General features: G+C 41.5%; 1 protein-coding gene and 1 long non-coding RNA gene across 22 annotated transcripts; one reads left to right on the top strand and one right to left on the bottom strand.

The window, feature by feature from the left end:
* The first annotated feature begins 81,746 nt into the window (after positions 1-81,746).
* Positions 81,747-82,559, top strand: LOC311579088. The gene is made up of 3 exons (XR_014773050.1): positions 81,747-81,922; positions 82,195-82,361; positions 82,445-82,559. It is a non-coding gene; the product is annotated as an uncharacterized lncRNA (long non-coding RNA).
* Positions 82,560-109,280: 26,721 nt separating this feature from the next.
* Positions 109,281-231,753, bottom strand: KIF21A (kinesin family member 21A). 21 transcript variants are annotated; one of them, XM_084802897.1, is made up of 38 exons: positions 231,710-231,753; positions 170,674-170,896; positions 170,360-170,542; positions 169,225-169,374; positions 168,172-168,306; positions 167,563-167,730; positions 164,946-165,061; positions 160,247-160,442; positions 159,730-159,919; positions 159,283-159,346; positions 155,619-155,822; positions 151,567-151,605; positions 147,784-147,874; positions 146,946-147,072; positions 146,180-146,368; positions 145,665-145,864; positions 144,579-144,686; positions 143,123-143,191; positions 142,708-142,925; positions 142,431-142,584; positions 142,065-142,259; positions 141,212-141,313; positions 139,775-139,940; positions 139,272-139,292; positions 134,927-134,987; positions 134,280-134,334; positions 131,863-132,077; positions 128,257-128,364; positions 126,795-126,923; positions 124,775-124,813; positions 124,102-124,116; positions 120,790-120,926; positions 119,672-119,852; positions 117,697-117,864; positions 116,377-116,494; positions 113,907-114,077; positions 111,784-111,983; positions 109,281-110,544 (listed from the first exon to the last, which is right to left on the bottom strand). In XM_084802897.1, the coding sequence occupies exons 1-38, from the start codon at positions 231,736-231,738 to the stop codon at positions 110,451-110,453; spliced, it is 5,028 nt and encodes a 1,675-aa protein (XP_084659023.1). In that variant the 5' UTR covers positions 231,739-231,753; the 3' UTR covers positions 109,281-110,450. The 21 variants fall into 21 exon arrangements, with proteins under 21 accessions (XP_084659023.1, XP_084659022.1, XP_084659012.1 ...); XM_084802896.1 differs by lacking the exon at positions 231,710-231,753 and adding an exon at positions 229,429-229,616; XM_084802886.1 differs by lacking the exons at positions 124,102-124,116; positions 231,710-231,753 and adding an exon at positions 229,429-229,619.
* Positions 231,754-288,358: the final 56,605 nt, after the last annotated feature.

Below are 288,358 nucleotides of genomic sequence, written 5' to 3'. Positions count from 1 at the left end.
AGGCGAGAATGCATGTGGAAGAAACAAGCCATGTACCAATGGCTGCGAAAGAACCAGGAGGTCGCGGATGCTTTAAAAATGGCAAAAAATAAGAACACATTGTTTCTGGCCCCTTTCCATCCTTGGCAAGCGTATTTGCTTTCCAATGGACCATACTCTTCTTCATCCAGGTGTCTAGTTAAACAGTTCAACCTTTTAAGTCTTTGAGTTGGGATCAATATGCTGAGCCATGTGCTCTGGTTGTCTTGAACACTGTAGTGGATTAGCTACGATAGAACTTCAGGTTACTGTTGCTGATTAAACAACAGGCTGAACAGCAAAGACCTCATTGTCTGACCTCAAACTTATGGCTTCACGACAGCATTTATGTAGTTTGCTTAGCCTAAAATTAGCTATGTGAGCCATCTAGAAATAAACAAAAAAAAAAATATTTCAGAGAAGTCTCAAAGTGTCTGTAAGTATGGGTTGTCCTGTCCCATTAAAAGGCTATAGGGGAAAGCAATACATGCTACTGAACTGAAAAGATTTAAGTTGCAGGAAAGAAAGTCTGGTTATAAAAATTCCCTTCACATCTGTGGCCTGATGGTCTCTGGTCATGTGATGCCAAGCAACAACTGGCCGACATGGAACCTTTCACACATTTCAAGTGGTTGTTGGCTTAAGAGACAAAACCATATTTCAACCCAAACGACAATAAAAGGTCAAGGAGCCACATGTCACTATACAGGGACTATGTTGACAATTTTGATGATACCAGCCAACTGCTCTATGCTGAAAAGGCTAAAAAATGAGATAAACTCAAATAAAATATACCAGCATTCTGAAATTATGTCTAAATCAGAATACCACACATGCAATAAACTATTCAGTTTCACCAACACACACACTTAAAGAGAATAATCTTAATCTTACCAGCTCAAAGCTTATGGGTACTCTTTCATCAGAGCCCTTTAATAGCTTTTCCCATACAGTAAAAGAATGCTAACACAAAATAAATAAATAAATATTTTTGAAAAAAGAATGCTAACACAATTCCTGCATAACTCCTGGAATTCTGAACCCATGGTGAAAAAAGCCAAGTCCCTGTTAATGTTATGCAGAAGAAAGCCACAGTATTTTGGAGGTCAGTGTGGCTTTGAAAGAAACAGCATTTGCAATTTAGATTGCAGAAGTGTCTAGAAGATATAAACATGTAAAGTCACCTGAACTGCTTTTTAAATGCATGCTTCCAAGGGCTTTGCTTTAAGAACTTCAGCTAATAAAAATGTTCCTGGGATAGCCACAGTTTAATGCTGTGGGTCTGGAGAACTAAATAAAATATTTTTAAGGCTATAATTTTTACGGATTATATATATTTGAATGTAGGAGTCCCTGAGGCTGTTCCATATAGGAAAATTTTCTCAGAGAGAGAGAGAGAGAGAGAGAGAGAGAGAGAGAGAGAGAGAGAGAGATTAAAGTAGTGAGGTTAAATGAATGTGATGGAAAACATGGACCATGTGGACATTTTCCAGCATCATTTATTAGACAATAAGACATAATGATAAAAAACAAATCAAAATCAGTGGATGGACAGAGAAAACGTATGGGCTAGCAAAATTGAGGATTTATGAAAAAACACAATTTTAGAAACCTACTATTTTCTAACCCTATTAAAAAACATGGACAACAAATGTTTGAATGGAGGCACCCTGCAGAGGCAGAAAATGTTACTAAATGAAAGTCCCAATACCAGATGTGGGATATCCCCCTATTTGTTGTTGGTCAGGGAAACCCTAGAGTTCTCACAAACATTAGCCAATGCCTTTGATAGGTCATTGGCACTAGAGTGAAAGACTCTATTGCTGCAGATATCACACACCTGGCTTACAGAATGCTGAGAAATCAAACTGGATCTGCTTTGAGAGTTTGTAACCTGCCAAGTAGATTTCACAGCTCTCAAAGATATTGTAGAAGCTGTTGGGGGTATATAATCCATTCTACCCATTATAATAATGACCTGCCTAACAGGATTATGTCTACCAGTGCAATAGAGGCATGGCTATGATGGAGGTAAACAATTGCTTTCTGAGTGAAACTGAGGCATGTTCTATAGGAGGAAAATCATAGCTGGAACTGTAAGTCCAGTCAAGAGCCTATATCTGGGGAAATTACAAACTCTGAGGGTGGAGAGGGCAATTACTATTGTTTTCACTAAATAGGCAAGGTATCAATTTGTCTTCTAGATAATTATGTTGATGCCCATAGATTAGTGCTGGTGTCAACCTTCACCAGAGTCTCTTCTTTTGTAGTGGGCCAGAGGTTAACACAGACTCACAACTGGTCAAAGTGCAAAGAATACTGCCGATGCAGGAAGATGAATTCAAGCTCCAGGCCAGCCAGGACGATATAACAATAACCTGTCTTAAAATGTGTTACATCCTTAGGATATAATGTTGATATTTTGTTGAGTTCTGCCTTTGAAGTCCATGTCTCTGAGTCTCTGGGAATGTCTCGGATCACTGTAAACATGTATTCAGTTGCCACACAGGACTAATGGCCACATGCTGGAGCTATAGTGATGATTTCTTCACTGAGCTGTGGACCAAGGCACCTTTCTTTTGGGGAGCTTCTGAAATGACAGCTTCCGGGAGGCTCCTCAGAAGAACAATGTCAACACTTCTGATCATAGTTTCTTTCCTCCCTAATTTCCTACCTCCTGTAGTCTTCAAACCTAGCACAGTCCAAGTTAGGTTGGAAAAGCAAAAGGTTTTGGAAATAAAAGGGGGAGAAATTCTTGGTGCATTGAGAGCTGTGTTACAGCCAGACATGAATTCTGACCTGGAAAGACAGAGACTACAAAAAAAGTTAACCAAGGCAGATATCCTAGTTAGGACTCCTACTGTAATGAAACACAATGACCAAAAGCAAGTTGGGGAGGAAAGAGTTTATTTGCCTGACAAACCCATGTCCTTGTATCACTGTTGGTCATCTAAGGAACTCAGAACAGGAACTCAAACAGGGCAGGAACCTGAAGGCAGGACCCGATGCAGAGGCCATGTCTTAAAAACAAAACAAACAAACAAAAAAACAGAACAAAACAACAAAACATGCAAAAGAAAGAAAGAAAAAGAGAGGGAGAGAGAGAGAGAAGAAGAAGAGGAGGAGGAGGAAGAGGAGGAGGAGGAAGAGGAGGAGGGGAGGGAGAAGGAGAGGGAAAGGGAGAGAGGGAGAGAGAGGAAGGAAGGGAGGGGAGAGGAGGGAGAGAGGAAAGAGAAAGAGAGGGAGAGAGAATATCCTAGTGTATAGGAGAATGAAGAGCCAACATCCTGGAAACCAACTTCAACTTGGCCTTCATCACTTTCATCACTGAGCAGTACCCTTTGAAATGAGCATTCAAAGCATTAAAAAAAAAACAGTCCCTGATGATCTCTAGTTTCTAGTAAGAGCTAGAATTCTGTTCTCAGGACAGCTGACTTTCTCCCAGCTATTTATTTCGCTGTGCCTTGCTCCAAGCCACACATTCACACAAGACACTGGCTGAATGCTGTTCAGACACAATGAAACTGTTAAGGTGAATCTCCATCTTTGAATGCTGACTCCTGCAGGGCAGCTTATCCTGTGGATTTGTAAGGTTAGCCTGGTAGCGTGGCACTCCCAGAATGCATGTCAGAAGAATCTCTGCCTGAAATACTGGGACACTGGTTAGACCTGTCACAGGAGCACTTTCAGGTCCATTTGGTTTGTGCCGTGCCTCTTCCTCCTCCATCGCCTGCATGGTTTCCAACTGATATTCGGCAACCACCCCACGCCTCAGACAGACAGCCCAAACGTGGTACCTGAGTCAAAGCAGCACTCAGTCAGCAAAGCATCACAGACAGTGGGACCTGAACACACCTTCCTAAGGCCAATGTCATTCTAAGGGCACTGAGGTATACAGATTCACCAGTGAGGTTTGCCTTCATGCTGTCTTTATAAACTACATGTTAATCAGGATAAAGTCTGTGACAAACTTGAACTCCAAGGCCGTAAACTGCATGTTAGCATTTTTGAAAGGCAGCCTGTTAGAGGAACCAGGGAGACAGAAAGGTCAGGTGACTTCTACTATGACACAGAGCCTAATTGGAGCCTCAGGAAGGGGACCAGGCAGCAACTCTCCCTGTGTCTAACTCACTGCTCTTGCCACCAACAAACTGCCCATCTGTGAGGTCCAATTCCTTCCTTTATATGCTAATTGCAATTGGAAATTGATAGTGTGTAGGCTTAGGTTTTTCAAAACCTATTTTATTTAGGGTCCTTAAACACTTCAACCTCGCTCCTAACCCACCAACCAGAGGAAGGGGAGAAAGAATGTGAATAGGAGAAAAGGGTTTGTGGACCTGTTTAGATGTAGTTCCTTGGGCCAATTCCACTCTGCATTGTGAGGATACCAGTGGTCCAGTCCAATAGCCAACACCAAACAACACATGGATACATAGAGGTGGCACAATCCAGCAGAAACAGCAAGGCTCCACTCAAACAGCACGAGTCTGTGGAAGTTGCCAGAGTCAGCCAGAGTACCACAAGAAGTTCTCTGGAACACTTCTCTGTGAAGTGAAGACCAACGAAGACCAGTGAAGTCCAGCGAAGTGTTGCATGGCGTAGACATGCCAAAAGCCTCGTCCCACTGTCCAGAGTTCTTTTTATACTGCTCACCATCACGAGCCCTCCCACCTGTCTCCTCCCAGCAAAACATCACACGCCCTCTCACAAGACATCTTCCAGAAAAAACATCAAGTGCCCTCTCACAAGACAGCTTTTTGCAAAACACCCTGTGACACAACTGAGTCTTCAAAGAAACCAGAAACTTCCACTTCAATGGTGTTTTCCAACACTTGTTTGAGGAGAGACTATTAGAAGTAGCTGCTGACACTGCAAATACATATATCCTGGACTCACTTGCTGACCCATCCTTTTCACCCACAATAAAGGGTCCTGCAGACACAAATACATACTCAAGACATGTGAACAAAGGTATATGTGACTACAGTCTTTGTGATGTTCAAAAACTAAGTGTCACTAAAAACAGCTCTTAAAAGAACTATGTGGCTCCATGAGCAAGGGGATCTCCAACCAAGGGATTAAATTTAAAGCTGAAAATATAGAAAGAATTCTAATATAAACCCATTTGTATAGAAGAGGCAAATACAAACATATATGGACGAGCCCATAGGAAATGTCTGAGAGGATATTTAGAAAACTTGAAAGTGACCCTTTGCAGTAGTAGCTCATCAGGTCCTTGCTGAGCATGAGAACTCAAGTTCCATCAGCAGAACACACCCATGCAAGGAGAGAACTGACGTCCACAAGTTGTCCTCTGACCTCCACGTGCAAGCCACGGTAGCCAGGTCTCTTTTGCAAATACATACATGTACACAGAAAATATATACATGTGAACACAACAGATTTAAAAGTGATTGTTTCTACTAAGCGTAGTAAAAAAGGAGATCTACTTGCACATTATTTGACACTGATGCCTAGAGAAAAAATTATCAGCACACAGGAAGTGACAATAATCAAATTCGGGTCAACATTCCCAACCCTTACTAGAAACAACTCACAAGTTTCTTTAAAAAAAAAAAAATTAACAAAACAAATGTGCTCTTTATTCACACAGACATTTGAGTTAGTTGGGGCAAACCCAAGCACTCAATTAAGGAAGCCACTGCAGAGTAAATACATTTCAAATGTTTCTAGATAAATTTGATGGTGAAAATCAAGCTCTACCCTGTCTACATGTCCACCTCTACCTGTTTACATGTCTACAGGTCTACCTCTGCCTGTCTACATGTCTACCTCTATCTACATGTCTACATGTCTATCTCTGCCTGTCTACATGTCTACCTTTGCCTGTCTACATGTCTACCTTTGCCTGTCTACATGTCTATCTCTGCCTGTCTACATGTCTACCTCTGCCTGTCTACATGTCTACATGTCTACCTCTACATGTCTGCATGTCTACCTCTGTCTGTCTACATGTCTACCTCTGCCTGTCTACATGTCTACCTCTACATGTCTACATGTCTACCTCTACATGTCTACCTCTACATGTTTACATGTCTATTTTTACCTGTCTACATGTCTACATGGCTGAGAGGCATGAGAAGAACAGAGGTTGCATCAAAATAACATTTTTAGCAATCTTTATTCAAATAGTTTCTGGTCTTTCAAATTCTATATCTTTAGTATTAGGTGCTTTAATATCACTTTGTAATATTTTGGGAAGACTGTGCTAATTCAAATAACATAGGGAGCTAGTGAGATGCCTCAGTGGAAAAGTACTTGCTGAGCAAACGTGGAGGCTTATTTTCAGTCCCAGAACCCACATAAAAGTACAAGGAGAGAGACAACTCTACAAGTTGTCCCCTGACCAAGAGATCGGTGGCATGTGCCGAGCCCCAATGCACAATAATAATAAATGCATTTTTCATTTTGAAGCAAAAATATTAAATTATAGAAACTCTCTAACTATCTTTGATTCTAATTAATAAGTATTTTAATAGAAAATGGCAAAATTAGCATTTAAATTGCATATTTGCTTCTTTATAACTCAAGCAATCAAATTACTTGTGCATGGAGGTTCTGGAGGATACCCTGTGTGTGGACTCTGTCTCTGCCAAGTGTGAAAGGGATGAGCTCCGTATAGATTGCTGTGTAGCCACAGCAGCAAGAAGAACTATTTTTGGGTTTTAATGGTTTATTATCATTTCATAATCTCATCTCATCGAGACCCAAAGCAATTTATAACATTAAAAATACTGTGGCAGACTCACAGTTTATAGAAAGCCATGAGACCAAAGGCCAGGAAATGTACAGATTTAGCTGGGGGGGGGGGGGGGCGGGAATTCCAAGATTCCCTTCCTGGGGGAAGACATTGGGCTCCAAGTTCCCTCCAATTCCTTGTTTTCATTAAGCAACTATCCAAGTCTGAAGAAAACGGGCATACCTTTGGTCTTAAAGATTCCCAGTTTTCAAAAGAGAAAGCATCTCTGGGATTTTGAAGGCAGTGGATAGAAGGATCGGGCCTGATCTCGGCCTGCCATAGTCCTTTGCTCGCAGGCCCATGGCTTTGATAGTGAGGACCAAGCACCCTTTTAATCTTTTCTTTGTATGTTGGTTTCGAGCGCCTACCCACCTGTTAAATACACTAATTTGACCAGAGTGAGGGGGCAGAGAAGATGATACCTTGGGAGCCAAGGAAGGGGCAGTGTGTCTGTCTCTAGAATCCAGAGTGTCCCCTCCATCCCACAGGGATGTAGTCCTTTCTCCCCAAGGCTTATGATCATATTTCTATCAGCAACTGATTTCTGGAAAACATTCCATATTTGAAAGAACTTATGACATACTCAAGAACAGGCTCTGCCAGCCATGAAATCCATGCCTTACGTGGAGGAAATAGTGATTATCATTTCTATAGTAAACTGGCCAGAAAGTCAAGATCCAAGGGGTGTTTCCTTCTGCACAAGACAAGAAGCCTGAGGAGTGAGTGGGTGGCCTTCAAAGTCTGGTTTCAAAAATCCTTTAAACTTAGTTCAAAAAGAACATGACAGAGCGTAAAGGTGTGTGATGGGAGCAAAGAAAGATGCATATCATCTCCACACCGTTTCATTTCATCTTCACAAGAGCTCAAAGAGGGAGACATTGTCACTCCTATTTATGAGGGAAGAAACTGAAGCTCAGAAAGGATAAAGTTGCATAACTTGTCTGAAAAGCACATAAATAGTAATGGCAAGAGTTAGTCAATTTTATCTGCTACAGTTTTATCAAAATATTCAATCTGTCGAGATGGATGTGGATGTTAAAGACATTTTTATTGTTGTTGTTTTTGTTGTTGTTGTTGTTGTTGTTGTTGTTGTTGTTATTATTATTATTATTATTATTATTATTATTATTATTATTATTATTATTATTATACTTAATTCTAAGTCTTGTTTCTTAGAAGATAGAGTTTCTTTGAGGTTGGGGGGTGAACATTAGCCAGAAAACAATATGGGACCTTAAGGGGAAGGAGAGATTTCACTTTAAAACCTGGAGAAGAGCTTTATTAAAAGCGAGAATAAGAGAGGGTTAGAGGGAAGAAAAGAGACAGCCACCATGGGGTGGGGATGGGGGAGGTTGGAGGGAGGCCAGAGGAATCCCCAGCACGAAGGAAATCTCAGTAGTTTATAAATGTTCTAGGGTGGGAAGGATGTTTAACGTCATGCAATCTAGTTCAGCACATCATATGATAACAGCAAAGAGGGAAGAGACAGATACTGGTTAGGACCGTAAAGAGGGAACCACAGCACCGAGAGCTTCTTAACTCTCAGTCACTGAGCAAGAGCTATAGGGAGGTGTGGCCCAATCCTTTTAGGCGGTGAGATCTATATCCTCTAAAGATGAGACCTCATATGCTGGGATCAGATGGTAGGAGAGCAGGGCTCCCCCTGACAGAGTACTAGGTGAGGGTAAGAGGGGGAGAAGAGGGAGAGAGGGTGGGAATGGGAGGATATGAGTGAGGGGGAACAATCAGGATATAATGTGAATAAATTATAAAAATAAAAAAATAGAAAAGATGAACTGTTATCATAAAGGGCAAGCATTGGGTCTGTTCTGAAACAAAAATAGCTGTGTTCAAATAATATTTGGGGAAAGGTGGCTTATTAAAATTTAGCCAAATTTCTTCTTCTTCTTCTTCTTCTTCTTCTTCTTCTTCTTCTTCTTCTTCCTCCTCTTCCTCTTCCTCCTCCTCCTCCTCCTTTTCTTCTTCTTCTTCTTCTTCTTCTTCTTCTTCTTCTTCTTCTCTCTCTCTCTCTCTCTCTCTCTCTCTCTCTCTCTCTCTCTCTCTCTCTCTTCCTTTCTTTCTTTGGTAGAACTTTTAAAGTTTTTGTTTTGTTTTGTTTTGTTTTTTGAAGCAGTGTTTCTCTGTGTAACCTTGGCTGTCCTGGACTCGACTTTCAAAGTTTTTAAGAAGGAGCAAAGCATAATGTATCACCAAGGTGACTACATGACATTTGGGCACCTGTTATAGAAATATTCCTACACTGTGAATGCGGGACAGCATTCACAGTGGAGGGAGGAGCCAGCAGCACACCACAGCTCCCTTTGCATCCCTGCCCCTGATCCTCAACCAAAGGGCATATCAGTGCCCCTCAAGCTCCCCACTAGGAGAGTGCTCCTACACACGTGGGGAGCCTGCTGCTCAAGGCAACACTCCACCCATCCCGAGCCATTCACGTTTGGTAGAAAACATCACCGAGCCGGGCGTGGTGGCGCACGCCTTTAATCCCAGCACTCGGGAGGCAGAGGCAGGCGGATAGCTGGGAGTTCGAGGCCAGCCTGGTCTACAAAGCGAGTCCAGGACAGCCAAGGCTACACAGAGAGACCCTGTCTTGAAAAACCAAAAAAAAAAAAAAAAAAAAAAAAAGAAAACATCACCGATTCAGGCCCACAGGCTCTGCTTCTCATTTAAAGAACATTTGCTAGCTGTCAAAGTTTGCCACGGGCAGTAGAGAAGCACCAAGAAGAAAGGGTTACTGGCGTCCAGTGTGATTTGTGAGGGCTATTCAGGAACATAGCACAGCCGCGGAGGTGGAAATGGGGAAACTGATGTGGGCAGGGCGCGTGGCTGGAGTGGGTGTGGTACTACGGATGGAGTGGCTGAGGGGCTAAGGATGGAGCGGGTAGAGTACTTTGGTCTCTCTCTCGCTCCAACAGAAAGAAGTCTCCAGTATGTTTTTCTTCTGTTTTTAGTTGAATACAAGTTTTTCAGAGCCTAATAAGCAAGAAAACGCATCGACTTTTCAAGTACCAGAAGCCTCTCTGAACACGATTGGTTTTTCTTTTTTTTTTTTCTATTACAAGTAGCAAAGTCTGTACCTATACTTACCAAAGAATTTATTACAATTTCACTCAGTTTCGAGACCAGAAATAAAAGTCAAAATGCGTCTGTAGATATCTCTTATTAATTCATAATATTAATAATAATCATTTGTTCAAAGACTGTGCGTAAGAACATTAGAGAAAAAGGTACTCATTTGGTTATTAACTCTTTGTCTTGAAGATATAAAAATCATTAATTATACTTCAAAAACTACCCAGAGTTTAAGCTCTAAAGTTATCGTTCAAAACAAATAGGGAAAAGTTGTCATATGAGAGCTATTAATAGGCTGGCCAGTCTATATGGACCAGGCCTGAGATGGAGACTTGAAGGCACCTGATGTGAGCATACTAATTTTTCCCTATGTTTTGGGAGATGAATAGAGAGGGACAAAGAGCAGTATGGGGGACGTGAGGCAAGCTCAGAACAGCAGCCACTGATCCTTATGGCAGCTATGGCCATATTGATGCCCATTTGTCTCTAATGAATTCTCACCATGCCTTCAGGGAATCATTTTCTAGCTCAATTTTCCTATAATGCTTACAGATTTAGCTTGAGGGGGAAAAAAAAAGCATCATTTCAGAAAACACCTCTGGCTTTGGGTTTTTTTTTTTTTTTACATAAGCAACCTAACAGCTGAATTTTACCAACACACTATGAAATTACTTCGACAAGCATTTGCAGAGCCTTGTCGTTTCTATGAGGCATGTGCAACCAAGGGCAACAGGAGAATAGCTCGTGTGTTGAGCTGCAAACCTGTCAGGCAGTCTCTGAGATGGGTTTGCTTGAGTCCATGCTGTGCACAGCCCTGTCTGAGCAGGAATGAATCTAATCGCACCCATCAAATCCACACAAGATAGCTAGTTTGATGCAGCAGGGCTATGACAGGTCTGTGGCACTGGGCTGCTACTGGCAGTACAATGGAACTGAGGTCCCTGATGCCTCTGGGATGCTGCGCTCTTTCCCGCTGCTGTTTCCAACTGCCAACATTCCCAAAACAGACTCACCACAGCAGAGCCCACAGTGTTTGAAGCTGCCATCAACTGCACTAGCATTACATTCTATTTTTATCTCTCATTTTCCCTTGTGAGCACTGAACATAAGTACTAAAAATATTAAAGAAAATATAAATCTTGAATAAAATGCCAATTGCGTAGTATAAGATCAACTATATTAAACATTAGAAGAAAAGACTTTATCTGCGAACCATATTTTATAAAAATGTTATGTCAAATATAACATGGTAATATGTCAACATCATCAAGGTTGAAAGGTGAAAAGACAAATAGCATCGTGTCAACATTATGTGAGGTAACATCCTAGTTGCATTCTCTTCCTGTAACAAACACCATGACCAAAGGCAAATTATGGAGAAAAGGGTTTATTAGGTGCAGTGTGTCACTGAGGGAAGCCAGGCCAACCCAAGCAAGAACTGAAGGTGAGAGTGTGGAGGAATGCTGCTTACTGGCTTGCTCTCTGGCTTATGCTTGATTGGTGTTCTTTTTTTTTTTAAGCAATATTTTATTAATACTCCGGAAAATTCATACAATATATGTTGGTCACAAGCATCCCCTCAACTCACCCCAGGCCCCCCATACTTCCCTCTCTACTCAAATTCCTGTCTTTGCTTTTAAACCAGCTAGTTCAGTTTTGCCACTGATACTGTAGGGCGTAGAGCTGTCTCTTGAAGCATGATTGACTTTGTCAGAGTTCGCACCCTAGAAGAACGCTGCCTCTCCTCTCCCATCAGCTGTCAGGTTACCAACAATGCCTCAGCTAAGGGTAGGTAGCCCTTTGTCCTCTCCATGCTGGGACTTGGTCTGGCTGGAGCTTACACATCTCTTGAGTGTGCTGACACAACTTCAGGGAGTTCCTATGTGCAGCTGCCCTGCTGTGTCCACAAATGTTTTGCTGTATCCCTCCTCTGGATTTTACAATCTGCCCATGGATTCTGCTTGGGGAGGAGGGGGGTGTGCTGAGGAAGGCTGAGCTCTCCACGGTCTGTTATTCTCCGTACATTGATCAGTTGTGACCAGTCCTTGTGCTAATTGCCTAGAAGAAGCTTCTCTGTTGAGGGCTGAGTGATGCACTCCCTAAGAGTACAGTGGCAGATCATTAGGGATTAATTTAATAATATGCCCTTTTAGTAGAGTAGCAAATGGTAGTAGCTTCTTTCCGAGGAAGTATGACTTATGTAGTCACAGGCTCTTTGTCCTGATAATTGTGCAAAGTATGGATTCCATTTGGTTGAGTGAGCCGTAAATCTAATCTTAAAGTGTCTGGTTACTTCCATGACAGTTCTGTCACTATTATGTCAGCGAACATGCCTTTACAGAAAAGCTGTTACTGTAGCTTGCAGCATTTACAAATGGATAAGACTGATGGTTATTTTTTCCCTCTGGTAGTAGGCATAGCAACAGAAGCCAGCCAGTAGAGATGAAGCCTTCCTGTCAGTACTAGCTAGATTTCTCCATGTTTTATGTGACTCAAACGTGTGATGTCTCCAACACCAGGTCTTACACTCAAGTTCTGGATGGTAACCAAGAGGAATGGTGAGCGTCTATAGTGTCCGTGGGTCTATCTATGCATCTTAGCTGGCTTCCAGAAGAGGTAATCCGTTTGGGGCAGTAGGTTTTTACTTGATAGCCTGTGCTGTCTGGCAGGAACATTATAACATTCTGGGAAGCTTCTCCAGTAGACTTCACCATGATCTTTTTCAAAAGGTCTTTGGTGTTCACTCAACTGTGACCTCAAGTTCCCCACCACTTTTAGCCGATCCAGTTTCATTGTGATCTTTTTGCGTATATGTCACGACATTCCATCTCCTATCCTTTGAAAGCACTCCTCATGACCCCTTCCTGGTTTCCTGTCCTCTAAATTCAACATGCATATCCAACAATTAAAGTTGGAATCCACATATGAGAGAAAACATGTGACAATTGTCTTCATGGGTCTAGGGTACCTCATTCAGAATGACTGTTTCGGGTTCCTTTTAACTATGAAGTTCATAATTTCATTTCTTTAACAGATGAATAATCAGTTTGTATTTCATTAATTTCGGCCCTGAGTTTGAATATTTTTTTTCACATTGACTTTTTTTGGGGTGTTGGTTGCTCTCTGAAACCCTATCCCCACAAAAGCAACCAACAAATAATAAATTTGCTTTTTAAATTTATATTTCAAAAAATTCAGTTGTTAAAAGAAACAGAGTGAAAAGACAGACGACCGAGTGAGAGGAGAGTTTACCAGCTATCCTTCAGGCATAAAGTTCACATTTGGGTATGCAAATCAATTCTGGAAAGTAATACAAATGTCAAACATGAGAAAACAGAAAAGCAAATCTGTCAATCAGTAAATAGAATAACAGGTCAGACAGACAAATGGACATATATATATATATATATATATATATATGTGTGTGTGTGTGTGTGTGTGTGTGTGTGTGTGTGTGTGTGTATTAATCTTCAACATTAGCCATTGGAAAAAATGCAGTGTAAAATTACTTTGTGATTCCATCTTACTGTGTCTGAATGGCTACCATGAGAGAAGCGAGTGTCAAAAAATGTTGGTAAGACTGTGGGAACTACTGAGGATATAGCCAGGATGAGGGTCTGGGGGCCAGGTAGAGGACAGGGGCCTAGGGAGCAGAAAGAAATCAACTAAAATTAAGTATATATTGAAGTGTCATTTGGAATCCTGTATTTTGTATGCTGATTTAAAATTAGAAACAAAAATATAGCTCCTTACAGTGCAATAATTATCTTTAAAACTTCATATTTAGCAGTCTTTCTATTGACTCTTGCTGAACTATTAACCAGAGACATTTATAGTACAATTTCATGTGAGGAAATGCTATTTTTCCTAAGTGGAGTCCATTATGGTCACAGCAGCAGAATTCCGTATTGTGTCCTCCCTCCTTCTACTGCTGTGAAGAGACACCGTGGCCAAAGCAACTGACAAAAGAAAGCAGCTAACTGGGGGGCTTGCCCACTGTTCCAGAAAGTGAGTCCATTAACAACATGGCGGAGCATAGCGGATAGCAGCAGGCAGGCGGGAAAGCGCTGGGGTAGGAAGCCGTAAACAGAGATTACATCTATCTAATCAACAAGCAGGATGTACAAGGAGAAAGAGCTAACTTGGAACCGCATGAAACTGTAAAGGTTGCCCCAGTGACACCTCTTCCAACAAGGCCACACCTCCTAATCTTTCCCAAACAGTTCCACCAGGGGGACCAATCACTCAAACATAAGATCCTGTAGGGGCTGCTCGCATCCAAACCACCATATATTGCATCCATAGGTCACGGAGCCGAATGGTGAGAGTTTATTTATGCTCAGCTCACTTTGCCGTTTTCAGTCTAGGGTCGTTTTTTTAGGGTGGATCGTCCCACCTCAAGTAACCTAATCTAGATTAATCTCTTGTAAACGTGCCAAGAGTCTGTTTCCATGGCGACTCAAAATCCTGCCAAACTGACAGTCAATATTAGCCACTGCACTTGCTAAGAGCAGAAACACTCAGTAGATATTAAATATTGAAACAGCAAGTATAATCGATGACATTCCTTTCCTGATATGCCTCTAAGAACAGGAAAATATGAGTTAATGAAAGAATGGTCAGGTTAACTCTGAACTGGTTACAAAACAGTCTTCTATGCAGTGGACCTGAATCATCAAGGCCAAGTCTTCCTCCATCTATGTTCGACGAGTCATCAAGGAGCTCTGAGCCCCACACATGGATGGAACCAGCCACAGTACCAAATAGTGGTCGCCGCTGGGGCTGCAGCTAAGCCTTCCTCACCCTCCTCAGGCAGATCCTCCTCCTGCCTCACTTCTCTGTGCGCCAAATGGTCCAGCCTCTAGAACATCAACTCAGTGTGGCACTGCCAACACCACCAACGTCAAGTCCGGGCAGAGAGACCAACTGGCTCTAGTCATTCATTTTTGCTAGTCACTGTTTCTTTTATTTACAATAGAACATTGCTGCGCTCTTTTACTCTAAAACGTTCGTTCCCTAGACCTAATCTGCAAAGAGTCCTTTAAAGATTTGGGAAGCAGTCTAAATTTAGCAAGCAAAACGATCTGGTGGTCAAATAGAGAGAGAGGAAAAAAAAAAAGACCCCATAGGCCCAGAGTGAAAGCCAGGGCTCGGTGCACGTGGCAGGCAACCAGAGCAACTTACACTGTGAGGCCCCGACATTGGAGTCAGGACATTCCAGGCTCTCCCGGAAATGAATGGCGCCATTCATTTCATGCTAACCTCGCTTCCAGTCAGGGCCTTCTTGGATTATACTTGAATTCATCTTACTTACTTCATTTGATTTCATGGTCCAGGGCTCTGACTCACCCTGAGCTCTTCTTAACTTCCGATTTTAATCTGTGTTTATGCCATTTCTCATTCTGAGCTCCACTGAAATCTGTAACAGCTCAAGCCACGAGCAAACTCGGAATAACAGAAAATAGCATGTAAGTTAGGTTAATCAAGTTCAATTTCCGAACCTACGAAATAAGCCGATTTCCTCAAAGCAAGGGAATTTCGGGGTCTGAAAATTCAAGGTCTGCGATACGAACAGAACGCAGGTCCCTTTGTCTTCCGTTCTTTTCTTTGGGTTTGGAGTACTCTCATCCTATGACGGTCTCGTTCTACATGGTTACGAGGCAGCTCTTCAGTCCAGACCTTGCCCTCCATTTCTCCAATTGCCTCTACAATCGCTTCTTCTTGTTGTTTTGTCATTGTTGCCCTTAAAGGGAGTGGTCTCCTAAATCCCTACTTTAAATGCCACCTTACAGTGAGAAATGGAGCTGAAAAGTAGATTCTGACATTTTCCAAGCTCTGGAAGGTGAACAAAGCATGCAGTGTAATGTCACAAAGATCCTCAGCAGTGCGTAAAGGCCACCTCATCACAACCAGTGTGAACTTGCCTAAACTATTCTATACTTTGCAATCAATAATTTAATCCAAATATCAGTACATAAATATATTAAAAATTTTTAAACTGCCATTTGTACCCTTATATCTGTTTATTATGTCTAATTTTCTTAAACGAGTACTGGGGTCTCTAGAATCTTTTTTAAACCTTTTTTAATGTGTGTGAGTGTACTTCCTACAGGTATGCGTGTGAGTGTATTCCTGCAGGTATGTGTGTGAGTGTACTTCCTGAGGATATGTGTGTGAGTGTATTTCCTGCAGGTATGTGTGCGGGTGTACTTCCTGAAGGTATGTGTGTGAGTGTACTTCCTGCAGGTATGTGTGTGAGTGTACTTCCTGCAGGTATGTGTGTGAGTGTACTTCCTGCAGGTATGTGTGTGAGTGTACTTCCTGCAGGTATGTGTGTGAGTGTACTTCCTGCAGGTATGTGTGTGAGTGTATTTCCTACAAGTATGTGTGTGAGTGTACTTCCTGCAGGTATGTGTGTGGGTGTACTTCCTGCAGGTATGTGTGTGAGTGTATTTCCTGCAGGTATGTGTGTGAGTGTACTTCCTGCAGGTATGTGTGTGAGTGTACTTCCTGCAGGGATGTGTGTGGGTGTACTTCCTGCAGGTATGTGTGTGAGTGTACTTCCTGCAGGTATGTGTGTGAGTGTACTTCCTGCAGGTATGTGTGTGAGTGTATTTCCTACAGGTATGTGTGTGAGTGTACTTCCTGCAGGTATGTGTGTGGGTGTACTTCCTGCAGGTATGTGTGTGAGTGTACTTCCTGCAGGTATGTGTGTGGGTGTACTTCCTGCAGGTATGTGTGTGAGTGTACTTCCTGCAGGTATGTGTGTGAGTGTATTTCCTGCAGGTATGTGTGTGAGTGTACTTCCTGCAGGTATGTGTGTGAGTGTATTTCCTGCAGGTATGTGTGTGAGTGTATTTCCTACAGGTATGTGTGTGAGTGTATTTCCTGCAGGTATGTGTGTGAGTGTATTTCCTATAGGTATGTGTGTGGGTGTATTTCCTACAGGTATGTGTGTGGGTGTATTTCCTACAGGTATGTGTGTGGGTGTATTTTCTACAGGTATGTGAAGACCAGAAGGGGTCAAGCGAACCCTGTAACTAGAGTCACAGGTGGCTGTGAGCCCACACATGAGTGCTGGGAGTTAAACTGGGGTCCTCTGGGAGGGGAGCCAGTGCCCTTAGCTGCTAAGCTATCTCTCCAACCCCTCTAGAGTCTTGTGAATATTTAACATTTTACCTCTCATAAAATTGTAAGCATATCATTTATAACCGACTCATTTCTGTACCTATTAGGATAAGTACCTTGATTGCTTGAAAGCATAATTTTAGATGCAATGTGGTTTCATCATGCAACTGTTAAAAGCACTTTTTTATTCCACATTTATGTCATTCCACTGAAAACTGGGTGCTATCTCATGCTGTACAAAAAGACAAGCAAGAAAAGGAAGCGCTTTTAAGAGAGATTTATAAATGATAAGCAAAAAGCCGAGAGTGTTACCTTAGCTCGACTGATCTGCAGTGAATCTCTTATCTACACAAACTGTGTTTTGAGCCACTGGTCAGGGCTGTGTCCTAATTTAGAAACAAGCAAGTAGAGTGTAATTTCTTCCTCAACAGGAGATCTGTGACTGCAATTTAGAAGTGACAATGGTTACTAAGCTAAGAGCCACCATACTTGTCATCTTTGATTCACCATGAAAAGCTGAGCCCTTGGGGTATAGTAAATAAAAATAGAGTGCCACCTGTGGGGCAACGTGAACATATAAACCCACCAGGCTAGGTGGGAAAGGTGTTGCTAGAGATTCTTAATTAGTTCTAGGAGCGAGGTGTGTGCATCCTCTAAGGCGATATGTGCGCATCCTAGAGCTAGATTTTATGGGTGCTACCCGGACTGTCTGAAAAACCTCAAAGAAAGCTTGAATTGTAGAAGAACCCCAGACACAGCTGTCAGCTCTTGGCTTTCCTCGGAGACTCCCTGTCTTGCCTGCCATTATCCGCGTAGGGGGAGGGGCAGAGTGAAGGCTTGCAGGCTTTTAGCAGAGAGGCTCCTGGGAGAGAGAGCAGATAGGATGGAGCAGGAAGAAGGAGGAAAATTGCTAGGGATTAGGAAAAGGGCCACGTGGGCCCAGAGGAGGAACTCTAAAATTCTTCATGGCAGGAGATGGCCAAAGTGAACAACCTTTGCAAGTATTCGGGGATCATAAATTTATTAGAATCAGATGGAATGGGATGGAGACTGGGAGATAACGGAGGATAACTTAGAAGCTAGTATCTGCCTTGCTCCAGGTAAAGGCTTATTCTAAAATACATCAGGTGTCTGTGTCTTTAGTGATTATAAAGACGAGTTAGATAATACCACCATATCTATAGCCTAATAATAAGTATTTATTAGGCCATACTTTTGAATTAACCACGACACAAGGAAAGTGGACACAACAGTATATTGAACTCACCATCTGTGAACAAAACAGAAAATATCCTTGTTTCAACATAAGAAGTATCCAGAGTCCCCTTAGCTCACAGTGACGGTTGGCCCCTGGACCCAAATTAAAGTGGACTTGATGTATTAAAGATTACACACACACACACACACACACACACACACACAAGTGTCAGTTTGAACACACAGATAACAAACTCAGAGTCACCAATACTATGCTGGCATCTCATTAAGGACAAGCATTTAGCCTTGGTGTCACTTTAGCAAGAGCTATCCCACACTTGAATTCTGTTCTTCACTTCCTCTGAGACTTCCATAGTCCTGTCTGTTATATGAGTCCAAATCTGTACCTAGCTGAATGCTATCTTGTGAATCTGCCTATCGCCTATCGTTGCCGTGTGTGTGTGTGTGTGTGTGTGTGTGTGTGCCTGTCCCTCACAGGGGGCTTTTCACTCTTTCTTCTGTTAAACAGCACTGAAAGCATTACACAGAGAAGAAATGACAAATCTTGAGATCTTTGCAGAAATCTTTGACCAAGTCTTAGAAGGGATTAAGTCACTGACTCCAACAAAGCCCAACTGACCCAGGTAACAAACAAACAAACAAACAAACAAACAAAAAGAGCTACTATCAAGCAATATCCAAATGCTGCTTCCAGCACTTATGGTGGTTATTTATCTTATAAGGCTGTTTTCAGCCAACTGCTATTTCCAGCAAATTACTGTACATGTAAGCACATACCTTACACTTGGGTCAGGAGCATGGACGAGAGCATAATTTAAGATTATGGCAATGCATTATCTTAGGTTGTAAAAGTTGATCACATGGGAAATCCAAAGCAAGTATGGTTGTTGTTGTTGTTTTGTGTTCTTAAAGGCAGGTTAAGTAAACCAGGCTGAGGACACAGAAGGATGTCAGACTTAGCTCATTAAGTGACATCAAGGTGGATTATTAAGGTTTGCTGTGAGGTTCAGCAAACGTTTCAGGCTCTCAAGATGTAAGAGATATTTTCACAATAATGCATTGCTATAAGAAATACATTTATAAAATGTAGTTATGGAAAAGTTCTGAGATGAGCGTAGCCCAGCTGTGGGCTCCTTAAGGACCCACAGGAGAGGGACAGGTCCCAAAGAAATTATTCCCTGAATATATTGGTAGAGAAAAGGGGTCTGGTGTGGGGAGCCTTGTAGACCATGGCCAGATGACACAGGTGAGAATGTTGGACTGTGGGAAATGGGCTGAGTTGCCTTCGCCATGACTACGTTAACAAGAAGGTGTTGTTTTGGCAAAGATATGCAAAGGCTCTTTCCTGGTTCTGTTGATTACAAAGGCAGATTCATAATAGTCACTAAGAAAACAGTTAAATATCCTGTTGCTCTGAGAATTACATCATAGGATTTTAGTCTGAGTCCCCATCGCCCTCTGATTCCCAGTGTGGTCCTTCCTTCCCATCCTAACCACACTAAAGGCACGTGAGGAGACACGTAGCATCCCTGTGAATAGACCAGCTCCATCAAAATAAGAAAAGCAGAAACTCATCTTTTTTTTTTTCAAAGAAATGCATGTGGTCCTCTGGCTCAGAGATATGTTCTAAGAGGGATGCCTTCCAATTTGAGGATTTAGGTCTGGGTCAACCTCCCACCACATTATTGATGCTTTCATAGTAAACCTGTGTATAAGACTGCAGTGTTGGCTGTTTCCTTTATAATGATTGAGAGGCCCCTGAGGGATAGTTGCTTCTGATGTCATTATTGCAGGTTAGAATAAACCCAGAAATCAGAGGAATTGGTGATGTCTGTCACCTTGTTTAAAATAGAAATCACAGCATCTCTTACCTCTGTATAAAGTGGAAGGTGAAATAAAAACAGAAGAAATGGTCTGACTTTGTTGAGAGCACATAAGTACTTCTGTACTGGTTTAGAAAAGGCTTCTGAGAGAGAAACAGGAGGGAGTAAGAGCAGGTGATGCCTCCAAACATGAATCAATAGTCACCAGGGCACCGTTTAACTCTGTTTGGGAACAGGAGCTTGGGGGCTTTCGTGAGATTACCGGTAAGTGTAGGCATGTGCCTCTGGGTCACAGCCAGCTCTGCCTTGACATTGCTGGTTTCAATTCTGAAGATAAAAACCTAACTGATGGCTCCCAACAGCATCACAGCCATAGGATGCTCAGGACCACACGGTAAGGCCCCTCCCATCAAAGATCCAACAACTGTGTGGTCTTCTTTCCAAGTGTTAAGGGGGATTCAGCCCACAACCAGGATGGGCAACACCTTGTTCCCATATCACAAGACGTGTTGGTGTTGGTCTTGCCTTGGGTTTATTACGTTCTTATATACTGAAGAATGCATGACTCACACCTGTAATCCCAGCACTCAGCAGGCAGAGGCAGGCAGATCACTGAGTTCAAGGCCAGTCCGGTCTACAAAATGAGTCCAGGACAGCCAGGTTTACACAGAGAAACCTTGTCTCAAAAAAAAAAAAAAAAACCAACACACAAACAAACAACAACAAACAGAGTCTAAGATCAAAAACAGCAGAAAGAAAAGCACAGCCAAGATTGGTGGCAGAGCTGTTCTAACTCTCACAAGGGTAATAGTTTTTTATCATAGTTCAGAGGTTGCCTGACAAAGTTTTGCTAGGATCTGTTTAATAGTTTGGTTTTTACTTTCAGCTTTGCCTGGTGACTGTGCCTCCAAGCAGAGTGTAAACAGTATCTTGTTCAAAGGTTTCTCAGCACAGACTTGGTCACTATCAAGTGAAGGGAGATCCGTGAATGCTCTGCGGTGAGTTAAGGAGGCCAGGCCTTGGGGTTGTTTTCTTTAGGAGGGGGCCTTTGCAGTCTTAGCAGGGAAAGGTTCCGTCCAGCCGGTGAAGGTATCTACAAACCCTAACAGGAGGCATCTGAGTAAGCCTATTTGCCAGCCCTTAACTGTATAGTGTTTATCCTCTGGGTTAACTCAAAAGTAACGCAGGAGGATGAGATGAAGGAGGAGGAGGGTGAGGAGGAGAAGGAGGAGGAAGAGGAAGGCTAGAGTTATTGCATATGCAGAGTGAGGCATGACATGCTTTCTTTATGGTGATGGCTAGTTCCTGTCTTTGGATTTCTATGGCTGTGATCAAAAGCCACGTGGGGAGGAAAGAGTTTCTTTCATGTCACATTTTCAGGTAACAGTGCATCACTGAAGGAAGTCAGGGCAGGGACTCAAGCAGGAAAAGAACCAGCAGCAGAAGCCTCAGAGGGGTGCTGCTTTATTGGCTTGCCCCTTGCCCATGTTTTACTCAGCTTGCTTCTTATGTAGCGCCAGACCCAGGTACCTACAGAGCGCCAGCACCACCCCCAATGGGCTGGACCCTCCCACACCCATCAGTAACTCAGAAAATGTACTTTCCTGCAGGTCAATCTGCTGGGGGCATTTTCTGAATTCATGTCCTCTCTTCCCAAATGACTGTATCAAGTTGACATAACAAACCAGTCTGCATAGGTCCCGTGCTATAAGCAGCTGTTTTAGCATTTCTAGGGGGTTATCTTTCCCCAAGTGAAATGAATTGTGCATTCTCTTGATTATTTTCCACCGTAGGAACCTGGGACATTAGTATGTTAATCCCAAAGTAGATCCACAGTCCTCTTCAGTTACTACGTTGTTCTGTGGGTCATGTCTCCTCTTGGGGCATACACTTTCATTTTATGCAATTTTTGGAGGGAACAGTGCTAATTCTAAAGGGATCCATAATGCTTCAATGTTTTTTTCTCTCTCTCTCTCTCTGTCTACCAGCCTATTTCTTTTGGTGCCCTTAGACATGTCCTACAGATGCTCTTTGCAGTAGATAACTACCACTTGTTTAGGGAGTTGTACATCTAGAACCTCTTGTTTATATTTTATGGGCAAGTTGTTGGCTATTAATATTGCATTTTCCAGATGGCAGTATAGCATGTAAGATCATGCGGACGTACTTCAAATCAGTGCAATTGCTAGTCTTTTTTCCTTTCTTCCAAATCAGTCCCCATGACAGAGCCCTGAGTTTAGCATTTTGGACCAGAGTAGAAGGGGTGACTGGGAGGCCTCTGTTGCTGACATCTGGCTGAGCAGTGCATATGTCCTGCCTTTGTGTCCTCCACTTAGAAACTAACTGCTCCTGTCAGCAAATCATCTCTCTCTGAACTGTCTAGGGGATGGTCATTTGAGTCGGCACAGCTGGCGTTGGTGGAGGAGACTGTCTCCGTATGTAAATGTGCCAGGTTGGAAGAACTTTGCCTGGCCAGACGAAATGCAAGACTTGGAGTGCCGTCAGATTTGGTAATTACTTCTGGGTCATCTAGGAGGGCTGCCTAATATTTTATTAACCTGCTTCTGGTTAACTGAGCATGTCTCTCGGTTCCTAGTATGGCCATTACTTGGGGAGGTATGAAGACTTCTCATTTTTACTTTGAAAAATAGATTAGCAGGCCAAACCCTGAGTCCCTTTTACTGGGATGGTCAATTGTGACAATATTTTAGTCAAATGAAGTGGGGTCCCACAGAAACTCCAGCACTGGTCATGCCTAGGCTTCAAAAGCCTTTCTTGTCATTTATTGTAGAAAAGCAGAATCTTGCTCTCTGTTATTAAATTGACCAGATTAAGCAATATCAAATAGAGAAATATCTAGAAATTTGGGTAGTGAATAATTTGTAATAATCTGGAATCTCTTGTTTATGTTTTATGAGCAAGTCTTTGGTTGATAATATTTCCCTATGTTTTTCCAGATGGTAGTATAGGCCTAGAGATGTAGAGGAAAAACAATAAAGACAATAAAAATAAAGAAAGTAGTATGTTGGAAATGCTATCAGAAGAGAACTTACTTTATATGCTAGCTTAAAACAACTAGGCAAGAACTGCACCATCGTCTCGCTTGCCTGTTCACCCTCCTGACAGGTTTTAACTTGAGCTGGAGTAAAGCTATGCAATCATTTCTTTTGTTCAATTCTTCTTTCTGTGTCTTATGCTCACTCGACTGTAGTCACACCAGTATTTTGGGGTATTATTATGACATGTCCTACACACTTCTGCCTCAGGGCCTTTGCACGTACTGTCCTCCCTGTCTACATCGTATCTAAGCTTTAAGCTGGGTAAGACTTCACATTAACATCTTTAACCCTTCAGTTACTATGTATGTTTCTGAAGACTCTCAAACTTATCTTCAATTCAGGTCTCTGGAGACTGAAAGAGGTATATTCATCTGCTTGCAAGATATCTTCACTTCAGATGGTTCAAATGTGACAGAAAAGGACACCTATAGGTATGTTTGTGAGGCTATATGGCATGTGCCCTGTCCATTGGAGTGTGAGAACTTCCACACAATGACAAGTTCTTGACAACTTCAGAGAGGTTTTGCCATTAATTTACCATTGGCAATTTTGGGACAATAGCTAGCCACCGCCCAAAAGGATCAAAGAAGCTGTTTCTGTGTCTTTGGTGGCACGAGTTGAATTGTGGTCCTAGTTTGGAAGAGGATGATTGTCCTGACCTTATATCAAAAGATCCCAGATATTGCACTTCTTGTTGAGTTTTCTGGGTCATGTTCTTCTGAGAGACTTGGTGGGCTTGAGATGTTAGGAAATGTAAGATTCTGATGGTATTTCTACTTGTGCCTTCCCTGAAAAGGCTACATATAAAAACGCCATCTAGATAGTGAGGAGTAGCTCCTTCTTGCAAAACTGTGCCCCTAAGACCATTTTTCTAATGCCTTACACAAAGGTAGAGGATGTCCCTTTGAACAGCTGGCAAACTCCAGTGACTGGTCCTTACAAACAAGTACAAAGAAATGCAAAAAGAAATGGGGGTGGGGCTGATATCTATTAACACTGTACCATAGAGTAGATTCAGGGGCTTAAAACAGAAGAGTGTAGGGATCACTCACCAGAGGAGAGAGTGGGATTGCCTCATTGACAACTTCAGAGAGGTTTTTGCTATTAATTTAACATTGGCAATTTTGAGACCATGTACCATGTGACATTCCCTGCTTAGCTTGTCTACTGTAGGGATTAGAGCACCTTGGGGTAACTGGAAAAACACTGGTAGGTGAATTTTAGACAAAGTTAATGATAGATTGTAATCGTAGTTCAGCATCCTACCTCCACGGTATTGTCCACTACTAAGAAAACTAACTTCAGGCTCAGTTTAGATTATGGTTGGGCCAGCAGTTTGTGCTAGATCAGAGATCCCCATACCTCAAACAGTTGAACTGATTGAATTTCCTTGGGTCATTTCAGAGACCAGTGCCATCATGACTTTAAGGATACTGCCGAACTGCAAGAGTGTTCTTAGGCAAATCAATATGTCTCTTGTCAACAGGGAAGAAGAGCATCAAAGAACCACCAGGAATAAATGATTAAAAACATGGTCTTTCTAATGGCATAGTTCTGAAGGAATAGAAATTGAAATTGAGAGGCTCCTTAATCCCTACTATCTCCATCAACTGTAAGGAAAGAATTCCAGACAAAGAGATAAGGACTGGGGATGTGGCCTTAGTAGCTATAGACAAATTACTTTGCTTGGGGACCATATCTAGGGCACCCCAGGGTTCTTTGTCTGAGACCAAAATGTCAGAAAGTGAAGCCACACCTATTCCTGGCCATGCTCAGTCCTGTAAGGTTTCCAGAGTGTTGGGTTTTGGTGCTTTGAGAGTGGGGACAATGCACCCTCTAGTGCCAAACCCTTGGACCCTTACACATGCAGCATGGAATAGTTGGATCAAAAGCAGGTCTGACCTTAGATTTTTTTTTTTTATCTCTGAGGCCTAATACATGAGTCCCTTGGTAGATGGCACTGGCTAACAGTGCCTCCAGGAACAAGCACAATCATCTGGACTCCTCATCTACTTTCCACTTTTCCTGGTGTCTTTCTCCAATCTCATTTGTTGGCTCCTGAGAAGGTAGTATTCAACATCCAAGCCTAGGTGGTCTGAGGTCCTCACAGTCCTTTCTGGGGCCTTCTAAGGATGTCAGAGACTGACTAGGTGTTAAGATATTTGCCTTAAAGATTTGGGCATAGGGGTCCCGCTCAAACTAAGGTACCAGCCAAGGACAATACAGGCGGTAAACCTTAAACCCCTACCCAGATCTAGCCAATGGACGGAACACTCTCCACAGTAGAGTGGAGAGTGGGATATTACTCTCTCACATACTCTGGTGCCTCACCTTTGACCATGTCCCCTGGAGGGGGAGACCTGGTGGCACTCAGAGGAAGGACAGCAGGTTACCAAGAGGAGACTTGATACCCTATGAACATATAGAGGGGGAGGTAATCCCCCTCAGGAACAGTCATAGGGGAGGGGAGTAAGGGGAAAATGGGAGGGAGGGAAGAACGGGAGGATACAAGGGAGGGGATAACCATTGAGATGTAACAAGAATAAATTAATAAAAAAAAAAACTTAAAAAAAAAAGATATTTGCCTTAAAAAGTCTTGTACTTAAGGATATAAGAGAGTCAGGTTTGTGAATTTCTTGAAAGACTCATGTCTAGGGATGCATTAGACATGGTAGCCAAGAAAGTTAATCCAAGTATTATCCTGTTGAAAAATAAGGCAGGATTTTCTTCCCTTCCTTGTGTGGTCTCCCTGATTTTGTCATTGTAAAGAGATTTTATTCTGCAGTTCTTCATCCCTACAATAAAGCTTTCTAGCATCTGCATCTATAGCCCTCTGCTGGAATGTCGTAATTCCAGTCAGTGCATTTTGATTTGGGATGACCTGTGCACTAGGCAGATGGACCTTAGGATTTTTATTAAATAACTTATCTATATGCCTTTTACCTTCCACCAAGATCTTCTTGTTTTCCCCAGGATCACAGTAAAAAAAAAAAAAAGTTAAAAGTAAGCACGGGTGTTTCTATGTAAGTTGATAAACTAAGGCTAAGGTCTGGCATAAATCTGGATGGGTGTTGAAAGAACTGTCTGAGCTTCTCGGATTATTGAAGGTCTGTGACTAAGAAAAATACCTGGGCTAGAATTGTCCCCATGGAGTCAGGCATTACCCCCTGAGGAAAGTGCTATGAGAATAGGAGAAAATGGCCAATAAGGATCCCCACGCCTGGTATGCATTGTAAGGTTGGGATCTCTTTTTTTCCAGTGACTTGAGGGTAAATAGGAAAATGTAGATGTGGGATGGAGCTCTGTGGAGGGGTTAGGGATATTTTCTTTGGTCCCTCTTACTTGCTGATTCTAGTTTGAAAAGTCAAGTTTGGACAAGTGTCATCTATGGTTTCATGTTTCTCTTTCTTGGTTTCTTTGTGTAGTTCCATGTCTTGGTAGATAGTCATGAAAGTCCTGAACATAAGGCACACTAGACCTTTCCCTTGTTTCCTAGACAACAGATCCAGCCATACTAAATTGCCATCCTTTGGCCAAATGTTCCCCTATCACCCACTTTGTACTGACATCAGACAACGGTGTTACAGTAAAACATTAGCCTCTTCTTCTTTAGGGTGTCAGGATGAAACTCATCTCAACTCTTGAGGATGCATCATAGCTGGGAGTCCACAGAATGTAAATGCCAATTTCGATGATAATCTCAAGGCAGAGATAGAGGAAAAAACTGGAACCCCGAAAGGGAAAGAAGTCACCCCTGTCTGCCTACACCAGCCTTCAAAGAAACCAGGTGCTTAAGGTGTCTTTTTCCATCTTCAGTTTTACCCCTTACGTGTCTTTGGGGATGCATCTGAGCACAGCCACAAAGAGATGAGGCACACTGACTGGTGCTTCAAAAGTTCTTCAGATGATGCTTTCACAGGCCAGAGTTGTAGTGGTTGTTGAGATCAGGCCATGCCCTATGGAGGGCAAGTTAAGTGGGTAGAGGCAGTTAGGGAAAGGAGAATTGGGCTTCCTAAGACACCTGCTCCCTTTCTCATGGAAAAATGGCTCACTCAGGGGCAAGCATTTGGGTGGGACGATAAGAAAATGGAAGGACACAGGGGCTTTACAGAACACCTAGCCAAGACAGTGGACCCCCAAGCCTGGGTTTCTTCTCCAATCCTGACTAGAGCTGTCAACCCCCGCCCTCCCCCCCCCACTTTAACTCTCTCTAAATCTCGGTCTGTTGTCTTTCCCAAATAGCCATTTCTTTATCTGTCCCAGGGATGGAACACAGCCAGCACTCATAGCACGGCTTCAGTACCTAAAAGTAACTTGCTATTTCAGAATGTGCACCTCTCCTAGGAGACTCCATTCTGCAAGCAGCCTCAGAGTCCATTTTGAGGTTAAAAAAAAAAAAATGACAGAAGCGTGTGGGTGGAGCCAAAAGCTACACTATCTGTTCGGCACCACCTGTGCATCACAGATGTATAAATGACTTATTCCTGGGGATAGAAAGGGAGCCACCCTATAGGTTTCTTTGGGAGAATAGAAAAGATGGAGCATGGGGGTTTATTATAATTATATCAGGAAAACTAGGGCTAAGAACATATCAGATACTCCAGAGTGAGCAAAAGGCATAAGTCCCTCATCTGGACCTCATAAAATGATAGACACCAAACATTGTGATGGCATGGCCTCATACCAAGCCGTCACCTGATATCTGGTGTGTGCACTAAAGATCAAGGACTGCCAGACTCAGCTCAGGCTCCTGCTCTTGACATGGCCTACTTGAATATCTGTCCCTCACCTATCCCCTTGTCTGGCCCTGGAAATGACCTGCCATTCCCCGCTCCTGCCTCACTTCCTGCTCCACAGTGGTTCGGCCTTTTCACCTCACACTGGCATTTTGCAGCAGCTCCAGCTTCTCTTTCTGACTAAATTCCAAGACACCGAGTTCACCCCTCTGTTCTGAATATCGCTGAGATATTTCCTTCACCTCACAGGAATAGACTCTCTCTTCTAAGAAGCTCGAAATAGCAAACAAAAGTGAAGAGCAAAAAACAAAACAAAGCAAACAAACAAAACAAAACACCAACAGTCCTGGAGAGATGGCTTTGCAGCTCAAGTCCTTCCCACTCAACCATAAGCACCAGAGTTCATATCCCCAGAGGTGCATGGTGGCCTCTGCACTTCCAGTACTTGGGAAATTTTTGGGAAATTTCCAAGTAAAGTACTTGGGAAATTGTAAGATTAGGGTTCGGCAAGAGACCCTACTTTAAGGGAATGACTGATGAAGGACGCTTGATTCAGGCTTACGCTACACATTCATGACATGTGCACATGCACTCAAACACTTGTGTAAACTCTGGTGCCCCATATTTGACCATGTCCCCTCAATGGGGAGGCCTGGTGGCACTCAGAAGAAGGATAACAGGCTACCAAAAAGAGATTTGATACCCTATGAGCATATACAGGGAGAGGAGGTCCCCCTCAGTCACAGTCATAGGGGAGGGGAGTAGAGGGAAAGTGGGAGGGAGGGAGGAATGGGAGGATACAAGGGACGGGATAACAATTGAGATGTAATATGAATAAATTAATAAAATATATATATAAACAAACACTCGTGTATACATACACACATCACACACATGCACATGTAATAGTTAATATGTATTTTTAAAGAAAAACAATGCCTAGACTTAGAGATTGTTAGTTTTGGACAAGTGACTTATATGAATGCCTTGGGCCCTTTTGTTTTACATAGCCACTGGGTTGGAAGTCAAGGTGGGCGGCTGAGGTTGTACCTGGGCAGAATCCTTGCTCTACTCTGCCATCGGTACACTATTTGGGATGAATAGATATTGGTTCATATCTTCCCAGAGACTGGATAGTACGGCCGTCTTTCTCATGATACTTGGGTGCTATAAATCTGTCAGCCTAGGAGAAATGAAGCGAAGCAAAACGTTATCCCTTAGAAAGGCAGAGCTACCGCTCTACATCACTCTTCCTGGGCTCAGCATGAGCGCCCTCTCCTCTCATTCACTCTTAGGCAGGTGGTCATTATAACCTCCTAAATGTTTCCAAATGCACACAGAAGTCGATGCGACCATTTCCTGCCTTTTTTGCCAGCCTATCCTTTGTGTATCGACTAGATCACCGTTTTCAGACCTCTAAAAGCACTACTACAGATAGAGCCAAGGGTCCAATAAAGCAGATGTTCTTAACCTGGGGGTCGTGACCCCTCCCTCTGAAGCTAAATATCCGACATTCATATTCTGAGTCGTAACAGTAGCAAAACTGCAGTTATAAAGTAGCCATGAAATAAGTTTATGATTAGGGGTCACCACAGCATGAGGAACTGTATTAAGGGTCACAGCATTAGGAAAGTTGAGAATCGCTGCTCTAAGGGACGGGATGTCAGACCTTCAAAGTGCTGTTTGTAGCCTAAATGTCCCTCAGTTGAGGAATGGATAAAGAAACTGTGGTATATTTACACTATGAAATACTACTCAGCTATTAAAAACAAGGAAATCCCAAAATTTGTGGACAAATGGATAGAACTAGAAATAATCATACTGAGTGAGTTAACCCAGAAGCAGAAAGACTCACATGGTATATACTCACTTATAATTGGGCACTAGCCCAAAAGGCACGTCCCATGAAAGTTTTCACTTACCAGGAGATTGGGATAGATGTGAGGACACCCTACTCGGACTCTAGGTAAGAGAAATATAGGAGAATGGGGAAATATAAGGATCCAGAGGGTCCGAGGAACCTACAAGAAGAACACCATGATGGGTAGATCAGAACCCAGGGCGTTCTGCACTAAGCAAGGACAATACAAGTAGTAAACATCAAACCCCTACTCTGATCTACCCAACGGACAGGACATTCTCTGCAGTTATGTGGAGAGCGGGAACTGACTCTGACATGAACTCTGGTGCCACATATTTGACCACTTCCCCTTGGTGGGGAGGCCTGGTGGCACTGAAAGAGAGAATAAGCAGGTTACCAAGACGAGACTTGACAGTCTATGACCATATAGTGCGGCAGGAGGTCCCCCTTGGTCATAGACCTAGGGGAGGGGAATGGGGTGGGTGTGGGAGGGAGGGAGGAAAGGGAGGATACAAGTGATGGGATAACAATTGAGTTGTAATCTGAATAAATTAATTAAATAAAAAAAGAGGAAAAAAAGAAAAAGAAAAAAACAAACAAACAAGAAACCAAAGTGCTGTTTGTGGTGTGGACGCTTGCTGGTTTCCTCTGTAGCTTCTAGATTTGGAAAAGCCATGGTCCATGCTGTTGCTGCTGCTGCTGCTGCTGCTGTGTTCCTCCCTCACCCTCAGTGGCCTGCAGCTCATTGTTTTAATGTAATCAATTTCATGCATTACCGAATTTTCTCTTCCATAAATTGGGTCAAACACTGGGATGCAGATGTAATTCACTTCAATTCTAAACCACAATTGGAACAGTCATGGTATAATCAGCACTTAAATAGCATTTGTGAGTAACATTTTGATTTTTCTTTGGTTCTATCATTTTTTTAAAAAATGCCTAAATTGTATTCCCCTAAGTGATATCCATAAAGCACCCACTCAGGCTGGGAAACACTTCCTTTGGGGGAAAGGGTGTTCTTGTGTGTACAGCGCTAATGGAATATAAAATCACATAATTGCTTGTTAAAAAGAATCAATAATATCTACAAAGTCTCATTTGCTTCTGCTCTTTAACCAAAAACACTAATTGTAGGATTTTTTTTCGTAATACAGTAAGATCTTCAGTAAAAATTATTTGTTCTCCATGAAATGACTGATTAAATAAATCACAGAGTGGGAAGTCATTTAAAACAATAATTGAGATCAGCTTATACCCTACAGATGCCATTATGGTGTGATAGTTGCATGAACAAATTTTTTTCTCTACAGATATCAAGAATAAAAGTGTCAGAAAACCAAGATTTTTAGCACTCAGCCAAGTTTTCCTAAAAGCAGACATGTGCACTCACAGAGAGAGGGGGAAGGGAAGGAGGTTGGGAGGGAGGGAGGGGGGGGAAGAGGGAGAGAGAGGGAGAGAATATAAAAAACTAGAGTCTCCCTGGAATCCAGAGTCCATGTGTGTTGAGCAAAGACAAAGCTATTATGTGTGTAGGAGTCGAGTGGTGGATTCCCTTTCTCCTTCAAAATTGGCTGGTTTAGGCTGTTCTGGGTGTTAACAAAGAATGGACACTGAACGGTTACTGGCAGAGAAGGCCCCGCCCCAAGTGGGAGATTTGATTGATCCATCAAAGGACAAACCCCAAAGAAATATGAATCTAGACTTCCTGCAGGAGGAAAAAAAATAACACCAAGTTATATCTTGGACAGGGAAAAAACATCAACCAGGAAATTAGCTATCTTAAATGTTTGTAAAGTACATTAATCTACCTGGAGCCTCCTTTTCCTGTCTATCTGTGTACCAAGAAATGTCTAATTCCTGGTCCCTCACTCCTCTAGGTTACTCTATTGGATAAAGCCATGCTTTTTCAGGCTATTCATTGCCCTAGGCTAGAGGCTCATTTAACAAGAAGCGTTGAGCTCATTTTTGGTAGAGTCTCAAATTTGTACTGTCTGTCTGGCACAGAATGATAGATGACTTGTTCCTGGGAATAGGAAGGGAGCCACCATGCAGGTTCCTTGAGGGGGACTGAAGCAATGGGGGGCACATAGTCACATATAGATCACATCAAAGAAACCGGGCCCACGCACTAGTTGGACACACCTGGAGCCCATAACGTGATAGACACCTAACGCTGTCATCATGCGGCTCCACACCAGCCTACCATTTAACATCTAGTGTATGAGTCAAAGACTGAGGACTCCACAGCTTGGTTTAGTCCGCTGCTCTTCACAGAGCCTGCACACTCATCCACCTGACCCACCATTTTCTGCTCCTGACTTGCTTCCTGCCCAGCACTGGTTCAGCCTTTTAACCTCAGAGACACGTTCTTCAGCTTTGGGTTTTTTGTTTGTTTGTTTTGGTTTTGGTTTTTTGATACATCGCTGTTATTGAAATTGCTAAATCTTGGGAACTTATTGCTATCCAATAAATTCTGACATTGTAGAAAGACCCAAACCTATTCACTTATGTTCCAGGCATGGCACACTCAGGACTTTAAGGATGAAGAATCCCTTCTGCATTTTCTGAAATGCTCTTTCCAAATCTATCAAAACCTTTACATGCTCAGGGACAGAAAGAACCCTCAACACTTGCTAGAGACAATCTTTTCTATATCTTCTGTGGTTATTGTGTTGAAATATTTATTTTTGCCTGTATTTCCAAAAATATTTAAAAACTGATAGCTGTTAATTAAAAGAATATTGAAGGAAATATCTTCTATTGTATTACTGTTGTATGCAAGCAATTAAAATAGTAATTACATCAAAGAACTTTAAAGCATCTACTTGGCCACATCTCTCTAATGGTATTTTATCAAAGGAATCTGAATATAGAGCCAGTGATCTTATTGTTATTAATATTGGCATGCTAATTTTAAAACTACAAATATAATATGAAGCAAATAAATAACTATTTAACCATAGTAAGTATAGTTTAAGCAACTACTTTATCAGAAGAAAAAATTGTATTATTTAATCTTGAAAACTATAATCTTGATTTTACTTGGAAAAATTAGCATGTAATAACAATCATTTGCTGTTATAAGAACGCATAATTTCTAGTTTTACCTATTGTAAAAAAAAATAGAAGAAATTACAATAAGGTTCTATCAACACACACACATACACCAAACAAAACAAAACAAAACAAAAAAACCCTCTCACCTCAAAGGAAACAAGAGATAGGTTATTCTGGAATCACCTATAAGTGACCATGGCCTTGGAACATGGATCTAAGAGACTCCAAATTCTATGTTCCAATGTAGTCATGATTTGGTGGAATTTTATAGTCATAGAACAAAGAAAGTCATAGATCAAGACATTTTTCAAGTACATTTGTGGAAACAACAGACAAATGAGTTAAAGCAAAGCTGGAAAATATGTTAACAGCCTTCAGATTATAGGATTACTGAATTGAATAGAGTTGGGTTTTGTTATTTTAAAAAAATCTAGCTAGTAAACTCAGAATAAGTTATTAAATTATATCCTGCTATGATTTGAATGGTTGCCCTCCTACCCAGTTCACACTTTAAAACTTAAACCACTGTAACATTGAGGGACAGAGGTTTGGGGTTGGGGGGGGACATGAGGATGGGAAATCTGTGCCCTTGTTTTTGGGATTATTGCGTTCCGAATGAGGCCTTAGAGAGCGTGTCTGTACTTTAACACATAAAGATGGAGAAGGCATCATCTCTGAGTGTGGGCCAACTAGACACTACCAGTGGAAGCTCTTATCATGGGCTTCTCAGTCCCCATAATTGTGTGATAACTCTGCATTGTTTATAAATTATTCATTCTAAGCTACTTTATTATAGAAGCCTGAAGAGACTACAACAGACACTATGCTGCAACTCCTAATGAAATAATCGACACAGTGCTATTTACCAATAGGTAGGAGTAGAGTCACATAATCATTGATGGGGAATTTTGCAATGAGAGAACCAAATTGCTACCCAAAGATTAGTACTTCTAGCAATTGATCTTAGTACCAATGAGTCAAACCTTAGGCAGAGATTATGAACCTGGTCCCAGACCCCTCTCCCCCAATAAATCTTGATAGCACTGAATCCTGAATCTTTGGCTGAAATATAAATGATGTGAATTTTAATCCATCTAAACTCTGAGTCCATGATAAAGGTCTCTCCAGCCCATCAGCACAGCCTGCACATGCATGTGAATCTTCAGATGTGTACCACTGGCAGCAAAACAAGTGGACTTGTTTGTCATGTGCCATAGATCTACCCAGGGCTCCCACAGGTTTGCTATAGACTTCCCACTCTAAAGTATGTCTTTCCGTGGGGGCAGGTGAGCCAGCCCTGCCCTGATGGCACGGTGGTGGGAGAGCAGGCCCTGCCCTGGGGACATGGGAGCAGGTGAGCCGTCCCTGCCCTGAGGAAACGAGAGCAGGTGAGCCGTCCCTGCCCTGAGGAAACGAGAGCAGGAGAGCAGGCCCTGCACTGAGGACATGGGAGCGGGGGAGCAGGCCCTGCCACGAGGACAAGGGAGTGGTCCCTGATCCAGGGCTCTGAGTGAACCTCACCCCAACATCTACCCCATGTATGACCTGCTGGAACACATGAAGGGGCTGGACCTGCAAATTCAAAGATTAACAATCTCCTTGACACACAGCAACAACGGAATATCCAACAACAGTCCCAGTGAGGATCCAGTAACGATAGTGTAGGCCTCCAACCAGACCCATGACTCTTGTAGCAATGAACATTTGAAAGTAAACGTATGTGGACAGAAGGCTATACTGCGTGATACACTACAGCTTCTGTGACAAGACTTTTTGTTTGTCTGTTTTATTTTACTGGGGAGCAGGGGGAGGAGAGGGATTTTGGTGCATGACCTGTAAATCATAGACATTCAATAAAAGTGTTTAAAAAAATAAAGTATGTCTTTCATACAGTAAGAAGTACCTGTTGGCAGTGTACACAGAGAGAAAGCACTTGGTTGGAGCGCCTTTTGATTACATAGATGAGGAAGGGCAAAGGTACTGTTTACATTAGGGATTTCTCGAACGTTTAAAAGCTTATCAGGCTGCTGCGTGTCCATGGTGCCCACAGTCTTACATGGCATATAAGGAGATTGCCTTTATGAATAATATGAGATAGAATATTTAAAGTTCAGGCAGAATGGGAAAATTTTTAGATACAAGAAAATCAGTTTTAATTTCTGCTCACTATGACAGAGGAGGAAATGGTCAGCAACACTACATTTATTCATGGGACATGTTTTATTAAAATTTGACTGCGGTAGAATCAATGTCCATGTGTTAGCAAAAAAAGAATTCAAAATTATTTACATTTATCTAGTTTGGGGCCATCGTGTGCTTGTAAAGGTTGAGAAACAAACAAGCATGGAACGTGGTTCTTCCCTTATGCCATTTGAACTCCAGAGACGGACCAGACCTGGGGACAACTGAGCCAACTCAGTACATTAAAAGCACTTTTGAAAATCTGTATTATCTATTTAAATTTAGGAATATGTTTATAATCTTTATGATACTATGTCTGTCTTAACTAGGGATTTTTAAAGTCAGAATAATGTATGGCTTATCACAGAAGTAACTTATTGCCAGAAGTTTCCAGGTTTTCTGCGATGAGCTGAATTTTTTCATAAATATGTATGTGGTCACAGAACAATTATTTGTGGATATATTAATTTATTTCTATCCTAGGGATGTGCTTAAGCTTCCTCGTTGTAGTTGCATATTTTTGTAATTTACTTCTATTTGCTTGATATATTCTAAGGAAAGAACAGATGTGGGAAAAGAAAATTATGCTGTGGTCCTCACCGTCTGAAATAACCTAGCTGCTCAGAAAAGGAATCACAGGGCTCTTCCACCTTTGTAGGCTGAGTTAAATCACTGACTGGAGTACAAAAGCCTACATAAAAAGCAGATTGTTCCTCAAAGGTTTTATTTGAAATTGTATTAATAATCTTTGGGAAAGCATATTTAGCTATGTAAGCTATATTGGCCTATATCAATAAAGAGAAAGCCACAAATGGTATGAATACAGAATTTATAGTTTTTGTAAAAACAGTACATGAGACTGAGAATATAGCTCTGTTCTTCAAAGTGAATAATGAAGAAACTTAACAAGTGAGGGAATACTGCTTATTTCAAACACTATTTAAAAAAAAAAAGAAAGAAAGGGAAACTTTTAAAACTACAATACTCTCTGAGAACATGTGAAGCTGACCTTGAGTGGTGAATTTTTAGTTCTTTTTTTCTCCCCTGGAGCGGTTTCTCACTGACACCTCACTGGAGAAATTAGCCCTATGACAAAAGGATATCAGGGTTGTGCAAGGGAGGATATAAGGGATGGGATAATCATTGAGATGTAATATGAATAAATTAATTTTAAAAATTCAAAAATTCAAAAAAAATACTCTGGGGAAAAAAAAGATTTTAGAAACTAAGAAGGCTTTTGGGGGGATGGGCTCCTCTGACTTTTCCTCCAAACACCCAGGTCTGATGCTACTTTTATGGAAACCTATTTCTCTTAGAGATGCTTCTCCCCAGAGTGTTAGGGAATAACTCTGATGTCTGAGATGACGAGATTGCTTTTCTTCTATCTCATCAGTACCCTAGTCGTTAACTGCCCTGCCTCTCCCTTGTATGTGCATCCTAGGCAGAGGATCCACAGCAGAGAGAAAAGTTGCACTGTGGAAACACGTGGGTGGCCAATGAGATTCACAGAGAAAACTTGACGTCAGGTCCAGGCTTCTCTTAAAGAATGTCATCTTATGGATAAATATAGAAGACAGTTACTCAGTGCAGAGTCTTTCACCGAGTGAAACTATGTCTAGGGGATTAAGTTTGCAAGATTACACATGCTACACATTTTTCCCAGAGGAAGCCTGGCAGCCTTCTTGATAATGTCTTTGAAAAATTCTCAAAGGTGTTTTTAAAAAATACTGTCATAAATTTTCAATTATAATAAATTCAATATCCTAACTATTTACTGTGGTATATATTTACTAAGTTGATGACAACATATTATGCTAGTCATTTCCAATGGCATATCTTTAGACAGGTTTACTCTGGATTGCTATTCTAAGTTTACGTAAACAGAAATCCAAATTTGCCATCTCCCACTTTTCGCTCTGACACATAAATCACAAACGTGCTTCAGACTCTAGACTTTGTCTTATTTAAAGGAGAAGACCTTATTGCGAGAGCACCCTGAATGTTTCATCTAAATAAAACAGCGACTGAAATGCAGCCGTCAGCTGAGAGTCCCACTCTGAAAACAACTGGACTCTGTGGATACAGAAAAAGGCCGGTGATTTGCTGAGTAAGGAACAAGAAAGCAAACCGATGACAGCTTTTCCTTTATAGAGTACATATGAACAATGCTGTGGTTCCCATGCGGAATGCTCTCTGTGGGCTTGTGCACTTGAACAATTGCTGCCTAGCTGCAGGTGCTGTCTGAGAGATTGTGCAAGTTTTAGGAGGCGCCTAATGGAAGGGACGGAATTGCTGGGAAAAGGTGCTGTGGGGTATAGCCCAATATCAGATTTTGCTAGAGTCTTCTGCTGCCAGTTGACTCCATGAAGTAATAGGAAGCCTTGCATTCCTGCCACCACAGACAGGAGTTAGTCCCTCCTACAGGAAGGGTCCCACAATGGGCTATGGACCCTTCAAGCCTTTCTCTTTGTAGTAGCTTCTAGTTAGGTATTTGGTCACAATGACTACAAATTCACTAATACAAAACAAATGCTCTAGCATGTGTCTCTAGCATGCCCACAGATGCATGCTTACGTGTGTGTATATCTGTGTGTTTCTCTTTTATAGACAAAACATGTTTATCACATGTATATAATATTACGTATAAATGTAATATGCAGGTGTTTTCCCGGAGTGTGTGAACCAGGAATCAGGTTCGCTGTGAGACCCCACTGAACACACTTAACATCCCTCCACTCCTCCCAGTCCCTCACCCCACCTCCCCTCTCCTCTAAATCCACTACTCCTTTCCTTTCTCTTCAAAAAAAACCAGAGCAGGCCTCCCAGGAATATTAACTGAACACAGCATAACAAGTTACAATGAGACTAGGCACAAACCCTCATGTCAGGGCTGGACGAGGTGACCCAGTAAGAGGAAAAGGGTCCCAAGAGCAGGCAAAAGAGTCAGAGACACTCCCGCTCCCGCTGTTAAGAGTCCCACAAGAACACCAAGTTACACAACCATAGCATATATGCAGAGGACATATGAAGACACAAGGGTCCATTTTTGTCATTTCAATCTCTGTGCGCCCCCTGTGAGCCCTGTTTAGTTAATTCTGTGGGGGGGGGGTGTTCTTGTAGTGTCCTAGAACCCTTCGGCTCCTACACGCTTTCCTCCTTCTCTTTCGCAGGGTTCCTGTGGCTGATGACACAAGTTTCTAATTGCAACTCTGAATGCCTCCTTCACTTCTCAGTCATGCACATGACAGTTGTTATGGGTGACCACCAAAACAAACGCACTTTCCAATAATCTCTTTTAATGTGCTAGGTACTTATCCTCTATCTTGCCAGACTCTCAAATTTGAAGACCTCATTGTCCTACCTTGAGGTTCCAGAACTTTCTCCCAACTAAAATTACTAGGTCCTTGTCCTGCTTCATTATTCTTGCTTTTTATCTTGGTAAGAAGGAATTGTTCAAAATCACGAACAAATCTGGGTGAGTATTTGTAGTGTGTCTCTCAATAATTTCTGCCTTAAACAAAGGAAACTAGCTCCAACACAGCTGACACTGGAGACCCGGGCACCTTCTCCATTCTCACCAGTACCTCACACTACAACTGCTCCCTTCACAGCCTAAGTGGGACATTTGCTTGTCCCTCCTGATTGCTCTAGTCCTGAGAGTTTAAAAAAAATGAAATCCTCAGGTATACAAAAATAAAACAGATATAGTTGGTGTGTGAGATGAAAGGTCATTACAGTCTGATTGAAAACACTTTTGTACACTTTCAAGCAATATAGGAAAAATGTTCATGTGATGTTTTCTTACAAAAATCAGGCTGTGAAACACTTTATAACAACATAAGTTTGCAAACTGATATGTGGTTTGTTCTGAAATGATATCTTAATTAACACAAATGTCTAATGTCTAATAAGAAAAAGACAAAAAGGGAATGCTTTGCAGTGAGAAAATGGCTTTTACTTTGGGTTTCTTCTACAACCTTTGGTTAGAAATCTTAGAGTCAATAAAATTATCGGTCTACAGAAGCCTTAATCAAAAGCAGAAAGGACTTGATAAAAAAAAGTTTTTTCTATTTCAAAGGCCTTTGTTCCGAAGCTCTGAAGGCAAGCACCTTTAGAAGGTGGACTCATTACTCCAGAAGAAAGTTCCAGAAAAACAAAAAGCCAAGCTGTTCCTACAATGATTTAAGTCCTAACAGTTGTACAGTGTTTTGCAAAAAGAAACTGCCATTAGCGGCTTGATTAATTAAGTACTTAATTAGGTTAAGTGAGAACTTCATGCTCGGAGGGAACTTACTCAGTGAACCTTTTAGCTTGCCTCAGCCCTTGTTAGCAAGCCACAACTGTGACAATCACATATACACGTGAAAGTCAAGCTTGTCACTGACTAATGAAATGGAAAAGTTAATGATTTGAAGAGACCCCAGTTCAAACAGAAAACGTTATTAGGCGATCTAAGCAATGAGGCCACCATACAATCCGATTCTTGGGGTTAAAATAATCCTGCCGCTGCAGCTCACAGGAATCCATGCTAAGATGGCAGGTGACAGGAAGATGGCCTTCCTCCTTCCCATAATGTCTAACAAACCACAAGAGAAACATCTCTAGTGAATTTGCTTTCTTACAATTTCTTCTCTTTACACATGTAAGATGCTATCTTGTTCCAAGCAAAAGCACATTGCTAAATTTTCCTGTTTATTTATGTGTGTGTGTGAAGAAACATGTAGGGTGTGCAAAATATCATCAGGAAAAGCAGAGCAACCCAAGAGGGCATGCTTCTGTGTTCCAAAATTAAGTTGTTTGTGTATGAATCTACTCTTCCATGCGAACTTCAAGGTGAGAAATCTTATCACATCTTGTATAGAGGTTGATTTGGAACAAAAGAACATTTTATAACATTCACTATAATTCCACCTAAATGATGGAATCACTTCATTTATCCAGATCATCTTCTACTTCCTGGACTTGAATTTTAATAGATCCACCAATAGCTGTGCGTTCTTCATTGTAATGGTCTGAATATATCATGACTGTTTCTATTAGAATTGCAAATGAAATTTTACACCGTGTCTTCACTTTTTATCACATTTATTTATTCATCACTTTGTGAGGAGGCCTGCACCCACCATAGTGTACATGTGGATGTTAGAAAACTCCTTGCAGAAATTTGTTCTTTCTTTTAACCATGTGAGACCTGGGGATGAAACTCAGGTTGGTGGCAAATGCCTTTATCCATGCAGCCATTTCACTGGCCTACTTTTAAAGCACATTTTAGAACATATTTTAAGGGAATTGTAGTCTTTTAAAGAACATTTCAAGGAGTGCATTGCAGCCACAAAACACACGTGTTCTAAAATATCAAACATCAAGAAGCTGTCTATCGGAATAACCCTTCTCTTCTAGCATATCTGGAGAAAGAACAAGACATTTCATCTGATATGCACACAGCAGAGGTTTAGCAAATATCATTTGCAGGTAAATTGGAAAAATCATTCCAATTTCTTCTCATCTTTAAACCTTTTGATTATTATTTAAATTAATGATTTGGGTGTATATGAATGTTTAAAATATATGAGGAACAAATTCTAAAATATTTAAATTGGTTAAAATGACTATTAGCTGAGTAGTGACTTGGTGGCCCATTCACACCCACAAAATTCCCCTCACACTCTCTGAGCCTGGCTTCCAGCTCATGGTGGACACTTACCAAAGGCAGGTGCTCCTTCCAGGATTCAGTGTAAAACAGTACAAAGATGACAACTCCCTATTCTGTGGGTGTTTGTTACTCGAAATAAAATAGACCATATTGTTACCTTTTATTTATGAATAATTGCCAAACTCTTACCACAACCCTGGGAGTTTATAAATCACCAAGTGAGATGTGCAGATGTTTTGAAATTCATGTCACCAGCCTGCCTGTTAGAGATCCAGAGCCTCCTGAAGGCTGTGTCTCTGCTCCGACCCGGGTGGGAACACCTGTTCCCAGGGTGTGAATTTTTCTAAGCTCCATATTTTATAGTAACTTCACCATTCACGGTTGCTTCTCCATTAAGCAAAGTCTAGACTTGGAGTGCAGCAGGCATGATGCAGTCTTTGATTTATATTGCTTGGTTTGCAAGACTGATAATGATATTTATTACTCATTATCTTGACCATGGTAACTCTCCAAAGAGTCAAGGATGTACGCGGACGGAGGTCGTGAGTTCAGTACGTGTGCTATTCAATCACTCTTGAATACTGAGGCTGGCTCTGGTGAGAGTCTTTACCAGTACCAGTATTAGAGCTAGTAAGTAGAAAGTAAATTAGTGGCCAGAAGAAGAAGTAAAGTCCATGAAGTAATTGATGGATCTCTAAGATCCATCGAGATACGGACCATTAAACATGTTCCCACTGCGCTAAGGCTCACTTGTGCGTTGTCCATCCTCTTCAAACTGCTCTCCGCGTTATCAATCTTGAAGGAACCGTCTTCTTCCACAAACCATCTGCAAGATACCAGCCAAGCCACAGGAATACAGAACATCTGTAGAGGAAAGAATAAAACACTGCTCTATCTATCTCTTTACTTTCCCTCCTCCCCCGCCTCTTCTCTCTCTCTCTCTTATGAAGGGGGAAAGCAGCGCTAATCAATTCCAATCCTTATCTCTGATTCCTAACTCTTTTCTGGAAAATTCGAACACGAAATCAGAGAACGCTAGTCAATGTTAAGAATACTGTCTATTGTTTTTTCCTCATTAGAAAAAAATACCAGAAATACAGCTTTTGATAACAAAGCTAGCTCCTGTTTACCTCAATGCATTTGAAGATTAAAATCCAGTGTCTCTCTTCTTATTTTATTCTTTTGTTAAAAAACAAAATTCTTTCTTTAAAAGACCGCTGACATTTGTTTTCTGTAATTGCAAAACCATGCCTTTGGGCCTCACTTCCCCAGTTTTCATTTGTTTTTATCGGAGAAAGAAAATTACATGCTGATTTTGAGATAGCTTTTAATTCATTCTAGAACTTTCCTTCAGCATCCAATGCAATATGGAGGAAATTTTTCCTTTCTCTTTGTTTTTAAAAGAAAATCTGCCTTGTGTTTTTAAAGCCAGTGTAGTCAAACAGAACTCTGAAATGTAAAGCTGTATTAAAGGAAAGCAATTAAGATAAATTTAATTTTAAAAATTTAAATAAAACATAGAACATGACAGCAGCCAATGTAATTTCAAAAATTCAAGCCTTGAGACAGAAACTTGCCAATGCAGACAGAAAAATGTGCTTTGCTATCCCAAGGGGCATGTCCCATGAAAGTCTTCACTTACCAGGAAAGTGGGAGAGAGGAGAGGACATCCTATTGGGACTGTAGGTGAGAGAAGCATGGGATAATGGGGAAATAGAAGAATCCAGAGGGTCCTAGAAACCTACAAGAAGAACACTATGATGGGCAGATCTGGGCCCAGGGGTCCTACTCAAACTATGGCACCAGCCAAGGACAATATGGACAGTAAACTTCGAACCCCTACACAGATCTAGCCAATGGACAGGATTCTCCACAGTTGAGTGGAGAGTGGGGACTGACTTTCACACAAAATCTGGTGCCCCATATTTGACCATGTCCCCTGGATGGGGAAGCCTGATGGCACTCAGAGGAAGGATACCAGGCTACCAAGAAGAGACTTGATACCCTATGAGTACATACAGGGGGAAGAGGTCGCCCTCTTTCACAGTCATAGGGGAGGGGAGTAAGGGGAAAATGGGAGGGAGGGAGGAATGGGCAGATACAAGGAGTGGGATAACAATTTAGATATAATATGAATAAATTAATAAAATATATTTTAAAATCATTAAAAATGTGCTTTGGGACAAAGGACAAAGACAAAGGGAACAACTCTCATTGCTTTCAACATTCATGAAGCTTTTAAAATTCAGAACCAGTACATGTCAGCTCAGAAAATAAACAAGGATTTATTTTGTTGCAAATAAAATCCACTTAAGGCATACACACACACACACACACACACACACACACACACACACACACACATACATAACTTACATACATAACTTACTCCCTCAATAGGTGCCCCCTTGGGCATGCTCAGTAGCCCACCAAAATTCTGATGAGCTAAAAAGACTCTCCTCCTACTAAAACCCAGCTCCGTAGAGCCACATTGTTTCATGACACACAGACAGCAGACATTGCCTGAGTCTGTTTTCTGTTGCTGATAACACAGTATCACAAACTACGTAAGTTATGAAGAAAAGGGATGTCCTAGATGGCATCATCTTGCCTTAGGCACAAGTAGGTACAGAGATTGACATGGCAAAGGACAGATGCTGCAAGAGAGGGTATCTGTGGTGGTCTCTCTTCTAATGATGCCAGCAGTGGTCATGCACTGGTCTCCACCCTGATGGCCTTAGTGAGCAGTCCCAGTCATCCCCCTAAGGCCACAGCTTTAAAGTTCATAGCTGACGTTCTACTTCTTAATACCTTTCAAGTAGGCTCCATATTGGGGCAGCGGGCAGGGAGCAATCTATATTCAAACCATAGCAACCATTCAAAATAGGTCTGAAGACTGGGTCAAACCATAGCAACCATTCAAAATAGGTCTGAAGACTGGGTACTGAGTGGTCCAGACATACATCTTAGAAATAAGAATTAACAAGAGGCAAAAACAAAATAACATTACAAACAAAAAAAAATGAATGCCCATGCCCCCAAAAAGAAAATCAAATGCAGGTATCAGTGGGGTTGTGAAAACACTGAGGAAAAGATGGGAATGTGTTTAATGGTTTTTTTCTTCACAAGGAGAAAAAAAAAACCTGAACAATCCCAGCACTTAGGAAAGTTACAAGGACAGGAAAGCACAGTATGGTAAATGCATAGGATATCAGCATCAAGTAATTACCAATTGGGAAGCATTCCTGAAGTTCAGCCCTCCTCTTCCAATGTCCTCAGTGATTGTCCCTGTCTATTTTCTAGAAAGGTCTAGAAAGATCACCACTCCTTTTCTGGTCTATACATGCCCCACCCACTGGCTGGCTTAACTCCAGAGCTCTACACGGGCCATTCTTGTATTGGTCAACAATGTTATGCACCACTTTAGTTATTTCACTTTCTCTCTGCGTGCGATTCTGTTACCCGACACTCAACTGTTGGTTCATCTCTAACCTCTTTCATTCTATGCTTTTGTTCTTCCTCCTACAGGAAAATACAACCCATGATGCCTTGGTTATATTTTCAAATCTCCATTCTCTTCAGTACTTATTGTCTCCAATATCTATTCTTTATTTAAAAAAACATTCAAATCAGGTTATTATTTTCTTTTCTGTAAGTAATAAATGTTTCAAGTTTTCCCAGTAACAACTGACTTGATGACTGTAGCCCATAATATGAAACACCACAGTCAGTGCCTTAACTCAGCCCTTTATTCCCAATCTCACTTCTCCTGACAATTCGTCTGATTCTACATCATATATTATCCTGCAATAATTTACATAAATTATTTTCACATTGTGTTTATTGTATATCGTTGTTGTCCAAGCTCTGGAATACAGGAATGACTGCTATGTTTGCCCTGCATACATAGAATTCCTGAAATATGCTAATATTAACTATTTATTAAATGAATAAGTAAATTAGTATGTTAATGTGGGCATCATCTTCAAAGACTTTACAATGGATTTCTCTGAGGACTGCCAATCTTATCATTAATTTGTTTCTCTGGAGAATGAATTAAATGGTGTATTTCTATGCTTGGGAGGCATCTCACCTTCAGATAGCTCAAATGTTGCACTAAGAAATATCACTTTACCCCTGCCACGTTTCCTATCGCTTGGACTATGAGGATTTCCACTTGGTACCCACTGGCTTGAAAACTGAGAGTCTGCGCAGTCTGTGAAACCAGTGGATCACCGTGCCGCCATATGCCTGGCCATGTGCACACATGACTATGTATGTGCACAACCTCGAAAACCTCATCATGGGAATTAGGGCCTCTTGTGCATTTGGAGAGGAAAGCATACACAGGTGAGTAACATTCTGCATCTCCTGGGTAAGAATGCAATTAGCTAAGCCAGAAGCCTAACATTTTATCTGAAATTATCCTTGCCCCTGTTCATTGTGTGTAATAAGATTCCAATCCCAGGCAATTCCACCTCTTAAATATTTCTCTCAATTCTTTTCTTCTTTTTTTGTTATGGTCTCCCCCATTCACCCTCTTCCTGATTGTATCAGTAGATTCCTGCTCTATCCTTCCATCATCATGCTCGGCAACTTCTTCTACCCTGGACATCCTTGACAGTCAGATTTCTAAGTCATGGCCCATATGTTTGGCCTCCTGCTTCCTAAGGGAAGAACTCATCTCAGTAGCATCACCATGAACTCTTCCTACTTTGTTTTGGCTTCCACCCAGGACCCTCTCCACTTCTTACTCTGGGCGCCAGGTACAACAAACTGTTTCACAGTTTCCCAAGCATTCTCTGGTCTTCCTTGACTTTACTCAGCACTCTGCTTTCTACAGTGTCAGCACCAATGGCCTTTGTCCTTCTTCAAAGTCCTATGTGAAGTGCCTCAACTTTCCCAAGCAGGCTGCGAAGGTGGAGTCCTTTGTGGGCTTGCTATGTGCGAGACAGTCAGTTCTTCATAGTAAATGCATGTTCTTGGGGCTGGATTTATTTGATTTAATCCCCCAATGTCTTGAGTCCTAACCTCAGAGCACCGAGCCAGCTGCAGGTCTGGCACAAGTTTACTAACAGACAGAATTAAGTGAGTTCCATTTGTGGACTTTACTTAGGAAACTTTCTCCTCTGACTTTTTTTTTTATTCTGGCAATATGTATTTCCCCTACACTGAGAATTGAAAATAACATTCAGAACAGTTACCACTGATCTCAAGTTCTTTATATAATAATCTCACAGAGCTTCTGAGCACCCAATTAAAATCTAAATGAACTTTTTCTAAAGTCTGGCTCAGTGGGTTTTCTAATAATCATTCCAGCATGGAAAAGAAAGTATCTAGTGATCGTGAGAAGATGCCCAGGAAGACCTGCAGATGCTGAGATACTCTCAGAGGAACAAGATGCTTATCTGAGCAAATGTTATCCCTCACACAACATGCCAAACACATAATACCAAAACGTGTACTACTTTGAACTTAATATGCAAATTAAATGGCTTATTCAAAGGAACAAGCTTGGTATTGCTCTGTGTCTCCAGCCTCGAAATATATGTGTCATTGAGCATTTACTTGGCCATACTTTTTTAAAAGGATGGAAAGAATAAAACTGTGAAAATCACAAAGACCAAAGAAGGCCTTCGGGAGAACTAACAGATGACTGCACTAACAATACATTAAAGCAATTAAGAGAGTATAGATGAGTGGAAGGAACACGGAGACAAAGAAAGGAGACCAAGGCTGCCTGTGCAATCAGATGGAGTTAAGGTGCTGGACTGAAATGATTAACTCACATGTAAGCCTGTAATCTAGGACGTGATAGAACTGAAAACGCCTAGTTAAGTGCCACACAGCCCCAGCCCATAGTCACATATCTTCAAATGTGCTTTGATGCTAGAAGGAAACATTAATACCCAGTATTAGCCTTTCCACGTCTGAATTTAGAAATGCTGATGACTAGCAAGGACAGTCTCTGACTAAGACTTTCATGTTAATAAGGAGGAGTTGGTTAGAAGCAAAAGCAGCAGAGGGAGGAAGAGACACTCGGCTATGAAACTGTGCTCAGGACCTGAAAATGTTGGGGACAATAGGCCATATGGCCAATGTTCGGCCATCTTGTCCAAGTCTGCACCTTTAAGTCTCTGTCTTTCCCAAAGCTTGCCTTTCACCAGAAACTAGCTTATGACCCTGCCTGGAATTCCCTATGTTTTGAGAAAGGCCTGCAGCTGGGTTGCTATAGCAATATGCCTCCCTGCCTTCTGACTTATAAAAGCTGCTGCTTGACTAATAAAGTTTGAGAGCTTGATCAATCAGACTTGTTCTTCTTCTTCGTGTCTTGCATTTTCAGCAGGTGAACTTCCTCCTGAGTTTTAGTCGAATCCCACAGGCCGGGACATGAAAGGAGAAGGGAGGGGCATTTAACTGGGGAGAGCAAAAGGAAGAAAATACGGAAGGAGAGAGGAGGAACAAGTAATACTAAGGCAGTTTGAAAAGCCTCAAAGAATCACATTCTCACTATATCTATAGCTATAGAGACAGAGAGATGTGTACATATAGAGATATGTGATCTATATGTTATATATATTCACATAATAAAGTTTGCTACTGTGTCTGACAATGCTCTGCCTCCAAGAGCTTACCAGAAACCCCTTTCAGTTTCATGAGAAATCTCTTTTCAAGTTGTTGGTCAGTTTCTCCAGGAGACTCCCGAAACAGTCTCTTGACTGTTCTAATTGAACTGTGTGGCTGTTCAATGGGAGGGAATTCATTCCTGGTACTAAGAACCTGGCCAAGTACTCAGGCTCAGTGAGGTCAGGGAGCCTCGAGGAGAGCCCACGACTGCCCCTTTACCAGATCGGCATAATCCCTAACTATGTCCTAACCACTCCTCTTTATACCCATGGGTAAGTGTATCTCTCACTCACCAAAGAAACCTGTTTGCAGCAGACAGAGACCACAAACAAATATATCCACAATAGAACAACTGAGCCTGTGGCTCGGGGAACATCCCAGAAGAAGCAGGACATAGGCTGGAAAAGCCAGATGACTAGTAGGTCTTCTAGGAGACCGTGTCTAGAAACGGCAGAGAAGTTACACCTATGGCACCCATACAATATGGCTGCCTAAGTCAGATACGGACAGTGGCAGCTTCCACAGACGGGTTAACCTGGAAGTAGACAATACCATGCAGCCCCACTCTTAAACAAACAACTATAGGCAACTGGTGATTATTAAGAAGGAGAGAATTAGACTCTCCAAGGAATGAGCCTCCTAAATAATTATCCAATGGCAAATGGTCAGGCCATGAAGGTTTGGGGGAGTGAAGAAGACGTGAGACTAGGTGGAAGGAACAGACGTGGAAGAAAAATGAAAGGGGAACGTGATGTGACTGTATTTTAATTATTTTAAAATATTAAATATAAAATATTTAATTAATTAAATATTTAAATATTTGCCTGGAAGATGTGCAGCATGCTGGCTGACCAACTCAGCCCAGATCCAGCGTTTCGAGTTGGTTCACCCCAACACCTATTCCATCTGCGAGCTGCTGGAGTCAGTGGAGGAGCCAGTGCTGCAGAGCCAGAGTCAGGAACAAGTCATTGCCACCCAGGATAAAAACTTGAAGCAAGGCTGTGGCCAAAGCGGGCACCCACCACGGTGGAACAGCTCTGAGGAGCCTGAGAGACCCATGGAGGTTCCAAGGGGATACAAGGTGGCAGGCATCCAAGGAGTCTGCAGAGGTTGCAGTGTCCCCAGAAAAATTAGAGAAGGGCTGGTCCTTGGGAAGATGCTTTTAAAAAGTGAACTCATGAAATTGAAAGTAAAGATGCCTGAACAGAGCAAGGTGTGTGTGGAGAGAGAGAGAGAGAGAGAGAGAGAGAGAGAGAGAGAGAGAGAGAGAGAGAGAGAGAGAGTCAGTCTGGGCAGGAAGAAAGTCATTGAAAAGAACTCTTAAAAAGTGTAATAAGGCCAGGCATAGTGACACAAGCCTTTAATCCCAGCACTTGGGAGGCAGAGGCAGGCAGATCACTGTAAGTTCAAGGCCAGCCTGGTTTACAAAGTGAGTCCAGGACAGCTAAGGCTACATAGAGAGACCCTGTCTCAAAAAAACAAAAAACAAAAAACAAACAAAAAAATTGTGATAAGGATGTTGGAGTGAACCAACAGCTGATGGCTTCTGGAGGGGATGGGGTAGGTGAAGGAATCCACTTTCTTTAAGGGGCTGGACACTGGGAGTTTGGCCATGTTCTAGTGAGTCTATGGACAACACAAATTGGACTTGGCTTTTCTTTTCTTTTCTTCTTTTATTTTGGGGGAGGTCATGAGGGTACGGGTGGACCTGGGAGGACTGGGAAGTGAATGGGATCAGGGTGCACTATGTAAAATTTCCAAATAATCAATGAAAACATTAAGTTAAAAAAGTTAAAAACAAAATAACAAAAATAAACAGAAGGTAAGTTTCTCCCCCATGCCTCAGTTCAGTTAATGTACACATATACACTGAAGGGCTGAAATATGACAGGCAAAGACTGTGTGTTAAAGATTGAATAAATAAATAGAGAGATACAGAGGAAAGAAAGGAGGGTGGAAATTCCTATTTAATTGGTCAGCCTATTGAAATTATCCCTGCTTTCAGTTCTTCTATCAACATGCGCAGCCAGGCTGAAAGACAAAATGCCATCAAATTATTAAACATACACCATAAGAAGCTGTCCCTGTGCGTGAGTTGATTCCTGTCAAGATAAACTTGAAGTTAATTCAAATTTCCTTCAGTTAGCTATGCTCTTGCTTTCCTTCCCTCTCTTATTTTCCTCACATTTGCTGTCTATCCTAATGGTGTGCGTGGAAAAAGTCCATCAATTCTGCCCTCAGTTGCTGGCCCCCAATCCAGAATGAATTTACATTATCTGGTACTGCCTTCCTAATTAAACAGAAAAGAGACAGACGTGAGTTTGACTTTGAAGGAAAGAAGTTAGGAGCTAGGAAACAGGGACGGGATGGATTTCCAGGCTGAGTCGTCGGATGCGGGGCCCATGGATGACCACAAGATAAAGAGAAAACAGTACATAAGAGAAATTACGTGAAAGCCTGAGAAAGGTTACCATTATAATTCCTCTAGCAGATAGGATCACTAAGAAATCTGCATGTGTTATCGTAGGCGTTGGTGTTGTGCTAATGTTGATGATTAGAAAGACACCCGCACTAGTGAGCGGCCAGATTGGGGCATCTGGGCAGCTCGCGGTGCAAACTAGAACGCTGGGATGGGATCTGAAGTCTGGCTTCCTTAATAACGTCCAGCTTCAGAAAGTTATCCTCAACTCCGCTGGTCTCACACCCTATTCACCGAGAGAACCTGCCACCAGGGCAACATTTCTGAACTATGGCATCATTGCAGGACAAAACTGCTCTGCAGGAGAAAACCTGCAGGATGGCTTCATGGAAGGAGGTGTCTTTCAGACCGGCTGAGAGGAGGGCCCGCTTACAGCAACTGTGTGTGTGACACTCCCAAGCTGAGTTTATTTTTGTAAACAGAAACAAACCCATTTGGAGCACTCCAAGAATACCTCGGCACCTTCAATGGTAACTTACCCACATGTGGCTGAGATATTAAAAAAAAAAAAAGAGCAAACAGCTAGCCTGTGACAGCACACTGATGAGCAATTCATGCCCGGACCTATCACACAGGTGAGTGGAGCCTCGTCAGATCTGCGTCAACGGACAGCTTAAGCTCCACGTGACCTTGTCTTCTCCAGCTTCTGGCCGCAGGATTTGACCCCTCATAACCTTTGTGCACCTCAGATGTCACAGATATTTCTAATTTCAATTAATCAACTCTACTTTAGCAGAATAAGAGTCCAGTGTAATCAAAATTAGAGACCCACTCTGCTGCACGCACAAGGCAAAATGATTTCGACAGTTGAGCTGCTCAACAGAATGTCATGGTTTTATTTCTTCTTCTTGAGGGGTGGTTTGAACCCCTCTTTTCTACATATTGAGCATGAGTGTGTGCAAGTGCACACACACACACACACACACACACACACACACACACACACACACTCCATTGCATGAATGGAAAACTCAGAGGACAACTTGTGGGTTAGGGAATAAAACTCAGGTTGTCAGGATTGGTGGCAAGCACCTTTTCCCACTGAATTCCGTATGTTTTGACAATTATGTTATTCTATTTATACTGTTTTGTTTTGTTTTTTGAGACAGGGTGACAGGGTTTCTCTGTGTAGCCTTGGCTGTCCTGGACTCCCTTTGTAGACCAGGCTGGCTTTGAACTCACAAATATCCACCTGCTTCTGCTTCCCGAGTGCTATTTGTACTTTTACAAGCCTTTGAAGCGTACATGTGTAGCTTCACCACTATGTCTCACACTGCACTTGGTACCTCATTTACTTTCAGTCGTAAATATTCAATAAGACAATATATGTAGCATTTAAGAACTGTTTATTACCTTATCATTACTGTCATTGTTATGTTGATAAGTTAGCTTATTATTGCTGGTACCTCTTGTCTACAGACTGGACAACCCACTCCCCTACCAGTTATCCGACTGATGAACATGCATCCATGAAGATGTAAGAGAGAGCATTACTGCCCTCTGGTGGAAACACTGGATGACTCCAATAACATCTCAAAAAGAACCCATTTTACAAATCACTTAAGTTTAAAACCTACATTTCATTTGTTGGCTGTGTAGCTAGTGGAATGACTTTATTTTAACTGCCTGTTCCAAGTTCCTGTTGTCCTTTACTTCATGTCATAACTCTGAACAGCAACAGCCACCTATAATTGCTTAAGGTGTTTGGCAAGAAGGTTTCCAGTCTACTTTTCTGACCTAAAGGAGGAGGAGGAGGGGTACTCCTTGGGAGTAGTATACCCAGCTTCTTCCACTTTAACCCTTCAAGTAGATTTTCTGATCTTTAGGATACGCTAATAGGCAAATACTAAATTACTGTTGATTTTTCTCTTCCGTACTGAGTAACCCATTAAAATGAGGGCTAGGCGAAAACCACCTGTGTGCCTACTTTGTCTGAGAGAATGTCTGGACTTATATTTTCTCCGTGCTGATTTCTTCTGTGTATCCTATTTTCTTTTATAAAAGGAATGCCAAGCAGCCACCCTTTGAATGTAAATGGAACAATATTCAAAAATGGTCAGATCTCATCATAGCCTGAGGTTGGACAGACTGGGGCATCAGATTAAACTTGAGTCTTTAATTTGGGTCTCTGACTCTTGACTCCTTAGTTTGCAGAGCGAGAACAACTGTGGATTAAAAGGTTGCAAGTATTCGATGAGACAAGACATACAGCTCGTGAGCACAGTGCCCAGTGCTTATTAAATGCTGGTAATGACTGTTGTCCTTTGTGATCCAATCAAAAAGGGAAATACTTATGGAAACAATTCCAAAATGTCTACCACTGTTGGTGCAAGTAGCATTCGCCTGTTTGCTCTCCTGGTGTAGTCTCCTACTAAGTAGACTGCTTTCCAATCTGCTCTCCCTCTTCCTCCTCTGAAAATGGCTGATGTGACATGTCCCTGCTTACTCACTACAAGTCTCAGCTCAAGCTGGCTCCTCAGGTGACTGAGTAGCCTTCACTTTGTGCCCCTCTCCTTCTTCGTGGACCTTGGCTTCTTGCCTCAGCAACATTCACAGTGTTCCTCCCCACACTGTAAACTGTTTAAGAGTCTGTGTGTGTCTACCTACTGTCACCACTTAGCACATGAATGAACAAATGTGATTTCCTATGTGGGGAAAATATCTCCCTAAAACCCTGACAGGTCACAGGGGCTGGAGAGATGGCTCAGAGGTTAAGGGTACTGGCTGCTCTTCCAAAGGTCATGAGTTCAATTCCCAGCAACCACATATTGGCTCACAACCATCTATAATGAGATCTGTATACATAATAAATAAATAAATCTTTTACAAAATTCCTCAAAGGTTCAAGAATTCAAGAAAACATGTTTTTCCTTATTGTTGTTGCTTGTTTATTTTTTTCTGAGTTATTAAGTTGCTTATGTCACCAAACAAGGATCTATGAATGATACAATCCTGTCCAAAAATAGAAGTGCAGCATCATTAACTTGGGCCAGAGATGATACAATTAGAGTTCAAGGCTGTTGGAAATTCCATACCCAGAAATTCTGATAATTTGTCCCTTAATGTTAAAGAAAGGAAGCCTGAGTGTTTCATTTCAACTCACCACATGTTTGCTCACATTTTATCTAATTATGCTCACTCTACACCAGAGTTTTACCATACCATTGTCTTGGGTTTGCAAAAGAAATACTTTTAAAACGTTAGTCCAGTGAAATGAAATTTAAAATATATTATAATAATAGGAAGAATGTACCACTGATACCTACATATATTTTTATTTATTCTTTGCGAGTTACATGCATGTATACAACATATTTTGGTTATATCTATCTCCCATTTTTTCCTCCAACTCCTCTCAATGCTCCCCATTTCCCACTCCCAATTCTATGTCAAATTTTTATTGTAATAATCTACTGAGTCCAATCAGTGCGACCTGTGTGTTGATTTTAGGGCCATCCGCTGAAGCATGAGGAATCTACCAGTGGCCATACCTCTGAAAAAAAAAAACCTAACCCTTCCTATTCCAGCAACTATTGTGGCTAAAGAAGCTCCATTTTATGCTAGGCATCCATCTCGGGTACCCACCAACCATTTGTCTATGACCCCAGTCCCTGAAAGATAAGTTCCCAGTAACCCCTGACTCAGTGACCTCCCACCTAGAAATGTACAGCCCACCTAGAAATGTACAGCCATGACTATCTACTTCTTATGACACGGCTGCTTGCTGTGTCTTACTGATACGGATACTCAAACATTGTTTTGAGTTGCCTTAACTGCTTAACTTGGCAGAACAAAACAGAGGAGCTAAGAAAGTGTTCCAAGGTATATAAAGTTCTGAGGATATGGAAGATTAAGTAAGCACTGAGGGTGTAAGAAAATGATATAAAGTGAAGGTATAATAAAATGACTTAAGGTATGTGGAAAAAAAGGGAAATGTTTCAGATTTCTTTGCCCCTTCTATGCTATTGTTATACTAAGATGTCAAGAGATCAGACTCTTCACATTGGCCAGTGCAGCTCTGATAAGCTGGTAGAACACTGTACTTACTACTCAGACATGAGCTGAAGAGTTTAGATTTCCCTTGCTTGTCTTTTAGTCCAATCTATACATATGCAGCTCTCTGGACAAAAGAAAAAATATTCATGCTTTCTAACCCCAAAGCCATAGCTTCTGCTCTGCCTTGACGGCGTGAATCCACTTCAGCTGTCTTGTAGACACCTGTTAGCTGTTTTTTCTACAATATGGGTTTTAGTACAGATTGCAAATAGTGGTAAGGGTAACATACCTAAAACTTTCATCTTTTTGTAAACAAACAAAAACTTATGTAAGCTTCAGGGAAGCAAGGGAGTTGTAAGACTTTGACACATCTCTCACAGGTCAAATGGATGCCAGATAAACATAGCCTAACTTTCTCCAACTGTCAACCCTGAGCATGCGATCTCCCCACCTGCCACCCCCAGCCTTGGGACTCCTCCCCTCCCCCAACTACCAGGATAATGGGCCTAAAAGTTCCAAATTTTAAGATTTTCATTTAAATTCCTAAACTTTACCTTTCATTCCTAGTCTATATATTTGTCAGCATATTTCCAATCAACTAAAGCAATCTGCTGCGGACACTCTGGCCTTACGTGGTCCTTTGAAACTAGCAAGCCTTGGAGCCATGTAAATCAGATGCGCCTCACAAAATGTCCTACCAGCTTGAGCTCCAGCTTTGGACCAGCATTCCAGACTATTTCAAAACTACCAGCATGTCAATAGCCTCAGTTAGTTCAACAAAACCTGAGCAGCAAGCCAGGTGTAGCCTGGCCCCTCTTGTGACATTTGACCTTTGACTAGAATTCTAGCCTTCTTGGGACTGACAACAGTGTCCTATTTGAACTGAGAAGCAATTACAAAAGAGACTACATCACTCCTTTATCATTAGCAAAAGGCTGAAATGTCAGGTGCAAAGACAGTTCCCCTCTACCAAAGGAGACATTCCTAGCACTGTCAAAAGAAACATTAACTGTCTATGCTGTTTATTAACCTATCAGGGCTCATACTGGCTTCTAGTCTACCTCAGTATTACAAATACCTATTAAAATCAGAGTTACAAAAAAAGGGGTCATTCAAGATGGGAGTTGGGATGTGATTGAATAACTTAACTAAAATATCAACCTTTACCCATACATAGATGTGAATCAATGATTTGATTCATATGATGTAGAGCCAGTGGGAAACATTATGGCTAAAGAAGCTCCATTTTATTGTAGGCACCCATCTTGGTACCCACCAGCCATTTGTCTCTGACTCCAGTCCCTGGAAGAGTAGTTTCCGGTGACAACTCCCATCCCCAGGCAAAAATGTAAAACCACAGCTATCTACTTGTTGTGATATGACTAACTACTTGTTTTTGTTCTGTTTTGGTTTTGCTTCTGTGACTTCCTTATGCAGATACCCAAAGATTGTTCTGAGTCACCTTAACCACTTGGCAAAACAATACAGTTTTTTACTTGCGTGCAGAGATATTAAAGGTCTTCATGTGTTTTCCCCCTTTTAAAAGTCTTTCCCCCATACCCTCCCTTTACAGCAATCTGACATTTAGCTCAGAGATACTTTGTCCTGCTAGCAGCCAATCAGCAAATCTTTTAACTGGATTGAGTCTATGGTCTTTCCCAGGGGGTTTTAAACTCCACCACACAGACTTTAAGTGAGTGCCAACAGCTTCTCAGCTAAGGGCGGGGCCCTCTTGACCTTCTTATCCATCCATTCTAGAATGTTCACTGGCTTGATATGGTGCAAGTCTTGGGCAGGCAACCACCGCTGCTGCTGCTGAGTTCATGTGTGAGCTGCCTTGTTCTGTCCAGAAGACACCGTTTCCCAGTGGCCTTCCTCCAAATTGCAGCTCTTACAATATTTCCACTATTCTTGCAAAATGGTCCTTGAGCCTTGGAGGTAGAGAATATAATGTGTATGATGTGGATGTCTTATTTATAGCTGAAGACTACACAGTCACGTTTGCTTTGTACTTTGGCCACTTATGATCTGATGAGGGCTGAGAGCTATACTGACCTGTGGTTATAGAGACGAATATTTAGAAGGCACTTTGATACTATGTCCTTTTAGCAAAATAAAGGTTCCCTAAGAGGGCACAAAACCTTCTTAGTTATGTGTTGTTAGTCAGGTTCCATCCTGTGAAATGGGACTTAAATCTAATCAGGGAGTAGTCGTGCTATTTTTACACCAGCAGGCATATCTATAGCCAGGCCAGTTGGTGTGATAGCTGGCAGGGTCACCACTGGGTAAGATTGTTGGTGACTTTTCTCTTTCTGCAGCCCATATAGCATCTTCTGGCACTATGAAAATAAACCAGAAGGGAAAAACACTTCCAGATCAGTACTAGCCTGGTTTCTCCACGTTCTGTGGCCCAAGTGTGTAGTGACTTAAGCAACATAGCCTGGGCATGTAACCAACAGCAACAACAATAGAGAAATTATCAACAGAGTGAAAAGGCAGTTTTCATAATGGTAAAAATTCTTTTCTAGCTATACATCTGACAGAAGAGTCATTTCTAGAACATACAAGAACAAAAATAAACAACAAACAAACAACAACAACAACAAAGACCCTAAATATTGAGGAAAAAAAATCCCAAAATTTGAAAATGGGATATAGAACTGAACAGAGAGCCCTCAAAAGAAGAAATGAAAATCATTAAGAAATGTCTTTTAAAGTGTTCAACATCTAGAATTATCAGGGAAGTGAAGATTAAGAATATTTTGAGATTTTTGTCTTAGTCCAGTCAGAATGCTAAGAACAAGGAAAAAAATAGCAAAAAAAAAAAAAAAAAAAATGTTAGCTAGGGCTTGGGGGAAAGGAGAACACTTACTTACTATTGGTGGGAGTACAAACTGGTGCAGCCTCTATGGAAATCAGTGTGCTGGTCCCTCAAACTCTAGAACTAAATCAGCCGTATGACCTAACTATACTACTCCTAAGGATATACCCACAGGACTTTGCATCTGCTACAGAAATACTTCCTCATTCATGTTCACTGCTGCACAATTTCCAACAGATGGGAAACAACCTACATGTTCATAGGCTGATGAATGGCTATTTAAAATGTGTCATCACTTAAATATATATTTTCAGTAGTTTAGGTGAAAATCGTTGTGGCCTACAGAACAAAGAAGGGGATAAAATTTTTAACAGAGAAGAAAAAAGACATAACAAGCAAAATTGTTCTGCCGTCTTCCCTCCCTTTAGGGAAAAAAAAAAATGCCTTGTCTTCCTCTTCCTGTTTCTCTGTTTAATTTATCTAGGAAATGAATGTTTTGCTCTTGTTGATTTTATGGATGGTAAGTCTTTTTAAAAAGTACTTAAATACTCATCTTATTATAAAATACTTATGGCTTGAAAAGCTACAAAAGAAGTGTTTCCACCTATAGCATATTTATTTATGTGAGATATTTTCATCTTGGTAACAGGATTGCTTCTACCTTGTTCGTACACAGTGTTTCCGAGTTAACAATGCCCTCACTCCTTGTCGGAAGCTCTGCAGCTGTACTCGACTCTGTCTGATTTTAAATGTCAGTTTGACTTACTAATGTTGAGCCTCCCTGACTCCAAATTGTCAGGCGGTCTACAGATTGCCAGCAGCCCACGCCTCAGCGTCCCTCCACCTCCTCTTCTAATTGCCCTGAGTCACTCTTCCCAAATAACTGAAGCATGCCTGGCTTAGATAAATAAATAAAGACCTGGGTAGTTCTTTTGAAAAGGCTCTGACTTTCGGTCTAAATTACTTCTTAAGGAAGCTGTCATTTAGAAACGCTACTATTGAAAGACAACAATCACACATGAGATCCCAACTTCCTACATCCGTCCCTCAGCTCCAACCTAGTCGCCACATTTGATGAACAAAAGTAAAGGATGCACAGTTTAAGTTGAATTCTGAGTAAATGGGGTGTCATTTATTTTAGTATGTGTATGTATGTATGTATGTATGTATGTATGTATGTATGTATGTATGTATGTAACACAATCTGAAACAAACAAAAATATTTCTTATTACCTGAAATTGAAACGAGCAATGAATCCCCTATTTTTTTAAAAGAAAGATTTATTTATTTTTTTCTACAGTATTCTGCCTGCATGCACACCTGCATACCAGAAGAGGGCACCAGGTCTCATTGTAGATGGTTATGAGCTACCATGTGGTTGCTGGGAATTGAACTCGGGACTTTTGGAAGAGCAGATGGTGCTTTTAACCTCTGAGCCACCTCTCCAGCCCCCATTTTTATCTGACAACACTACAAGCATATCTTTCCCTTGCGCTCCATGTAGGCCTATATAAAACCACTCAGCAGAATTCCAAATAATGATTTGTTGTCTTGTCCATGCCAATTACAAAGCAGACAGTCTGAGTAATGTCTACAGTTATAATTCTGGTCGCTCAGGAGGCTCACACAGCAGGATTCACTCATGGGGAGGTGAAATCCGCACGCCTCTGTACAACTCGGGTGTGCTGAGAATGGTGGTGGCCCGTGCGTGTGACTTCAAGACTTGGGAGGTGGTGACAGCCATGCTGCCTGCAAACTCAAGGCTACTTTGGTCTCTATAGAGTTCTGGGACAGCCAGGGTTTCTAATGGTGAGTCCCTCCCTGTAAAGAGAAAGAAAGAGGCAGACAGAAGGAGACAAATGCTCACAGTATTCAAGTCAAAGGAGTGTTCTGTCATATTTCATGATAAACGTAATAAAATGAATCTGACTTATTTTCTTATTTTGGAGCAGACTTTAAACATAGTTGTCACTGGGAGGTGTGAACACAGTCATCTACCATATTGCCCTTGGCTGACAGAAGTCATTTATCTATGACAGAGAGATGAGCATTTCCTGGGGCTTTGATGAATCACAGCATAAAAGCAACATCTAGTCTCAATTCTAAAAAATAATAATAATAATAATGATGTTGATAGCCAAAATGACAGGATTTGTTTATTTGGAAAGTTTGGTTTGGGAAGAGAACATTAGTATAAATTTGTATGTATCTCTGAGTGGGAAGTAACTCCCAAAGGATTCATATTTTATAGATAAATGTCAAGTGTGCTCTCTGAAGCACTATTAATCAAATTAAGCAGCTAAGCATATACGCTTTGCTTTGGTATATTGAATTTTAGACCCTTCTACAAACCAAAGCTCTGTGCGTGTAGCAGATGAATGAGCAGCAAGCTAACATAAATCACCAAGGTCATTTTAGTTCAGTTTAAAACTAATGCTGTGGTTTTACACTGTGCCACTTACAACATATCATTCTTTATTCTGTATATGGCTCTTACTGCCCAGTCAATAGAATATACCAAAAAAAATATATATGTATATATATATATATATATATATATATATATATATATATATATATATATATATATACACGATCTCACTGGGGTTCCTAGCAAGCAATCTCGGCTGGTAATCATGGGGGGTGTTATGAGTGTTGTAATTGAAAACTTCAGCACAGACACTGCAGCGTTACTCATGAATTAGTTTAAGTGTCTCCCAGGGGAGTCGGTGGCCCTAATCAGGAAGTCGCCCTGCAGGCTTCATCAGCAGCAGTCAGTAAGAAGCAGGGAACCTTCAGAGCTGGCTAGCTCATGTCTCTCGGCTAGCTTCAAGCCAAATCCATACAAAGACCTGGAAGTCAGCACAGGGAACACTAGGCAGGCTCCTGCTGAAATGTTTTTGCTGTTAGATAATAGCTGTTCAAAATAAAGGTCCCAGTGTTAAAAAAAAATAAAAAATTAAAAAATATGGATTCAATATATTTAAATCCTCCATAAAGTATGAGATTTTAGTGAGACCCTCACTCACGTGGTAGTGGCGCATACCTTTAATCCCAGTACTTGGGAGGCAGAAGCAGGTGGATTGCTGTGAGTTCAAGGCCAGCCTGGTCTACAAAGAGAAACCAGGACATCCAAGGCTACACAGAGAGACCCTGTCTTGAAAAACCAACAAACAAACAAACAAACAAACAAACAAAACCCCCATTCATTTAGTGTGTGTGTGTGTGTGTGTGTGTGTGTGTGTGTGTGTATGTGTGTGTATGTGTGACAACTGAGGTTGCCAGATTTACCAGAAAGCACTTTAACTCCCTGAAAACCTCTCAACCTGGCCCAAACTTCACATTTGAGAAAGACTGTCAGATTGACCTACTGTAATAGCTCTGGGTCTGACGGTTTAGTTAAAAACTCTAGCTGTCTGACACTAATGAGAAATCTGACTTCTGCCTGTTGACAGAACGGCAAGTTCTTTGTGCGATGGCTTTCCTTACCACCCTGCTGGCTGCGCTGCCTCCGCTCAGTCACACTCAGAACACACACAAGGCAAATGCAGCATTGCATCCCATTAGGGGCTTGGAAATGGCTCCCCGAAGCTTTCGGTGCATTAGTATTATTAGAGATGGCTCTACTTGGCTCAACATTTTATGCGCCATCTACCATGACACCCACTACCCAGAGCAACACTATTCCAGGAATTATTGAATCGATGGGGGAATATGCAATAGCTGAGTCAGGGTCCTTCCCCCTTACCTGCTAGTCCTGTTAGTGCTGCGATATTCGGGAAGGATTTTGTAGTCCATAAGGAGTTATTGGTATTTTCAAGTTGTGTTATATTTTTTATAAAAAGAATGCACATATGTCATTAAAGATTCAAAACCAGAAAGAGAGAAAGAAAGGGAGGATGGAAGAAAGGAAGAAAGAGTGTTTAACATAACTTAAAATTTCATTTCAGGAGAATCAGAATTTTCTCAAACATTTCCTTAGGGGAAAACTAACTATGAAATTTCATATACATACATACATACATACATACATACATACATACATACACATATGTTCACTGTTCATACTGAACATTCTTCTATTTTTTTCTGAAGATGTATAGATGTATGAGATACTAAATATTCACTTTTATCTGGGCATTATTTCATGAAAACATAAGTATGTAGACGTAGAGGTGCTTTTCTATAACAAAGTGATTCTTCCGCTTTAAATTTGGTACCTACTTTTCTGACAGGATGAACTTTGTACATGTCCATGTCAGCAAGAACAATGTACACATCCTCACTTTCTACAGGACTTTCTTACTCTGAGGACTTACTTGTCAAACTTAACTGAGGGACCTGTTGTTGATCTTTCACCTCTCTAAGAAATAAATAAAGAACAACATATATCTCACATCTTTTTATTTGTTAATAAGATCAAATGAGCTAACCCATTTCCTAGTGCTTAGAATTGGCACTGTAGGCTTGCTAATTTTTAAAGGAATGACTGGAATCATAACAATCTTCTGGGTTAATTTTCACACTGCAATCTTATTTTTACAGACTTGAAATCCAAGGCATGACTCGAGCTGTGATTACATCACTATCAAGACAATTAAACTGCAAGAAGCTGAATAAAACATATACAAGTTATATACCGCGTGCCTGACATTTCTCTAAGAGTTTTCCTATAGAAAAATCACTTTAGGTTTTTCAACTGTGGTAACTTTTTATTTTCAGATGGAAAAACTGAGGCAACAAGAGACTTAAGTGGCGAAATGAGAATTTAAATCCAGACAATCTGGCTCTAGAGGACATGGTTTACTGCTTCCCTGAGGGGACAGGGAACAAGTGAAACCACTAGGCATTGAGTTGGGCTGTGCCATCTAACAACTGGCCTTCAGGTGGTGGTCTCTGGATGTTGGTCCCTCTCTCTGGCATCCGCCCACCACTCTGTTCTTTTCCAGATCTGCAGGCTATCGGTCCTCACTGGTACCTGCCCTCTCAAGGTATCTCTCTTTACCTCAGTGCACTGAATTTTGTCTCAGGACTTTGTAAAATCCCTTTAGCAAACTCTCTAATGTCAAGCTGAATGATATCATCTCTTTCTTGGTTTTTTTTTTTTGTCTTATTCAAGAGGCACAATTTTTGTCATGAATTATTTAATTTGTGCTATTATATACATTACAAAGCTCAAGTCGCTTTCTCTGTGAGAGGAAAGCTGAATTTTTATATATAGTATAAGAAATAAATTTTATGAACATAAAGCATAGATTTGCTGTTAGAATTATTTAAATTCTTTCAGCTGATCCAAATCGGTGTAAATCGTGTGAATTATGTCATTTGTACACCTCAGACACTAATATTTAATTACCGTAGAAAGGAATTAAGCAGACGCTTGCTTCTAAAGTGTTATGTTCCGGCAAATGACAAGAAAAGATATTTCTAAGGACAATATAGAGAACTTACTTAAAGCAACTAGTCATAAACAATTCTCAGGTGCCATAGTAGAGAGCCTATCTATTCTCAGGCGCAGTAGTAGAGAGCCTATCTATTCTCAGGTGCAGTAGTAGAGAGCCTATCTGTTCAACAAAGTGTTCACTTTCTTCCATGAGTATGCTTGCTGATGGAGAGAGTTGTAAGAGGGATTTTCTTTGCCAGGGAGTTCTATATTTTAGCTCACTAATATCTGAATAAGACAATGTGACTGAACTTTGGCCAGTGAAAAAATCTAGAGACAGTTGTTGGGATTCAGACCCAGGACAAGTGGCTGAGGTGCCTACCTATTTAACATACCGACCTGGTCTCAAGTTCTCCCAGCATCCCTCAGTCCCAACCTTTTATAGGCAATGGCTGTCATACCCCACCCTCCATGCTGAACTCTCCAGCCCAGAGGCTGGTCTTCCACTCACTCAGAACTCTCGTCTCTCTCCTTGCACACATACTCTCTCTCTCACTGTCCCACACCCACTGCTTTTCTGCCTCCCTCTCCATGGCAACTTCCCTGGCCCCATTTCTTGGGACCCTTGAACCTACCTGAGAAGCTGCCCCCAATATACCTGACTTTATATTTTAATTTGGCTTGAATTGGCTCATTTTGCCAGTGGAGGATACCGATCAATAATGTTTGTACTTCTGGACCAAGCCCTGAAGGCTTCTCCTGTGATTTCTCTTTATGATCACTGACTTTTAGGAGCAGCAGACTCTTGAAAGCATTTCCTAACAACTTTGGTTGACTGTGGAGGCAGAAGCTTATGCTTTGTGTGTGTGGGGAGAGAAGCTCACATAGTATTAATCCACTCATCCCTCTAACTGGATCTGTAACATCAGATAGTCACACTACCTCTTTAAACTACAGCAGCGCTTGCCTGAGAATGAACCACTACTATACTAAAAGCCCAACTTGGTCACTGGGACACCCATTCACCCAGATCAAGTTCTGCCACATTTAGTAAAACAAAAGTCCTCAGCAAGTAGGAACAAAAACAAATTCTGTTTAGTAAACTCAATATCATCCTGGATGCTTCATCTTTTACATTTTTAAACTGTCACATTTATTGAATAATTTTACTCGTGACATTCTAGAGAAGATCCCTTTTCCCTTGAAGTGGGCGTTGGTAACCTCCTGAAGGTCTGGGTTACAAGGCTGGTTCTGTTATGTGCGTGAGTAAGTGTTTCTAAAGGACTTGACGAACATTTGTATCTTAAGTATACTTAACGTCACCAATTAAAGCTAGTTATAAGTAGCTAATTAACAAATGTTCAGCTTCACCAATAAAAACTTATGACATTTGTGTGCTAATTAGCAGACCTCCAAAAGCATTTGGCCGACTTAGCAGCCACAGACCTTGTGTTCAATCTTCGAATGTGAGGCCTTCCCTGAGTCCTGGTTGCCAACAGCCTTCTGAGTGACTAAGAGTTGTACACAAGCTTATCAGGCAAAAAGATAGGGAAAGGGGGCCACTGACAAATGAGAAGGATGGTCAATTTCCAGTTCTTTCAGAATCCTTCTGGCCTGACGTGGAGGCCTGGCAAGCCTTTGTTCCCAGCAGCTGACCAGTTTGGTCAGATATGTGTAAGGCCATTCCTGGGTATGTTCATCCAATGCTCTGGGCCTCTCAAATTCCTTCTTATGTGAGCCAACCAACCAGAAATGAGGGGAAGGTGACCCATCTGGACCACTCAGAACACTTAAAACCCCAGTCCTCTAGGGAGGGCTTTCTCTTCCATGGTGTGGGGAGTCTTTCTCTCCCACTGTGCCCTGTGTGTATGTGCATGTGTGTGTGTGTGTGTGTGTGTGTGTGTGTGTGTGTGTGTGTGCATGCACGCGTGCATGCGCATGCACATATGCATGCATGTGCGTGTGTGTATATTTCTTAACTTTTACAAAGTTTAATAAAAATGATTATTGCTACCTGATATACCTATGTGAATGTTGTTTTATTTCCTCTGATGTTTGGGGGAGATGACACCCACATCCAAGCTGTACAACCCCACAGCTTGGGCTAAGCCCAGAGCATTTCTTCTTCTGTTCCATCTCTTCCTAGGCCTAGGCCTGGAAGCTTCTAACCTCTATACAATCTAATCTTCTGTAAACCATGAAGGCTTCAGCTTCCAACCTCCATCTGCTAACCTAAACCTAGAATCTCTCAGTCTCTGAGACTTACTGCTGAATAAACTGACTCTTTCAAGTGCTTTATGAACTCTTGCTGGATGGTTCAACTCAGACATTCTGGCCCAAACTCCTCTCCAAGCTAATTGATTCAAACTAGCTTCTCTTGGCTTCTGACTGAATTGCTCTGCTTGGCCCCTAACTCTAGCCACATGTTCTAATCTTCTAGCTCTTTCTCATTCTCTGGCTCATTCTCTCTAAAACTGTCCCAGTAAAACACACACACACACACACACACACACACACACACACACACACACACACATATACTACTACTACTACCATTATACTATTCATTTCCTTTCTGTGTGCTGCTCTTAAGTAGCCTCTCTTTCCTGTCTGTTTTCATGAGAGCTGGATATATCCTATCACTGACTCATTCTGTTAAATCTTTCTCTGATCCATCCCTTTGCCTGCCTCGCCATTAGACATCATTGTTTGGGATTAAAAGTGCGAACTAAAGGCATGTCTGTATTCCAGACAGAGAGATTAAAGGTGTCTAGTAATGGTGTGTGTATGTATGTATGTATTCTAGCCAGAGAAAGTAAAGGTGTATACTTCATCCAGAGGGACTAAAGCTATGTACTAAGGGCATGTCTGTATTCCAGCCAGATCACATAGACCTAGGTCTTAACAGGTAGTTAAGAGTGTAAAAACATTCATTAAGCAAGTTAAACCACATGGTGACCAGAGACTTATGACTAGCACCTGAAATTGTTGGATTGACCTAAGGACTAAGGCTCTGCATCATGGCATGGGGGTGTGGAGAGAGAAGTTCCTCTCCCTCATAAAATGATTGGGAGAGCAGTGCTGGGCCACACTCCTTATTAGTCCACACTCTCTGCATTTGTTTCCGTGCTATCCAGTCCTGGGCACCTTTGGTCCTGTCTTTTCTTTTAGTCCCTGTGACATGGAGGGGAAGAAGAAGAAGAAGAAGAAGAAGAAGAAGAAGAAGAAGAAGAAGAAGAAGAAGAAGAAGAAGAAGAAGAAGAAGAAAAATCCCAATAGATTGAGCCATCATTTTCTGAGGATTTTCCCCCCTTAGGTTTGTGTGTGTGTGTGTGTGTGTGTGTGTGTGTGTGTGTGTGTGTGTGTGTGTTTCCCATGCGTAGTATTTTCTAGATTTCAAGCACTTAAATCCAGTTTACATAGGATAAGGTGCCAATTTAGAGCGCCCTCTTAAGGTCACCATGAGTGCCTCTCGTGCTTCCTCCTATTTTGAAAAATGTGACATGGAACAACAGAGTAGGAGAATGAGCATGAAATGACGGGTCCTATAAGGCAAGCGATTGCCTCCCTACTCTATTGCATCAGGAGCAACACACAGCAGAGCTACCCACTCAGCTGAGAACTTTCAGAACTCATGACTAGCATAGGAGCCCCTTCTTGTTAGCTAGTCGGTTGTTGTTGAGATGAGCTGGGGTACCACTTTCCCTCTGCAGAGGATGAGAGTGCCCTCAGTTCACATCACTCTGAGCCCCGGGACTGTAAGCATCTAGGTAGTCTTCTGGGAAAGAGGAAACATGCACTCTCTCAGACAACAGGTGCTTCTCGTCAGTTCACTTACAGATACAGTTGAAAGGGAACTCTTGAGCTTTTAGGAACAGAAGCAGCAGGAATACCTGGGGTACAAGTGGAACTATCAAATGGGCTTTCAACCATAGATGGGCAGAGTTGACGCTGATTTGCACCGACTGCGCCATTAGCGGGGCAAAGCCACCTCTTGGTGGGGCAAAGAGAGTTCAAGGTAATGGGGCCAGCCTGCATAGATTCCTGTGACTTTTTGTTTGTTTGTTTTACTTTATAGATGGGAACAGAGGCCTTCAAGATCTTTCAAGCTACCCATTTGCTTGTGTCTCAGGCGACTCAGAAAAGCCTCCAACTGCTTTACATCAACCATGCATGGCCTGAGTAACCCTGGAAGATTAAGATAAATATGTGCTTAGTTATAACTTCATTCTCCAGTTGGAGCCTGCCTATAAATGAGAAGTCACAGCCTCCAATTTTTCTTTATAGCCTCTTTTTTTTTTTAATGTGAAATCATCCCAAATTTGCTAAGATCTGTGACTACACAGGAACTTAGCGTGAGTGTATGTTTTCAAGAAGTTAGTCACCCCAAGACTAATCAGGAAGAATCTAATTTGACACTGGTAAATGTCAGGGTCGATCTGGAGCCACTGTGTACTCTAATATTAATTGCTTGCCCTTCCCCCACCCCCACCCCAAGATATTTACTGTTCTATAAGCAAATTGTCACTTATTCAAAATGACTGTTGTGTAAATTTGGCCGCCCAAATTATCCCTGATTGAAAGTTGCCTACAGCCTGGACTGGACAGAAGAGAGGTAGGCAGAGGGGGCTTGGGGGTTGGAGAAGGACCAGGAGAGGAGGGAGGAGGAGGGAGCAAGAAGAAAAGCAGCCGGTCACCATGGTGACCCAGGAGCACATGGCCAAGAGCAGCTTGCTCTGAGGGTTGGCCTGATGGAGCAGAAGCGGCCCAAGGGGAAGATGTGCACGTGTTTATGTGGATCTTGGGTGGGAAGCTGCCCAGATAGGGATGATTAAGACAAGCAGCATGTGATGTGTGCCTGGGAGAGAGTAAGTAGTTTAGGGGGTTGGTGTCTTCCCAGTTCCAGCATTAACGCTTATTAAAAATTAAAATGTTTTGGTGTCTTTATCTATATATTAGTGGGTTAAGGAGTAACTGCTGACTTAATTAATAATTATATGAATCAGTATTAGATATTTATAATCATTGTACAGGTTAAGGCAGATACTTTGTCAGTTCAGTCCTGCTCAATCATGAGTGCACATCGGCCCACACCTATGACCTTAGAAACTTCAAGGAAATCAGGTGGTGACTCTTTCATATCAAGTGTTCTGTCTCGTATAGCATTCTAAAATGGGAATAAAATGCTTCCCGCCTATTGTTAGTCCCCACTCCCAATGCATGATCTAGTAGAAAAGACTCAATCACACAACTCTAAGCAGGTTATAAAGAGGATGGTGTCTGGGTTCAGTCCAGTTGACACTGAACTCAATAGCAAGTTTCTTGTCCAAGGTAGACCAGTGAGTTCAACTTGACAGAGAAGCAAACTATAAAAAGCAACCTTTGACATCACAGGGGCCAGGGATGGTTGAAGTGGGACAGCGACATCATTGAGAAAGAGGATCCAAAGGCCTTTGCTCTGGGTCTATAGATATCTATCAGTGGGTGGATGGGTTAAGAAAATATGGTACATTTACACAGTGATAGATCACTCAGCTGTTTAAAAAAAAAATCATGAAACTCATGGGTAATGGATGGAGCTAGAATAAGTCATCCTGACTGAGGTAAGACAAATATGATGTGTTTACTTACATATGGGTGTTAGCTGTTAAGTCTTCAATAGTCAGGTTATAATATTTATAAATACATAGAGTAATAAGATGTAAGAAGGAAGTATCTCTCTGTGAAAGGGAAATAGAATACATAACTATGAATGGATTGGGGTAGGGGTAGAACTTCTGACACTCAGTCTCAAACGGGATGCCTCTATCAAATCTCCCCTCTCAGGGCTCAGAGAACTCTGTGGAAGTGGAGGTGGAAATACTTCCTGTAAGAGCCAGAGGAAACGGAGGATTACAAGGAAACAAGATCTTCTAGTCACAACAGGGCTCATATACATATGAGCTCACAAAGACTGTGACAGCACACATAGGGTCCACACAGGGTCCGCACAGGTGCAAGCCATGTAAGGTTCCACTACACTAAAGGGAAGTAGACACAAGGCTCCATTCCTAACCCGTTGGCTATCTGCAATAGATAGCCACTCAGCAAGGAAAAGAGTAGCTTTCTCCAATTGAGACTCACTAGTTACATAAACCACACTTAGCAGCAGGCCCTAGGTCTGCCAAGACAAAATAAATGCAGTGGCTTCTTTGAAGGTTTCTGTCTCATAATGCTGTATCTGGCTATTTTTTTTTTTTATCTTACAGGTCTTTGTTTATATTTTATAGTTTTTGGTTTTGTTATTATAGGTTTTCTGTACAAATGTGTGTGTGTCTGCACTCTGTGTATGTATGTTGTTTCTTGTGTTTTTTCTCTTTGGCTCCTCTTTTCTATTTGTTTGTCCTGTCATATTCTGGTTTCTTCCTATTTTCTCTTATTTTATTCTCAGTATTTTTAGATGCCTACTGTTTTCTAATAAGAGAGGAAAGGAAAGGGTATGGATTTGGGTATGGAAGGTAAAGAAGGCAAGAAGATCTGAGCAGACTTGGGGGAGGGAAAACTATAATAAAAAAGTATAAAAAATATTTTCAAAAATATTTTCTAACACCAATGTCTAATGCTTTGATAACAAACCTCTGCTTAAATCAATGAAATTTTCAAAAGTTATTAATCCATTCTTAGTGCCAACTAAAAGTACCTGCTTAAAAATATGTCTAAACAAGACTTATTTTTTTTTTAAAGTATCTGATTTCTGCCTGAGCTTTGTTTAAATATCACACAGTAGATAAAAGTGACATGCTGGTGTAACTGACCTTCTATGTGTGTAATGACCATTCTTAGAGGCCTATACTAATGTGGATGGAAAGTGAAAAGAGACAATATTTTGCCCCTTGCCTTCCAAGAACGACTAGGTCATGGGGGACTGTGGGAGGGACATCCTCAAGATATTTTTGTCCCTAATGAGTTATTCATTCTCTTGTTCAGGAAGGACATGATGACTCCAGCTGGTGGCATGTACCTGGTGTCCTGTCTACAAAGAAGATGATCTACACAGGGAAAAAAAAAAAACTTTTCCCTATGCTTCCAAACAAAGTCACAGTCAAGAAAGGCCTTGGATTTGTCCTTATGATAAGAAACAAATGGCAAAAGGAATTTCATGGCATCTACAGGCTCTTCACAAGCCCTCATGACCCCTGAGGACCAGATCCTAAGCTGGCTTTGACCATAAGAAGGACAATTATTCATTTTTGCTATGTGTACGGTCTTAAATACCTAACAAAAAAGAATACGCTATTTCCCTGACATTATCCTTCTAGGGGGCCGGGATGCATGTTAGAGCCAACTACACAATTACATTTAACCATATGAATAAGACGTACCAGTCATGATGTCAGGGACAGCTCTGTATTCACTTTAGCTCGCAATCTTTTCCACCAGGTTTAAGTAGAGGAAACACAATGGCTGACTTCCGAACTCTAGCTGGCCAGAGAAGAACTCTTGGAGTTATTAAAGTAGTCAGTGCTCTTCTTCCTAATACACCTGTGGTAGACAGCAATGGCAAGGACATCATGGACCCCATTAAGAACGTGAGAAAGCAGGCAAGGACCCTTTGGGTGGCTTTTTGCTGGCAGTGGTTTGTTTGCCTGTTCTCTTTCTCTAGTAAGGGCAAAAGTGCCCTAGTGTATTGGTAGGGGTTGACATCACACAATTGACACAATCACACAACACACTGACTAATCCACAATGGCTGTCTTCAAGCTGCAGAGCTGGCCATAAAGGAAGTTTCTCAGGGCATGCGGCTGGAAGCCTCAAAACAAGACAGATAAATGATACAACCACAGTTGGCTCTGTAGGCCTAGAAGGCCCTCAAGAGTCACTAGTACAAGTCTGCACTCACGGGATGCGGAACGTGGAGTCTGATGTCTGTGCACAATGGCATCAGCATGGAAAAATAAAAAGGCAAGGGCCAAGAAGAGCGTGGCTCGAGTGTTAGGAGCTGTTTTGTCTTGTCTCTGCCCTTAATTTTCCTTGCTTCTGGATATACACGCTGCTGCACAGCGGGTACTCACATTCAGAGTTTGGGCCTTCCCCATAAGCCATGTGCCAACCATCTGTGAAAATGTCTTCAGAGACAGACCCTGAAGTGTGTCATCTGTTTCATTCCCCTCGATCCAGTCAAGTTGGCAATGAAGCTCCACCACCAACCGGAAGAGGGTAGATGACTGTGAACATATAATCCCTAACGTGTGCCCTCGGTATAGTTTTGGTTCTAAAAGAAAATATAGTAAAGTAAGGAAATCAGCCCTCGTCAGCATAGGAAAGGGAATTGTCTATTGAGTTCTAGACATGACATGTATACTCATCCCTTCTTTATGACAGCACGGTGCCACTGTCCCTGCCCCCATCCTCTAGGATTTCTGTGTCTTTGGTGATGTGGAAAGACCACTTCTTTTTCAACCCTTGCATTTCACAGGTCACAGGGAGCCAGGAGCACAGCCTCAGGTCTGCATATTTAGTCTCTTTTCTCAGATATTTTTAGTCTACTCTCTCCATCAATGTTGTATGCAAGTGCGGGGACAAATAGGTCAATTCTCCTGTAGGCCTGCAGCCTCCCTCGGGCTATGCTTGGGGGAAATGTACCATTATTTTTAGTCTTCTTCCCCTCTTGGTACCTATTTGAAGATTCTACTGTATAAAACCAACTCTAATTTGGAATTATGGAAGGAAAGACCCTGACAAGGGATCTGTCCCTGTGTCCTCTGTGTTGTCTGCTCTTACCAGGATATATGGAATTTTCTGCCATTTGTCCCTTTCTCAATTTATTTTTCCTCCTAAGTGCATTTTTTTTCACACTACTACAGAGAAAACTTTGAAAACTCAAACTGAGATTAATGGCAGCCCTTTAGGTGCGACACCAGGCATGCACGTTTACTTATACTCTACTCTCTGGCTGCTTCATGGCTTGGCAAATGGAAGAAAATTGAAAATAATCACCCATAGAATTACAAGTATATTTTGAAAAGTTGGATATACAACCTATAGAGTTAATTATGTGTTTTATTGCCCTTTGGAATGTTACAAGTTCATCTTGGTATTTCTGATAACTTCAATCTTCAGTTTATCCTTTGGGACCAGTTAGAGCATCTTACTGCTCACATGGGCTATAAGTTAAATGAGTTAACATTATTAAGACTTTTGGCATGCATTTGTTCCATGTCTACCTGTATTTTTAGTACTGTTACCCACGTTTTGTCTTATAAATCAGCTGATTCAGTGTTTGGGCCTCTTTCCTTCAACCCCCAGACTCAGTGAATCACCAAAGTCATGGCAAGTACACTGAACCTTAAAATCTGCTCAGGACCTTAATGTTAATTCTGCCCCCAACCTCTCTACTTAGTTACATCTATCTCAGCTTTAAAGTTATTTTTAAATCTAAATTTCGTATCAAAACACTGTACTAAAAGTATCCATGGTAACTTATAAATTAAACCTCACTCGCAACTACTGAGGTGGTCTTCGTGATATGCAAATCACCTTTACTACTGCTCTGATTATCACTGTTTTCTGTCTTAGCTCCTTTGCCTGCTGCTGTGAGGGAACGCTTTGACAAAAACCAAGTTCAGGGGAAAGTATAGTCTGTTGTGGAAACCGATGTGGCAAATGCTTAAAAGCAGCTACCGGCATCACAGTCCAGAAACATAAAGCAAGGACAACATGCTATACAGTCTCCTCTCCTCAAACAGTCCAAGATTTCAGCCAGGAAATGGTGCTACCCACAATGCTTCATTCTTCCTTGGCTGACTAATTTTATATCAATTTGGCTAGAGTTATTCTGGAAAAGGGACTCTTGATTGAGAAAAATGTCTTCACAAGATTGCCCTGTAGAATAGCCAAAACACTAAGAATGTAACATTTCTATAATTCCTGATTGTGTCGTGGTTATTTTTACTATAGGTAGTTTATTGTATATATGTGGAGTAATATAAATGTATATGTAAAAAATAAATAAATAAATAAATAAATAAATAAATAAAGGCAAGACTGCATTTCCTTAATTACTGGTTGATTTGGAAAGTCTCAGTGGGTGGGGCCATCCCTGGGCAAGTGGTCCTGGGTGCTAGAAGAAAGCAGGTTGAGCAAGCCGGGAAGCAGCATCCCTCGATGACCTCTGCTTCAGTTCTTGCCTCCAGGTACCCACCTTGAGTGCCTGCTCTGACTTTTCTGAAGGATGGCCTGCCTACAAAACTGTAAGCTGAAATAAACTTTTTCTTTCCCAAATTGCTTTTAGTCATGATGTTTTATCACAGCGATAGAAACTAACTAACTAGGCCAACTTCTCATCTCAATTTTTAACATAATCAACATCATCCAGAGACCTATCTTTTTGGGTAATGATGGATCCTGCTAGCACCGCCCACCATCACAGCCTTTTGCCTCCAAAAGCGCCTGGGCGAGCATCAGGGTGATTTCCCTTTCTATAAGCTTTGGCTACTTGGGTCCTACAAGCTGACATTTACCCTCATTCTCCCGGGAGCCACATCTCAATTTCTTTCCGTCTGACTTTTATCGCACTTTATTTAAAATACCTTTTATTTCTCTAGATCTATCTCTCAATGTTTTCTGTAAATATTGAAATCAGGAATGGCATCCACATGGGATTAGCTTACAAACATTTCAGAACAAAACAGCACAATTTACTATCTCACCTGGCGTGAAATTCCAGGTCGGCTTGAGACTGACTTCTCTGCACAGTCTCTGAGGGAAACACCAAGGGATCAGGTGACAGTCTGGAAAAGGCCAACTGTGAATGACAGAATTCATGCTGGATGACTTTCTCACACCCAGCAGAGAGCAAGCCTCCAGGCCAAGCCTTCCAGCATCATGAAGTTTCACAGAGGACAACGGCATCAGTGACATCCTGTCACCATTCTCTTTTCCACTAAGGTTTTGAGTCAGGAGTTATTATCATAGGCCAGTTTTTTTTTATTATTAAAATTATATGAGGGATGATGATGGCAGGAAGGTGAGTCTGACAGTGATTTCGGTGTTTTCTAGTTTCTAAACATTGTCCTGCTATACTGTCTCCAAAGACTCTGACTTAGCACACAGCTTATAGTCTGCACGGTTGTAAGAGAAGAGCCTTCTTTATGAGAAGTGCATGTGTTTATGTGTCTATTTGTATGTGTGTGTATGGTGTAAGTGCATGTGTGATGTGTGTGTGTATGGTATAAGTGTATGTGTGGTGTGTGTGTATGTGTGCGATGTAAGTGTGTGTGTGGTGTGTGTAGCGTAAATGTATGTGCAGTGTGTGTATAAGTGTGTAATGTATATATTTATGAGTATATGATATATGTATGTGTGTATTTGAGTGTGTGGTGTGTGTATGTGTATATGTATCTGAATGTTTGTGGTATGGTATGTGTGTGTGTGTGTGTGTGTATGTGTGTGTGTGTGTGTGTGTGTGTGTGTGTGTGTGTCTGTACTTCGATTTAGCAATTGGCCGGCATCATCACCAGCTGTACCACGCCCTAACTCTTTCTGCTCCAATGCATCATACCAAGACTTTAATCTGAGGAGGAGGGAGGCTTCTCTTTGTACTTTCTCCCTTACCTTGTCTATGCCTGTCTGTGGGACACAAATGGAGTTCAAGGTTATTCTCAGAACCCCCTCCCACCCCACCCCCCCGCACTCCACTGCTTGGCTGCTTCAAACAAAGTTGTTGATGTTTCCCTCAGGTTATACAAAGAATTATTGGACATCTGACAACATACAATTTTCACCCTCAGCTTTCGGCCTCGGCATAGCTGTGTTAGAAATCCGTTCTTTGAGGATTATAAAGAAAACTCAATTATTAGAGCAAGGTTAGGGTGCTTTCACTTGGCTTTTTAAACTACAGGTGATATGTGGGGTCTTTTGAAATGCATATGGCTACCAAGCCTCATTTGCAAGCATGGGGCTTCTATGATCTCTCACAGGGCTGTTTGAAGATCGAACCAGCACATGTTGGCTACATTGACTCCTCTGTCCCAAACCAACAACAATGCTAGCTGCAAGCATGCAGTGTGTTTTAATTTACAGGGTCACGCTTTGTCTGTCTTTTAATGCTTTTAAAATATTTTCATTCATTCTTTGATAACTTGATACAATATATTTTGATTATATTCCTTCCCCTCCCCCAACTTCTTCAAGAGCTTCCCCCCCCTCCTCCCTACCCACCCAACTTCATGTTTTTTCCTCTCTGAAAAAAAAAAAAACCACAATAACAAACCACAGAGTCTAATTTGTATTGGCTGACTACTCCTGGGCGCAGGGACTGCTCTGGAGTGTGGGGGATATAGCCGGTGTGATTCCATTGGAGAAAACTGATTTCTCCCCCGCTATCCCCATCCCCCACCCCCAACCCCCCCTCCCCCACCCCCGCCCCAGCAGCTTTCAGTTGTGGACAGCTTCTTGTTTAGAAAGACTTTGTGTCTGTTTCACCTTCCCCGTGCATCTTATCGGGCTTATCTCGTGCATGCCGTCACAGTCTCCGTGAGCTGGCATGTGCATCAGCCCTCTTACATCTGGAAGACACTTTCCTGCATGAAGTCCACCACCTCTGTCTCTTAAAATCTTTCCAGATGTCTAAGCACGTAACTCCTTGCCCGACAGCATCATTCTTACCCTAAGGCGCAGGTCCAAGCTTCTGCCACGAATGCGTTCCTCCGGTTCTACACTCTGTAGCGTCTCTCATTCTACTTCAAAGGTTAGCTCCAGAGTCGCCACTGCTGAGAATTTAATTACAGCTTTAAACAAACAAACAAACAAACAAACAAACAAACAAAAGGTGCCCTAGTTTGCTCTCTATAAAACTTAAACAGCTTGTAGTCCATCATAAAGGGATGAGAGACAGAGGAATGCTTCTTACTGGCTTGCTCCTCATGGCTCACGACTGTTTTTTATGTTTTGTTTAGTTTTGTTCAGGGATGGCTTTACCCACAATAAGCCGAGCCTTCCCACACCAATCATTAATTAAGGAAGTTCCACACAGGCTTGCCCAGAGGCCAATTTGATGGGGACATTTTCTCAATCGAAGTTCCCTTTTCCCAGATGACTCTGGCGGGTGCCAAGCTGACAAAACAAAAATTAATCTTCACGGAAATAATGTTCTTTCAAGGGGCCACCTGCTTCTGTATTTGTCTACTCTGACAGACAATGAGGTCCTTGAGACAATAATGAGGCTTCTATGTCTTGTCTCACAATAGCGCAGAAGAACGCCTGCCTGGGTGATCTCTTAGTAAATGCTTATTAGAATTATTGCCTTACTTACCTCAAGAAGTGTTTCACAGGGCAAAGGTTGAGTTCTATGGGGTGCTTATTTAAACCTCAGTAAACACTGAATTCAGATTATTCAAATTAATATCAAATATCAATGAGCTGCCATACAGTCCATGATACATATTTTTATTTGTAAAGATATTGTGGGAGTTGGCTAAGTAATTTGCTGAAACGGTTCATTTGAGCGTTTCCCTGCATTGCTACCCCATTAAACCTATCATAAAGGAAAATATGTTAATTTGCACTACTTCCCACATTGATCTCATAGAGAGGACAAGTTGCTGCGTGACTGCTTCGTCTGCCCAGTGGACTTTCTCAGTATCACTGACTTTGGTGATAATATCTCCACCCTACTGTATCACCATTTCTTAGTAGGGATGACCAAAACCATCATTCAGCACCCCCGCCCCCCTTTGGTTGGGTTAATGTCCCAGCCCTGAGAAATCCTTTAGTCATGTGACTTAGTCTGATGAGTCAGCAGACTTCCAAGGGTCTTTAGCACCGAAGGGCTGGGATGAGTCTGCCTTTCCGGATCATGACGTTAGACATGGGGGGAGCCCAAGAGCATGTGGCCTGAACACAGAAGAGGAACGCAGTGATGGGAGACTCATTTCTGTTCTCACATTTAGCTGCTGAGGTCCAGGCCATTGTCCTAGTTCCTTACATTCAATGACCAAGTTCAGCATTCTTTAACAAAAGAAAATAAGTAAAGGACTCTGTGGTGGTTTGAATGAAAATGGCACCCATAGGCTCATATTTTTGAATGTCTGCTCCCCGGCTAGTGGAACTGTTTGGGAAGGGGTAGGAGGTGTGGCCTTGTTGGAGGAGGTGTGTCACCAGGGACGGGCTTTGGGGTTTAAAGGGTCCGTTCCAGGTTCAACGTTGCTCTCTGCCTGGAACTTGTGGATCAGGTGTGAACTCTCATCCACTTCTCAGGCACCATTCCTACCTCCCTGCTGACATACTCTCCATCGTGACTGTCACGGGTTCACCCTCAGAAACTGGAAGCAAGCCCACAATGAAATGCTTTGCTTTGTAGATTGCCTTGGTCAAGGTGTCTCCTCATATCAATGGAACAGTAACTAAGACAACTCCTTTTTGCTGCAGCAGGACCATGTTGCACATCTTCTGTCATGGGCAATCAATCTCCCTCTCTCTCTCTCTCTTCTCTCCTCCTCTTCTTCTTCTTCCTTCTTCTTCTTCTCCTTCTACTTCTTCTTCTTCTTCTTCTTTTCTCTCTCTCTCTCTCTCTCTCTCTCTCTCTCTCTCTCTCTCTCTCTCTCTCTCTGCTTCACAGAGGATGCAGCCACAATAACTATCAGGCATGCAGCCTCCTCACAAGAGACATTCACTAACTTTCACATGCTGGGAAATATTGACCAAGATTTTCAGAAATATATTCTAGCCAGCAAGGTAGAATACTACATGAGAACAAAAAATGCATTGTTCCAGAATTTAGAAAATGAATTGTAAAAACAAAATGGCAAAAATGAACATTTTAGGTCAAAATAAAACTCATTTTGATTTATAAAGTTGTTTTTCCATTATCATAATAATGTCCTAACAAAAGATAAAAACATGTTTTCATATGCATTTAATAATATGCAAGTGATATGAGAAAGGGAACTATACTTCTCCATCAAATAAAATGTAAAACTACAGATAAAATAGAAAAATAGCCTCATCAAAAAACAAAAACAAAAAACAAAAAACAATTTCTATCCAGACATCAACAATAATTCTCATCACTGAATGGATGCACCTCACTAAAACTAATTAACACTTCAACACAGAATACAGACAGCTGTACAAGTCTAAAAGCTGAGCCTAAAATAACTACACACGTCTTTGACATTCATTTTTAGCCGAGCAGTCGATTTATTTCAAGAACATCCCCAATAAACTCTTGTATCTCGTTTTTTCATTATATCATGAAAAGGAGCATTAAGAAAACCAGAAACATGTTTAAAGTTAAATGCTAGACAACCAGGCTGCAATCTGACCTATATTCTCAGACTATTACAATATGCAAATCATCTCAGAGAACCTCCTAACAATTATGAGTGCTTTTCACTGTATTTCATCTGGTGCCTTTTCTTCTCCTCCTCCTCCTCCTGGGATCTGGAGCATGAACTCGGTTCCTGGCATGTGCTCAGCAAAAGCGCAGCCAGAAGCAGGGATCTTATAATTAAAATTTTAAGATTTTTTTTTAAAAACAAAGACATAAATAATACAACGAAAATAATTAGTATATGAAATTGATAAGTTCAGTGTTACTGACTCTTTCTTCTGCCCCCAGCTGTTAACTGAAGAGCAGTCAGAAGCAGAGCAGGCCATCATACATGTGAGTATGTCACTGTTAGCCGACATGCCTGGAATCAAACTCTTCTTTCATGAGCACCAGAATAAGCTGCTGCGGTGCTCAGAGCCACCCATGGATGTGCAGCTAGAACAACAACAACAACAACAACAACAATCCTATAAATTCAGTACCCCTAAACCTACCCCTGCCATTGGTAGCCACGTGGGAGCAAGTCTAACACAAAGAGAGTCTAATGGGCAATCACCAAAGTTATTCTGCAGGGGACAGGAATCAGAGACAAATGATGGTCTAAGTCGGTGCTTGCAAGTTTGACTAAACTTTAAAATAACAGCATCAGGAGAGCTTTAATAACTGCAGATGGTCAGGTTGCCCCTACCTCTAGCTGAGCAGGCCATGCACGGTGGGGTACCTTGATCATAATTATGGGGTAAAGGAAGCCGGTAGCAATTTAGCATGCCTGTCTTACTGGGTCCTATTATTTACAGGATTAGCAATGAGGCTCCTGTGCCTCTAAAAAGATGATGCTAATACACACGCAGCAGTTGGGAACTGCTGCTCTAAACCAGCTTTTCGTTTCCCCCAAAGCTAATTATATGCTTTTGAGACTCACGTTGTGACTGTTATTGTTTTCAATATCTTCGTGCTGAACGGAGATCTTTCTTCTCCGTCAGCAGCCTTAGAAATGCTTGACAGAGTCTAATGATCTTCCTTCCTCGGGGAGGCAAAGACACTGGCTTTTGCTCCTAGGTTTTTATCTTGCTCCTTGGTCTCCAACATTTGAAAAATCTAGTTGCAACAGACATCTTATTGTGTGCAGCAATATTATTTAATGATATTTGAATCTTAATTAGCTAATAATAAAACCCAGGCATGAAATAGCAATTTTCCTACTCTTACAAAACTGTTCAAGCTGGGTTTGGGGCAGAAGCATTAGAAACCGACCTACAATGCCGTGAGAATTTAGTGGAGTCTAGGGTCCACTGAAAGGAGAACCTGAAGAGTGCGAACACAATCCAGAAGACGTGGCCCCGAGGGTGGAGCGTTGACCACAATTTCAGGATGGACCAGAATAATAGGAAAAGGCAGCTGAGGCCTAAGAAGCATCAATAGCAATAAGGAGCCAGAACTGGACAAAGCGGGCGAGAGCTGATGGCAACACAACCTGTCTGTGCAAACTCGTGACCCCTCACCTGTGTCATCACCTCCTCCTGGTACCTACTGAGACCCTGTTGCCATGGGGTTCTTAATGACTTCCTAACAACATATACCAGCAATTCCTTGTGGAAGTCTCCCACATGGGAAAGGAGAGAAAATGTAGATAGCTATAAAAGTAGCTGTGTTTTATCACTAATGTAAAAAGGAGACCCTGGTTTCATTCACTGTGAATAGCCTAGTCGGTATCTACCAGGCTTGAATGATATCTTCACCACTGAACAGTACCTCTGCATCAGCTTGCTGACCACGGTACTAGAAGTACTTTGTAAATGAAACAACTGTGTGTAAACCAAGGCCAATATTTTTGTCTACTGTAGGGCAGGACATGTTGCAACCACAGTCCTGCAGTAATTGCAGAGAGAATCGTCATCACAACTTAAAAGATGCAACGGTTGTAACATATCATGCCCCCCCTGTCGATTACCACATTTAGTGCATGCAGAAGAAGAGAAATGGCAGCAAATAATTAAAGAAAAATGAAGTGGTGGCTCCAATTGATGGCATGGTCTTCCTCCTTACTGCTACAAACTCACGTGTTATCTGGCAAGTGATGTTCCTTTGTTAGCCTACAGAACTTAAGGATGTGAACACTCTTTCAAATACACGCCCGAGTGCTATAGCTCAGTGACATGGCGGCTCTCTTTTAGATTTTTAAGAAACCTCTATACTGATTTCCATAGTGGCTGCAATAGTTTATGTACCCACCAAAAGGGAATAAGGATGATTTCTTACCCATCCAGCACTTGTCAGCTGTTTTCTGGATGGTGGCCATTTGACCAAGATGAGATGGATCCCCAAGTGGATTTCGTTTTAATTTCTTTGGTGACTAAGGCTGGTGAATACATTTTTGGACATTTTTAGCCATTTGTGTCTTTTGATAAATTTTTTTTTCAGTTTATAGCCCACTTTTAAACTGAGTTGTTTCGTTGGCATTTATGTGTTGAGTTTTTATATATTTTAGATATTACTTTGCTGCTAGAAGTATAGCTAGCAAAGATTTTTCCCACTCCCTAGACTGCTTCTTCAATTAAAGATATATATATATATATATTAATTAAATATATATATTGCTGTACAGAAGCTTTTTATATTTCATTAAGTCCCATTTCTCAATGTTAGTCTTATTTCCTAAGTGACTGGAGTTCAAGCTAGAAAGGCATCATCACCTGCACCCACACTTTTAAGTATACTCCACTCTTCTTTTGTCTCTCACGTTCAAGAGTCTGGGTATTACGTTGAGGTCCTTCATTTATGCAGGGTTGATTTGGGCACAGGGTGAAAAATGAGGAGTCAGTGTCATTTTCTATATATTGTTATCCACAACAACAGATAACTTCTCCTTTTCCTATTTGGTTTTTTATTTCATTTCTTTCTCTTGTCTTATTGCTCTAGCTAAGATTTCTAGCACTATGTTGATGGGATTTGAAAGAGTAGACACCTGTCTTCTTGGAGTTAGTGGGAATGCATGACGCTAGGATTATGCTTCTATATGATACATGTTTATTAGTATTAGTATTAGATTTAGTATTAGTATTAGTATGACATGTTCATTTTCTGATGAGAAAGAATAAGAAAAGATCTGTATTTTAGTGGGGGTGAGGAGGATCTAGGAGGAATTAGTGGAGGGGAAACCATACTCAGAAGATATTGTATTAAAAAAAAAAAAAAACAACCTATTTTCAATTAAAAGAAAAGAACTCCCCCAGACACAAGATTCACCCTAAAGAAAAAGAATGTTCTAAGGTGATCCTTGGGAGATTACAAATCACTTTAGATCGGATACCTATGGACTGTGTCTCATTCCTGTTATTGGAGTGAGGATCACCCGCTGCCTGCATGCACAGTAAACACAGCACTTACTTCGGTCAAAGAAAAATACATTTGTTTATGTGCACTTTTATACTCCCTTGTGCAACTAAAAGCCAGGAGATCAGGAAATAACAGGCCTTTCCCCACCTTGTGGAGTCTGTGGTTTTTACTTTCGGTTTTAATGAGCCTACTCTTTCACTACAGCTTTTCACCCTCAATCTTACTTGTTTGTGTTTTCCTGAACATTCTATAAACCTCCACATTGTGTCTCCCAAGACCCTACGACACCCCCTCAAGTAACAGGTTGTATCTACTTTAAAATATAAAGAAGAAAAGTAAAACAGGCTGTGGAATTTTATTATATTTCACTTTTTGATGTATTTCTGTTATTTTGTTTTGAGGCTGCATCTCGCCCTGGGCAGCTTATTGTGTAATTTGCAAGGAGAATTGTAAAGCTACAACATTTAAAAAATATGTCATGATCCTTAATCAAATTATGAATGTTGGGCCAGGTCATATAAGCTGTGTAAATTATGGCCTCTAAAGATGATGTATGTTCAATAATTAAGGTTATTTTGATTTGATCATGGTAATATTTCAAACATTGATTTAAGAGATTAACTACCAAAAACAAACAAGTTTCCACTTTTTTTTTTTCTATGCCATCTCTGCCAAGCAAATCCCCGCCTGTTCCCCCACTCAGAACTTTCTGGAGGCTCCTTTGCCCCCTCGCAGTGCCCTAAAACAACTCTCACTCCAGCTCATCCCACATAAATTCCTCAAGGCTTCCTCACTGCTGACGCTGGCCTGGCCTTTCCTGTTACCCAGATCACTCCTCCTGCTCACTCTTCTTCATACTCTCTCACTCAGCCACACCAGAACTTGTAAATGCACCTGTTGGTCCCTTTTCTCCCTCCAATCTTTCTCTGATTAAAGGCACCTAGGTTCATCAGATTAGAGCTGGCTGGCACATCTTCACACTGTCAAAGGCCGTGTTTGTGGGGGAATTAAAATGTTTCACGGACCTCCAGAACTATGACAGTGTGGGGAGGTAGCAGCCAGCTCTAACTTGATGACACTGTGTTATTGTTTGTTCTATCATAGTTGGTAAGTGAAACTTCCTGCAGAATACTCAGCCCTGTATAATGATTTACATATAACTCCCTTGTGATGACTAAAGTAGCATAACATGGGACCAGACATCCCTGAGGGCCTTTTACCTTTGCCCTGAAATGCTTGAGGGATCCCAGTGGCCTACAGGGGAGATAAAACAGATGCTGCTGGTGTTCCTGATGTGAGGCATTTAGAAGCTTGCTTTCTGCCTTTATAAACTAGCTTATTCATGGAGGACTCCGATGAAGTCACCTTTTTATTGCTATACAACGGTAAGGAGAAACAACCAAGGGGAGTAAAACAATTGTCTTGCCCAGCTGTGGATTCATAGATAAGTGTGATGTCAACCTTTATAAACCCTTCCTTTAGCACGGCACGCTGTTTGGCTCTTCTAGGTCTGCTGTCTTTCTGTGAGCTGTAAGGATAAATTCATTTAATCTAAATTTGAATTGAGTCTGAATCTTTTTGTGGACTTGAACACAACACCAGATGGCTCCTTAAATAACTGTTTCGAACTATATGCCCTTCTCTACTCTGCCTGTAGACTCTGTTTATACAAGATGTTATTCAACATGTTCATCAACTTATATGGACAATATTCTCTGGAAGCCGGGACCTGTCCCAAGAGCCCTCACCTGACTACCTGCTCAAGATACCAAGGCACCATCTATCTATACTACCAACCCTGTTGGAATTGGAGAAGCCAATGATGTAAATCTGCTGCACCATTGCTTTACTCTATCTCCTTTTCTGCTTTCCTCTTCCATAAAATCATTCCTCAATTTCTTTTTCAGTAAAAGCAAAGACCCTGGGCACGTTAGAGCATGACTGTATATTTAAGTCGGATCCTACAGCTCGAATCAGACCACGCCTCCCTGCGGATCTCTCCAGGACAAAGAGTTAAGCATCAGTCTGTGCCAGCACTCAACAGCTCTCCATTTGCAATGCCTGGCTCCTCCATGTTCACTGTCGTGTAATATGCTGAACTATGTCACATAAGGTACGACTTCCCATCATCTCTTACATGCCGTATACAAAATCAGACTTTTCCACCAAACGTTCATCAGAACAGAAAAAAAATGAGAAACACTGAAAACATCGAGTGCTGGTAGATGGAACAGGAACCCACATTTATTGCTAGAAGGTATGCAGAATGGTACAGTTGTTTTTGGGAAGAGTTTGACAGATTCTTATTAAATTATACATATTAACATAGTACTAAATAATTAATTACTTAGCATTTAGCCAAATTCCTTGAAATTTTATGTCACGCAAATCATGACATTAATATGTATGAAAATCTATTCATAACTGACAAAACTTACAAACTGACAAAACATAACTGACAAAACAAACAAAATGTCCTTGGTAGATAAGCTTCATTACGTTGCAACGGTGAACTATCCAATCCTAAATGCCATGAAAACAGACTTCAAGGCATTTCATTAAATGGAAACAGACACTCTAAAAAGTCTCTCCTGTATGAATCCAACTACATAGTGGTCTGGAAAAGGCAAAGCACTGAAGACAATAAAAGGATAAATGGTTGCCATGGGTTACAGAAGAAGGAAAGATAAATAGGACCATAAAGACTTGCAGTGTTGTGCAACTATTCTGCATGATGCAACAATAGTGGAGCCAGCATCACTCCAATTCATAATGTGGAATGTCAGAAATGAACTTTAACCTAAACCTTTGGTATTTTTTTTTATAAAAATGAGATGCTAGTATGGACTCATCAGCTATAACACATAAGCCTTTAGCACAAAGTATGGTTGGTTGGAGAAGCCATGTGTGGGTGATCTATGAGAAATCTTGTCTTCTGTAAGTCCTGTGACAAACCTAAAACTTCTCCAAAATGCAATGAGGATTTGTAAACACAGCTGAACAAATATATATGTATATATACATAAATATATACATATGCATACAGACATAATATGTGATATATATATATATATATATATATATATATATATATATATATATATATATATATATAACTGGTGCTCAACAAATCCTGGTTGAACAAGTAGTTAACTTGAATGTAGGCATAAGGTCATTGTAGTTTAAATTCTGATTTCTGTCTCAGTGTTGTGTAAACAGTGCTCCCCAATTGCTCACTGGTATCCCAGTAAAGCAGCTTACAGCCAATCAATGAGCAGGGGAGAGAACAGCGCTGGACTTCCTGCCAGCCAGGGGAGGGGGAGTTAGAAGAGGAAGTAGGGGATTCTGACATGGGTAGAGGTGCAAGAAAGAGCAGGAGGAAGAAGCCGGAGCCTAGGAAAGCTACAATGTGCAAGTATTGCCGGGATGTTTGCTGGGAGTAAGACAAAATAATGCAGATGGTTAAGAACAGACATACACTGCTCAAGATTGTGTTGTGAAGCTTATTTTTAAACAAATATAAAAGGGTCTTAATTGTTTATGTGATGGCCAGGTTAAGAAATAAGCTAAGAGAAATGTACATAGTTTTATAAAAATAACTTGAGCACTTGAATGTGTATGTTTAGACTCTTCTGTCTACTAGATAAGTTTTTAAGGCTGACGTGAGCAAATAGCCACAGGAGGCAAAGAAAAAAACTTTAGGCAGTGGATAAGAACATGGCTAAGATGGAAGAATGGGGAAATAGTAGGACCCACAGGATCCTGGAAACCTACAAGAAGAACTTTATGACAGGCAGATCTGGGTCCTGGGGTCCTCCTCAAACTAAGGCACCAGCCAAGGAGAAATAGGCAGTAAACTTCGAACCCCTACCAAGACCTAGTCGACAAACACGATATTCTCCACCGCTGAGTGCAGAGTGAGATCTGATTCTCACAAGAACTCTGGTGCCCCTTTTCTGACCATGTCCCCTGGATGGGGAGGCATGGTGGCACTCAGAGGAAGGATAGCAAGTTACCAAGAAGAGACTCGATAATCTTAGAGCATATATAGGGGGAGGAGGTCTCCCTCAATCACAGGCATAGGGGAGGGGAGAAGGGGGGAAGTGGGAGGGAGGGAGGAATGGGAGGAAACAGGGGAAGGGTTAACAATCTAGATATAATATGAATAAATTAATTTTAAAATTTTTAAAAAAGAAAAAAAAAGAACATGGCTGAGGTAAATTTTGGACAAAAAGGTTTCATTGCATAGTCTCTGAAGCTTTGGTTCCTATGGCCTGTGGAGGCCAATGAGCACATTTCTCCTTGCCTGTGAGGAGGAGGTAGGAAGCTGAAGCTGATGAGGGTGCAAGGAACCCACACATTGAATAAGAAGCCATTTATCTGCCCATTTATCCTATTATTATATTAATTATCTATTAGTTATTATTTTATAGTTATTATTATAGTTATTATTTTAACTATCTATTTCCATATGAAAGTTTGTTTCTATCTGCGTCAATCTTCGTTAGTATTAGTCTATCCCTTAACAAACATCTAGGCTCCATCTTTTTATAAAAATCATTTGTACACACACCAAATCTAAGACAAGCATCCTTCTTGTAAGCAGTGATAACAGCCTAAGACTTCAGAGTTCTCATTACTATTTAAAGGAAAACCTGAAGTTTCTAACACATGTGTCGCTCTGACTCTCCCATAAAATTATTCTTGTCAGTGTCAGTGACTACAGAATTTGTCATTCCCGTCATTTTGTCTGTAAGGAAGATGTCACTGTGTAGCCCTCATGAAACACTAGCTGAAAGCTTCAAGGGCAGTGAGGGATGTGACTGTGCTTTCTATGTGTTGCTAGAAATGTAGAGTCTCTTTTTCTTCCCCAGACTCAAGTGTGACCCCAAAGGGTCCAGCCACCTTCCCATCCAAAGAGCATGGGAAGTTCTGGAGGTGACTTGCCAGGCACAAGTTGATCTTTCTTCCTTCGACTGTATGAACTATCTCATGACCATTTCAACAAACCTGTTTCTGCTAAAAAAAAAAAAAATATATATATATATATATATATATATCTCCATACACACACACATACACACACATACATATATATATATAATATTTTTTAAAACGCACTTGGAGTTGGATACATGGGCAGAGAATGGCCATGACTTGCAAACCCTAGTTGGCAAACTGATTGTTGGTGCCAGCTATCCTAAAATCAGTAATTCATTTGGTATTCATCAGCTTGAAAAGCAAAATGAGACTGCATTCAGAATCAGCGTCAAGTAGAAAAGTTGACAATGCTTTGTTTTGCCAGACCCATAAATGGCATTGTCTGAAATGCTTTCTTCATAGAGCTTAGTTGAAATTTGCTATATATTTCATGAACTAAAAATAACTCTAATTGATGCCATCCTTATATTTTTTTTCACTTCTTTTGTTGTTATTGTTTTCTTTCTACTCATATTTTGCTAGGTGTGTGAAGGAATTGCAATATTTTAAATAGTAACAAAATACTGATGTGCTTCTGTTTTCTTTTTTTACTTATTATTTATATTTTCACCAAATAATCTCCATTTTCTATGAGCTTGTATTACAAAACATTTACTTCCTGATTTTTTTCTTTTTTCTTTTAATTAATTTATTCAGATTACATCTCAATTGTTATCCCATCGCTTGTATCCTCCAATTTCACCCTATTCCCCTCCCCTATGTCTATGACTGAGGGGGATCTCCTCCCCCACTTTATGGTCCTAGGCTATCAAGTCTCATCTTCGTAGCCTGAGCTTTTGTTTTCTTATACTGTCTTCTTTCCTCTGAAGAGAATTGATTCTGACTAGGATGTTGCCTTAGCCTCCTTTTGTTGCTATCACTGAATACCTGAAACCAGGTAATTTCTAAAATATGAAGGTTTATTTGTTCTGTGGTTCTGAAGGCCAATAAATCAAGAGCACATAGAGAGTGAGCTCCTCCTTCTTTGTGGGACTTTTGCAGAATCCCAAAACGGCATGTGGCGTCACATAGCCACACAGACAGCTCCCTAGCTCAGATCTCTCCTTTTAACATCAGTGGCTGGCAAAAGGCTCCACAACGCAACTCTAGAATTTGCAGCCTCTTAACACATCCCCACAGCGATTAACCTTCTAAGCGTGGTTTACGTGGGTGGGGTTGGGGGTTGTGGTGGGCGCAGGGAACACATTTACACCATAACAGATTTCTTCCTGCTGAAGTGGATGATAAATAAGAGCATGTAAAAGAGGAAAGTAAAGAATGCATGTCTGGGACTGGGAAAGAGCTAGAAGGAGGCAGAGAACGGAAGCCAGGAGGCAGTGAGTAGAAGTGCCATTGAAGGATTTGGACCACATTTTATAACGTGTGGGCAGAAAGTGTAGACAGGGTTAATTTCTCCTTGGGCAGTTTCCAGGGTCACCATGTCCTCTTTTCCTCATTGTGGTGAGACACCATTAACCTGTGCCTTGAACATCCTGGGTTCTAAATTACAGTAAGTCCTTTGAAGATTGGGCTTTTTGCATCACATTTTACATCCTTGGTTCAGGAAACTCAATTTTGGGAGCAATCTGAATTTCAGAAAATTTTATTACAATTATGTAAGCAGCTGGAGGCTCTTGAGATCTGACAGCTAATGGTAGATCTGCAAATGTTTCACACTGCTTGGAACTTAACTTCAGCTCACCACATCGTCACAGGCACATGCTGTTGTCATAGCAACTTGAGAGAAGGTCACGATCAGTGAGAAACTGAGTTGATGATAACCCAAAGACAGAATTTAATAATGACCACAGGGATACCTGCTACGAAAACAATGACAAAAATCAAGTGACTTTGATTATTTCTGGGTACCCCTCTGATGGGCTTCTGTGGTTATCAATATCTTCAAGCTAAAACACAGTACATCAGAGCAGATATCTTATTTTCTTCTATTCTATTATTACCTACAACTTTGTCTTTAAAAAATTCTTCCAAGAATAGCATGTAAAGAATAAGAACCACATGCCTTTATTTTCATTTTTTCTTAGTATTCTTCTAAATGTGGAGCCAGGACATAATGTTATTTTCATATTTATAGTCAGTGATCTAAGGAAAATTTCATTATTTCTATTTGTAATAAAAAACTGCACTGAAAAATGATTTTACATATAGCACATGTGTTGTAAATCTTCATAGCCAAGCTGCCACCAACTTCATGAGATCACCTAAGCCTACTTGTGAAGGTCCATGGAGATCAAGGCTGTGACTATTAACATTAACTCTCAGAAAAGAGGAGAAGAGAGGGTCATTGCAGCTTCGCCTGAGAGTTCAAGCACTCCCAGCCATTTGTCTACTGTTCTTCCTTAGTTGCCCAAAGGCCTTGGATCTGGGGGATGTTTTAGGTGGGAAAACCAAGATAAGTAATGTTGGTTTTTGCATTGGTCTCTAAAGGGCAAATTAACAAACAGGATGAGCATACAGTAGGACATGCATTTTAAGTCCCAAGTGACCTCAGGATGCAGTATATCAACTTAGCTATGAGCCCCCCCCCCAAAAGTTCTGGTCCCTTAGAGTGTAAGAGATAGTTTCATAATTGCATCTGCAGGCTCAATAAGCTCATTGGTATCCTAGGGTGAACTATGGGAGACTGACACTGCTGTCATTGCAGCCTTAGGAGGAAGCACTAATATTCACATCTCCTCCTGGGAAGATATGTTAGCAACAACATGGATTCTAAACACAAAAATAAGCACACAATAACTTTTTGATGTTCCTTTCTTATTTTTTTTCCTGATTTCTAAATGCAGAGATGTAAACATGACTCTCATTCTAAGTTTGGAAAATAAAATAGATGGGATTTTTTTTATATTAGATGTTAACATTGTTTAAGCAGGTTAAAACTCCTCACCCACACTTGTAGAGTTTGCGAGTTTTCTTTTTAAACTTGAACCACTTCTTTTGTTGCCAAGTGACTTTTTACAGTGACTGGCACCAGTAAGAAAAGCGTCCCTTACTCTAAGAACCTATTTAAATCAGTTAGAAGTTACTCAGATGCGTCAGGAGTTCTGCTTATCTGAAGTCAATGAACAGCCTTCCAACATGCTGCCAGTCCCCACAAAGGGCTACACTAAGAGAAGCAGTTTTACCTATAAGAAAGCACATATGAGGCATATGTTTAATCTTACACTGTCACTTACGCTTAAACACTGACATAATTCATGGACACCTGCCAGGACAATTCTTCATGATGTAGAGGTGACACCTGCTTTGCAGGGCCACGAGAGGAGCAAGGGTAACGATGGAAATCCTCTTCTGTCTTCAAAACAGAATCTTGGCAAACAAAACTATGTATCTTTCATGATAGCTATTGAAAAGTTCAGTTATCAATCAGTAACCATGAGTCAGTAAAAAATATTAAATATTTTATTAATGTATTGATTGTTTAATTATTCATTAATGTTCCATTTCAATTATGGGACTGACTGGAACCTTTACTGATTTTCTAATGAAGGAACAGTAAGAGTCCAAGGCTGTGTCCCAGGCAAGCAAGGTTCACAGATGCAGAATCACACCACACCAGCGTCTGGAGTTACTGTTCCTTCTAAGTATGCCCTAAAACTCAAATCAAGCCAAAATAAGAGTTTTTAAAGATATACACTCAATTCAAACAGAAGGGGGAATGTCATTGTTAACAAGGATATCTTTGAATGATGCTAGGGATCCAATAGAGAAATACATTCTGAATTTCTAAGTTACCTGTGTAACAAGTATTACATATTACTTCATGATTCAGCATAGTAAATGGTAAATATGGAAGTATGTTGTACAAGAAAAGGCAAAGTATAGTATAATTTACAGCATAAGCATGTTTGAAGATATATATTTTGCTACTGTTTAAAAATAGTCAGCTATAAAAATGTCTGAGATAAACAAATTAAATTGTTATTAAAATGTTATGCTTCCTGGCTTTGGATGTGCTTAAGAGGGTATCAAGTGTGTGGAAGGGAGAGGCCCTGAGTTCCCAGTACTCATAGAAATCCTGGCACAGGCCAATAATTCTAGTGCTAGAGGCAAACAAGGATAATCCCTGGGCATCACTGTCTACCCAGTCTAGCCAAATGGCGAGTCCCAAGTTCAGTGAGAGACCTGGACTCTAAAAAAGATAAGGTGGGAAGTGATGAAGGAAAACTCCTGTCACTGACCTCTTTGACCTCTAGCCTCTGCACACACACACATACACACACACACAGAGCCACATGCACACTTTCACACATACATGTGCACACATGTACACACACACCCACAGATGTATTTCAGGAAAAGGCAACTGAAAATGGACTTTCAGCCTGTGATACAGTGTAAGAAAAGAGAATCTATTTGACCTAGACTGGGATAATTTCAGTAGGGAAGGGATTACAGTTCTGCTTGCACACAGGTAGACAATATACACGGGGTCATAATCATGAAAAGGGCTGTTATAAGTGGGGAAATTTTAAACTTGACTAGTGTATAAGGCACAAAACTATAAAGGTCTTAATTTTTAATACAAAACACTAAAGGTATAGCTTTTAGAGAAAGGCAGCTGGAAGGGGAGAGAGAAAACCAGAAAGAGGGTAGCTGCATACATGTATATCCCCACAGAGAACTGGGGATGAAGACACTGACTGAAGTAAATGTAAATAATTAAGACTGCTATCCAATGTGCTCACTAAGCAGAGACAGGTAATGAATGCCAGATGGTACAAGGCTGGCCTATTACTTTACTTCTTTTACAGTGAGGCAATTAATAACAATTTCTAAGTTTTACACATGCATAAAATAAAAAACAATAGACTAGGAAAAAAAAACCTTGTAATTGTATGTCCTAGTTTGCTTTCTGTTGCTGCGATAAATGCTATAACCAAAATAATTTATTTAGCTGACACATCTCAATCACAATCCATCATCAAGGCCACCCAGGGTGGAAACTCAAGAAGAAATACTTACAGGAAGCAAGTAGGAGCACTGCTTACTGACGTGTTCCCACTGGCTTGCTCCATCCTTTTCTTGTACATCTCAGAGCCATCTTCCTAGGAATAGCACCACTTACAGTGGGATGGGCTCTCTTACATCAATTTGCAGTCAAGAAAGTACCCACAGACATGGTCGCTGGCCAATCTGAAGAAGGAAACTTCTCAAAGGAGGTTCCCACTTTGCATATATGTCAAGCTAGCATCTAGAAATAGCCACTACATACTAGAAATTAGAAACTATTTTTTTTCAAAATATGTTTTCAAGACATTGACAGTGAAGTTGGGAAAAAAAACTTAAGGAGCAATGACCAGGAGAGAGTCACTTATTGACACAAGAATCATTCAACTTGTACAATTTACATGTCTTCATTTTTAAAAATTCAGATCATAGTGCTGAAATAGGTATTTTCATGAGATAGATACATAAATGGCCTTCAAAAACCCTCAGAGATGTACAGAATATGGCATTTGAAGGTTATGTTAACTTAAGACTTTTCTGCCATGAGACAGATCTGCTCCTGGCAGCACCCTATTCTACTTAAAAGAGCATCAAAGGCTTCATATGTGGCAAGCTAGCTACTGGGTGACAAAATGTTCTCGTGTCAATTACAGACAGAATACTGTTCAAACAGGACAGATTGGATACAGGAGAGTTAACTGCCGATCTTTGCAAGGACAAGGTAGGCAAATCCTTTATAATTCCTGATTTGCTGAAAAGTCTGTCAAATATTCTGAGCCAGAAGGCTGAAGATGATACTCCAACCTTATGGTGAAATATTGAGGGACTGTTCAGGAAGCTAACTATCTCTGTCATTTCTGTACTTTCAGAAGCTGCTTGCCTACACGTCCTACATACTTAGGTAATATTTATTCTTTCTTAAATCTCTGTTGGAATTGAAGACCAGATAGTTATTATCTCGCAGCTAAACTTAAATTGTTTAGGATGATAGAAATTGATAGTAAAACACTTTATACAAATGTAAGTCTTACCTAATAATTTTTGTAATTGTTGGTTAACTCTGCTCCCCAATTGTCTCCCTGATAGGTCAATAAAGCATCTTACAGCCAATCAATGAGCAGCGGAGAGAATAGGGATGGACTTCCTGTCAGCCAGGGAAGGAGGAGTTAGAAGAGGAAGTAGGGGATTCAGCCGTGGGTAGAGGTCCAAGGAAGATCAGGAGGAAGGAGCTGGAGCCCAGGAAAGCTACAAAGTGCAAGCATCACTGGGACGTTTGCTAAGAGTAAGACAAAACAACATAGAGGGATAAGAACCGACTTAAACTGCTCAGATTGTGTTGTGAAGCCTTGTATTATAAAAGAGTCTCAATTATTTGTGTGATAGCCAGGTTAAGAAATAAGCTAAGAGAAACAAACACAGTTTTATAAAAATAATTGTTAACAAATATTGCTAGTAAAAACATGGAGGTTAAATGTATATCTTTAAATCTGTGGCTGGTAGCCTGAACAGACCTTAGGAGCAGTGTCTCTCAAGGAGAGTTACAGATGTTACAGATTTTTAACCATACCCAATAGCCAATAATTTTTAACCAAGATATACAGAATATAGTAAGTAAATGTATGTGTTTTAAAATCAGTAAGAAACAAACACATGGAGGCCATCTGATTATGTATTTAAAACAGACAAAACTTTTCTTACTTTTTCTAGCTGTAGTTTCAAGACAGAAGTATCTTGCTATCTGTTGAATCCAATTCTTTTGACCACAGAGGCTTTGTAGCCGACTTAGCCATTAGCTTTCTTACCGGAGAGGCTGAAATGCTGCTGGTGCCCTTTAAGGACCCTGGGCTGGCTTACTGCCATCTTGGTCCAGGCAGAAGACTCTGAACTTGCAGATCCAGTTTATCAGTTTCGCTGCCTCTTTTTCTGAAAATCCTTTAAATGAACTAGCCCTAACGGCCATCAGATGAAGGTCTGCCTTTTCCTCAGAATAGAAAACATAAAACAACATCTAAACAATTAAACAAACTTACGAACAAAATTTGACAACGTGACGACCGCAAAGCAAACAGTCAGCCAGGCAAGACTAAAATGACCCAGTCTCCAGACTTTGACAATATACGGCCCATAAGATTCCAGGTGTTCCCGGAAGGGAACCAGGGAGGGGTCAGACGTCTCCGGACCTCCTCTGACCTTAGGAGGTTTGCTGTGTCCAGCTCTCCTCTTTCAGGTCTCAGATATGTACCATAGAACAGATTCAGACAAACAGATGGGGATCCCCACACAGGTGTGAGCACTCGGCTTCCCAGCTAATGCACCAAATGCTAGGTTCAGGGTGGACGCCGAGAAAACTCACTTCAGACACAGAAGCTTAAAATGAAAACTTTCTTTTCTGAGCTCAGGGAGGCGGCCAGTTTAGGATCTGAACCGCACCCTTGAGGGGAAGTTGTATAGCATATTTAAAGGTGAAAATTGCAATTAGCTTATGGCGGGGGAGGTGGTGTGGGGGCGGGCGGGGCGACTGGTGGAACAGGGTAGTCAGCTCTGGCTCAAGTTATTTTGCTAAGAAGTCCTAGCTAACCTTGAGAGTGTGCCAAGCAGTTGGGAACAGCTGGGCTTGTGGTTGGGGAATTTTTGCTGATTAGTAAGGCCATAGGGCATGCTCATCATAAACATAGTTTATAGTCAACCTGACCTTGTATAGAGATTCTTTTACATCAGCAACCAGCTGAGAGGATGGGAATGGTGGGGCCTGAAATTAAAACATCTATAGTTATGCTACCCCAAAGGAGCAGACCTCAACACCTGCCTATAGCCCAAGAGTGGAAACAAGCCGATCCTGAGACTTTGCTGTCCAGCCAGTCTAACTGAAAAACACTCAGCTTCTGGTTTAAGGAGAGACCCTTTGACTTAGCGTTTTCATTGCTCTGACAAAACACCATAACTAAAAAGCAAGTTGGGGAGGAAACAAAGCATTCGGTCAGCTTACACTTCCACATTGCTGTTCGTCACTAAACGAAGTCAGGACAGGAACTCAAACAGGACAGGAGCTGATGCAGAGGCCATGGGGCCTGGGGTGCTGTTTATTGGCTTGCTTCCCTATGGCTTGCTCAGCCTGCTTTCTTATAGAACCCAAGACTACCAGCCCAGAGATGGCCCCACCCACATAGGCTCGGTCCTCCCCCATGGGTCACTAATTGAGAAAATGCCTTACAGCTGGATCTTGTAGAGGCATTTCCTCAACTGAGGCTCTTGCTTGTGGCAAGATGACACACAAAATCAGGCAGTACACCGTTTCTCTCCCAAAATCATGTTGTAGCACACACAGGTATGCACACACTCATTGCAAACATTTCACACACATAACACACACGCGCGCGCGCACAAAACCTGGAAAAGCAATTAGGGACATGGGAAAATCTACTGAATGAAACTGTAGAAGTTTCCTCAAACCTAAAGGAATAAATGTATATTCAAGCCTGGCGTGGTGGCGCACGCCTTTAATCCCAGCACTCGGGAGGCAGAGGCAGGCAGATCGCTGTGAGTTCGAGGCCAGCCCTGGTCTACAAAGTGAGTCCAGGACAGCCAAGGCTAACACAGAGAGACCTTGTCTCAAAAAACAAACAAAAAAAAAAGTATATTCAAGTACAATAGGCATTTAGAATCCCAAATAAGCATTACCTATGAAGACCTACACAACAGTGTGATCACAATGCCAAACCACAAAATTAAATATGTGTGTGTGTAAAGGAATGACAATTAAGAACAGACTGCCCTGGCAAGAGATCACATCCTAGGGCCTTCTAGGTCTGTGTGATTTGGCTGGAACACAAACACACCTTTAATCCAGGAGACAGAGACAAACAGATCTGAGTTCAAGGCCAGCCTGGTATAAAAAAAAAGTTTTAGGTAAAGAAAAGCTTTGGTCCAAATGGTGATACATGTCTTTAATCCCAAACAATGAAGGTAAAAGTTTATAGAAGAAAGCTTAAAAGTGATGTCTAATTGAGTGGCAGAAAAAGTGACAAATTAGAGAAAGATTTCACAGAATAAGATACACCCAACTCTAACAAGGGGAGAGGGGAAAGGGAAGCCACTTAAGGGGCAATGCAGAGAGAGTGAGGAGGCAGTTTTACAGAGACAGGTTGCAGAGAGAGAGAACAAGCCAGAAGACCTAATGAGAAGGAGCCAGACTTTTCTTCTCCCAATCACTGTAAGCTGTGCAAGAAAAGTCTGTTCCACAGACACAAAAGTAGTTAAAATCCCCGGGCTCACTGGCTGCGGTCTAGACACAGGTGAACATCAGGGCAATGAGGAGCCCTGTCTCAAAGGAGATGGACGGCATTGGTGAGGATCCCATCTGAGGTTATGTGTTTTATGTACACTGGACATATATACTCACTTATAACTGGATATTAGCCCAACATAGATGTCCTCTGAGAGTTCCATCCAGTGGGGTATCAGGACAGATACTGGGATACACAGCAGGACTCTGGGTGAAGAGCTATGAATTGGAAGAATTGAGGGATGGAAAGACGGGGGGGGGTGGGGGGGAGGCAGGGGGGAGGAAGTGAGGGGCGGGGGGGGTGTGGGGGGGAGGCAGGGGGGAGGAAGTGAGGGGCGGGGGGGGGGGTGTCAGGAACTCCCCAAAGAGACTATCAAGGCTGGCAGATCTGGACCCAGGGAGCCTGCACAAACAGATGCACCAACCAAGGACCTTGCAAGCACAAGACCTAGACCCCGTGTTCAGATATAGCTCATTCTCCACAGCGGGAGCGGGTAGCTGGGGACTTCCTCTGAGAAGAACTCTGGTGCCCTTGATTCATTCACTGCTCCTTAGCGGAGAGGCCCTATGGGAGCACAGAGGGAGCAGATTCAGGCTATCCCGATGAGACCTGATAGGCTGTAGTCAGATGGTGGGGGAGGAGGACCCCCACCTGTCAGAGGTCTAGGGGAGGGAAATAGAACAGAAAAGGGAGGGAGGGTGGGAGCAGGAGGATAAGACCAAGGGGACTACAATCGGATAATAATAATAATGATGGTGATGATGGTGATGGTGATGATGAGGATGATGATGATGATGATGATGATGATTTTTTTTTAAAAAAAAGAATAGGTCATGGTTTCTGAAAATATTCTATTTTTAATGATTCATTGTTCTGAAGTAGATCATAGAGAAGGCAGAACAAACATGCCGAGATTTTCACCTCTCATAGTGGACAGGACACCCTCCTCCCCCACAAGAAAAACAAACAATAAATAGAAGGAAGGTCACCATTTAAAGTGAATCAGGTATTGAGGAAAAGTAAAAGAAACACAACATCAGACATGTGGCAGGAACACAGTTGGGAGGAAACGTGTTGTCACTGAAGCTGATGCTTCGTTGTTCTTAACAGAGACCCAGTGTGTTCTGTTTTATGCTTTGACCTAAACTAATAATTATTAATGAAAAATGTGAAAAGTAGAGACAATTATGTTTTCTGGTTTGACAAGGAAACCACCAAAGGATGAAAACAGGAATTATTGTATGTCGTCTAAAATACTTAGTATATACAGCTAGACATGACTGAACATTTACTACTATTCACTATGCAAGGAATTGAATGAGAAATTAAAATTTAAAACAGTTGACCGGAGGAAAAAATAGAAGTGGAGAGAGGACATAAAGAGCAAACGGACTTAAAACCTCCCAGGATGCTGCTGACTTCTCATGATTGTGAGAAGTATCTCAAAGAAACACAAAATGGTGGCAACAAAAGTAAACCAGACTTCAACTTCAGGACATCTGCGGGGTAAAGATGCAGGTTCTTTTTCACATAAAGAACAAAATCACCTGCTGCCTGGGAACGCTGACGGCCTTTCTCCTATCCTACAGGGGCCTGTTTTTTGTAGCAGTGGGAAGCTACAATACCCAAGTCTAATTTCTACCTTTTATTTAGTTTCTTTCTTTGAGGAAAAAAAAAAAACACACACACGCTGCTTATTTGTCAGAAACTGAATTTCTTCTACCTGTGTTTCTTCTATTCCGTAGAAAGCAGGGTGGTTTTTCTTTTGTTTTGGTTTGTTTATTCAACCCTTTCTTTTGAGAGATGCAGTGGGTTTGTTGTCTAGAGCTGCGTCAATAAGCATTGCAGCACAAGACAAACACATAGATGCGTGGTGTATTATACACATAAAAATCCAGAGAAGATTAAAAAAAAAAAAAAGACCAAGTTAATTCTTCAAAGAAAATACAGATATATAAGGTCAGATACAAAAAAGAAGGAAGAAAAAGTAGTACTTGATAAGGCATTTCTGTAGTTTGGGGATGGAATTTGAGGCAAAGAAGCCGAGACTGGTGATACTGGGCATCAGTTAAAAATACTAAAAACAAACAAACAAGAACCCAGGAAATGAAGCATATGGATTCTATGGGAAGACTGATGTAGGTAGGGAAACAGCAGGAAATGTGAAAGCTCTGAGGCAGGCAGGGCGTGTCTAGGACAGGCCAGAGTAATATCAAGAGCAGTAGTGTGACACTCTAGCCAAAGGACTGGGATTTGCGGGAGGCGGAGAGGGGTGAGTAAAATTAAGTGATTGGGTAGGGACCGCAAAGCCCCATGTGACCGCTAGAAGAAACTCAACCTTACTCCAACTGAAGGGAAAACTCATCAGGCATGTTAACAGGCAAGTGAGATGATGGTGCTGTTTTCAGTTTAATTATTTAAGTTAGCACACGAAGTAATTGCTTTTTTATATAGAATTTACACAGTTACTCTATTCTTTATTTTATTCGATTTTTTTTCCCTTCCCTCTCCATCTTGAACTCTTTTTCCGCTTCTATTAGATTATTGAAGAGCCAGCCTTAGAGAGACAGAAGGAAGAAAGGGGCATGGACTAACCTTAAGCAGGCAAGCAGACCCTGTTTATCCACAACGGCAGTCACTTTGTGAGAAAGGCCAAAATGCCTACTGAGGAAAAGTGGATGAGGCCCTTTATAGGACAAGAAATGACTTCCATAGTACGCAAGGGAAACTGGGACGTATAGTCTTTCAGCAAGAAAGTATCACTGTCTAGTGGCCCCATTTTTACTTTTATGTCCTGCACAGAGACACAGAAACAATGACCACAAGGGGGAAAAAAAAAACATAGCTCTCACCTCAAAAGGCATACAAAATAGTTTATTATGTAACCAAATATGAGTGACCATGCCTGGGAAGAGAGATTTAAATGATGTCAAATGCCACATTACAATGTGGTAATAGTTTCATAAATTTTTTACAGAAATACAACAAAGAAATTCACTGAAGAACATACTTTTCGAATATTCTGATGGAATCATCATGCCGAGAGGCTTCAGCGGCCTGGGGACGTCTCTGCTCTAAGACTTGGATGTTATCTGGTGACATTCCTAGCTTTGGGGTCTTTGGGAACTAGGGGATCTGGTGTGAGACACAGAGGTGGGCAATACATGCTATTTGCATGGTTAAAAATATCTTAAGATACTTGGGCCTAGCTGTGCAGAATTTCAACCTCTGCATAGTCACTGAAGTTCTGTTCAGTCAATCAGCTTGCATGAAATGTCAATGTCAGTTCAATTTCTTTCTGGGAGCTTTACTGATACATGCACACAGACAGACAGAAAGACAGACAGACAGACACACACACACACAAATTTAGGATTAGAATCTATATGTGTGGTGTTTATCTTCCTGAGTCGAGCTTCAATCCTTTTATATTAAGAAGCCATTGGTGAGAACAGGGACTGAGACCAGAGGACTATGGAGCGTTTCTAATTCACATCAAAGCCAAAGGGAATAGAGACATCCCAGGGCAGCTAGATTCTGCAAACAAGGGTCAGGGATGTTCCCTACAGAGGCCATAATGATCTCGTTCTGCCTTCTCAAAGGGCTGAAGTCTCTAGGGGCAATGCATATTACATTGTATTCTCAGGGAAGGTAGCACCTCTTTTGTCACTGACTCTATGAAGGTCAAGTCCATTAGCAATGTGAATTCTCCATAACAGTCTAAATCTTGGGGTGATTTCCCAGATTAAGAGTCCATTCATTCAGAGGCCTTCCCTATCTCATATGGAAAGGTCTTCAATCAGTTGATGAAAGGGTCCACCCACACTAAAAGTAATTGGTTGCTCTTGTTTAGAGGCATGTGGGTGAAATCCAGTTGTCATTCTTCCCCCAAGTAGAGTCCTGTCTTTTGTGTTTCCAGGGTTGCAAGCCAATCATTCCTCCACTGTAGCTCGTTTGCCCTCATTGTCTGGTTATGGTTTTTTTTTTAAGTGATTTTTGTCAGCTGTTGAGTTTAGCTTTGCCCAGATGAAAAGCGTCGAGGTGATCTTTAAATTTTTCTCTATCTTTCAGAATCCTCCTAAATTACTGTACTATTTCCTCAGAAGGGCACTGGGGTCACCCCCAACAAAGAGGCCACATTCACACCTTGATTAGCTGCTCTTCGATGTCATTGTCAGCCTACCCGTGTGAAGGGACACCTCTTATGTCCCCTTTTGATGTCCTTTACAATGGACACCTGCTACTCTCTTGGGTTGAAACATGGGTGAAAATAGTTATATTCTGTCTCTTGGTGACACTAAATAGGGGAGCTGACTGGAAGAAGAAGGTGTGGGCATGGAGAGCTGAAAAGACATGTTTAGAAACAGCACATATGGTGGCCCTCTTGCTTAGACTTAATTCTGGAGCTCTGATTAGGGCAATTAGTTCAGCCAAGTCCACGGGGGAAGAGCTTTGTTTTCCAGAATGTCAGGAAGGATCACTATAGTATACGTTACTTGATGGACCCCAAGCTTAATAAAAACAGACACCCTTTATACATGCAACCTAATCAGCGTTTCCTGAGGGAGTTTAAGTCTTCCCTACTCACCTGAGCTTGTAGAGTTATTTGTTCACACTCATGCCTGGTCCTTTTGTCATCTTCATCTACCTCTGGGAAGAAGAAAATGTGATTGAAGGAGGGCCATTTTTTTTTAATGTGAATAGCTGGACTTATCAGAGTTTGCAGAATCTTGCCATTTCTAAAACACTCCTGTTGGAGTTGGTCTATCTGATGTATTTTCGTGCTAATTACTGCTTGCTGTCCTTTAATGTACTCCAAATGTTGCAGTGTAATCTTGCCTAAAATCTTGCTCCTGGTGGTTGACCAATAAAAAGGCAAATAGGATAGGCATGGCTAAGGTTCACAGGCTTTCAGGACAGAGAGATTCCTGGGAAAGGAAGCAGTTAGAGACCAAAAGAGGATCTTGGGAGGAGAGAGATGGGGGGAGAGAAGAAGGAAGGAGGTTGCCACCATGGGCGAGGTAGCACAGGGCTGGCGTGGATAGAGGATTTGGCCCAGATGAAGAACATTAGCAAGTATTTGGGATTATGGATGTGAGGTAATTTGATAGAAATTATTAGAAGCAGATGGCATGGGATTGGGCCAGGGATATATTTGAGGTGGTTTAGGGGATTAACAATCTGCCCTGTCCCAGGTGAATCAAGGCTATTTCAAAATATAACAGGTGTCTGTTTTTATTGATTGGTAGCAGCTTAGAAAATACTCCTGTAGTAATTATAGCCTAATAATAAATATTTCTTAGGCCATACTTCTAAATTAAGCACAATAAAATCCTCTAAGGTTTTTTGTTTGTTTGTTTGTTTTTTGGTTTGGTTTGGTTTTTTGCATTTTTGATAGAGATAAGGAAAAACTTGGGTACTTCCAGGTCTCATTTTTAGCTCCCTGTTTCTCTCAGATATGGTCAGTCCTAAGGATTTTACTGACAGTTAGCACAGCTTGCTGAGCCTTTCTTGGACACCTCACAGCCCTTACCTGCTAAAAGACTGAGGCACATCTTACATTGTTCATTCTTAAGAACAAAGGAGAAAGTTATCTAAATAGTTGAGGGCATTGGCTTCACACCTCAAGTAACTTAATCAAGTTTCCACAGAATTAGTGGCAGAGCATCGCTAAAGGACAGATTATATGAGCTAAGGTCCTGGTTTCACCTGTGCTGACACCATTACACACACACACAGACATACATACACACACACACACACACACACACACACACACCTTTTATTCCCATATCCCTTGACTTCTTCCAGTTTTACTAAGGGCAATACCAATCAGGCTCCCCTATCATAAATGCAATTCTATTCTTTTGCAGCCAGCTCTCTCCTGATAAGCTAATAAGCTAAAATTAATGACAAGAACTTGTTTTAAAAATCGTGGGTTTTCATAAGCTATTCTCTGCCCTTTGACATCTATCCTGGAAACCTTATCTCTGTAGTTTCATGGGATAGGTACATTCTGTCAAAGCAGACTCTTTCCACCTCTTGAGACAGCTGAATAGAAGCGTCAAGAATTAAGAAATGTCAAGCCAATCAATTGCTTAAACTGCTGCTCAATTTAATCAAATGGGACAGCTGATTTCAAAGTGGTCGCTCTGCTGTGCACAAGCTATTTAGACATCCTGTCCTCTGCGGGAACTTGGCTCCAAATATGCCCTAATGTCTGTGGGCAGTCATGATATATTAATGTTCCCCGTGCACTCCTACTGAACCTCATGCGCGGGACAATGGATTTTCTAGCCAACGTGGCAGGGGACGTCATTGCCCCCTAGTGGAATTTCTGAAAAGTGTTCCTGAAAAACCAAATCTTCAGGGATAAGAATGTTCTTGGGGTTTAGCAAGAAACAAACAAACAAACCCAGCTTTCTAGAACTCACAAACTGAAAAGTCAGCACATACGAACGATCACACTGTTTCTCCACATTTGCTTTTCCCTCCGTGATTTCTCCTGCCATAAAGTAAATTGCTTCAGTTGCTGACAATGTTGCCTGTCTCATCACTGAAAGAGCTCCAGGACAAGGAGACTGGGAGACTGAAATGTCCTCGGTTAAAGAGCACACACAGAACATCAGCAACCGCCTTACACAAGGCAAAAGCTTGTTTCTGTAAGCTAAGACACAATTGAAGTTTATGGACAGCTTTAATTTATGCGTCTACTTAAAAAAATCTAAAATTGGGACAAACTTGGCAAGTTTGATGAATGTCCTTTTAATTCCTTTCCATTTTTCGTTTCATTTTTGTTATCCCCTCCCCCCCAAAAAATTTAGTTTTCTCCTGTTAAAAGAGTAGGATTTCCCCTCACTCCCTCAAACCTGCTGTGAGCATAAAGCATAGGAACACAGCAGGAGAGTAGCTGCCACAAAAGCAGCCAATGCCAGTGACATCTTCTGAGCCCCTGGATGGCCAGCAGGACCACCTGGAAAGCTGTAGCTTTATCATTAGTATCATATGTGTTTGCTGTTTAATGCAGACACTTACCAAATGAAGATTTCAGCGAAGAGGATTCAAATTGTTTCTATGAATGAGTAAAGTTTCTAAGTAAACTGTAAACATTTGGAGAGCATGTTCTGACATTACCTGACCATGAATTTATTTTTCTTTCTCTCAATTGCCACTGCTTGCTTTTTTTTTTTTAACCCGAAAATTAAAGTTGTGCAGTCAGTTTAGGTTGTAAAAGGCCATTTTACATGGGAAATCTAAGGTATAATAAGGCTTGGTTTGTTGTTTTCTTAAAGACAAATTAAAGCTAAACAGACCAAGTACACAGTAAGATAATAGGTCATGTTGAAGGTCTTAAATTGGCTGGGAGGTCCAGAAAGTTTCAATCTCTTTGGGGGTCAAGAGACACCTTTAGAAAAATGTATCACTACAGCTCCCTTTTGCTACTTTTTTGCACATGTAATCTGTGGGTTGTTGGCATTATGTTGTGTGCTAGACTTTTTATCCCCAATAACAGATGGTGATGATGATGATGATGATAGATAGATAGATAGATAGATAGATAGATGAAGGGAGGAAGGCTAGCTATCTCCCTTGCTTATTCCCTGAAAGGACAACCCATAGAAACAGCTTCAAATCTGAGCCGAAATTCAGAAACCACCTCTGTGATGGGACCTTTTAGGATTCCAACTCACAGCAGCACTGCTGAATACAGGGAGCCACATGCCAGCATGCAGGGATGAGCAATGCCTTGCAAAACCTGCCACTACTCTTGTGAGACGAGACAGATTAATCCCTTTAATTTAGATAAACTAAATTAATAATTAATAACCTTTCAAACAAAAGTGTACCAGGCTCAGGCTAGAGAGATAGATCAGTGGTCAAAAGCACTTGCTACTTTTGAATTGAACAGGGAATTGGTTTCCAGTCTGTAACTCCAGCTCCCGGACATTCTCTTCAGGCCGCCACAGGAACCTGTACGTTCATGGTGCACACTCAGACAAGTGAGCACATACCCAAACTCATAAATAAAGTACATTTATGAAATCTTAAACATTCCAGCCTCAAAGAAAGTTCACTGGTGAGGTCTGCCATTGCTCGGTATTTGGAGACCGTGATTTCATAAAGGGGACATGTCTGAGAGTGAGTTCTGAGAGATAAGAGGGTTAAGATCAAAGGATTCGAGTGCTGGACAGAAGTTTATCAGGGCCCTGCTCCCAAGGCCCTCTGCTGTTGCCTGGAGAAACATGGAAATCCTCCAAGTCTTTCTGAGAGTGAGGAGCCTGGATACAGCTTTGCTTAGAAAAGAGAACTCTGGAGAAGTTTGAAAGTGTGGATGGAGCACGTGAAAGCTGCTGTTTGAATAGATTATGTCTGCCGTGGGTTCATGCAGTTGAGTGCTTGGTACCCTGCTGATGGCGCTGTCAGAGAAGGTAATGGAACCTTTAGGAAGCAGAGCCTTGCTGGGGGATGTACACAGCATGAGATGTTACAACCTGGTCTACTTCATGTATATTTCTTCTGTTACCTGTATGAAATGTGATCACTCTGCCTCCTGGCTCCCTGGCAGCCTTCTGCTCCTGCTGAGAGGACTAAGGTAGCACCATCCTGTTCTGACTCCATTTTGTATTTGCCAAGACAGTTCTCAGCCCTTTATCCCCTTTCCCCAACAGTCACATCTGCTTTGGCAACACATTTGACATTTCCATGGCCTTGATTGTGCAGTAATCCAAAGAATTGGCAGGTTAGGTCTAAAATAACTGCTATACTCTCCTAGGAATGAACATTACAAGGTTACTTTGACCCTTATTTAACTTGATGCAAATTATGGTTGTTGTGGGTTTTTGTTGTTGTTGTTTGGGGGTGGGAGGGTTTTGTTGTTGTTGTTGTTGTTTTACTTTTAAGAGCTCCTACCCCAGAAGCTAGGTCCCAAGAGACTTTTCAGAGGCACAAGTCCACTTGTGATATGGCCATCAATAAAAAGACTTAAATTTTAATTGGCTTAGTCAGCCCGGTTCTCAATAACTGTCTCATGTGGCTCATGCCTCTGCTGCCGTGCTTTCTCCATTATGAGGGATTGCATCCCCTCTCACAGCTACAGAAAGATAACTAACCCAACCACAGAAGGCTGGAAACCGTGGGATGTTGGCATGGGGTTGCAGCAGAGATGATGGAGGAAGGGGAAGACAGTACAAGGTCACACACAGAGCATGATGGAGATGTGAAGGACGGCATCCACATTTCAACCTCTTTCTCCTTACTTTCAGGACACCACAAGCATCAAATTAATCTATGGCAGAGCTACAGGATCACCCATATACCACCACATGCAAAAGATCCTTTGGAAGCCCTTCTCTTTCCAACCGTGAGCTTTCTTTCCATTTGCAAGCTTGATGCCTACTTTATGCCCAGGAAACACTCCCACTGGATCATCCCAATGGCCTCTAATGAATTTTGCTACACAAAATATCTGTTCCTTTCCCTCATTAACAATAGAATAGTTTGTCACATAAACAGAAGCTTCCTCAGGGGAGACTCTTCAAATCACCAGGCCTGTAATTCATTATACTTTTTATATTTTCTGGAATTCCCATTCTCCTTTGCACTTTTATTTCACATTACTACATCTCAATGCTGGAATTCAAGCATCACTTCTCAGAAAGAGAGAAACCAATCTTTAGATTTCCATTTAAGTGAATCCTGGTCCAGGAGTTTTAGGTACAGTACATTCCAGAAAACTAATCCTAGCATTATTCCTTTAAGCCTACATCAACTGATAACATTGAGGTGATTCCAGTGCCCTAAAGGCCTAGAGAAAAAACTCCATGCCAAATATGTAAACAAGTCACTGTCTCGCACAGTGGGGAATCCCACGCAGGTGTGCTGTCAGGCTTTCCTCAAGCTGTTGTCATTGTCACTACTTGAGAACCATATCCTTCTTACCATGGCCTCTGGAATGGTGAGAGCCCTGTACAGATGTGCAGCTAACTTCTCCCAGTCCTAGCATGGTAATGCTTACCCTCAGATAGAGTAGAAACAAGGCCAGACCAACAACCCTTGTGAGGAAAACACAGCATTTCTGTGGGTTTAAACTGCTTTGCTGGACTGGTCCTCAGTGTTGGGCAGAACAGAATCTCCTCAGAGCTGTAAGTCTCAAGGCCAAGGGTCTCCAGTAGCTCTTGTGTTATCTGGGAAGTACTGTATCAAGATAGACAGATTCTTCTGAGTCAAAGCCTGGAAGGGAGGGAACCAGGCAATCTGCTCTAACTGACTGTCCAGGCGACCATTCAGGGCAGGGAGGTGGCTTCCACTAATTCTGACCAATCCTGAGCTTTCCCAGTACCACGTGGGCTGTGAAGAATGGAACAGATTCCTGAATTGAAGATTGGGAATCCTGTGGAACATGCGTGTGACTCAGGAGCTGCCTCTCCTCTCTCTGCATTAGACTGTGCTCTGATTTTGTATTGTAGCAAGAAACTCTCATGAATGAGAGGCAATGAAAGGCAAGGCACTTTACACATGTCTGTAAGTCTTTAACACAAACCACAACTTCAGAATTTTATCTAATTTTTTTTTTCCAGCTGGAGGTGGGAATCTAGTTTTAGTTCACATCATTTTTTACCCTCACTCTATAAGGTTGTTCAGACCAAATTCAGTAATTACAGTGTTCTGTCTCAGAAAACACTTTCCTTAATAAGTCAGAGATGATGGCTTCATGGGTAAATCTATGTATACCTTTGTTTTATTTGGGATTAAAAAAAAAAAAAGCTCAAGTGGTACAGTGGCACAGCCCTATAGTCCCACTACTTGAAAGATGGAGGCAGGAGGATCACATTTTTTGAGGCAACCTGATCACCATAGGAAGTCCTTGTCTCAAAACAAATTAGCAACCCCCCCCCCCACCAACTAAAACAAAAACTTAAACCTCAACCTTCTCCTTATTTATTCAGAGGTAGTCGGGGAGAAGGGAACATCAGTATCTAACACAACAAATAAGCAATGATACCTCAGAAAAAGATTTTCAAGCAGGAGGTTATAGGTGCAGTTGTCCTCAGATCACCAGTCTCCTGGGAAGGGCACGGCAATCTGGACCTCAAAGCATCTTCATCCTGGAAGACCTGGCAGACATGTAGACCTTCCTCTAAAGGGAACTAGATGAGGCCACCTTACCCCAAGGAAATGTCTGAAGTATAAGAAAAGAAATCCATCCCATGTTGTTGATTCTCTGTCACTGATATGTATGTCACTTCCAGGGACTGAAACCTGCTCCCAGAATGCTTCCTTACTTGCCTTAGCTGTAAGGACATTAGCCAACTTGGGTAGTTAAATCAGGAAAAGACCTTACTGGAGGTTATTAGGCAACGTGAAGAGATCCTAAGTCTCTAGACAATAGGGTTGAGTCATTGCATAGCCAGTGTCAATATCCAAAGCGATACCTCGTGGTGTCAGCTCTTGGCCACCAGATAGACACTCACAGCTTGCAAATGGGCAGCAACATCTCCATTTCGTCTACCACTTCCACAGGAAATTGTTTAGTACCCCTAACCCCATCAAATAGATTCATTTAGTGCCAGTGTTGTTGTTGTTGTTGTTGTTGTTGTTAATCACAAAATTACAGTTCAAAGTCTGTTTTCTGTAGCTGTATAGAGTCACTTTTAAGACACATGCCACTTTAGGCACAAGAGGAGAAGTGTGTGGCTGTCATCAAGAGTTAGACGTGCAAGTCATAAAAAGAAATATCTTCAGTAGGAAGCCCTCAGTGGTGCCAAGGAGCCCATGTAGAAAGCAAGAGTGTTAGGGTCCTGTACATTTAATTTTCATGCCTTCTTTTGTTTCCTCAATCAGGGACAACAGTGGGGAGCAAGCGCAGAAGTGTGGCCCCACTACTTGAGTGTGTAACGGCATGAGGCAATGTCTTAACAGAGATGGCCACTGCTAACGATTAGGACCCTGAAGACAGTTTTAAGGACATTTCAACCAAGCAAAGGGCAAATCAGACATTTCATTTATATTCATAGAATCATGGGTTATTAGTTCTAGAGAAGCTATCGAAAGTGCTGTTAGAAAACATGATGGGGACTAAAGTTTGACTTTTTAATTGAAATGCAAGAGTTGGTGTTTTCCAAGAAACTAATAGTTTTGAAGGAAGAAGAAACGCAGCATGTTGAACGGGCCTTGCTGGCTAGAGCCTATTTTAACCTCCAGTTCCAAGGAGCAAGGATCAGGCAAGCACCATTGTTCAGGCTGGAGAAGCTAGCCTCTTCAGTACTTTTCACTTCTGTGGCCTAACCTTGCCATTGTACCATTAGAGTTACGCTGTGCACACATTTACAGGGCCTAGAGTAAGCAGTATCTTCCTGTGCTGTTCAGTGCTACGCAGCCCTGAAGGTGGGCTGTGTGTTTATCTAGCGTGTGTGATGTGGTGTGCAAAGTCCAGTTGTACCACACACAAAGCACTTCTAGAATGTGCTACATAAACCACTTACCACACAGGCTCATGGCGTTTATTTAGACTACTATAGAAAAGGATCTTAAAATTCAGACTTCAAAAAGGAGAAATGTTCTCCCAACTCTTAGGAGGAAATGGAAAATTATATAGCAGTAAGCAAAACTGGGTGCCTCCCTCGTTTCTTTTAAATTTAAAATCACAGTCACTGAACTCATAATAATACTGCAGATTAAAGGGTGTCCTTGCTACATTTCCACAGTCACACATAGCTTTGCCCAAATCCTTGCTTCGTAACTGCTCCCTCTCTTCCCCTCTGTCTCTCCTTTTCCTCCCATTCTCTATTATTCCTTCTGCTTTCAAATAACTTTTCTGCTGTTGTTCTGTGTATGGAAAAAGCACATGATGTTTGTCTGTTCTTGGCTTCATCCCTTCTTATGACAACCTCCTTTGCATCCATTGCCTAGTGAGTGATGATGTGGCCTTCTTTTCCTCTGCGTGTATTTATGCGCTTTCATTTCTCCATCTGCTGAGAGGCACTAACCGTATCTTGGAAATTATGATTGCCATCTTACTTTGGGTTTTATTTCTGTCAGGAGACAGCATGACCACAGCAACTCTTATAAAGGAAAACATTAATTGGGGCTGGCTTACAGTTCAGAGGTTTAGTTATCGTCATGGTGGGAAGCATGGCAGCATGCAGGCAGACATGGTACTTAGAGAGGAAGCCCAGAGTTCTACATCCGGATCCTCAGGCAGCAGGAAGTGAATGTCACGCTAGACCTGCCTTGAGCATTTGAGAGCTGAGCCCACCCTATAGTGACACACTTCCTCCAACAAGGTCACACCTCCTACTAGTGCCACTCCCTATGGGGCCATGAGATGATTTCTATTAAACTCACCACCATTTCTGTGAGAATTTCCTTCAGGTATATATCCTGGTGTGGTATAGCTGGGTTATACAGTTTAGATTTCTCTTTGGGGGGAGGGGTTGTTTTTATCTATTGTTGTTTTTTGTTGGTGTATTTAGTCTGCTAATTGTTCATTCTACCACTGAACTATCTCTCCAGCCCTTAGCTTTGGAAAGGTCTGGCTGAAAGCTGAAGCTAGCTTTGAACTTGCTATTTTACCCAGGGCCATTTCTCTGCCTCCCTGCGCTGGGACTACAGGCCTGTGCCACCCCGCCCAGCTAATTTTTAGTTTCTAGAGGCATTTTCATACTATTTCCAAGAGTGGCTGGACTAATTTACACTCCTACCAGCATTTTTTTTCTTTGAAAGTTTTACAATAGTCATTCTACAGGGGTGAGATGACAACTCAGCTTCGATTTGTATTTTGTTGATGCCTAACCTGCTTTTGTGTGCTGTTGAGGTAACAAATACACACACACACACACACACACACACACACATATATATATATACATACACACACATACACACACACACACACACACACACATATATATATATACACATACACACACACACACACACACACACACACATATTATAAAAAAAAAATAGCAGAGGCTGGAACTGGAACTGGAACTGAGCTCAGTGGTTAGGCTCTCTGGCTGCTCTTGCAGAGGACCAGAAAAATATGTCCCTTAATTAAAGAAAAAATGTTTTCCCTAGAAATACCATACACATGAATAAAGGAAGATAGAGAAATAGAACTATACAGCTCAACATAAAATAAACAGGGACTATTTGGAACCTAAGTATAAAATCCAGCACTGAGCTAGGACCCAGACGCCTGGTGTGAAGCTTCTGTCTGCTCGGCCATGTTGTCTCTGCCCACGTCCTTCTCTGCAGGGCAGCCGGCACATTTATCACAATAATTCGTTGTATTATGATCTGTGTTCAAAGCCCTAAGTCACATAAATTGATTTAATTTCTTTCAGTAGCATTCCCACCATTCACCAAGATTATGGCTGGAGCTCTCCATAACTGTTTCATGTCTCATGAGCAAAGAAAACAACGGTTCGCTAAGCTTTCCTGACACTGCACAGGGACAACAGAGATTTACCAACCCTGGGATTTTCTTACAGTTAGAAAAAGATAACAATTCATAGCAACATGTTTATTTAAGCACTAGCTAAACTTTCATTTACAAACAAATATTTTCAGGGGGAAAAAAAAACCACAAGACAATAATTCCAAAAGTTATGGCATCACATAAAATTAAACTTGCAGAATTTACAAATTAATGTTCTGAGTAGACAGATAAATTATACATCCTGTAACAAAACCCAATCAAACAGCATTTAGAAATTCATACAGTCATAATGCAAGATAGTCTCTCTTTACAATCCACCTATTTACAGTTTCCCACCACAAACAATAATTCGTAGCTACCAATGTGTGTGAGCACATCATAGCTACCAATGTGTGCGAACACAGTATATTTAAAATATATTTAGCAGCATATAAAAATCAGAGGAAAGAGAAAGGAGCTATTACTATTAAATAAAAAGAAATGAAAAGATAATAATAGAAACAATTCCATAGGAAAATAGATCAAAATATCTTTCTGTTAGGAAATCAACAGCTCACCGTCACAGAACATGTGCCCAACACTAACAACGCAGTAGATCTGTGGCGTTTTACTTCTGAGCACAGAATGTAGCACAACTGAAAGCTTTGGTCAATATGGGTAAACATGAGCATTTTAGCACACACTGTTATCTTTCTTAGTGGACCAATGTCAATTATGAGAACTCGCCAATAATAGTTCCATCATTTCAATATTCTGTTACATTGAAAGATCTTTGACACTTAGAACCCCTTATAGACTGACAAAATTCTTGATGAGCAGGCTACAGTTTGATTAACAGTGCCAATACATGTTTAAATGTGTACATTATGAAGGCATTATTTGAATGAGTTAACAGGTAGGAGTGTTTTATTCTGGGTATGCTTCTGGCTCTCACAAAAGCGGAACGTCTTATAACTCAAATAATTTGAAAGCATCTTTTTATAGCTAGGCACAAAAAAAAATCTAGCCACAGTAAAAGTGTGATTCAAGCAATACATCAGTTCGGGGAAGTATATGTGTTGGTAGGCAACAGCATTACACATACAAGACAGAAGAGTTTTATTAGAGTACACTTTATCTAGCCAATGGATTCAGATATATTTCCAGTTGATTCCATTAGTAATAAGTGCAGGACATCACTTTCGATCAAGAACACAGAGCGTCATCACAGTGTCAGTTTATGCTTGTCCCCGTTCATGTTTAATTACTGGCTGTATCTTCCCCCAGATCGCCTGTGTCAGACATTTGACCATCTTGCAAATTGTGGGCCTTCCAAATTCTCACAGTCCGATCACTACAAAAGAATAAATTTGAAATGGACACATGAACTGATGCACAAATGTCAATAAATAGTTCTCAGAATTTACTTAGAGAAAATTTCTTAAAGGTCTTTAATTAATGCAAGTAAAACACATACACTGTTGCATAAGAAAAGCAAACACAGAGTCCTAGGATGCTTCCTGCCTGCAACTTTTTTACATCACGCAGCTCAGGGGTCCCCCCTTCCAAATCTGCTCTGCTTTGTAACCCCAACCCTGCTGCGTTGTCGCCATTGCAGTTTTTCACCTTATTATTTCTTCTGCTTCTGGCTAGAACGGAAGGTAGGATTTGTGTCTGCTCTGCTTTCTGCTCCCTTCCTAAGAGTCTAGGTGAAGACCCAGCACACAGAAGCCTCATTGTGAGTAATCAGACAAACAAAAAAAGAATTTAGTCAATCCAACTATTCAGAGGAGGGAGAAAACAGATGTTACTACCCTATTCTTACATATTAAATGGAAAAGAAAAGCACAAAGATTGTTAAAAATAATTTGTTCTAAATATAAATAATACCAAATTAACTGCTTTTCTGAAGGCAAAAAAAAAATTCAAATTAGTCATTAATGAATTTTTTTTTAAGTCACCAAGATCTGACAGGAGAGTCCGTAATATGCAGGGCACTAACACAGAAGTAGCCTAACATTTTGAAGCCAGCCTACACTCAAGGATCGTCGTGTAGGTCCAAAACTATAATTCAGACGGTAGGTGTGATGGAGCATCTCTTTTAGGTGGCTGAGACAGAAGGATGATGAGTTCTAAGCCAGCCTGGGCTAAACAGTAAAGTCATGTTAAAAATAAATAAAGAAGAGACTTGATACCCTATGAGCATATACAGGGGGAGGAGGTCCCCCTCAGTCACAGTCATAGGGGAGGGGAGTAAGGAGAAAATGGGAGGGAGGGAGGGAGGGAGGAATAGAAGGATACAAGGGATGGGATAACAACTGAGATGTGATATGAATAAATTAATGAAATATATATTTAGTAAAATATATTTTTTTTAAAATAAATAAATAAAATGAAAAATAAATAAAAGTAAATCGGTCATCTTAAACCAGTTGCTAGGAGGACGACTGCAGTGAGGGAGAGATCCCTTGTGTTCACTGTTTGTAAATACTTATGGCCTACAGTACGTTAAGTCGAAGCACAAGCAACCCACCCAGAGCAAAGCCCCGGCGGGGTAGGGGGGGTGTGAGGGGGGTGTGGGGGGACGACTTACTCGGCTGCAGTGAAGACGTGGGTGGAGTTAGCACACATGGCATTGATGGGGCTCTCGTGACCTCGCATCTCCCCCACTGGCACGAAGGCATCCACGTTCCACAGCTTCAGAATGCCCCCTCTGCAGCCACTGAGCAAAACCGGGTGGCCCGGCACCAGGCCCAGGGCACAGACCCAGTCCTTGTGTGCGTTAGGGACTTGCTGGGAGGGACAAGAGAGAGCGGCACTTAGGAGGACACTTAGGAAGCCAGTGGTCACACCGAGATGGGTCGCAGTACTTTCAGTGACATCAGGAATGCAGAACCTCCTCAAAGTGATGAAAGTCCATGTCTACACACTCAGAGAGCAAGCAATAAATCTACAATTTGCTTCTCAAGGTCCATCACTGTTTTCAGTATCAAGGATACAGCATTAGTAATCTATAGAATCTAAAAGACTCAGAAGACACAGAAAAGTTTTCTCCTCCTTTCTTACCCAAAACATACATAATAAAACAAGTCTGTAAACTAGAAACTGGCGTATGGATTAAGAGAACTGCCTTGTGAAATCATGCACGTACTTTGCTAGAGAATGTAGAAGCCTAAGGAAAATGGGAGTTTATCTGATGCAAGGACTTAAATAATATCATAGGAGCAGATTGTATGTATAAACATATTTATAGTCACAATATAAAAAACCACAAATATCAATATATGACTATAAAAGAGTCTGAAGGAGGTATATGCACCTGCTGTCAAGTGTTTCTATTAATATTTATGCTACTTGCTCCTTTTGTCTTTAGTTGCGGGTTGAAAGCAGGTCTGGTGCTTTGGATTTGAAGATTATTTTGTTTCCCCAGGTCTGCTTGCTGTCTTTTATGAGCAGACTGTCACATACCCCAAATATTGCTAGGTAACTTTGCCTCCAAATAATCCCTGTTTGAGCAATAAAATGGCTAAACACCCGGGCAGGGCAGAAGTGAGGTGAGGGTGGCCAAAGTTCACAGGCTGGGAGGAGAGGAGGATCATGGGAAAGAGAGATGAGGAAGAGACAGTGCAAACAGAAGGAGAGAGTCATCATGAGCAGAGAAGAACCGCATGGCCAGGAGGAATTTACTCTGAGGAGCGCGTGGGTAGAGAGAAGCAGCCCAGATGAAAAGACTAAGCAAGTACTTAGGGAATTATGGATGGGAAGCAGCCCAGAGAGAAATGATTAAAGCAAACAGCATGGGGTGCGGGACTGGGAGGTAATAAGGTAACTCAGGGGATTAATATCTGACTAGCCCCAGGAGGAATAAGGCATGTTAACACTATAGCAGGTGTCTGTGCCTTTTATTGATTGATAGATAGCAGGATAAATACTAATGTAATAATTATATGGATTATTAATAGATACTTATTATCCATTTTCAACAACAGTAGCAGTTGTAATCCCTCCAAATGCATACATGTAGCAAAAAGCAGCTGGGAAGAGCTATATACAATTTTATCTGTTCACTAATATTTTTTTCCCCTTCAGAGCTAGTAGTGAAAGATAGCACTCAGGACCGATACACTGCAGCCCGCTATTATTCTGTAGGAAATGGAAGTCCTGCCTACTGGACTCAAGAAAATGCTCCCAGGACCGGGGAGCCTCCTGACTCCAGAGAGCCTTTGTGCTGCTTGGGACGTATGTACGCTTAAAAATAGTGAACAACTACAACCATCCTCCCTCAAGGTGACTGTAGTTAATAAACAGATCTACACAAAAATTCTACTTCTCCCTAGGAGGTAGTAGTTGAATGTTAACCTTCTCCCGGTTACAACCCTGAGGATAAAGCACATGAAATCTATCTGATATTGAGAGTGTAAAATTTAAGGGGAAGCCCACAGCTTCCATTCCAAATGCCTATACTAACTCTATAAAGATCACTCACTCCTTTAGACTTTGGGCCTGGTTAAATTTGATCTGTGATATTTACATTTATTTGCAGGTTATTTTTTATAATGAAGATTATAAAGTTATTTAAAAATTTTAAAACATCTTTGAGAGAAACCTCCTCCAATTAAACACTAAGAATCTAAACGGAAACCCTGCAAGCTGTTGGGCAGACTCCCGCGTGGTTTGGAAATAGCCGCTTCGCACCGTGCAGAGTTTCTGAATTACCTGCAGGAGACCCTTCTGAGCTAAGTCCCATTTCTTGATGCCATTGTCTCTGGACCCACTGAACAGGTTATCCCCTTGAATGGCCAGTGCCTCTATACCATCATAATGAGGGGGCTCAAAGTTGTGGGTGGGACTGACAGTTCCAAGGGCCCCTTCAGTCACATCGAACATCTGCAAGAGAGAACCAGAAAGGAAGCAGTTACCCCACTCAACTTTTAAAGATTTATTTATGTAAATGAGTGTTCGATCTGTGTGTACACCTACAGGCCAGAAGAGGGCATCAGATCCCAGGATATATGGTTGTGAGCCACCATGTGGTTGCTGCGAATTGAACTCAGGACCTCTGGAAGAGCAGACAGTGCTCTTAAGCGCTGAACGATCTCTCCAGCTGCCTCCATTTGGCTTTTAAATAAGCACCTCCACATGCACATTCATGGGAACACAAATGTGCATCTAAATGACTTGCTCACTGCACTGACTCGGAGCCCTATTTCACACTGACTCTGTTTGCATGTCACATAATCTGCAACCTTCAAGAAAAGCAATTAGATTTTTTTCATGTATGAATAAACAAACAAGACGTTCGAAGCTAAACATGTTATGTATCGATGCATTTGACACTGGAATAAACAAATCATGTTATTCAGTTAAAATTGGGTAGCTTTCGACCCCAGATTCCTTCTCCACCTTCCTAAAGCTACCCTCCAAACCTTTTCACTTTTTCTTGGCTGAGAAAGACGACCTTTGACTGAATAATACAAAAATCAGACAATGGGGCTGTAGCTCAGTTGCTTGGAATGCATGAAGCCCAGCGTCAGGCCCTGGAACTGAATAAACCTGTGCGAAGAAGTAACCTCAATGGAGGGACCGCCTCCCTCAGGGCCCATGGGCATGTCTGTGAAGCATTTTCTTGAGTTACAATTGATGTGGAGGAGCCCGTTCTGAGTGGTACCATCCGCAGGCAGGTGAGCGTGGGCTGTATAAGAAAAGGTAGCTGAGCATGAGCAATGGAGAAAGCCCGCACAAAGCAGTCTTCTGTGGCTGCTACTTCAGTTCCTGTCCTCAGGGTCCTGCCACGAGTTCCTGCCTTGTATTCCCTTGATGTTAGATGGCAACCCGTAATCCAAATAAACCCTTTCTTCCCTGTAGTGATTGTTCTATCTTTTAAAACCCAGCTACATTGTGGGAATATGTTTTTGTCTTAATCCCAGGTGTGGGATATGGGGCTGCTTCAGATTGTCCACAGCTGCCGAGTATGATTGTCTCGAGGTCTAGGAGCGTGGGATGTGTGATTTTTTTTTTTCTAGCTGCAGATGACTTACTTTTGGAATTCTGGGGACTCTAGGGAGTGCTTGTTCCAGCTGCTGCTGGTTCCTGCTGCTGTGTTTGCTATTGCTGGATTGCTGGTTGGAAATACTCTGATGACGAAGATTGGACTGGCCCCAGAGAACTCAATGCCCGTACTCAGTAGAAAGTTGTCTTAAGAGGTCTAGGACCCTTTCCCCTCTAACCATCTTTTCCTCCTACCTAGTGCTGGTGGATTGGAAGGGTTTAGGGTGGAATAAGGGTTGGAAGGGTGGTGGATAAAAAAAGCCAATAAAGCAGACCAAAGAAGGTAGCACCTACACTTCCCCAAGTAAGTTTTGGGCAATGTTTTTTATAATAGCGACAAAGAAGCAAATTAGGACACTGGGTGGATAGGGCTTGTCTATAATCCCTATAGACTGGGAGCTAGAGGCAGGAAGAGTAGGTGCCCAAGGTCATTCTTGACCACAGAGAGAGTTCAAGGCCAGCCTGAACTACGTAACATCCTTTCTCAAAACAAACAAACAAACAAAACAAGCAACCAAATCAGTAGCCATAAATAAAGGAAAAAAAATTTTTAAAGGATTTAAAAAACAGGCATAGAAGACTGGTCGAGAGAAAGTGACCTTACAACGTGCTGAGAATAAGTGACTGCTGAACGATCTCAGCCCTAAGGACATCTAGGTCATATCTCCAATGCTCAAGGAGCATCACAGTGGAGGGGGCAGAGAGAAAGAGACAGAAGATGGGCTGTGTTGTGAAACACTGTCTTCCAGACTTGGCATGGCCCATGGACTCAGGAACTCACAGTAGCTGTGGTTACCTGCAAAAAACCTGCTGAAGAGTGGGGCCTGTCCACACTCCATCATGGCTGGAAGAGGCACTCATGAGACCCCCTTTCCTCCCCAAAGAGCAATTCACAGCTAATACTTGCTGGAGGAGACAGAGTAACTATCCTAAATAGTGTACCCATTGGAGATCATGGTAAATTTTCCATAATCCAGTAAATAATCCCCATCTATTCTCATGCAGAACAAAACCAAAAACCTAATTAATCTCAGTGGTGACAAGGAAAAAGAAAAGAGAAGTGGGACAGAGCTTAGCTTAGTGCATACTTTAAAGCTATCACTCAACAGAATATAATTTAAACTCGGCTAATACATACTTTGATATAATGGTCTTTTGAACCTGTGATGATTAGATCTTGTCCATTGGAGATCTGGTCTACTGTAAGGCACATAACAGGACCCAGGTGTCCAGTTAGCTTTCCTGTAGACTGAAACCTTTAAAGAGAAATAAGATGATGGATGAAAGCATTTCATAGCAAGATGGGTGCTATATTTGTTCATAATACTGTTCATTAATTTTTCTTTAGATTTCAGCCCTTCCTTTTCAAATTCTGGATAGAGTAAATAGAAACGGCCAAACTAAACATCCTATGATAGAAGCTGGGAAATACTTCTATCTTATCCCAAAGCTTAATATAATTTATGAATTAGGCACCAAATTCTGAGAAACTGTGAAGAGATAATCTTAATTCCTCCAAGTAGACTTCAACCTATTAAATACATGAATCCATGAAAGACATGACTGATCATCTCAGACTCAGTTTGTATTTGAACAAAACATTGATATCACTGCTGACAACATTAACCAAGCTACCAGAGGAAGTCGGGTTATTTTATTCTACACATGCACATATTACACACACCACTTGCACACACGTCATGCACATATGTATATCTGTGTGCAACTATGTATATGAGAAAGCTGGAGAGTCATTTCATTAGTCATAACGAAGACTAGACATAACTAGACCAGGTGTCTGACAGATGTAAGGATAAACAATGTCACCTACACCTGATGTTCACAGCTGTTACCCCAACCTTCATTTGAGCTCAAGAACTTTGAGGTCACCCTCACTTTTCCTTTAATATATGCTGTCAGTTGTCAGAGGGTAACGGTGAATATATGTGCAGTCCTATCTCAAAGCAGGCTGCTGGGAAAACAGCAGTGCCTGTAACTTCTAGGATAGTAATAATATGGTTTTTCAAAAACTGTTTTTAGTAGCTTTGTTAAAATAAACTTATATTTAACCCTGCTATTAAAAATAGATTTGTATTAACAAAGCAACTGAAAGAACAGTTTTGTTTAAATCTTATCAAATCATCCTTTTTTTTTTTTTTGACTGGCTGAATACGTACATTGTATTGCTATACACAAAATAAAATACAGCCTGAGATATTTTTAAAATGTGAGCTGGAACGGGCAGTGGTGGCGCACGCCTTTAACCCCAGCACTCCAGCGGCAGAGACAGGTGAGTCTCTGAATTCAAGGCCAGCCTGGTCTACAGCACAAGGCCACTCAGAGAAGCCCTGGCTCGAAAACAAAACAAAACAGCCACCACCACAACAATGAAGTAGAAGGCATGTGTTACCAGTATCTACAGTAAGAGTTGACATCTACAAGGAATACGAAGTTGTACCTTTTAAGGTCCCACATTCGGACAGCGTTTCCAGAGGCCGCGTACAGGAAAGTGCCAGTGGGGTTTAGTGCAATTTGATTGATCTGGCTCTCTCCAGATGGGACAGCGACTGTCCGGCTGCTGCTGCTCGCAGAACATGCTTCTCCGAGAGTAACTTGACCTGAAGATCTGCAAAGTACCAGACAAAGCAGAGTGTTTCCAAAGTGAGCTTGGCTTGCAGCTGTAGACACTGTAGACAACAGCAGGAGCTATGTGTTTGTCCTAGCCACATGTGCGGTGCCTGGCACAGCACCCAACAGGCAGTCGCATAACTGAGAAAATATGGGAGTGGATAAACCAGGGCGATATGCTTTAAATCCCCCCTCCCCTTTTTAAAAATTCTTTTTGTAAATAAATTTATTTACTTTACACACCAATAACATTTTCCTCTCCCTCTTCCCCTCCCCCTTCCCCTCTCCATTTCTCTTCAAAGAAAGGGAAAACTCCCAGGGATATCAATCCCCTTGGCCTATCAAATTGCAGTAGGACTAGAGAGACCTTCTTCTATGGAGACTAGGCAAGGCAGCCCAGTTAGAGACAAGGAACTCAAAGGCAGGCAACAAGGCCAGAGATGGGGCCCTGCTTCTGCTTGAAGGGGTCCCACAGGAAGACCAAACTGCATGTCTGCATATGTGTGGAGGGCCTGGTTCCATCCCATGTGTGTTCTCTGGTGGTGGCTCAGTCTTTTTAACTCCCATGGGCCCAGGCTAGTTGATTCTGTAGGTTTTCCTGTGGTGTCCTTGACGTCTTTGGCTCCATTAACACACACACCCCTCTCAAATTCTTAATGTGTATCTATTTTGCTAGGAACCCCAGGCCCTGAGTTGAAGATGACTAAAATGCCCTTTAAAAATGATTCTACGTACGAGTTTAAAACTCAACAAATAATGAAATGCCACAATGTCAGCTCAATCTATTGCAGTTTGCAGGAGCCCTCTGTTGGCCTGGCTCACTGATACTCATTTTTATCATAGAATTGGTCTCTGAGATTAAGAACACTGGGTGAGGCCATTTAACTATGCTCAGCTTGCTTAACAGACTCTGCACTTTCTTTTTGAAAAGTTACCTATGGTTTACTTACATTTCCTACAATAAATTTATGCAATGAGATGCTTTTAATTCTGAATTTTTCCCCCTATAACATCTAAAATATGAGTTAAAACCAATCCTTCACATTTGACATTTACGAGTAACCTAAACTGCGAACTTCCTAACTGGAGATAGGGTGTTCCTTCTCTACAGAAGGTCACTGCAGCAGTTTCTAGCCAGTGCAGGAAATGGTAACTCAAAAGTGAAAAACTGTCGCTTGGCAGTTAGCGACCTCTACTGCTAGAAACCAGTTCAGTGCTTCCTGATTTACTCAGTTCACTTCAGTCCTGATAGGAAAAAGGAGGTGTGAATAATATTATAACCAAAATAATAATTGTTTTGTGGTTTTAAGACATTTATAACAACACACACTGAGAAAAGACTCATGCCCGGACAGTCTAACACTACTTGTGGTTATAACGCCTGTGCATCCTAAAACACACCTGGTGCTTCAGGGTTAGTTAAAGATGGTAATACTTCCTTACTGCCAACAAAAGTCATTTCAAAGGACTGATGCTTATTTAAAATCACATAATTCCTTAAAGTAGTAAATAGTGTGCTCAAGCATTGCCTCAGCATTTGGGAAAGGGGAAATATGAAATCCGCACTCAGTAACAGATTAATCCAGTCTGCCTTTTCCTTTCCACACTCCATTCTTTGTTGTGTTCAGCTTTTGCCTCCTTATTTTCTCTGAACATTTATGTTGAACACTTAAGTGCCCTCTGAGAAGTAGGTAGGTGTTTTTAAGAAAACTAAGATATGTAAACAGCCCTATATTTCCTTATACTTTGTTTTAAAAAAAAATCAAACAACTATTCACTCTTTGTGTCATTCTTAACATACTTACGTTAGTGTTCGGATGCACTTGGCTGACTCTCTGATGTCCCACACCTTAATATAAGATGTTGACACTGTGAAGACCAGGCTTGTATAGTTACAGTATTTTACAGACACAACGTTGTTAGGGTGAACCCCGAGCGACATAATCTCTTGTCCGGTCACAAGATTCCATACTTTACAAGTACGATCTAAAACAAAGAAAAGCAGAAGGAAAGCTGTTGATCGGGCTGCTTTACGCTCTCCTAAACAAGGTCCCACCATGGGACTAGAAGCGCAAAGGGGGATGGTGCGCTCCTAGCATCCTGCACCAGGCATCATGGTACACCCTTGAGTGCCTGTGGCAATCTCAGAGGCAAGGGAGGAGAAGAGGATGAAACAAAAGTCAGGGAGGTTTGCCAGCTGCCTTCTTGCTTTCGTTTCATCTAATGCGGCACAGGAGCCATGGGTGCAGGATTGGGGGTCTCTAAATCTGGCTCGAGTTGCTAGCTAAACTAACACAGGAGAAGCGTTTTACTCCCTTGAGTGTCTTCATCTGTGACAAGAGGCAGCAGGATGTACCTCACGGGAGCTATCGTGCTAATGCACGTTTGTGCCATGCCTCACAGTCTCTGGCATGTTAATAGGAAATGGTGGTTGCATCTACCTTTTTCACCACATTGTATATATTAATGGTCTTTTATAAATGTGTATTTCAAAATCTAAAATGTGGTATGTGGTATCAGTCACTGAAGAAAGATGCAGTTTATATTTTATGCAATTTAGGTACTAAACCACCATATCAAATTCACTGAAATTAAGTAGCCTTTAATGATCCGTTTAAAAGCTATTTCTAAATATATACATATGAGCATTAGATGATTACCAGCACCTTTAAAAAATTTTTACTTTACAGTCTATGTATGTGTTTGTGTGTGTGTGTGTGTGTGTGTGTGTGTATGTTTATGTGGAGGTATGTGCACATGGGTGCAGGTGTGTGTGAAGGCCAGAAGGGGGTGCCAGATTCTTTTAAACTGGAGTTACAGGCAGCATGTGCTGCACCGCATGGGCACTGGGAACGACTGAAATCCGACAGAGGAGCACCGCCCAGTCTTAAGCACTGATCATCTCTCCAGCCGTGGCTAGCACCTTTTGATCCAGTGAAGAGGAGATCATCAGTAGAATCCACACAGAGCACAGCTTTTGTGTGCCCCTCAGCTATGTGAACACACTGAAGTGAAGACGGTCTGATTCCTTTGGAGGCAGGAAATGGGTTGATTATGCCCCTGAGGTGGGGGGGAAAAAGATTGATTTTAGTATCTCTATTATTAAAGTAGGTTTACTTTCTTCCCCCATGCTTTCTTAAAGAGCCCTTAGAAGTAATTATTAATAACATCCGGACTGTTCCCTTGATTCTTTTAGTCAAAGGGAAGTTGATACTGTGAGAAACAACAGCGGTGGAGTACTTCAGCTAACCGGGTGTCCACTAGCAACTAATTCTGCAAGCAGTAAGAACGATGGTTTTCTTATGAACCTGGATTTTCTTATGAACCAGTTCATCCTTCCTTGTTATGACCAACAAGGAAGCCGAGATGATGAGTGAGGAAAAGCCATGGCTTCATGTCAGGCAGAATGGAATCCTATGCCTAAAGAGAATATGCCGGGGAAAGTGTGACACGTAAGACCTAAGCTACACAGAAAGCAGTGCTCAAAGAAAAATGGGGGTAAAAAATACAGAACTACAGAATGGAAACAAACTTAAGGAAAGATGATTTTTTTTTAAGCATCAGCAAACTTAAAGGGGTGAAAAAAAGCCTTTGATAATCTCAAAGATTTTTAAAGTGAAAGATGTAAGTGGTCATTAAGCTCTTTGGAGCTGCTTTTCAGATGCTATTTCTTAAACACCTAGTCTAGCAGGTGGGCCATGCTCCAGAGACTAAAAAGGTTACCATAACAGTGCGAATTCTAATGAGTGTCAGGAAGAGTAAAGATGAGAAAAACCAAGACAGAATGCATCAGTCAAATGCATTCTTAATTTTTCTTCTGGCTGTGAGCTGCAACAGCAAATGTTTCTGCTTTTAATTATTAGCATTATTATTCATAATTCTCCGAAGGAAAATTCCATTGAAGAAAAAAAAAAGAGCATTGCCAATACTCCTAGAAATCAAAGATTTTAAAACGGGATAAAACCACCTCAGACATTAACTTCTTGCTGAGTCCTCACATGGAAAAATATTGGATAAATCATAAACACCTCTAAAAGTACATGTTGGTCAGTAAGACATAACATGGGCTTCCCAGCCTCATGGGGTGCTCCCTGTAGTGTCATCAGACACTGAACAAGGTATGCAACGTGCACATTTCCTGTTCACACCAATGAACTCTGAATACTAAGTCTGTCAGAGAAAAAGGGATCTAAATATGAAACCGGTGTACTAAAGCAGCTGTCCCAGGGCAAAGAGTCCGTTGGCATTTGCCCAATCTTTCCCTGGCCCTAATAACTGAAATGGATTGGCAAATACGGTGCTGCCTGGTGGGGGTGGGGGTAGGGGGCAGGGGGGGTAAGGTGGTAAGGGCATAAGGTGGCATCACCCAAACAAGAAGTCAGTTATGTGTGGCCGTAACAGAATTGTTGGGTAAAATGTACACCCAGATCTATAACCAAAAAGCGAAGAGCGTGATGCGAGAGAAAACCAGGACTAACTTCCAGAGAGAGGGCTGTACCTGTTGACTACAAGATAAAATCTTAGCTGCTTGTAGCTCCTCTACCTAAATTGCCAATGGTTTGTTCACAGAAGTCATCAGCTTAGGAAGATGTGCCAAGGTATCTACATCCTGCTTTGGCCACATCAGGAGAGGGCTTTTAGCTCTAGATGCTGTGTTCTTAAGAACACGGAATACTGGAATCTTTCCAACTTAGGGAAAAAAAAATTAGAACTGTCAAGATGATAAAAGTACAGACACTGGAGAAAGGACATGGTCATGAATTTTAAAAAGGTAAATACTTAGAGAGTTGTCACATATAACAAAAAAAAGGTACTAAATTTATTCTCATATAGCTAAAGAAGCCTAGCCAAAAAAAAAAAAAAAGACAAAAAAACCAACAACAACCATGGGTAGAAATGTAAAGGAGGTAAACAGGCTTATTTAAAAAAAAAAGTAAGGTCTTGTTACACTGTAGTTCTTTTTTGTTTTTGTTTTTGTTTTTTTAATTTGGAATTAAAGTAATCCCATGTCACTAAAAGGGACCCTTAAAATTATCTTTGGGTGTACAAAGACAAGAATATATATATATATTCCAATTTATCTGCCTGAGTGCAAAATTTTAGATCGAAATTAATAGCAAATAGCTTGTTTATATGAATTTAAACAAATTAAACTAAAATGGGAGAAATGCTACTCTCAAATGTGTGAGCACCATTAGGTTTACAGACATTGCTTCAAGTTTCCAAGAGGTATTCTTCTTCTGTAAAGGCTACTGAACTGTACACCTGGACAAGAAGTAATTAATGAAACTATGCTAGCAGTGTAAGAACTGTTTGCGACTCAACGACACAAATCATCCTCAGGACACAACTGCACAGTAAAATCACTTAGGTGACCAACCCTGTGTCTCCAGACTCCCTTCCCATGGGACCAGCTGTGGCTCCTAGTATGGTATCCAGCAATAGGGCAACATACTCGGCACAGCTAACTTCCTGGAAAGCAGGAGGCTTCTGTTATTTTTACATGGGCTTTGTGTGTGGCATGCATATTTGTATGCATGTTCCCATCTGTGTGGGCCCATGTGAGTGGGGGCAGGTGCAAGTGCACACTATGTGAACAGGCCTAAGGCTGCGTTCAGGTGTCTCCCTGAGGTATTTTCTACCTCTTATGTTGAGGCAGGTCTCTCACCATTTCAGCTACAGCAATAGGTCACCTTGCCCCAGGCATCTCTGTCCCTGCTCCCCGAGTGCTGCCGGGGCAGGGTGTGGGTTCTGCAGACCCAAACTCTAGGCTTTACATGTCTGTCTCAAGCACCTTACCCTCTGAGGCAGCACCCCAGCCTGTCCTGTTGTATTTAATACCACTGGTTAGTCAGTGTTCAGAAGAAAAGTAATCTCAACATTAAAAATTAAAACTATTCCAAGTATTCACTAGGTAAATTAAAGTGTTCTAAAATCATTCAGCATATTAGAGTTGTTAATGTTTTACAACAATTACCCCATACCACTAAAGATGATGGAGAAATATGGGCACTAACAGTACACATATAAGGTATTTTATTGTATTCTAATTAATCTGTTCACATTCTGAAATGTAAAAATGACCTTTAAAATATTTCATTCAGTTAGATCTTTATGCAAATTTGTACAAGAAAGCTGATCTGTGTCAAAAAAAAAAATCAATTCTTTTTGTTCCATGCATACCAGTAAAGCCTTAACACTGTGAGAATAATTTCTCCTCCCTTCCCCTGCCTACCTTCTGGAAGATCTGCTGATGTTCAGAAAAATGCCCATAAGACAAGGGAAACAAGAGGAAAGAGGGAGGAGGCACACGGGTAAGCATGGAACGAGGGAACAAGAGAGAAAAAGGAGAAGAAATTAAGTCTCTCCTCAAATCCATAACGTGAAAAAGATGTGACGCTATTATTTTTAAAACCTCACATATCCATTTAAAATTTTCAAATGATAAGTTCCTTTACTTTTTGCTCTTAGTTTGTCATGATCGTATCCTTTTTCTATTCTAGGATGCTGCTATGAAATAAACTTCTTACTTTTCAAATTGCTAAAACCAAAAACAACAACAAAAAATGATCCCCTAGACTTAGAAGCAGCAGAAATGCTTAACCTGAAGACTCAAGCCCTTCTGACATTGGTATTGGTGAAAAATGATGATCGTTTACAGGAAAAACATTAAGTCTACAGGCAGCAACAAACACACTTCCCAAGTTTTCATAACAAGTGTTTGCTACTTCTTTACAGGATAAACTCACACGGCACATCAAAATTAATGTTTTAAAATATTAGTGCACTCACACGGCTTACAACGAGTTATACATGCAAGGAAAAACCTGAGACTCGCTTAGGATTTCTGGGAGGCGTTTAGGCTGTCAGTGGAATGAAAGGACGCAGGAAAGAGAGGAAGAAAGTACCTGTGTACCTCCGACAAAGAGGAGTCACTGTCATCAGACCTACAGCGAAAGAGTTAGAGTCGTGAGGAAGAGAACAGATGTCAGAACAGGCAAAGACACACTGACGACAGACTGGAAATCAACAGTGTGGATAACAGAATTTTGTAAACACTTCCCCTGCAGTCTCTGTTTTTCTACTTGCACTGGAAATCAGCAAATTTAAAGTATAGTTAAATTCTACCAAAAAAAAAAAAAAAAGAGTCTTTGTTTTCTACCAAGTTTAGGGGCAAAAACTGTGCACCTAGTACTGGCCCATAGACTCTACCTTCACCTCTAAAACTCAGGCCCCGGCAAGGAAAATACCAAGTACATGAACCGCATCACTGCAGGCTTAACTTGATGACTATCTTTAAAAAAAAAAAATTCTGTAGTTACTACTTTAGTAGATTCTAATGTGGAAGTCTGACAAGTTCTCGGCTGTTAGGGGTCGTGTAGAATTCTGGGGGAGAATGTGAAAGGTCGTGGTGACAGACACATAACATGTGAAGAACCGCACCGTGAGGTCTGCATGCCATCGATGAAATATGAGCCTCTCAACAGGAGCCCCCAAAAAAGGAATACAAAAAGGAAGGGAATTTTTTTTTCAACATGTAAGTTCAGTGGACTCAACATATTACTCATAGGGATAATAGCAGTAAAATTATTGCAATCCATAAAACATATTAAGTAACAAAATAATAAGCTATGATGAGATTATCAAGGGTGACAGAAAGAAAATTGAGACAGGTACCTCAGACTGTTCTGAAATTCACTATGTAGCCCAATCTGGCCTTGGACACTTCAGGGTTTCTAGTGCTGGGCTGCACTTGTGAGCCACCACACCCAGCTTGTGACAGAAGGTTTAATAACTACCGTGAATGCAAAGTATTCGAAGCTTAGCAACTGGTCACATATTAGTGAAAACAGACTTCTGCCATCACTAACACTAATTTCCTATCTTCCTCAACTGAAGAATGCCTTAATAACATTCAGGGCTGTTTTGTTCAAGAGCACAGAATACACATTTCTAAATCAGTTTAAAGGGCATGTTAGCTACTTAATATATATATATATATATTTTATAAACTATAAGGAATATATGAATAACTGATTTATGAATTGAGCAGATTAAAAATGATTTCCAAACGATGAGTGTAATTACATTTATAGAGCCATTTAATAGAACCTAAGCACACTAGGCAGATCTTTTAAATGGCATCCTATAAATTTCAGAGATGTCACATGCGGGGAGATAACAGCACAGGGAACTAACAGCTGAAGCAGGGAGGGGATGTCAAGGGCATACACTCACAAAGCTATTATTAAAATTCCAAGCAGACAAGCCAGGGCTCAAGACGACACTATGGCGGTCATATTAATACTGAACTTTTAAAGAAAAAAAAAAAGTTCTGGCTTAACATAGGATACCTTTTCACTTCTGTGGTAGTGAAAATGATATTTTTCCACATCCTGGCCTCTCCCCACAATGCCCTTCCAGTCCCACGTCCTCCATCCATATGGGCTGTATTTTATTCTGATAACACAGTGACTGGAGATCGTGGTAGACTTATCTAGAACACCAAATTATAGGAACCAGTGCTCTCTGGGAGTGGTCCACCAATGGTAAAGCATTCACCATGTTTCAATATGGTCCTACTGGGTTAGACAGTTTTGTGAGTTTATAGAAGCTGAAAACTCCAAAGATGTTTTAACATCAAATGCTCGAGAAATTTTAAGTTCTGATTTTCTTGTGCAAGGATAGACAAGTTAAGATCGGAAGGCACGGCCGTGCATATTTACTGCAGGGAGCCGTGGTCAGCAGGGAAATAGCTTCAGGTTGGCCACGTTGGTCCCTTTCCATTTAATAAAGACAAAAATATGGCAAGAGTTTATTTACTATTCAGACTCCACCTCCCAAACAGAGAGGGCGAAAGGTCCGCGCAGACTGTTCTGGGGGTGCGGAGTCTGGGGTGAGAGGCCAGGCCTCTCTTCCACGACTTACTTATCCTGCTGAACTGACGTGTTTCCCTGAGAAACAGTAAGGCGATTAAACACATTCAGATCGTTACTGGGCCGGCTTGGTGGGGAGGAAGGAGGTGAGAGGCTAACCTCGGAAGCGCCAGAATCTGAGCTACGAGAAAAAAGAACATTAAACAGGTGGCTTTAGTTGGTTAGGCTTTGTTAGGAAAGTTCTAGAAACAACCTTTTTAAAAGTTTTTTTTAATGATAGAATTCCTTCTTTTCGTCCTCTCTTCCTTTTTTTTTTTTAAATAAGATTTATGCTTTCTGAACATGACAGAAAACGATTTATTTTTAAAACTAGAGTTTGTCACATTGGCCACAAGATGGCAGTGTAGATAGAGAAGACTCCTACTGAGAGTCAAAATCCACATCTACAAGGCAAGCCCAATTTAAATATAAATCTAGCTAGAATTGAGAGCAAGATGCTCACTGTCCAGGTCAAGAAGCTGCCCCAAAGGGCTCAAGAACAATTTGCCCAATCAGTTGACTTCCTAGTTTATTTTCTCTAGTTTGCCATTTCTCAGTGATTCCTGAGACACTGGATTCAATTTTTTAAAAAGGCAAATTACTTCTTTAAAACTATAGAAAGGATGAATAGATAGCACGCATGCCAATCAAGTAGCTCCACCAATGGTAAACGTAGAAAAAGAAAACGTGTAAGTTATTTCCTGGTACAAGGGAAGAGAGTGGCAGTGTAAGATTGTCCTCTGAGGGACAGAAACTATAGGAACATATCTTTATGTTGAACAAAAGAATACAGTGATGTTTACTGGTATTCAAATGGAGATGGGCCCAGATGCCCTCTACCATAGCCCCACCTGCCCCGTATAGCACTTTGTATAAACGCAGAGGTAGGGTGGTAGCAAAAGTTGAGGTGTTTTACATAATGATTTAATTCACTCAACTTCTGCATGTCACGGCGGCCGGAAACCCTTATAAGACATAAAAGAAGTGACTGAGGATGACAGCAACAATCCAGATGTGAGAAGAAGCAAGGAAATGACCGAATGCCACGCCTTATCGTTAACACAGAGTCCGTGGCCACTCAAGGCGGGGGTGGGGTGGGCAGGAGGCGGGGCGCGAGGCTAAGCCAATTTTAAATGATAGGCGGGATTCATTTTGGGATTTTTAATGGAAGATCATTTGAAATATAAGCTTGATAACTTTTAGTCCAAACGCTTAGTAATGTTTTCAGGGACATAGGAAAATAACCGAAGAAAACGTTAGTGACGTGAACAGGGAGACAGGAGCTCAAGTCATATGAAAGGATGAGTGTGAGAGACCAGAAAGCCGGAAGACCGCTTAGCCAAGCCAAGAGTTCACTTAAGAGTCTGCAAAACCAGGCAAAAGCACACGGGCAGCAATGCGCAGGCGCCTTTCGGCAGGCGCTGCTGCAGGGGACTTTTAAGCCACCTCAAAGATGGATGGCATTGGGGACTTACTGTTTGTGCTCCTTGGCCTTTGGCTTTTCGGCTTTCTCATACGCCTTCCTCCTTGTTACAGGGGAAGGTTCGGGGATTTTTTTTTCTGATAGAGATGGCTGTCTGGAACTAAAATAGGAAAAAAAAATTGATTATTTTTGTTTATGTATTTATTTTTACTTTAAATATTTTTAATATCTTTAAATTTTAAAAACCTCGACAGGCAATCTGACATAAACGTTCTAAATTTATTTCTTGGGGGGAAAAAAAAACAAGAATAGGAAAATAATACATGACTTGTTTCTTTTTTGTTGTTGTTGATAGAAGCTCAGGAATCACACATTTTAAACTTAGCAGTTTCACTAATGATGTGCCAGTCTGAATCTTTTAATGTAAACACAAATCATACTGACAAATAAACAGAATAAATATCTTAAGTACCCAATTTTTATCAGAAATTGGTTATCGGAGGGAAAATTATCTTAAAAGTTTTGCAAGAAGAAAACTACTAGAGTATGAGAAATAAAACAATTTTAAAAGAAAACATTAAAATGTGGTTATAAAATAGCAATATAAAAGTCACACAAAACCAATAAGGACAGTTATTTTTACTGAACTAGGTTTAGACATCAGTTAGGAAATTTGTATATTTTAGTACTAAAATGTTCTTGTCACTAACTTTAGCTGGTAAAAACTAGGTGTGGCAGCTCAAGCTCATAATCTCAGCACTTAAGAGACTGGGGCCAGAGGTAGTTTTAGTAAAGACTGAACTCAACACCCACAAGGAACGCCAAATTAAAATTAGACAGCTTAACGTTTAAGGCAAACTTATCACTTTACAGGTAGAGCAGTAGACCAAACAGTCTTGAGAGCAATTGGTCTAGTCAGTTTATTTTTAAATTATTTATTTTCTCCAGCTCAATTATTCCTGAGGAGGTGGGTTCAGTAGAAGTGGGGAATTATATTGCTGGATTCTGGGCTACATAGTGAGTTTTTTTTTTAGGCCAACTTGGGGTGCAATGAATGAAACTCTATGTCAAAACCCCTTTTAAAATAAAACAAAATGGAAAACAATGGAGTGGTTGCTGAATAAATGAAACTTAAAGGCTGTGAGTATTGTGAATGTAATGATGAATATTCCTAGTCTCAGCGACTTAGACCAATAAGAAGAAAACAGGGAATGGGTTTGCATAGTTGATATTCAAAAGTGAAAACTAAATATCACTAAATTTCATGTGCCCGAAGAAAGCATATTTTAGCAGTTTTGCATTCTATACAATGATAAGGAAATGAAAATGGTACAGTAACAGCTATGGGTGCTCCTGTACCAAGTGTATGGAAAAGCTTAAATTGTTAGAACCTGGGCCTGACAGGGTGCTACAGGCATGAAATCTTAGCACTCAGGAGGCGGAGGCATTAGCCTCGGCTGCATAGTTTGATGACAGCCTGGGCTCCGAGAGACTGCCTCAAACAAGAAAAGAAAAAAAAAGTGTTAGGAATTATCAATTCAGCTTTCTAAGTTCATGAAAACTTAGAGGCAAATCGTATGAAGAGGCAGGAAAAAAAAAGACATTTTCCATAATCTGTCATAAAGAATACATTTGTAAATAGATATATTACCTGAATGGGGATTCCAGGCCACAGACTTAGTCTTGACGTTGCTAAAGTGTCTGCCATGAGGCAGACTACACGCTGAGCACAGGTGAGTCCCTAGCAATCCCTTACCTGGGTCACTGCCCACCTCCTATCACCGCACTGAAGCCAAGGCTACACTGGTTAGCAACATCAATATGAATTATATAAGCTCATCAAGCACATGCAAGAAAATTCTGTCATTAAAATTAATTCTGTAACTAAAGGTAGGAGGTGGGACTGCTGAACGGAAGAGGGTAGAAATGCCTCCGTGAAATAAAGAATATTACAGAAAACAGACACTCACAGGTAGCAAGTTTATTACTTTGTATTATTTGTAGAGTTGTATGTTGCATGCTGCTTTAGGGCAATATTTATCATATATGTGAACTCATTTCAGAAATGATTTGCTAGATTATACATAAGAGTTAGTTGCAAAAACATCATTAAAAATCATTCTGAGTAAGATATGTGGGTAAGAGCACTTGCTGCTCTTTCAAAGGACCCAGGTTCGATTCCCAGCACCCACAATGTGGCTTACATCAATCTGTAACTATAGTTCTAGAATATCAGACATACTTTTCTGACCTCCACAGGCATGAGGCACACATGTACAAAATACTCATACATGTAAATAATAAATGAAAATGTAAAAAAGAATTGTTTAAAAGGGAAATACAGTTCTAATTTTAATGTAACTACCCCTCCACACACACTCACACACTCACATTCACACACTTATACACACACTCACATGTGCACTTTCCTGCTACCCCCTACAGACTCATGCACACACACTCTCTCTCACACACACACACTGACACACATATTCACACACACACACACATGCACTGTCCTGCACACTAACAAAAGCAGGGAGAGTGAACATATACTCTTTGCTATGTGGCAAAAGGCTTTGTTGTTACAGCTGTTGAGCAGAGATTTCCTTCTTCAGCGCCTCACTGACAATAAAGAATACTTTGTGCTGGCATTCTCCCCAGACACACAAGGTAAAGAGTTCAGAAAGGCGGGAGTGGCCTGCTCATCTTTAATCTCAGCACTTGGGAGCCAGAGGCCAGCCTGCTCTACATAGCAAATTCCATGCCATTCAGGGATACAGAGTGAGGCCCTGTTTAGAAGAAGAAGAAGAAGAAGAAGAAGAAGAAGAAGAAGAAGAAGAAGAAGAAGAAGAAGAAGAAGAAGAAGAAGAAGAATCTAAAATAAAATAGGAAAAACATTTTTTTCCTTAAAGGGACTGGCAACAATTTACTGTCCTACCGGAGTGCTAGGAGTAGACTGTAAATAATTTAGAGCAAATTTGAGCCTTCAAAGCCATCTGTAGACATGTATTTTACTTATATCGCTTTAACTCAATGCAAGTGTTTCTAAATTGTGCCTATAATCATTACGCAGAAAACTACGAGCCCTTAACATTATCCCTAAAACCTAAGAGATTAAACAAAGCAAATCAAAAAAAGAACATTTAACTTTAAATTATTTTGACCATCCAAAACCTTAGGGTTGCGCTGGAGAGGGTGCTCTCTGGGTAAAGCGCTGACTGCACAAACATGGTGAGCAGAAGCTGCACACCTAGAGCCTACATAAAAATCAGGTGAACACGCCCCCTCCACCCCACCCCACCCCACCCCACCCCACCCCACCCCATAACCCCAGCCCAAGGCAGGCAGAGGAAGGGAATTCCAGGAACAAGCTTGCTGGCCTAGAGATGGACCATACCTCACCATGTACACTGAGAATGCTGAGCATGACATGTAACTTCACACACACACACACATACACACACACACACACACACACACACACACACACCCTTAAACATACACAAACAAAAATTAGGGTCAACAATACCTAACAGAAATGACTTTGAAAATTGGAGAGTGTTTTGTTTAACAGAAATAATTAGCAACATGCGTATTAATAAACACAACAAAAAGCCAAAAAGAAACAGAGTTAGTGTAGCTGGGCCAGACTTACATGCTGCCTATCTTAGAAGGTAAGCCAGGCGGGGGGAGGAGCTCTTTGTCCCTAGCAGAAGTACCACTGGTCTCTGCGCTTGTTCCAACCTCTTGCCCTTCTGCAACAGGTGTAAGAGGGCCAGGCAAGGAGGCATCTCCTGCACTAGTGTCTGAGGCTAGCTCACTGCTGTCAGCATACAGCAGTTCCATCTGAGTGGTGGTCCTCCTTCGAGCCTAGTTAAAGAATGGAAAGAGGAGCAATCAGAAGCACACTTCATTGTGAAACAGATTTAAAAAGGAAAAAAAAAACACAAAACCTTTAGCACATCTTTTCTTTGCAGGTGTGTCAAAGACACAGCATGTGTGGTGGTGACAAGGCAGAGAGTTATAGCCAGATAAGACCTTCCCAGGCCACGATAACATTTGGATTGCATTTGGGCAGCATTTGGATTGCACACTTGTGGCAGGGACAGGTCTAAATTATTGTTATGTGAGCTGTGGAGAGGTTACTTGTTCCCAGGTGAGAGTGTGAAAGCACAGGGATGCTCTGCACCTGCCCGTGGGAACAGGGATGCTCTGCACCTGCCCATGGGAACAGGGATGCTCTGCACCTGCCTGTGGGCACAGGGATGCTCTGCACCTGCCCATGGGAACAGGGATGCTCTGCACCTGCCCATGGGAACAGGGATGCTCTGCACCTGCCTGTGGGCACAGGGAATGCTCTGCACCTGCCTGTGGAAACAGAAGTGAAAGCTGCAAAGTCAGACATCTGACCAGCCCCTTCCTCATGTCACTGCTTTTAAAAAGGGGGAGAAAGGAGTGAATAAAGGCACCAGGAAGGAATTATGCCAAAGGAAAATCCATTGCTCTAGAGTTCAACTAAACTGTAATGCTGCCCATCTTTAAACTTTCTTACTACAAATTTTTAAATTTCTACTTTCAGAAGTTTTTTTTTTCTCCTACCGATCACCTAAATAGTGAGTGTATTCTATCCACTGGGAAATTCACTCTGTTGTATTTAACTTTTTATTCTACGTCATTAGCATGGTACCATCAAGGCTCCTTATTAAAAATCATAGGAAGCCTTCATTATTCAAAGGAATGGGACCTCTGTTGCATCTCCATAGTTCAAACGTAGCCCTTTAGAATTCTAAGATAAAGCCCTGTGGACACATTTTCCCCCTCTTGGTTCTTCCCAGAGCAAAGGTTGCTGGGGCAGAGAACACCTCTCCCCAGCTGCTTCCTAACCACAGTGCTTTCAGACCAGTTTGTGGCCATCATGTCTTAAGGCTCTTGGGCATCTTACATAGAATTTGCCTGAGTAGGTTTTCACAGAGCCTAGAAAATGAAAATTACCTTACCAGATTCCCCTCTCTGCTAACCCTGGATCCAACCGCAATGGAATGTTTGAGTTTTGGTAGCCTGACTGATCATTCAGAACAAATTACAAACTGTATACTGAAAAGCCAGTAATCAAAAGACCATACAAGAATCTAAAGACGCATGTTCATTATCCTCACAATGTTTTAGAAGTAAAGAAATTTTACAATGAAGAATCTATATCTAATTAAGATTTATCATGAGGGAAAATGGAGGCTTTCATAGCCTTGGGCTCATATTCCTAGAAAAAAAAAAGCCAACACTTAATGGTCTTTATCGCTCCTGACTTCCTCTCCCATGCCCTGTGGGAGAGCCAAATTACCCAACTACATTATTTGATTAACTTTGGTGGTCCTTAAAACTACCTTGTCCATTTGTACAGCATTGATTTTCAAGACTTGATTTTATGCACTTATTCAAGGTACTGCAAGTGTTCTTTGTTTTCCACTGGCATAATGCGTTAGCTAATTCATCTAATATCAAATACAGCCATACTTGTGACCCCTACACATTTAAAAATGAGTGTCATCTACTTTTTAAGTCCCTATAAATATGCATTCCAGCTCCTAAATTATTATTTTAGATATTCTAAAAATACTTAATAAGGGAGAAACAATTAAAAAAAAACAGAACGCTAGAATTTCACAAATGTCTTGTCAGTTTAAATGATTTATTGTGTACACCACTGTAGAGCCTACTACTGAACTAACCAATGGCTTAAAAATCCACTTCCACATTACACTTTATCAAGTATAAATAGTATAAAAATCTTGTAAAGCTTGAAGTTTCAGCTGAGGAGATTTTCAAAATATTTTTTTCAATTATTACTTTTAGAGAATAAAAATCAATTTATTATTTCTATTGTACTTTCATTTCTATCTCATAATCTTATTCAATCACTTTAGTTATTTAATGATCTCATTTCAAGTAAGAGGATTTGAGAAAAAGCCTGCCCACTGCCCCTCTACGTGAGGGGCTGAGGCTGAAGCCTGTCAGTTTAGTGGTGAAAGAGAGAAGAGCGGGAAATGTTCGTCCAGTATCTGTAGTTCTTCTTACCTTGTTCTTAGGTTTCACTTCACCACAAAGCTTCATAAGGTCTGAAGACAAGGTGCTGCATATAAATAAAGATCAATCATGACATTAAATTCAAACTCACTATACAGAATTGCATATCTGTCATGTTGACAACTAGGAAAAAAATGTATCTATGAAAAACACAGAGAAGTAACATTTAAAATCCAGGTGGATTTATTAAATGTTAATTCTTTCCCTTGATGAAATACTCCCATATTTTATTTTTTAAATGTAAGACAGGCATGGCTTGGACTTCCATACCACTGTTCCTAGGACTATCACCTTAATCACAAAATTCAAAATTATTTCTATTTTAAGATAATTGCTCAATGTAGATTCAAGTTTTAACAATCCTATGTAATGGGATGGAAAGATGGCTCATTGGTCAAGAACACTTCCTGCTCTTACAGAGGATTTGAGTTCGGTTCCCAGCACCACAGGGAATGGCTCACAGCCCTCTGTAGCTCCAGCTCCAAGGGATCTGATTCTGTATCCTGACCTGTGCAGGCTTCAGCACTCATGGGCACGTATCTCCACGGTCATGCACAAGTACACATAGTTAAAAGGAAAAGCCCGTCTTAAAAGAAAACGTTACAGAAGTCAAGTGTGGCAGCCTCTGCAGCTCTTACCTTCCCTCCGAGCCCGGGCTATGTAAGGGGCCGTCTTCATCACTACTGTCCTCTTCGTTTTCTAGGAAAAAGTGAAAAGTGCAAGTGTTGCACAAGTCGGATGGGGACCTCGGTCTTAGGCTAAACATATCTATATACACACATCAGCTCAGCATGTCAGCACGGGCACTTTGATTTGGACTGCTGAACCAAAATCGACAAATTGTAGAGCACTTCTAAGAACCGCCTTTAGTTGCACTGCTAGGGTGAAGAGAAATGTGTTCAATACGGAAAAATCAAGAGTTTGAATGGTGAAATTTGAGGAAATAGTATTAAGAGATTGGGGATTAGATCATATATTTGTCTGAGCACATACCATTACTTTATAGTGAGACTCTTTATATATGTCCTGCTCAAACGCACAAATCCGCTGATTAAAACACGAAGGTCGCAGCAAACGCTCCCTAAGTTCCTTCAGCGTTCTCGGTCGGTGACTAACACTCCGCACACATAAGCATTCTAACACTGTACCAATTTTGCAAGTTTGTAGAATATTTCACCACCACACCCCCCCCCTTTAAAATCTCCAGTAGAAAGAGGATCTACGAAGATATTCAGACGGCACACAACAGCATGCATCTCGTTCACAGGTACACAGATGACAAAGACAGTGACAGGTGTGCATGCAACGGTTCTGTAAACTACTGTGAGTAAGTGACTGCCGCATCAGGACAACTGTAGCAGGCTAGAAAAATTACAAAACAAACAAAAACCCCAAAAGACAAAAACAAGGAAACCAAATATGAAATGAGGAAATCCGTAGATAAGTAGGAAATCAGTAGCTAAAGTAGCTACAAAAAAAACAAAAACAAAAACCTATTTAACTATTAATATACATGCCCCTATATATACATGCAGTTTTTAAAAATTCACATTCTATTTAAATATGTGTGTGTAACTCACATGTTACATGAGAACACTAAAGACACATCAACTCATTCCTTCCTCTCTCGTGTTCCCTTCCTTCTACCACTGAGGACACGTGTTGGTGAAAGTTTCGTAACATCTGGAAATATTGTCTAAGATGGCACCATGTTTAGGATTCACAGACGGGAAGGAAATGGTGGTTTTGAAGGCAATGTGCATCACAAAGCCATTTGTTCAAGAGGGGACTTAATCCTCTGAATACCGGGCTGCTAAGACGGCTGATGGATAGCTAGTTAATAATATAAAACTAAGGTTATGAAGAAATGACAAGCTATCCTAGTTTGAACGAGGAATGTTCCTTACAAGAACATTGGCCACTTGGTCCCCAGGAGGTTGAGCTGCGTGGTGAGGTAGTGCAGCCTTGTGGGTGGGACAATGTCACTGGGGGTGGGCCTTGAGAGGTTACAGCCTTGTCCTGCCCCATCCTGAGTTTTGCTCTCTGGGCTTGGTGTTCGCAAATGAATATGATTTTTACGACCATTTTACTTTCAGATACTGGTGAAAACACCTAGAACTTGAAACACGAAGCAGAAGTTCAAACTTAGTTTAAAAAACAACAACAACAAAATACTTAACTCCTGTTTATGAATATATGCCTTCCAGAGAGATAATTTATGCTTTCCATAAACAACCTCACCAGAGCCAAGAGGACCCCACCCCAGACAGTCACCACCTTAGGTGTGTCCTCAAAACCGAAACTGACGTGAAACGCCTGATCTGGGTAGCACACGATTCCCAACTCTAGAGCAAGACTACCAAGTGTGTTTCTCACCCAGCAGCATCTAGATTAAAGCAGGCACAGAACGCCCAGGTGTCCTGCCCATCCACACCGGGGTAGAGCTTTACAACCTAACATCACTGGAAATTAACCAAAATCTTGCACTTTTCCATCTTTTTTTTTAAATAGCATTTTTAAGTAAAAGGTATATCTTTGTCTTAAAGAGTAGCATATGGAAAAGTTACCACGGCAGCCTTGTGAGGGTTCCTTTTAGAAACACCTGCTTTCACACCTATACACACTTTGGCTAACTTCCAAAAGCTTAACTCAAAGTATCCCCCGTCAACAACAAACTAACCAAGGATGCTTACTAGGTGTAGATGCCAACATATGACTGATGCTGACTACATGTTTTCTTTATGTGGGCCTAGAATATGGTATCTGTTAGGCATAAATACTGCTGTACGGTATTGGCCCCCCAATAAAGGTGGTGCTAACATGAAAAATATACAGATGTTCCTCAAAGGCTGTAAGATCTTAAGTGTAAGGGGTGTGGTCTTGGCTCAGCCTCTAACCTTAAATTTCATCATTAGAAACCATGCACTTGTTTCTCCAGAGCACTGACCTGCTGGTTCATAATACAACTGTATCTCCCCTCTCCTTAGCTTTTATCTACCAGCTGAAATTCCACACCCTCTGGGCAGTCTTTGTCACTGCCTGGCATTCTTTCGGGGTATGCTACTCTGCACTCTCGCACCCTTTGTCTTTACTCATCTCTGCCCTTGCTGCACTGTTATGAACTTGTCGTGGTCCGTCACCCTCAGCAAAACATTAAGGAAAAAAGATTAGTGTCGCAAACACCTCTCAGCGCAGTTTCTGGACCTCAATGTCCAAGAGAAGCTTAGAGAGCTGTGTTCAGTTTATGTAGGTGTGTGATCTACAGCCATCTAGCTTGCCAGCTGAACATCCAGTACGCTTGTCCTTCCCTGCTTTACCTCCACCTCCCCTGAGATTATAGCCCCGAGCTCTAGGGAAACTTCCTGCCATGTGTGACCGATCGGTTCTACCAACTGACAACATCTGCACTCGCTGCCTCTGTAAGCAGAACACTGGAAAAAGCAATACAATTCGTCCAGTAAGCAGTCTGATATTTTTTCCTGCACAAAAGGCCATTAAATAACTTCTCTCCTAAGCCAGGGAACATGTTAGGCTGAGACACAACAAAGACCAGAAAAAAGGAAGATGAACAAACGGCAACAAAGAAATAGAAAGCGGGAAACGAAGAGAAGCAGTGGAAGGGGAGGGGAAGACTAGAGGAAAAGGTGGAATAGAAAAAGGCAAAAAAGAAGGAAGAGGAGGAGGATGTGGAGAAAAGGAGGCAGAAAAGGAAGAAACTTCAAGGATGGAAATGGGAATCAAAGAAAGAAAAGCAGGTCTGCTTGACAATGTGAGGAACGGCAAAAATGTATGATGAAGCCTGGTGTCTTTTAATCAGCCCTTATCGCTCCTAATTTTCTTTTAAAATTTTTTAAAATTTATTATAATTTATTCAGATTACATTCCGATTGTTATCACCTCACTTGTATCTTCCCATTCCCACCCCTAATTAGTCTATTTATGCTTGTCAAATAGCAATATATATAATATATATAACATATAGTATATGCAACAATATATAATATAATAATATATAATATATTATCCCACCACAGTTGATTTCACAGGATGACTATTTTTGCAGTAACATGTGGTATAACAATCAAATAAATCCTGTAGTTTATTTGTTAGGAGATTATCATTTTAAAAAGTGGAGATTCATAGACTGTGTTTAGCTTAATGACACAGAAAGAAAACTACATTCGATCTTTGAGCTCTTTTCCTTCCTTTGCCAGTAGGCATTCAGAAAACTTTGAAGAATGATACCGTTGGGAAAAAGGAAGTTGTGATCACATTTGTAAGTAATTGTTCCAAACTTAGCATTCTAACCTACCACTAGTAATAAAATTATTCCTCCACTTTCCTGATTCTACACACATCATCACCAAACGGAGGTGAAGACAGGCCCAATGAAAACAGTTCACGTGGAAGACAGGGGCAAGAAAAGGGCCAAAGCTTGCATGTGTAATGATCTCCATAGCCTCTTCTAGGCTGAAAATATGATGCTTATGATTATAAACATGATAGAAGTGTGTTCAAATAAAGCCCTTGTATTTTATTAAATTTATAAAAATACGTATTTCTAATTTTATTTTTAGAAGGAATAGATGAGAACATACACCAAAAAAAAGTTATTTATGAGGTTAAAACAATGGAAGAAAGTTAACAGATATATTTAAAAATTAAAAGGGAACATATTCCATGTTTTCCTTCAAGAAAGAGAAAGAATTCAGGGAACTTATGGAATTCCACAACTCAGCTCAAATGACTATTAGCCCGAGCACACCTCTTTTAAACATCTAAGAATTTCAAATCAAGAATGTTTAACACAAAAGATTTAGCTGGTGTTTTTTTTTTTTTTTTTTATCATGAATATGGTTCAAAAAAGATCATGCAAAAGCAATGGCTACCAACAGAACATTTTCAGGTATGTACCACAATTAGTGCACAGGACAGTTAGTGCACATGCAGCTGTTGGGCACACAGAAAGCTAAACATACTCACCTAGCTGGGCGCTATCTAGATCTGGATAAACAACAGCAGAAGGAAACAAAAAGCAATACTCCAATCAAAACAAATCCAAAGTTAAAACTCTCACATAGCACAAGATTATGCACTGATGCTTAGGTCTACAGAATAGATGCCATAACGAACGCTTACAAATGTATTTCAGCACAGTTAGGTACGCGACATGAAAGTAAAGAAACTTGGTTAATCTTTCAAGCAACTTAAATAACTAACCTAGAAATTTTCCTAGTTTCCTTTATCCGTAAAGACCAACGGTTTAATACGGTTAAATAACCTTAAATTGGTAACTGTTTCTTAAAATGACTAAGTATATTTCCCCCAAATTTACATACGCATGCAAATTTAAAAAGAGACCATTTACTAAAAGCATAAGTGAGTATAGCATCTATTCAAACAAGCCACAGAGGAAAGAGATGTAGACACAGTGTCCAAAGAGCGAAGCTACCATGCAACTCTCATCTAGGTAAAGTTCAAGTTACCTTGCAGCGCATGGCCTAGCAAAGCATCCAACTCGGGGTTTAACTCCGCTTTCTCTTTTAACATGTGGAATAACAGTTGGTTCTGTGTAGCACTGGTGATTTCCGTTTGCTTGAGCCGACCTTCGAGTACTTTAATCTGAGCCTCTTTCTGGGCAGCCTGAAGACCCTGAAGCAATAGCCACAAGCGCAGACTGTCTTACATCTTACAAAACAAAGCCTACTACATAAAAAAAATGCTTAAGCCGTGGTGGGCTTTGCCATCAGACAGGCCTTAATGCAAACCCGCCCCTCTACTTGCTTTGCCCAGAGATCTTAGAGGAGTTTTCCTGTCCAAGATCCCACTCTGAAGACGCTCAGTACATGGAGAAGACAGAGCGTGAGAACACAGTGCAAGACTCTAACAGAGGTCCATCATGGGGAAGCAAGTGACTCAGCTGTCACCTCCTTCAGCAACTGGGCGTAAGTGTCCTACTGGTGACAAATCAGGCTTTCATTTAAAAGAGTAGAGTGCTACAGCTGTGTGTGTATCTCTTTCTCTGCTTTGCTTTTGAACTGAACAGAATCAGTAGCAGGCCAACTGTGATACAAAATCCGTTTCCTTGAGATTCTTTTGTAAAGACAAAATCAACTTTATTTCTTCTTTGTTTATTTGCTCTAATATACAAGCGTAGCAGAGCCAGTAAAATTGATGTAGCTATTTATACCATTTTATTTTAGCTCTAAAGAAAAAAAAAATTTTTTTTTATTCAGTTAAGAATTTTATTTCCTTTTACCAAGGGGAGGGTTCCTGGAGACAGGCATGCAAAACCAAATTGGTCAAAACTTAGGCTTTCAAGAATAGCATGGGAGGGCCTGGAGAGATGGCTCGGTGGTTAAAAGCACCGCCTGCTTTTCCAAAGGACCCGGGTTCAACTCCCAGCACCCACATGGCAGCTCACACCTGGCTGTAACTCCAGTTCCAAGGGATCTGACATCTTCACACTAATGCACATAAAATTAAATAAACTATTTTTTAATAAAAGAACAGCATGGAACCAGATGGAGACTGAAGCTCCCACCAAGGACCATGCATGGGCGGGGCTTAGGCCTCCTACACAGATGGAACTGATGGGCAGCTCAGTCCTCATATGGGTCTTCTAACTAAGGGGAAATGGAGGCTGATTCTGACATGGACTCTGTTGCTTGCTTTTCCATCACTTTCCCCTGGCGGGGCGACCTCACCAGACCACAGTGCGATGCACTCAGTCCTGATGTGACTTGTTTTTCTGTGGTGGGGGTGGGGAGCTCCTTTTCTCTGAGGAGTAGGGGAGGGGAGGATAGGGTAAACAGGGAGGGAGGGTGGGGCAGGAGAGGAGAGACGGGGCTTATGACCAGGATGTAAAGTGACTAGTTAATAGTAAGAATAATAAAAAGAATAGCATAGCTAAATCTCCTCACCTTACTGATGCCCATCGACAAGAAGTGATCTAGCAAGTACCGAGCTTCAGTAAGTGTACAGGCGTTAATGACAGCGGTGACATCCAACGTCTCCCCTTCTTCCTACATCAAACCAGTGTGGAACAAGCATCACATTAATCTAGATATATTCAAACACAAGGCAAAAGGCTATTGTAGTTACTTCACAGTACTGGATACGTCAGTGAGGTGGCTGAGAAAAAGATCTCAGGATTCCCACACTAAGAAACACATGCTTCAGACAAAAGTAAATATACAGCCGAGCAGCTAAAAAGTCAAGGCATGATGTAATAAATGGCACATGTGACATATTAAAGAATATCACGCCGGACGTGGTGGCACACGCCTTTAATCCCAGCACTCGGGAGGCAGAGACAGGCGGATCGCTGTGTTTCGAGGCCAGCCTGGTCCACAAAGCAAGTCCAGGACAGCCAAGGCTAACACAGAAAGACCCTATCTCAAAAAATGAAAAAAAAAAAAAAAGAATATCACATGATCAGTAGAAAAAATAGGAAAGAACACAGTATCTATTATATGCATAAAACCTAAGAATCAGATTAAATCAATAAATAGAAAATACTTTCATATAAAAAAATCCAAAGTGCCTTTAAGGATATATAATTAAAAAGTTATTTTTCTTAAGCTCTTAAATAGCTTTAAGATATTTAAAGATATTTTAATATCAACTCATATATCTGGCATCTGGGCGGCAGAGGCAGGAGGATGAGAAATAGGCCATCCTCATGTACATAGTCAGAGTCTGAGGACAGCCAGGGCTAGGGACCTGCTCTCAAAAGCAAGCACGAGCAAGAAAGGCGGTCTTTAAGGTGCACACCTTGGCTTCCTCCATTTGCATGATGTTAGCTTGACAGTCGGCAATACTGTCGTTGATGTAATCGATGTTGGCAGTCAGGGACTCCATCTCTTCGCTGATGTTAGCCACATTTCTATCCCCCTCGCCACTCTCTTTGGCTATCCGCTCTCTCCTTTTTGAAAGCTTCTCTCGTCTTTTTGTGAGTTCTTCCCGTTGCTGTGGGGTAAAAAAAAAAAAAAAAGTATCGGATTTTAAGAAAAGAGCTTTGCCTACCCACACACTGTACAATCAAGACAAAACGTCACTCCAGGAGGCATTCGGTGCTTCCAGGAACAGCAAGGCTCACAGTCCGCTCAGGAAGGCATGGCTAGCTTCAGTTTTCCATACCCTAAGTAGTCTGTTCATGTCGGACTCCATGTTCGAAATGGTCATTTTCTGCATGATAATGTCAGTCACCCGGCGCTCCAGCAGCTGCCACTTCACGCGGGCCGTCTTGGAAGTGAACACGCGGCCAGGCAATCCTTTCCTCTGATAGTTTTTCCTGTAACGATTTACAACGATAAATGTAATCCCTCGTGCGTTTATTTGCGCACGACCCAATAGCAAGACCAGCTTTCGTTGATAACGTCATCCGGTGTGAAGGCCCAGAATCAGCAAGCAGCACCTGGTTCCGTTTGCCGTGGGCGTCGGTAACGCCTGGACTCTCGCCACCGGAACTCTCACTTTCTGCTGGGTGCCGGCCCTGGACGCATCTGCCTCCCCTGCAGCCGCACTGGAACCTGGGTCCGTTTGAACAGGGCTTTCCGATGAGCTCGGCTTCCGAGTGACTTTCCCAGCTACTTTATCAGACATGGGCCTCACTTGCCGACGGAGAGCAGTAACCTGAAACAGCATCAGCGGTCGATCTATCTCAGCCGGTTGCAACGTGCGTTGCAGGGGGCTGGGTAGAGTGGTACAGGGTTTGTCTAGAACAAGCAAAGCTCCAGACTTAAAGCCCTAGCACCGCAATGCAGGGAAAACAGAAATGCATTCTTTAATCCCAAAGTCCCTAATGTTCCCCCCAAAGTTGCTTACTGTACCTCTTCAGTTTTGCGTCGCAGAACTACTTCTTGATTTCTTTTCTGGGCCTCTAGAAGCCTAAGTTGATGCTATAAAATAAGATACAATACGTTGATATGGGAAAGCATAGTAAATCCTACTCTTAGGCTAAAACATTTTCTCTTACTGCCGGAAAATACAACTTCTTAGCATAATCTGGGCTATAATAATCCTGTCCATCATATAGATCTTGCTACTTTAATACAGCAAGCAAGGACAGACTCTGAAACAGCCGTCTCTGGGCTGGTGAGATGGCTCAGCATGCGAATGTAACAACTTGAGCTCAATGCCCCATAACTACACGGTAGAAGGAGAGAACGGATTCTTGAAAGTTGTCCTCTGACCTTTGCCCTTGTACCACGGTATGTGCAGGCCCATGTACTATAAACTAATCAAATGAAAAATAACAAAAAGAAAAAAAAACACCCAGTAAACATGAAGTAGCCATCTCTACTGTCCTGTGGACAAACTGTGGGGTGTTTTCTTGATTTATAATTGATGTGGGGAGCCGCAATCTACCATAGGCAAGGTCATCCCTGGGCAAGTGGTCCTGAGTTATATAGGAAAGTAAGGTGAGCGAGCTATGGAAAGCAAGCCAGTAAGCAGCCTTTCTCCATGGCCTCTGCTTTAGTTTCCACATACTAATGTGAGGCAATATTTTTTCTTCTCATTAAAAAAAAATTAAAGTTAAGATTTCTGTGCCAGCTAAATGGCTCACTCGGTAAATCTGGAGGAATGCTGAGTGATGTATCAACCGTCAATGAAGCGCTGTTTAGCCAATCAGCTGGGCAGAAGGACAGGAAGTGGTAGGAGTCCTTCTGCCCAGCTGATTGGCTAAGCAGCGCTTTATTGACAGTTGATACATCCACTCAGCATTCCTCCACAGGTAATGGCTTGATAACCTGAGTTCTATCCCTCGGACAGACGCGGTAGAGGAAGAGAACTAGCTGCTGAAGGTTGCTCTCTGACCTCCCTTTGAGCACCATGTCACCTGTCACCTGCGCTCACTCATCCTCCCTCCCCCTCTTCTCTAACAAAATGTAATAAACAGTAAATTTTTTTTAACAAAAAAGGGATTGGTTTTTGTTTTTGTTTTTTTTTGTAATTTAGACTGTTTTTCAAAATCCAAATTCATTAAAGTAGAATTCTGAAGGCGATAACAAAAATGTTTTACGTTCTGAGAAACCTATCTTCTGTTGAGGACTGGTTATCACCCAAGGTGTTGCATCCTAGCACATATAGCCCTTGCAACCAATCTGCCCTAACCCTTTACACTGAATTCCTACAGCCCACATATAACAGGAAATGTCATTTTATATAGCGAGTGCTTCCTTGTGCTCCCCAGCATATACTGAGCAACAGTTAGAAACTCTTCCTCCATTTCTAAAGTTGTCCAGTGCAGAGAGCACTCTTACACAGCAGAGACACTCGACTCACATCTCTTTTGCGCTGATCCTTTTTCAGCTGAGCAATTTCCCTGTTTCTTCTAGATTCCGTCAGTCTGGCTTTCTCCTGCTCTTCTTTCATTTGTTTCATGAGGCGAACCTAAAGTCAGGCATATATATTATTGAACGTCTTCCAACACCAGATATGTTCAGTGAGTTACACGGATGGGAGTTCATTGGTTCCAAATACGTCACACGGAAGCATGTGGCACCCACTGCATATTTCAGTCAATTACTGGGTTTTCGATGATTATATTTCCAATATATCTTGCCAAGTTAATTAGTGTTCTATGCGTGCAATTTTGATACTTATTATCAGTATCTGTGTGGGCCACAGCAAGTTATACAACCTCCGTGGGTTTTGACTTTCTTCTAAAATATCCTCGTGGACTGGGAAAAGTCAATGGGCTGATACCTAAAGGTGCCAGAGCCTGGGACAGGGAACGAACCTCATAAACGCGGCTACTTACTGTCATTACGCAACTGCACGCCATAGTTTACTCACTTCCTGCATTATGTCCCCATGATTCCTTTAAGGAAATAGCCTTCATTTTGGAACAAGATTTATGATAATCAATTTTGGCTTTGGTCTTTCTCCGTGTAAGAAAATGGTACATATGCAACTCTAGGTGCTGCTGCTAGGTGAGTGAGAATGTGATCAGACACACACACACACACATATGTATACACACACACATATGTATACATACACACACATACACATATGTATACATACACACACATATATGTATACATACACATATGTATACATACACACATACACATATGTATACATACACACACATATATGTATACATACACATATGTATACATACACACATACACATATGTATACATACACACACATATATGTATACACACACACATACACATATGTATACATATACACACACACACACACACACACACACATGAAACTGAATATCTGTTTATATCTTAAACTGGTATTAAATGTTGTGGGCTACTTTTATATTGGCTCAGGGAAGAACCGTGATAACAGTTCTGTTCCAAGAGGTAAAGCCCGCCGAAGCCACGGTAGACAGCGCCACACCCGCACCTTTGTCTTCTTCATCTCCATGACATCCTGCTGCAGTTTCTTCAGCTGCTTCTCGTACTGAGACTGGTTTTTGAGCAGCCTGGCATGCTCCTTTTGGGCTGTCTGAAGTCGCTGCAACTCTTTGTTCATGGCGTGGAGCTTCTTTTCGTATTCACACTTGACTTTCTTCGCCTTTTCTTCTGAGTATGACTCCACCGAGCCTGGGTATACAGAAGGGCGTCAAATGCAGTGCTTGAGGTACGACGCTGAGTTTATTTCATAGACTCAGAACAAGCACCCAATCCCCCAGGGCACGAGGATGACTTGGAGCTTTCCAACTCGCTTCCGTTTTATCACCTCCTCAAGCCATTTACTAAGCACTTTGACTGAAGTGCCCTGAACAGGGAGTGGGACTCCGCCGAAGACCCTCCTAAGTAGACTGAAGTGCCCTGAACAGGGAGTGGGACTCGGTAGAAGACCCACCTAAGTTGACTGAAGTGCCTTGAACAGGGGGTGGGACTCCGCGGAAGACCCACCTAAGTTCTGGAGCACCTGGTCCCGTTCCAGCTGCGTGTCTCGGATCTTATGCTGCAGCATCATCAGCTTCTCTTCGTACTGCCTTTTCAGTGTCTGCAGCCGTTTCTGGCTGTTCTCCAGCTCATCAATGAGTTTCTGCTTAATTGCAATTTCACACGTGATGTTTGCCAAGTCGGCTTGATAGTTAGCTACTCACGGGAGACAAAAAAAAAAAAAAGACAGAAAGTCAGCATCGCCCCCAAACAAGAGTGTAAAGCCATTATCTACATTCGGGTAGTCGGTCGCTCAGCAGCCTTGCGGAAAAATTTCCTGGGTATACCACGGTCTAAAAAGACAGACAAAGCTGGGCGTGGTGGTGCACGCCTTTAATCGCAGCACTCGGGAGGCAGAGGCAGGTGGATCGCTGTGAGTTCGAGGCCAGCCTGGTCTACAAAACGGGTCTAGGACAGCTAAGGCTACACCTTGTCTCAAAAAACCAAAGAAGAAGGAGGAGGAGGAGAAGAAGAAGAAAAAGAAGAAGAAGAAGAAGACAGAGGCCAATAGCAGATGCTGAGTACACTAATGAAATGCAGAAACCACACAGGAACTGAATTTAACACAGAAAGGAGCATCTTTTCTGCCTAGAGCATGCGTGAGTGTAGGCTGGTCTTACAGGTCATGAAAACTGCCTTCCCTGGGGATGAAATAGAAAATGTCAAGTTTCCCACAAAAGCCTGGACAGCTTCCAATAAGGATTTCCCTGCCTTCCTGCTAAGGGGCAGGTACCTTTTTCATCCGACTCAGAATCTGACTCATCGGAGCTTTCTCCTCCTTCAATGTCATCCTCGTCCTCATCCTCCTCATCCTCCTCTTCGTCCTCGTCCTCATGGTCACTCGCTTCTTGATTCTCTTCCTAAAATGTGATTTGTCGTTATTAATAGCACAGGACTGGCAAGGAAACAGATCACCTCAGCAAAAGAGTTGAGAGATGCCAGAGTATAGACCACAGAAACACAAGACTGGTGTGTGTGTGTGTGTGTGTGTGTGTGTGTGTGTGTGTGTGTGTGTGTGTGTGTTATATCTGCAGATGCCAGGCCAGGCTGCCCAGTGTCTTCCTCCGTCACGTTCCACAACAGTCCCATCCAGAGGGCCTGCCATTGAATCTGAAGTCACTGTTCAGGCCATGCTGGCAGCCACTGAACTCCCAGAAGTTCTCTCTGTCCCGACTTGACAACTCGGGTGACAGGCCATGCCCAGCTTTGACGTGGATACCAAGGATAGCAGAAAGTCCTCACACTTGCACATGGCAAGTGCTTTTACACACTAAGCCACCTCCCAGACACTGAATTTTGCTTTTCTGTAGTTCAAAATCATAATAAAAGTGTAAGGTTATTATGCAATGACTTTGCCTTAAAAGAATTCGTCATCTCTCATGGCGTCCTTTCTGCATGCACACACACACAGTTTTCACAAAGCACCACACTGAGATTTGCCAGTCCTTAAAAATTCACAATTCTGAACGAAAGTCCTCAAAGAAACAGGAAGCCGTGGGTATGATTCCTTCCTCCCTTCTGTTCATATAAATTAGTGGATACAATTTGGAAACTTAGTCTCCTATACTTACTGCTTCTAATTCATTGTTTTCTTTCTCTGAAATACCCTTTTCTTCTTTCTTCTCCTGGTCAGTGTCTGTATTATCCTCTTTCCCAGTGACACTTTTAAAAAAAAGAAAAGGCATATGAGATAAGCACAAAGGGAATTTTTAAAACACAGTTTGCAAAACACCAACTGAAAGGGTTAACCACTTCACTAAAACCAAGCTGCCCTGTCTAACGTGGAGAGAAAACCAGATATCACCACTTGAGCGACAATCTAATGATTTACACCAGTGTAGAAAGTTTATCTTTTAGAAATACTGACCATAGATCATACAGTGAGGCATCAGATCTAATGAGACAGTGCAGTTACCTCAAAGAAACAGCCAATTAACTATAATGCACTACAACTTAAATGTAAAAGAAACGAAAACAGCAAGTTTGGGCTCGCTATCTAAATTCGTGAAAGCTTTATCTCACATAAATAGAAAGCTATAAAATTATTTTTGTGGGTATGCTGCTCATTTTAAAGGTTCAAAAATCACTCTGCGCATAGTGAGTTTGCCTCTATGGCTTGTATCCATCATGCCTGGGGTCATATTCTCCCAGAGTGGGTCTCCAAATGCCAAAACTGTCAGACGTTCAGGCTGCCATCCCACTGAATCAGAAATTCCAGGGCCTACCACAAGTTTCACCATAAAAACTGAAACCTTTCTCTCCAGCTACCTGATGCTGCAAACATAACTACAGAATGCTGTGAGATAACGGTCACGGATAAACTCACTCAACCCTGTAGTCTTAAGTGAAAGTGAATGACTGCCCTGAGCGAATTTTTTTGCACACCCAAACCCCTCTGATCTTTCTTGGGATTATCAAGCATGCACAGAAGTTACACGTCAGCTCACTGCACTCATACCTTTAATCAAAAAATACGTTAATATAGCAAATCTTTAATAATCCATATGGTTTGTGTTATCAATCAGATTAAAAAGGATATTCAAATAAAGCAATATTTCCCAGCAAAATTCCCCTAGAAAGAGCTAGCTTTATTACAGCCACTATTTCCATTAGATATTCTGTTACATTAAAGAATTTCCTGGTTGATACTTGGGCTTATGTATAGGTTATAATGTAAATAATCTGACCTCATTTGGGTCCTGTTATTAGTACTTAGCTCTAACCTTTAACTCCATGTCTTTATTCTTACATGTATTTTTATACTCAGAACAGTATGAATTAAAGTATTTTTCCTCCTAAGTACTTTTAAGTTTTTGTTTATTTATATGATTACTTGTTTGACCTGTCATTCTCACTGAACTAAAAGTCTCCTGAGACTACGAATCACATGGTTATGGTTTATCATCCATTTCCCCAGAAACTGCACATAATAAATTACACTACTGTTTATTAAGGAATGTGATCCCTTTGAGTTACATGTACACCTATGTTTGAGTCATCCCATGTGTCCACATACCAAATTCAGTCATAATGGAAAAAGCACAGTTTGCAATATAGGGATGCATGGAGCACAGTACAGCCCCCGTACTGAGAAGTAAAAGCCAGTAAGAATGGCAGAAACATAGTCAGAACTAGAGTCAAATAAACTTCAACCGACGTTCATTAATGTTATTAAACCCTTGTATCGGAGGAAAATAAACTGGGAGAAAGCTGGGAACCATTCCGAGTAAACAATTGTAACAAACGCAATCATTTTAAAAGGCCAGTAACAGGCACTCAAATACTACTGTACTAGACGCTAGGACCCAAGATTTCAGACACAGAGAAGGGGTGTGGGGAAAGAGGAACACATTTCTCATTGGGCTCCTCCTCCTCCGCAATGCTGGCTCCTTTCTTAGACCTGGTGTAGCATATTCCCTCCACTATAGTTGGTTCTTACACTACAATATCATCTGAAGTCCCCTTTCTTGGGATTAGGGCCCCCCCTCAACGTTATCATGAACACATTGACTAACATTCCTGCTCCCTCAAGTAGCTAAGATCAAACCCAATGAATGTTATCATTGACTTATATCTCCAATCGTAAATTCTCCTTGCACTCTGTCACAGAAAAATCAGCATCATAGCTCTACATTAATATACTTCTAAGAATTACATTTAAAGCTTTAAGTTTTAAAGATGATTCTAATAAATACTGTACTCTCAAGAACTCAATTTTCCTTTGATAAATGTGAACAAACTGATGCTCAGAATAGCTATATAAAAAGCAATGAGTCCTAGTTAAATTTATAGTTTACACAAAATCAGGATCTTGGGAACTGTAAGGAACATATAAAAATGTATTCTCTTCATCTGGCAAAGAAAGAAAGAAACTGTGGCCTTGAGAAGTTTTCCACACAAGGGACTAAGAGCAGATGTCCTAACTCTTGAGAGTGAAACACCCACACCCCAGGAAACTGTCACCACAGGATGTCAGGATCCAGCTGAGCGCTACCACAGCAGACCTTTACTTCACTGAAGCAGACACATATGTGCACTTATGGCTGAAATAAGTCCTACAACACTAACCTGCCCTGCTTCTGCCATCCTGTGTGATCACGTGAAAGCTGGAAGCAGCCTCGACTCACTAATGTGTGTGTGTGTGTGTGTGTGTGTGTACACATATATGAATATACTGAATAATTTAATGTGGTAGCATGTCTCAATACATAAATTCAAAAATATATTGTATTGTGAGCTTTCCATATAGGAGAAATTGAGCATTTATAATTTTTTAGTTATGCTGGTAAATATATTATCCAAAATTAATGATGCTCAGGTGAGTTTTAGTGTGAGCTACAGACAATCATGACTACATTCTAGTTAGAGAATACTTTTTATGTTATAAACTCATAGGATATAAGCTCAGAAACTAGACTCGGGATAGTGTATGCAATATAATTAAGGGCAACACATTATAAGCTAATTTATGAATTATCACATGTAAAGTAAATCATTTAAAGACTGAGTACACTTCTTAAGTCCACCTTAAAGTAACCGATTATCTGTGACCCCCTAATACAGAGGTTCTAGGACAACCGCATTTGTTTTGAAACTTCTTATTCAGTTTGGATATGATCTGGTGACTTGTTTAGAAAACTCTAAGGAGAAAGGGTCTAACACCAACCAAACATTTACTTGTGCAAATAAATCATCACAGTCAGGTAAGGCTCCATAATGCAGAGACCAGCAACTCGCTTCTAGGTTTTAAATGGATAAAAGGGAACCTGCCACATTTAATGGTCATTTGAAAAGTTACAAACATTTTTCTAGTTTGAATTTCAGAATTCCTTGTCAATCTAACCTATAGGAAGGCCATAGTTCCTTTTGTCCTTTTACTGTTTTAATGCTTCCTACAAAGCTTACTGTAAATAAGGAAGAGAGGTGCCTACCTATGAGACAGCATTTGCTACAATAAAAAGCAATCACTGCCCAGCTAACAATCCCCAGCCTGCTGCACTCCAGATACAGAAATGCTGATTTTTTTTTGTTTGTTTGCTTATAAATCTGACAGTGAAGGTTTACATAATGTTACTAAAAAGGCTTATGTAATCATCATATTTCTGGCAGTTTATTTGAAAGTTAACAAAACTGCTTGCATTTTAATTCAAGTAACTACAGAGTTCTTTTTTCTTAAACACTTCAAATTTTTTCTGCTATGTCCACAAAAGTCATTACTTTAAGGGGGACCCAGCTAATCTAGTCTGAAGCAATCTACAATTCTGTAGCACATTTTCTTGCACATAGAAATTAAGTATTCAAATGACATTTTAATTTAAAACAAAAAACAAAAAAAACCTGGGAAATATTCCAACCTTCTTTCTTCTCGATTGCTTTCCTCAAGTTTCTGTAGCCTTCAAATCACGAGGCACAGTATGGGAAGGCCAAGCCAATGAAGGGCAAACCAGACAGTAAAAGCAGAAGTGGTAAGAAGGGAAAATGGTACATGAGCTTGAAGACGTTAAAATAAATTTTAAAGATATCATTAAAGGACAATACACAGTAAAAAGGCAATACATTGTCTATGAATACAAAGTAGAAAACTAATAGTATTATATCTAAGAAGAAAATACAGATAATTGGTGGCAATTGTTTAACAGTAAAATGCAGTCTCAATTTATATGAGTTGATAGATAAGTCCTAGTTGGGTATCATTGCTATTTTTTTAGCCAGAAATAGATCAATGTTTAAAGATTTTCCCCATAAGTAAAGTCTACTTTCAACAATATCCTCTTCCTTTTAAATCTTTCAAAAAACTTTTTTTATGGTATAATTAAAAGACTTTCATTAAGTAATGCCTTTATACCATAATGAAAATACTAATAAAACATACACGTTACTACTTTAAGAACTTGACTTCATTTGTTTTACTACACATATAATCATCATGAAATCTAAATTTTAAAAAACTAATATCAAAATTATATGAGATGGTATCACACACAAATGAATATGGCTGTTATATGATCAATGAAATACACAGTCTTGTTAACTGAAGATAAAAATTTCACGAGGTTGGGATTAAAATCTCACTACTAAGAGGGCATAGAACTAAGGCAAAGGTGAAAATAAAATGGGAACTTTAGTACTTTCCACTAGTAAGACTGTTCTTTAATCAGAGTGGAAAAATATTATAAGTTTACAGATAGAGGTTTTAAACCATAATTTAAAGAATACTCAATATACAAACATCTGGCTCTTTACTCAATGGAATGTACTATGTCTGAATATTTGTCATGTGACAGTGTAGGTGGGCTAGGCTCTGATTAGGTGTATTGCAATCTGCAGAAGCACACTCTGTCTAGGACAGCACAAAATCCTTTCGGAATCATCACTATTTAAAATAATGAAGAGAGAGCTGAGTTGTGAATTATTAAGTCAGTTCTCTTTCAGTCTTATGGTGTGTGGTCTCATGTAACTTTTACTTCTTGGGCTGTAATTGTCTCTTACAACCAGTTTATATATTGCTTTTAGAACATGAGACGAGCAATCTGAGAGAAACGTCCTACACAGAGAGATTTTCTCCAAGGATCAGATAGTGGGCACAGTGACTAGAAAAAGGCAGAGTCCATACAAACAGAGCTGTGCTTCCAGAGTTTCAACCCAATACCACTAAGTCTTTATAGGTGCAGCGCAGTCTGAAAGACGATGAAGAGTTTTGTATTGTGGGTCGTTTAAAGCCACACACTCAAAGGCACCGGATAAATGTGTGAGTGGTAAATGTTCTTTTTCTGTATATGCAAAACAATACACTCCTCCCCAGTCACTGTAATCTAGGTTTGTCCTGGTGAAAATCAACTATAATGGTTAAAGTATATGGTTTCCTGGTAACGAAAAAAAAAAATCCAAATTTTCTATCATCATCATCATCATCATCATCATCATCACTGAAACCCTTTGCTTTGTGTTTGCTTTATTTCAGGTCTTTGTCAAAGTTTATTATATTTTTATAACAAAAGTTATATTACATAAATCTAAAAGTTACTTAGACCTAAATGTGATTAGGGAAATGCTTTTATTTGTATGTGTGTGTGTGTGTGTGTGTGTGTGTGTGTGTGTGTGTGTGTAAGGCAGAGAATGGCCCCCTCACGTGCGTGCTTTTAACCTTCTACTGAGGGTCCCAGGGACTAAATTCGAATCTCTAGGCTTGTAAACAAGCATTTTGTTTGTTTCTCACTCAGTTGTCTCACTAAATCCACGTTTGTCAGTTTTTTAAATTATGGAACACTTGTTTATAGAGCAAGACAAATGTCAAAAATTCTACAAATTTTGTGTACACTTATGGGAGTTCACACATTGACTCTCTAAAATTTTATATGTGTACAGTAAATGAAATAAGCATTTTAACCACACAAATCATGTGTGCGTTTGACCAAGGCACACTGGCGCACGTACACTAAGTGTGCTCGATAAAGTGTTGGCTGGAGGAGTTCTAATGGGTCTTCTCATTGCAATCTTTCACTTACCTAGCTGGTTGATTTTGCTCCCCAATCTTTTCCTCCACCTACATCCCCATGTATCATACCATAATGTACATGCCTAATTTGGGTATCTTTGTGTTCAGTCTAGCCATCTGATAAGTCACCATGGTTAGCATGGACCACTATCTTCATCTCACACCGCCTGAGTCCATCTCAGAAAAGCATCCTGGACCACTATCTTCATCGCACATCGCCTGAGTCCATCACAGAAAAGCATCCTGGACCAATATCTTCATTACACACTGCCTGAGTCCATCACAGAAATGCATCCTGAAATAACTACTGCTCCTTTTCCATTTTGCTTTCCTTACGGTGGACAAAGTTCCAAGATAAATAAATCAGGACAAACATAACAAAGTATTTTCCATTAGGCCTATTTATCAGCTCTCAGTGCTTATTGGCATGCAGTTTCACAAAGATAATCTGAACCAGAGCTACTGAGTGCCTATAGTCAATACTAAAAAAAAAAAAAAAAAAAAATCGAAAACATTTCATTTGGATCCCTACTTATCATTCATCATCTATACTCAACAAGCCATTAATGCACTATCTAAATTTAATTCAAAAGGAAAGTATGGACTAGCTCATGGCCTTGAAAAATACACCCTCACTTACAGGTACTCACAAATACAAACTACCTCGGTACTGAAAAACAAGCCACACCATCTACAGAAATGGATTTTACAAATGATAAGCCATGAGAAAACATCTCATGTTTGTTCGAGCACAGGGTAAACATTAGTTTCCACAGAGCTGTGGTTCTTACTGTGGTGTAGCTGTCCTCCATCGAGGGAGAGCTAGTCATGACCTACGTCTTCCTGTTGTTGCCATCATCCGGGAGAAGTACCTACGAAAACGTGTACTCACTAAAGAACCTAACGCCTCCTACCCCTTAATGCCCAACTCGTTTTCATTATTTTATCTATTCTTTTTTATCATAAAGACACAAGGCATGGTTCACCTAACAGATTTAAGTTTCTAATAACTTCCATCCACTGAGTGTTCAAGGAAGAAATGCCTTGTTTTCTAAATACATTTGTAAGTGAACTGAACAAAACAGCTGGTAAGAATGTCCCGGAGCCTCCCTGTGACAAAACAGCAGGAAAGAAGATAGTGTGGCCTCCCTTTCAATATCTAGCCAAAATGTTTAAATGAAGCTTTAGTGGTGTGTTCAAATGTATTCTTTAGAAATAATTGTACTGTTCTACAGAATCAATAGGTAAATAGATAAGCAATTTGAGTATTTAACCACTCACACATTACAAATGGTCAAGTTTTCCATTTTTTTCCCCTTTTCTTTTTTCCCAGCTGACTTTGAGGCGAGGTATGACCATGGCAAGGGCAGCCTATCACAGCGGAAGGACGCTAAGCAATCCCCTGAGAGATTCAGAAAGCCCGGAATAACGCGAAGAACTTTCGCAGAATCAAATTAGAAACCCCGAAGGGAATATTCAGAGAGCAAATGGTATTTGGATAGAGTAGTCTGCCTTTAGTCAAACTGACCGGTTAGCAGGGTTAGGACATCTACGCTAGACAATGAAGAGCGTGGACAACGCACTGGCACAATGAGACACAGACGCTTCACAGAAAAGCGGGGTGGATGGAATGCAAAAGCAGCGATCGGAAACAACAGCAATATAATAATACCTAAGAGTAAACTGGCCTTCTCATAGTCTAAGCCCAGTGCATTACTTCAAGCTTATAGCTAAACCGAATTTTCTCATATATAGAGTAGCAATAAACCATCAGAAAGCGTATGACTGTGGCTGTAAGCTAATTTCGATAGTTTTTTCACGTATCCATCTACTTACGAGACTACTATACACACTGCAACTATAAATTAAATGTCCCGAAAAAGGGAGAAATGCTCAATTTTATAATAGTACCTTTTCTTCTTCTTCTTCTCTTTTCTCTTGAGCTTCTCTAAGTCTTTCTTTGCTAGATCGATAATCTCGATGGTTTCTTTGTCCGAAGACAGGATCGTAGGAGAGAAAGCTGATGACCCGCTGAAATACGGTGACCTTGCTGTGGCTCTGGTCAGGTTTTTTCGAAGGTTCTCGTTCACTGCTTCGCTCTCTAATAATTTTGCCCTAGTGAGTAAAAAAAAAAATATCTTCAAGTAGGAACACATTTTATTACAGTAAAGCGTTTTAAATAATTGTTATGCGGGCATCCCTATGTAGCCTCTTGTAGCACTGAGCCGCAGGACACTGCTCTATGACCCTCACCACCATGCACACCTTTGCTAATGTGTCATGCTTCCCTGTATTTTCAGGGAAGCACAAAGCCTGGACATACCAAAATGAAAGCTGAAAGTATATAAAACTATAATAGACCCTCTATCAGTAATAGGTATTTTAGATTGTATTATGTAACAAACAGCAGCGGTGTGTCGCTGTCCCACAAACTCCAGCCACGTGCGTGAAGGCAGCTTTTTTATAGGCTAGAGAGAGAATGGCCCTTTATCCCTCACTTTCTACTCCCTGTACCCTAACACACAAGCATGCTTGCTGCTGCTGGAACTTTACTGACTAGATGACAATGTGACACAAGAGAAGTGCCAGGGAAGGAACAGAACCACAGCTTGGATGTCATCTGACGCTCACTAGATTTGGCCTTAAGTCTCTCAAAGCCTCTACTCTTCCTTGTGTAAAACAGGGATAAAAATATTTTCTATAAGGTTGCTATGAGAACCAATTAAGTAATCAACTTAAAGCCTGCTACACTACAACTGTAGTTAAAAATAATAATTCTTATGAAAATTGGAAAAACACTGGAGAGTGCTATGGAAGCCTGAAAAAAAATCATTAGAAAAGTATTAACCATTAAGAGAATGTTCATGATACACTATTGTATTTCAAAGATCAGAGAGAAGGCAGACACACTGTTGTGGCGATGTGCTGCTGACAACACCCACAGAGAAAAAGAAAAATCGTAACTTCAGTTCTCAGCTCTGGAAATGGTAGGAGTTTCCCACCTCTACAAAGGCGTTAATCTCCCAGATTTCAAGGATTAGACGGTGACTGCTTCCGTTTATTAAAAGGTCATGCCTTTTATCCCAGAATTTCGGTGGCAGAGGCAGCTGGATCACTGTGAGTTTGAGGCCAGCCTGGTCTACAAAGTGAGTCCAGGACAACCAAAGCTACACAGAGAAACCCTGTCTCGAAAAAACCAAAGAAGAAAGAAAGAAAGATAGATAGAAAGATAGAAAATACCCAAGTTGCTATACATTCAGATAAATTTCACTTAGTTTAAGGCATTGGGAATAAATCTTCATGAGAATAAATTTTGACAGACATGTGGATTAAAGAGGGACAGGTAGATTAAAAACAGAACTTGAAAGGGTGTGCTCGTGACACACCAGTCCTGGACAGCATCCTTTAGCTTAAGAACTTTCACATTCTATTGTTTCACTCAAGCCCATAATAACTTCATGAGGCTTGCAAGTGTTATCTCTTCTTATAGACTGAAAACCTAATACTCAGAGATGTCAGGTAACTAACGATGTCACGTAGCACCTTATTAATGCAGAGGGACTTAAACATCAATCCAGGTCCTCCAACTTGAATTCAGAGTTCACTCATGGTTATTCAACACATCAATTATTTTCACGTAGTGCATTATAAGCCTGGGACGCTAGGAGGCTACTCCTCAGGGCTGGGACACATCTAATTAAAGAGCCACCAAAGTGTTATCAAAGTTGGGAACGGAAACTAAGTTTCCAAACGGGAAACTAAGTTATTAGCCTATATAAGGAAAGGGTTTGACAGCTGGCTGAAGTTGGTTGGCCTATGAGTCATCTCTGTCCTGTAAATGCCTCGAGGAAAAGCCTTAAGACTGCGAGCATGAAGGTGTTCCCTGTTGCTTTTAGTCCATGAGGAGCGGAAATTATCCCAGCAGTTTCCTAGGAAATAATGATGCGGTCGTGCCGTTTGGCTAATGGTGAGGTCAAAGTTGGCATGCAGCTGTAGAATGGCAGCACGAGGGAGAGGAGACAAGCCCCAAGAATCAGAAAATACACCAGCAGCAGCAGTCACCAGCCAGAAATCAGGGAGCAAAGGAGGTGAGGAACAGCTGCAGAGCCGGACGCAGGACCCAAAGCCTGACTAACGCTCTCTCTCTAACTCTCTCTGTCTCTGTCTCTGTCTCTGTCTCTGTCTCTGTCTCTGTCTCTGTCTCTCTCTCTGTCTCTCTCTCTGTCTCTCTGTCTCTCTCTCTGTCTCTCTCTCTGTCTCTCTCTCTGTCTCTCTCAGACATACACACACACACACACACACACACACACACACACAAGTTACAATCATGTAAATAACCTTATTTCTACACTAGATTATCTTTTTTTTTAATTTCATTTTTATGTATATGAGTGCTCTATCTGCATGTACACCTGCAGGCCAGAAGAGGGCATTAGAGGGTATAGATGGTTGTGAGCCACCATGTGGTTGCTGGGAATTGAACTCAGAACCTCTAGAAGAGCAGACAGTGCTCTTAACCGCTGAGCCATCTCTCCAGCCCCTCACACTAGAGTATCTTATCTTTCCTATTTGGCTTCGGTTTTTGAAGCATTAAAGAGACCAGAAGAGCTTTGCGAAGGCAGAAGGTAGGAAAGGACTTGTCACCGAGAATGACTACAATGGCAGAGGGATGAAAGTGGAGAAATGCCACAAACTCAAGACAGGGAAATCTGAGGGTGGTTATGAAGGAGGACCTCCTCCCGCCTGCCAATTATCTGAAGACATTTCCTCGTGGAGCTGATTGGGTTTTTACTCCACGAGAAAGTAGCCAAGCATCAGAGCTAACGATGGAAACTAAAAATCTTCCAGAAGTGCTTAACGTTCCTATCCTGTTTCACACGCCCATTCCCCCAAATCCTTTCTTCCACAGACGCCTCCACATCCACCTACCATGGAAAGACTTTTTTTTTTTTTACTGAAGTATGACATTTCTATCTTCTGCATGTGTCTAGTTATAATATTCTACTAGACTGTGGCCTCCGGGTGCCATGCCCTTCTCCAATTCACGGCATGCGTGCTCAAATGTCAGCATCGGCAGCATGTCTAATGAAATATAAATGTATGTACCGGGGAAGGCAGAACCTCAGGGAATCATACAAGAGCTAGAGAACCAGAAGAGAACAGGAAGAAATAGAAAATCCGAAAAGTTAAAGGTGATTCGTAGACCCTGATGTATTTCCAAATGATGGGGAAAAGAGCCCTAGGTATGAAAGGCACTAAGGACAACTTCAGCAGCATCAGGTGTGCCTGTCCTATACTCGGATTTAGAGATGTCCAATAAAGGTCTAGCAATAACATTAAGAGGATAATATGGAAAAATAACATGGGAAGGGAGACGGGGAAAATTAGCTTTAGAATATGACATTATGGGAAAGCCCAGCATCTAGTCCTCTAAAGTCAACAGGTCCATAGGACTGAAAAACAGCACGAACAGCTCCTGAGCAACCATCCCAGCACACAGAAAATACTATAAACACTGCACGAACTGACACGCATTGCAGATGATTGCATGTGTTTTTCTTATAGAAAACTATACCTGAGATCTTCAATTTCCTTGATGTAACTATGAATCATATTACTAATCTCTTCATTCCCTTCACCTGCAAGATAAAATATGGAATGAAATTTTTATTTTCAAACAAAGACTCCATTATTGTTAGTATATCTCAATAGCACAGTGTTCGCCTGGCATGCATGAGGCCCCAGTTTTGAAAGTTGGTGCCAAATTAAAACACAATTCCTACAACAAATGTCCTACCCTGAATTACATGAGCAAGACCATAAAAGAAAATGTTGCAAAGAGCACATTTTATCCATATAGGAATTTATTCATTTTTAAAATTAGGTATTTAACGTAAAATCATAGGTTATACACATAAAAGTTCAACGCTTCAACTTTAACTACGTTAAGTCAATAGCTGACACAGAGAGTGCTTTATGCCCTTCAGAAGTTAATCTCTCACCTGCCCCGCCCGACACTCACCTGCCCTGACAAGAACTTGGTTGGCCTGATCACTGACAAGCTGTGTGATTCTGGCCCTCAGCGCATCAACAGTCTCTTGCATGGCTTTTATTCTTACACGCAGGTTATTATTTTCCGTCTGTAGCATAGCATTCTCATGAAACATGTCGTTGATGCTTTCCACGCCCTCCTCATCAATTATTCTCTTACCCTTGGAAAGAAATATTCCCTTGTTGGTTGAGGCCTTAAGTACACAAGAGTTTTCTTTAAAGACGCCCCAAGATCACACAGTTCAACAACAGCCTTTTTTTTTTTAATCTTCCCAGCCCCAAGGCAAAAAAATCAATTTCCTTCAACTACTATCTTCCATGGGTGCATTAGTCAGTAGAGTTATGGATTGGATAAAAAGCCTTTTGAAGAATTCGAGACAATCTGACTTCCCAAAGACTATCTCCCAAGACACAGTACAAGCAGCCGCTCCAGAAAGGCGCAGGAGGCTTTCAGTGTGTCAGAAGCTGCAGCCATACTTTGAGCTTACCGTTTTGTATTCCATGAGTTCCATCTGAAGCCTGGTGATCTCGCTTCTCAGGGCATTGATCTGCTGACTAGCTCTGTCTTGATTGACCATGACCTTGTTCTTGATATTTCTAGCCCGATTGGCATATTTCAGTGTGTTCAGTGTCTCCATGAAGTCCCTGTCTGAAGGGCTGACGCAGGCAATCATGATCGTTTGGCTGAAAGTTACAAACAATGTTGAGTTGTACAAATAAAAGCGAGTACTGAGATGCACGTTTTAAAGTTCCTACCATTTAGATGGCCTCTTCCCTTGGAGATGGTAACAAGACTGATGTTACTAACTTACAAATAAAGTCAAGTTTAAAAGCCCCCATGCTTTAAGGCCATTTTAACAAAAGGATTTTGTCTACTTGGGTAACACAGGGGAGAAAGGATACATATTGTGTTCTCTGGTGCATCATACCATAAAAATACATAAGCACATACATTTGTCTCTCACATCTATGTAAGCTTTTTGAGGCAGTACACACAGTATTTCTATAATTATTTTAACTCAAATATGGCACGTTATGAGTGATTTCATTCAGTATTTTATTTTATTTATTTTTTTAATTCTTCCACAGCTGGAGAGATGGCTCAGCAACTAAGAACATTGGCTGCTCTTGGAAGACCTAGATTTGAATCTCAGCACCCACATGTCGGCTCACTATCCTCTGTAACCCCAGCCTCGTGGGATCCAACAGCATCTTCTGGCGTCCAGGGACACTGCACACACGTGGTATACAGGCATACATGCAGGCACTCACACATACACATTTAAAAAAAATGAATCTAAACTTTTCAAAGTGTTTAAAACAATTCTTCCTTTTCAGTGATGCTTTAACTTGATTCAGCTATGAGTGTTATATAAAATGTAATCATATTCAAACAGAAGAAACATGTAGTATATCCTCAATTTTTCACAGTATAAAACATCACTTGTAAAAAAAAAACCATCACTTGTGGTGGAACAATCAAAGTTTATCATTTGACTTCTGACCAGATTACACAGGAAAGCAATGGAAGTCACAATAAACTGACTCATTAAAATAGAATAGTCAAATGCTTATTATATACCCCAGCTATTTATTATGCCTGTGATTGAGTCACGTGAAAGCTCTCCTGGACACCTGCAATCCAATTTAACATGATATAAGAACAGCAGAGTACCAGCACTCCTTCTCTACCTCCTGGTCAACCACTAAGTAAACGGCATTCCTCTCCCTCAGGCTCCAGCTGCCACAGTGCTTTGCCTCCTCGCATGATGAGCAAGCACGAACTGAAACCTCTGAAACCGACTGAGCTTCTTTCTTCCACAGAAGCCCCACAGCTTACTGTAACTTCCAAGGATGCAACTACCTACAGGGAGATGTGCTGAAAACCTGAGGCCGGACAATACGAATGTGTTGATTTGTGGTTTCATGTCCGGGTTTCTTAGCATTGATCCCACGGCCCCGTCTACTGTGGGAATGGCTCAGTTTGTAAAGTGAGCCCCTTAAATGGCTCTGCGATCTCAGCACCTGGGAGGTGGAGGCGAAGGATGCCCAGGGCTTGCTGGCCACCCCATCTAGCTTCTCAGTGAGCTCCAAATTGAGCATGAAATCCTGTATCAAAAAACTAATGTGGCAAGCAGTTGAGGAAAACACACACATCAGTGTCCATCTTCTACGGGTGGGGGGGGGGGTGGGGGGGTGTAAACCCACACTCAGGGAAGAGTGAGGACATTAACACATTGAACCTGCATCTAAAGACCCAGTTGACCAGCCCTGGTAGAAGACCAATGGCAAGCAGTCGTAGTCAGTAGTCTCCTTGAACGCTTCCTTCCTCTAGCAATCTCAACAGGCTCACCGCGGCCCTTTCTGTAAGAACAGTATCAGCCGTTAAGGAAGCCGAAGCTGATGCAGGGGGATTGCAAGTTAAAGACAACCTATGCGAAGCAGTGAGACCTGATCTCAGAAATACAGCAAATTAAAGGTGATGTTCTGTATCTTTTCTCCTTTCATTTGTGTGTGTATGTATGAATGAATGTATGAAGATAAAGTAGTCAATTAAAAGAAAGAACTGAGCCAGGTGTGATGTGTTTAATCCCAACACTCAGGGAAGGCAGTGGCAGACAGATCTCTATGAGTTCCAGGCCAGCCTGGTCTACTAAGTGAGTCCAGGATATCCAAGGCTACACAGAGAAACCCTGTCTCAAAAAAAAAAAAAAAAAAAAAAAAAAACCAAAAGGAAGAAGATGAGAACTGATGGAATGCTGAGTAGAGAGCAGAACACTTAGAATTGCAGTCTCCAGCTGGGTACCACTCTGCAAAGTACTTGTTACAGTCCAGAGACTGAGAGTGAGCACACACAGCCCTCTGCAGCATCTGAACTTCCCGGAGCCAATCAGCTCATGCCACTGATGACAGTATGGACCAGTCCAAGCTCACACAGTGAGTCACAAACAGGGCAGGCGGAGGACAGCCGTGGACAGGAGCAGCCAACTGCAAACTGGAAGACGGGGAGGCTTACTCTTCACACATATTTTGAAAAGCACTGAGGTCCTGGACTTATTAAGAACTACAAAAATCAGGAATTAGAAATACTGGCTGTAAATGACAGAGGAAGGAAAATGTCACATATGGAACATAATTCGAAAGTATATGTCCCAAGAATTAGTTTGTTAAATGCTCTAAGAAAACATCAAATATATTTACTTTTTATAATCCTATGTTAAAGAAACCATCTTTAACTTAGAAGAAACTATTGCTAATATGGAGACCTATTTCTTCCAGGTGTGCACTATAGCATAGCATAACAATATACAAGGCTTATATGTTGCACTTTAGAAAGTTCTATTATACAGTGTTATAGTTAGACATTATAAACATATAAAAGCTCGTTTATTAAAAACTGTAACTTTAAATTCTTTTAAGTTTGATTTGTTTAAGCTACAAAAAAAGGGGGAGCTATTTTACTTAATTTAAACAAAGTACAATGCTTCTGGGGTTTTTAAAAAATATTTTTATTTAATTTTAATTTATGTGTGTTGGTGTGAGGGTGTCAGATCTTGGAGTTACAGACAGTTGTGAGCTGCCATGTGCATGCTGGGAATTGAACCCCGGTCTTTTGGAAGAGCAGGCAGTGCTCTTAACCACTGAGCCATCTCTCCAACCCCCACCCCCACCCCCTTTTTTTTTCAGTAAACTGCTTTTGAACTGGGCACTCAATTCTGAATGTTTAGGCAGAAACTGAAGTGCAGTAAGGCTGGCATCTCTAAGGGTTCCCTGGAACCAGTGACAGGACCCCACCAGGCAGGCCAGCTCCACAGTGAGAACAGCTCAGCACGCTTGAAGAACAAGCAACCTTTCAAATGGGTGAGATAGTCAAACTCTGCGTATGTGAAGGGCAGGTATGCATCTGGTCGGCTTTGTTTTATAAAGAACCACAGGGCTGGGTGTGGTGGCACAAACCTTTAACCCCAGCTCTTTGGAGGCAGGGGAAAGTAGATCTCTGTGAGTTCAAGGCCAGCCTGCTCTACATATGACGTTCCAGGACAGCAAGGGCTATAGGTAGACCCTGCCACAAGTAAAAGAGGAAGAGAAGGAGGAGGAGGAGGAGGAGGAGGAGGAGGAGGAGGAGGAGGAAAGTACAAAAAACAATTAAAACAAGATTTATGAAACCTAGATTGATTCTGAAATACAGACAGAAAGTGCTAAAAACAAGTTAAGAAATATGTAGCAACGAAAGTCATATTGCATTCACACATAGGATATATTTAACAAGAGATAAGACTATACCAATATTACATAAAAGGAAGAAATATTTTTAAATGTGTCTGAATTTAACAAAGCTCTATTTCTAAGCCAAACTGATTTTAAGCCTAAATTCAAAAATTATTCAAAATTCCTTTAAAAAAAAAAAAAAGAAGAAGAAGAAAGCTATCTAAAAAGAGATTTAATTCCCAGACTGTGTGCTGTGCAGCATCTTACAATCTTTCAATAAACATGACTTTTAGACATCTAAAATCAAAATAAAGGAGGTTTGCTGAGTTTAACTTGTTGAATGATGCCATGAATGGATTCAAATGCCAAGAAAAGGGGTTCCCCTCATACAGTCAGTGGGGTAGAAAGAGGGGGTTACATAGCAGAGGAAGATGCTTAACTATGAAGCCCTACAGTGCAAAGGCTCAGAGCGGAAGGCCGCTGACGCCAGCAGACAACCAGCACACACCCTGCTTTCATTCAACTGGCTTTCTTTTTTTAACTTCTTCCAGATACAAAACAAATTGCGATTTTAGACTTTGTAGAAACTGTCAGTAACATTTAAATTATTTTGTAGTTCCTAGAAGGTTTCATTTATTTTTCAAAGGAATTCTGGTAGGCCTCGCCTGTGTGCTAATCAGAAGCCACGCTGGTGTACAACGAGCGTGTTATAGATTTCCTGTCAAAGTTACGCAACTTTGAATAAGCTGTTTAACCTTCTCAGGCTTTAGCTCATTGTCTATAAAACAGAAACACTAGCGCTACCCACAAAGAAATAATGATAGACGTAACGACGGGCACATTTTAGGTATCTAATATAATTATCTTTTCATCTTATTAATTTGTTTTAAAAATAAAAAGCAGTTCTTATAAAAACGTCTTACAAGTATGCTTAAAAAAGAATGCATAATCAAACCAAGAAAAATTACAAATCCATACCTGTTACCCCCAAGGGAGTCCTGCAGGAGTCTCGTCAGCTTGGAATCTCTATATGGGACATGGGTGGCCCTCTTGCTCTTGTCACCCAGGGCACTGATTACGTTTCCAAGAGCCAACTAATAGAAAAGGAGAGAGAGAGGAAAAAACTGCATGTTTACTAATTATAGACTTTTAAATAATGAAAGGACTGCCTATGGGAAATAAAATGGAAACAAGACAAAATTAAGAACCTGCATTTGGATTTAATTCACATTTGTATTTCAAAATCAAAAAGTCTTGATCAGGATGTAAGTGAATAAATAAATAACTTAATAAAAAAAAAAGAAAAAAGAAAAGGTGAAAGCCTAGTAATGTCTGTTACTCCTGACATTCAAAAATCCAGAGATTTTCCTTAAAAACAGAAATGTCTAAAGACTGACAAAGTCTGACCAGGTTACATCTTCACAAAATTACTAATGCATATTTTACACTTTTCCCAACTTAGAGATATCAAATGTTTAGTCAGTTCCCAAGTCCTTCCAAGTTTCTTGTAACAGCGTAGATAGCCACAAGAAAAATATTAGTGTCATTTCCCTGAGCAAGGAACTACTACTCAAATAAAACTGACCTTAGAAATACAATGAAGTTACATGTGTTTAATATCCAACATTTAAAATGTTAAGTCGTTACAAATTCTAAGGTTTTACTTTCTGTTTTTTCTGCTGTGGAGAGGCTAGTGTCTACAAGGTACACACTAACCACACTAGTCACCTCAGCTTGCAGTAGTGAAGACAGCCATAAATGCAAATTGTTGGGGTCAGGCCATTATTCAGCAAGTGTCGTGAGAGTCATACCATATGGCCTCTTTCTCCAGAGTGCATGCGCTCAAGTACTGGCCACATCAAAGTTCAACCACCTCAACAGGAAATAGAGCAATGGATTTGGTCCATTTCTGAACATATCTCCTAATACTTGTAAAACGATATTCAAAGTGTGGGATTCAGGCCTGACTAGGAAGGTGGACCTTGGTGTTAGGAGGTTAGGGCCCCTCTCATGAGCTTCACTGAACTATTTCCTTTTTTTTATCATTATTAATTTATTCATATTACATCTCAATGGTTATCCCATCCCTTGTATCCTCCCATTCTTTCCTCCCTCCCATTTTCCCCTTACTTCCCTCCCCTATGACTGTGACTGAGGGGGACTTCCTCCCCCTGTATATGCTCATAGGGTATCAAGTCTCTTCTTGGTAGCCTGCTATCCTTCCTCTGAGTGCCACCAGGCCTCCTCATCCAGGGGACATGGTCAAATATGAGGCATCAGAGTACCTGTGAAAGTCATACCCCACTCTCCACTCAACTGTGGAGAATGTCCTGTCCATTGGCTAGATCTGGGTAGGGGTTTAAAGTTTACCGCCTGTATTGTCCTTGGCTGGTGCCTTAGTTTGAGCCGGACCCCTGGGCCCAAATTTACCTATCATAATGTTCTTCTTGTAGGTTTTTAGGACCCTCTGGATCCTTCTACTTTGCCATTCTCCCATACTTCTCTCATCTAGAGTCCTAATAGTATGTCCTCCCCTCTGTCCCACTTTCCTGGTAAGTGAAGACTATCCTGGAACATGCCCTTTGGGCTAGTGTGCAGATATAAGTGAGTATATACCATTTGACTCTTTCTGCTTCTGGGTTAACTCACTCATTATTATCATTTCTAGTTCAATTCATTTGTCCACAAATTTTGGGAATTCCTTGTTTTTAATAGCTGAGTGGTATCACTGGATTATTTCTAACAGAAATGTTATCATACAGGGGTAAGTGGGCACTGATTAAAAACAAAAAAATATAATAAAATAAAATGCATGTTTTGGAGGTCCACCTGCAAGCCAGGAAGGATGCAAGGAACCATCACCGGGTGCATCAGTGTTACTGCTTACGTGGGAACTAAGGTCTGATTTTATAGTGAAGAAAACAAAAAGGAAAGATTTGGAATGCAAAAGCTTGCTCTAAAATATTTTCTTGCACATAACAAAAGCTTATGCTAACTCAAACACGAGGCATTTTCCTACCAAAATACCACTAGATGGCATAGTATTAAAATTAATTCCTAACACAAACTTTTTTTTTTAAGTCATTGCTAAAAAACTTCTGATTAATCCACAGTCAATAGAATGACTGTCACAAACTGTCAGTAAAGGCCACCTTTACGCCTTGTCCAGTGAAATACTTAACTTTAAGGGTTTATTTCGAATGTATGTTTTCAAATGTGGAAAGAAGTTTATAACTATTTTCCCATATATAATAACCTTCTGCACATGCTATAAAAGTTAAGCAAAGCAAATTATAGCCTGCGGCATGGGGGTGGGGGGAAGTCCACAGTGTGGTCAAAGGCTCACTAAGTTACCGACTTACTTCACCCCTCAAATCACTGATGAACGGATTCCGGGAGACATAGTACAAATTACAGCAGAGAAAAGAAAGCTGGGGGCTCCTAACTTATGCCTGTAACTACAGGATGGCAAGGCTGAGGCAGGAGAATCACTGTGCGGCAAGGCTGCACTGCATACCGAACACCAAACAAGCAAAACTAAACAGAGAAAGGACAGCGGGAAGACCATGAGCCTCTGCGTGAAGTGTCATCTTACAAGTCCGCAGTTGATGGAAATGCCCTCTTTGGCCCTCTCGCCAGTAGCGCCAGTCCTTTTCAGTCTTTCTGATCCTGCTAGATCAACAAAATGAAACTTTGCCGTCAGGGTTTCAAATTCATTCATCTGCGGCGACTCAGAAATCATCTTATTATCAGTTGCATTCTCCTGTGGTTATGGAAGACAATTGAAAAAAATGCCTTGTTAATGTGACGTCAAGCACCCCGAAAGCTTGTCCACACCTCACTCCCTCACACAGCTAGAGAAACAGCCACGCAGCCACACAAACGTAAGTCTAACATCAGAAAGAGGTTGGGAGACAAAAATCAGCTGTCCTGAGGTAAGGCTCTCCCGACAAAGGGAAACATAGAAACAGCTCTCATGGCAAAGCATCGCCACTCGGTCATAACAAACAAATACTCAGTACTGTTGGTTATGCTTGTTTCCCAAAGCCTTACACAACTGGCCAGATTCGATTAAATAAATGAGAAGTAGAAATTAAGAGAAAGAAAAAAGCTAAGTAACTTTGGACCAAATACCTCTCCTGAGATCCACGCAATTTAAGGGTCTAAAGGCGGAAAGCTTAAGAAACAAGGAAACTGGACTCACGGCATCTGTTTGCGGGCACACTCGGGTTTGACACACGTGGATGGTAAAAATGGCATGGGAGCGAGAGCTCTGTACGTTCATCTGGGTGCTGGCCGTGGTGCGCGAGAGAGCGCCCAACTTCAAACACTGCATCATCTGCCAAGGGGAAGAAGGCTGGACTTGACATCACACAAACGAGCACCACCCAATCTTCTGCCTGGGCGCCAGCTAAAGCCTCCGGTGGCAAAGGCTATGAAACAAGGTTTCTCATCCTATCACTTTTGTTACAGGCAGAGCTGAGCCGAACTTCTCAGTATAATGGCGCCTTCTTCTTTTTTAACTAGGAGAAAACACTAAGTCCCATCGTCTGGCACTCACTGACATTTACAGCTTCTATTCCAAACTGTTAACAGTAGAATGCTGTGGTACAAACTCCGTAATAATGTGAATTTGACTGGCTACTCTATATCTTAAGTTTTTTCTTTTTCTTTTCTTTTAATTTTTAGATTTTTTTTCCCTCTTAAACATTTCCCTATAGAAGCCGAGACGCAATCCTAAATGTCGCATGCGAAGGACAAATGGATTGTGTTCTCACACTGCAGCCCTAACTCTTTAGCCCTCTTTAGCTGTGAAAGAATACTATTGCATACACTGCACTAGGCCCTTCCCACAGTGTGGTAATGCTATGAAATTAGCACAAGCATCACATTAAGTTTGTTTTCTCATTAATGTATTTCAGTGTGCATGTAAGCACCATGGTGCGTGAGTGCGTGTGTAGGATCAGAAGACATTTGGGAGTTTGGTTGTTGGTTTTCCTTCCACTGCGTGAGTTCCTGGGATGGAAGGCTGGGCATCTGGTGCCTTTACTTATACAACCTTCTTGCTAGGTCTCTCAGATTTTTATAATGATGTTCTTTTAAAAAAAAAAATATATATATATATATATACAAAGAAAGCAGAGACTTTTAATGCTGTTGTACTGAAAGAAAGCCATTTTATGCGTTGATCTTAAGTGTGCTATCAGTAAAGACAGCTTTCAAAGCCACGTAGGCTGTAGTTTAACAACGCAGTCACCTCCGGTTCTGTATTCACAGTGCGTGTTGTGACTCCCACAGTATAAATTCCTCCAGCCGAATCTTCGTGAATTCTTATATTTGATTTTTTATTTTTTGCATCAATATCCCGAGTGGTGTCAAACAAGTCAAGGACCTCTTCATTATAGAGCTATGAAGAAGACACATTAAAAGGTTAATTGTGTAGAAGTGGCTTCTGTGAGCCTCTAACATAGGTCACATAGTATCTTCCATGGCCCTCAAAATGACAACTATTTCTTCAAAACACAACTTAGCTGTGAATTAGTATATTATCATAAATTATGAATACTAAGCAGATGTCAGATATAAGTGTAAAAATAACAGTAAATGACTTAATCGTGACAAACAGGGCAGGTGCAAGCTAAGATGACCTATGGCCTCTTAGCAAGATAGAAGCACACTGGACCAGTGTGTACCAGATACAGGCAAAACCAATGTGAGATCAGAGATACTTCCTATTTGGGGGAGGATGGCAAGGGAAGGGCAGAGGGGGGCTGGGCTTCACTAGAGGTAGCCCTGGCTAGCCTAGGACCTTATGCAGATCAGGTTCTCCCAGGGGGTAGGGAGTCTCACTGAGTAGCCCAGGCTAGCTCAGGACTCACTAAGTAGACCTGAAACTCACAGAGGTCCTACATCAATCTGCCTTTCAGATGTTGGGAATAAAGAAATACATCACCACACTGAACCTAAACGTCAGAGATTTTTAAGATTTTTTTTTTAATTTTTACAATTTCAGCTTAATGCTATATTTCTTTTTCTTTACAATTATCCCTTTTGTGTGTTTACACTCACTAATTGCTTTCTTATTCATTAATGTACAAAATAATAGCACTTTATAAGCACATCCAAATTACCCACAATAGTTTTATCTTTATCATTTGTTAAGGAAGGGTTTTGAGATAAACAATATTAATTATACTTCTAACTTATAGAGATACTCTCAAGCATTTGTAGTATAAATACCAAGATTATTACATCCATGAGTAAGGTCTATTTATTACCTATTAGCTAATGCTAATTTACTAAAATAACCTTGAGTACTAGCTGCAAAGCACTATTATAAAGATTTGGTATTGTGGGTGAAACGTAAAGAAAATTAACAACAAATCTACTACCTCTAAGAATTGGGCATTGACTTTAAATTCAGGCGGAGGGACCCCATTTTTAATCGCTGTGCTCTTTTTTTCTTCAATGCTCTTGAAAAGGTGTTTAACAGCCCGGGAAATGATGCCCTGCTCTTCCTCCATGATGTTGACGTCAAACCCCGTTCCCATTGTGTAAGTTTTCCCAGCTCCAGTCTGAACAAAAGAAGAAGCAGAGAAAAAATAAACAAATACATAACTAATCGTTCGTATTACCAAGAGACCATGAGACATAAAACGGAAATGCAACTGGATTAGAATTCCCATGAAAATATTAAGGTATTTACTTGTCCATACGCGAAGACGGTGGCATTGTACCCTTCAAAACAGCCTTCGATGAGTTTCTCGATGCACTGGGTGTAGATCTGCTCCTGCTGGGAGTCGATGTCAAACACGTAGTCAAAGGTGAAGGCCTTGTCTTTCCCGAGGACGACCTGAGGCTCCCCAGGGGTGACAGACGTGCAGAGATGGCAGCCCTCGATCTTTTCTTTGGCAAGCTGTGGTCTTATTCTGTGAAGAATAATCAGAAAAGAAATAATGTAGAGTAGGAAAAAAAAATCACTCCTCAGATAAACAGCGACTTAAATTTTTGGCCAAAAAAAAAAAAAAAAATTAAATAAACCGACCTCCACTGAATTAATTTCAGTATACAAAATGGCTTACCTAACAACCCCAATGGGTTACTTTAGTAATCCCTAAAATAATGAAAAAAAGTGTAAAGTTCATCTTAAAATTAAATCCTTATTGGGTAGATAATTTTCATTATTACTGCAAGAAATCGTCAGTCAAATAAACTCTGCTACTCGTTGCTATTTCCCTCTTTATTTCCAATGATCATCACAAAAATGAAATATTGCACAGTGATAGTTAACCCTGATGCCCTCACTCACATGTTCCAGCTCTTCACCAGGGGTTCCCAAATGCATGTGACCATGACTTATGAAGTCTTAACACATGTAAGTATAGCTTCACAATACACACATAAATAAAGGTAATCACTTGCTAATAATAGGAATGCATACACAACTTTATTTTTTGATTATATACTAAGATATATCGGAAGCAAGAGTTTTCAAAAATAAAGTAAAAATAGGTACACATAGACAGTCCAATATTTTCCCTCCAAAGCAAAAGGCTGCTGCAGGATTTTTGATCCATTGTGAACCCCGACATTGTGAACCCTCTTTCCTGTTGGCTGTGGTTCCGCCCTAACGCACACCTTTTAGCCAAGAACTTTCTGCTTGGAATAATTGTAATAAGGTGGTTATGGTGTGGCTCAACTTAGCATACACCTTTAATCCAAGAGCTTTCTACACACAGGATTTAATAAAGTTAACCCTAGGTCAAGAGGTGGAGCAAGAAAACCAGCTGACAGGGATTAAGCAGACAGGAGGGACTTTGAAGGGTATTTAAGACAGGAAGGGAAGAGCCTTCTCTTCCTAGGCTGTCAGCTGAGCTAACAAGCTCTTGGCCTTGGGTTTTTGGCTTTTGGCCTTGGGGAGTTGAGGCTTTTAGCTTTGAGCCTTTTGTTTTTAGCTCTTGCCTTTTCACTTTTTCCTTCTGGGATGTGAGCTGAGTAGGAAGGTCAGCTGGGTGCTTTCTTTGCCTCTCTGAGGTAGCAAGTTTTCACCCCAGCATCTGGCTCCTGAGTCTTTGTTGGTAAAATCAAATGATTTGGGATTTTCTGAGGTTTGGAGTTTTTGTGTTTGTTTGTTTGTTTGTTTGTTTGTTTAACAACAAAAGGCAATGAAATTATATGGGCTGTCCTCCCTTCACATAGAAGACAACAGCATACTCCTACGCCATCTGTTCCAAAGCCCAGTACTTCCCTGCTCTGTTCTCAAAGGAAAGTAAGTATTGGGCTGGAGACTGCTCTTCCAGAGGTCCTGAGTTCAATTCCCAGCAACTACATGCTGGCTCACAACCATCTATACTGGGATCTGGTGTCCTCTTCTGGCCTGCAGGCAGAGCACTGTACACATAATAATAAATAAATAAATATTTTTTAAAGTATGGGAATATGCTCATAAGAGAACAAACTAGACTTGGGTTAGGCCTGTTCTAATTACTCTATAGACACGACATCCTGGGCAATGTGCAGCAGTACTCACTAGGTATTTAAACAGATCCCTGCTGGCCTTGGAGAAACAGAAGCAGTTTAACAAGGAAAAAACAAGACAACCGCACACAGGAAATAAAAAATGGTAAAGACAGAGAAAGTAACAGAACTTAGAAGCGTTAGTGCCACATTCCTGTTTTATGAGATCAAGCTCAGGTGCAAAGAGGCAGAGCAAGTTCATCTGTTTATGAGGGATAGCTCAGCCAGGAGTCCAGATGTGACGGAAAGACAGAAAAGAGAATACTGAAGTAAGTACAAATTCCGCTTACTTATGCAGTGATACCTCCTTCCTTATGGTAGAGTCTCAGATAACGTTTGCTTTAATGGTTGCCAAGCAGCGGGTTAGGAAGGAGGGGAGGGGCAGTGACGTGCCCATCAATAAGCGCGGGCTCCACTTCTCTCACTGCAGACCACCAACCAACGCCCTCACCTGTGGAGGGAGGCTGTAATCTCCACAATTCTTTCTAGATCTAGCACTGTTTAACCGTAGGATACGGTATTAGATCCTGGGTCACTGGGGAGACGGCTCTGCAGTAAGAACATTTGCCGCTTTTGCAGGGGACTGGAGTTAGGTTTCCAGGACACACAATAGATAGCTTCTAACAGCACATAATTATACCGGGGACTGAACATGTTTTTCTGGCCTCTATAAACCTATGTGTGTCACACACACACACACACACACACACACGTGAGGGGGGAGACATACATATACATAAATAAAAATAAAATAAAATGTTTAAAAAGGAAAAGGCAAAGAGATAGTATAACAATTAAAAAAAATTCTTACAAGAAGCTATGATCATAGACCATAAAACAGCCAGTGAACCTAAATTTAAAATTATTTGTGCATATAAATATACATATATATACATATATATATTTGTGCATATAAATATACATATATATTATTTGTGCATATAAATATACATATATATACATATATACATAATATGGATGAATAGATGTTAAAACTAAATTAAGGATCACGCAGTGGAAGAAGAGATCTTAAGGCAGATAATAAGAAAGCAGAAGGTGAGAGTAACTGCGTGAAAACAAACAGCCTAACACGGGAGGGGGACGTGGGAGAGGGCAGTTGGGAACAGGGACAAATGAGAATAAGGGGACTAATAACACATGGCAAAAAGATGAAGATGTCATGACCAAGCCTGTCGCTCTCTATGGCTAACCTAAAATTATTTCATTTTTTAAAAAGTAATAAGCTTATAAAACTGCTCATGGTAACAGCGCCTTCCACTTTCTTGTTTCCTGTGCTCTTCTCGGGCGGTGCTTCTCAAAATTAATATCCTCTCGTTTCCCAACGGCTCCCTCTTTTCTCTGCTTCACTCGGTTATAAGAAGGAGACCACATCACACACATAACTCCAGCTGCCTTCGAGAAAAGGGCTGGTGACTGTTGTGAACACAGAACCAGAGCAGTCAGAAGCACCTCAGGGGAACGCCAGTTCCGCCCCCTTCCTATCTCAGGAGCTACTAATTATTCCTGAAATAGCTCCTCAGTCGGCCTGTGCCCTTTCCCACCCTTCACGCCACCCTAATTAAGGCCCTGGCTATCTCTTACTGGGAATATTACACATCTCCTCCTCTCAGAGCCTCCTCCCAGGCTTGCCCCCAGAAGTCTGTTCTGCACGAAGCGTATTGATTCCCTGTAGGACAAGCAGCTCGTGGAGCCAGCGAACTCCACAGTGTAGCTCTTCCCTGCCTTGCTGTGCTACTCCTTGCCTTAAAAGAGAGTTCTGTTGACCAGGAAGGGGTAAGGGTTTTTTTCATCCTTTCAGCAGCTGGACTCTTTCTTTTGCTTTTGTGCCTGCGAGTGGGATGTTCCCTTTCCCCGTTCACTCCTCTCCACCCTTTCAATCCCAAGCTCCTTTGCGAAACAGAGCATCTCATTTCCAATCTCTGGCCAGATATCAGTGAATCTGGACGCTCCCATGACCTCTTTGCCCTCCAGCACCAAGTCATACCTAGCTCAGTATGTTGCCATCTCATTAACTTCAGGCCTCTTGCTTTCTACCCAGCTTTAGGTCAGCTGGGCTGCTCTGAGAACATAACAGATTCCTTGTGACAGGATGAGGTGCAACCTTATATTGAAACAGAGCCAGTACTCTCCTGTGAGACCAGTTACTTGATTTTAAGTAAGGCATTATAAACCATAAGCCGACTGACTGGATTATTTACTTTCAATTTTGTTTCGACATACCTAGGGAAAATTAGGAGCCATTTGAATTGCAGATCTGCCAGCCAGTTTTAGAATGCCATTGTCACCCTGTCTTTACACTGACCTCCTAACCTACACTTACCTGATTGATGCTCTTGCTAATAGAAGGGAGGATCTGTTTAAAACAGAGATGATGCCTAATTCCACTCATTGGCATGGGTGGAGGAGAAAGCATAGTTTTAGTTGTTAAAAGGCATGCCAAACTCCTTTTCTACAAGACCCAGGCAAAGGCAATTTCTGAGATGGTCTCCCGAGACACAGAGAAGTAGGAGCAATCTTCAAAGGCTCCCTGAGTCATTAATTCTCTTTCAAGCCTCCTTCAAAAATTAGTCGTTTAAGATGGCCAAATCCCTAATCACATCTGAGTGAAAACTTTTCTCTTTAAATTCAAGCCCAAGCCAATTCATTGCTTCTAATGAAAAAACAAAAACAAAAAACAAAAAAAAAACTCAACATTTATGTAGTTACGAACTACAATATTGAAATTATCTTAGATTAGACAAGAAAAAAAAAATATACCAGTCCTTAAAAAGAAAATAAACAAAGAAGAATCTGAGATTTACCGTTGCATATTCTCAAACTTTATTTCTTAGTAGTTTTATGTATAATATCACATCATTAGGCATACTCACGTAAGGCTGAAACTATGAATACTGCATTTTGTAATATAAACATTTTGGCTAAAACATAAAAAGAAAAAAAAACCTTGCAAGTTTTTAAACCATATAATCATACAGCTAGAAATATTTTAAGTGGCTTCTAAAAGAAAGTTTTGTGTGACACAAATAGCATTGACTAGTTAGGATAAAATATTCTAATATTACACATCAGAATTATATTGGTAAACTATATATAACATAAATAATTATAGATTACTTATCCGTAATTAATCTATAGATCTAAACTATTCTAAATATATAATTATACATATAATTATGTCACATGTATAATTATAAAGTACTAAAAACTGTAATTTGTTGTAACTAGGTTGACAGCGTAAAGGAGAACACAAAGCAAGCTTTTGAATTTTCGGGTGATGAAACATGAACAAACCCAGCCCTCCTCTCACACGTGCACCTTTCCTTTAGCACGTAGTCTTGCCTGAAACTGAAGGTGCTCTGAGAGAATGCAGGCCATCTTATCTCTCCGCTCTTGGAGACCTGTTTCTAGGCCAAACGTGGTGGCACATGCCTTTAATTCCAGGACTTAGGAGGCGGAGGCTGGTGGATCTCTGTGAGGTCCAGTCCAGCTGGGTCTCCATAGTGTGTTCCTGTTTACCCAGAGATGCATTGCAATGGCCTATTTAATAAATAAATAAATAAATAAATGAATAACATAAATGTGATCTGATCCATAACCTCATATTTTTTTGAACCCCTACTGCATCTAGTTGTTGTGGCACCCTTGTTTTCTAAATTCCAACTACGCAGCCAATTGCGCAAACTACAGAGAAAGGTCAGTCTTTGCCAGATAAACGTCCACATTCAGGTTGGACTCTTAAGAATTTCCTCACCAAGAAGAGACTTGATACCCTATGAACGTATAGAGGGGGAGGAGGCCCCCCTCAGTCACAGTCATAGGGGAGGGGAGTTAAGAGGAAAATGGGAGGGAGGGAGGAATGGGAGGACACAAGGGATGGGATAACCATTGAGATGTAACAAGAATAAATTAATTTAAAAAAAAAAAGAAAAAGAATTTGAAGTAAAAAAATAAAAATAAATAAAAGAATTCCCTCATCTGAATTCTTCTTACTTTGCTATGTCCACATCAATTCACTTTGAGCTATTTTAAACCTTCTGTCGCTACCTGGTCCTTTGCCATATTACATATGTGGTTTGCCATCTACCTGGAATGTTGATCCCCTACTTATCTGCAAATTGTGATTTTTTTTTTTCAAAGTCTCACAGACTTTGGAGGCCTTATCCTTTTCCTCGAGCCAAATTATTTACTTCTTCCAGAAACCAGCTCATGCTTTAGTACATATAGTATATATCAAGCTGAACTATTGCTTCTCCACTAAGGAGTCTCTGCAGATAAAGAACATATTCTAAAGAGAGACTGGGTCAATACTATGCCCTGTTCCTGCTCGGTTATAAGAAATCCATTCTTGAGCAGTGTCCAGTGATGCTCTATCTCTGATTTGCTATAAGCTATAAGATGGAAGAGCCTAGTTTATTTAGTGTTTCTAAGGTTCGTTACAGGTCCAAGTCATATTTTAACTAGTCAAGGAAACAAAGCCAAGGTTTTCTATGTCAACTACATTGTGCTCTGCTAGGTACCTCATCCATCATTAGTTGTAATGCTTCTGCCTTTGTCCTTCATTTCCATTGGAAACTCCAGCACAAGATGGTTCTGGGGACTGTGACTCTCATGGTGACATCAGAAAGTCACAGGACATTCTGAGACCAAACCTAGTAAGTTTGTCAAAATTGTACCTCACACCCCATTTTCTTACCTTCACAACAAACAAACTATTTATATAGCTGAATATGTTAAGTAAGCCCAGAGACCTAGTTTCAAAATATGCTGGTATAAACAGACAAACATACTTTGCAACAAAGGGTCATACTTGCAATCTTTTCAGCTAAAATTTCAGAAAAGAAACCCAGCAGACCCAAGTCTGCCGCTCAACCCTGCCACGCGATCACAACAATGCATGGAGGGGCCTCAGCATCACTGCTCACACTGCAAGCCCCTGGCTGCTCAGATCTTGTTTTCAGCGTGCAACCTCAAAAGGGAGGGAGCATCTTCCGTCAGACAATGGTTGCTTTGCTCCGGCTTTCCATGTAAGCACTGCATTCCCAAGCCCTCTTGGGAAGTTTCTCAGTACCCCGATTGCATGCACAGCATCTGCACTGCACCTACTGGATCAGGACAGAAGGAAAGCCCTCGCTTAAAATATGCGGACCGCAGTACTGACAATACTGTGAATAATTAAACCACTTGGCTTCCATCCTTCTGCCAGTACTCAGGAAAGGCAAAAGGCTAGCTTGCCACCTGTAAGCAGATATCAAGTATCAAACTCTTCGTAGGTCTTTTCCCACACTAGCAGTAACCTTGGGCACACTATTCTCTCAGCCTCAATTAACTTAACCATAAAACATCTATAAGATATCACTGCCAAATCCACATTGCGGCATCATGAACAAATAAGGCACAGTGTGGCCTGAAAGCCTACGTAGGTATGCAGTGTTGGCACTATTACTACAAGGCCACTTGAAAATTCCCTAAGCCAGTTCCTCTTCAGTCAGCACAATATCTTTAGTGAGTCTGGGTCTTCCATGAAGAATGAATGATTTACTTTTTGGGTCCTTTAACTATTGTTTTATTTATTTATTTATTTATTTATTTATTTATTTATTTATTTATAAGTACAGGTTGAAAGTCCTGCGTTTTAGAAGAATCTAAATGTGAAATTGTTGCTCTAAACATATATAAATACAGCGCTGAACATTATCAATCTGCATCTCTATGTATACAGACACACAACTCCATTCATTTATTTATTTATTTATTTATTTTTGTTTTTTCAAGACAGGGTTTCTCTGTGTAGCCTTGGCTGTCCTAGACTCATTTGTAGACCAAGTTGGCCTCGAACTCACAGCGATCCTCCCGCCTCTGTCTCCCGACTGCTGGGACAACTCCATTTATACATAATGCTAAGCAAAGATAATCAAGTTGAGTATTTTACGCCTTCATTTGCAAAGCCACAATTCCAAAATTATTTTTTCACAGTAGTGATAAATCAAATTTTATTCACCCTGCCATTTATGTCAATATGAAATACAACAAGAGCATTTTGTGTGTGTGCTTGAGTCTATCTATGGGCGTGTAGACCACATGTGTGGGGGCCTACAAAGGCCAGAAGAGAGTGTCAGATTCCCCGGAGCTGGAGAGCCAAGAGGTTGCAAGCCACCTCACAGCGTGGGAGCTGAACTCGGGTGCTCTACAGCAGCAGGGAGTTCTCTCAAACACTGAGTCAGATCTCCGGCCCCATTAGGAGTTTTATGACTTTTTTAAAAAATTCATTGGCAGTTTCAGACATGTCTCTAACAAACCTGGTTGTTTTCACACCTCCCCATTCCCTTCTCTCATGTCTTCCCCCTTCCACTGAAACCCCTCTTCCCAACCAGTGCTCCCCCTATTAACAAACACGGTGTGTGTGTGTATCTCTCTGTCTCTGTCTCTCTCTTGTCTCTGTCTCTGTCTCTATCTCTCTCGTCTCTGTCTCTCTCTGTCTCTCTCTGTATCTCTCTGTGTGTGTGTGTGTGTGTGTGTGTGTGTGTGTGTGTGTGTGTGTGTGTGCCTAAGAGAGAGACAGAGAGACAGAGAGAGAGGAGGGGTGCACCACCGCTGGAAACAGAACTCAGGGCCTCTTGCATGCCAAGTTAAGAACACTATGCAACTGAGCTACATCTTTAGCTTACAAAATGAGAGGTCTCGCCCATCATCATCATCATCATCATTGTTATCTCCCTCTATAGCCAATAAGAGAACCCCATTCAGGAAGGAACAGAACTCCCCAGGCAGCTACTTTGGTTGAAAGGTGGATTGTAATTATTATGGTACAATAGGTCCTGCTACCGAAATGTGTGCATTAACTGCTAAAGACTGGAATGTTAGTGACTTGTAGTTACTGAAAAAAATGCCTGCTAGATAATACCATGCTAGTGGAATTTATAGTATATTGTGTGTGCGGGGGAGGGGGCGTGGGGGGGAGGGGGGTTGCTGCAGGGGAGGAGCCATATTTCCTTTCCCAACTAGATGCTAACATAAACACAGTACAAGGATACTGCCAACCAGACCTGTGTTTTCAAATTGTTTGTGATAATGCTCTTCAGACTTTGACGCTCACACCTCTCCAACGTCAAGCAATAGCCTATCTTTCGCTAAATGACTGGTAAGATATTTTCCAAGAAAGAAGAAAAGCACCCGGCAAATGCCTTCTTTCTGCGGTTGGCCACTGTTGATTTCCTTACCATGCTAGAAAAAGCACACAGTTGTCCCTAACCCAGTCTCATGGCTACGTCCTGTGGCATGCATGTCTTTGTTAACTCTGTTTCACCTTGTTTTACTGCTTGAGTTATTTTGACCTCATGCCCGTGCCACAGTGGTAGTTTTCTAGTTCACTCACTAACCTAACCCGATTCCCTCTCTAGGAGGCTCCTTGACCCACACCTATTGTAGCCTGCTCTTCTGGTACCTCGTTAACACCACTGTTCTTCCTAATACACTGCCAGCACCAGATCCTCCTGGGCACTGACTGTTTGTCTTTCTTTTCTCTGCTGTTGTTGTACTGAATGATCATCAGCATTGACTACTGCTTACTGGTTTTCCATTTGATTCTTTTTTAAAAATATATTTTATTAATTTATTCATATTACATCTCAATTGTTATCCCATCCCTTGTATCCTCCCATTCCTCCCTCCCTCCCATTTTCCCCTTACTCCCTTCCCCGATTTGACTCTTAATGTGATTTATTTATTTATTTATTAAGATTTATTTATTTATTTTACGGGTATGAGTGCTCCTTTTTGTTTATTTTCTAAGAGTTAGGATAGATATCACTTGTCATAATATCAAGCCACTGAGGTTTCTGGCCCCTGTTTTCAAACCTTCTTTTCGTCCATTCCCATAAGTAGATCATGGCAGCCTCTATCGCCCATTTTAACCTTCTACTGTCTGTTGTAGATGGTTCCTAGCACACTATGGGAACTATAAGAACCGTCTTCCTCTTGTGCCCTATAAGACAAGACACTGCACAACACTGAGGGCACCAGCAAATTTATAAATGAAACTCCTTATGCTTTTGGGAGATAACAGAGTCTATTATTATACTGCCTAAATTTACTGTCTTCTTATTAGGTTATTTCCTCGCAAGAGACCTCATATGACTCTATAGAACAACAGATCACAAGCCAAAGAATACACGCGCTTCATAAACAGGGAAGGGCAACAGTGGAAGATTCCTCCCAAAGTTTCCAGAAAGAATGCAACTTTGCTAACCCCATTTTTGGATTTTGATCTCTAGGAAAAGAATCTCTGTGTTCTTTAGTGCCACTGTCCTTGTATCATTTGTAATAATAGTAAGGGGAACTTACACTTGACCTTCAGCTTCATATGACCAGGGAGTGAGTGCCTAAAACTGTAAGGCGCGGGTACAAGCATCTTACAATCTACTGTTCAAACTGGGTCTTTTGAAGGAAAAGGGGACACTACAGGAAATCATTCCAAAGCAGCACTCATAACTTAGGACCGTCCCGGGTACTCTGTGATGTATACTCAGTCCACCCACGAGGCACTAAGAGCAGGTAATCTCTAAGACTGTGGAGATGCATATCTCAGTCACAGAGAGGGGGAAGCTTATTTATAATCAGCACATCAGAAACATGCAGGGAGTGTCAAGCGTAGCTAGTGACAATAGATAAGAACAGTGCCAGTTCTCAGGCCTGGCCCTATGTTAAATAGAATTTCCAGAGGTGGGACCCAGACCCCATCTGTTAGGGTGCTCTGGCCACACCCCAAAAACAATGCCACTTCTTCCACCATATTTTTTCCTGTTAAATACAATCTTAGTGGGGCTGAAGAGGTGGCTTAAAAAGTTAAAAGCACTTACTACCCTTGAAGAGGACCTGGGCTCAGTTCCATGTACCCACATGGTGTGACGTGACATCCTCTTCTGACCTCTGTGGGCACTGCACCCACATGGTACACAAATGTATATATAAGAATGTATATATAAAATATAAATGAATAAACCTTAATACTGTGGTCCAATATGTCTCAAGCAATAAAATGGATGGCTTCTGAGGAATCCACCCAAGGTTGGCCTCTGGCCTCCATTACCCACAAGCACCTTATACCCAGGAACAAATACACATGCACACACACACACACACACACACACACACACACACACACACACACACAGAGTAGCGTATTGGATTCACTATGAAAAAAGCCCTGGTAACCTGAGCTACCAGGCTTGCTAAGTGTAATGAGACAGATGACCTGACCTGAAGAATATCAATAAAACACAAGGAACAAGTCACTTTTTATTAAGTAATAATAATTTTCAAAAGGCTCCTACACAATCAGAAGACCATATTTTTAAAGACGTGCACAGACTGTACAACAGCATGTGAAATGAAATTTTATTTCAATAAAATCATCATTTCAATAGCCAAGCTTCCATACAGTTGCTTTGTTTTCCAGATTATTTGCCATTGAGAAAGTCAGGTGAATACTGTCAGGGATTGTGAGAGTAACTCTGTGAAGTCTGTGACAGGAAGGCTGCGAACAGCTGTTCTTCTGAGTCTTGCCTGTGTAATTTGCCCCATCGCCTTTAAAATGCCTAGTACCATTACACTGTAATCAGAATTCAAAGGGAAAGGGGAATGAGCACGGTTCTTCTCCCTCCCACTCTGAAGAAACATTAGAGAACACGGCATCTTTGACACATGCCCTGGATCTTTTTTCTGAACTGAAGATCTGGGGAAACAGATAATGTCTTCCATTAACTCTGGCACCAAAGGTCAGATTTGAGTCTTAGATGCTAAGCAAAAACCGCCATTAGAGGTTTTGTTTGGTTTTGTTCCTTGATGCTAAGAGCTACCTAAAGCCATTAGTCTCAACCCCTTAGGAAAAATTACCCTAAGGGTTCTTGCCTTATCAACAAAATGGTAGGCTAAACTAGATTAGAATCAATTGTTTCCAGAAAAACCGGGGAAAAATTCCTCCGAGAATCAATTCCATTTAAAAGGGGGTATTAATTCTTTATTTGTATAATACTATGCTAGGTAATATAGGAGAGATAAAGAATAAACTTTAGGTCCTTATCACCTGGAACTTCGTTATGTCATACAGGAAATAAGGTAGATACAAAAATAACTGTGATTCAACATAACACGTGTCTATACAGGTGCACGGGGACTTATGAAAATACACGTTATGATGCTGAGGACCTGGGTGATACAGAGTAATCTGTGAGTAATACTAATGCCATGTTGTTTCCAAACTTAGATTGAGGGTGATCAATCCAAATCAGGGAAGGAAAGAAAAATGCTAGAGTGAGGCAGGGAGAGAGGAACATACGCCAAAGAGCCCTTCAAAGGCAGCATTCTGAAGAATCAGAAAGATAAAATGCATCCATCAAGAAAGGGGTGCTGTTTTTCATCTAAAAAAACTTCTGGTTATAATAACTAAACCTGTTGTTTATACGGAGCTGTTGGGCAGTGAGATGACTCAGTGGGCAAAAGCCAATACAGTTAAACACGGTTTCAGGGTGGCCATTAGAACTGAATTAGGCCGCCTTTACGTTCAACAAATGGTAGTCACATCAGTGGTGCAGGGAGACATGATGTGGAACATGCATGTGTTTTGCCTCTCAAGCAGAAGGACTTTTAATGATCATATTTAATACTATGTAACAAATCGCTATAAACTGGACCTCAGGAAAACACAGGGGCTTTTGAAGGATGGTTCAGTTGGTAAAGTGCTTGCTATGCAAGCATAGGACCTGTGTTGGACAAGTCACATAAAGAAGCCAGGCACAGCTATGTGTACTTATAAACCCCAAAATGGGGAGACGGAGACAACAGGGTCACTGGAGCTCCCTGGCCAGGCAGTCGAGCTGAACTGGTGAGTTCCAGGATCAGAGAAAGATCCTGTCCCCCAAAATAAGACAGTAAATGATAACCCTGGCCTCAGCATGTGTTCAGAGCCAACCCAGGGTCATTCAAGGCCAAAAGAGTCTACTGGCAAGATACTGATGCCCCATTCCAAAGCTAACTTCCTCCTTTCAGCCCCTGCATAACTTCCTCTTTTCAGCCTCTGCAGATGTTGTTTAGCAGGTTAGCTAACTTCCTCCTTTCACCCCCTGCAGCTGTTATTTAGCAGGTTAGCTCGGGACTTTCCAAGAGATAGTTAGCTAAGATAGGAATTGTTCTGAGATGAACCATAGGATGGTCCCCTGCTGGGATCACCTGGAGGCATTCTCGGCCCCCTCCCCTACTGCTTGGCTCCTGCCTCCACCCTCTATAAGCTTTTGCTTTCGATTCAATAAACAGACCTTGATAGGAACGCTACTTGGTCTCGGCTCTCTCTTTTCCATCCCATCTTCCAGGTATGGCTCCCCTCGAGACCCCGTAATTACTGGTCATGCTGGACAGGACAAGCATGCACATATGTCCATATGCATGCACACAAGTGTACACACACACACACACACACACACACACACACACACACAAGACCTTTGGCCTTACTTTCTTAAGTCAAAGTCACAACACTGCTAGGATGTCTGCTGAGTCTCCCCTGGTTGGCTGGAATGTGGGTACTAGACTTGGGGTAGGTTCTTAGCTGGACTTCAGGTCATTTAAGTTGTTGAAGAAGACAGTGGCTTATTGAGTAGAAGAAAGAGCCTCATGCTCTTGATGGCACCTGGCCAGCTCTCACCTCTTAAATACCATCCTAACCTCCACCTGGGGCCCTCCCAGAGTGGGGCACTTGTTGCAGGAGAGCTCTCATTTCAATCTGCCAACCCTGCATCTCTATACAGAAAGGAACAACATCTCATCCCATTTTCCTATTCTACTGATTGCCAGAAAGTCATAGTTACTGTCGAACTGAAGTATGGTGCAGCAAGCAAAGGTCACTGGATAACTGCTCTGCCCTAGGCGCTAGGCGCCATAGTCAAAACTTTCCTCAGGGGATGGGGGAAGAAACCTTTGGTTCGACTTGAAGAATGAGAAATCAAGTATAGTGACGGGAAGGCAACTGCTGAACAAACAGGGAGGAGGACAGGTAATGTTTGGAGTACCACCCACCAGCAACCACAACAGATATCTTTTAGTTCCTCATTAGGTGCTAATGAATAAATATGAATCTAATATGTGGTGTGTGTTTTGTATAAGAACTACCCGACCTTTTTTTTTTTCACTTAATAAGCATTTATTTATACAGTCCTTAGGAACTACCCAATCATTACAACCAGACTGAGCGCTGCATCAATGTGAAAAGAGAAAACAAATATTCTGCACATCCTCCTGGAATATCAAGTTTTCATTGGAAAAATAAGAATTTTAAACAGTACTGTAATACACAGTGCTAGAACATATATACCAAATGGAGAATACAAAATGTACACTCAGTTTCTGGATGAGACTTGAAGACTCAGAAATTTCCAGTTGAGCTATGCATTCCATGCTTTATTTCATTGTGGACAGAGGGATCTTCATGTAAAAGCTGAGACTCAATGCTATTTTTGGTCTTCTCTGTACTTCATCCCTCATTAACCATTAATGAGAAGAAAAGCTCACAGGTAAAGAAATAAATTTTTAAACACATGGTTTCAAATACAATGCACATGTGCATGCTCCCCATGGTTTCTAGAAGGTTTGCAAACGAAATTGTTCTAAAGACCATTAGGTTTTCTGTGCAACACAGGCAGGAGCTAAAGCCTAGACTATCATGGTTTACAACTACCCTACCCAACCATTCAACCTCAACATGGTAAAGACTTGCCCTTTGTTTATGGGAGATTGGTTTGCTCTCATCCTTCAAAATTCAAATGAGTACCTTACATTTTGTGGCATAAATTACTACTCCAAAATCTGTTCTCTTATTTTCCAGTTATTTATTTTAATTTTTATGTTTGCCATTAATTAATTGTTTACCCAATTGCCCTGGGCATCTTAAGTCTCCTTGTAGCTAGAGGGTCAAGTCTGAGTTAAAGCCAACGGTATATCCTTATGTACAAAGAATGAGTCATCCTCTCCAGAGAGCAGAGAATAGCGACATGCCATCTCGAATCATGTGACTAGAGCAACAACTGAGCAACGGTAAAACAACAGAACAGGGTTTGGGTCCCAGACACAATGGGCATAGCAGCTGTAGGCTGTGTATAAAGTACTTATAATGCAGAAGACAGCAAACTGCTATTTTAATTGAGCCCTTGAAATTTGGGATCTTTGTTCAAACAAGCCGACCTATGCCCTAACTAACACGGACTCCGATAGCTGGAAGTAGTTGCCACCCTAACGTTACTGACTTACAGGCGGAACAGGAAGTAGCGAGGAAGCTGCCAGATGAAAAGGCACTGAGCTTTATGATGTCAGGACAAAACACTCCTCAACTGCCACCTTGACCATTATGTAACCAGGGTCAGTGCCAAGTACAGCTTTCTCCTCAGTGGGACTAGGAGATAAACCAAACAGGAGTCAGCATAGCCTGAGAACTTGGAATCAGGTTATCTGGAATAACATGTTCCAAAACAAAAGCAGGTACATGAGACTTTAATGGCTATAGAAGGGGGAACATCACAGTAAGGCATCATTAAGTACACTGTTGGGGGAAAGCACAGTGTCAATTACAACAAAGTGCAAAAAGTTCTACTATAGGCCTCAGATGCTACCTGATGACAGTCCTAGAGTTTTGGATTGTTGGAAGCTAGCAGTCAGCTAAGGCTAATTCTAAAGCTTCTACATGGTAGTCAAAAAAACAGGGCAGGAACCTGGAGGCAGGAGCTGATGCAGAGGCCATAGAGGGGGTGCTGCTTATTGGCTTGCCCCCCCACCCCGGCTTGCTCAGCTTGCTTTCTTATCAAACCCAGGACCACCAGGACAGGGGTGGCCACACCCACAATGGGCTGGGCCTTCCCACATCAGTCACTATTTAAGAAAATGCCCTACAGGCTTGTGTGGGGCTGATCATATGGAGGCATTCTCTTCACTGAGGTTGGCTCTTCTCAGATGTCTTTAGCTGTTTCAAGTGGACATAAAACTAGCCAGCACACACTTAAAGAATGAACTAAGCCTTTAGCTTAAAGGAAAATTGTTAAGAATAACTATAAGAAATAAAATACGGGTATATTTCATCTTAGTTTCTTTTTGACATTTCAGAAAAGTCCTCCAAGACAAGTCAACTCTAAGTCTCCAAAGGCTCCACAGAGAGTCCCACTCTGCAGAGGAACACATGGAACACCTGGCAGCTTGAAGTTGGCTGTGTGTTTTGTAAGAAAAGGATTCCAGAGTCTCCACTGGATCCACGAGGGAGCTCCACTCTGTGGAGAGACAGGCGCAGCAACATCTGCAACTGGAAGTCGCCTGAAGGTCTAGTAAGAAAAGTCTTCACTGGCTTCAATGCCAGGTCCTCAATTTTCCAAATTAGTCTGGTTAAGACAAGAAGGTAAGAAGATACAACTTAAACTGGCACAATGCTGAAAGGCCAGCACCTGCCAGGCAGAGGAGGGGAGCCAGCCCAACAAGTTATCACCTCTTACCTAGTCCTCAATAAAGCTTGGGGTTTGCAGAGAACAAAAGCCAAAAGTTATCATTCAGAACTTTTAAAAATATTAATTTATTCATATTACACCTCAATTGTTATCCCATCCCTTGTATCCTCTCATTCCTCCCTCCCATTTTCCCCTTATTCCCCTCCCCTATGACTGTGACTGAGGGACCTCTTCCCCCTGTATATGCTCATAGGGTATCAAGTCTCTTCTTGGTAGCCTGCTATCCTTCCTCTGAGTGCCACTAGGCCTCCCCATCCAGGGGACGTGGATGGGGTTTTATTGGATTTGACTGGTAACTTGGAGATAAGCCCCTTGTGGTGAATGTAAACATGTTTTTGTTTTGATGCCAAGTGTGGGATACGAAGCTGCCTCGTGTGAAGGCACATGATGTGTGCCTGCTGAAAACAGCCTCATGAGAGGGAACTTGATCTTTGTCAGTTGGGAACTGCCTCATGCGGGAGCATGGTCTTTGCCAGTTGGAAAATATCCTGTATGGACTCCGAGAGGGTATAAAATAGCCCCCAAACAAGAGAGGTCACTTTGCATCACTTCACATCTCTTGGCTTCTTTGCTTTGTATTGCTTAGCTTCCCGGCAGTCCTAGAGAGAAATGCTCCAGAGGTTGCTGCTGTGTTTTTCTGGATTGCTGGTTTGCTGCTTAGCTTCAGTGTTGGAATCCTAATGACAAACAGTGGAATTGCCCTGAGAAACTGAGTCTACAAAGGTCCGCCTCCCTGTCCCTACTAACCTCCTTTCTCTCCTACCTAGTGTTGGTGAGTTGGAAGGGAGGTAGAGGCAAATAAAATAGGTTTTAAAAGATCAAAACCTACAGCCCCTCAAAGAGGCAAAGAGCCCCAAGGACTTTGAAGAAGATTACGTACTTAGATGCACAGAGACATACAGCTGGACTACAGAGCTCCAAACTGTTCCATTCAAAGGACAAACCTTGGTCCCCAATTCCTTATGCAAGAACGTCGAGAGATACCTATCCCCCAAGGAAAGGATGGTTTCCAGTACCCACTTTAGATCGGACCATGAAAAAAATTAAAATATTTAAAAATAACTTACCTCAAGATGAACCAGAAACCATAGAGAGGTGAAAAGAGAATCTCTTATAGATAAAAAATTCTTTCAATATTTATTTAAAATTGACTCGGTAAGGATGTATGCGCATTAGTATCTCTTGAGCATTAACTAGATAAGAAGCATGCGTCCTCAGCATTTCACGGCTCTCATGGTGCTTCTCAGTCTGTAAAGCTCAGGAATACGCCTTACACATTCAAGAATTAGGTATCAAAGGGCAAACATTCTATTATATGTAGTACAGACTGCCGGAAGAGGAACACGGGACATGAATTTATAAAGAATGTGCCCTCTGCAGTCTGGAGACTTGCATGTAAACAAAATATGTAAATTCACTTTTGGTTGAGTAGTTGAAAAATAAGTGTGCAATTATGTTTTAGCTTAATATAGTAAGTGGGCGAGTTAGATTTACATTAACTAGCATCCAATTTGCACAGGTAGCACACATCCCAGGACAATTAATGAGTGTGAGGTGACCTAATGAGGGTGAGTGACAACGCAGCTTGACCTCTCTATGACATCAGGTAAGTGATAACACAGTTTTGACCTCTCTATGGTAACAGTATCCTAAAACAGAACCTGTTCGTTAATTAGCACTTCAACTGAAAATACCTGTAACTTATTAAATTGAAGTAGGTCGACCTTGGAGAAAAACAAAAAACAAACAAACAAACAAAAAAACCAAGGGACTACAATGAGATTATTAAAATATTTGATGTCATTATATCCATTGCCTTCCTCACACCATTTCAAGAAAAGACGAGATGATAACCACATCGTTTTTCTTCTCAATCTACTTCGGAAGCAGTCTTGTAAGAAGCTAAGCCAAATGGAAAAGAACACGAACCATTTTTCTAACCAGGCCTAACTCACCTTTGTTTTCTGGTTTTATTCCTAAACCAGCTCCTAAGCCTCTAAGAACACTTAAAAATCAAAATAACAGTGTCAGCTCAGAGCTCCAATAATATGCTTCCTCACTGGCCATGGAAATGTTTTGCTCCAAGTTTTTTTGATTTGGTGATTACCAAAGAGTTCATAAGACAGGTTTATGTGTAGCATCTTTCATGGAAGGCATGTTACAAGCCTAGTAAAAATCACCATGGGTATTATAGAATTGTAGCCACCTCAAAAATGGAGTAGGACAGCCTATACTGTCTTTCAACAGTGTACGTCAGGAAGAAAATCAGTTCTGTACCAAAATGGAACTGTAATGAGGAATTGTGTATTCTAAATCACTTTTGTACTTTAAGTTACTTTTTTATGAGAAAAGTGAATTGTCTTTCTTTTCAGCCATTTGTCTTCAGATTTTTTTTTCTTTAAGTCTTGAATATGAATAATACAAAAAGAGTCCATTTTATAATCTAAACCTTGATGTACACGTTAAGCTATTTGGACAATGAAAATGCCTTAAAAGGAATGTTTAATGGATAAATGGTGCACTTATAACATCCTTTGACAAAACCTGATTTAAATTCTTTTTCATTTCTACGAGTTTTTTTTTTTTTTTGGTGTGTGTGTTTGCCATTGTACTCATAGCTGTTATTAAATACCAAATCAAATAATATAAAAAGCGTAACATTTCCTTTAAAATTAACGCTAATAAGGGAGGTAGATTTGAATGGCAAAGCAATTTTACTTGGTGGTGCCTAATATCAGTCACAGGGTTCCATGCATGACAAAATACCATTGTTTGAACTGTCTTTTACAGCCACTTTCTTTCTCTTTGATTCTCCTTAAAAGTGTGTGTGTGTGTGTGTGTGTGTGTGTGTGTGTGTGTTGGATTAACTGATATAAAAAGAAATAAAAACAAAAGGTAATTTAAAAAAAAAAGAATGTACCCTATGGCACGTAATCTGGATGCTCCAGTTGGCAACAAAAACAGGCTTCTACACATCAGTTTCCACTGGGGTCTGCTTGCCATTGTCCCAAGCACAAAATCCCCCCAAACCAAATAATATTTATAAACATTTTAAAAGGCATAAACGAGTGTTAGAGGGTTAAGATGCATTTATTCTAACTGGATGGCATTTCTGGGGCATGCCAGATGCCTAATCTATGGGCCGTCCTCGGCCGAAAGTGTCGACCCCGCCACTACACTCATCTACTATAATATTTCTTTACCATTTTAATTCACTGCAGCGTAAATAAATTCAGTTCACATTCACTTCGTCTACATGCTTCGAAATGTTGCAAGTGGATTTCACCTGCTCCAAAAATCTGCTGGGCTATGACACAATTCTAGGTTGTATATCTCAATATCTTCCTCCTCTGCCCTCCACTACCCTGTCACCTCACACCTTATCTTTCGTTGATATATTTGCCATTCTTTCACCCACACCGACAAGCCTAACCCATCCGTGTTTTATGAGAGAGTGAATGAATTGCTAATTCATCTGTGTAGCTCCTCTCCCACACACCGAGCCCTATATACCTAACTCCATTCTTCCCACGCAGCATGCTCTTAGAAGGATAAAGAATGAAAGCGCCAGGAAGCTACTTATTGGGGGGCAGAATACACAGAATATAGGGGGTGGGGTTCACACGGGCTCTCTCCCAGTTGTGGAACCCACTTCCTGTGCAATCCTAACAAAGTATGGCTACTCAAGAACATCCTCTACTGTTTTCATGTACATAAAAGATTTAAATAAGAGCCTTTGAAGTAACTGTTGTTCACTTGAGGTGTACGACAAAGTAAGAAGATAGATATAACTATTACTATGTATAAAATAGAGGTGCATTCTAATAGGAAACGCATGAAAAAAAACAAATTCTACAATGAAAGGCAAGCAGTTTTTTTTTTCTCTTAAAGGTAGTTCGTGGGGGCTGGGAGGTCTCCTCAATGGTTAAAGCACTTGTCGCTCTTGCAGGGGACCCAACCTTCACCCCAGTACCCACATGGAAGCTCACACCCGTCTATAATTCCAATCCAGGGGAGCCAATGATGTTTTTTGAATGCTATGAGCACGAGATATAAATATGATACACATACACACCTATAGGCAAGCATTCATACACATAAATAAAAACATAAATATTTTAAAAAATAATTTAAAAGACAGTTCTTATTGAAAAGACCAGAATTTATTTTTTTAAAAAAAGACAAAGACAAAGAACCTTGCTATGGCACACAACCATAGTGTGAATTCCATGTGTCATATCACACGTGATCTGTGATTCCCATTATATCACTTAAAAATTAACAAGAACTTGTGTGTGTAAAGTGAGACAGTTTTCAGTAGCTACGCCATAAAAACTGACTCATTAAAAACCGAGAGTTGGACGCGGTGAAATATGCTTTCAATCCCGGCACCCACGAGGCAGAAGCAGGCAGATCTCTTTGGATTCGAGGCTAGCCTGGTCTACACAGCAAGTTTCAGGCACAACGGGGCTTTGAATTTTTTATTTTCACTTATGTGTATGTGTGTGTTTAGAGTCACATTGTGTCCAAGTGCCAGAGAAGGCCAGAAAGGTGTATCTGATCCTCTGAAGCTGGAGTTACCGGCAACTCTGAGCCACCATGTGGATGCTAGGAACCAGAGGGTGATCCTCTGCGAGAGCAGCATGCACTCCTTAACGGTTGAGCCCTAAGCCTGGCGACTTTAAAGAAACGAAGTACTATACTGGTCTGAACCAAACGGGATGATGAATGGCACCGATGGATAACACACGCGCGCTTCATTAAGCATGCATTATACAAGCAATCACTTTACTCATACTCTTTTCATGCTGCACACAAGCTGAAGTAGACATCTTTTCACCATTTTAAAGGTAAGAATGGTAGTCTATAAACCACTGAAAGCCAGAAGCCAAGCCGCCACAGGGCTCTTCCCCAACACCTATGCCATTGCCTGGGTTACACTCCTTTCCTGGCTGCAGTCCTCACCATGTGGTAATAATGTGATTGAGTAACCATCGTTGTGATAATTATTTATTACAGCCAAGGCAGAGGAGCCATGACTGGGATCGCAGTACGACACGTGCTGACGTCATCGCTGAAGCGTGGGTCTGGAAGAGAAGCCTCTGAGGCTAACTCCGCACACCTGCTTCCTGAACATGAATACAGTTCTGACAGGAAACTTCAGGAACAAATTTCAAATCTCACGGAACCTCAAGTTTAGATAGTAAACAGTGAAAGTGCACATACCAAAGAAGTCATTCAAAATTCTTCAAAATTACCTTTCTTTTTTTTTAACATTTTATTTTTTTTATTAATTTATTCTTGTTACATCTCAATGGTTAGCCCATCCCTTGTATCCTCCCATTCTTCCCTCCCTCCTCTTTTCCCCTTATTCCCCTCCCCTATGACTGTTCCTGAGGGGGATTACCTCCCCCTGTATATGTTCATAGGGTATCAAGTCTCTTCTTGGTAACCTGCTGTCCTTCCTCTGAGCGCCACCAGGTCTCCCCCTCCAGGGGACATGGTCAAAGGTGAGGCACCAGAGTATGTGAGAAAGTAATATCCCACTCTCCACTCTACTGTGGAGAATGTTCTGGCCATTGGCTAGATCTGGGTAGGGGTTTAAAGTTTTACAGCCTGTATTGTCCTTGGCTGGTGCCTTAGTTTGAGCGGGACCCCTCAAAATTACCTTTCAATTCCTAAATTTAGATAGCTACCGTTCAGTTGATAAGAGATGTCCTCTGAAAGGTACAGAAAGATTTAAAACCTTGATTTGAGTTCACAAAGGATTATGATTTCATTAGGAAATTACATACATGAAATAATAGCAGTGATGAGCTAACACAAATGCTACAAATCAAAGTAATTTCAAAAAAGCAGAGATGGATAAATATGAAAAAAATCACCAAGGTCAGGAAATAAGATACATAGGAACAAACAAGCAGAACCTTGGGGTGTGTGTGTGTGTGTGTGTGTGTGTGTGTGTGTGTGTGTGTGTGTGTGTTTTGTTTAGTTTTTTTTAAGGTAAATGAAGATATTTAATATATGAGTAAAGGAAGGGCATAGATTGTTCAAGCTAGATTGGGGTAGATACACTTTGAAAACTATAGACATACATATATTTCACACTGCCCACAGCACACAGCACACATCGATCAACATTTCTTGCAGTTCCCACCACTGATAAAATGCTTGGCTGGTGCCCTCCGGTTGCAGTCATGTGTATGATGCATTTTGCTGTGCATGAAGGAGATTGCCTTTGGGTTGCTTAGCATTTCCTCACGGGCTCCCTCACAGGCTCCCTCACGAGCCTGGCTGCATTTGCAAGTAGCTAGTTACTCCTTTGTTTCTTTGTTGAATCATGTCATTCAGCACACAACTCCTGTCAATCATTTATGCTTGCCAGGAAGTAAATGGCAAGTGAAAAGGCCAAAGTGACCACAGGAGGAGCTCCCTCAGCGGAGGACAAAGAAGTAGTTGGTGGCTTTTGTCAGCTGAGAGCATTTGTGGCACTGTGCTCTCATAATTCCTGGACTGAGAGAATTCACAACAGTCATCTCGTTGCTTAGCAGTCAAACATTAAATAAGACTGAGCTTGTGGGAAAATATGTCCTATAAGAACGATCTTTGATATGTACAGTTTTAAGAAAAGAACATTTCCACACGGAAATCTTTCAGTAATAAGTAGCGTCATAAAGAATCAGCCATGTACTAAACTCGGTGATGATGCTCCACAAACTGCTCAGCCCCTCCTGCATGCCTAGTCAACCGTGAGATCCATCTCCGCTTCCTCTAGAGGGAACCGATAGCCTGTTGCAGTTTGGCTACAGATGCCCCCCACCATTTCTAGACCCAAATGGAGGCCTACTCTCTGGGCTGCAAGATCTGACTCCCCAGCAGCAGCAATGAGCAGATGCCCAAGTAGCAGGACCCACGAGGATGATGTGTAGACGCTGAACAGTGAAAACAACAGGGTAAGAAGGAAAGATGAATGGTCCCCCTTCCCTCCAACAGACTGTTTTAAAATGACCATTTCCCAGCCCCGTGGGCGATCCTGGCAGATGTAATGGAGAGGACATTCTCCACAGTTGAGTGGAGAGTAGGAACTGACTTTCACACAAACTCTGGTGCCCCATATTTGACCACGTCCCCTGGATGGGGAGACCTGGTGGCACTCAGAGGAAGGATAGCAGGCTACCAAGGAGAGACTTGATACCCTATGAGCATATACAGGGGGAGGAGGTCCCCCTCAGTCACAGTCATAGGGGAGGGGAGTAAGGGGAAAATGGGAGGGAGGGAGGAATGGGAGGATACAAGGGATGGGATAACTATTGAGATGTAATATGAATTAATTAATTTTAAAAAATTGGAAAAAAATGACCATTTCCACGTGGCTCATTCAGAGACAACTGTGACTTGTGTTTACAAATAAATAATAAGTTGCCTTGTGTTTGCGCCTCTTCTCTACTTGGATTCATCTTCCCCCTCGGTCTTGTTGTGCCAGGATGCACTCCTGGAAGAGCATTAGTTCCTGGCCCTGCTGTCTAGGACACCAAGGCTAAGCTAAGAGCTATTAAGCTAACAGACAATTTTTTAATATTTTCTGCAAAGGACTTATAGAAAGACCTAAGACTTTAATTATCACTATGCTTACAATGAAATGGGGATTAAAAGAAGAAGAAGAAGAAGAAATTACAAAGAAAGGGTTTGGGCAGCGTACATACATAAGCATGTACAGTGAGTGTACCTGTGGGTTACTTAGCATAATGTCATTTCAGTCTCACAATGAGCTATCCAACTCTGTTACGAAGAACATGGGAAGGGAAGACAAGTGGGTGGTTTCAAGCTGAACAATGCAAAGTCTAGAACAGCAACATAAGCATAAGAAACTGGATTCAGTTAAGTCCCAGCTATTCCAGACCTTGTGTGTCTAACAACGATAAATCAATCAATCTGGCAGAAATCATTAATGCTCCTCATTTTGGAGTGATTGGTTTTAGCTCCTTTCATTTCACCATTCAGATGCTAATCAGTGCTCGGAGGCAGCCAAGCAGGGCTTCTTCTAAGCCTTTTTCTTTTTTTTTCTTTGTAAATCCGGTACAGTCTGCAATGCAAATGCCATGTTAATGTCAAATGTTGTAGTTCTTTGTCAATTTATCTTCCTCACTAACTTAAATTTCATTGTCTTTAGCCAGATTGTAAAGAAAATTGTATGTGTTTCTCTCCAGATAATCTCCCCTGCTATTCTGGGCAAATATCTTTGCAAATAATTTGATATAACTAAAACATTAACAGACAATTTTTAATTTATTTTATTTAAACATAAAATTATCTTGTAATTTTGTATTTTCATGTGTTATTGTGTTTTACAAATAGTCTTCCTACACCTAAATAGTATCCAAAGTCAGCAAAAACTACAAAGATTCTACAGGTCTTACTTATAAATATCTGTGTAATATTATAATATCTGTATAATAGATATAAACTTGTGCACATTAACTAAGCTCAGATGGAGGGCCGGGCATGGTGGCGCACGCCTTTAATCCCAGCACTCAGGAGGCAGAGGCAGGTGGATTGATGTGAGTTTAAGTCCAGCCTGGTCTACAAAGCCTGTCCAGGAAAGCCAAGGCTACACAGAGAAACCCTGTCTCAAAAAAAACAAAAAGAAAAAATAAAATAAACTCAGATGGTGTGTGTGGGGGGGAGGGGTGTGTGTGTGTGTGTGTTATGGTTCTTTTTATTATGCATGTACTTACTTTAGATAAAATGCATTGTTTTTCTTTTAAAAAAAATAGAAAGTATTTGCTGATGGGAAACAATATAGACTCCCTGTCTGTAAAACAGAAATGATCAACATAAAAACTACCTCATGTAGGCTGTAGTGAGGGTCCCTGGGAGGCATTTAAAGAGCTCACAGGCACATACACAGATTTTTACCTTTATTCTATGCATTTCAGACATGATCCTCTATCTTTCAGACAAGTGTGTTCATGTGTCCAATCTATGCAGGAAGGACAGAGGACTATCTCAGGACCTCGGCTACTGGTCCTCGGCCACTGTCTGCCTTACTCTATATTCACAGTCCTTTCCAAAACTCATATATTTTGATATTCTTCCCCCTCTTCCAACTCAACCCAGATCCTCTGCAAATGATCCCCCACCCACCCACCCAACAAAACCCAACAAACAAGCACACCCAAGGAGCCCATTTTGAATTGGCCACCTACTCCTCTGGATCACAGGGCCTAGCTTGCAGTGTGGTTGTTATTCAGCGTTGCTCTCTCTCCTCTCTCAATTACAGACATCTTTTGGGGTTACTGCTGTGACTTTGTGGCCACTTCCCCTTCTCCGTGCTGAGATTTTGCGCAGACAGAACTTGTGCAGCTCTTGTCTATGCTTTCATGGTGAATTCTTATGTGGATCCACCTGTTGTGTCTGGAAGATGAAGTTTCCTTGGAGTCATCGACCTCTGGCTCTTACAATTGTTCCATCTCCACCTTCCCATAGATCCCTGAGCCTTGAGCAAAGGTTTCTTGGTAAAGACATCCTATTTATGCCTGAGTACTCAAAAGTCTCTCACTGACGACACACTGCCCAGTTCTGGGTATACCTGTTAAATTATGATCTACTATGAGAAAAAGCTTCTCTGGTGAGTACTGAGCAACGCACTGATCCATGGGTATTGCGATGTGTCATTAGGAGTCACTTGACTGTTTTGTTCAGAGTAATACAGATAGCTTTGCCTCATGTTCTTACTATTTAACAGTGTCAAGCATGGGTTCCGGCTCATGGAGGGGGCCTTAAATCCAGCCAGAAAGTGGTTGGCTATCACCATAACATTTGTGCCACTACTATCTTGGCCTCTCTGAACCAAGCTGCTGCTTTGACTCTCCTAAGGTATGCATGTACACATCACATGATTCTGATTGGCTTCTGCCACCCACCAAATTCAACTCCAAGTTCAAGGGTCCACCTCGTCAACTGCTTCTTCCCTTCACCTGCCCTAACCATCCATCTCTCTTTATCTTCCTGGTTAAGTGCCCCCCCACTCCCATTTTGGCACCAGATGAGCAAAAATGAGGACACGACCACTGCTCAGTATGGTTGAGAAGGTTTTATTATAGACATGAGGTAGAGCACAGCTGGAGACCCCTGGAAAAGTCCACACTGAACATGACCAGCAGACTGAACCAGGCCATGAGAGAAGGAGTGGGAGAAGAGTGGGAGAGAAAAAAGAGAGAGGGCAGGAGAGGGGACCAGGAGCCAAGAGGTCAAAAGAGTGAGTGGGAACCAAAAAGAGTGCATAGCCAAAATGGCTGAGTTATATAAGGACCAGAGGCTCGGGGAAGGAAGCCCAGCCCCTGGGCTGCAGAGGCTGAGGGTGGACAGCAGGGAGAGGAGTGCTGGGAAGAAGCAAGGATACTTAGTGAGATCGGTCCCAGGTTTCTTTAGGACCTGACAGTTATCCTGACTACTCGGTGCATATATATGTATACTTGTCCCTGTGTTGCTCAAATACACCAAGTGTGCATCAGCTCTGGCCATCTCCTGTCTGCATAGGCCCCCTCACTCACCTCAGCTTTGTTCCTCTCCATTGGCATGGCAGAGAGAGAGAGACAAACGAACCTTGTGCACACCGATTAGGAAGCATAACCAGTCACTGGTGCCCTACTCCAAGTACATACAGTAAGGCTACCCCATCTTTCCCTTCTCGGGATGTATTTTAAACCAGCATCTCTATGACAATACATCTTCCTTTCATAGTCTATGCGGCTAATATTTCATGAATTCCAGGACATACTGCCTGACGCTATCTATACCTGATGAGTATGATTTCCAAAACAACAGGCTGAGATGGGGAGTTGGGGTGGATATTATCAATGCATGCATGTATGAAAGAAATTGTCAGTGAATAGACAATCTAAAATCCACTAGACTGCCCAATTAAGAGAGGAAATCCAGATACAGGCGTGGCAGCCCTTGCCGATGAGCAGACTCTGCTGTCAGCTTACATGATCAGAATTGGAATCCTGCCTCTGTTCCTTCGCAGTTGAATGAACAAAAGCAAGGAACGGCTTCCCTGGTGCCATTGTTCCCACGTCTCAACAACAGGGGCATCTGCTTTGTGATTCTCAAGAGGGCTAGCTGCCTATTCAGGCTGCCTATTAGACAGGTTGGCATGTGGGGCACAAGGTCAGGAGCAGCCCAAAGGCAACACAAAAGCAGAAAAAAGAAAAGTGAATGCTGAGGCCTTCACTACAAAGGCGGCTAGGCTCAGCCTCGGTTTGGTATTGGATGAAAGCGCCTGTGTCCTGAGGGGGCTCCAGAGCAGGCAGTGATCAAGACCTGATTATTATTAACCTATTTCTGGGGAAAAGTGGAGAAGACAGGATATAAAAAGGGATTAAGAGATAGAAATGCCTACCCAGGGCGTCATTATTGGCAAGGAGAAAAATGAGAAAATTAAACTAAGCAATGAAAAGAAGGTGGATCCAAAGAGGGTGGTACCCTAGTAAAGAACAGGGAAACTGAAATTGCTGAGTAACCTACCCCAAGCTACAGCCAACCAGGATTTCAGCCATGGTGCAGAAATACATCTGAAAACTACAAAACCTTTAGCAATAAAAGGTTGAATTTTCCATTAGGATAAAATTAGATGAGATGTTTAATGTAAGAGACAGACAGACACACAGACACACAGACAGATAGACAGGCAGAGGAAATAAAGAAATGCCATTTTCCCTATCAAACACTTGCTAAATCATAACTGACCCTCTAAAAAAGACCAACTTCACATTCGACAGCCACAAGTAGAAAGCACTAGATATTGAAAGTAAAGGAACTTAAATATATTTTTATGTAAATCTGCCTCAAATAATCCATTCCAAATATTAGGGGGAAATCAAAGAAAAAGAAAGGGGTGAATTAGCATCGCTGTCATCATTTATGTACTTATCACATTTCCCACTACGTCTGCTGTGTACAGCACGGCATAGATGAGGCTTACTCCAAGGGGACAATGCAGACATAGGGTTAGCGTTCTGTTTAGTGGACTCTCCCCGTGGAAACCCTCCATCCATCAGTGCTTTGAGGCTCCTTTGCAAAGCTCACACATCTCCTTGCTCAAGCTGGCTGCTCCCTGGGCTTGGACAGATCCCTTAAGGGCAGAAAGAGAGGTCTTCATCTAATGCTATTTTCTTCCTAATGTAATTATATCGTAGAGTGCCCAACACTATTATTAGATTAAAAATTAGAGGAAAGATGGCTAAAATGAAGCTCTTCTATTTTATTTCTACCCGAAAACTGGGGAGAAATACATCAAAATGCTGAGCTCTGATAATTCCTCAGAAATCAGGTTAAAAAAGAAAGAAAGAAAACTAATGCGTTAAACAGCCAACTAAGAAAATCATTTTTTTTAACCTAAATTTTATAAGAAAAATTTCTGAAACAACCGATTGTTACAGAATTATATTAATGGCAATTAAGAAACAAAGATAAGTAACAGAAGAATTTATTCTCACAGTTTGCATGTCAGAGTATGTCAGCCTGTTACTTTAAAAAATGTGAGATAAAATGAAGTACTATAAAAAGGAATTCATACATATTATAGAAACTTAAAAGTCAAGAAATGACCAAAAAAGCACATTGGGGGACACGAAAACACCTAACAGAAGAACCTGCTGCAGCAGGAAGTTCGAGAAGAGCACCAACACCAGAATTCTCTCCCGGGACAAAGGCACAGGACTAATAGAAAGAGAAATGGAGTGAGACTCAAAGTAAAGTCTTTATCCAACTGTCTTTAAAAGGGGAAATTTCTGGAAAACATGTTTTAGTGTTAAAATTGCTTAAGGCAAAATTTTAGACTATTAGCAACTAAAGAGTGATCACAATACGGTGTTATTGAGAGAATAAAGGCCAACTGCCCAGGATTATACAGACGCTGGAGCAAACTCCACCAAGGCCGGAAACAAGTTGAGAGTGCATGGAGGAACCCTGGGCTAAGCACCAAAAGCTGAATTAACCACTGCCCAGAATATTTTTATCATTGTTATTATTATTGTTGTTGTTGTTATGGTTATTATTAAGCTATAGGCTTAGATTCTGAGCTATTCTAATCCTAGTACCTTTAAAACGCACATCAAAGCCATCACTGTTGCCAGTCTGATGACTCCTGGGCGGCTTCTGCGCCATCAGTCTGTCCTTACAGCCTCGTGCTCGTCACCATCTCGCCTCGTGATGACTACTCTCTCTGGCTTCCTCTCCTCCGGCTACGTCTTCTGGGGTCCCTCTCTTGTCTCCCCTTCCTCGCTTGACCCCAAGCCACGCACCTGAAAAACCCTGTCTCCCTTCTCTTCTACCCTTTCATAAGCTTCAGCATCTTTATTTAGCCGGTCAGGGATAACTGCACTGCCCAGGATAGTAAACAGGTGTAACCTCATAAGTGTGTGAAGCGTGTCCTCCTCTTGAACCCTTCCCAAGCATTTTTCATTAAAAGGCCACTTTAATAGACAACAGACCTTCAAGAAATAACACCTCAGGACTGTTGATTATACGTCACGTAGAAAGAACTAAGCAAATACTTTAGAAGCCAGTTTACCCAAAATTCTAATTTGAACCACTGAGACTATTCTCAAACTGGCTCTGGATTTCAGTTGTACAGGACAATGAGAAAGAAAGAAAGAAAGAAAGAAAGAAAGAAAGAAAGAAAGAAAGAAAGAAAGAAACTGCCTATTGAAACTGCACACTGGGAATACTATGAAGAACTGACGAAGAACGAATCCAGTTCTAGCAGGCCAATGTGCCTTTAAAGGAATTTGATACACGTTAGGAAGAGAGACTAAGAAAACGGTATCACACATCACACAAATGCATCTCTCTACTAAACATGGAACAACGTATTAGAAACGGCACTGCCCTATCCAACCACCTAGTGAAGCAAGGAGAAGCTTACACAAAATGCCATGATGGTCTTGTGTTAGGGCTAGAACTAACTATGCCCTCTACTTGTTCTCTGACGCGTTCTGAGATGTTTCTGGAATCAGGCCGTTTCGAATTGAATTCTTCCTTGATGTGCTACTTTTCCACTGTCGTGATGAACTCCGAAACCGAAAGCACCTTGGGAGGAATGGGATGTTTCGCCTTTCTTCATGAACGGGAGGCACGGCAGGAACGCAGGCAAGAAGCTGCAGCCAAGAACTGGATGTTGAGACGGTGCTAACTGGGCGGCTGCCCACCACTTTCTCACCTGGGGTTGTTTGTTTATTTGTTTTGTTTCCTTTACAACTCAGGGCCACCTGCCCAAAGGTAGCAGCACCCAGTAGACTGCAGGGGGGGGGGGGGCATTTTCTCAATCAATGCTTCCTCTTCCCAGATGATTCTAGCTTGAGTCAAGTTGATAAAAACTAACCAGCACACCTTGAAACATGTTATTTACTGAAGGGAGAAATCTACATAAAAATGTAAAAAAAACTGTAAGACAAGTTTTTAATGCACTGTAACATATATTTACATCATATTACAGATGGATGTTAACCACCGTGTGACATCTTCAGTGGCTGTGACGATAAAATGGCAATGCTTATTATGGCACCCCTTAAACTATGGACCTCGTAGGAACAATGCAATCTTGCTGTGAGTTAAAGCAAGAGAACGCACAGAGAACTGAAATATTCAGGTACGTTCCTAAATAAAACAGACATGCTAATAACAAAGCTCTGGTCCTTTCAAAACTAGTACAGAACTAGTTTACATGTAATGTAAAATGAGTCAATGTTGAGTTGATACTCATGAGTTAATTTTTAAGATATACCTCCTGGCATGGTATATCTCAAAGAACCATGTGCATCACATGGGATAGTTTGTTATACATATGACGCCTGCCTATGAGTTCAGATGAGCAGGTCTGAGGACCTATATGTTTTGTCAAGTGCCCATCGACTGACACACAATGAAATACAACCTCCATTGACAGATGTGAAAGACCACCTTACTCTTTTGATTGTGTTTAAAAATAAAACCAGAATAAAATGCCAATATTATAAAGAAAACTCACATGAAATAATTACTATATTTACCATACTCTCCTAGCTCCCTAAAAGTATTTTTAATTTAAAGAAGGATAAGTTGTCTTAGGTATTTGGTTTGCTCCCTTAAGTAGTGGAAAAAATAATCATAACTAACTACATCATAACTAAAAACACATCCAAAAGCAGTTAAGAAGTAAGGCAGATGCTCTTGCCATTAAAGGTAAAAATTCTCCTTTCCTGTAGGATGATACTCTCTAGCACAAATGTTTAGACTCTTATAATGTAATGCATCACCACTGACTCAGTCAGTGTTCTACTGCTGGGAAGAGACACATGACCACAGCAGCTCTTATAAAGGACAACATTTACCTGGGGCTGGCTTCCAGGACATAGGGTTAATCCATTGCTGTCATGGTGGGAAGCATGGCAGCACACAGGCTGAGGTGGTGCTAGAAAGGCAGCTCGGAGTTCTGCATCTAGATCAGCAAGCAGCAGGAAGAGTGACCCTAGGCCTGGCTTGAGCTTAAGAAACTTCAAAGTGGCACACTTCCTCCAACAAGGTCACACCTTCCAATAGTGACACTTCTTATGGGGCTGTGGGAGCCATTTTCATTCAAGCCACCACAATCACTATTCAAGATACATAGAGCACTATGAAAACACACTCACAGTCCTGAAGGTGCGCCATATATAATTTTTAAATGAATAAGGCTATTACTATATTCATACATTGGATGTTATATACATTTCAAGAAAATTATATAATATTGAATTATTGTTCTTGGCAACTTGATATGACATCAATGATACCATTTTAGTAATATCAATTTTATTCCAAGTAAGCTATATTCCTTATAGCATTTCAAATGCACAATGTTAAACCAATTCTGCCTGATGAAAGAAAATTTTCCTCACACCTTTTTTCCAAATTAAAAAAACAAAATAGAAAGAAGCTATTAAAATACATAATGATAATCTTAAACTGCTTATATGAAAAAAATTATACTTGACAATTTATTTCTTAGTTTTCCTTAACTGTTGGCATAATGTTTCACATTAAATGGCTGTCTTTCAAAGAGATTACGTAAAACAGCGTGAGATTGTTTTTAAATATCCTTACAAAATAACTGCAACAGTTTTAAGAATGTCTCCTTTTTATTTTTATTTTTTTATGTTCATGTAAAACGAATCAAGGATGCTATCTAAAACGTAGCCATCTAGTAAAATCACAGCAGAGTCGAATGGTAACAGCCAAGCAAAGCAGTACCAGGACGTTGCATACAATCCTTTAAATGCTCCTGATTAAGGAGGTAAAAGCTATGAGCACTTTTCCTTGCAGCCGCTTTATAAAGTGTATACTCGCTTTCCAGAACTGACTGCTAAAAACGTCCACATCAACATCACATGTTTTCTACTAACAGACAGCTCTGTGTTTGAGACAGAAGAGCTCCTGTTCACCCTGGTGACTAACAACATATAGCCAGTCAACCTTAACCCAGCCATGAAGAAAAAAATATGCCATAAGAAAACCACAAATTCACTCAGTGACAGACAAAACAGTAACTGGACAGCTACAAATTGCCGTTAAATCTGTGACTAACGTTTTATTTTGTATATAGAATCCCGGCCCGACACCTATCCTGTTCAAGTCAATGCTGAGAACACACCAACAGCCTTCTGTAAACTCTTAACAGCGACTTGGAGTTGCAGAATATTTACCTCCAAAAACGCTAGGAGATTTCCAAGTGTCAACACTTGTTAAGTAATATATTTTTAGAGAGAATGAAAACTAAGGTCTTTATGGTTTTTTAAGTTCATCACAACACGCCTGCTTCTCATCTGGCGGGAACAGTCTTCTGCTGTAGGCATTTAATTGCAAGGCCTCAGAAAGTTGAAATCAACTGATAAGGATCTCAGAGCACCATGCTGAAAAGGGAGAGTCTAAGTTTCTGTCCGCGCTGTAAAGCCCGATCAACGCTCTGTCACTCCTCTCTCTGAATGGACCCGGCCTGTAGCACGGGGACTCTGTAGAGATGCACTATTTGCCCCTCTGTGTCTCCTTTAGGCTTCTCCCGCTTCACTTGGCAGGCGGACTCAGAGAAACTCAGGGCAAATGACTGCCCCCTTGTTCCTTGGCTTCGTTTTTACCAATTCAGGCTTTGCTGTTGGTTCTTCTCAACAAATCTTGTGGGTGTTTTTGACTCATCTCTCTTTTGTCTCACTCAGCAAATTTCAATTTTCCTCATAGGAAACCCTATAACTTAACTGTAGCCAAGCAGTAACTTGACCAAACTGTAATGATTTGCGTAAGACATTCCTCCTCCACGTGCTCCTATAGTTGAATGTTTGGGCCCCAGTTAATAGAACTATTTGAGAAGGATGGGGAGGTTGGCCTTGATGAAGGGGCTGTGCCAGAGGGCCCACACTAGGCCCTGGAGCACTGCCGCTCCCCACCCCTCACCCCCCACCCCCACCCCTTACCCTCCTCACCCCCACCCCCACCCACTTGGATGAGGATGTAATACGGCTCCAGCACTATGCCCGCCTGCTACCACACTCCCCACCATGAAGCTGCAGGCAAGCCCCCAGTCAAATATGTTTAATAAATTGTCTTGATCATGAGTTTTGTCACAGCAACAGTAACCCTAACTAAGACACAAATATCCCTCTACTCATTTCCCTCACAAGCAAAAGTTTGATCTATCATATTACATACAGTGATTTTTTTTTTTCATTCTCACAGACCATGCCCTATTCTGAAATTCTATGCCATCTCCCACTATTACTATATTTGGAGAAAATTAATTCCTTTAAAAAGCAGGAGACAAAAACTTATCAAAGATTCAAAAGATACAACGAATACTATTAATATTAACTATTTTGGTCTAACTGGCATCTACAGAACACCAAACAGAGCCACTACGGAACACTTACCCTTTTTCAAGTACATATGTAACAGGCTGTTAAGCTCGTGTGTTCGACACTTGGTCCCCAGCTGAGGATACAGTTTTGGGAGGCTGTGGGACAGTTGGGACATGTCGAACTATTCTAGATCATCTCTACGTTCAGTCTGAGCTCTCTGCTTCTTGTTAACTCTCTTCACCATGAGGCACAACAGCTCCTTTTGCTCTTCCGTTGCTTCCGTGCGGCAACTGTCACAGCCGGAAACACGGTCTTCGTTTGGGTTACTACTGAGATGATGAAACACCACGATCTAAGAAGCTTGGGGAGGAAAGAGTTTACTTCAGCTCACACTTCCGTATCACTGCTCATTATCAAGGGAAGGAACTCAAAACAGGGCAGGAACCTGGAAGCAGGAGCTGAAGCGACAGCCGTGGAGAGGGTGCTGCTTATTGGCTGGCTCTCTCTGTGGTTTCCTCAGCCTGCTTTCTTACAGAACCCAGGACCACAAGCCCAGGGTTGGCCCCACCCCCAAATGGGCTAGGCCCTCCCACATCAACCACTAATGAAGAAGATACCCTACAGGCCTGCCAATAGCCTGATCTCGTTAAGGAATTTTCTCAGCTGAGGCTTCCTCCACTCTAGTGATTCTAAGCTTGTTTCAAGTTGGCATAAAACTAGCCAGCACAAGTATAGTGTCAACACACAGCTCACAGGACGGCCATTCAGAGAGCTGGAATCATCCTACTTCTGCCACGGTACAACTGAAGTGGAAATTGGCCATGGCGATAATGACAAAAACAAAATCTTTCTACAATTTAGAAAACCACGAACTCTGTAGAGCTCTCTCCCTCCCCCAGCAGAGAGGACGCCCTGAAAAATCACAACCCTCATTCAGACTGCTCTTGCCTTTGATACCATCTTCTTCTCTGTAAGGCCTTTCCCAACTCTTCCTGCCTTCAAGGCCAACCTCAAACCTACCTTAAATCATGAAGCAGCCCCTGATTGCTCTCTATCTATAAGCATGTCTCCATTATCCAACCTCCAGCTCAAATGCTGTCCTCGCCTCTATTAGCTCCCAGTCACCTCTTGTCACGAAGAATTATTTAAAGTCTGATGTGTTGTCTGAACACTAGTCCTTAAATACAAATGTCAACTATTGGTGATATAGTCTCTATATTATAACCTCATTATCCATTTCTTGACTAGCAATGAGGAGTTTATTAGGTAGCAATGTCTCAGGTCCTACCCCAGACCTCCTAAATTATATGTGTAAATTTTAATTTTTTTGTTTTGATACAGCCCAACCAGATATCACTCTGAACCACTCTATTACCAAGTCCAGGATTACACATATCTATTATGACTCCCCTGTAACAAGAGCCACAGGTCAGTAGAAAATATATTGAATATTATGCTTCTTTCAAAATTATCATCCACTATCTTAAGTAGAAGCAATTTAATAATTATCATTCAAGTTTATCTAAAAATAGGCTGAAGTTTGTTTGTTTGTTTGTTAGGACAGGATCTCACTATGTAGCTTTGGAATTCACTATGTAGACCAGGTTGGCCTTGAACTCATAGAGATCTGCTCTCTGCCCTCTGCCCTCTGCCCTCTGCCCCCTGCCTCTCAAACACTAGAATTAAAGGGATACACTGCCATGACCAGAATGGTTTCATTTAACAACCAAACAACACAAAAAGAATTTAAGGCCAGTGCTGGAGGTTGTTGCTGGAGGTTGGTCTGATGCTAATGTATTTTATGCTAATTACTGGCTCCCAAGATCTAATGGCTGCCCTGACCCTTGCTGCCCTGATTGGCTGAATAAAAGGCCCACACTTGGGAAAGGCATGAGGAAGGGCTTTGAGGACAGAGAGGATCTTGGGAAGGAGAAGCTCAAGAGGCTGGAGGATGACTGAGAATTGCCATGGGATACAAACCAGCATGTGGGCCTAGAGGACGAATTACGAAGCTCCATAGAAAAGAAAGGGCCCACATGAGCAACCTTGTCAAATGTTTTGGGATTATGGATGGGAGGTAACCCAAACAGAAATTATTAGAAGCAGATGGCATGAGATGGAGACTAGGAGATAAATGGAAACAACTTAGGAGGTAATATCTGCCTTGCCCCAGGTGAAAATAGGCTATTCTAAAAACACATCAGATGTCAGTGTCTTTACTGATTGTAAAAATGGGTCAGCTAATACTGCTGTAATAACTATAAGCCTAATAATAAATATTATTTAGACCATACCATTAAACTAACAACAACAGCGCACCTACAAAACAAGCACATGACAACACAGTATGGACAGACAAACAGGCTTTATGTCTTTATTGCCTGCTTTAAATATCTGCTAATAAGTGGTGATGTTTACCCAGTCACTAAGAATAATGGCACATCAAAGGAAATAGAACTTGGATGGTGGTTTAAGCCTCTTCCACCATTTAGTAGATGAAAGTTGACGTTACAGATGTTATCTATTATAACTAGTGCATCTGGTATAATTAGATAAGTACTTTTTATAAATAGTAACTTCTATCCTACCTTGGTGCTGCCTCATGCCTTAAGATATAATGCTTTTGCTTTAAAGTGCTATCCTAAAACTACTTCTAGGCTTACAAGTATGTATAGTTTACAGGAACACCAAAACGTGCATATTTATAGAACAAGGAAAATATAATCTTGCACCTCAAAGAAGCAAACACGAATCGCCACTCTGTCATCCTGGAGGACTTGCGGTACAGTTTTGTGATTTGAGGCCAACAGCACCATTCACTGTGCTCCCTTTTCAAGACAACTCAGATTCCTCTTCTATTCTTTAACTCAAATATGAATCTGAATCACCTATCTCAATTTTATCTTTTACAAGAAGAAAACAGTTCCTTAAAAGGTATCACGAAGAAAACGTTAAGAGTTGGGGCTGTAGCTCTTTGGTGGAGTGCTTGCATAACACCTCTAGACTCTAACAAGAGGGGTCAGGGAAGAGAGACAAAGCACACTAGAGTTTTATGTTGACACACTAGGATCCAAATGCAAGCGTTTCTAGGTTAGACAGGTAAACCAATAGCTGTGTTGCACGCCCAGTCTCTTTCTCCTACTTCGGAAACAACTGGCCGATTCTTCCCTCTGGCTGCTGTCTATTTTTCTCCTTTTAAATAGAGCATCAACACCTCATCCCTGGTCTCTCTGACAAGGAAGAATCCTTTCAAATGAGGTCTCTTAGGGACAAGCAGAAAGTGTCACCAGATGTCCCTATCACACTGCGCGTCTTTGTGAGAAATAAAATCAATTCTGACAGATATTAAACACTACGAGAAATCAATAATACAGAGTGTTTCAAGCTGACTAGGACATGGAGAGTGAAAAATCATGTACGCACCAGGGACGGCACGTGTTCGAGCAGCCTTTTGTTTACCCGTAATATGTGGACTATGGGATTAAAGTTATATATAAAACTATAAATTACTCCACAGCGTGTGTAACAAACTGACCATTTTTTAATAAGTTTTCATCACTTTATGTCCTTGAAAACCTTGCCATTGCTTTTAGTGACTTTGGACGGCTCCAACTCCATAAAACAACACAGAAACTGGGGCTTGTATTTTCTCTCCTTTGTGTAAAAACAGAAACCTTCAAATGCCTTCAGGAAATATCTTAGTTATGTTACTCTCCCTGTTGCAAGGGATGGTGACAGGAAGTTTATTTCTTTCTTTTTTTTTTTTTTTTCTGAGACAGTGCTTCTCAGTGTAGCCTTGGCTGTCCTAGACTCACTTTGTAGACCAGGCTGGCCTCGAACTCACAGCAATCCACCTGCCTCTGCCTCCCGAGCGCTGGGATTAAAGGCGTGCGCCACCATGCTTGGCTTGGAAGTTTATGTTTCAACTGAAAGTATTTCACTCTTTTGCTCTAAACCTTATCTGATGACAACAGCGTAGGCGTCATGGCACTGAGATCACTAACTGCTTTTTCCATAACTGAGACTGCTACCTTGACGAAAGATCTACTTGATATTTAGTTGACATCTGTGTAATGCAAACACGGTCAGAGAACCCACTCTTTTGGAAAGTGACTTTCAAAGCTTTTAAGTAATATTAAAGGATTTTATATGGGCGTGATACGCATCTGATCCAACTAACTGTGATACCTAAAGGACAAGACAGTCCCAAGGGTCAAACAACGAGGGTGTCACCAAAGCATCCATAGGAAGAAATCCCCTCAGGCAGGCAGGTCAGAATCAACAGACATAGTAGTAAGCAAAAAGAATCCTGAATATGAGGTAAAAGTCTCAATAGATGCACAATAGCCTCAAGCAGATGTTGTCAGCAGGTGTGAGACACTCCACAGTAGCCAGTTCTGACTGACAGCATCATTTCAGTGAGCCCAGCAATTATTAAAGGTCTCTTATAATTACTCACTGTCATGGACACTGTGAATCTAGTTATTAATTGACAAAAAAAAATTGCTTGCTTTAATATGTGGGAGAGTCTGTGCTAAGCATTCCATGAATACAGTGATGTTTTGTTGTTGCTGTCCGTCCAAGACAAAGTCCAATGATGAACTGAACAGTAAACACAGGCAGTAACTAAGGCACAGTGAATAGCGAAACAGTCCACATGACTGGAACAGTGACACAAGGCTGGGCCAAAAGTTCAGTTCCTGGAATCAGGCTATTGAAGGGCCAATAATAAAGGTCTGGTTCATCCGGCAAAATAAGCTTATGCTTGCATTAATTACAGAAAAAGAAATGAAGAACAATAACTAAACAGAAAGACTGTGCTGGGCTTCTGAGCCCTGAATGGACCTCTGCAGAGTGGGACGGCCCTGTGTTTAGGAACAGGATCTGGCCAGACGGGGGAATCAATAGAAATATGTTAGTGTTAGACGGCTTAACTTCAAACCATGGGCGATGTCAGGGAGGAAGATGCAAAGAGATCAGTAGAGAAGTGTTCAAAGTGAGAGCGCAGATAAAAGAAAAAACAAAAACAAAAAACAAAAAAAACAGAATAGGAGAACACATGGCTAAGTCAGAAGACCTGGGGCAAGTCCCTGACCTAGAGGCATCTAACTCATCTGTTCTGTTTGTTTGTTTTTTGAGACAGGGTCTTTCTGTGTACACCAGGCTGACCTGAAACTCAGGAAGAGCGCTGCCCGCCCCTGCCTCCCATAGTCCACTATGGGCACGCCAAACAGGGGACTGAAGACTGGAGCTGTTAGTGACAACAAAACTGGCAACTGGTCAGCTATGCCTTGGGTCCTTTGGTTAGATCTTTATGTGATGAAATACATCATCATTCTATTCAAAAAAAAAAAAAAAAGTCCACAGGGAACCAGGATATGATGAGACACATAAGGAAAAGGATATGCAAGTAACAGAAGACTTTTAGGGTGTATCAATACGGCATTAGAAAGGAAATATGCTACGAAAATCCCACAGAGGCTTCTTGTCTATCTCAGTCCACTCAAAGCTGGACAAACGGTAAAGGTTATTAACTATGAGGAAAAGGATAGGTAGATTATTTGTGAGTATGTATCTGCGTACTCAGATGTGTGTGTTCTTATGTGTCTGTGGGTATGTGTGGACGGTTGTTAATAAATCTTTGCAATCAATGTATATGATGAAGCTCAGACAACGGAAGTGAAAACAGACAGAATTAGTGCCGAACTCGGGACAGCATTAAAAAGATCAAGCATAATGCTAAAGAGTAGGAGATTGCAAAGACCAGATTTCATGAGACTTAATCATTAAGTACTCACACTGCTCCTATGGAAAATATGAAGTCTTTCCTCCTGCCTACAAAAGTGGCTATTGTGACTACAGTGGCTGCCAGGACCGACTCCTCCGACAGGTTGCACATAACATGTGCATATTCGCCTTTGGCATGTTTTATGGAATAGCCACTAGGTCTTGTATTGACATGCAGATTTTCCCAAGGTGAGTTCATCTTTTTCTCCCCCCTGTTTTCTTCTCCGTGCTTAAATCCGGGGCTTCACACATGCTATGCAAGTAGTCCTCCTAGGGAGTTATATTCCCAGCCCTTGGACTGAATTGTTTAAGGGCAAAGCTTATTATCCGGTTCATTTTGCTCTTTCCTAGCAAAGCATGTTTGTTCTTAGCAAGTCTCAATAATTAACACACTGAACTGAACTAAAGTGACACATATTGGTCTGAGCCAAACTTAAATGGAATGGTGAGAGATGAGAGCCATCACTGGCCTTACAAATTCCATTACTTTGCTACTAGGAAATGTCTAAGTAATTCCTCCCATACCATGAGCTTTTTTTTTTTTGCACATATTTACTAAATGTAATATGCTCAACAAAAATACTATTCAGTCACACCCAGGACCTGAGTCCTAAAGAGGGATCCCATTATTATTTCCACAGTTGTACTTTTACACTATCATCATCTCAGAATAATTCAGAGGAACTGACTTGAGGAAACTTCAACTTTAACTCAAAAGACTAACTCTGGCACAGTCATGTTTTAAAGATTCGATTGTAAAAGAGATCTTATAGTGTGAAAATAATCATCTTTGATATGCGAAAAGTGCACCGATGATTGCTTTTGGAAGCAGAGATTCTTGTTAGTGCTTATTTTTTTTCCCACGTAAATATAATATGACTCTGATTATAATGTACAGAATAACTAACCTATGTAAGTATGATGTGTAGTGTGTAAGTGGGGAATTTAACTATTTGTAACGTGGGTGCTCAGTTTCGGCAGCTTACGTTGGGATGATTCTTCTGCCTGTCAAAGTTAGCAAAATGTCTTAGCTATGTTAAGCAGTGAATGTAGCTTTCTGCCGCATATGCTCATCTTTCGTCCTAGTGTCTCATTTCACTGCGCATCAGCTTGGATTACTGACACAGCTCAATGACTGAGTTTAGGCTCGATCCCTGGGGTGGACTGAATGAGAATTGGTCCCCCTAGGCTCCTATGTATTTGAATGCTTGGTCCTCAGTGAGTGGAACTATTTGGGAAGGATTAGGAGGTGTGGCCTTGTTGCAGGAGGTGTGTCACTAGGGGGTGGGCGTTAAGGTTTCAAAAGCTCATGCCAGACCTGGGTCAGTATCTTTCTCTATCAGCCTGCTGCCTGTGGATCAGGATGTAAAAAGCTCTCAGCTACTGCTCCAGCACCATGCCTGCCTGCTTCCCATCATAATGATCATGTACTCAGGCTATAAAACCGGAAACAAGCCTTCAATTAAATGCTTTCCTTCATAAGAGTTGCCTTGGTCATGTGTCTCTTTACAGAAAAGAACAGTGGCTTAGACTATCCTAAGTATTAAGAAGGGAAAAGTATGTTTGTTTTCTATACTGATTTGTTTTGATGTTTTGTTTTGTTTGAGACAAACTTGTTTGGTTTTGTTGTTGCTATTGTTGCCCTGGCTGTTCTGGAACTTGCTCTGTAGATCAGGCTGGCCTTGAACTCAGGGATTCACCTGCCTCAGTCTCCTTAGTGCTGGATTAATGGTGTATGCCACCATGCCTGGCAAACAGGTTTATTTTAAAGTAAGAAACAAACAAACAAAAAAATTCAAGATATAAACATTTCAGACTTCATTTGCTAAAATATACATCCTATCACAAGCTTGCTTTAAATGTAAACTAGCCAAATGTAGCCAAAGGTCTGAGCAGTTTATACTGTGTAAAAATTGAAGATCCAATTGTTGAGTAAGAAAGAGAAAGCAAGAAAGAAAGGAAAGAGAAAGCAAAGGAGGGAAGAAAAGGAAAAGGAGGGAGAAAGGAAGGAAGGAAAGGACAGACGGAGAGATCAGAACTGCTTGTTCATTTTACATTTAACCACAGTTATTAAAACAAAATCACACAACTTTATCAGTCTCATCACTATAGATGGGAAAAACAAAATTAACCACATATCTTTTTTTGGGGGGGGTTTTTTTTTTTTTTTTTTTTTTTTTGGTTTTTTGAGACAGGGTTTCTCTGTGTAGCTTTAGCTGTCCTGGACTCGCTTTGTAGACCAGGCTGGCCTCGAACTCACAGCGATCCACCTGCCTCTGCCTCCCGAGTGCTGAGATTAAAGGCATGCGCCACCACGCCCGGCTAACCACATATCTTTTTAAGTTAGCAAAGGAGCTATGAAACCTCATCATATTATCAAAACTTCAAGGTAGGTATGTCACACAGAAATCACTGTGTTTGCTCAGGGCTTAAGTATAAAATATGCATGTGATCTCTTCGGGATCTTAGCGATCTTAGCAAGAAGATGGCTGTTATAAGTAGAAATGTACTCAGGTTAACAACATACTGAGGAATAAATATTACCAAGTTTAGAGATCAGCTTGGCAGTCAGCTCACCTTGCAAGCTAAGCAGCGGAGCTCACTGTATGTGCAGAGAAAAGGGAAGAGCCCAGTTCTACCAGTTGTCCATGCTAACAGAGGGCAAAACCTACACAAAAAAATTTTTTTTCCAAAATGGTCTCCACATTTAATCATCTTGACCTTGACTGAATGATTCACCTGGTCAGAAAAGGAAAGCCAAGACACGATTCGGCTGTACAAACACACACTGTATTCAGCTGGTGTTATCCAGGTCATCACTGCTGCAAATGCACCATTATTCCCTCATCGTTAGAGACAGACAGAATAACCCTAAAGAGTCTCTAATAAGGAATATAGTTTTATATATTAACCCAGGCTTACATTTATTGAGGATTGCCATGTGCCAGGAACTCTCAGAATGCTTTATAAATATGTCAGTTAATTTTCATTACAGCTTACAAGTATAATCATCTTCATAGATGAAAACCCCAAGATGAAAGTGACATTTTATAAACAAGAGCTCACCCAGAGCACAATCTCTACTTGAGGTAAGCAATGAGGAAGTTACATGTAGTTACTAGATATTAACCAGAAGAGGAGAAAAGGAGAAATTGTCTTTCTAGAGAAGAGAGGAGGAAGAAGAAAAGGAGAGACAGAGAGGACATGGGGAAAGGGAACAGGGATAGAGCTAAAAGTTGTAGCATCTCCCAGACATTCCCAAATGCAAAGCACCTGCATCCTTATTACAGTCTTCTTCATTGATGAGACAATGAAGGCTGCCCGCCAAGAAATTCTCAATTCCTAGCTTCGTGAGTCTGAAGTCTCTGCTCTTTTTGCTAAGCTGCGTTTCAAAAGAAAATAAAACTGAAGAGCTGAGAGGTCGAAAGAAACAAAAGCAATAGGAAAAGCTGCTCAGTCAGGAACAAAAGCAGAACAGAAATCTCCGGGAGTGCGAAGGGGAGCCCAAGAAGGCAGGGACAGTGGGGACTCAAACACAATTAGGGAGCGAGGTAGTTCCAGTACAGGAGGGCACAGGACATCTACCGTCTACAATTTACTGCATGGAATAAGCAAATGCGAGAGCCTGAAGGTTCAAAACACCTCGATTTAATGACTACGTGTTTTACCATTTATCACGCGTAAGTATGATGATGTCAATTTTAAAAAGAATAAAACTGAATTAATAGGGAGTGTAAGGCAAAAGGAGAGACGAAATCAACTGGTCCTCAGAAGATCCTCAGTAGACACTCCGTTAAAACGGCATTGTTGCCTCCTCAGAGTTTCCATGTTTTTGCTTGGGGATGTAGACAACCACAGCACAGAACCAAAATTGGTACCTTCAACCCTTTCCATCCTTTTCCTGTATTTCACCCTGGGGTGGTTTTAATGAGAACGCCTCCTACCCCAAGGCTTACATACTTGAATTCTTGGGAAGAATTAGGAGGTGTGTCACTGGAGTGAGATTTGAAGTTTCAAAAACCTACACCATTATACACACACACAGGCACACACAAACACACACACACACACACACCCTCTGTGCATCTGTCTGTCTGTCTGTCTGTCCTATGCCTGTGACTCAACATGTAAGCTTTCAGACACTGCTCCAGCACCATACCTACCTGGCTGCTGCCATGCTCCCTGACCTGATAGCCATGGACTTTAACCCTTTGGAATCATGAGTCACAATAGACTCTTTCTTTTAAAGCTCACCTTAGTCACTGTCTCTCTTAACAGCAATGGGAAAGCAACTAAGGGATACCCCTAGTTAATGATATGTCTCTGAGAAAACCAAATACTGGCCTAGACATGCCAGTCTCTCAGTGAACAATTGCAGTACATTAAGTAGCATGCCCTACTTTACTGGTGGCTTTATCAAAAGATGCCAGTTGCCCCTGCACACACATCATAAAGCTACAACAAAAGCCAATTTTAAATTTATACAAAGGTAAGCTCAGTTCAGAAGTGACCAAAAATTTTAAAGTTTCTCAGTAAGCTCTAATCACTGAATATTAGGAAACAAATGTCATTTTATTTTGTTTATTAATGTTAATATATTTTATTCTATCTTTTCGAGGTTCATTCAACTTCTTAGTGAGTTTTTTTTTTTAGGAGTATGTGTGTATGCCTGTGTGTTACAGGGTCTTTGATGTCATTGGGATCCCTGAGATTGTGAACTGTGAAAACCTGTCTTTTGTTTGGTATGATTGAGCCCTAAAACTTTCTGTTCATTGTAAACAGGTGATTATGGTGTAGCTCAGACAGCCCTAGCACACATCTTTAATCCAAGAGCTTTCTGTACACAGGATTTAATAAAGTTAACTCAAGGTCAAGAGGTGGAGCAAGAAACCATCTGACAGGGATTAAAGAGTAAGAGTTGAGGGGTATCAAAACAGCCTGTAAAAGGAGCTCTTGGGCTTTTAGCTCTTAAACTATTGAGCTCCTTGGCCTTTGGTGTTTTGAGGTTTTTGAGCTTTGAACTAGCAAGCCTTTGGCCTTGGTTTTTTTGACCTTTTCTTCCTAAGCTGTCAGCTTACCTAGTGAGCCTTTGGGGCTTTTTCCTTTTGGAACATGAGCTGAGTAGGAAGGTCAGCCAGGTGCTTTCTCTGCCTCTCTGAGCTAGCAGGTCTTCACCCCAGCATCTGGCTCCTGAGTCTTTATTGGTAAAATAGAACATTTAAGATTTTCATTTAAACTGGGTGGTGGTGGTGGTGCACACCTTTAATCCCAGCACTCGGGAGGCAGAGGCAGGTGGATTGTTGTCAGTTCGAGGCCAGCCTGGTCTATAAAGCAAGTCCAGGACAGCCCAGGCTTCATAGAGAAAGCCTGCCTCGAAAAATAAAAAATAATAATAAAGATTTTCATTTAAAGCAACGTGTGTGTGTGTGTGTGACATTACCTTCATATCAAAGTCACAGCTCTTGATTTCAGGAGACTTTAATCCTCCTGATACTACAGCCTCCACGGTGTCATGGGATAAAAGAAAAAACTAGACAGCTAATCTGCCACAGCCTGGGTAACACAGAAATGAAATGATGCAGAGTGACTTAGGTTGGTGCCAGCACACACATGCAAGTGCAGCCTGATGGCAACTTCCAGTTTAGAGGAGCCCAGGTGGGTTGAAAGAGGCCCCCCTTTGAAATAAGAGTGTCTATGTTTCTCTCACAGAAAGGATATTTTCAAAATTTTTGCTTAAGCAATTGGGTTTGGCTTCAAAAACCCAGGAAAAGCATGATAAGCCGGGCAAGTCAAGACAAAAACCAAGACACAGCAAATAAAATAGATTCTAAAAGGCTGAGGCCCTAAAAGCACAAGCATGATCAGCCGGGTGTTGTCCGGGCTTCAAACACACTGTAAAATAATAGTTTGGTATGGAAAAAAAAAATCACTGCCCTGACTTCCTTGAGGGCTTAAGACTGATCCAGAAATTCAAACGAATGATATTGTTCCCAATCAGGACCATCAAAGACTCCATGTAAGAGAAGCTAAGGGAGCCAGAGATTTAAATAGAAGCTGGGACCAAGGCCCCTGATGCCCAACAGAATCAGCTGAGGAACGTAGAAAGCAATGCCAATAGCCAGCTCTTGTTAAAGACTAGTTAAGTCAGGGGTCGGGGTGGGGAAGAACGACACAAGACAAATGCCTTAACCAAAGAACATACATCGTCACTGAATTAATCTGTTCCTCTGACAAGTCCTTTGTCTGATACAAGGAAAAAAATGCTAATAACAGTACAAATTCCCACTTAAAATTATTTGCTAAGTGCCAATGTATATTTTTGGCATCATTACCAAAAGTCAGGCGCATACAGCTACTAAATAAATACATACACATATACACATACATAGATTCATATATACAAATACATATAGAAACATAACACATACAGACACACATACCTCACATACACATTCATACACATATACACACACACACACACACAGCACACATTCAGACACATACATACATTTACTAAGTGCCAACAACGTAAAGGTTTTAATACGTTATCTCTTTAATCTTCACAGCAAACATACTATGTATTGTTTTCATAAACTTAACCCACATAGACTTTGCATGTTTATTGGGCTACTACAGCGCTATTTTCACTGGTAGTGTTCTAGAGAAAGAGGATAAAATCTTGGAACCCGGAAAAAAAAGCCTTCACCCACATTAACAGCCTGTACTGAGTCACCTTGCTCATCTCCAGGCCTGGCTGCTTCTGAGGAGCAGCAGATAGTTGTCAGACATTAAGAAAGAGTGAGGCTGACAAGTTCACTGCAGGACCGGCCTCATGAACCTGCCTTACTAGCATGACACTGAAATCAGGTGGACTGACAGATCCCAACCACTCACAAGATCTAACACCATGTTGACGCCAATTTTTTACAATGCAATAAATGTGGCCCACATATTAAAAGATACTAAATGCCATGAAACTGGGTACCAGATTATCCTCAAATTTAAAAGTCCAAAATCATCAACAGCCTTTGAATTGTTAATGTTGAGATCAACAGTCACAGAATGCATTGGAAGATAAATGAAAAATTATGATATGCCATTGTGATATAAAATTATGAACTAAAACTAACTAAGAAAATCCTGCGTTCAAAGACAAAAATTGAATGAGGTGAGGGAGGAGTAAGCTCTAATTGTTTAAGAAATTAGTTCAAAGATAAAAGCAAGGACAACTAGCATATACTGCAGGATAAAGGGTAAGCTGACAAATAAAAAGTCAACATACAATACCCTACCGTATTGTGCGGCATATATTGACAGTCAGAGATGTAGATGTCACACTTGGGTTGAGAAAGCTTACACAACAGGCCAAAGAGCCAGAAATGAGATCTGCAATCTCAAGCTCAGTGGGTAATCCACAATATCCACTCTAGGACAAGATAGATGCAAACTAGGTGAGCAACAGGCTGCTGGAACCAAAGTTCTGTGGACCGAACTGAGGTGGACAGTGAAAGAAATGCCTTTAAAAGGCTCTCCCTATTAAGGGACATGGTCCAGTTACAACCCTATATTTGGTTCATCATCAAGGGTTTAGATCATATTTAAGGACAATGCTATAATACTCTAATACAATATGTCTTGATCTGGGTATAGTTAAAAAGTTCTAATTAATCATCAATACATCTTTCTCTTAGAAACACGCCTACTCAGGTTGAGCAGCATCCCCAACCTTTGACCCCAGGAAAAAGGTCAGTGCCAGAGAACAAACACCACCAGGACTAACAGGAGCACAGCTCTTAAATCTACATCCACACTAAACAATGCTTATTAAGTTACTGCTTGATTTACTGAATTCAACATCTATCACATTAAATTGTTTTTAAAAAAGGAGGTAATGTATATTTAAAATAGGCTTCCTTAATATGATACTAGAAAATTCTTAACACTCAAAAGTGAAAATGTCAAGCTACAAAAGATACATGCTGAGTATAACTCAGATGGGAAAACACAGAAACAAATATGAAAACAGACTGAAAGAAACGCATCAAAATTCTAACAGTAATTGTATTATACAGTGAACCACAGCAGGCTGTTTTCTCCATCTGCCCCACAGTACTTTTGTTAATGTGATATTACTTCAACAATGGGAAAGATTGAATAAGATAATTTCCTTATGGAATTAAAAACTGACTTAGAGATAATCAGACTTGCACGAGCTACTGACGCACTTCCTGTTTCTAGGTACTGGCCGTCTTTGAAACTGTCCACAGATGATGCTTCATGTGGCTCTGTCCGTATCTCATTACCCCATCAGCTCCAGATAGCAACGAAAATGGGCGCAGACTAAGTGCATTTATGAGGGCTGGCCGGACAGCTCAGGGGCATAGGGCACTTGCTCAGTAAATGTAATTAGTGCACAATCCTGAACCTGAATTTGGGTCCCAGATCCCATAGAAAGTTGGAGAGAGACGACTGACCCTACAAAGCTATCCTCTGCCTCCCCACAAGTGCCCAAACACACAATACATACACACAATAGTACACACACACACAATAATATACACACACGATAATACTAACAAAAACTGTAATGTGCCATTGTTCTCTCTGGCCCTGCTAGTTTCGCCCCCCCTAAAGTATTCCTGAGTCCGTTCTACACTTTAGTGACTTTTGCTGCCAATACCCATGAGAAAAAGCATGGAATAACATTAACTATAGTCTCAGAATTCAGATGTAAGCAACCCAGAGAGAACACTCGCGATCTTAGTATCTAAGTTCGTCCCTATCCGCTTACATTACGTGAAACAAGTAAGCAACGATTCAATTAAAAAACTGTTAATATGGTAGTAACCTAACACCCCGACTCTCTAGCACACATGTGCACGTCACACACACACACACACACACTTCAGAATCATGCCATCTGAAAGCCTGTTTGAGAAAAGAGAAAATTAAAATGGTGGAGTCTACTAAACTGTAGAAAGAGAAATTAGGCAGAGTGGCATGGTAGGCGATTTACATATGTAAAGCGGGAGACTAGGGAGGGATGGGTCTAGGAGGTATTTATACATTGTTGTACCATCCATAGTGATAAAAACCCAATGAGACAGTGGGTCACACGCTCTACAATGACTAAGCCAATCCCTAGAGTTTGCACTCCACCAACAAACTCTACCAAATTCGTCTCTAATATCACTTCTGCAGTCTATGGCAAACCACTTTACATCTTCCATCTCTTTTTGATCCTTTCCTGAATCCTCTGAAGTAAGTGAAGAAATGACCTCAACAAGACCAAGTTTATCCCAGCGAGAATGCAGACTTGGACAGGTACCTGATCCTCTATCGCTGGAGAGGTCCTGTTGTTTCATTTCCTTGATAGCGCTTACCTATTATTGTTTACTAGCACAGTAGTGTACCAGTACATATGACATCCAATAATTATGGGATGCACAAATACATTGTGACCCAAAAAGTAAAGACGATTAGAATAAATACTGTTGAGGACTGAGATGAGGACTATCATGTGTCTCTCCGAAGACCTCTTATTTCTGTTGCTTGGAAGAACATCTCTCTGATTTAGAATACTAACTGGCTTTAAAGCTATGTGTAAAAAATATGAATGTCTACTCTGAAATATTTATATAATATGTATAATTTCTTCATAATATTCAGAGAACTGTGATGCTTTCATGCCTAGTGACAGACACAGCTTTGGCGTCTAATCCAAAAGGGAGGAACAAACCTCGGTCTGCTGCTGAGGGCCCGAGTCTTTCCATAGCCAAGATGAATGCTTTTTTAGGACTTTCCTCGTCCTGAAGCAAAGGATGGAGCTGAATCAATCAGCTGGGTTGACCCTGAGGTCAAAGTGTGAACGACCTCTGAACATTTTAGCTATCTATTCGCTTCATGTCAGTAATAACAATAACCTTCAAATATTCCATTGTAATGACACTGTCAATATAACATATAACCACCCTCTTTATAAAAGGGGGAAAAAAGGCATTAAGTATTGTATTTTAGAGGAAGGAGGGAGGCACACGTGACCCTAAGAGGCAGGGTAGCTCAAAGAGCCCTCTCTAAGGGGATACATACATTTTAGATGACCAGTCTCCCTTACAACCCAAACGTGTCCCATCCTTTGTTTCTCTCTGAAATAAGACGGGGAAAGCTGAAATGCTGACTGGCTTCGGAACCATCCGTGCAGTAAATCAACTGGCACCCAGGGCCCTCAATATCGGACTTTCATCTCTGCATTTCCTTCCCGATCTCAACACACGGGCCGACCCACTTCCATTCTACTCTCCAGCCAGCCATCCTCCCTGAAGAAAGATTATTTTTGGAAGATGTGATAATTCTTTAGTATATTGGAGTTAAAAAAAAAAACAAAAAACAAACAAAAAAACAGTTAAGAACAAAGATGAGCCTTAGGAGGTAGCCACATGCCGCAGGTCTAGAATTCATAAGGGGGGGGGGGTTGGAGGTAGGTACGCTTTAAATTATTTCTTAACTAGATTATTATTATTTACTTTAAATGATCTCATAATTAGCTATTGCATGTATATGGCCATCGTGAAAGCATCCGGATGTTATACGTCGATACTGAAAATAGTTTTACGGATTTTCTACCACACATCTCTGAGTTGCTTATATTTTAATATGTCAGAATCCTCAAACTTTTAGAGCTGAGTTTCTGCTGTCAGGGTCTTTGTTAACCTTTGCAAGGGCTCCACTAGAATTACTAGCAACGCCGAACTCATGGGCACGAGTGGTGGAGACGCTCGTCTACCTACCATTTAACGTTTCAATATATGCCCTTAAAGGGTTAAAATTACAGGTGCTTAATTTTATGAAACATATGACATTCTATTTCCAGGTGCTTCAAGAAAAGCATGAAGGCCAGGTGGTGGCGGCAGTGGCGCACGCCTTTAATCCCAGCACTCGGGAGGCAGAGGTAGGCGGATCGCTGTGAGTTCGAGGCCAGCCTGGTCTACAAAGTGAGTCCAGGACAGCCAAGGCTACACAGAGAAACCCTGTCTAAAAAAACAAAAAACAAAAAAAAAAAACAAGAAGGAAAGAAAGAAAGAAAGAAAGCATGACGTTCTAGATCCACAGCGCGAATCAACAGAAGACTGGGCCCAACAGTGTGTCCCCTCAAATAACACCTTTCACATCGAGGGGCCTCCACTGTTAAATCTGAATAAATGCCCTACCGAAGGGGCCTCCCTGCTTTAAGATCCACCTTGCCAGTAATTCCAGTAAGTATCAAAATTATGCTTAACACACAATTCCAGTAGTTTCTAAGAAACAAATGACAGCTGAATCTTAATTTAATTCTGCTTGGTTTTTGTTTTGTTTTCTTTGCAGGTTTTTGTTGTTGTTGTTGTTGTTGTTGTTGTTGTTGTTTTTGGCAGGGGGTAGGGGTGAGGGGGTATTGGTTTTTGGTTGTTTTGTTGTTGTTGTTTTTGAGACAGGATTTCTCTGTGTAGCCCTGGCTTGTCCTGGACTCACTTTGTAGACCAGGCTGGCCTCAAACTCACAGAGATCCACCTGCCTCTGCCTCCCTGAGTGCTGGGATTATAGGCATGCGCCGCCCCACCCAGCTTTTAATGTGATTCTTAAATGCTCAGCAACACTTCATAATAATCATGGAGGATCAAAAAGTCCACTCTCTGTCTTGACTGCCATTTGCTTGAAATAAAGCTGTAACCACATGAAAACTATTTTAATACTTAGAGAAGATTAAATAGCTAATCCACGGCCAAAACCAGATGAAACACAGTTCATAAATATCCTATCAAAAAAAAAAAAAACCTAAAATACCAGCAAATTTGCTGCTAATGGTTAAAACTGCTCTAATGATATGTAGCATATATTGCTTTTTGCCAATATGCGTCTTGCTTCCTAAATATGCACCTTGAAGGATGCTGGCTCTTGAGTGATGTTGACACGGATGTCTAAGTCAGACTCTCACAGGCATGCTGTAGTTTGTCTTAGGGAAGACCATAATCCATAATAATGAACACTACATTATTTGATGGAAAAATTGATAGGAACTCAAAGCACAGATTATGGGATCAACCTCCAGGGTAATTTCTGTTTTCATGGCTTCACTCAACTGAAAGTCCTGGTACCCACTCCCTTCCCCATAATTACACATCAGAATAGTAACCAATTAGCAAATCAGACGGCAGGGGTAGGAGCAAAGCAGCCATGATAATTAACTGTGAAGCCTGAAATCCCGTGCCACTCCAGGTCATAAACGTGTTCCACCACACCTGCTCCACTCAGGTGCTGCTTAGTTTCTGTGGCCTGGACACAAGCTCCAGGTTCACCTGGGAAGAAAGAACCTCGGCTGAGGACTTTCCTCCATCAGTCTGGCCTGTGGCATTGTCTGTAGGGCATTTTCTTTATCAACCATAGATACGGGAGGGCCTAGTGCATTGTGGTTGGGGCTTCCCCTGGACAGCTGGCCCTGGGTCGGGTAAGAAAGCGCTGTGCCTCCATGTTTTCTGACGCGGCTCAAGCTTCGGTTCAGGCCCTGACTTTCCTCAGTGACGGACTATGATCAGGATGTGTCCAGACGAATAAACCCTTTCCTCCCCAAGTTAATTTTGGTCACTGTGTTTATCACAGCAATAGAAAGCAGCAAAGTAGGGCAGTCGTTAACCCATATTTGACAAAAAGGAATGAACCCATGTTTTATGTTTGGTCGTGAGCCTACCCTTTAACAGCGGAGCCATCTCTCAAGCCCTAAAGCAATGTTTTATAAATAAAAGGATTTCACTGGCTGTCAACTCCTATCGCCTTCTAACGCTTTGGTCGCTTCTCTTTCATTTCTATTATTTCCAAAACCAAAACGCGTACAAGGGAGACGCTCATTGTATCAAGCAGGATACATGACAGATAATACCCTCCTGGCAGACAGGCTTTGGGACTTAGTTTTCCCATGCACTGCCTTCACAACCGGAACATACATTTTTAATGACTGGGTTTTTTTCAAACAACGGTTAAACTTACCAAACATTATTTAAAAAAAAATAAAATAAAATAATAATAATAATAATAAGTCAATTAACAGCAACGGTCTCTCATTTTTAGTTTGTGCTGTTTGTTCTACTTTGTGAAAAGAAGTATGTGGATCAGGCATGCAGTTAGGCAGTGAACATAGGAAACGCTGAGTGAATATGTGTTGAATCAAAGAATAAACAAATGAGCAAACATCAGATGTCCCCATATCATACACCTATCCAGAAGTCTTACACATTGACTTCTACTGAATGTGAAATTGTTTCAAAATACATACTTCAACTGTTGTTTTGTGTTTCCACTCGAGAGACCGTCACAGGAGTTCACAGTAAGATGTAACGCTTGGAGACACATTGGATCTGAAGAACGTTGGGTTTGATCTCTAATTTTGAAATATTGAAATCACTTAGGGTTTTCCAGATTGGTTTTACTCTCACACAGTAAAGATGATGTCCATCCAGGGTATCTCCAAGAACTTTATTAGCAAATAAATAAGATATTTGCACTATAACCAAAGGTGTAAAGAGGTAACAACCTAAATGTTTCTTCAGGAATTTATGTAAATAGACTTGAAGTCTTTAAATAGTTCTTTCCTATCAATCCAGAGGTTAAAAACCAATGTCAAAGAGTTGTATCGTTACCAATAAAAATAACATTTAAACAGATGGCACACACAAAGATGTCATAATGTTCATAGCTTGGGGAAACAGAGGAAGAGTGTAGGAAGATCAGATTACAAATCAGTAAAGGTGACAGACTTGATGCTGACTGTCCACCCCAGCCCTTAGGTCAGCTGAGCAATCGCATCTCATAAAAGTGGTTCAGGCCAGGTGTGGTGGCTCACACCTTTAATCTCAGCCCTCGGGACAAAAAGAGGCCGGCGTAAGTGAATCTCTGCACGTTCCAGGCCCTCCTGGCCTACAATACAGAGCCAGGTCCAAACCACCCAGAGCGACATAGTGAAACTGTGACTCAAATGAATCAGTGAGTGAGTGAGTGAGTGAGTGAGTGAGTGAGTGAGTGCAAGCAAGCAAACAAAGCAAGCTTCTGTAAGGTAAGAACACAGCAAACTAAAAGGCAAACAGGACCAGGGAGTGGTGGTACACATCTTTCATCCCAGCACAGGAAGCAGAGACAGGTCGATCTCTGAGTTTGAAGCCAGCTCGGACTACAGAGAGAGTTCCAGGCTAGGCAAGACTACACAGAGAAACCCTGTCTCAAGGGGTGGGTGGTAGGGTGGGGGGGCAGCGGCATTTGGTATTGTACATTAATCCAATATTAGAGCCCTGCCAAACCAAGCAAAGAAATTTTAGTCACCATATACAAGGACATGAGAACATAGGGGTCCTTTCAGAATCGCCATTGTTAAGCAGACCTTAGGGAATTCTGCAAGCTAAGGCTTTCGAAAGGGGAAAAAAAGTAACAAATCTTTGGTCAACATGCAAAGAGCGATAACAGAAAAGGCCACATCAACTGCTGTGTTACATCAAGAATTTCCCACATCAACTCAATGTCTTACACGAAGAATTTAAAGTGTTTAAGTGATTTTACAACCTTTAGCCAAGCACATGGTCACCTCGGTACAAGAGAACTGAGGTAGGAGGAAGTCGTGTGCTCTGTTTCAGTGTTCAGCTTTGTAAATGCCATCCTTTCAACCTCACTGCTATGAAGTACTATTCTACATGTACGTGTGTCCACACAGCCATGCATGTACGTTGCATGCATACACCGCACACTGAAAGCAAACGCTCAATATGCGATATGCGCCATCCTCTCTGTCTGAGGGTATGTTAGCCTGCAGCTCTTTCTGTGTCTGTGAGCAGTGGTACTTGAGGCTGCCCCCTTGCACTTATTTAAACTAGAACAGCATCACCAAGGAAACATATAAGCCACACATATGCTGTATAAAGTTTCGACTCTCCAGGTTTCTAAAGAGAAAAATCTAGATGAAATTAAGTTTTAACATTTTATTTAACTCAATGACGTCCGAAATACTTCCACACGTAAGCAAGGTCAAATTATTGAGATAAGTACTTTTGTTTCTCAGGCCGAAACCCCGTGGATATGCCTTCATGGGCACACTAGGTCTAGCATAAAGTTTTCATCAGGAGTTACCTCATCAGTGTTTAGATCCCATGAACTTCCCAGCTGAAAAAGTGAGCCCACATAACTAATCTACTCAAGCATACAGAAACGTTTTAGTAACTGAATCGAATTTAAATTGGGGTCAATAATATGGCTTGGCAGATAAAGAAGCATTTTATGTCAAGGCTTAGAACCTGAATTGAGTTAGATCCCCCAGAATACATATGATATGGTAGGGAGGAGAAAAATAAGACCCACGACTGTTTTCTGAGCGTCACAAAGGTGTACACGTGTACGTGCACGTACACAGACAGACACACATACCGCAAGTAAATCTAAGAAGTCACTGAATTTGAACTTCAATTTATGTAGCATTCACCATATTTCAGGTTTTCAACTGCCCCCGTGGGATGAACAGTAGGAGTGTCCTCTAGGTGCATACCTTCCTCAATGACAGAAAACATATGGACAACTCAAAAAAAAAAAAAAAACTGAAACAACAACAACAACAAACTCAGAAACTGACTAAAAAGCATTCATCCCAAATGAGAAACTTCCCATTCCGCATCTTATCCCCCAAAAGGTTGACATATCTCAAGCCGTTATTTTGCAAAATCTCTAATAATACCAAGACTCCGGGTCCAGTAAACACAGGCACCCAGAGCATACTTAGAGCCAAGTCTTCAGTTGCCTGTCATTCCATTATTCAGTAAAGGAGAAAGATGGGCCAAATGCCTCTGTTAACGTTGTGTCTAGACACAACATTTGAATAGATTTACTTTTCCTGCAGATGCAGTTTGCCAGGAGCTGGAGAACAGATGGGCTTGGAGGACAGTGGAGACCTTAAGTCTGTGTCCTCTCTTTGTGAATGCTATCTTCACGAGGCGGTCAAGAAATGAGCAGCCTGCCAAGGCTAGTCATTTGTAACTGAACAAGTCCAGGATCAGGAACCAAGCAAGTGACATTTTAAGCTGAGTAAAACTTGGCAAGGCACAGTCTTGTCTCTCACCTGTATAGGCCTCAGGGTTAAGAACCTGGACTTGGGCCAGGCATGGGAGCACACTCAGGAAGCAAAGGCAGGTGGATCTCTGGGAGTTCAAGGCCAGCCAGGTCTACAGAGTGGGTTCCAAGATAGCCAAGGCCACACAGAGAAACCCTGTCCCAAAAACCTTTAAAAAAAAAAAAAAAAAAACAGAAAACTAAAATGTGAGCTCTCTGGGTCAGAGCCCTGTTTCTGTCACTCACTACCAGTTCAATTTTGGAAGATTGACTTAATAAGCTTCCTGTTCCCCATCAGTAAAATGGACATAAAAATAATAGCATTTAAGTCAGATTATGAGGAATGAGATTTTTACCGGATACAAAACATGTGACAACACTGTCTTGACTTTGATATGTTGTATGTGCAACATTTGTTACTAATTTCAGCTCAGAAATCAGAACAATAGGCATAGGACATAGAAGTGAACGTCTAAGCCAGCGGTTCTCAACCCACGGGTCACGACCCCTTCGGGAATCTAACAACCCTTTCACAGGGGTCGCCTAAGACCGCCAGAAACCACGGATATTTAAATTATGACTCATCACAGTAAAAAAAAAAAAAAATTACAGTTATAAAGTAGCAACAAAAATAATTTTATGGTTTGGGGTCATCACAACATGAGCAATTGAATTAAAGTGTCACACCCAGCCGGGCTTAGTGGCACACGCCTTTAATCCCAGCACTTGGAGAGGCAGAGGCAGGAGGATAACTGTGAGTTCCAGGCCAGCCTGGTCTACAAAGCGAGTCCAGGACAGCCAAGATAACATAGAGAAACCTTGTCTTGAAAACCAAAAAATAAAAAATAAAAAAAAAATAAAAGGGGGGGGTGTCACACCCAGCGTTAGAAAAGTTGAGAACCAGTGGTCTAAGTTCATTGTAAATATTATAACGGCGTGTGAATATAAGCTATTCTTAGCCTGTATAAAATAAGTCTAGATGGTTTGGACAAAAGAACAACACACTTAATGGAAAAAAAAAATTTTTTTTAAATCCCAGTTTCACCAAACTGAACCTTCACAATGTAGGTCAACAAGTTCTGTTAGTTTTTATAGCCGCCCTGATGGCTCATACGTGTCATCCTAGCATTTGGAAGGACAAAGGACAGATAAACCTTGTCCTCAAAAGTCAGGCCCACATCACTCACCTGTGCTACCACGCACAGTAATGTAAAGTATTCATTGGTCATCACTAGCTTAGGCCCTCTGTTCACTTCCATTGGAAGCAAGATCACATGTAATACAATGGTCAATAAACTGGCCAATGATGTTCTAGAAGATGCACACACATACAAATATCAAATCTTCATTTAAAAATCGCTCTCTCGCAAGCAAATTTTCTGTTTCCATTAACATTTTGTGGTTTTGAATCTTTTTTCTCTCTCTCTCTCTATTCATAATCAGAGCTCCTCATAAAACTGGCTGGTAATAGCTTTCCTGTCCTTTCCTTTCATTTTTTCTGGCCCTGGTGCACTTATTAATTCATATTTTAAGGCCAAAAGAAGGGATGTGGCAGGAAAAGGAAAAACAAGCTCATCTAGTAATGGAAAATAGCCCAGGGACAACAGAAAAGGAGGATAACATTTTTCCAAGTTTTACCACAGGAGAGTGTCACCTCCATTCGGTGGTAATTTCAATATCTGCAAAGTAAAGGAATCAAAAGGCCTTCCAATTTCATTTTATTCTTTAAGACAACTAAAGACTCAGGGCTTCTAAAAATGCCACGTCTGTGCCTAACCAAGATGTCACTAAAATAACCATAGGAACGCTTACATTATGTAACTTTAAATAATTTTCGACATAGACCTTGCTTGACAGTAGAAGATGCTACAAATTCTGGATTTCTCGGGAGACAGGTTATTTTTCTAATCTTTACATTGTAAATGAGTTAACAGAATTTTATCCGAGCGATGGAAGCCATGCACTTGATCTAAAATGAATGCTTCATTAATTTTTCAGTGTGATGATGCTGCAGTTTTCCCAAGAACAACCGTGAGAGTTCTCCTTGCAATGCATCGAAACAGCCAAATTGCATCCAATATCCATGTCACCGTCCCTAACCACAACACTAAAACCTATCCAGCATTTCAAAACTCAACCCCAGGCAAGTGTGATGTCACTGTCAACATCCACCGCGCTCAACTAACCTCAGGTGGTTTCTCCCAGTTGCCCTTGTAACCCTTCGTCTTGCAGACGTCGTCTGCTTTCTCCAGACCTCCCGCGGGTGAGTGTGTACCCGCAGCACACTCCCCACCGCCACACCTGCGAGGTCAGGTGCCGCGACGCGCGACACTGCAGGGACCCGAGTGGGCGCGGGCCTCCGGCTGACAGCGCGACGCTTTGTCTGCGGCTCCAGGCCGGCGTGGCGGGCGCTGGGGACAGACAGACACCTCGGGCCGACCTGCAGGACGGCACAGGCGGCGGCGACTCCCGGGGACCCCAGGCGGCACTCGCCTAAGGCGCCCGAGCCGCGGGGCGATGGGGTGAGGGGCGGCCACCTCTGTTCCCGGAGAAGCCGCGGCGCACGGGCCCGCACCGGGTAGCCGGGAACCTGATGGCTCACCCCAGCTTTCCCTCCCGCCTGCAGCTCACCTGACAGCCACGCGCACCGAGCTCTCGTCCGCGGTGCCCAACATGCCGGCGGCTGCCCGAGTCTCAACTCGGTGCTGAGCGCTCCGGGCAGGCTGCGGCGGTGGCGGTGGCGGTGGCGAGGACTCAGCGCCGCGATCCAGCCATGTTGGGCGACTGAATGGAAAGGTGGCGGCGCGGAGGCGCGGGAGGGGGCGGTGACTCAGGGCGGCGCCGCCCCTTGCCCCCACTCGCCGGGCTCAGCGCTGCCCTGCGTCAGCCGTGGCCGGTCCGGTGCGCCCCGCCCCGGCGGCACAGCCAAGCAGGCGCGGCCCGGCGGGGAGCAGAGGGAACCCTCCCTCCACCCCACTCCACCCCCCCCCCAAGCCCTGGAGGTGCGTCCCCGCAACCACCTGCCCCGACCGCAGCATGGACCTTGACCCCCTTCCCCTGGCTGGGAGCTGCTCTCTGCCCACGCTCGCGTGGGACGTGGGAGGATGATTTTCCCTTTCAAGCTCCTCAGGGTTTTACTGTTGAGACATATGCACACAGGGAAGTGCACCGGACCCTGGAGCAGCCAAGCGTTCTCACAACTGTTTTCCATGGAGAAGTGCAGCGTGATAAATCCTTGCAAACGGATTTGCTTTCCCTGCTGGGCCTTCAAAAGCTCCCCCCCCCCGCCCCCCCCCCCTCCCCGGGATCCCAGGATTCTGTCAACAGTGTGCCATTGTGTGTTCTGCGCGTCACGGTTGTCCTTCCACATGCCTTTAGATAGCTCTGTGGAAACAGCCTTTGTTAGCTTTGCCACAGAGTATCTTTTGTGGGCTGCTCAGTACATTTCTACAAATAAACATGTGGGCTCATACAGAACAGTATAAAAGATTAAATGTCACTATCCAAATAAAAACACTGGCCCAAAGCAGATATAAGCTAAAATCACACACCTGCTCGCCCTTCTCAGAGAGAGGGTCAAAGGAGACAGTGTACATTGGGATTGGAACGAAGTGTTTACCTTCTGCACCGATGGGAACATGGCCTAAAGGGTTTATTCTTACAGTTTATCTTCCATCCCTAAATTGTTAGAAAGTTGTAGTATCCTTCTGTGTGCCCAACTGGTGGGAAAGCTGTCCTCTGGGTTCACTCTGGAGAGCCCGCCCCAGCCTTGATATCTATCCACCAACATAATGGAGTCACATTTCGTCCTAACTTGACAGGTCCAGACCTGGATGGATCTGGTTTGACCACCTTGCTTCTGTGTTTAAATGCTGCATAAAGGACAAGAACAACAGAGCTTATTTGGCAACAGAGCAACATAGGTAACCTTTTAAAAGTCTCCCTAGCACCTCTGTGTCCCAAGAAGAGCTGTCAAAAAAAAAAAAAAAAAAATATATATATATATATATATATATATATATATATATATACACACACACATACACACATATATGCTATGAGAACTGGGCAGGTAACTCAGTGAGTGGAGGAAGCAAAGGCGAGAATGATAAAGATAAAATAAAACAGACCCCCTCAGGAGGTAGTAGCTGTCCTCTACTGGAGTGCAAACTCTATGCTGCTAGGTTGTTGTTTCAATTGTATGGTTTTTGTTCCTCGGGTGAAAACAGGAAAAAAATCAGATCTTTATGTGAAAACTGCTTAGTTTTAAAGACTAACAACTAAGTCGGCACAATATTTCCATACTATGCAAAACCAACCTCAAAATATGCCTGGCCAACTTTTAGCCCCAAGTCACCAGACTGAAACCTCTGGCCAAACGTGAGCATCAATAATAGCGGTGGCTTTGGGTCTATATCATGTACGGTTTCAGGAAAAGGCCATGTAAAACTTCAAAATCCTGAAGGCCAAAAGTTCTAAAACTAATGGCCGAGTTTATATAATATTTGTTTGAGATTTCTTTTCTTTTTTCTTTTCTTTTTTTTTCTTTTCTTTTTTTTTTTTTTTTTTTTTTTTTTGAGATTTCTTTATAAGTACTGTTTCCTTGAGGTCCCTTTAATTAATAAACATACATTAAAGAAAATTCCAAGGCCCGAGCTTTTACCATGCAAGAGTTTAAATCCTCTCCGGAACATTTATTTACTATTTAGTAGATGGCTGCCGCGAGCACACTGCGCTAGACACTAGTGATGTGGAAAAGAACACAATGCCATGACTACTATGGAGAATTTAGTATTTAGTTCTGGGATTTAAACGTCTGGAGGTACATTAGAAATTACGATAGGCCTAAAACAAAATGCTACAGGAAAAGGTAAACTCTACAATCAGAACGGTCTCCCAGGCCAACTCCTACCTCCAGACTAGCCAGATGGTGTGCCTCATCCCTGCCGTTCCCTGACTGAAACTTTCCAGGGGTTACCTAACACAAAGAGCAGAAATTCTTAGACTAAGGTCCTTCACACTCTGGCCTCATCTTCAGGCACCGTACTCCTTAGCCACTGCTTTTCAGTGATATGGGTACTCTAGCTCTGAGACACACACATCTCTTTGCTTCCTGGGGAGGTCTTTGGAGTAGATGTTCCCTTACCTGGAATGTCCTTTTTGTAAAGCTTCTCATGGGCTCTTTGGAACATTTCAGTATCAGCCTAGGTGGAGTTTTCCCAGAGAGGCTTTCCTGACCACTCACTCCAAAGTATTACTCCTCTACAAGGCCCAATTACAGGCTTGCACTACTAATGTAAAACCGTAACCTGTAAATGATAAATGTGTTAGAGATGCCTATAAGATGCTATTAAATAGATAAGAATATGAGGCTATTCCCTTCTATGGTCTCCAAACGTTGTTATGACCATCTTGCAATCTTACCTTTGTTTCAAAAGGTTGTTATGACGACCTGTTGTTATGACTACCTTATGACCACCTTGGAGCCATGTCTTTGTTTCAGGAGGTCACTAAGACTAACTTGTTCTGCTAAAATTCTGCTCCTGTGACGTCACCTATTTTGCCCACCACATTCCCCATTTGGAAACCTCCTTCCCATGAGCTGTAAAAACTTTGCCTTGCTTATGTCCGATGCTGACCTCTTGAAATTCGCCTTTGAGAGAGGCAGCCTGTGAATACGAATAAGAAAGCTGGCTTTAATTAGTTTGGCCATGATGATCTGGGTCTGTGGTCTTTCTCCTCACGTCTTGTCTTCGGGTTTAACCCTTGTAGGCAAGAAATGAGGGAGCCAGGAAGCAGGCTGGGTGGTGAAAGGCCTTCTACTGTTCTTTCAGAAAACTAAAGTGCCTTTCCCAACACCCAGACCAGGTGGCTCACAACTCCAGTTCCAGGGGACCTGACACCATCTCCTCAACTCTACAGGTACCTGCACTCAGAAGAATACCATACCTACCCCCAACCACATGTGCATATGCTAAAATTAAATTTCAGAAAAACTATCTTTCCCTTCTCTTTGATTTGGCATTTTCAGAGCCCCAGTGGTTGGCTTTCTGAGAGTAAGAAAGGGTAAGGCTGGGTTCTATGGTGGCAGTGTTTGGTGGTTGTTGTTGTTGTTGTTGTTGTTTTGTTGTTGTTGTTGTTGTATTGGAATGCCATAGGTGCCCGCGGCTCTGCCTCTTCAACTGCAGACATATTTACCACCCAGTCTCCTTGACTGTGAGTCTCACTGAACTCGCCATGGGAGTTCCCCTTATGCACACAGTTCTATGCTGAGGAGGGATTATGAGTGCAAGCTGAGACTAGGGACCCAAGACAAAGATAGGTGTGTTACATATTCATATGGTTCTGCTCATCAACCAGGTTAACTAAAGGATAAAATGAAGAATCATAAGACAAGCGAGCCTTAAGCCCAAAAGTCCTTCTATAAGGACAGGGCTCTCTGTTGACTGGACAGACCTCCTGCTGAGGGAGCTGGTGTCTTTCCTCCACTTCTAACATTAGCTTCATGATAGTGATTACTTCCACGTTACTCATCAGTGCATCCACGGCTATTTCTATAGATCCTCCAGCTATGTGAAATAAGAGGCATCGCTGAATATTAGCTGGATGATTGGGTGGCTTTGGAAAAGATACACAAGCTTTTTAAATGTCACCTGCTTATGTATAAATAATTAGTTTCCTTGTTATAGGAGCTATTTTAAAGACCTAAAGAGCCTCTCCAACTTTGCTAGCTCCTTATAAACACACAGCGGACTAATTTTATTATGAGTGTCTGTTCAGATGTAGAACTTTGTAACTTATCAAGAAGAAGAAATTTATTTCTTACAGTTCTGGAGGTTGAAAAGTCTAAATGCGAGGTGCTGGCCTTTGAGTAACTCTAAGAAGAGGTCAAATCTGAAAAGGTGCACCTGTCTAAGGCAGGAGGCGTCTTCCAGTGCACCCTCTACAGACAGCCGCAGCGAAGCCTCAGCGTGCACCTGAGCAGCAGCCTCACGAGATTTCTCCCTCCAGGCCATCGACTCTGTTTTTCTGGTTTCCACATTCTAATCACTCATTAAAAGTTATTCAACTCTTCCTCTTTGCTGCAAGCAAAATGATTTCTTTTTCTTTTAATTTCTGATTATACCTCCATGTGCAAACAACTGGTTTTGAAAAAGCATGTCTAGACAACCATCTGCCCAGAAACACTTTAGGGGAAAAAAAAAATCTTTTAACGAGCTAATATTTAATTCTGTAACAACAGCAGCAACAAATCTACTATCCCCGATTGGTCTCTTTATGTCATTTTTCCATCAGTAACAACGCGCACCGTGCTAAGTACTAGCATGCATTAATTTTCTCAGTGGCCTTAAAAGGTCACATATAAAGATGTAACTATTATATCCACATTACATACGTGTGGGAAATGAAGGCTTTCCAACAAGTTTTATTTGTAAAAATTTTATCTCTATTTCAAGTTCAACTGAAAACAAACCAAAAGCAAAACCTAATTCCATCCTTGCTTACTCCATCCGTCCTCCCCTTGAATGACATCCAAGACTCTCTCCCTTCTGGCAAATCTGTACAGTGTTTTTGCTTTGGTCTTTGTTGTGGTAATGATCACTCTCTAACTCTTTGACTAGGTTAGCAATTTATAAAGGGCAGAACTTGTAGAATACCCAAGAGGGCAGCCAGGGCTTATTTGTTGAACAAGTAAATCAGTGGTTTCCAGAAGAAGGGCCTGCTATGCTTTGATTTCAACACAGACCACGTTTCCATCGTAAATAAGCAGCTGCCTCCTGGTTACGGTTCTCGGAAGACTGCTTCCAGACCACAGTGTCTGAAAAAGGGAGTGTTCACACACTCCGGGAAGGAAACCCGGAGCACCTGACAGTCTCCCAACCAGAAGATTTTAAAGATCTGAACAGTCTTAGACTGCAATCCACCTCCATTCATTTTCAGTTAAGGAGAAAACTGAAGGCCAGCCCCATACCCCTAACTCCCCACCTAACGCAGGAGGATAAATTAGGGGTAAACTCTGATAAATTAAAATCCAGGCAACACAACTACCTGGCCAGGGTTGTTAGTTCTACTGCTAGCTTCACTATGCACTTTCTCCTTTTCTTCAGGTTTAAAAAAAAATCATATCTTACATATGCTGTTTGTGTTATGAAGATTGTATGCTGAAAATTAAGGAAAATTTCATCTTAAATTCTTGAAGTTTTAATTGATTTTATAGAAAAGCAATTTGTTCATGTGTTTTTGCTAAGGGTGTTTTGAATTTTTGAGGCAAGGCATGGGATAAACAGACCAGCCTGGCTTCAAAATACCTATATTGGTCTACTTTGAACTCCATATTCTTCTGCCTCCACCACCCAGTTGTGCTAACTTATTTTTAATGATTCTTAACATTGCTGAAAAATCAAAAATGTAGCTATATGCCATCTGCACATTTTTTAATCTGTCTATTTTTTTAATATTAGCTGCAGTGATTTCTGTTTACTAGAGAAGTTTAAATTTTCTTTTTTTCCTTTTTTTTTTTTGTCTATTTAAATTGTTATAAATTTGAAAATCCCTTTTGCTAGCATGTTAAAATTATTCCTCTAAGGAGGTAAATTGGCAAAAAGCTAAACTTCCTTTCATTGAAAAGGGGAAAAAAAAAAAAGATAAAATTTGGATAATTTTAAAATTTGGATAATTTTTAAATTGAAAATTATACCTAAGATACTACATCTCAGGGAAACTCAAAGAACAAAAACCCCTGTAAGTGCCTTGGACTTTTGCAGAGCTTCCAGCATCTGTGTATTGCAGACAGCTTGATTACACCACAGCACTGGCCCACTTAATTGCATTCAAATGCAAATTATAGCTATTGAGTCATGTGGCTGGGAGCCAAGTTCTTAAGAGGCCTGTTTCTCTCTCTCTCTCTCTCTCTCTCTCTCTCTCTCTCTGTGTGTGTGTGTGTGTGTGTGTGTGTGTGTGTGTGTGTGTGTGTGCGCGTGTGCAGGACCAAACTTGACTGGCAGTTGGAGATACTCATTCATTACAACTTGCTTCTTTGTACTTTTGGAGAAAGGAGGGTTATTTGCTGGGGCTTGGGGGAAGAGTAATAATATAGAACTGGGTTACTAAAAGATAATTTTATCTGCTCCTTTTAAATAGAAAACTTCCCTTTCCTCTTATTTATGCATCAATACCATCATTTTCCCCTATTGTGTTGGTCTTTCTTCTGAACTTTTTTTTTTCTTTTCTTATTGCTTCTTGAGAGAGCTGGCCTGCTTTGAGTCACACTGCTGTACAGAAGCACAGCTTTCAGACTGTAATGTATCCCTGAATCACTCCACTCTATAACGCGATGGATTTTTAACTGAGATATTCTGTTTGAGTACAACTGCCAAGGTAGAATGACTCTGCATCGTGTTTGTACAAGCACACAGCCACCATCTGCCAACACACCACAGGGCTCAAACTGGCCACTCGTCAGCACTAATAAATAATTATATCAGTGAGTATATCAAATTGCAGCAGGTACCTTGGCCCGTAATTTTTTTTCAATCAGATATGTTAAACCCACTCACCTGGCTCTATAAAAAGACAGAGCACTGGGCACCACATGAGCAGGCATACTAATCCAGACATCTTGTATTTGATAGGATCCAGTGATATGGTTATTAGGCTGCGAAAATACATACACTGTCCTTTAAGAAGAAAAAAAAAATGTCCCCCAAACAGATTCAGAGACCAGCAGCCTCGCTATAAATAAGCCAAATGAGACTGAAACAGTGGAGATGGCACACCACCCCCCCCACCCCCCCCACCCCCCCACCCCACCCCCCGCACCTGGAGGCTTTACTTGGACTTCCCAGGGGGATCCAAAAGGTGGTAAATCTCAAGCTGCTTGTGTCTGACAGGGCACCTCTGGCAATGTTGCCGATGCGCTTAGGACCCACAGTCTCCCCTCTTGACTTCCTGCTTAAAAAGAGGGTTCACTCCCTGTCTGGTCCCACCATCACGTTTTGGAAGCACATAGCTGGTTCCTGTTTCAATGGCCGTTGCTAACAATGGCATACAGATGAAACCCCAGACATTGGCAGGGGATTTGAGTCTCTCATAGATGCTGTGCCTTGTGCCAGGCATTCACACGGTGTTCAACCCATTTGTTCTTCACAAGGATATGTTTTTTGATCTCTTATTTTTTATTTTTCGCAAAACCCAAATCTTCCCAGATCCCATTGCCCCCTCTTTATACCACCCAACTTTGTGTCCTTTTTTTTTTTTGTAACCCATCAAGACCAATTTGTGCCGTTAAAATCTTCTTGCACGGGTGGTGTTCACTGGAGTGATGTCAACTTTACAAGGCCTATCTCTTCCAATCCTGGTGGCTAACAACTGCCAGTTGCTCCCCAGCCAGGAGTAGTATTTCATGCCTAGCTCTCCTCCCTAATCTAGGATTTGGTCTGACTCAGTGCACACTGTTAAAACCTCTGCATCAGTTGCCCCACTGTATCCAGAAAACAATTCTTTATTTGCCGTCCTCCATCACCTCTAAATTTAACAACCTTTTCATCACCTCCGCCACACAGATCCTTGAGCCTTGGAAAGGCAGGGGTGACATATACACATTCCATATGTTGCCAGGAATTCGGCAGTCTCTTATTCCCTGCAACTTGGTCAGTCGTGGGCCATTGTCTTGTTAATAATCTGTAAAGAGATGCATTGATCTGTGGGGATAATGATATCATTAAGATTAATCATCAAGGGCTGGAGAGGTGGCTCAGAGGTTAAGAGCACTGGCTGTTCTTCCAAAGGTTCTGAGTTCAATTCCCAGCAACCACATGGTGGCTCACAACCATTTATAATGGGATCTTCTGGCCTGTAGGTATGCGTACAGGCAAAGTGTTGTATACATAATAAAAATAAATAAATAAATCTTTAAAAAAAATAAAAAGATTAATCATCAGATTTATACTGTGTTCATTTAGCAAAATAGTAGTAGGGCCTGTGATCTGTCTAGCCACAGTTTCCTGGCCTGATAATTGTACCAGCTATAGGTTGTATCTTGTGGAGTAAGCCTAAGCCTGATCAGAAAGTGAGTAATTACTCCAGTGATGTTTGTACCCACTACTACAGCAGTGGGTAAGTCTTACCAGGCCAGTCACTGCTGTAATTTCCGGGGCTTTGAGCACTGTGTGGTTGATGATCAGCCTCCCCTCCGCCGACTTGCGTCAGGTAAGCATCTTTCAGCACTTCGAACACTAGCCAGTGAGGAGACGATTCCAGGTCAGTACCACCTTGATTTCTCTACGACTCAAGTATGTGTTGTGTTCAACAAGACAAGAGCGCCTTATTGTCAATTTCTGGATGGTAAGTAAGAGCAGTGCCATAAGCTATAATGAGAGCTCTGTGGTCAACAACTCCGAAAGAAGTAACCCAATCCCGGCACTCAATTGGCTTTTTATTTGTCACTTTTGGTGTCCACTGAAGCTGTTGTTGCCCTGTTATGACATAACTCCATTTTAACATGTGTATGTGTGTGAGTGTGCGTGCACACCCCTCTACAGTGGTCGGTTTCCATAAGAATTTTTGAAAGGTCTTTTTAGTGTTATTTATCTCTCCCCATACTCCCTCCTCTAACTGATCCTCTTCTGCCCCATTCCAATGTAACAGCTTTCCCCATTATTCCACTTAAACTTTTTGTAGCAATGCATTCTATCTTCTTTTGTAAGCCCTTCCCCGTGGTCCCTTAATAATTTCCTGACCTCTATAGGTATTTCAAACAACAACAACAACAACAACAACAAACCTATTTGAAAATTCAAAGATAGCATCCAAAAAATGAGAGAAAAAAACCATGTGACTCCTGTCTTTGCTGGGCTGCGCTGGGCTACCTCACTCAGAACAACAGTTTCTGTCTCTATCTATTTACCTGCCAATTTGATCATTTTATTTTATTTTTTTCTTAAGGAGCAGAATAATATTTCATTGTGAACATATACCAGATTTTTATTATCTGCTCATCAACTGGTGGACACTTCGATATTGTGAACAGAAGAGCAGTGAATGTGGACAGGGAGGGATCTGTGGAAGAGTACATGGAGTCTTCTGAGTATATACCCGAGAAAGGTACGGGTGGATCATATGGTAGACTGATTTTTCAGCTTCTTGAAGAACCTCTACGCTGAATTCCGTAGTGGCTTGACTGGTTTTCAGTCTGACCAGCAGCGTATGAATGTTTCCTTTCCCCGACACCCACACCAGCATTTGTCTCAGGGTTTTGTTTTGTTTTGTCTTTCTAACCTTTCCCATGGTAGCTGCGACAATATGGAATCTCAGCGTACTCTTAATTTGCATCTCCCTGCCGGTTAAGGATGCTGACCATTTTCAAAAGACATTTATTTCTCATCCATTTGCATGTCATACTTTTCTCCTGAATTTTTTTTGTTTGAATTCATGAATTTTTCACTTGTGATTTTTGCATAATATTGGTTTCCCCGTCAGAGATTCTATCTCTATGAAATTCGGTTCTCATAGTTTGAATGGTTCCCGTTATTTCCCTCAGCTGTCACTTTGTGTTTTTGCCTTCTTCATCCCAATGTTTATTACTATCTTCTTTGAGCTCCTTGATCATGCTTTTTATTGTTGCTTCTAAATCATCTTATAACTACTCCGAGGCACACTGCTGTGGGAGTACTAACTTTTAGTAGAGACTTATTATTTTTCTTATAGATATTTGTATATTTGTAATGGAAGCTAGAAATACGGAGTCAGGTCATTGATAATGAATGAAAATCCTGTCTGTCTTATGTAAGCTCTGTTGCCTGTTATCCAAACTTGCAGGGGTTTGATTGGCCAGCTGTGCGGCACTTGGGTCCCGTCTTTGGGCAATTCGGTGTTAACAGGGCATTAAGAATTGTTATCACCTCAACTCAAGTGAGGCTCCTATGTGAGGGAGCATAGCTTTTGTAGAACCGGACGATTCTCACAGACATTCCTCAGGAGTCGCTGGGAGGGGCTCAGGAAGTTCCCTCAGGCAATGGGTGTTCATGGGATTGTAGATGTGAGTCTAGGATTCCTACCAGAAAAAAGAGAGTTAATTGGGGAGCAAAACTAGGCAAAGATAATGTGGCTAAAGGATAGAGTAGGTTAAATTGCTGTTATGAGTCCAATGCCCGTCTCTGGATACAAATTATCCTAAGATGTTGGGGATGACTGAAGTTAGCCGCACAAATTCAGTGTCTCCTAGAGAGGCACCAAGTGTATGAGAGGATTGGACTGGGTTAGAAGCACAAATGGGCCTCTCTACCTGCGGAGAGGTGCTGGAATGAGTACAGGAAGGAACAAGTTCCTCAAGAAGGTTGTAGGGTTGGGGGTTGTCAAGTTGTGTTAGGTCAAGGGCATGTTTGGAGTTGGTGGCCCTCAGGTAGGTCACTAAGGGATCTACCCACTCATCCTACAGCTAGGCGATGTCCACATTTTACAGTTAAAACAGGGGCCAACATGCCTCAGTGGTTTATAAAAAGGCCCCAAGGTTGGTGAGTCCAGACAAGTTAGTAATAAAATAGAACTAACAAAATATTCAAATAAGCACAGAAACATAAGCAGATGAGTCTTGGGTACATTGAAAAGTAGAATTACAAGACATACACTGAAAGCTGAAAATGTCTAATCACTACTTTGAGTGTATCAACTCACTGTATCTCTCTCCATCTCAGAAACTTTTGTTTTCATAATAGCCCTCCCTTGCCCATCAGAGAAACACTTCAAGATCCTCATTGGAGACTTACAATGGCGCATGGTACCAAACCCAAAAATACTATTTTAAGTCTTTTCCTATGCAGATAATCCTCTTATAAAGTTAAACTGTAAATTATGCATAGTATGAGAGGTTACTGTGTTCTCTCTTTCCCCATAAATGTGTTATTTATACATGTGTATGTGCATGTATGTATTAATATGTACAGTGTAATACCTTGTTGTGGGGCTGGAGAGATGACTTAGTGATTAAGAGCACTAGCTGGTCTTCTAGAGGACCAGAGTTCAATCCCCCCTACCCAACCCCGCCCCCCCCCACACACACACAGAAGCAGCTCACAACTGTCTGTAGCTCCTGTTGCAGGGAATCTGATGCTCTGTTTTGTCATACACAGGCATACATGCACACACAATACACATATACATTTAAAAAAAAGAATCCCTTGTGTCACTACATCTCCCCTTTTTATTTTGAGGTCGTACTGGGATGAGGTGCTCGTTATATCCCTTAGAGACAGAACCCCAAAATACTTGCAAACCAAATCCCAGAACACATGATAAAGATCACTTGCCATGATCAAGCAGGCTTAAAACCCTCCAAAGTCAGAGAGGGCTGTAGAGATGGCTCGGCAGTTAAGAACACTTCACGTTCTTGCAATGGCCTGAATACAGTGCCCCAGAACCGTGTCTGGGGGCTCACAAACATCTATAACTCCAGGCCCAGGGGACCTCTGTCATCTTCTTCCCTCTTCATGCACCCTGACTCATAGTACCCCGCTCACTTGTCATACACTGATCATTTAAAATTGAGGCGTTTGTGCTGACTTTACTTTTTTTTTTTCTTTTGCATTCTGGCAACCTCCCTTTTTATTTCTTATCCTTCCAGCATTCTTTCTGCCCTTTGAATTATGAAGAGTCTGGCATTATTGGTGGCTTTTTAAACTAATTTAATTATAAGGTCACTCACTACACACACTCCTCTGGAGACTTCATTACGTGCATACTCCCCAGAGAAGTGCCATGGACAGAAACCATTGATGATGTATTGTCGGGTAAAACTTTCCAGTTCATATTCTGATTCCGTACTTTTCCATCTAAGGTTGTCCAAATATCTTTAAGACAAAACTCAGCATCAAAATTGCTTTGTCCCCTACCTCTAATAAAACCAAAGCAAAATGGAGTTTAAAAATAAAAACGTCTATACATTTCTTAACCATCTCACTGAATTTTAAGCATTTTAAAATTGGCATCCTTGTTTAGTTGCCTCTGTTGGCTTGATGGATGACAGACATCTGAGCCTTTGGTCTTAGAGAGAGAACTTTTGTTCAGTCCAGGAACCATGCTGTTTCCCAGGCTCTGGTTAAAGGGGGGTGTTTCCCAGCCCCCAGTGACACCTGAATGCATGCCATTCACAACAAAAGAGTTTCAGTGTGCTCAGACTCAGTAGAGCCTTTTCAGAAGTCAGTGTGGGGGAGCTGCAGCCTGAACTTCAGTCAGTGTAAACCATCAGAGAAGCTTGCTTCCTTGCTTCCTACAGCAACCCACACCGCAACCCTGTCCCTCCACCACCAGCCAGGCGTTGGTGCTCCTTTGAATACTCTTGGGGGAAACCTGGTGTGCTTTTCTATGGCTAATTGTGATACTGCAAATTCCTAGGATGTTTGGGATGTCAATGTTTAAAGACATTTTCTGTGAATATTAATTAACTAAAGGTACATGGCAGTGAGACTTTCAAGTGAAAATTAAGGAACTGTGAACAGTCACACATAACTAAGAACTAAATAATATAAAACACTTCAAACTCCCTTTTTGGGAATCCTTGTAGGTTGGAAAGAAGAAGCCGAACTGAATAAATTCTAAAGTGATGCTTTGTGTGTGTGTGTGTTTTCGATCTAAATTGGCATAGAGCCGGGCCTGGTGGCGCACGCCTTTAATCCCAGCACTCGGGAGGCAGAGGCAGGTGGATTGCTATGAGTTCGAGGCCAGCCTGGTCTACAAAGTGAGTCCAGGACAGTCAAGGCTACACAGAGAAACCCTGTCTCAAAAAAACAAACAAACAAAAAAAAACCAAAAAAAATTTGGCATAGATAGAATTGTACTAAAAAGAGTGACAGCTGAGATGTGCATAGGCAGATAGGTGGGGACTCCATCTTGGACTACTGCTGGCAAGTACAGCCTGTGCTCAGCGTGTGCTTGGAAGAGTGTTGGCTGAGAGTTCTATGATGTTCATGTTGGGTCATGGGTGCTGGCTGGACAGAACTGGTGAGGCTGGCAGCAAGGCACAGTTTCTCAAAGCCTTGAGGTAGAAACTGAGATCAAAATCTAAGTCATCTAAGCCAATCTGGGTGATATCTGGGAAGACAAATCTGATTATGTCATACCCTAGCCTAAACTCCTTTTATAATTGCTCCCTGAAGTTCAACATTGTAAGAAAAGCACGATGTGGCTGTCCGTACCAGACATATGTAATACCTTATTAGTCCTCCAACCCCTAGAAAGGCAAGACTCTGGCTAGTCTGAACTTGCCCCTGCCCTGGTCTGGCTGTGTGCTCTTGCTCCTCCACATCTCTCCTGCGTGGCTTGCACACTGTATGAGTCAATATACTCAACCCACTGTAATTTGAGTATCTTACTTTTGTCTGTGCCGGTCACTTTCTTAACCTCTGAGTTAAGCTCTCCTGGTAGTAGAATTGAGGAAGCCATTGTGTCAGAGTATATAAAATTCTAAACTGTTGGATCTTTGGGATCAGATAGCTTAGATGAAGTGAGCAAATGACAGACCAAGAAAATCGTCTTTTAAATGAAGAAAAAAAGGATTCTATATAAATAATCATATGACATTGAAAGCAAATCCATTGTGGTTAAATAATTTCCCATTAAATAGTAAGAGCCCCTCCTGCTAATGTTCAAGAAAAAGACAATAGCATGGAGTTGGGAAACTTTTCACTAGTGAACTCTTGACTCAGTTCTTAGATGAGAGAATTATCTCGATAATTTACTGAGCTGCTGTTTTACCCCCTGGCATGTGAGAAAAACCGATAAACAAACTAATTTGACATTTTACAATCACCTGACTTTAAGTGAAAGCTCTTTGGTACAGCAAATGAGCCTCTAATCTGTTGGAGGCTTTTATTGTTTTAAATATATAAATGCAGCTTACTGGAAGCAGTGCAGGAGGGAGAGGGGAAGTGAAAGAGTGCTGGGGTGGGGGAAGGGAAGGAGAGAGGGCAGGGGTGGGGTGGGGTGGGAAAAGGGCAAAGGTTGCAAGGGGGCAAGGGCAGCAAAAAGGGGGCAGTGAAACCAAAATGTCTGGTTTATATAGTGAGTCTCTGGGAAGAAGGGAAGCCCTGGCCCTAGGTAGAAGGCAGAGCATGGCAGCTACACCTGTAACAGGACCTAACATCCCAGCCTTTTGTTGATACTAAATGGATAATGGGTGAAGAAATCTGGTCTTTGACTGCTTCCAGCTGACATAAGGGTGTTGATTTGGGGGTGGGGTGCAGAAGGCTGGAATGTTGACCAATTCCAGGAAGAGCAGGCTATTGTATTTGCTGTTCAGAATCTGTGAGCCCACTTATAGCTAAGAAACTGCAGGTCCCTTCAAAGCACTGAAAGTAAACCTTGATTTGTAATTGAGTTATATGGGTACAATAACTCATATCAGAGAAGAAATATATACATATATATACATATATAATGTGTGTGAAGAATAAGCTTACATTTCAATTCTATGCCACTGTATCTAGAATTAAGCTTATTTTTCATCTACATACAAAATTCTATACCAGTGAATTAAAAATACGTTGTGAGTGACAATTAAGGCACTAAGTTGAGGAGTAGATTCACTAATCTACTTTTTGTTCTGTCGTCCCTATATATTTCTATATTCTCCTTTCTTTCTTTTCAAGCCCTTTCTCCATACAGGATGCCAGCGTTCAGTATGCTGCTGCATCCTGTCAGGTCTGATCCAATATCAGTGAAGACCAGGTAGCTTAGTTTTACAATGAAGCGTAATTGTTTAGCGGTTAAGATGTTTTTAGATCTAGAGAGGTGTTCTAAGTTGATAATGACAACATGTCCAAGCAGCCTAAATATTCTTGATTAATATGACCGAGGGTTACCCATTATCCAGACAGCCTTCCCATAGGCTTCTGTGGAGTTTGTGACTTCATTCTGGTCCCATCTTATGTTGTCTAGGCAAAATGGGGATTGGGGAGGGGGGTGGCAGTCAATTCTCCAGGTGTCCATGGTTCTGCCAGGGTCTTTGCAGCAGGCCAGTTGGGGAAGATTTGCCCAATAACACAATCCAGGCAGAGTCATCTCTCAATAGGCCCAAGTCTTTGTGGAGGCCTTGGGATCACCTCTAGAAGCTGGGGTCTCTGTCATGTTAAGCTCTTTTTTTTTTTTAAATGCATTTAAATGCACTTATTCTACAGATTCTCTGACAGGTTTGAGGACCATCATCTATAAAGTATAGCTGTTCTAAACAAATGGTGGCTTCATGGGAGGGAGTTGGGGCAGTCCTCAGGAATGCCAGGAATGTGAGGTTTTCCTTACAGGAGGCAGGTTGGACAGAGGTAGTGGGATTTCCCTGAGCACGTTGGGGGACGGAAGGTAAGAGCGTGCTTTCTTAAAAACCTGGACAGATGTAGATTGGAAAAAGATTTCATGCAGACAACCAGTGTCAACCCTGTCTCCCAGGCGTTGCCAGATCACACCCCAATTCTATCTTCTGGGATTGGTCAGTTTGGTGAAGTTAATCCAAGACCAGACGTCACTGGCTCGTGAGATTACCTTGGAACAAAGGCCTGGCTTTGTTCCAGAAAGACTAGCTGTCCCGTGGCCACGTCTTCACAGAGCTGAGTCCAGCGCAGGTCCCAGATGTCTCTAGGCAGCAGCTGGCAGACAGGAGAACTTACCTAGCGCAAAGTTGCATCAAGCGGTGAGAAGCCATTGCGGTGTGGTGCTAAATCACCAAGCTGAGCGCTCAACTCCTCCTGGTTTTAAGGATGATGGGATCGGAGCAGGTGGAGAGCGATGGGGTATAGGGAGCGGCCCCTTACAAGTCTAGTCTGCCAGGCCAAGTGGGGTTCAACGTCCGCCAAGTCGCGGGCATCAGATGATTGATTAAATAATCAAAGTAGCTAATGCAATGAAGCTATAAATGCAGGTTTATTGGAAACAGCGTAGCGGGCCAGGGAGGGCCGCCACACTCGGGGCGGAGAGAGGGCAGGGAGGTGAGAAAGGGCAAGGGTGACAGAAAGGCGCACCTGGTGGAGTCTTACAAGTCAACTGAAGGTTTTCTCTGCAAAGAAAGAATGTTGTTTCAAAAACAGAAATTAGGCTTCACTTTTTTCCTCTCAGGTTTGCCTTACAGAGTTCAGACTGTCGTGTCAGTCCCCAGGAATTGTGAGAGCAGGTTCTTCAAAATACAACAAGAAGTTCCCCTATTGGTCGCTTGACTGCCTTGACGCAGAACCCCTGTTTCTGTTTCAAATTATTGTGAAAGATATGTGAGCACTTCAGTAAGTTATAGTGGCTTTACATATTACCACCCAACCCTATGCCAAGAAAATACTTTGAACTGATGGACACAATCTGCCCCTTCCAAAGTTCATGCTGAAGTTTGACGCTCATTGTGACAACTTTAGGAGGGCGAGCCTTTGCCAGGCGGTTCAGGCCAGGAGCTCTGCCCCCATGAGGGCGTTGATGTTTTCAGTACAGGGATATGTTCATTATACAAGGGTGAATGTGTTTCTTCCTGTGTTTGAGAGTTTGCCTTCCCTTCTCTTTCTTGGTCCCTCTAACATGTGAGGCCTTCATCACCTTATGACGCAAGAAAGCCCACACCAGAAGCAGTGTGTTGCTTTCCTTCCTTTGTGAGAGAATAAATTTCCATTTAAGACAAATTACCTGGCCACAGATGTTTTATCACACAAGCGAAAGCAGATGAAGACATTGCTAGCTATGCTTTTTGTTGTTGTTTGTTTGTTTTTTACATTCTTTTGACATTTTTTGACATCACTTTAAGGTGCTATGGTAAGATTCAGAACTGAAAGGCCAGTTTTCTAAAAAGTAGACTACAGGGAAGAGTTGAGAGACGCTTATGAGAACGCCTTTAATTACTTAATTTATGAGTCTTAATAATGAAATTAAAAGGAAGAATAATGTTAATATTTATTTCTGCCCACCTTAACTTAAATAATTGTATGCTTTAGCTTTTGCTGAATGCTCCTGGTCTTAATCCTTTTGGTAACGTGACATAATTACTTTATTTGTTTAATCTGTAGTACGCAGAACCTTCCCTTTTGCCATCATAAGAGCTTCATTCTTCTCTTTTCTTCTACTATGATGCCTTCCATTCTGGTCAGGACAAGCCGTGCTTGCTCTGCTGTGATGAGTAAGGTCTTAATGAAAGCTCAGCTATAGGTTTTACTAGTTGTTTGACTGACCTCACCATGAATGAGTCACTCAAATCTTTGTACCCTCCATTGGGAGCCTAGCTGCCCAGCCTTCCCGGAATGTTAACTGGGCTAGGTTTCATTATAACATACTCTTCTTATCTTTATTGAGCTGCTGTCCAGAAACCCATATCAAAATACCTCTCTTTCACTTTAAAAACATAGATTTGTGGGTTGGGATTTTTATTGAGAACAGGCTTTCCTCTGGGGACTGGCTTAAAACTCATACCAATCCTCCTGCCTCATCCTTATGAGTGTTGAAATCACAAGTATAAGTTACCATGCTCTTCTAACATAGGTTACTTTATTTTTTTTTTTTTTAAATATGCATTTATAAGACTTGTCTTTGTAGCGTCAACTTTACCCTCTTAACTAAATCCATTGTAAGGGGCTGAAGTTTGGGTGCATAGTAAATGCTTTTAATGAAATGAAGAACTTGAAAATTGTTCTCAAAGTAGGGTTCTTGGGGTTAAAGAGATGGATCAGAAGTTAAGAGCACGTATTGTTCTTATAGAGGAACCCAGCTTTCAGTCCAAGATCCCACATAATGGCTTCCAAACATTTATAACTTCAATGAGAACTGGAGTTATAAATCCTCACACACATAAAATAAAATAAATAAATGGAAAAAACGTAAACGAGCTTTTCTAAAATTATTCGTAGCGGCAATGTTAGCGATCAGTTTGGGCTTAATAATTCAGATCATAGTTCAATTATCATATAAAATAATATGCATAAATGTTTGTATTCTGAAAACTATTTAAGAAAAAATCAGCCTATAACTGTAATTCACTATTCATTGACTTCTTTAAAAGCATGGATATAGTGGAGGAGAGAGCACCGGGTGTTTATACATGGAAGAATGACACCTGAGCTTTGCCTTTTCACCTACTCAAAAGCCAGCTTCAACTCAGTCAAAGACCTTGTTATAAAGCCTGAAGTTCTGAAACTTCTGGAAGAGAATGTACATAATATGTTGCAACATATATCATGGGTAAGGACTTTCTAAATAGGACTTGCTCAGAAAACTGACAAGTGAGACTTCATGAAATCCAAAGGCTCTGTAGAGCAAAGAAGATAATCACAGACCAAGGCAGCCTATTGAAAGGGAGAATTTCTTCACCAGCTGTTCAGTCAAAAGGGGATTATTATCTAGAACACATAAAGAAGTGAAAAAAAAAAAAAAGAAAAAAGAAAAACAAAAACCCAAAACATCAGTAAGGCTACCAATCCAAAGTAAGCTATAAATCTGAATGGCAAATGTTCAGAAGGCGAAATACAAATGGCTGATAAGCAAAGTGGTCTACATCACCATTAGCCAATAAAAAACGAAAATCAAAACTACTTTGAGATTACACCTTACCGAAATCAGAGTAGCTATCATCAAGAAATCAAATGGCATTCATTCATCTTTTTTTTTAAATATAGCAAAATAAAATATAAGATAAAACAAAAACTATCACACCTAAGTTGTACAAGACAAACCAACAGAAGACAAAGAGGCCAAGGGAAAGCCACAGAGACCAGAGACCCACTTGGCTAAACTGCAATTGGCTGTGGTTCTCTGTATTTTTTTCTATCTGCTGCAGGAGGATGCTTCTCCGAGGACAGCTGAGCAAGGCACTGATTATGAATATAGTAGATTATCATTAGCAGTCATTTATCCCTACAATTTTTTTCTTCAGGCAACTATTATTTGGTTTTATTCTAGGCCGTGAATGAATGAATGCTTAGCCATGAGGGCAAAGGTTAAAACTGAACTTTCCTCATATATCTGCTGTGAGAAGGAATTTTAGTTTTTCTCCAATGGAGTGACACTGGGTATAGAAATTGCTCCAGGACAGGCCTCATGTTCAGGACTAGTTGACCAACATATAACGGACTCCACAGTTTGTGTGTGTGTGTGTGTGTGTGTGTGTGTGTGTGTGTTCTTTTATTTGCTTACAGTTTGGTGGTATTTTGGGGTTCATTTAGTTTTTCCTTTAGGATGTGCTTTTATTTTGTTTTCTATTTTCATTTAGTTTCAGGGGTTTGTTGCTTTACTGGGTTTTTAATCTGTTTTTTAAGAAAAAAAAACTTAAAGTTGGTCTGGAAAAGAGGATCTAGAAGGACTTGGGAGAAGGAAAGAATATAATGAAAATATGCTTACATTTAAAAATAGTTTTATATAGTGAAAAAACACAAAAAACCAAAAGAAACAAACAAAAAAGAAATTAACTGACAAATACTGGTGAGGTAGAGAATGAGGAACTCTTCTTCATAGTTGGTGAGGGTATAAACTGATACAATTTCTATGGAAATTAATATGAGAATTTCTCAAAAAGATAGGAATATAAGTACCATATTACCCAATTATACCTCTCCTGGGCACATACTCAAAAATCTCTATATTCTATTATCAAGATACTTGCTCATCCGTGTTCACTGGCACTTGATTCACAATAACACAGAGATGGAATAAACCAAAGTTGTCCGCCAGCTGATGACTCGACAATTAAAATGTGGTACGTATACATGATGGGATTTTATTCATTTGTAAATAAAAATGAAATTTTCAGGTAAATGAACGGAGAGTGAGGGGGCAAGAAATGTTAGCCAAAATGAAGAGACTATTAAAGGGCCACACTAAAACATACAATCTTGTAACAGAACTGAAAAGAGGGAAATAATATCATTCTAGCTGGAAAAAGGCTGGGCTTTCCCTTGAATCTGTGGCTATTAAATGAAAACTCCAGTGTCCAGGCAGTGTGCGGTAACTCCTCATGAGTTACCGGTCAGAGAGGCCCAACGGGTCCTCAGGACAATACAGTCTTTTGTAATTCCCCTTTGCTGGCTCCGGAACTAGATAATGAGACCTTGTTGATGATAGCACTTCACTTCCTGGTGGCATAATATAGAGAAATCAAGCTGGAACCGAGATGGATGCCTTCTCCATTACAACTAGGTATCATAGTTTCCGAAGGGAAGAAAAGATGTCAACAGTCTTTTTTTTTTATTTTTTTTTTATTTTTATGTATACAGTGCTCTGCCTGCATGTACACCTGCAGGCCAGAAGAGGGCATCAGATTACATTACAGATGGCTATGAGCCACCATGTGGTTGCTGGGAATTGAACTCAGGACCTCTAGAAGAACAGTCAGTGCTCTTAACCTCTGAGCCATCTCTCCAGCCCCTATGTCAACAGTCTTAATCAGCTGTGAACCCCATGAACTGTGACATCAACATGACAAGCAAGATGCCCCAGTTAACAGTAGTGCAGTAGTGGTGTAGTTGTTAAGACTAAACCACCTGCTCTCTCTGCTTGCATTTGAAGCCTAGACTATAGAAAGAATTTTTAGCTGATACTGTAAACCCACTCAAAAGACCATGGCAAGGCCCCTTGAGTCACATGTTTTGCTTGGTGAAATGTCTCTATCTCCCCTTTTCTTCTTGGCTGCGTTCCCAGGATATTTTGAGATACTGATTACCAGTAGAACATTCTAGAATTACTAGATCACAGTGTTACAAGTATGGCCTTAGGAATTTCTTTGTTTGTTGTTTGTTTGTTTTAGAAATGTCCAGTTTCCTTATCTATAGAATGAGAGTAATATAGTCTGTACACCGTACTTCCGGAAAGAAATAGGGATGGTGAGATAGGACAATTCACCTAAAGCACTTACTTGGTGCTTCATGTAGTATTAAAATTAGAGCTTATTGGCTTCACCAGCATTACTACAATAATTGTATTCCTACTAATCTTTAAGTTATAATCATTAATTTATACCAAATAGCCAGCATAAAGTTTAGAGCATGTTTATCAAACTCTACTTTCTTTATGACATAAAGATAGAACTCATTTAAAAATCCCTTACTTTTCAAGAATATTCCTCATTTTCTATGAATTTTTCTTAGGGAAGAAACAGTGGGTTTGGCCTTTGAACCATAAACACTGATCACTGTCTGTGTTTCTAAGCTGAAAATTAAATTCTCAAATTATTAAAAGAGAAAAAAAGTTGGCTTGCAATTTCAAAGTGGAAAAAGAGAGAGAGAGAGAGAGATGTGAACAAATACCAAACAAAGGCACCTTCACATGTGTGCTCTAGTAATACTGAATGTGCTTGCTTTTAAAATAAAGCAAGAGAAAGAGATGGCTCAGGACAGGCAGAGTGCTAAGGAAGCGTGGAGGTCACTTATGTTGTTTATCCTCCCTTTCCTGTCAGAACATTCAGGAATCATTCCAGCAATCTGCTTGGTAGCCAGGTGATTTCCTTCTTCCTGAACAGAGACGATTCACTTGGGGAATCCTTCAAACATGACTCTATGCAGCACTTCCTCATCAGGTGGAAGAAGTTTCCAGAAGGCTTTCTTCAAGATTCATCATGTAATTGCACAGTGCTAATAAGAGCTACACGTTCACTAGGACCCTCCCTTTGGTGATTTTGAGTTCTTGCTTAGCAAAGCTTTATCAACACAACTGTGTGCTTTACACACACAGACCCCACCATATGAAAACACCACTGGAATGGGGCAGATTGTGATATTTTTCATTCTCAATGCGCTATACTATTAAAATGTTGTTATTTTCCAAATCCCTTGTACGGTGTAACTAAAAGATGTTTAGATTTCACATTGTTTTTTGTTTCTTTTGGTTATCCAAGTTGTCATTCTGGAACTCAATAGATAAAGTTATCTTATCTGGCAAGGTGGAGCCTATTAAAATATTACTTCAGCTGGGCGTGGTGGCGCACGCCTTTAATCCCAGCACTTGGGAGGCAGAGGCAGGCGGATCACTGTGAGTTCGAGGCCAGCCTGGTCTACAAAGCGAGTTCAGGACAGCCAAGGCCACACAGAGAAACCCTGTCTCAAAAAACCAAAAAATTAAAAAATAAAATAAAATAAAATAAAATATTACTTTATCCAGTCACACTAAACCAAGGAAAGGTCTTCTCATTTGGTTTCTTCAAAGTAGCTTGTCCAGTAGCTCATATCACTGTAGTGCAACCTTTGCTTGGTAAAATATTGGTGTGCCATTCATCTTGTTCTCAGGAAATTTAGAAAAATTTAGTCTATGAGCTGCACAAGACATTTTACTACACCAACAAAGTAGATCCCCTTGCTTTAAAAAATATTTATTTGCTGCTTCTATTGGCATATATTAATTATACTAAAATGGGTTTATTATTATTATTAATACATGTATAGAATTTACTGTGATCATATTTGCCTCTGTGATCCTCTTTTGTTCCACTCCCACTGAGTCCCTTATTCTTTCCAACTAGTTTCCCTTCTACATTCATACCTTTATTGTTGTTAATGATCCACTGGGTTCAATACAGGAATATGGTTGAGGATGCATTTACAGGAGCATGGGGCTGCCATCAGGGACTCCAGCACTGAAGAGCGCACCCCATAAGAGAGGCTGAGAAAAATGTACCTAAGGTAAAGATGCAAATGCGAGGTGATAGCAGCTGATGGCCCCCAGCCTGGAGCTCCTGGACAGCTTAGAAGGATGAGCAGGCTTTAAAGAGAAGGGATACCACCTAGTTCTGCACTAGCCAAATGGATCAGCCCTATTCTGGAGGAAATAATAAAATATACAACTAGCTCACAGCCAGTCCTGTGTTTCCTGGCTTCATAGACTGCCAGGAAGATACTTTCATGGCAAAAACACCCTTTTCTTTTTTCTTTTTTTTTCTTTTATTTTTAAAATAATTTCTTTATTTTTAGTGCATTGGTATTTTGCCTGCATGTATGTCTGTGTAAGGGTGTCATATCTTGGAGTTATAGACATTTGTGAACTGCCATGTGGGTGCTGGGAATTGAACCCAGGTCCTCTGGAAGAGCAGTCAGTGCTCTTAACCGCTGAGCCATCTCTCCAGCTCCCAGATACCCTTTTCTTGATATTGATTGTTGAACAGAGCTCATTCCTAGGCGAGTGGAGTTCCTGAAGGCTTCACTTACACTTGTTCGAGAAAGCCTTGGTTCTGACCGATATTGCTTCAGGAACTTCAGGGAAGACTTGTGCCATGATGAGAGGGGATGCCATCCTGTCTCTGACTGAGATTCTGTGTGTGCCCTTGTTAATATACCCAATCAGCCAAGAATTCAGAGATTACTATCATCTCAAGCAACATCATTCCTTCCTTGCTGCTGGCCTTTCTGTCATCCACACACCAATCCCAATCAGAACATCTTGTCCAACTGGTGCTGAAATATTAACCTAGATCCTTGCAAAACAAGGCAGATGTTGAGTTGCCCCACTTTATCTCTGGTAACATCCTCCTTTCTAACACCTTCGGGGACCTATCATATCTTGCCAAAGGCTTCAAATAATACAGCAGCAAAGTGGTTGATGTGGGGGTCCTGCCCAGGCTGTTGGAACCCATGGCCAGCTTGAAACTCACTATCTTGACTCATTCTCTTCAAATTATGGACAACACTGCCCCAGGAACAGACCTACAGACCTTGACAGCCCTGGACTGGAGCACGCTAGTGGTGTTGCTCCAAGTTCTTGAAGTAACGGAACGCTTCCGTCCTTGGCTGGACTCTGAGAAACATGGATGCTGAGACACCATGTCCAGTAGCTGAGCTTGTAAGATCTGTCTCCTTTGGTGGTACTGCTAAAAATGCACAAGTCCAGAAAAGGCTTATATGGACTCTGGCAAGTTGAGGGGCATCCTCGGACCAATTGTCACAGCTTGTTTATCCAGGACTCTTGGTGCCACTGGTGAATCTGCTCCCTGTTACAAAGGTGAGAACTGTTATCATCATGATTGGCATGTCTCATACCCTCAAGGCAGATGAACTATGTGACAAGGAAACCCTGTGTCTTCTTATGGAAGCCCTCAGTGGCTCTGGTGGAACTGAGTCCTCAGGGTGTCACCAGAACCATCATATTGGCCAGAACATCATCAAAGAGACACTTTGGTAAGGGAGGAGATGATGGACATTTTCTGAGACCAGGGTGAAGTGTGTGAATGCAGGATGTATCTAACAAAAGCACAGAGCTCCCCCCCACTTCCAGCACAGACCTCCCCTCACCTCCAGCACAGACCTCCCCCCCCACCTCCAGCACAGACCTCCCCCCACCTCCAGCACAGACCTCCCCCCACCTCCAGCACAGACCTCCCCCCACCTCCAGCACAGACCTCCCCTCACCTCCAGCACAGACCTCCCCCCACCTCCAGCACAGACCTCCCCTCACCTCCAGCACAGACCTCCCCTCACCTCCAGCACAGACCTCCCCCCACCTCCAGCACAGACCTCCCCCCACCTCCAGCACAGAGCTCCCCCCACCTCCAGCACAGACCTCCCCCCACCTCCAGCACAGACCTCCCCCCACCTCCAGCACAGACCTCCCCCCACCTCCAGCACAGACCTCCCCCCCCCACTTCCAGCACAGACCTCCCCCCACCTCCAGCACAGACCTCCCCCCACCTCCAGCACAGAGCTCCCCCCACCTCCAGCACAGACCTCCCCCCCCACCTCCAGCACAGACCTCCCCCCACCTCCAGCACAGACCTCCCCCCACCTCCAGCACAGAGCTCCCCCCACCTCCAGCACAGACCTCCCCCCACCTCCAGCACAGACCTCCCCCCACCTCCAGCACAGACCTCCCCCCACCTCCAGCACAGACCTCCCCCCACCTCCAGCACAGACCTCCCCCCCCACTTCCAGCACAGACCTCCCCTCACCTCCAGCACAGACCTCCCCCCACCTCCAGCACAGACCTCCCCCCACCTCCAGCACAGAGCTCCCCCCACCTCCAGCACAGACCTCCCCTCACCTCCAGCACAGACCTCCCCTCACCTCCAGCACAGACTTTCCCCCACCTCCACCAATAACCATTCAACAGAGGACGAGCTTCTTTAGAAGCACCAGCTATGCGTATGCACCAGTTTTTCACCTGTTAACAGTATTAACACTGAAACTTAATACAATATTTTACACTCTCACCTCTTAAGAAAAACAAAAAACAAAAAACAAAAAGAATATAACGGCCATGACCAGAAGTCAGCATTCTTCGCCTCTCCTTCCCATCCCTTATTCTTTTTGCCCTCTTTCCTCATAGTGTTTCTAGGGCCTTGAAAGGGGAGAGCTACAGATGTCTCCTTTAAGGTTGAGAATCCCCAACTGTCACTCCCTCACAGCACTTTGACCAGCAGGTACTGCTGCCCTCTGCAAAGACAAGTTTCTCTGGCCAAAGCTAAGAGGCACACTATCCTATGGGCAGAAATGTAGTCATGGTTCTACAATTTATTCGAGATCTGATCGTTAGAAGAAAGTGAACTGTCTTATATCTTATTCTGCCCACTACCTGATACTTATTCTTGATTATTTAATGTAAAAATAAAATGACTTCTTTAGATAGTAAAGAATGCATGTCCCAAGACATTGCTCGTATGTCAGAAAGTCCTTAAATATTATGTGTATATTTTTACTTTACAACATTTACTCATGTGTGTGTGTCTGTGTGTGTGTGTCTCTGTGTGTGTGTGGTGTGCATGTGTGTGTATGTGTTCATGTGTGTGCATAAGTGTGTAGTGTGTGGAAGCCAGGGTGGGGCACCAGATGTCTTTCAGTCTTCACCTAATATTTTTATTTTTAAGACAGGATATCTTACTAAATCTGCAACTCTCTAATTTGGAAAACCCAGCTAACTGGTCAGCGATCCCCAGACATTCTGCAGTCTCTGTTTCCACAGCCCTAGTGTCTCAGGCACACTCCACAATGCTCAGCTTTTTATGTGCGTGCTGGAGGACCAAACTCAAATCTTCATGCTTACATGGCAAACACTTTGTTAACTGATCCATCTCCCGAACCTCTTTATTCAGTTTTTTAAAAAATACATATTTTTTTGGAGACAGGGTTTTTCTGTGTAGCCCTTGCTATCCTGGAACTCCCTATGTAGACCAGAATAGCCTTCAACTCACAGAGATCTGCCTGCCTCTGCCTCCTGTGTGCTGGGATTAAAGGTGTGTGCCACCACTGCTTTCCTAAAATAATTTTTTTTTAAACTTCAAAAATTAACATTTTCCAGGGAAATTGCATTTGGGGGAAATACGTATGACAGGTGGGAAAGCCGCCCCCGGGTCATGAGAGGAGAGCTGTCCCTGACCCTCGGTGGCTGCAATACTTGGGAGAGTGGGCCCTTCACCTTACCTGGGCAGCACAGCAGTGCCCTTCACCTTACCTGGGCAGCGCGGCAGTGCCCTTCACCTTACCTGGGCAGCGCGGCAGTGCCCTTCACCTTACCTGCGCAGTACAGCAGTGCTGGCCCTCTTTGCAGAGGTTGCAGGTGAGCTATCCTCGCGTGGATGAAAGCTGGAAAGATGACAAACTCAGGTACCACCCAGGCCTAGATGCAGGGCTTTGTGTTAACCCACCCCAACATCCACCCCATCTATGAACCGCGGGACTGTGTAAAGGGGCCCGTCGTACAGAGTCAGAGCTGCGGGGTCTCCGTGACACAGGGCAACAACAGGATATCTGAGAGGAGTCCCGGTGAGGATCCAGTGTTGATGGTGCAGCAGAAACAAGAGGCCTCAAACCAGACCAACGACTCATTGCAAGGAACATTTACAAGAAGTGTGGTCAAAGGGATATATTGTGGAACACGCTGTCACACATTACAATGTACACAATAAGATGTATTGTTTTCTTTTGTGGGAGAGGCTGCAAAGGGGTGGGTGGTTATGAAGAGATGAATGGGATTGGGGTGGATGATGTGAAATTAACAAAGAATTAATAAAAAGGTGGGGGGAACCTACTAAAAGAAAAAAAAAAAGTTACTCAATGAAATGTGTCATTTTGGCCAGGTGGTAGTGAGGCATGCCTTTAATCCCAGCACTTGGAAGACAGACACATGCAGACCTCTGAGTTTAAGACTAGCCTGGTCTACAAAGTGAGTTCCAGGAGAGGCAAGGCTACACAGAGAAACTCTGTCTCAAACCAAACCAAACCAAACAAACAAATAAGTGTCATTTTAGGAATAGGGCTAAAAAAAATCTTATTTTAGAATAAGACTCAAGTATAGCACCCACGGACACTAAAAAACAATTGTATAGTTTTCAAAATTCTCAAACATCACAGTGACCAATTCCTTGTGAAGTAAGAAAATAGCCAGATTTTTCCAGTGGTGTGACAATTTCATTCCTCTTATGAAATTATTTCTTAAGATTATTAACACCAAGTCCAATATTTTCCCTGGGATGGCATTTTCTTGGAGATAGCTATTTTCCCTAGTTCAGACACAAGCAAAAATCTCACTGGATAAAACTTCCAGGGCATGGGCTGTCTTCTTTGTGCATTGCCACTATGGAGCTAATCACCTTGAAATAGCATCAAAACTCATTCTATAATGAAAAAAAAATACTCAGGAACTTCCTCCATCAAGTCCTCCTCACCTTCTTATTCTTCAGGTACCTAAAGATCCTTACATTTTGAAGGACAGACTCTAATGTTGACCATTAGGTTGGCTGCATTTTCTCAAGATTACCTTCTAGGTATTTTTATGGTAAGAACTTTCCAACCTGTTGCTTTCTCTTCCTGCTCTAAATGTGCCAATGCCTTAACCGTATACTATTACTGTCTCAACCATATGGCCCAACATTCTGCCCTCCCTAAGATGACTTAAGCCTGCTGTCGCTCCTGCTGTAAAGCTTTCTTCATTGTACACCACCACACTGTATTGAAGGCTAAGCATTTTATCACAGAGCAAATCAGTGATGAATCTGGATGTGGAGACCAGCAAAGTAGCTCACCAGCTCCCTCTCTCTCTTTGTGCTACAGAATGAATGGTTCCTCCCCCTCAGGAACAGTCATAGGGGAGGGGAATAAGGGGAAAAAAGGAGGGAGGGAAGAATGGGAGGATACAAGGGATGGGATAACCATTGAGATGTAACAAGAATAAATTAATAAAGAAAAAAAAAAGAATGAATGGTTCCATTGAGTGACTTCCTTTTCTACAGTCTTCAATAGTACCTTAAAGAGAACCGGGACGAGATAGGAGCATCTTCCTGTGCTGTGATATGGTGCATCCACACATTCATCCTCTGCATACCTTTAACTATAGGAAGAGGAAGCTTGGCACAATACTTAAGAAGGTCAAGTCGACCTGATGGACACTCGCATGTACTACTAGCTTTCCTCTAGCAATGGTGTTGCACCCCCACTGTTGCTTGGCCACTGAATGTTTATGGTGTGAGTTATTTATGAATAAATTGAGTGTTATTTGTCCAGTTTAATGTAGCCCAGTTCTCTGCTACCGCCACATGAGTTTCGGGACTCAAATTCAGGTTGTCAGGTTTATTGCCAGCCCCTCTATAGTCTGTCATCCATGGTTTACTGTTTTTATTTTCTCATGGAGACTGAGGCATCTCTTTACGTGCTCTTTAACTATTTTGTTTTTTGGTTTTTGTTTTTTAAGATTTATTTATTTATTCATTTATTATGTATACAATGCTCTGCCTGCATGAGCACCTGCAGGCCAGAAGAGGGCATCAGATCACATCATAGATGGTTGTGAGCCACCATGTGGTTGCTGGGAATTGAACTCAGGACCTCTGGAAGAGCAGTCAGTGCTCTTAACCTCTGAGCCATCTCTCCAGCCCCAACTATTTGGTTTTTTATTAATTTTTTTTACTGTCAACTTGATTAGGTTAATAAACACCAGGGAAATTAAAGCCCACTCTGAGTGAGCCTGTGATGGTGTCTTTAGTGACAGACGACAAGGACTCTAGTGAGTGGATTTACCCTTCATGTCTTCATAGTATGATGGCATTATTGGGAGATATGAAAGACAAGAAGTGGTGCCAAGTTGTAAGAAACAAGTCGTCAGGCTGTGTTCTGGCCCAGTTCCACGCTCTGTGCCTTTCTTGGTTTCCTGGCCACCAAGGTGCACGTTCTGTTTTGTCATGGGCTCCTCCGATTGATGAAACCTCTGCAACCACAATCAATATGAATCCCTCTCCTTTTAAGCTGCTAATGTTGGCTGCTACCTCCAAGAGGAGAGGAAACAATCAGAAAGGTTTGGTGATTAAGATGTAACATCATTTCCTCCCGGAGGCCAGATGGACGATCCCTTCTAAATCAGTCTCTGAAACTGCAAGTTAAATATTTCAGTTGTTGAAAGTTTCTACTCACAGTTAAAACTGATCTAAATAAAATACTTTAACTACAAAGTCAAATATATACAACATATATATGTGTAGATATAGGAGTGAGACTTTTTTTTCTTCCCTTAAGAGGGTTTTTCTGTGCCCTGGCTTTTGTAGACCAGGCTGGCCTTGAACTCACAGTGATCCACCTGCCTCTGCTTCCCCAAGTGCTGGGATTAAAGGCATGAACCACCACACCCGGCTCAGTGAGACAAATTTAAAACAAGACAAATTTATGTTACTTATGGAGAGTTTCCTACTAAGTTAATATGATATTAACTTATCATATTAAGTTAATATGAGAGAGAGAGAGAGAGTTGGGCTCTTCAATCATTTAAAATATTTACTGTACTGGTATAACCTCAGTCACTTTTAATATGTATTTTTAAAGAGAAAATAAACAGAAAAACAGACCAGAGCTGTCTGCTATGATATGTTTTCTCTGCCTTGAACCGCACATTGATGAGCATCTCATCAAAGGCAAATTCAGATGCTGTAACTTGTCTAGCTTCTGTCTTGACATACAAAGGAGAGGTTAATCTCAAACAGGCACAGTTCATGATCACTACTTCGGAGGGTCTAAATAATTCACTCCAGCATATGGGTGTCAGTTGATAGCACCATACATAAATACATATTTATGGATTTATTAACAAAACTGTGTAGAATTCCCGAGGCCTATCTTTCTGTGTGGTAAAACCAACATTTGAACAGACCACAGTCACTTCCCCTGATCACTAACAATATCGATTTGAGAGAAAAGGATCAAGTTGAAGTATCATTCTGGGACAGGCCGCTTCTTTAGTGCTCTCCCAATGTGGCCCTTAGAAAAGAGGCATCCAGTTCCACAAACAAGCACATGATCTGTCCTCCTTATCTGGACACGCTGTTTCCTGCTCTGGATAGCTTCAGGCACAGTGAATCAGACTGAGTTGGTTCTACCTGCCCTCTGCAGGAGGAACTGATCAACTCATGAGGAACTGAGAAAAACAAGCTTCTTAGCTCTTCAGCGTTTGAGCTCTTTGGCTCCCGGCTTTTGGCTTTCTTGGGCTTTGAACTAGCAAGCCTATGGCCTTGCGTTTTTTTGGGCTTTTCCTCCTGGACTGTCAGTTGAGCTAGTGAGCCTTTTGGGTCTTTTCCATCAGGACGTGAGATGAGAAGGAGAAGGCTGTGCGCCTTCTCTGCCTCTCTGAGCTGGCAGGTTTTTATCCCAGCATCTGTCTCCTGAGTCTTTATTGGGAAAACAGAATGCTTGGGATTTTCTATTAAAACAACAGACCACCTGTTTGTAGTTGGAGTTGCTGGTTTCATTACTCAGCCAGATCCAGGGCCACTGATGGGTGGCAGCCAGTGACTCCCATTGGACATTTCTAATCCAAGCAGGGGAACCGTGGAAGAGGAGACAGCTGTTTCCTCGAGGTATTTACTGGTTAGAAGCTGCAATTATCATATAAATCTACTTTAAATCCCCCTTACATAATGAATGCATGTGGAAATCTGTCCTTATGTTTGCATTTCATGTTAATTGAGGATTTAACACTTCTAATCAAGATGATTTACACTTTGCTGCTAGGTTGCAATGATAACTCCTTTCCGGAGCTTGATTACTGGCTTTAGTGTTACACGGCAGAAATTCCTGGATTTCTCTTGCCCAAGAAGGGACTTAGTCATGTTACAAAACAGCAATTGTTCTTACCACATTAATTCTGAAAAGGAGTCATTCCCAATGAGCAATTTGTAACGAGGGGACCCGTGTGGTGTGGGGGACACGTGGTCTCACTGGGAGGTCTTTCTTAATGAGTAGATTGGTGAGAGCACATGCTTTTGCTGGCTTCTGTCTCTGGACCACCCACTGAAAAGTGGGCCACGACAGGAAGACTCATTTGTCTGTGCACCTGTCACCCAGCTGTGGTGATGGCTTAACTGGAGCGAAGCACGCAGAGAGTAGGCTCATCGGTTTCATGTCTTACAGGAGGTGTAAATGCGCTGCTGTTTCAAGAATGCCCCAGCAGAGTGTTAAGCCTAACAGTGGGTTTAATGGACTTCTCTGTAGTTCTGCCGCGCCCTTTACCTTCCTTAACCTGGGGGAAGAATGAATAGGTGGTGTCTGAAGGCCAAGAAACCTAGAAGAAGAAGAAGAAGAAGAAGAAGAAGAAGAAGAAGAAGAAGAAGAAGAAGAAGAAGAAGAAGAAGAAGAAGAAGGAGGACTCTGAAATTCACAAATCAAAACTAAGGTTAAAAACATGGTATGCACGCTCTGGTTTCTCTTCAGATCGAATAAATCTTTCGCCTTTTACTAAAAACAAAAAACAAAAAACTTGGTATGCAGAGTAGCAAGATTTGTCCATTGGTGTGACAGTGACATGACTACTTTCAAGATTACCAACTGCTTTCTGATGGATTTTAAGGCCCACTCCATGGTATGTGTGCCTAGTCCTGTAATCTGGTCAGTCATTTATGGCTGGGCAGCTCAGACGTCCCAGGTATGAACCCTCTACCATACTGTCATCTAATTTCCTAAATACACCCATGATTAGTGGCCCTGTCAGACCTCATGAGAGAAGTTCCTTTGTCCAGTGGATGGTGGCTAATTCAGAAACTCACGACTGGTCAAACCTCAGAGAGTAAGTGACTGTGGAATGATCAGCCACAAGTGGGACATCTGTATCACACATTGTCCCCTAAGGCTCAGAGACCATTTTGGAAGAAGGAGCAGAAAGACTACACGAGCCAGAGGTAGGGAGGACTGGAGCAAAATGCTGTCTTCTGGACATGACAGGTCTGATGCACTTAATGAACTCACCGCAGCCATGGTTGCCCACACACAGTCAAACAAATCAACATTCCTACAAGGCTGGGAGAGAGCCTCCTCTCACAGGCTCCCACCCCCAGCTGAGGAACTGAGTGTTGGCAGGTGAGGGCAGGATGGAGAGTCAGATTTCTTAAGGGCGTGGCCAGCAGTAAGTCAACCATGCTCCACTGGATGCCAGCACACCCAGGAGGACATGGGCAGCACACATTAGACTTTGAGGGTCTTATATAATAATAATAAAACGATATGAAATTGAGCAGATTTGGGGTTGCAGGGGTGGATATGAGAGGATTTGAAGGGAGCAGTAAGAATGTAAATATGATGAACATACATCGTACATATATGAACTTCTCAAAGACTTAATAAAGTGTATTTTAAAAATGCAGTATGTCTACACCAAGATATTGTTTAACTATGAAAGCAAATACCTTTCAGGTACACACAAGTATGAACAAAATATAAAAACAGAAGCTAAGCCAAAAAGAAATTCGACACCAACCTGTTAGGTATATTGATTTATTTAAAGTTCAGGAAAAGAAATACATCTCTAGATACTTTTAAAACCACAGCAAATAAAATCAAAGGAGGGGCTAGTGTAAAGACCTAATAGTTGTTGTTAAGTCCATTACACCCACGGGAGAGGAAGGAAGGTGAGGCTGGAGGGATTCTTGGGAAAGTGACTCCTGATTTGGTAGCAACATTTCATTTCAGAACTTGTGTGGAAGGAGCATGCGTGCTCCCCTCTGTCCCCTATCACTCTCTAAATGTCTCTAACGTGTTCTATTTTTTCAGTAAACATGAGCTAAAACCCTACCACAATCAACTGGACATGTCCATTTCTTTTAAAAATATCAAATCGTTTGTAAACTGGTATGCGAGTGATGGTCATAACAGCCTAAGATGGAGACATGGGAGTGCAGACTTTTGGTGATGAGAAAAAAAAATTCATTGGGAGACGTTGGCGGTAGATTAGGGTCAACATTCTCTGGGATGAAGGCTTTGTTATTTTTGTTTTTTTTTTTATTCCCTGGGGGTTTGCATAAAGCAAACAGCACATTCTTATTCTATAATCGCTTCAGTGTTTTAAATATCTTTGCTGAATGCGCTGTCATTTTCTTTTTGATGCCACAGCATATGAAAGATTAATGGGAGTGTCTGCAGATGTAGTTGATACTGGCTACTTACAGAAGCGTGCGGTAAAGACAAGTTGGGACGAATATTCTCCTGGCAGCACTACATTCAGACTGGGCTCTCAAATTCCATCAGAAAACACTTGAGCTATTGGAGGCGCCGTTCTGTGCTATTGTGCATTGGAGGCACCAGGGCCTCTCATTTGGGCATCATTGCAGCTCGAGGGGCAGCTGGGCTCTGTGATTCCCTGAGCCTGTGGTTAACACACTTAAGGAAGTGGACCTGTCCGCACGAGACCCACTACTAACAGGAGCATGAGCACTCTTTTGATTGATGCCTTTCTAGCTTAATGCCCTGAGCCTCAGCACCACTGAGGATGACTATTAAATTCTTTGAGGTGTTTGTATCACTCATGCCTTCAACTGTTAAGACTTGATTACGAGGTTGAGGGGAAAAAATGTAATTTAAACATTTTTAAAGTAAATGTATCCGTGGTAAATACAGTGCGGTTCTAACTCTGACAGAGGTGACTTGCAGTGGATCCTGTTGTGGATCGTTCCAGATGTTATCTGTGCTTGTGCACTCCCCTTGCTCCCCCCCCACCCCACAGTTTTCCTTCCCATATTATGACATCATCCACACCGCTCTTCCAAAACCTTGTTTCATTTACTAGACAACTTTCCAAAACAGTAATAAAGGCTAAGTTAGCCGGCTACCTCATTTTGTAAGGGTTACATTATGCAAGTGGATATATAGTCCCGGTGCTCTCCTAGGAATCCAGATTTCTCATCATACACATGCATTCTCCCTCCCTCTCCCTCCCTCCCTCCCTCCCTCCCTCACAGTCTTCTCTGTCTACTTTCCTGTAGCTAGATGATTTATTATGGAGAAATCGCTGGCTCTTGAACACTGGCTGCACATTAGAATCACTTGGGAGCGTTTATAGCATCTTACTGCACGGCAGGGGGCGGGGGTGGGGGGAGCTCAGATGGTGCCAGTTAAGTTTTGCAAGTGGGACTCAGGCTTCAGGTTTTTTGTTTTTTATTTTTGTTTTTGTTTTGTTTTGTTTTGTTTTTTGAGATATGGCCTTTCCTGTAGCTCAAAATGCCCCTGCCTCGGCCTCCTGGCTACTGGGATTGCGAGTAGGCATTATTCGCCCCGTCATCAGCTACATCATCCCAAGGGAGTACATTTACACTTTGGTTAAACAGGGTCATTTTTCATGCTATAGATGTCTATTGCACAGTTGGAAGACTAATCATCATTAGGCCGTAGAGCCAGAAAACTCTCTCTGTCTTTCTGCCCACTGCCCATTCCTTCCTGCTTCCCCCTCCACTTCTCACCTTTGCTCTCTATTTTGCTTTATTTTCCAGCGTGTCCTGTGTATCCACCCCCCTGTGTAATTATCATAAATAGTCAGCAAGACGGGACCTGTGGTGCTAAGCCACACCCAGGTTGTGTTGTGAGCAACCCCAAGAAGTGGTGGCAACCGCAACATTTGCACGCCTCTTGCCACAATGCCCTCCGCCTTTTGGAATTTCATAACAAGTAAATCCGATATATGTAACATGTGAATGCTTCCTCGTGGTTGGTGCCTGACCTGAGAGTCACCTTCCCCTATCTGTTGAAGTGATGAATAAATAGCAAATGTGCTTGACTTGGCGTGACCCAGGATGGGTGCTAACTACAGGAGGATTTTTCAAATTCATAACAGCAGCAGCAACAACAACAACAACAACAACCAAAAAAAGAATTGTTCTGCCCTATTAAGAACAGAGCAGGGGGAAAATAAACAGCTTTATTCAGCTGTAACCTGTAGGCACAAAGGAGTAATCCCTACTTCTGTCATGGCTAAACAGAATCATTGGTAGCCTGACTTATGGACCACAAAACTGCAGGAAAACATAATGTTGGTGTTTCATTCATTCTGATATTGGTGTGAAAGGAAACACATACCTATCAAAGAAGGGAATAAATAAAAGACTCCCATACATTCGGCAGAGGTTGCCAGTGAGCTATGAGGTGGTTGGGAAAGGCCCTATCATGGGCTTCCTTGGGCCACACAGTTGCCTTCACTACACTCAAGCCTCCAGCACGTACACTCCTGCCTCTGTGTTCTCTGTTGAATACCCTACAGGTGTTTCCAGCTGTAGGACAAGGCTTCTTCCCTCCCCGCTCCCTTCTTTGAAGATGGTATGAGACTATGTGGCAGCATAAAAGGTTGTGTGGGGGGGCTGGAGAGATGGCTCAGAGGTTAAAGGCACTGACTGCTCCTCCAGAGGTCCTGAGTTCAATTCCCAGCAACCACATGGTGGCTCACAACCATCTATAATGTGATCCTATGCCCTTTTCTGGCTTGCAGGTGTACATGCGGCCAGAGCACTGTACGCATAATAATAAATAAATAAATCTTTAAAAAAAGGTTGTGTGGAATTGCCAAAGTGGTCAGGGTCCAAATCACCAACCAACCAACCCTCCACATACACACGTGTGTGAGGCCTTGAGAATATAAAGGGACACAATTATAAAATTCCTAACCACAGCAAAGAAAATGGGGGCGGGGGTGGCGACAAAAATTTTATTTGCTCAGATTTAGTTCTTACTGGCAAACTTGGAAAATAATTTGAATCCATTTAAGTGTATTTTTTGTAGTCTTGATTATTTTTTCCTCTCCGTAGATTTTGCTTATAGAATTTTGTAACACTTTTTGAGAAAGCTGGTGACACCCGAGTTTTTGCACTCTAGCATTTACTTGAAATTTTAAAAAGTGTCTTTTGCGCTTGTTCTCAGACTCACAAATATAAGTGTGGTGTGCAATCCCCACCCATCGTCAAGGAATCTTGCCTTGCAAAAGACTGAGATCATCACAGAAATCCACAGCCAATCAAAATGCAAAGTTGCGGAGCCCAGTCCCAGTGGGTACCTCTAAAAAATACTCCCGCACCTAAGGCTCCAGGGACACTGTGGAAGAGAAAGAATGTAAGAGCTTGAGGGTCAGGGAGTCTGTGGTAATGTCAGAAGCTACAGCCATAAACTCTCCCCAACATGACTGCCTAAACAGGAGCCAAACAAGGATGACACTGCAAGTTGAGCCAATGTGGATGTCGAAGGATCATAAGGACTCAACCCTACACAAAGAACTACAGGCCACAGAGTAGGGGGAAATAGTCTCTCCAGGGAAAAGCATATTAGTTGGTTATTCAATACCAATTAATAAACCCTCAAAACGTACATCTGAGTAACATTATGTAGACTAAAGTGATTATACTTAGGTATGTATATATATATATATATATATATATATATATATATATATATATATATATATATATATACAAAGAGGGGCATATGGGGGGCTTGGAGGGAGGAAAGGAAAGGGAGAGATGATAAGATTATATAATAATCTCAAAAATAAGACAATTAAAATGTCTTATACTGCATTTCTTTTATTTTTTTAAGTTTGTTTATTTATTTATTATATATACAATGTTCTGGCTGCATGTATGCCTGCACACCAGAAAAGGTCACCAGATCTCATTATAGATGGTTGTGAGCCACCATGTGGTTGCTGGGAATTGAACTCAGGACCTCTGGAAGAGCAGGCAGTGCTCTTAACCACTGAGCCATCTCTCCAGCCCTGTACTGTGTTTCTTTACAACTTCCACTGACTCATATACTTTTTTTCTTTTTAAATTTTTTTTATCTCTTTATCTTTTTGTTTTTTAATGTCTGGGTTTTTGGTGGCACAATCAGCAGAGTAATCTGCTTCTTATCTAAATGCAGTGTCATTTCTTATCAGAAGTTTTCAGCTATTGCATCATCTTTGGACTGTGTATTGGGCACTGTTATCCTTTCCAGGATGAGCAGCCATTGTGCTGGCTGTGTGTCCTAAGGGATAACAGAGTAGCTGACAGGTAGGTCTCCCCAGGTATCTGAAGTAGTCACCTCTTAATCTTTATGAATTTTTCTTTAGTGCATATATGTAGCACCCACAATAAACCCAATGGTTTTTTGAGACACGTTTGTCTGTGTAGCCTTGGCTGTCCTGGACTCACTTTGGACTCACTTTGTAGACAAGGCTGGCCTCAAACTTACAGAGATTTGCCTGACTCTGCCTCCCGAGAGCTGGGATTAAAGACGTGCGCCACAACGCCCAGCAACATTCTTAACACATCTGGTATTGCTTTTATTTGTAACTTTCTGCCTCACATCAAATATATCTGTGTACCTCCGTGACAACCTGACTGAGATGCGGCTTCAAGGCAAGACGTACTTGCTCTTGGGTCTTAGCGCCACGACATACCACCAATTGCTTACTGTGTAAACACACGAAATGAGCACATTCCAATCACATGATCTCCAACAGGCTGTGCAAGTCAGTCAGCCCCTCCTGTTCCCGGTAATCAGGCGGCTGCTCCAATCCGGACCTGACCTGAACATGGGAAACTCAGATATTGGAAGTGTACACACACACATACTTTGCCTAACATCTAAATTCAAACGTAGGTGAAAAAGAATGGATGCTTCAGGCCGCCAGCTCCTTAAGAGCCGTAACTTTAAAATACTTAACTTTGATTTTCCTGTGACGAACTGCCTGCTTCTATATGGATATTAAGTTCACATGAATCAGTGAGTGAATAGTAAACAAACAAATGAATATGTTCCAGGCCCCACCTGTACAGAGACACTCCTAGTCACACAATGTATTTAGTAAGCCTGCTTTTTGCTTCTGTGATATTTCCTTGACTGTCCCTTAACTGCAGCTGTCCTTATTCCTGCCTCAAGAAAAACCCTTTCTTTCCCAATATGGCTGAAGACTATGCAAAGTCCTAAGAAGTTCCCTCCCTCTTCTCTCTCTGTCTCTCTTTCTCTGCCTCTGTCTCTGTTTCTCTCTCTCTCTCTCTCTCTCTCTCTCTCTCTCTCTCTCTCTCTCTCTCTCTCTCTCTCCCCATCAATCTCTCTCTGTGTGGAGCTGTGGAGTGTGTGTGGTGTGTGTGTGTGTGTGTGTGTGTGTGTGTGCACACGCGTGCGCGCGTAATAAGTTTGTCATGTACCAGTAGAATACTATTTGTTTATTAGAAATTGGGATCAGATTACCACTTTGACCATTTCAAGGAGAGATGCCTTTTCAGAGATAGATGGTGTGTGTGTGTGTGTGTGTGTGTGTGTGTGTGTGTGTGTGTGTGTAGATGGGAGCACATCAAGCAAACGCACACATTACATACAGAACGTAGCATCACGGCTAAGACAAATGCAGTCCAGAGGTGGCTCAAGCCTTCCCAGCCCCACCCTGGGCTCGGAGCTCTGTGAGCAGCCACAGTCCTTCCCACAGCTTAGCTCTGGTGCTTTGCACAGGCTTTGTGGCTTCGCACATTTTTCTTTTACGTTGTAGGAATGAATGCCCCCGATAGTCAGTTATTACTCATGTTTCAAGTATCAGCAAATGTATTGTTTGCCCTGAAACCTGAAGCCTACTACTCAAGGTGGCTCAGTTACAACAGGGAGATCTGTGTACTACCTCCACACACTCAAAAACAGTATCCAAGGCAAAGTGTTGTAAGTGTATAAAGCCTTCACCTCTGCCTCCAGAACGTAGCCCAAGGTGGCGCTCAGAAGTGTGCTTAGGTTAATCTCTTGCTATTCAGAATATTAAAAGGCTGTGAACAGCATTAAGGTTAACACAGAGATTACTTAAGTCTGTGATGAACGGCTATTGACCTCAAGCCCACTTTAACAGGCTTTTAACATTATTATTATTATCGCCAACTGTCTTAGTTGACTTTGTGTTGTTATATCAAGAACGCTGTAGACTGAGTATTCTTTAAAGAAATGAATTTCTTATAGTTTGAAAGATTAGGAAGTCCAAGGTTGATAGACCGAGATCTGAGGAAGGTCTTGCTGAGTCATAGCATGGTGGAAGGCATGTTAACCTTTCACGCAAGACTTATAGATAACAAAAAAGGCAAATGGCCAAGCTTATGCTGCTTTGCAAAGAATGTCTTAGGGGCTGAGGAGATGAATAAGAGAATTTGCAGCACAGGCATGAAGACCCATATGTCGATCCCAGCAGCCACAAGAAAAAAAAAAAGGAAAGAAAGAAAGAAAAAAGAAAAGAAGAGGAAAAAAAAAAACCGTGGTGAGACCCTAACCTCACTCCTGCCAGCCCAGAACTGGGAGTGGGTTTGGAGATGGGAGAACCACTGGGTTTTGCTGCCTACCAGCCAAATTCCAGGTTTTACAAAAAAGGCCCTATCTCAAGAGAATAAGTGGATAGTAACAGAGTAAAATACCGGACATAATCCTGTGGCTTCTATGCACACATGTTCAGACATCACACCTGCTACCCACTCACCCCCTCCCACTAAGTGGATAAATAATCAACGCTCTGAAGGCAGGCAGCACTGTATTATGGGCTGTCTGGGAGTGCAATGAGACCCAGGAACAGCCACATCTGCATTTGCTTTCCTGTTCCCATTAGTAGGCTGCTAATCCTACTTCACAAGTTGGCCAACACCAAGGAACTACTTCCCTTCCACCTAGTGGACCTGTCAGAACTTGTCGGCATGTGCCTGCGAAAAATTAGGTTCTGCAGAGCTGAGATGATTTCCTAAAGTGCACGCTGTGGATTAACGGAAGGTATTTTTTTTTTTTTTTTTTTTTTTTTTTGGCTACAATTTGCATTCTCTGGACCCAACGTCATTGTATCTTCTCAGATACATTCTATGCACTGCCTATATGCAAGTTTCCATTCAGGGCAAAACATCCCCCCATGAGACACAGCTTTCTAACAGTGACTTCTGGCATACTGACAAAAGAATATGGAGAATTCTCCCTCAGCAGCATTTTTTAAGGGTTGGCAACAATGCAAAGTTTTTTTTTTGTTTCACAGCAGTGTAATTTGGAAAAAGCTTTACAAATGTGATTTCTTTTTTTTTTTTTTTTTTTTTGAGTTTTGAGGATGTTTATTTTGTTTAGTTTTATTTCTGTAATCAAAACTAAGAGAGAATGGGGGAGAACGATTTAAAATAATTATCCAAATATTTTATAGACACCAATTGCTGAAGTTTGGTCCTAAATTTCAATGTTCTATTCACTGCGTGAGAATATGACTTCAGGTCTGATATTTTCTACTGTATGAGGTAATTTGAGCATACTTTACATAGTAAAGGATTAGCTCACTGTGGTATTTTATGATGAATCTAAAATTAAGTGTGCATGAAGACTTACTGTATTGGTAAGGGAGGGCATCCCATTACAACCCTTAGCATGTTTGACCTTCTGGGTACACACACAACAATAATTTATTGGGTTTACAATTCTTTCTCAGTAAGAAATTAGAAAAATAGAAACACCACATTGCAAAGTTTCTTCCATTAAGAATGATAAGAAGCTTTATGTAAAATCTCTAGAGGCAGGAAAGGGTTAAACCTTTCATCTACCCGATGTCTATGATGCTGAACACTTTTAAAGACGTGTATTAGCCACTTCTATAGTTCTTCTGAGAATTCTCTTTTTCAGTTGCATTTTTACTAGTTACTTGTTTCCTTGGAGTTATGTTTCAGTTCTTTTATACAGTTTAGATATTAATCATCCATCTGGGGGATGTATAGCTAGCAGAGGTTTCTCTCCTGTTCTCTAGGCTGCTTCTTCACTTAATTGACTCTTTCCTTTGCTGTACAGAAACTTTTAAATTTCATGAGTTCCCATCTGTCAACTGTTGTCTTATGTCCCAAGCAAATGAAGTCCTATTTAGTCTTTCCTTATGCCTATACGTTATAATATATCCCTACTTTTTTTCTCCAGCAGTTTTAGAATTTCTAGTTTTAAATGGCGTTTTTTTTTATACTTTCGAAAATCCATTCAGGGCTGATTTTTTGTGTAGGGTGAGAGATAAGTGTCTAGTTTCATTCTTTTACACGCACACACTCAGTTTTCCCAATACCATTTGCTGAAAATGATGCTCTCTTTGTTCCTATGAGTATTTTTGGCATCTTTGTCAAAAATGGTTATATTTGCATGAATTTGAATCTGGGTCTTCTCTTCTGTACCGCTGTTTGTCTGTTCTGCACTGGTACCATGTTTTTTTGTTTTTTTGTTTTTTTTGTGATGATTACCTTTGGTTACCAACCTGACACAACCTAGAATCATTCCATCTGGTCCACTTATCCCATTCCTGAAAATATGCAAAGGATGCTACTACAGAGATACTTGCTTGTCCATGTTCACTGCCGTTCTAGTCATAATAGATGGTAGGAAAGGGATCCAGACTAAATGGCCATCAAATGATGGATGGATAGATGATGAAAACGGGGCACATATACAGAATAGAATTTTATTCAGATGTTAAAAACAAAATGAAAGTTCCAGGTAAGTGGATGGAACTGGAAAACCCATATTGAGTAAGGTAACTCAGGCACAGAAAAGAAGTGTTTCTTTCTCTCCATCCTACATGGGTCCTAGCTTTAAATGCCCAGTTTAAGTGTGTAGAGGAGAGAGAATCGGAGGACTTAAGGGATTCCAATGGAGCAGGATGTAGGGAATATGAAACCAGAGAAGGGGACACTGAGGCGGGGAGTTTTAAGCATGGACAAGGCAGGGCGTAGAGGAGATGAGCAGACAGGAAGGGAAATGGGCTGTCTGAAACAGAGGTGATTGGAAAAGGCCATGTGGAAATCTTGTAACCAAATTAAAAATATATTATTTAAAAACAGTTTGAAGGGAGATACTGTGCACGGCTGGGGAACTCTACTCCCAGAAGCCATGAGCTGTTAAACAACCACATTTTTATGGTATGTGCTGTCTAGTTTTTTGTCAACCGGACAAAAGCGATAGTCATCCGAGAGGAGGAAACCTCAGTTGAGAAAATGGCTTAATAAGATCTGGCTGTACTCAAACGTGTAGGACGTTCTCTTAATTAGTGATTGATGAGAGAGGGCCCGTCCACTGGAAGTTTTGCAATAGGCTGAGCAAGCCACGAGGAGCAAGCTAGGAAGCAGCACTCCTCCATGACCTCTGCATCACCTCCTGCCTGCAGGTGGTTCCCACACTGTTTGAGTTCCTGCCTTGGCTTGCCTCAATGGACTCTAACTTGGGATATGTACGCCAAATAACCCTTTCCTCTTCAAGTTGCTTTTGGTCATGGTGTTTCATCACAGCAATATTAACCCTAACGAAGACATGTGTAACACCTCCTTATGAGTTGTTGGTCAGACAGGCCCCAGAGCTCCCCTGAAAATATAGCTTCTCACCATTCCTTGTGGTTTCCCACCAGAACTAGATAATATTGTACACCCAGACATACCAGAAAACAAGCTAGAACTGACCTGTAAGCAGCCTTCCCTACTGGCAAACCTTCAGCATGCTGGAGGATGCTATGCAGACCGCTGGGGTGAAAAGACATCAGTGGTCCTTCCTGCGGAGCTCTGAATCCTATGAATCTCAGTACAAACCTGCCAGGCAAGGCATGCCCCCTCATAAAAGAGGGTTATTGCTCTTTTGTCTCTTTTGTGGTTAGCTAGCAGTAATAGTTGTGTTTCTACTGTGGTGGTATACACCATTACCAAAACCAACTTGGGGAAGAAGTCATTTATTTGGCTTAAATCAATCAGGGGAAGTCAAAGCTGAAACTCAGGGCAAGAACGTAGAGCTAGGAACCGAAGCAGAGGCTGAGGAGGAATACTGCTTACTGGAAGGCATTGTCCTCTATTGAGGTTCCCTTGTGTCACATTGACAAGAGAGCATAACAAAACAAAAATCTAACCAGGACACAAGTTGTTCTTGGATTGGATTCTCATTCTGTCTATCTGGTCAAAAGCCCCTGTCAGGGGAGAATTAGGCCCTGGTGAGGACCTTCATATTGCTATTTGGCTAAATTGACAATGTCAAGCTACCATATCTATCTATCTATCTATCTATCTATCTGTTTTTGAGGCAGGGTTTCTCTGTATAGCCCTGGCTGGCCTGGAACTCAGAGATCTGCCTGTCTCTGCCTGCAAAGCTTTAGGATTAAAGGCGTGTGCCACGACACCTGGCTCTCAACCTGTCTTTCGCTCCCATAGATTCTCATCCTTAATCAGAGAAGCTTCTGCTTCCAGGAAATGGTGGGAGTGTGGGAACTTGCAGTTTCACAAGGTGCTAAGAGTGAGTGACAGATGAGTGTACAGCCCTGAAGAAGACATTTATGTCATCCTATCTAGGGCTCGGAGGACATTGCAAAAGGAAGGGTGGAAAAGTGTAGAAGCAGGAAGATAGGGAGCAAGGCCGTGAAACGCCATCTTCTGGACAAGACCCAGCCATTATTGCAACCATCACAGCATCCACGGATGTCTGAATACCCACAGGATCACAAAAGAACAAGCCTGTTAGCAGTAAGGCACAGGTGGAGGGTAGGCTCAGCGCGTCCTACCTGTCACTAACTATTTGCCACAGGGAGCAGGGCAATCGTTGCTTTTATTTGAGTACCCACTGATGACCTCCTCAATCCCCAGTGGACATTTTCAATGCAGTGGAGACACAGACAGCCCTAGCTAAACTCAATTTGTCACAAAGCAAAACCGAAAGTCATAAACCTGGGAAATGGACAGTTAGAGATGAAGTTAACTGATAGAGATGAGAGAGATATAAAAGGATGTGGAAAGAAAATAATTAAAAGTCTATATATATGTACATATATATGTATGTATATATATATATACATATATATGGAATTCTATATATATGGAACTAAAACAAAAATAATAAAAAATGTAAATAAATAAAGATGGCTTGAAAAATAAGACAAAATACTTTTTTCATTTAATTACATTCAAAAATAATTATATGGTGTGTTTTAATTACCCTCTACAGTTTCTAATTAGATAGTCCAAACATCTTCCCTATGAGGTTGGGTGAGTAATATCCTCCTTGCCTTGCTTGCCTCTGAGGAAATAAAATGCAGAGTGACACTGGGACACACCCAGAATCCTCTAATGAGTCATGGTAAACTGAGATTAGAACCCACAGATCTGATCATGTAACTTCTACAACCTGGTGCTCTTCTGCTTCTATTTTATGCCAAAACATTATTTTTGTGGTTTATATTTAATATTTATGGTTAAAGGATTTTTACTAAAATGTACTAAAATGCCATTGTATTTACTTGCTCTGTTTTGATGGGTTCTGAAGGCATGTGTTAGATAATCTCTGATCTTATAACCTTGTGACTATTTTGTGATGGGTATGGAGGGAAAAATTGGCAGGTAAAATAATTTTCATTGCAGGATATATATATATATATATATATATATATATATATATGTGTGTGTGTGTGTGTGTGTGTGTGTGTGTGCTAGTATTCTAGATTGTGAACACATGTATACATTTCTAACCAAGATAATCTATCCAGTATTCCAGGATGTACTAATGATTACTTTCATCTAAAGTTATTGGAGACTGAAATGTAAAATATACTAAGAGGAACTAGCCAGCCACCTTAGTCTGAATGAGACACAACTGAGAAGCGGCTGTGTTTTGGTTTCACTGTTGATATACTCTGGTAGCCTAGCAAATGGTCTCATGCCTAACTGGAGGAAGAAGTTTTGCATATTTTAAGAACACTGCAACTGACACATTCCATTATTGCCTGAGAACTGGCATTTAGGGTCCTGCTGCACAAACTTCTTAACCGGTTTCTCCAGACAGAAGATAAAGCAGATTAGGAACACAACAAAGATGTCCATCTAAAAATATTGACAAAGAGAATAAGCAACTGAGGAGTGACCTGCCCTAAGTGGGACATCTACAACACACTCCTCTTGCATGGCACTAGCAATCATCTCAGAGAAGGGAGTGGAGAGTATATTAGACCCCGAGGCACTGGAAGACTATAAAGAAAAGGTGCTTTCCAGACATCACAGCACAGCTGGACATATGCACTCATTATGTCTCTGACAGCTTGTACAAGACCTGAAAAGGACCAAGCCATGTAAAATCCCAGCATGGAGAAGGGGGTGGTCACAGTGTCACCAACTGTGGAGCTACTGGCAGTTGATAACTGCTGGCAGAGGGAGAGACCATTTTTCTTCAGGAGTGCAGAACAGGAGAGACTATGCGTGTTCCAGTACATGGTCCTAAAGCTCGCACATACACACAGCACAAAGTGGACTCAGTGGGTTTGAAAAAAAAAAAAAGCAGAGTTCATGAAATTGGGAAAGAAATGGAGTTGGTGGACATGGAAGGAAAATAATAAAATAAAATAATAAAAATACAGAAATAAAGACAGACAGGAGGTTAATACATAGGATGTATAGAAATTGCAAATGTAAATACAAACTAAATTTCCCAATCAATACATGCCCAGGTAACTGAATAAAATGTGTCTCAAGAAATGCAAATGCCAATAAATGCTTTAAAATTTGTCTAGCATCTTTAACTGTCAGGGAAACGGAAATTAAAACTTCCTTGAGGATCAGTTATTAATAGGAAATGTATTAGAAGCTTCAAGTTTTTGTAAAAGTCATCATGTAATAGTAGAGGTTTAAAGAAATGTTTTCTATAACCTGGTGACAAGCCAAGGAAATTATAAAGAGTTGTCCTGCTTGTTCCTTGTACAATAATATTGCATTTACCAGCAAAAAGTAACTCTAAAGGTATCCAAAGAAATGAAATTTGCCAGATGGGTGTGTTTCATTTCACAGAGTTTGGAAAAACGGAAGTATGTACATCATACAATTGATACCAATTCAGGATTTCAATCAACTTTTGCCTTGAGTTCTGAAAAGGCTGATTCTGTAATTACATGTTTATTGGTGTAATGCTTGTCATAAGGATACCTTTATAGATTAAAACTAATAATGTGCCAGCATATGTATCCAGTAAAAATTCAAAAGTTCTTTAAATATTATAATATAAAGTATGTTACTGTTATACCTTACAATCCTACAGTCAAACAGTTGAGGAAAGTTTTAATCACAGTTTAAAGGAAATGCTTATAACACAGAAAAGGGATATGGGATCTTCTAGAAATAGATTACATAATGTTTTATTAAATAAAAATTTTTAAATGTCAATGAAATAGGTAGCACATCTGGTGAAAAAGATTAGATTTCAGGAAGGACTGATACACACACACACACACACACACACACACACACACACACATATATCTTGTTTTAACTTAATGACTGATCTACATGATGCCACAGCCAGGTCACTATGTACAGACAACAGGGATGCTTCATTTCTTGGTCTCCTCCTCCTTGGACAGGGCCTTAAACAGCCCCTCCTCCTTGGAGGAATCAGCTTGGGAGACTGGCTGAGACATGGATGTCTCTGCAGTAGCCAATGAATCCTTTTGGCTACCTGGTCCTCATGACTTATTATTATATACCATCTTTTTATATGGCATGGATGAGGATTTAAACATCATCACAGTTTGGTTATAGAGTCCAACTGACTTATGAAGATTGACAGATGCCTTTCATCAGACTTAGAGCAGAGAGTCATCATTAGCAGATTTGTGAACACTGCACATTCCACACATGTGCCAATACAAAAATGTCCCTCAATGTTACATTTAAATGTTTTCAGAGAAAAACAATCAGACACTAGAGAAGTTTAAGCAGCCCTGACAAGATTCACCCTTGAGGACACTGGGAAGGATGTCAAGAAGAATGTTACCCTGTAGACAGCTTCACTGCTTACATAGTGGTAGGCAATAGAATTCCAAATGAAGATAACACACCAAAAGAATTCACATAAAATAAAACATAAAAGGGGTAGAGAAAAAGAAAAGAAAAAGAAAAGGTGTTGGATAAACCTCTTACAACAAATGTACTAAACACAACAGATAAAAAAATGAGTAGGAGGACAAGCCACTGTGGCACCTCTGCAAGCTGCCAATTCTCCGGTAACTGAAACCAACCAAACAAAAATAGCAGTATACCAAAAAGAGAGTCCAGGACGCCATCATCAAAGGCTCCACCAAATAGGGATGAAGGTAGGTGAAATAAGGAAATCAATTCAGATTATACATGAGAAACTTAGCAAGGTAGAAGAAAAGGTTTATGATGTTGTAAGAAATATCAAATGTGTCTTTCCCTCTCAAATACCATACAATGTCTGTATAGAATAAGAATTTAATTTTTAGAACTCTCTCCTACTTTGTATGATTTTTACATAAATGTTTTAATCATTCACATCCAGTAAAACCTTTGTTTACACAAAGGCCCACTGCTCTATTCTAGGAATTTTCTTGGCCTGGAACAATAACTTTGTCTCCTTGGAGAAATGGCCTCTTTCCCCTTTCTCCTTAATTTCCTGTCCTACAACTCTTCTCAGACTAGCCAATTGAGTAAGATTGTGAAGTCAGCCCCTAGCCAATGGGGAAGAGACACAGGCAAATACTCCTCCTGTTTCAATGTGGTAGCTCTTCCCAAGCACACCCACCTAACTGAACGAAGTTTGCCTTGTTCAGACACTTCAGTTGTAATGGTGGTCTCCCTTCAGTGACCTGAATATATTTTTAACAATGTGGAGGAGAAAGTTTAATACACACAGAAAAAAAGATAAGGAAGGAAATTGAGATTCTGTAGAAAACAAAGAACTGTGATATGAGAAACAGCCAATCAATAGTTTGTAAAACAGTTTGGAAAGCATGAAGTAGAATAATTTACTGAGAAAAGAAAAGCAGAAAAATCCATTATCATCACTCCAATAAATCAGAAAACCGCTGCCAATGCAATCAACCAGATTTTAAAGAATATCGTAAGTAAACTTTGCGCTTATTTACTCTCTCTCTCTCTGTGTGTGTGTGTGTGTGAAGAGCATTCATTCATAATATGGTACATTTTCAGAGGTCAGAGTTGTTTTTATTCTATCATGTGGGCTTGGGGGATCAAACTCAGGTCATCAGCTTTACCCACAGAGCCATCTTCTCAGCTCTTGGACTTGTAGTTTTAACTTCCTTGTCCAATTTCTATCTTCTGGGACGCAGCAGTTTCAGACTAAGCTGTTTGTGATGCAAGGATTCTAGGCAGTTCCTACTATAGGGGATCCAAACCTCTATCTCCAGCCACAAAATAGAACAAAATTTATGGTCCTTCTTAGGGCTAGGATCCTCCCCAGGAGGAAGAAGTTATAAGAAGAGATCATTGTCTTTCACCTCCCCGACAAGATGTCTGGAGCCATGCCTCTTTGGGGTTTAAAGCAGGAGGGTAGGATAGTGAGTGAAAATTAGGACATGGCCTCTCCGAAATACGGTTGAGGATGTTTTTATTGGAGGTATGAGGGAAAGCACAGCCAGAGACTTGTGGGTGGGTCCAGACTGGATGGGGACAGCCACCTGAACTGGACCATGAGAGAGGAGCGAGAGAAAGAGAGGGGGAGAGGAAGTAAAGAGAGCCTTTGGGGACCAAGAGAACCAAGAAAGCCCATTAGCCAAAACGGCTGGGCTATATAGGAAAGAGAAGCTGGGAGAAAGGAAGCGAAGCCCAACACCCCCCCTTCTCCCCCTCCCCCACCACCTGAAGAGATTTAGGGCAGGTGTGGGGTGAGAAGTGCTGGGAGGAGCCACAGGTACTGAGCTGAGCGATGCGATACTACTTGGGTTTCATTGAGACCTAACAGATAAAGAGTGAAGTTCGGAAGGCCTCATGCAAACTCTGAGAAATAAGCTTACAAGGAAGACACGTTGACCAAGAAGAAGGCTGGCAGCACTGGCCAAGACTGACACGCGACAAGTAGAGCACGTGCTAGAAAGCCTGCACTATGCCAATGAACAAAATTCCCCATCTTTTGTACACTGTACCCATTTGCTTCTCTGCTGTCCTCTACTCACACCCACTGGCCCCTCCTCAGCAATCTGTTTTTTATTCCTCCCCCCTTTTCCTTTTGTTTTTTGTCTCCTAGTTTATATGTGTGCACTCACACGTGTACGGAGGCCAGGGATAGTTAGATGCTTTCCTCTATCAGTGTCTGCCTTATTGGTTTAGTGTCAGGATCTCTCATTGAATGTGTAGGTCAGTAATTCTGCTAGACAGGTTGGACAGTAGGTCCCAGGAATCCTATGTATTCACCGCGTATATTCAGTTTAGGTGCACAAACGTGCACCACCTTGCCTGGTTTGTAACATGGGTGCTGGAGTTCCAAGCTCAGGTCCTTGCACAACAAACCCTTTAGGGACTATTTTATCCCCTCCCGCAAGCACTGGACGTGTACCATTTCCTGATAAACACTCTCTATTTCTGCTGTACCTTTGTGTTCTTGCTTAATTCTTCATTTTAACATGTGAGAACCCCAAGCCCTTCTGGGGTTTTGTCACCCACTGATGTCATCAGAGTTCCATGCTCTGGCCTGATACTGTGTCCTTTCCAGGTTCTACAGAACTTCCCTCATCTCTGGAGGTGTAATAGATGTTTAGAAACTGCTTTTGGTAAAAAGGATGTTCTCCCCACAAGGAATAATAAGGCCACCTAGGCAGAACAGACCACCCCCAAGGTGAAGGCTGTTACTTATTATGGAGGCTACTCCCTGGGACAGATCATCTAGAAGAAACAAGACTAACGAACATCACAGCTTCTTACTGGACTGATTAATTATCTTTATCTCCTGACCCAATTTTTCTCTTTATACATAGCTCTTATCAGTACCTCCACCCTAGCACGCGCGTGCGCGCGCGCGCGCGCGCACACACACACACACACACACACACACACACACACACACACAAAACTAACTTGGAGTTTCTGGACCCTATATCTATTCCTCTTCCAAGTGCGACTGAATAAATATTTCTCTGCATTTCACAAGGTGGGTGGTTAGAGTTAGCTTGTTGGGGTTGCCAGAGGGCCGAGGCTTGTATCCTAAAATCTTCAGTAAAAACACTGCTATATATCTTTTTCCATTCTTGCATGACCTGGGAATCCTGCTTTTGGCTTTCAGTGCAGGAGCAGAATTGGGTGTATTTCTTTAGCTATGCTGCCCACAAACTCACCAAGGTAACCTACATTTCCTCCTCAAACCCTAGCACTGGGAGGCATTTTAGCATTTGCTTCACGCCCTCTTGTGATTTTGAAATTTACTTCCTTGATGGGCAGGTTGGACATTCTCACACCTCGAGTGACCTCTAGATCTTGTCATGTTCCCTTTTGTTGCCCATTTTATTGGCAGTAGTTCTATGTTCCCGACATACATCAAACATGCTTTAATTTAATAAGTCTTCTGTTAAAAAAACAATAACGCAAGAGAAGCTACTGATAAATATGTGTAAAAATGTAAAATAGCACAGCTACTATGAGAAACAATATGAAGTTTCCTCCAAAAATAAAAATAAAAATAAAGTATTGTTAAGCGAGCAGTTCTACTATTGGGTAACATGAAGCAGAGTCTCAAGGAGACAGTTGTCCACTTACATTGATAGTTTCGCTGTTCAGAAAAGTTAAAATGTGAAAGAGATCGTTAGTAAATGAGCAAGCAGAATGTGGCACATACGGAGAATTCATAATATCCACCCTTGGGAAGAAAGCGATTCGACATGGAAACCTTGGTACACTGTGCTAAGTGATACAGCCAGGCAGAAGAGACAAAGAGTTTTCCACACCAAATAATCATCTAAAACAGTAGAAGCATGGCAAGTGACGTGATGTGGAGGGTCAGGGAGAAGTCATGACCCATGTTGGCCAGTATTTATTTCTGCTATGAGAAGAGCAGGGAAAACCACTCCACCACCTTTGAGAGGGACAAGAGGAAAGGAGCCTAAAAATGTTTGCTGGTTTTATTTTTCCACGTTGATGCATTTCTTATGAGGAGGAAGAATCTCATTAAAAATCCTGCCAAGGTTAACTATAAATCATGCCCTGAGTCCAGTTTAAGTCCAACTGAATCCTTTATGAATCGGAAGGAAAAGGATGTTCCTCAACAACAAGTTTCTTTAGGCTGGGTACAGAAAGGAAGAAAGAATTTGTGATGGATATTGATAATTTATATAAGATCTATCCAAGTTATGATGTTTTAAAGAAGAACCCCAGATTTGATGAAGTTCCTTGTAAGACTCTTAATCTCTCAGTGGTTCTAAACAAGCCCAAAGGAAAGTGGTGGCTATTGTGCTTATCCTTAACTAGACTTCGTTAAAAGGCAGAAAAAGAACAGTTTACTTGAGTATGGCACAAAGAAGCCCAGAATCCACTGGCTGCTGCTGACCAGTTTTAAGTGGTACATGGCTCAGGCAGGGGGCTGTAGAACAGGCTTCATAGTGTCTAGGGGACCCCTGAGCTACAGACTACCATCCTGCTTTGATCAGATTAGTAAAATGACTTCACACTCATTGTTGGGTGGGGGGAACAGTCATGAGCACCTTGAGTTTCGGAGGACATGCATTCTGAAAAGTCTGCACATTAGATGCTGTCCGAGCCTTCTATTTCCTGACAACCCAGCATGCCTTTCATATGCCCAGACAGTGGCTAAGGGCACTCAGATTTCACACAGTCTCATGGATGATTAAGAAGCATCGCTCCCAAAAGCTTTGCTTGCCTCCTTTTGGGAAGTCCGTTCATGTACATGGGAGAACAGAGGGGACTGGAAGCCTCAGTTAGTTGGGTTAACAGGAATTCCAGGAGTATTTTGAGAAAAAGAAGCAACAGTAGAAAGAAGGCATCAGGATAAATTGAAATTCAGAAGTGGAAGCAATTCTATCTGGAGGAAGACAGTTTAGCGTGGCCCCAGGAGTGCAAGACACCTTATAAAGGAAGAAGCCAAAATAAATAAATAAATAAACAAATAAATAAATAAAGGACCGTGTACAGAGAGAAGACCCAACACTGTGGCAGGACTCTCTGGGAAGCGTAGATAATGGAACTTCTCCGAGTGGATCTGCGTGACAGGGATCCAGTGGTAAAGCGTTGTTCTAACTCACACAGGCCGCGCATTCAGTTGACAGCCTAGAGCAACAGAAGTCAACAAACATAACAAATGACCTTGACATTTGAAAGCATGTTCAGTACACCCAAGAGTCAAAGAAAGGCAAAATGAATCGGTGCTGGGTGTGGTACTGTTTGCTCTTAATCCTAGCTACTACAGAAGGTGTATGTGTGTGTGTGTGTGTGTGTGTGTGTGTATGTGTGTGTGTGTGTGTGTTCATTTGAGTACAGGGCTTTTGAGCTAGCATGGGCAGGCCAAGAAGATATAATAGTAACAACAACAACAGCAGCAAGATACTGTTAGTTACTTCTCTGCTGCTGTGATAAACATCACGACAAAAAGTAACATGTAATAAAGAGTATATTTTAGCTTTGGCTCCAGAGGAGTTAGAGTCCATTAAGGAAGGAAGGCATAGCAGCAAGTGACAGACAGCAGCAGGAACAAGAAGCTGAGAGCGCACGTCATCAGCCACAGGCAGGCAAGAGAGTGAACTAAAGTCAGGGAGAAGCGATGGACTTTCAAACTCAACTACAATGCCACACTCCCTCCATCAAGGCCACACCTCCCAAGCCTTCCCAAACACCACCACCAACTGGGGACCAAGTGTTCAAATGTTTGAGCCCATGAGGGACATTTCTCATTTAAACCTCCACAAGTACGAAAGGCACAAAGTGAGCAGCCATTATGCATTCCTGGAAGGGATGCAGTTCTCTTTGGAAGGAGGCCTGGCAATACACGATAGCTCCGAGGGTACTTTAGAGAAACTTTCTGCAGGCGGCAGCAGTCTAAAAGTCTTTTTTATTTGGGTGAGACTTTATTTTTATTTATGTGTACACGTGTTTTGCCTGCATGCAATTCTCTGCACTACTATACTCCATGTAGTGCCTGTGGGGGTCAGAAGTGGGTGTTGAACTCTCTAGGAGTAGAGTTACAGGCAGTTGTTAGCCATTATGTGGGGGATGGGAATTGAACCCCGGTCCTCAAGAAGAACAGTTAGTGCTTTTAACAATTGAGCCTCAAATATTCCAGCCTCCTCAAATATTTCTTAAATATTACTTGGTAGCTGGTGATCCATGTTGGAGTGCTTGCCTATCATAGGAAGCCCTTGGTTCAATCCCCACTGCTGTCAAAAATACCATTTTAAATTAGTAATAATCTGTAGTTTTTGTTTGTTATGTTTTTACCCAATGTCATGCAGCATTTAGAACTCAAAAGCCTCCCCTGGCACCTGTCTTGTTTGCCTGACTAAGAGATGCCACTTAAAACTACTCAGTGTCTCTAAGCATTGCCTAGAACCAGTTTAGTGTTGCCCCAAACACAACCCATCCCTAGCCTTTGGCTATAGATACACTACTACATGTAATGAAATAAAGAAAAATCAGAGCGTCAGGCCAGAAGCGAAGAAATAATGCTATCCTTCTTAAGCACAAGGGGCAAAGAACTGCTTTACGGCACTGCTGCTCTTCGTGGAACCCAGAGAACAGAACTCACTCCTTTGGCTGAAACTGTTGTGTAGCGTGTCCGAGTTTTCCTTCCACCTCCACCCACTCAAACTGACGTGCTGTGCTAGAAGAAGCTGTGAATCTGGGAGTCACTAGTGGCCTCCACCCCTGACTTCCAGTTCCACAGGAACATAAGTAGGTGGATAGGTGTGCAGCAGGGTGGTGGCCCTGTCACATCGATCATGCCCCTGCTAGTCCAGTTGTGGAGCCAGCAAGGGGTTGCAGCCCTGTAGAGGAAAGGCCTCCCCCGTTCCAGCTTATCTTTAGTGTTCTCAAGCTCACTTGTTACATAATGTCGCAAGACCTTGACTCTGACATTCTATACAAGCACTAGAGTTTCCCATCTATTGTTTGGAATGCTATTTTGTCCTCCCAATTCTTTTACTTGTGAAAATAACTTCACAGACTTTTTTTGTTTTGTTTTGTTTTACAGAGAAAGTAATAAAGAATAAGCTCACGGTGCCAAGTCTGCTCAGGAAACAGTGAATTGTATCTTCCTGTCTCCTGGATTCAGGCTGTCTGTCCCTGGCTCTGCTTTGAGTTCTCCTCTTACTACCTAACTGACTTTCTGTCTGTCCGTCTGTCCTCCCTGGCCACTTGCTTCCGTAGACCCTTCACCCTGAGCATACTGGGAGTCAGAATCCTTAGGCAACCCAATTGCATGAGACCACCTGTCCCACCTCCTAACTTACAGATGGCGAACCAGGCGTTTAAACGATCTACCAACCTGTAATTAAAAAGAAAATTTATCTATACTTAAAATAAATTTTAGGTCGCTTGTAATTTCCGTTGTTGTTTATCGGTGTTAAAAATAAAATAAAATTTGCTATCTTAATTATTAAAATACGTTTTTAATTTTCTCTTAAAAGTTTTCACGCTTGTGAACTAGTTTTAAAAATTGTTTCTTTTGTTCACACATATGTGTTCTCCCTGCATGCATGTCTATGTGCCACATGTGTGCCTGGTACCTGCAGCAGTCAGACAGAGACTATCAGTTTCTCTGGAACCAGAATTACAGATGGTTGTGAGCCACCGTGTGGTTGCTAGGAAGCAAACCTGGGTTCTCTGCAAGAGCAGCACGTTTAACCACTGAGCCGTCCCAGCTCCCTGCAAACGGTGTCTTTAAACAGTGGTTCTCAACCTGTGGGTCATGACCCCTTTGGAATCTCTCTGACCCTTTCACAGGGGTCGCCTAAGACCATCGGGGTATCACAATTACAGTTATGAAGTTGCAACAAAAATAATTTTATAATTGGGGGTCACCACAACATAAGGAACTGTATTAAAGGGTCGCAGCATTAGGAAGGTTGAGAGCTACTGTGTTAGAGCAATTTTTTTTTTCTTCTTTTTCAGCAATAAAGCTAGCTTTCCCACTGCATCTGTTTTGCTTTGTTTGAAGAAGGGTTCTTTCTGTGGTCAATGCAGGCTTGGAACTGGCAAACAAAAAGTAGTCTAGAAAGAACACTGTATTCAGTTTTTTGATTTTATTTTTATTTTTTTAGACAGCTCTGGCCTCTGTCTTCCCACCCCCACCACCTGTGTTCTGGGACTACAGGCATGTACCACCACATCAGGCTGTAAAGAGCACATTTTGCAGAGGCCATATTGGGGGCAATTGTCTTTTCATTGCTCACACTATTTTCTTGTTTGAACTAGGTTGTTCTGCTACTTGGGGAACAACCCCGACTCCACCTGTTCTTATGTGGCTGTATTAGTTACTTTTCAGTTGCTGTGGCAAAACACCATGACCAAGACAATTTATAGAAGAAATAGTTCAGTGGTGACTTGGGCGTTTCAGAGGGTGAGTTTTGCCACCATCATGGTGAGCATTATGGCAGCAGGCAGGCAGACATAGCGCTAGAACAGTAGCTGAGAGCTTACATCCTGGCCCACAAGGGTGAGGCAGAGAGAGAGACAGACAGAAAGAGAGAGAGAGAGAGAGAGAGACAGACAGACAGACAGACAGACAGACAGAGAGAGACACAGAGAGAGAGACAGACAGACAGAGAGACAGAGAGACAGAAAGAGAGAGAGACAGAGAGAGAGACAGACAGACAGAGAGACAGAGAGAGAGAGGAAGACAGAGACAGAGAGAGAGAGAGAGAGAGAGAGAGAGACAGAGAGAGAAAGAAAGAAGAGGAGGAGGAGGAGGAGAAAAGAAGAAGAGGAGGAGGAGGAAAAAAGAAGGAGGAGGAGGAGGAGAAAAAGAAGGAGGAGGAGGAGGAGAAGAAGAAGAAGAGGAGGAGGAGGAGAGGAGGGGAGAGAGAGACCTGGGATTTTGAAATCTCAAAGCTCAAACCCAAGGATACACCTCCTCCAAAAATGTCAGAAATCCTATTAGTTTCTAAACAGCTCTACCAACTAGGAAACGAATACTCAAACATTTATGAGGGCCATTTTTATGGAAAGCATTACAGTGATATTGGCTGTGAGCCTGTGTCTTTATTATGTTGAGATATGTCCATATATCTCTAGAGTCTCTAGGACTTTAAGGGCGTTGGACTCTGTCAAAAGAATTTGCTGCATCTGGTGAGATAATCATGTGAATTTTGTTTGTGAATGTGCTTATGTAATGAATTACATTTATAAACTTATTATATTGAACCATCCCTGAATCTTTCGAATGAAATCAACTTGATCATGGAGAATAAGTTTTCTTTTTTTTAAACTTGCAAGTATTTTGCTGAGAAATTTTGTATACATGTTCATTAGGAAGATTGGCTGACAATTTGTTGTTGTTGTATCTTGCCTGGTTTTAATATCAAGGTAATCCTGTCTTCATATAAAGAGTTTGGAAGTATTTCTTCCTTTTTTATTTGATGGAATAATTTGAGGCGTATTGGTGTTAGCTCTTCCTGGAAGGTAGTGAAGAAGTCTACAGTGTATCTTATCTGGACACTGGCTTTTTTTTAGTTGGGAGAGTTTAAATTGCTGCTTCTGTCGCATTGGTTGCTATTGATCTGTTTAAATTATTTACTTCATCTTTATTTACCTATAGAAGGTCATATGTTTCAAGGAATGCATCCATCTCTTTTCTGTTTCCCAGGTTAGTGGATTATAGACTTTTTAGAATGATGTTTATATGGTTCTCTGAGTTTCCACAGTATTTATTATAGTATTTCCCTTTTCATCTATGGTTTTATTAATTTAGGTCAGCTCTCTGCTTCTTTTATTTAATTTAACTAGTGGTCTGTCTATCTTCTTAGTCTTTTCAAAGAAAGAACTATTGATTTCATCCCCTATTTTTCATTCTAGTTCCATTAATTTACCTGTAACTTTTACTATTTCTTCTCATTGACTCCTTTGGGATGTTCTTGTTTCCCCAAGCCCTTCAGCTGAGCGTGAACTTATTCATATACATGCTCTTTCCAGTTCTTTGCCGAAGGCACTTAGTTCTGTCAACTTCATTCTTAGTGCTGCCTTCATTGTGCCTTCCTGTCATTTCTATTTTTGATAACTAGCTTTGTTCCTACATGGTCAAACTATATGCAAGACTAAATTTTGAGTCTTGCTTTGTGTCTTAATGTGTGGTTAAGCTTGGAGAAAGTTCCATGGTCTGCTGTGTACTCTAGTATCTAGACGGAATGTAGACATCTGTGAGGTTCATTTTGATTTATGACGTCATTTAGCCCTAGAGTTTTTCTATCTAGTTTTTGTTTGGATGTCATGTCTTTTGGTGAGAAGGAAGTCTTTCACTATTACCGTGTTGGTGGTAAATCTGTGAATTTAGAGCTAATATTGTTTCCTTTGTGATACTTTGTGCCATTTTATTTGGTGCACAAATGCTTAGAATTCTATTATCCGCTAATTGGATTTTTTATTTAGTGTTTATAAAATATCTTTCTCTGTCTTTCCTTTTACTTTGAAATCTATTTTGTCAGATATTTGAATAGCTACTAGACTTGTTTGTTCCTTTGCTCCATTTACTTTGAATAGATTTTAAAATTCTTTACCCTAAGATAGTGTGTATCATTGATGATGAAGTGTGTTTCTTGGAGGCAGTAAAAAGAGATCTCCAGTTTCTAGACCAATTTGGGTCTTTTTAGTAGGCAATTGAGACCACTAATATTGGGTTCTTTTTTCTTTTTTTAAAAGATTTATTTATTATGTATACAGTGCTCTGCCTGCATGTACACCTGCAGGCCAGAGGTGGGCATCAGATCACATTATAGGGGTTGTGAGCCACCATATGGTTGCTGGGAATTGAACTCAAGACCTCTGGGAGAGCAGTCAGTGCTCTTACCCTCTGAGCTATCTTTCCAGGCCCCTAAGTTAGTTTTTCAATTAATTTATTTATTCATTTCACACCCTGATTGTAGCCCCCTTCCCCCTGTCCTCCCAGTTCCATCCGCCCTCCCTCTTTAGCCCTATTCCCCTCCACCCCTCCTCCTCTGATTTCTTTCTTTGGATTTGGGAAAATTTCTTCTATGATTTTGTAGAAAATATTTTCTGTGTCTTTGACCCAGTTTTCTTCTTGTTGTATATATATTATTTGTAGATTTGTTTTTTTTTAAAGTGTCAGGTTTCTTTATCTTTTCCTCTTTGCTAAATTCCATTTTCATATCTTAAATTGTTTTCATTATTTCATCCAATTTTTTCTTTGTGTTTTCGGGATTATCATTCAGAAATCTGTTCATATCCTCTTTGAGTTCCTTAAACATATTAAAACTGCTGTTTTGAAATCATTGCTCTCTATATTTAGCTGAGTGGCTTTTCTCAGAGAGCATGATAACTAACTGGGGTGACAGTTTGTGAATGAGACATAGTGTCTTGGTTATTTATGTTTTATATTCGTAATTGGACCTATGCCCCTGGACTTAGGCTTTTGGTGGTGTTTCCTGGTGTGGCTAACTTGTCTCCTCCCTGTGGATTCGCTCTTTGAATCCTTGTTTAGTA

This window comes from Acomys minous, assembly GCF_964271855.1.
Source record: "Acomys minous genome assembly, chromosome: 12".
Classification (NCBI taxonomy): Eukaryota; Metazoa; Chordata; class Mammalia; order Rodentia; family Muridae; genus Acomys; species Acomys minous.
This window is presented reverse-complemented; position numbering and strand designations above follow the sequence as displayed.

Bases quoted from the DNA above. Each gene is read 5' to 3' on its own strand.
- KIF21A (XM_084802896.1), bottom strand. From the start codon at position 229,472: ATGTTGGGCACCGCGGACGAGAGCTCGGTGCGCGTGGCTGTCAG. The intron at 168,307-169,224 runs GTGACTGCGTTG...TCCCCTTGGCAG, and splicing joins CTGTGAATACAGAACCGGAG to ATGATGCAGTGTTTGAAGTT. The intron at 165,062-167,562 runs GTAAGATGACAC...CTTTTCTATTAG, and splicing joins TTTCCATCAACTGCGGACTT to TTGGCTCTTGGAAACGTAAT.